This window comes from Halichoeres trimaculatus, unplaced genomic scaffold (assembly GCF_033239565.1).
Source record: "Halichoeres trimaculatus isolate MK-OKI-2021-1 unplaced genomic scaffold, fHalTri1.1 fHalTri1_scaffold_9, whole genome shotgun sequence".
NCBI classification, from domain to species: domain Eukaryota; kingdom Metazoa; phylum Chordata; class Actinopteri; order Labriformes; family Labridae; genus Halichoeres; species Halichoeres trimaculatus.
The window spans coordinates 29,581,968-29,833,181 of NW_027437188.1; the positions used below are offsets into that span (position 1 = coordinate 29,581,968).

General features: G+C 39.7%; 1 protein-coding gene across 3 annotated transcripts; it reads right to left on the reverse strand.

Moving 5' to 3' along the window:
* Nucleotides 1–6,055: 6,055 nt before the first annotated feature.
* cadm2b (cell adhesion molecule 2b) lies at nucleotides 6,056–208,309 on the reverse strand. 3 transcript variants are annotated; one of them, XM_074679637.1, is made up of 11 exons: nucleotides 207,857–208,306; nucleotides 68,289–68,315; nucleotides 45,839–45,988; nucleotides 30,691–30,843; nucleotides 29,872–30,009; nucleotides 18,162–18,320; nucleotides 17,788–17,878; nucleotides 17,487–17,665; nucleotides 9,858–9,884; nucleotides 8,034–8,156; nucleotides 6,057–7,952 (listed from the first exon to the last, which is right to left on the reverse strand). In XM_074679637.1, the coding sequence occupies exons 1-11, from the start codon at nucleotides 207,915–207,917 to the stop codon at nucleotides 7,834–7,836; spliced, it is 1,227 nt and encodes a 408-aa protein (XP_074535738.1). In that variant the 5' UTR covers nucleotides 207,918–208,306; the 3' UTR covers nucleotides 6,057–7,833. The 3 variants fall into 3 exon arrangements, with proteins under 3 accessions (XP_074535740.1, XP_074535738.1, XP_074535739.1); XM_074679639.1 differs by lacking the exon at nucleotides 68,289–68,315 and having other exon boundaries at nucleotides 6,056–7,952; nucleotides 207,857–208,309; XM_074679638.1 differs by lacking the exon at nucleotides 9,858–9,884 and having other exon boundaries at nucleotides 6,058–7,952; nucleotides 207,857–208,303.
* Nucleotides 208,310–251,214: the final 42,905 nt, after the last annotated feature.

A 251,214-nucleotide genomic window follows, 5' to 3' on the forward strand; every position in this document is an offset into this window, starting at 1 on the left:
ATTGATCATTGAGGGATGCGCTCGCGGTGATTATACGACAAGGATCACAAGCGCTGTCCGCGTGCTTGTGCTCGTGCATGAAGTAAACCGTGCCGAAGCCCACCTCTCCGAAGCGTGCCAAAGCATGGAAGGGAATCGTGCTTGAGCACGGCACAGTTGCGGTCACACTGGCCTTTCCAAACGTGCTTTACGGCTGAAGATTCAAAAAACGTCTCCTGTCTGAATTGTTAAGTTTACTATTGGCACATACTGTACGGGGGTGAATTTTTTTCTAACTCAGAAGCTCATAGGATATTAAGATCGCAAGCTTGCCCAACCAGAGGCACAGCTCAGGTCACGTGACTGACGAGCACCCTATGGCTGTACGCAAAGCCCTTGCCACTTCCAGTTCTGGGATTCCCAATTTACTTCATTTGCCATCTCACAAACAGACGGGAGAGACTGCGTCCATGTTTTATACCAGGGGTGGCCAACCTGTGGCTTGTGAGCCGCATGTGGCTCTTTGCCTTTCAGTATGCGGCTCTTCGATCCATTCATTAAAAATATATATAGACTTGTTTAGTGTTATGAGTAGTGGTGCGCTGATCAATCTAAAATATTGATATATTGATGCCTACGTTGGGATCAGTATTGATTAATACCTGGGTGATGAGATTGATACTTAAGTTTCGGTTTCTCTTCTCTCCATGTGCTCCACTCAATCGCTCATGTGCTCATAGCTATCTGGATAGATAGATGGATGGAAACATATTGCTTTTCATTTTATGTCATTTGGTCTATGTGTGTGTTTGTTAGACCATGTGTGTGATGTGGCTCTTTGTAGTACCACAGTAATTTTGTGGCTCTGGGTCTCTGACTGGTTGGCCACCCCTGTTTTATACAGTCTATGGTGAAAACCAAGGGACACTTCTAAATAGTGAATTTTAACTAAATTGTTTTTGGTTTTTTTTAAGAAATAAACTTAAAGCATGGGATAAGGTGTAACACAAAAAAATACCTTGAAAATTTCAATTATTATATTTGATGGAGAAGTCTAATTTTGGAAAGTGGCCACAGGCAACAAATGCTATTTTTTGAGAGCTCAAGGTATTTTAAATCAATCTTTTATAATTTTTTACTATTATTATTAAAGATGCAATCAGATCAATTTGCAGAACACTTGGTTTCATACAGAAAATTTATTTTACGGGTAATTTCATAGCTCTATCATAATTTATTTCCTGGGGATGTAAATGGCTCTGATTCAATGGAATAACCGTGACATAAAAACCAGTGAAAAACAAATGTCAGAGGAATGGAGGTTTAAATCATTTAAATCTTAACCAGGATAATCATTTGTTTTCATAAAAGGAAAACACAACAATATGTGATTATGTGATTGTGATTATACGTGCAGAAGATAGGATTGTAAAGAAAAATAACAATGCTCTCAGCCAAAGCTTAATTGTGCCACTGGAGCTATTTTTAGCCATGGCAATTAAAGCAATGGCGTCCTGAGCTGATTCTGTGCACGTCAGAAAAAAAAAAGAAACAACCAGAGGAGGAAGAGGAAAACCTTGATAATAATGAAGCTGATGCCAATACATGATGTCCACCCACACTCAGACAGCTGGCATCCTGCAGGCACTGCACAGCCGTTTGCCAGAACCTTCTCTATACAATGTTTACACATTAGTATGCTGTTTGCATTGGAGAGTGTTTGTTATTCAATAATGAAACTGAATCACTCGAGGAAGAATATGATGTTGTGTTCATTAAATATGGAGTTGTAATTCTTTAATTTTTAATTCCTGAAATCCTTTTCATTTCCGTCAAAGCCATTACACGAATGGCTGTCTTTCCTCACGGCTCATGGCTTTAGAGCAGTTACCCATGAAAACTTATTCTCCCACCACATCACTGATGCACTCAGGAGTGCTTTAATAATAAATGACAAAAAGGTTCCTCGAACTAGCAGTAAAGTTTCTACCACTACAGTTTCCAGAAACCTGATAACTGGAGCACCCCGTGTTCTTCCAACAGAACATAGGAGGGAAGAGGTGCTTTAGTAGAAAGAGGTAATGATGAGCTTGTGGAGCATCATTTCTCACCAAACACTGTGGCTTAATATTTCACTCATAAATGGGCTAATTATCCATTTAGCATGGAGCATAACTCCTCCATATTTAGTGTGATGTTTTCTGTGAAAACGTGCATCGCTTCCCTTGCATCCATCACACGTGCACATAGATCCACCAAGATCAATGAAAACTAGCATCTAAAAAAAAACCCTTGAAACACTGATAGATTGAAGAACTACAAAGACACCCCTTAGAGAAAGTCAGACTGATATCTTTAGATAACCTCACGGGATCAACACTTTAATAAAAGTGCAGCACTGTCTTCTCACACCAAAGGGAAATTAATCTCTGTTATCAAACTAATGGTGAGATTTCCTTTAGCTGTCATTTTATTGGAGGAACATCAGTTTCCCACTCTCTAATATTCCAACTTTAATTAAGCCTCTGGTGAGATCCTTGGAAGAATCTCAAGTACTCAAATCCAAACAGATGGCACGCTATTTATTGCATACCTTATGCCACAGGTACTGGCTTTTTCCACACCCCCCAAAAAAGACGACCCAAGACAAGGCTTCTCTTAATGCGCTCTCCTGGGCCTGCACGAGACAAAATTCTGCCAAACAATACAGAAAAGTTTGTTTTAATTAGATCTAAAAATACAACACAGAATAAATCAAATGGCAGACAGACAATCCCAGGGCAGGCTATTTAAAGATGCGCCACAGAGGATGTGAGCCAGTGTGGATGAATGAGTTTAAAATACAGAGGGTAGCTCTGTTTCAGTCATCAATCCACAGACCTGCATGCAGCCTGCTTCAAACAGCAGAGCTGCTGCCTCACAAAGTGGAAGCCCTCATGCAGCGAACAAGGGAATTTTATCTGACTGTACACATTCATCTAGCCTAATGGCATGGTGATGCATCCAGAGGGATACACAAGCTCATGTTCTTTGTTCCACATCATTTGACTCCTTCTAACTTCCACTTGGCCCTGTCACAAGTGGAAGTGTGAGTGATTTGTTTAATCTCATCAAATATGATTAGGCAAAACACCTCTCAAGATAATATCCTGCAGCCCTCTGATTCAGCAGCCGCGTACACGGGCCGCGAATGTTTCAGCTTAAGTCAAGAGGGGCCACAGAAGGCTCATCTGTGCTCAACGGGAAAATGTACCGTATGAACATTTCTATAAGCAGGGAAAGATTCAGTGGATCTACCTGAGGGTATTCTGACAAATCCACAGCGTGTTCCTGCAGGGTTAGATGCATGATCATGAGATTTTCTGCAAGGACTCCCCCTCTGAGGTTGTAAATATGCTGCTTTTTCAAGTTTATGCTCCACTAGAATAAACTGTCAGCGAATAAAGGGAGGATTGTGAATTTGCTCCTCGACTGTCTGTTTCTTGCACCCCCATTTCTGGGTACAGAGCGGTGAGATGTCACAGAGTTTTTAAAGCTTAAAGAAGAGAAAATAAAAGCGATGCCTTATCTGTTGTGGGCCTTATTATTATTGTTATCTGCAAATACAGCGCTGAACTGAGATTTGAAAGACTCATTGGGTCTCTTCAAAGTGACACTAACACCTTTTTAGTCCGTGATTACAAACATGATGCAGAAGAGAAACATTTCTTCAGCAAACTGGTATTTGCTTAGCAATCGCTGCAATCCTTTTATCCTTTTACTTCCTCAGCAAATCACCCGGTGAATAACACAAGGCAATTTACATGCTCGGATAGTGAAAACAAGTGGAATTACTGTTATTTCTGCATAAAAATGTGGTGTCCTTAATCCAAAAGAAGGACCACTTCTTGTGTCAGGGTTGGAGGGATTTTCTTGCGCGGGCTTGCTAAGGCTCCTCCAGTTGTCACTAATCTACAGACAGAACTGTGGGATGAAACAGGGAAAAACAAACTGTTACTGTAGAGAGAGAAAAAAAACACAAACTTTTTTTTTTTTGCAGAGACTTTGTGTTGGAACAAGAAAACAGAAACTTCAGACTATCAGCTCGAGAATTAATGTTCCAGATTTCAGACTCTGAATGGTGCAGCAGACTTCATATGTTTAAGTGTAATAATGTTTTTTTAAGATATCAATTCGTCCCTGAAGGATTCTGTCGGAGACTTCTGTTCTGTTATGATAAGAGCTTATTGTGAGCTGGAGGACTGATATGGACCCAGCCTACAGGGTACAGTGAGGATCAGTTTCTTCACTTTCGTAAGACTTACAAGGCCTCCTCAGAGGTCACGCTGTGATTGTTACACTGCCCAGGGTTTGCTTCTCACATTTCAAGGGTAAAAAGAAAATCCATTTTCCTACTCACTATTTATGATTGCGAGTTGGAGTGTCCCTCCACAAATATCCGATTACTAAATTATGATTGATCTTTAGCATTATTTTCTGCCAGGCATTATTCAAGACAGTCGATCTCAATTTACATAGCCTAACGAAGCACCAGGCTTTTAATAACAGGAAGGAGTGTGATAGTGGGAGCTGATGTTTATTTGAACTGGCTGGGCTTTAGGTGGTAATGATTATGAAGTGAGCGTAGGGAACTGTCTCCGCGAGGGGGAAGCGAGGCGGTGTGTGTGTGTAGCAGGCAGATGGTTGGCCGGACAGTGTGTTGATAATGGCAACATTAGTCTGCTGGGAAGCAACATTATGCTCAAGGTCAATGGGAGCTGAAGAATGGAGGATCATAATGACACGCAGCCCCGTGTCCTGGAACGAGATCTCTCTTTAAGGATGTTGAGATATTTAATACGAGCCCTGTAATCCGCACAGGGCTATTACATCCATCCTCAGATTCCTAAAAGTTCATATGTGCGACTGAAGCAGTGCTAATGGACCATTAAAGTTGCTTCTCTTTGTTTTCTAAATTGGTAGGGTGTACCACGCATTAAGGTGTTTAGAATACCACAAAATGCTGAGATCCTCTCATCATTTGCTGGAATCATTTTGATGAGCTGTTGTTTTTAAGTGCTTCTCTTCGGATCATTAGACTGCAGGTTAGTACATATGGCCTTGTTTAGTTAATGTAGATTCATGTACCCAGATTACTTATTTAGGCCCTTCCATATGCCCCTCATTAACGGAAAGGGTTTTTAAAAGAGCCTCACTGTTTGATTAATTGCGATCCGCAGATTTTTACTTTCTAATCCTCATTTGCTTCTCCTTCCTCAGAAATATTAAGCAGATATGAACACTAACACCTGTACCTGTGGGTAAGTGAGCAGTTCTTATTCTTCACACCACAACAAAACAACATCAGCATGTGACTCAGCATTTGTTTCCTCTGTGTCCCTGCTTCTGCTGTTAGACGTTTTTTTTCTAACATGTTCATTTAGCACCTCTTTAGCACATTTCTTCCCTTTGTCTTTTCTCCTGTTAGATGATATTAAAATCTGCTCCTCCAACAATCTAATTTCCCCGCGGGCGTCAATGAAGTTTTCATCTTAAGTGTTATCATTTCACTTCCAATTAAAGCAATCAGCTGTATCCTCACAATCCTGAACCATGATGTCAGATCACAAAGTGGTTTGCCTCCAGTTGTCCTGAGCCCACTTCTCGCTCTCAAGCTCGTTAAAAGAAGGGCAACGGCAGCTCGCTACGTTGACATCTGCGGGTAGTTTCACGAAGCCACTTCAAGCATATCGAAGTCAGCTCCAGTGAGACGAGGAGGAATTTTGGGAGACTGGAGTCTTTCTTTTGTCACCCTGTATTAAAGCACAAATCACAAGAAGAGCCCAGAGCCTCGGGCAATCTTCCTTAGGAGCTCCATGGTTTTTTAATCCTTCAACACTTTGCATATATTATTAATACTAAAGGCTGAGTAATACTCGACAGTTTCATGGAATAACAATTACTGAGCAGCTCTGGTCAAAGCACTGTCCATCAACATATTTCCTCTTTTATATCACTGTGGATATGCAGACTTGTATTATGACTGTGGGTAATTTAATGCAATTCAAAGAGCATTTGAAAGTACAAACCTAGTCACAACAAAATGGCAGTTTTCAAGTTGTTCATATTTTAATCCGCACTTTGTCTCTCTTTTTCTTTTCTCTTTTTTCTTTTTTTTTTTTTACAGTGGCATAGTTGAAAAATGAATATTCAATACTGAGAAAAAAAGCAAACCTCACACATCCCCCATAAAAAGCAAATAAATTACAGCCATTAAAACTTTGTACAAAATGAGTTATTTATAGCATCATATTGAACTAACAAAAATAACATGTATGAGCATTGGCAATGTGTTCAGATGTCTTTGATACAGTGACTTTTTACAGTGAGGGGATGTCTGATTCACCAATGCCTCAACATGTCATTAGTACTGTTTGCAGCAAACTCAAAGGCCATAACGGTGATCCTTGTATTGTTTCATGATAAATTACAGAATTATAAAATGGAAAAGTTAATGTCAGACAACTACTTTAGTAACAGCAATAATATCAATCAATATATTACTATATAATAAATGTCAATCAATCATAATAATAAATACATAGATTTTTGACCAGATTTTTTTTTTTTTACATTTTCAGCAAGTCATCAGAATCCCTGTTTGAAAAAAAATCCTCAAAGTGTGAAAACAATCTCATCAAAGTGACGTGAACTAAGAAGAGCTGAATCTATAACCAGAGTTTGATCTTTTACTAAAATTGAGTACTTACACATTATTTACACGCCATCAGGCAAAAACCACCTCCTGTTGGATAAAATGGGAAAAATGAGCACTTGACTTTAAATACTGTATATGCTAATATACAAATTGCAATGTATCAGGGATCCCAAGATTCAACAATATTGTTCACCAATATTCACGTTAGCAAAGTATCTTACAGCAAAATACCCACACATTGAGCATAGTTGTTTAATAAAATTCAACGTAAAGAATGAACCCGAACCAGGTTCCACTCACTCAGTCTGGATCTAACGTCAAATCACCAACAAAAAAACTAAAGTTCCTCACCCATGACGATAACGGTAAGCAAACTGAAATCATTATCACGTGTCAGAACCCATCTCTCCATCTAGACTCAAAGTGAATCCTGAGACAAGAAACAGTTGATGTGTTTTCCCACCGTGTTAGTCCTCAGACTGTTGTGCTTTAATTTTCTAACTTGTTCTCTGTCGGTACAAAAAAAAAAAGAAGAAGGAACATGAGAAAATAAATCGATGCAGGAATATACAGACGCTGTTGAGAGGGGCTGGATTTTATCTTGAGACAATCACATGGATTGTGCTTCTATTTTTTTTGTCCTGTCAGGATGACTTTGTGAATGCAGAGAAACTTTAAAAAGACTCTCTTGAAGTTAAAGTGAAAACGGGATAAAATTAACATACATTGCTTTAGAAGCAGTTTGAGATCTACAACTTTAAGACTCCACTTTTTCGTTTAAGCACATTTCTTCTCGGTTCAAGGTTTTTAAAAAATCTGCGAAAGAGTTGAACAACAGGTAAAGTAAAAGAAGTAGAGGACAAAAAAAATGCAAGCATAGAAAGGAATGCAGAGAAATGTACAGCATTTAGGCACCGTGAAACTGAAATGGAAACAATCCAATTGTACATGGTTTACAGCGATTACAGAAAGAGAAGGCTATAGTGTCAGTGAATGCTTTGAAAAGGAGCATATCCAAGCATGAGCTTTGTGGAGGAGACAAAAGAATAAGTCAGGAAAGGAATCGTGATCGCGTGGTGAAACCGAAGCAGCTTTAAATTTGCATGTCTGCTGTCGAAAGTGGTCATAAAAGAAAGGAAAAAAAGAGGGACAGGAGTCTAGATGAAATACTCTTTCTTTTCCTCTGCGTGCACATGGTTTCCCTCTGCGTTGATGATGGCTGTGTCTGCGTCCGGGGCGTCCTCTGCTCCTTTCGCCTCGTGTGTTAGGTACGTTCCTGTGGGCACACAGAGTCACATGAAGTCAAACAACATTTAATCCAAGATAAAGAAGTTTTATTCAAGGTGAGCTGCTTTACCTTTATGTCTGGCCAGATATCGTCCGAGAACTATTATCAGACACAAAGTGATGAAGACCACGACTGCAACAACCCCGCCGATTAAAGCGTGGTCGGGTCCATGTTGTCCTAAAGCGTTAGGATCTGTAACAGGCACAGAGATAGAGAGGGAAAGGAAAGGAGAGGAAAGGAGAGGAAGGAAGAGATTATTTTAACACCTGCAAGACGTTCAGATGTTGTCAGATGCAGCTGTAGACATTTCTCAAACAGCAATGAAAATATTTTACACCTGCAATTATCCTGAAAACTGCAGATGTAGCTTGAACACACAAAGCACAACATTCCCAAATGAGTCTGTGTCTCATGTGGTACAACCTGGCATTGCTGCTTTGAAGTGCTCGAATTAAGGTAGAAAAGAAATAATTATTTGAAATGCCACGAATCGCTGCACAATTCAGAAAATGTGGAATTAGCAAAGCAAAACACTGTCAGAAAATTGAGGTCTAGCTTTGAATGATGTTGTAGTGTTTTTGCCAAAGCCTGCACACATGCTTTCTTTTGTGCGCTCCTCTCGCTTGCTGCCTGATTCTGCCGCTGAGGAGCAGGTTTTTTTAAATAAGTGTTATTTAACATCAGGAGTCCTGCGGGCAGAGAGCGAGCTGAAGGTTTCCCAAGCAGGAGCATGCCTTTGTGTCTGTCCTGTAATAAACTGTAAGTGGCTGCGTCTTTACTGTGCACCTTGTGTGCTCTCATTATCTCAAGCTGATGAATGGCTATGGCTCGGTGCTCACTTGTGCAAAGTGACCCTGGGAAATGACGGCGGGGATGTTGCTACAAACCTCGTTATACGGCTCTGTTAAAGAAATGTAACCCTCATTTCCAGCAACCAAAAGTGTGGGACGTTGAAAAAAGAGTGAAGACATGAATCATGCAGTTTATTATTCATTACTCCATGCAGAATAGAACCACCACCATACTTTTATCAGGGACTGGAAAAAAAAACAAACAGGCGCTTCAAACTTTGAAGGGAACAAAAAGTTGGTCAACTATTTCGGTTTATGTGGATGGATTTAATGATCCGTGCGGCTGATTCCACTGTCAACAAGGAGCATAAGCATTTCTGATATCACACACAGCTGCTAAAAACAAACAAAAAAAAAACAGCTTACAGGGGCGACACAAGCCAAACTGCTTGTGCACAGCTGCTGAACTTGTCACATCAACAAAAATTAGCCATATACGCTTCATCTCACAGTGGAAGTAAACACTCTGTTTATGTCGAGGCAACATCACAAGAGAGACTCAGAAATTGAAACAAATTTGACAAAACATCAAGATGAAACAAGAAAATCAAACAAACTTCCACACAAATAAGGATAACTCAGGAGCACAGGGTGATTCAGTTTTTCCAGTATCTGACAAATTTTCAACTCAGATCCTCTTACAGATAGCAACAATATCACTGCCATGCACAAAGATTCATAACAGTGTGATCAGAAATGTGAAATTTAAAGAATTTCCTCTCCCGTTTCAGCTCTAACCACATGATCTAAAATCAAAGATTTACACACAGGCACAGATTCCACCTCCAAGCCAGCTCCGCTCAGATCGATCCACCTATCCAGTGAGTAAACACCAACCCAAACAGAAACATACTGTGTGATAACTTATGCAGCCTGTGACGTGGCTGGAGACAAAGCAGCTGGTGTCAGCAGAGTGAGCATCCATGCATGGTGATGGTTTGGCTCATGCTGGGTGGAGGTCGTGATGTGTCCTGACCCAAATCCAGATCCAACATCACACACTGTTAATCTGGCTTGCAATGACTGCTAGTGGGATATTTACCTGTTGTAGGCCCTGGAAAGTCTTTGGCTGTTGCCATGGTTGCAGACATTGACAGCAGTAGGGGAAGACGAGGGGAACAACACCGTGATAAAGAAGGTGACCACAAAGTTCAAAGGAAACATGAGATATTAGCATGGTCTATTTTTCTTTCTTTTCTTTTTGTCCATTGTTTACTTCGACAGCGTGCAGAAGTGACGGTAGGTAAGCCAAGCTCGCTGTCAGAGGCAAATGAATGCTTAACTGGAGTTACTGGAAAGGTCACAGAGAGAGCAGCACAAGATACATCAACAGGACAGGATGAGGAAGAAAAGCACACACGCTGAGACTTGCTTGCTCACGTCTCGAAGCGTGTAGCAGATATTCTAGTTTCTGCTCTGAGAAATAAAAATCTGTGGTTCATTTTTTTAAACGATTCTAACATCAAATGAAAACCTGTTGACCATTATTGTTTTGTGGACAGATATCTCCAAACTAGAGGGAATAAAGCAACGACAGACCCTTTGAAAAAAAAAAAAGAGCAAGCATCCTCTTCAGGTGACTTTATTTCTGAAAAATGCTAAATCGAACAGAATTTGTCTTTTTACAAGCAGACCAAACAGGGCTCCATTGAGGGTTGTTGTTGAATATCAAATTAAAATCCATCCCAAACGTAAGTACCCCTCATGTTTTCTTAAAAATACTACATGCTCTACTGAAGCTCTTTTGCCTATTAAGGGAAACAACGAGCCTGTTCAAAGTCACACACAACAACTCTAATTCCATTAGAAGACGTGAAGTGAAGTAAGCACACAGAGCATGTCGTTTCGATAAACATCATTCAGAGGTGATTGCATGTGCTCTGATTGTTTGCTCGTAATGAGCCTCATAACAGAATATAAACACTCTCAGGTCTTCTATTTTCTGCTCCTGCAAATATGTAAATTTAAGCAATGGTTGACTAACAGTAAAAAAAAACCTGATGTGCTGCAGTGGCTCATTGTTAGCAACCAAAAATAAATCCAATCAGAAGCAGTAATAAAAATGCGGCTGAGGCAGCAGCGTTGTGTGTAAAAAAAACAAAAGCAGAGAGGAAAGACAGAAAATAGACAGAGTATTGAATTCATCCAGTAAAACAATGCTATTTTCTAGCTCAAAGCCTGGTTGTTAGCTCATCAATCATCAACAGTGTCATGTTTGTGAGTGCATGGAGCGTTGAGGCGGGGCCATGGGGGGGATGTAAGTAGACCTGCGAAGGCAGCTGTGACTGCCTGCGCCTGGTGCGGGGATGTCGGCGTTAAAAGATTGGAAGAACGGAGGAGGAGTGAGCTAAAGATGGAGGCATTAAGGTGGTGATGAAAAAAGGAACAATGGGGGGCAAAAACAAACGTCCCTGTGGGGGGCTCGGGCTCATTATGAGGAAACTTTGGGGAAAATGAAACTGTGAAAAGTGAATTACTGAATGTGGGAGATGCAAAGGGTTGAGTCTTGTCTTAAAAAAATAGAAAAAAATCACAATTAAAAGAAGTACAAATGACTTAATGTAGTGGAATTTTCAAATTGTTTTATGCATCTAGTTAATTCTGTAATTTGCCTTTATATGGCAGTGTGTCCCCAGTCTGAGTTGGATCGGATTCACACATTCCCGTCTCCTTGAACACTGTTTCACACATTGAGATCCCAAGCTAAGCTGAACCCATTGGCTCATAGATAGACAAAGCAATCCTAATCTCAGGAACGATAAATACTGAGCACTCGGATTGGTCTGTCAGAATTGACTATGCCCTACACTAGGCACCCATGTTTACTATCTGTCACCTGTCCTCGGCCGAGCTTTGTTAACTATTTCAACTTAACCCATCTGAGTCTACTTAGTCTTGTAAGAATATATAGCTTATGTATGCATTGCAGGACACTTGGAGCATGGAGCATCCAGAGTAGGGAGTGACCACAAGTGAAGCTAATGCTTGTGCCCAATAATAAAAAGAATCAATTATGTGTGTGTGTAACTCTAATAATTCAATTCAGTAATTTACTTTTGTAGAGATTAGGAATATGTTTCAGTTAAAGCAATTACAATAAATGAAGAGATCATAGGAAGATGTGTATAACAGACTTTGTGAACTGACCCAGCACATATTGTTGAAGTCAGGGCTGCGTAACCTGAACCCATAGATTTCTGTAAGTGCAAATTCTTGACGTATTGTTGATAAATTTGTTTAACTAATGGTCCTTTTCCACCAGCACTCCTTAGCCTTACTCTACTCAGCCCTTCTCGATTTGCGCCGTGTTTCCATGGGCCTGGTACCTCCAAAAACAAGCTAGTTTTAGAACCTACTCTGCTCTGGTTCAAAGCGAGCCGAGTCGATACTAAAACATGAAGTCACCGACTGCCGGCGACTGATTGGTCAGACAATATCGTCATCAATGAGTCATGAGCGCAACGCCCAATACAAGACAGGACATAAGAGGACGAGAGCCACCCGCCTGCAGCCTTTTTCTGCTTTCCTCTTTCATTCGGTTTGTGGCAAAAAGCCACAGACCGAGAAGCTAGTATACTACTGCCTCCAAGCCCTTCATTGTTTGCGATTGTTGTGTTGCGCTCAAAATGACGTGGACGACCAGCTGTTTTGTGGCGACCCCCCGCCCCCCTCGGTCAAAGAACAGGGCTAGTGGAAAACCATCACAAGTACAGTCAGGCCGAGTAGAGTAGGGCCAAGGCGTGCGAGTGGAAAAGGGCCATAAGAACCAGGCCGTCTCCTGAAGTTCTTCCCTCATCAACGAACTGCACGGAAAGAGGTGAGAGGAGTATGAAGTCAGATTAATACATTTTAAGGTACATGGGTGAAGCAGATAGCGCCTCAGTTCCATCAGTCATCTTCATCAAGTGGTCAAGATTCTTGAAATTTCCTCAGCACTTAACCCTTGCAAACTGGCATACTTTTACCAGTTAACAGCAGTAAATTGAACCTGTCATTGTTTTAGCCTGAAACTTGATAACTTTCCCTAAAGAGATCCAAAAAATACAAAAATCCAAACATTTTAATATTTCATGTTTCATGTTTTTGTACAAGTGCTACATTTTTTTGTACATTTGGGCTGTTTTGGGTCAAATTTGATCCCTACCTAACTTGACGGATTTTAGACCTAGCAGTGTGGGTCAAGTCAAGGAAAATGGTTGCTGTAGGGTATCTTGGAATGGTGAAACTGTTCATGTTTGTTTGTACGTCTTTTTTCATAGGACAGTGGTGACAGAGTTGGGGGGAAGGGGACCTCAAAACTGTTATGGGACTGCCTGTGTTCCAACATTTGCCCAGTTACCTGCAAAGACAGACATCTGCTGGTCTTCAAAGGGTCATGTGGGAATCTCAAAACAGGGGAAATCGTAAAACAAATAGGAGTGATCATATGGGTAACTGCAGGGGATGTGGAAGACAGATGCTGACCTGCCTACTTTGCATAATTTAAGCAACATTTAGCTTAACACTTTGCCACGATTGAAGATTAAGATTTAGATTTACTATTTAGATTTAAGATCTAGATTTTAGTACCTAAATTTAGATTTAAGATTTTTTTTTTATGTGTACTCCTTTTTAACAAGTATATAGAACATTCTGTTTTGCATGAATTTTGGTCTCAAATGAAAGAAAAACAAGCTTAATGCAAGAAAAGTGAACACATCTTCAATTAAACAGTGACTGAAATTTTACTCTCAGCACCCCACTGAGGACTCCAAAAACAAATGTACAACCTAAAAAAAACTCTACCTGGTATCTCAAACATTTTTAAGGATTAACCATGTTTATTTATGTTAAATGAGCTCTTTGTACAGTTTAAATAGTTCTGTATTATAAAATTTGGTTTAGGAACTTACTTCCAGGGATTTCTTGGTCCAGGTCAAAACTGATCTGAACCATACTGGGAAGGTATAAAATATGAAGTATGCATCATGGGTAAATCAACCATAAAATCATCAGGTGACATGCATTTTATCACAAAATGTAAAGTAAAGCAGTAAAATGTGACACAGAGGAGCTTAGAAGCTGCACAGATGCAGTTATTTCCAAACTGCATTTAACTAAACTGCTATCTGTTACCATCGCTCTAACATCTCACTCGGAGTAATTTTCATACGCCATTTCTTTGCTTTATTTAATACAGTGTATTAAGGAGCATAATTGCAGACGGTGATAAATTGCAGCGGAGCGATGACATTTATTGCTTCTCAGCTCTCCTGTCATTAGCAAATTAGGCTTAGAGGCTGAGACGATCCGGAGAGACCCGGGAAGAATTCAGCCAGACACGGTGCGGCTCTGAAGAATGACTGTCATCATCAGTGGAAATGAGCCCGTCTCGCACATCTTTTAACTGCTTGACTCAATTTTTCATCCTTCCCGAGTAACCAGGACCTTTGTGTAAGGTGTGAGAGCAGTGCTTCGAAGTTACTGCTCGGTACTAAACATGAAGAATTTTAACGACCCAGGCTCTGTCAACTAATTTAATACACCCTGAGCGTCAATCATAGGGATTAAAACTTTGGTTCGCTGTGGGGAAGCTGGACTTGGCTGCTAATATAACACAATGAGCGCGATAAGAAAGAGACTCAGGGTGACAAGGGTTGAGAAGACAGACATGTCATCTTCTTTTCTCTCCTTTTGAACCCAAAGAAGACCTCCTCACCCCGAAAATGTTCCCTTTTAAAACCCAACAAAGAAGCTGCCGTGCCTCCACCGACTGTGTGTCTGAATGAGTCCACGTCTGAGCTGATCCAAGTCGTTCTGAACAAACAGCCCTGTTTTGTCGGACTATTTAATTGGCAAAACTGAACCAAATAAATCCATGTAGAGTTTTAATACTCTGTCCTTGTTTTTGTGTTTCTACTTGGCTATATTTGATAAACATTATAAACATGTGCTGCAGAGGCCTTAATGATCCATTTCCTGCACCATACTGGCTTTATTCTCTCAGCAGCTCCACTGTCTCGGGATTAACTTATCTCTTCTCCAGGCGGTACTGGGAAGCTAAATTCTGCATCCTTAACACTTTTTCCCTCTTTGTTTTCACACAGGGACAGCGCAGAGCTAAACCTGCAGAGCAATGTGTGGAAAATAAAAGTACAGTGAGGTAAACTGGGATAATCTGAACAAGCCAAAACACAGCCTTGAGACACATTTTGGGGGAAATCTGTAGAAAGTGATGTTAGCATGCAGATAATTTTCTAACATCATTTGGATCTGAAAATAATGTAACTTTATTTCATTATTTCAACCTACAAGTGTGCTGGATAAGTTATGGTTTTGTATCATGGTGAATTTCAGAGATTTTTAATCAAAAATCTGTTCAAATTAGCACAATAGCTTTGAGTTATTCAACAGCTACATGATAAGTTTTTCCAACATCTTAAAGTTAGGGTCTGCAGGAATTTTTATTACTTGTTAGTAAACACAACAGTCAAACTTGGCTCCTCCCCCTCCTCGGCTCAGTGCCAGCGGCAGCCCACACCCAGTGCCTCCTACAGTGACCACTCACTAGCCCAGCAACCACCTGCAGCATCATGTTTCTACCTGGGAGAAACTTGAGAGACATGCACCTGACTTAACATGTTAGCACAAGCTAATCACTGGGTTATTTGATGCATACCTGGTTAGCAGAAAGCCAACTCAAGCGCCTAAAAGCGAGTGAAAAGTCGAGCCAAGCTTCACCCTCATTAAGTGAAAAACATTATCTGTTTGGTGCTTTGTTTCACTTTAGTTGTGTTTGTTTATGATTCATGCCCTGTCCACTATCTTAGCTGCTCGGGATAGCTTCTTCTACTCGCTAATCAAAATGCGAAGTCACTTTCACACTGGGCGCACTGTGCGCACTGTGATTGGCTGATGTCACCACACTGACTCTACTTACTCTCTGCCCAGAAACATCCCCACAGCCAGAGGAGAGGGTTCGAGGCAGAAACAGGCACTGACACAAGCATGGAGGCCCAGAAGTGATGGTTGAGCAGGATGATTCCTGTTATAGTTGACTTTTTAATTTTTTTAGATAAATTCTGCAGACTCTTCCTTTAAAAACCCTGTCAGAACTTTACAAGTGATCTTAAGATATATTCATTTGCCTGTTCATATTTTTCTTTTTTTTGACCTACAAACACAACTTGGCCAAGGGGCACCAGCAATAATCCAAATGAGACTAACAGCAACAAAATCAGTTATTTCTAAATGTTATTTCTCAGGATCTGTGGTCAGGTCGTTTTTCCCAGAAGAACACAAATCTGTTCAGCTCATAGTCCAAAAGTTTCTACAATGACAGTACTCTGGCCAGCAAAGTTTAGCAGTGGGTAGCAAGATCTGTCTTTTTTTCTCTGCTGGAAGGGATTTCTTGGATTTATTTAAGAGTAATGGCAGATACTGGAGCTGGACTGGTGAGAAGAAAAATGACTGAAGAGCAGAAGAAAGCTAAACAGTGATGAAGCTAAATCACAGGTTAAGCTGTTTGTGATGATGTCTATTTAAGTCCACATGCAGCAGTTATTCTGCAGTGGTCCATTCAAAATTGAGAGTCTATCAATAGCTACATTTCCAGTACACCTAGAATTGCACAAAACCAAAATATCGCAATAAAAACACAGAAATTTCCAGTTTTGCTAGTTTCATCATTGAACTTTATCACAAAAGTGCAATGGAAACACCTTTTTTGCAAAAATGTGTTGCGTTGTCATAACGACGCCCCTCCCTTAGCTCCTCATACAAGTCCACTGCCACACATATGGACTCTGGTGTTCATATTGTAACAGCTCTGCTATTAGTTGTGTGTCCAGTGCAGATGTTTGTGTTTTTGACCATCAGTAGTGAAGGCATCAGGAAGGCTGTGAGCGGGTCAGAGAGCAGCAGGACGGAGGGGCGGAGGTGTGTGTGTGGGTGTGTGAGAGGAAGCAGGCGAGCTGGAGATGATGATTTTCATTCAATGTTTTGTTCCTGCCTGTTTTGAGTTGGCGTGATCACAGCCGATAGTTTGACCAGGGAATAAAAACACTAATGTTCACGAATCTGCATCATTATTGGCATCTGGACGTCATGTATTATTTTACTCAAGTTGTGTACAATTCTAGTTGTAATGGAAACATTAGAAATATCACTTTTATTTTGCAAATAGGTGTAAGGGAAACGCAGCACATAAAATGTGGGGTGAGGTTACATTAGCTCTGCTTGGTAAGGCTGGAGTTGGTAGATGAGCACTGATGGAACATAACCAGGATTTACTGCACATGTCAGAGCACTGGGCTGTGAGTAACACTAAACAGATAAATCCTTCAAAAAGTTGTCTTGAAAAAAGAAAAGTCGTCTGAAAAAGATCAAGGAGGCTGTGTTTCATCATCAGAGATTTGGAGGTCGTGCATTTGAAACTTTTCAAATCAATCATCTGTAACTTTGTGATCACACAAAAATAACATCTCAACTGGAAATCTTTTAAACCTTTCAGATGTGGAGAGAAATGGCATGAGACTTTAAATCAAAATAACAACAAACCCTTCTTCTCTCTGCAGGAGAAAGCTCTAACAAACTGACATGTCTTCAGAGACGGACGAGCACTCTGCCTGGAATCTAAAGTGACAGCAAAACTGATAATCAATAAAAACAGACTCTTCATTTCTGTACTCACCATATACAAACAGTTTATATTCAGCAGTGCTGGTCCCCAGGTGGTTGCTGGCCTCGCAGCGGTATGTACCGTTGTCTGTTTTGTTTAGCGTGGTGATGGTTAGTTCCCTGCCCTCCACAATCATACGCTCGATGTCTGGCAGCTCCCCTCCGTCTTTCGACCACAGCACTGGCTCGGGTCTGGAAGAGAAAATAACGATGTTTTATGTTTCTCTTGATGCTTTTTTAAAATTTATCCTGTGTTTAAAAAATAAAATAAAAGAAAGACCCAGAATCAAAGCTGTGAATGAAAGTCGACTTACATTGGGTTGCCTATGGATTCACACTCCAGTTTTAAATATTGCCCTTCCTGTGGCATGATCAGTGACTGCGTGATCTTCAGGTGGGGAGCATCTGTGGAAAAGACACAAAAGAAACCTGATGAAATGTCAGCACTCTGTTTGAGAGAAGAGTACAACAGTAGTTAGTTCTTTACCCACTGGGCAGCTCTTAGCTTGAGCCCCTATCCCTGTTCTGCCTGCTACTAATCCCTTACCTGCGAACTAATCCTGCTCTAATCCTGAGCAAATGCAAAGCTAAACCTGCAGACATAAACGTAATCTCAATCCTTGTCTTTCTTCTCAATGCTAATCATACGCCTAATCCAGCCCTCTTGGGTGTGTGTGGCTGCACTCACAGTGGACCTCCAGGACCTCAGTCGTCATGTAAGGGTTGGGCAGAGACACATGCTCCACGCTGCAGGTGTAGGCGACGCCATCATCCCGTCTGTCAACCTGGAACTGGAGGCTGCTCCTCACTGAGAAGGATTTTCCTGTGGCATTCACCTTCGTGTTTCCTGCAGGGTCAGAAAATGAAAAATGAGTGCCATCCAAATGTGATTAACACTCTTATTTGGAGCGATCCTGGCTTTTGAGGTAGTGCCTCATGCAAGAAATTATTTTTCAAAACAGAACTCAGGTCGTACTTTCAGCAAAATATGAAAAACACTAAATTTTATATCAAAAATGTAGTTTTTCTAACACGGACTGCAGCAGTGTTGTTGTGTTTGTTGTTGTTGTTGTTTTTCTCTCTGCATCTCCTTTGAGGGAGGAATCCTTGGCCTTTGAAAGTCAAGTCAAAGTGGTGTGAATATTGAGAGGAGAGCGGTATGAGCGTTGACTCGGTTGGTTGAGTGTGTTTGCTCCTCTAGGACCATCTCTCAAACATCCCAGTCAACACAAACAGGCACACACACGCATCCCAGCATAGCGGGTGGATTTCCAAAGATATAGTCACACCTTTTCTTGCTTTTGTACACTTTTTCTAACTCTCACACCCAGACGCTCACCCTTTACACAGATTCAGATCTGGATTTGTGTTTGTTTCTCACTGCTCTGTGATGTTGTTTTCATTCGGAGATGCCATTCAACTTATAATGGGAAGCGTTTCTTTGTAATCTGCTGCTGCTCTCGTGTCAATGCTTTGAGGTGCTGCTGTCATTGGCTTCCAAGAAAGACAATGAGTAGATTATAACGACATTTCTTGATGGACTTTTCACCGCAGACACCCCCCACAACCAGCATCAAAACCTTGGATCCTCTGCGCACACCCTCCCTCCTTTTAGCAAATTCCTGGAATTTCTTCCATTCAGTGCAAACCAAAAGAAATCAATACACATGTATGTACCCGCTCCACTATTTCAGGAATAACACACACACAGACGCACAAGCAGCACATGATTCATTCAATCCCTTGCACTATTAGCTACTAAAAGCCCCGCGCAATGAAGCCCAGATCGTCTATATCATCTTCATCTTGGGCTGATCTGTCTCATTTGTTTCACTCCACTGAATCTGTTTCATTTTCCGGAAAGCCAGAGGATTAATTTAATTTTTTTTCACAGCTACTACTCATAGTCCTAAAACTATAAGTGCTGCTGCAACTACTAACGCTTTAGCACTCCTGCTCGTTGTATGTTGCTCCTCAGGTTGGTTGGTTCAATAATTGTTCTTATGACGACGCTGAGGATTTGTCATGAGAAGGCTTGATAGATTTCTGATATATTGTACGGATGAAGGTAACTTGGATGTTATCAGTGAGATTTTCTCATAAGCTTCAAAAAAAGGCAAACTACACTCACCAGCCACTTTATTAGACACAACTGTCCAACTGCTCCTTAACGCAAATTTCTAATCAGCCAACCACATGGCAGCAACTCAATGCATTTAGGCATGTAGACATGGTCAAGACGTTCTACTGTAGTTCAATCCGAGCGTCAGAATGGGGGAGAAAGGTGATTTAAGAGACATTAAACGTGGTATGGTTGTTGGTGCCAGACAGGGTGGTCTGAGTATTTCAGAAGCTGCTGATCTACTGGGATTTTCACAGACAACCATCTCTAGGGTTTACAGAGATTGGTCCCAAAAATAGAAAATATCCAGTGAGCAGCAGTTCTGTGGGTGAAAATGCCTTGTTGATGCCAGAAATCAGAGGAGAATGGACAGACTGGTTCCAGCTGATAGAAAGGCAACAGTAACTCAAATAACCACTGGTTACGACCGAGATCTGCAGAAGAGCATCTCTGAACACACAACACGTCCAACCTTGAGGCAGATGGGCTACAGCAGCAGAAGACTACACCAGGTGACCCTCCTGTCAGCTAAGAACAGGAAACTGAGGCTACAATTCACACAGCAACACCAAAACTGGACAATAGAAGATAGGAAAAACGTTGCCTGGTCTGATGAGTCTGGATTTCTGCTCCACATTCGGATGGTAGGGTCAGAATTTGGCGTCAACAACATGAAAGCATGGATCCATCCTGCCTTGTATCAACGGTTCAGGCTGCTGCTGCTGGTGTAATGGTGTGGGGGATATTTTCTTGGCTCACTTTGGGCCCCTTAGTACCAACTGAGCATGGTTTAAAGTCCACAGCCTACCTGAGTATTGTTGCTGACCATGTCCATCCCTTTATGAGCACAGTGTACCCATCTTCTGATGGCTACTTCCAGCAGGATAGCGCTCCATGTCATAAAGCTGGAATAATCTCAGACTGGTTTCTTCAACATGACAATGAGTTCCCTGTACTCAGATGTCCTCCACAGTCCCCAGATCTCAATCCAACAGAGCACCTTTGGGATGTGGTGGAACGGGAGATTCTCATCATGGATGTTCAGCCGACAAATCTGCAGCAACTGTGTGATGCTATCACGTCAATATGGACCAAACTCTCTGAGAAATGTTTCCAGTACCTTGTTGAATCTATGCCACAAAGGATTAAGGCAGTTCTGAAAGCAAAGGGGGTCCAACCTGGTACTAGCAAGGTGTACCTAATAAAGTGGCCCGTGAGTGTATATAGTCCATAATAAAATTTCCATCTCACTTTTGATGACAGTCACGTGAGTTTCCTCAGTTTTCATCAAACCTCTTATTAATTTTTGAATCATACTGCTCATTAATTACAGATGAAGTAGGAAAAAAAACAGAGTCAACTACAAAATGAGGAGGAGGAAGAAGAAAGCATCCTAAAATTCCAGCCTTCAGGACATCACACTGGTCATGATTAATGCATCACGAATGAGATTATTTTGGATTTCTCAGTCCAAACATCACGTATTGTTTGAACAAACAGGAAAGTCAGGGGCCTTGCATCTTTCCCCGAAGTACAGAGATGGGCTAGTAAGTGCCTCTGTGGAGTCAAACACAAATCTCCTCAGCTTTTCCTCTCATTCATCACGTCGCCCGTAGCATCAGAGCTGCCACAGAGAAGCTGTCAGTCTCTTTCAGGGCGGCTGCTAGCACCGCCACAGAGCACGCCAAGGCAGCTTTCATGAGAATGTGAATGTGCCCAGGTGCACCTGCTTTGAACCAGAACCCCAGCAGGCGAGCAGATCTACTCTCAGACAACTGAGGGCACCGCTGGTATGATCACCCCTGTGTCTGCTGTGTTTACTCGAACAGAGCCGAGGCTCAGTGGCAGGATTTGAGACTTTCCGTGTCTCACTGGTTTCAAATAATAAAATCAAAATTAACTGCTCATAAGGTCAAGTTGTGCTGAGCCTTGAAAATATAACTGCATAACAATTATGGTCTCTGAGGGCCTGGGAGGGATTCTGTGATAACACATGTATATTTTTGCACTCTCAGGGGTTTAAAGTGTGATTCTTAAAAAGACAGCTTACTGCAGAGTTTTCTGCAAACTGCCTGCTGACCAATGTGCATTTTACAGTTTTCCTCTCCTTTTTTCGTCTATTTTGGGGAAACGTTGTTCAGCATGTTGTCTTACTTTGTTACCAATTCTTATTAAAAAAAATATATATAATAAAAAAAACAGTTCAATGCTGAAAAATGTTAAAATGTCAAGTCATAATGATGAGGTAAAATTGCTTATTTGGGTATGTTTAATGCTTCTTTGGTAAATTGTTTACTTTTAATGACATTCAGTATCTTTATTTCAAGTTACTGGGGTGTGAGTAAGGGGTTTAGAAAAATAAGGCCTATGCTTAGGTGCTAAAAGTTTCTGTTTGTGGAGACTGGAAGACTGGGAGACCAGAAGTCACGTACACACCCAGCCAAAAAAAACAGACTTTTATGGCATTAAAATGCATATTTACAGCCTGGTCCAAAATGGCTTGGGTGTAAAACACTGAATTTGCTATCAGCAGACACTGTATGGTGTGTGTATTTCTTTTCTAACTGCGGTTTAGAAGTTATTGGCATCGTTTGATTGTCCAATCAGAGACACACCTCAGGTCATGTGAATGATGGGTGCCCTATAGCACTGAAACGAAATTGTTTGAAACGAAACTCAAAGCTGGAGTCATATCCAAAGTGGCAACGTCCCTGAATTGGCTTCATTTCACGGTACCAAGAACACATGGGTGACATTGTGGAAACTATGTCCATGTTTTTTACAGTCTGTGGGTGTGAGGAGTAATGACAGAAAATCTGTTTTTTGATACTTTTAAGGAAAAAAAAAAGAAATTAAAATTCCTGTATCAGGGAGGTCTTGGTTAGCAACGTAATGTGTTTTATTCATTTAAACATTTTTTTTTCACCTTTGATATCATAATTTATTATTTTAACTACATTAGATTTATAAGCTCGGTTGCAGCATATATGGGTTTGTATATGTCAACAATCAAGTATGGACTTGCATTAGTTAAGTCTTTATTATAGGCTTTAACTGTTGGATGCATGAGTTATGAAAGTCTGTTTAATTTTTTTCCCCCAAATTTGTCTCAGGGCATGAGAAAAAAAGAGTTGTTTTTTAGCTTTTCTTTTTTATACTGCTATTTGATTTTTTTTTTCGTAAAGTTTTGTACATATTTACTCCAGTGTACTACATGTGCCTGGGCAATATAGAGCCTGTTAACAATAATGTAACAATAACAAGTCAACAATGTAACAAGACGCCGAGCCCAAAATGTCATAGGTTTTGGGCCAAAATATAATAACTTTTTACATTTTGGGTCAGTTATTAGATTTCATCATATAATATTACAGATCAGTGCAAAAAATTACTTGAATTGTGTTTTTTGGTAATTCCACTAACTTTTCTTTCTTTTTCTTTCCCAAACATTACAACTATTTTTTTCCCCATATTTTAACTTGTATAGGCTGATCGTTTTGGCCTGAATAAGAAAATAAAACAACACTCACAACTGTGAAGCTAAGACCAAAACCAAGTCTGCGGTTCAAAACATGTCCAACAAGAAAAAAAAATAATAATAAGAAGTAAACAATAACTACTGTGAGTCTTTATAATTCTGTAAGCATGCAGGACTGGTACTACCCAAATATGCATTTTATTTTTATTTTTTTTTGTTAGTCACAGATGTCCAATGCACCCAGGCATTCAATATTTAACAGTGTGAACTTAAGGTCAGTTTTGCAAAATATTTGATTTTTTTTTTTTTTTTATAATTCAACAAAATCTTCATTGGAATAGAAAGATTGTAAGGATATGCTAGCATTAGTCCACAAGGACAACTTTCTGTCGGTCAACTTGGAGGAAAATTTACTTGCAGTTACAACGACTGACCACTGAATGAGGAGTGTGGCAGCAGAGAGCACTTTAGCACCATAAATTGTGTTTCAGAAAAAATACTTACATGTAAATAACTGTCCACTGCAGTCAGCACTATGCACCAGAAGGTTAACATTTCAGTGTTTATCTGAACTAAACATTAAAGTAGTCATACACACTAAACCACGTGAAATAAAGATGTAATGTAGTGAAAATCTCATAAAGGAGCTCAAATGTTTAATTCGTCAGCACTGTGGCAAAGAACATCTCTTCACAAAGCATAAATATAACATTTTATCATACATTAAAATGGTCTTCTACACCAGAGGACCAGCACAGGTTTACACACACTGTATTTACTGCTATAACAACTCTACTCAGCAGTGCACTGAGGCATCTCAGTTTCCGACAAATCATCCCACACTGCTTATATTTTGTGTAAATAAATGTTTGAAATCTGAAGTTTTAACTATGAAAGTCAGATACTGGTTGTTGGCCTCTGCTCCTCTCTACACAGAGTTCATGACGCTGGAGGTTTATATATCTGGTATGAAGTTACATGAGATAAATGTCCAGTGTATCTCTGGGTATCATTTTACTTTCTGTGAGGAGAGAAGAAATCGAAGAAAGCAACAAAGACCTGAAGACAAGAGCATGGATTTTTAACATTTACAGACTGCCTTTTCTCAGTTTTTATTTCTATCTTTAGACAAAACTTTGCCACCAAAAGCAAGATTTTACTTTTAAATGTTGGTTTTACAACAACACAAGAAGAGTAGGGCTTATTATTCAGTATACAGCCACGGGGAATTATTATATAACCCTTTCCATCCATCTCCACCTTACAAGCCTTTAACTGTGTTTGAACTTAAATGCTTTACACTTTCTTCTTAAGGTGCAAACCAATTAGTCTGCACTAAAGCTGGACGTCATGTGAAAAAGCATTTGTTTAAAAATAGCTCACCACCTTAAGCAATAAATGTGAAAAACACCTCGAGCTTTTAAAACATATGCTGGTATATTCCTGTAATGTGGCTCATTTGTAAGACTCTCAGATGATCCCTGGAGTGTTCCTCCTATCTCACAGCTTTGAGATGAAAAACAAAACATTAAGCCATATTATTATCATGAAATTCTGTGTGAAGACTTCCCAGATGCTGGTTTCATGATTGAAAACCGTCTTGATTGAAGGATACATAAATATGTGCTGCTACAAACGGATCATTATTCACGGTGCTAACGGCTGCAGGTGTGAAATTCATCGGATATGTCACTCCTCCAAACATATTTATGTCATCCTTCATAAATTCCTGAGGGGATTAGGAAGGTAATCCTCTCAGGAACGAGTGATCCAGATGACTAATTTGAAGAAACAAAAGTAATGAGGAACCTCACCTCATTTATAAATCAGACCAACGCTCATAGGTACAGTGTGCTGAAGTGGGAATATTCAGCAGTATTTAGTCAGACTCCAGATTAAAATGCTCCCTTGTTCATCTCTCCTGTTGGTGAGACTCCAGAGGTGATAATGATCTGCAGTTTGTCAAATTTTTAATATAAAAATCTCCTAAACCTCTCCTGTCCCTGAACTGTCTCTTGATAGCAGTTGATAAGCGGTCAGTTGTTTGCGGTGCTACGTGCTGCGTAAATATCAGCAAACTCTGCTTCTACTTGAGAAAAACTTTCTCCATCAGGGGGCAATATGGGGGAAAATATATTAGGATTATTTAAAAAAGCTGTGAGGACTGTCCAGAAAAGTGTTTTTTATTTAGTATTTAGGCTCTAGCACTAGCACCTGCTGTTATGAGGACATGGCAGTTACCAAGGCATACATACTTTTCTTTGTTCGACAGATCATTTCACTGGACGCAAAGCAACAAGAAAATGTATTTATTAATAGTTATGTAGCCCTATTGTTTAAAACATGACAACAAGTTTGTAGTGTTGTTTAGTACCAGGCCAATTTAAGCTCTACTCACAGTCCGGTGCTTTAAGACGTGTCTGTAACGTGTAACATCAGTGGGTCCTGGTCATGTCCTACCAGTTCTCATCTACCAACTACAACCTCACCTCATCTCTCATCGTGTTGTCATTGGGACTTCTACTTGCCATAAATCAATCCAGTCCTGGACGACCTGGACAGGTAAACTGCATAGCATTTGGAGATAACCCATATTGGTGCTGATAATCTCATTTCAATCTGTGGATTACGATCAGGCATATAAACAGTGGCCCTGAAGCTCACAGTGCTGCAACTTAATAAAAGAAAACACGCAAAAAGACAAAACACAAGCAAATTAAGACAACATCTTCATGAATTTGACAACACTTGAACAGCATTTAGAAAATGCACTGCAAAGACCACAACACAAGGGAAGTGTTTCCAGAGGACACTTAAAAGTGATGCACATGTCCCAACACACTTGTTGCTGCTGATGTTCAGTCACAGCTCTATTACACATGTACTTTAATTTAATGTTAAATAAATAAAAAACATGGACTTTTTACCTCATTTTTTAACACAACTAACTGAAAGGGAACCATAATAAAAATTTGACTAAAAATCCGCATCATCAACAGTGTTGGGAGATATACATCACTTTTAAGTGTCCCCTGGAAACACTTACCTTGTGTTGTGGTCTTTGCAACACATTTTCTAAATGCTGCACATGTTGTCAAAATTGATGAAGATGTTTGTCTTTTTGCATGTGTTTTCTAATGTTGTAGCACTGTGAGCTCTCAGTGTATGTAGAAGTGAGAATTTTTTAAGAACACTTAAAAAAGTAATCACAGGGACTTCAACACAGGATCAGGTTCTGGATTTTTTTCATGGTTGTTTCAAGGACTATTTTGCGATTTAAACCCCCTATTGGCGTTAACTAATCACATCCAAATTCGAAGACATGTTGGGAGAGCTGGGTGTGCGGAATCAGCAAACAGCAGGGAAACAAATGCATCCCTTGTTCGATAACTTAAGGGTTTTGAGTTGAAGCATTTTATTATCACTTTACGGAGAGGGATTGTAGTCAGATCAAAATGAAGAAGAACCCAGAGGTAACCCTGAAATAAAGATTACTATAATGATACTATATCTGATTGTCTAGATTCTAGTGTTGAAGCTCTTGAGTATCTGAATGGGCCTTTGTGTCACTGTGAATGAAACATGTAGGCTCCTTTATGTTTGCCAAGGGAGTGACGGTGGGTGGATTCTTTCCTCAGTAGATTATAATTTGATGCCTGGCTGTCACCCGGCGACACTAGTAATTTGTATGGCTCTATACACTGCAAACAAATAATTTGACAATGGATGACAGTTGCATTTGGAGCTTTTTCAGACCGTGCCCTTCTAATATAAACGCCTGAAAAACAAATCATCATAGCATGAAATAGATATGACATGTTTTTGCTATTACACCTGCTGTCATCTTGGAGCTTTGTAGACTGGTCCCCCCCCAGTGGGGTTGGATTTGACTGACAGCAGACACTGACGGCAATGATCTTCCACAGAAGACCCAATGGCAAAACATGCTGCTCCCAGCACATCCTCGCTAAAGAAAGCTTTAAAGCGGCACCTATAAAAGACGTGCATCCACAGCGCTGATTGACATTGCTCTTTCTGACACTTTGACATGGAAATGAAGTTTTTAAGTTGAACCCTCCAGTCTCAGCTTTGTTCTTTATTTCTTTGACTTGGAGATGCATCACACCAGGTATATTTGCCTGTGCGGCTTAATAAAAAATCCAGCGTGGAGGTAAAACTAATAAAAATGCATTTGTATACATGGTATTGTTAAGGGCAAACTCAGGGCACGTGTTTGTTTTTAAGATGTGCTTTCACCCTGTACATTAAATCTATTTCACCCAAACATTAAGAAGTGTGAATTGCCTTTGTTGTAACTGTCCTCTGTAGTTTTTGTAATGTCTACTGGGAACAGGATGAATCTGGCACATTTTTTATTTCGTCTTCAAGAGAGAAAATAAAGCTCTGAACCCCTTCAGACTACAATTTGACGTTTATTTTATGTGCACACATCCATATAAGTTAATATGGAATTTGGAGCTTTAAAGGGTCTTTTTTAGATATATGTGAAGATATAAAACAAATACAAAAAAGAGAAAGATCATCCTCGTGCCTCTCAGGATGGACAGTCTGGTTGTGATGCTGTGTGCCAGCTCTCCACTGGCCTTTCAGGAGTCTACGTGCATGTCATTTCAACAAGAAAACTTCATATCCCAGCCCCACTCCCATCAATCATCATGCCATGTTGGGCAGACACAGACAGAACCACCAAGAAAAAAAACTCTCCAGTGCAAATCTTCAATAAAGAGCGACTGTCACACTGAGTCTCCGCAGCAGGCTCCATTACATTAAAGAGCTCCACGCAGCTTACCTCTGCCATCAAACTGAGGCAAAACATTCCATTTCAATTTTTTTCATCTTTTTGGTCCTTTTTGTACTTTCTTAAAGCAGAAATAAGAGTGTGATAAAAGCTATAAAAATACAAAGCTTCAGAGAGTTTGGAAAGAGGTATACAAGAAAGTGAACGCTTGGAAGGCACACAGTGTGAAACCAGGGAAAACTTCTGCTGGTTTAGTGCGATCAGCACACATAACGCTGCACCATCTGCTGCCTAATGCATTGTCTCTGTCGCTGTTTACCAGGCTGGCTGAAGCTCTTCATGAAAGCCTCTCTGAGTTTGTATTCTTGAATCCTCGTTGACTCGTTTGACGAATCAAAAAATGAAAAACAAAGCAGCTAAATGCCAACGGTGAGAGGTCCGTCACACTCAACTTCTCATTGGTAGTACTGTAAGTGCTGGGATTTAAACAGAAGGAATCTGTAAGATCAACATTTATGCTGATCATCTCATTAAAAAAGTCTAACCAAGGCTTAGCTCACAATAAATAGCTGATTTATCCTTCTAGCTTTACATTTTCATCTATAAAATTATGACGTTTAATCGTCTGTTTATTCTTTTCATTAGGACAAACGGTCTGCTCCTCTCACACTGCAAAAAACTGAAATCTTATCAAGTGTTTTTGTCTTTTTTTTCAGGAAAAAATATGAGCCACATTCAAAGACAAAGACAAAAATTAGGTCTGCATTGCTTGAAACAAGCAGAAAAAAAATCTGCCAATGGAGCAAGAGAAAAGTTACTTGTAGCAAATTTTCAAGCAAACTTTTCTTTTTCCATTGGCAGATTTTTTTTAACTTGTTACAAGCAATTCAGAGCTAATTTTTGTCTTTAAACAACATGAAACTAGGGATAGACCGATTAACGGCCAGGCCAATGCCGATATTTGGCCTTTTTTGGGCATATCAGCATTGGCCTTTTCTTTAATCAGAAGACCGGTATGAAACCCATTCAAAACTCTGTTGTTTGGCTCTGATGCTTCTCTGCACAGAATTTCTCCCTGTCTAAACTATGGAAGCCCTAGATGGTCATTTAAAATCAGTCATGTAAAACCAAACAGAAAATTAATTCAACTATATTACATGCCTGTAAAAGGCAGCACAAACTCAATTCATTCAATTCAGCCCAGTTTTATTGCAGTAACATAGAAATTGATTGCAGTTAAGAGTTGGAGTTTGTATTGTTCAAAGTTCTGACACCAATATTTTCACTTTGACTGCAAATGAATATTGGCTTCAAATATCAGTTATCGGCCTCCTTGCCTACTAATAATCAGTATCAGAATCAGCCCCAAAAATACATATCGGTCTATCTCTACTTAGAACAAAACATTTTCTGGACTGATCAGTTGAATGTGACTCATATCAAGTGTAATGAGACCATTTTCACTTAAAACTAGACAAAAACACTTAATAAGATATCATTTTTTTGCAGTGCAGCCTCCAAACTATGAAGATTTATGCTCCTCTGTTTGCCGTCTTTGAGGGTAAAAAGTAAGCAAGAGCTGAAAGGGAAAACAAGAGTTGACTTTCTCAGATTTTGTAATCACCTTCAGAATTGCCTGATTGATTCGGGTTTCATTAATCAACCAGCTGAGTACATCATTACCTCAGAGCCACCCACAGTGAAAACACACTGCTGAGCTGATCTTGTTGTTGATGTACATTTTATAATTAGAATCAATAACAGGCGCTCCTATATGTCTTCACCTTGGCCAGGTAGTGAAATGTGGACAGCTCCTCTACAGTCCGGCTAAATCTGGACGGCGTCCAAAGAAAGCAGCGAAGCTGGCAGCGGGCCAGACGAAATCATGGCTCTGCTAAACCTCGGCCGGAGGAACAATGCGTGAATACAGGCACAGAAGACTGCAGTGGCTGAACTGCTTGACAGTAATGAAGTCTCAAAGAGAGTACGAGTGGTGGCAGAGGACGTGGGGCTGTGTGAAATCCACACCACATGCTTACCTTGGACCTCCTTGTCATTCCTGAACCACCGGATGTTGGCGGCTGGTTTGCTGCCTGATGTGGTGCACGTCAGGGTGATTACGTCTCCCTCCATGGCAGGTTTGGTGAATCCTGTGATCTCTGGTCGTCCAGGCACTCCTGAGGGGCATTAAAAATAGTCGCACATGACACGTTTACATATTTATTACCTGATTTTGTATTTCTGACAGTGAATAATATTTACTGAATGATATCTTTCCTCCTTGGGCATTCAAACTATTTTTTCTGTTCATTTTAACCTGAGTTTGATTTCTCACAGAAGGGAAACAACAAGATATTCCAACAATAAAGTAAAAAAAGAAAAAAAAAAATTCAAAACAACAAGAGTTACACAAAGCAGATAATCACTCACAGATTTTGGAAAACTTTCAGGAGTCAAGTTCATAAAAGTAAAAATAAATACCCCTGTTAGAGTTCTGTTGCTACTTTCTACGTCTGGCAGTGATTTGCCTCATGAAGGTCATCTTCTGAAAATGTGAGTCTAAATAAAAGTACTGTTGGTGTTGACAGTGTGTGGGAGTTGATTTCTATTTTCTTCCAAATTGGCACATCCTTTAAAAAAACATGCCGGAAAGGTATAAAAGGCTGACTCCTAATTGTGAAAAAAAAAAAATCAGTAACACTACAAGTCAAACTTGTATGCTCTGTTCTGTAAAATGTACAGTGTTGTAAACAAACAGCAAACTAAATTTAAATGTGCAAGTCTTCTTTCTGTCAGTGTGAAGGATTAGCCGATGAGAAATTGCTCTGAGGAAAGTGGGCCAAAGCAGACATGCTCACCCAGAACAGTGAGAAAGGCCTTGGTGGTCTTGACAGGCATGGTGAAGAGCGAGCAGGTGTACTGGCCCTCGTCTGACAGGCTGACGTCACCGATTCTGATAGTGAGCTCCTGCGACGAGGCTCGCACCAGCTCGATTCTGTGATCCCTCAGAGCTGCACGGAGAAAGAGACAAAGTTTACTGATCACCTGAGAGGACAGTTAACTCATAGAGGTGTCATTTGTTAGTCAGGTGACCTTTGAGTGGAACAACAATGAATGCACTTTGCTTCCAGTCATTTCCTACAGTTGTCAAACGCTTCAAGCACACATTGTGGCCAACGGTTTAAAACGATCTCTTTACATTTGCATATTATGCTGACAGTGTGATTCTCAGTCAGTGAGGGTGCAGGAGGCATCAGCAGGATGCACCGAGGTGGTGCAGCAGCTTCGATCAGAATATCTATTTAGGTAATCACACTTTGAGTATTGGTTTACACTCACATTAACACTTAAAGTAACTTCCTCTGTGAAATTTCTCTCTTTTTACTTTACTAAAACTTTTCCAGCCTGTATACAGCTCCACTAAACCTAGGCAGTAGTTTATGCCTAGGGCAATTTCTATTTAAAATCCTTGAATGCCATTTTTCTTTTATTTATCTTTTTTTAATGTTAAATTTTGATTTATTTATCAATTAATTTTTTGCTACTATTGTACCACATTTACTTTTATTTGTATTTGCATTTGTACAAAGATGTTGCTCATCTATGTTTTGTATATATCTGGATGTTGTCCCCCACTTGTTTAAACAAAATTTATAAAGAAAATACTGACAACAAAAAACACCTGATAACTGTATGAATACTCACTGATTTTAGAGCAGATTTAAACAAATCCAAGCAATCACATTCACACTGTTACTTTGAGACAATCAGTGTGTGAGTGTTTCACATGTTTTAGTTCCTCAAGTTACAAGATGGGAGTGAAATTACAATGACACGCTATCAGTTGGAACCTAAAGTAACTCATACCAGTTGAGTACAGTCCACTGGTTCACAGTGGTGTGCACAGATTTTCTGAAGGGCAGGGGCAACCAGAAAAATAAGAATAAAAATACAGCACATTCACGCCACTGAAGTGGGCATCAAGCCCCACATATTTTCGGGGCCACTTAGGGCGCATTTTTGCTTCAGAGAGGAGTGAATGTGTGTTTTTGTCACCTAAGAGGGCAGTTTAGTGCACATTATTCAACATTTGGGCCATGAAATGGGGCAACCCCCCTCTGTACACACCACTGCAGGTCTTTAACTCTATGGCTAATGCAGGGTATGTGTCATATAATCTGACAATCCAAATGATGGGTACAGGCATTTTTCTAGAGTATGGAGATTTTTTGGAAATTTCTCAGAAATTTCTCTCAATGCAAGCCCCAAAATTAACAAACAAACATAAAAAGGTTTTTTGAGATAATCTGTGGTGTTGTGTATGACAGATACTGAGAAGCTGACCCTCTGATTTGTCAACAAGAGTTTCCTCGTGGCTTATTGGGTACCACCACCACCTGCTGAGTCACACTCTTCTGTCCTCCAATTCAATAATATCTGTCTATTGACAAGACAGGATTATATCAGTGCCATTTGATGGCAACCACTATGGTTAACCAATCAGAAACAGAGTATTAAGGATGCACCGTCATTGATCGGTGGTATCAGTTATCAGTGTATCGGTGTACAAAGGCTCGATCAGTATTGGTGGGAAGAGATCCATGGTGCTGATCCAGGCAAACAGCTCTATGCCTTTTTTTCCTTTCTTTTTTATTACCCACACTCTTTGCTTCTTGATTTGAAATGTTGCCTCTGATGCACTTGCTTGTTTTTTTCTGCATCACAAGTCAACAAGTCAGAAAAGTTTACATTTGAAAAAAAATTGTGTACTTTCTGAAGAATTGTTTTGCTGATAAACATTTGAATATGTCATAGTTAAATGTATATTGACTTCAGTAATTCCATATACTCATTTTTTGCCTTTCACCCAAAACATTATCAGTCTTATCCCATAGTACAGGCTAATATTTAACACTGGTATTGGATCGGTATCGGTCAACACCAAAGCCAGGGAATTGGTGTTGGTATCGGAACCAGAAAAGTTGGATCATGCATCTTACAGAGTATAATAACAATACCACAGGTATACATCTTTAAAGAAAGATCACAAAACCCTCAGTCATGCTCCTGTTTCTGACAATGGCGAGCTTTAGGCACAGAGAAGCATCTTAAAGTGTCCTTTCTGAAATGGACGCAAGAGAAAGTCCAACAGAGGAACAAACTGCAGCTTAAATAATGAAATCTTTAATTAAAAAAAAGCCAAAGCTACAAAATTAGGGTTCCTGCACCTTTTTCGGTCCAATTAAGGCACTGCTGAACAGCTGATACCCCAGAAAATCTCCCTCTTTTCCCAGTCTAACGCCAGCAGGTTCGAATTCTCATGTCTTAATTTGCTTCATCTCGCTTTTGTTGCAGTTTTTGGCATCGATATTGTTACAGCACTGCGAATCATATTGTGTTGTAATAATTTTGTCGTATTGATTGAAACTAAACAAACCAAACTGAAAACAAAAGATCAAAACCACTAATAGAAATTAAAAACAATCCTGCAGTAACTTTTAAAGTCATTTATGATATACTGAAGATCACAATGAGTGTTTTTCAAACACAGCTTCACATGAGTGTATTTCTTTCAGGTTGCAGGTTGCTAACACCTTCCTTCCTACTCGTTCAGATGAGACTTCACTCTCATAAAGCTGAGAAAACCATGCAAGCAAAGCTGGAAAAGGTCATCCTGCTGCTGTCATCTCTTATCCGATTTCAAATTCAGAATCATCTGCTCGTACAAGCGACCAACCACAGAGGGCAGCGAGGAAAGTGCTCTTCATTGAATAAATTACACTTTCTTAATCCTCACTCCCTTTAGGCCTGGCCAGCTCTCTCCCTGGACCCTCTTTCATCTGAAGTAATTTGAACTCTATTGGATCGGACGACACGGGGGTAAATCTGGCCAACTGCTGAACAAGGTGCTGATTGGGATTTAATCAACGTGGTGAATGTAAAGTGGTGTCAGATAAAGAAGACATCGGTATGAAAATCATTAATCACCTGCTCTGTTTCCTGTTATCTGATTTTCACGATAAACACTCGCAGCACAAATGTGATACACAATTAAAGTGGCTGAAATGATCATTAGATTTAGAGAGGCGTGGTTGTTATCAACAGCTCAGCTCCTCAGCTTCAGTTACAACACGTCATTGATGATTATCATCTTATAATGACACACACATGCTGAAAAGGGATAAATAAAGATTTAGGGTAGAGATATTGATAGCTCCTAAGAGTCTTTCAAGAATAAAAGCAGCATAAATACACCACCTTAAAGCGAAATTAAAGTATAATAGCAAGCTGTGCCACCAGAGAGCCAGATTATCACGTGCTGTGAGGCTTAATACAAACATTTGATAGTCATACTGTAGCAAAAAGCATCTTGAAACAAAGCTGCCTGATGTTCTTTGTAGTTAAGCACCCTAACGATGAAGCTGGAAAATGCCCAGAGGCTCTGGTAGAAAACGGCAAACCCTTTGGTGGATGGATGCACTGGAGAGGTGACGGGGTCTAAGCAAACACTGCACAGGAACTCAAAAGATATGGAAGTACAGGCTGCGAGGATCAAAGCCTTGGACAAGATGACATACTGTACTTCCCCCAGCCCATATCCCCATATCTCCACAACGCACAGAGGAGAGACGAGAAGAAACACACAGACTTTTCTTCTTCTTCTTCTTCTTTTTTACGCGCTGCCTCAAAGCACAAACACATCAGAGATGCTGATAAATGCTCTGGATGTTTACTAAGAGGGATTTGTTGAGGAAAAACAGACATCTTTTGACTCCAGTGATATTCTGCAAAACACATAAAATAAGTGGGCCTTAAACTGAAAAAAAAATTATCATTTGCTCCAGACACAATGATTAGCTTTAGTTTCTGTGTGCTACAACAGATGTAGTGTTAACCAAACTTTTTCCCACTATGTCTTTATGTGTTCTGTTAATGGTAAAATGTTGATATGTCTCATCATCTTCCCTTCATATGCTTTAATAATAATTTTGATCACTGCATTCTCTTCCATGGAAGGAGTCCTCTGAATTTTCCTGTTATAAAATCTTTTGCTTGTAAGTATTGACATAATTCACATTTGTCAAGACCAAATTTGTCTCTCATCTCCTCAAAACTCCTTAGTCTCCCCTCCTTTTCCAAAATTTTCCATGTTGTGATTCCTTTTTTGTTGTGATTTCTTAAATCCCATTTCTTGTTGAGCAGGTTTAAAACTGGAATCATAAGCTTTCCATTTTAGGGGCCATTTACACGAAAACAGTTTTAGGGTGAAACACAAATGTTTTGTTTGCGTTTACACAGAAACGGCGTTTCAGCCGTCCTAAAATGCAAACTTTTGAAAAAGGCCTCCAGGGTGGAATTTTTCTGAAACCCTGCCAACACCGTTGCTGCGTAACCAATAAGCCGGTGTTTTCGGTGGAAATGATGACGTCACACTCTGCTTTGCGCTTCATGCATACAACAGGACAACAGTACTGTAGTTAAAATCGTTGTGAACTACTGTGTTGTGCTTGTCTTGCTCAATCTGCTGAATCTGCTGACTGTCTTTCAACAAAATGTGCGTCTGTTGCTCAACTTTTTAGCTTAGTATTCCCCAATACACCAGATGATCGGCTCAACTCTACTTCAGTGGAGATCTCCTAAAAACGGCTCCTTGACAAGACAGTTAGAGCGCTGACTATAGGCCTGGCATGCTTACTTCAGTGTTTTCAGTCCCTCTGCATTTCTGTGTACACACAGATTTTTTTCACTGCGTTTTCACAGTGTTTTAGCGCTTTCAGATTAAATTATGTTGTCCCATAATGTATTAATGTCTTTGGTAACACTTTAACACTTTACTTTAGAGGTCCGCACATTTCATCACACTTAGGTAATAATTTGAGCTAAGTTTTTTCTTATTTCTTTGTAATTATCACATAACTTCCACACTAACGTCCATATTTGTTGTCGCAAGTCACAGTAGGTAGGTTACTGTTTTTTCCAGTTTCTTTGAAATGTACTCCAAACTGCAGGGTAAGAAGGTGACGATTAGCAAATTTATTTTTTTCTAAATGAAATCACAACCCATCACAAAATGTTATTAGAAGTATCCCAACTTTTCAGCTATTTCCAGAGAAGCAGGTGATAAATAGCTGTGTAGTTCTTGAATACAGAAGTTACCTTCATTGTTTCCTCTGATAATTACCTTTGAAATGTTAAATGAATAATTCAATTTCCCAATAAGCAGTTGATAGTTAGCTATTTGTTATTTGATTTCACCAAGTTCTTTAGTGCCAAGTTTGTTGATGTGCATAATTGAGATCACATGCAAAATGATATACCTTTATTATTAGGCCCATAATGTTTTTCATGATACAACTGAAGGCTTCAGATGTGATATTCAACAAGAGTGGGGTTGCAAATTGGCCTTACCTGAATTTGATAGACACTGCGAGTACAGGCCCACTGCAAAAAAGAATCTGGCTAGAAGTTATGTGCTAATCTTCACCAAATTTTCATGAAATCTTAGGGGGTAATTTCAAAGAAATAAGAAAAAACTTTGTGTGAAATTTGTTATTTGGTCCATTTCACTCCTCAGTTTACTGTGTTTTTTTTTTTTTAATCTCCAGTTAGAGTTTGTATTGGGTTATTATCCACATCTTTTTCTATGTCTTTCCACCTTGCTTCATAATTTTGGTTACAGCAACAGTAAATATACTTCAGTTGTGCTGAGATATGATAATTTTCTAAATTAGGGAAGGACAATCCCCCGTGATCTTTAGGGAGGTGAAGAATTATAGGACTTTCCCCTCCCCATATAAAACAAGATATTTTCTTGTTCCATGTTGAAAAATGTGTTTGGGGTATCTTCACAAGTAGTAATAGGAATAAATACAGAAGTGTTAACCAAACTTTAAAAAAGGATGACAAACTCCCAAAGAAATGTCGCCCAAGTTCTCCGCCAGTGCAATCAAAACACCAATATATTGCTGGAACTCTTAAACTGCACTTTGGCATCAGGCTTTATTCATAAACAATAGTGTCTGACAATTACAACAGGTCTTATTGTAACTGCCAGAGGCTTTAATGCAGTTTAAATCCAAGCACTCTCGTCTGAACACAACTAAGTGACTGAGCTCACAGTTAAACACAAGATGGACTGGGCTGATGCTTTTTGTGTCAGACAGCCACTGGCACCTCACAGCACGTGAATCAATGTCATATTGATGGAACGAGATGTACGGAGGTGTGAATAACCCAAAGACAAGTGTTATCTATTACTAAAACAGCATATGGCCAGAAAAACCATACCGCTCTAATCCAATCGAGGCTAAAGGCTCAGATTGTGGGCAGATCTGTCACAATCAGACCCAAATGCCAGTGGCTGACAAAGCTTTTTTCCAGGTGCTTTAGGAAATCAATGTGATGAAAAGGTTCATTTCCACTAAACCCTAGATAGCTCCGGCGCTGTTCATTCTGCTTAGGAGGAAGCATAAATCTGCACCCTGACCTTGTGTATGCTACAGCCTTGCAGCATGGCAGCTTAATGTGCAGTACATCTCCTGTGATGGAGGCCTCACCAAGGCTGTCTCAAATCAGTAAAACTGACACCCTGGTCCCCCCTCGGGGCAAGGCACAATGTTGGCTCTTTGATGCAAAGTAATGTTTGCCTTGTTTCCCTCACAGTCCTTTGCACAGCGGACCATGTCAGTGGATGAGCAGTCTGAGGTCCCTGAAGGGAGTGGTGGCTTTTCAGGTCCACTTTTAACAACCTTGGTATAAATTCTGCTGAAAGTACACACCAAGTACTGTGTTTAAAAAGGTGTGTAAACATATGAAACAGCTCTGGAGCATGGTGCAGTGTTTTGATGTGTAAGAGCAGAGCTGGAAGTCTGCTAGGTAGCTACATTGGCTCTATGTCAGGAAAAAAAAAGGCTGAAAGCAGAGGAACAGGAAGTGCACTTATCACATGGCATTCACTCCTGCACTCCACAAAGCAGCAGCCAGATGTTACCCAATGTTTCTAATCCAAACCGATGAAGTATCTCCTGACAGTCCAGATAGAAAAGGACATTTTACATCCATCCATTAGTCTTGGAAACAAGCCGATGGCTCTCGAGTTCAGCCAAAATATGTTGCGTCTGTAATGCAGAGTGTCCCCATTTGGCCATTTTTGCATGGCCAGGAACCACTTTGAGCCAGTCCTGGAATGTGAAAGCACTAGCTGTCCTTCAGCGAGAACACAGGGTCCTGGCGCACCCCCCCGCTCTCCAGCCAGGGGCTCCACTCTTTGCAATTAGAGTGTGTTTGCTGCTGGCTGTGCTCGCTCGGTGACTGTGTGGGCGATTCTGGACGTGTTCCAGGGCTACTGGTGCAGGCAGGGGGCTCTTTCCCACCACACATGTGGCTGCAATTAAGAGAAGGAAAGGGCCTTGTTCCAGAGGGCCATTGTTACTGCCTGCGCTCTCAGAGATCCCACAGAGCAGATGCTACTCAAATTGGACTCATTTTCAGCGCTTGAAGGAGGAAAAGGAAGAAGGAGGAATACTCCCAGCAGCTCGGCTACGTCCCCTCTTCAAGTGGTGAATAATGAGACTGAATACATTTTTGTCCATCCATTTTTCAGCCCACCAACACAAGCGTGATTGTGCACTGCGGGACATTTTCTGCCTTCAAGCCCCTTTATTCATATGAACTCTCTAAATTTAATTTTTATGAAAACAAGTGCCAGTGGGGTTACACAGTTCTGTTGGTTTTGAATGCAGTTTTACACATTTCAGCATTTGTAAAGACATAATACAGTTCAACACCGAACAATCACTTCACCCCTGTTCAAAATAAGGGACATAGCCGTCCGAAAGAATCTGAATACAAGGGATCATTCATTACTCTTCAGAGCTGGTATACATTATACATGAGAGAACTGTGTGGCAGGGCTTAGTATATTATATACAAGAGCAGCTCTCCACATTAGAGATAATAGCTGGGAGTATAATGGTACTTTAATGGTATATTCACTTTTCAGAGATGTGTACCGAGGTAACCCTGTACACTTAAAAGCCCATTAGTCCCTATAGAAACACATTAGCTGTGGCCATGAGGCCCTCTCTACATTTAGTCACCTTTAAAACACTAGTTACACCTGTCACCAGCAAGTCAACACAAACACAGAAACAGAGACTTGAGAAATTGTGCCCTGCATCACATCCTTTCCTCTTTAAAGATGCTATGAGGAGGATCTGTTTTAATTGCACTCCCTTGCCACCTTGTGGCCTGGAGTCTCTGCACACTGGTGTGAGTTACTTTTACAGAGGCATGTGTTTGTTTTGGAGTTAAATGGAGATCAGATTAAACAAGTTTTCTTTGTTCAAGACAACGTTTTACTGGATACAATGCGCCGAGGTAAGGTATTTATCAGTACAGTTGCGTAGCGATACTTTTTGAAACATGAATACAAGCAAACGTTGTAGCAGCTGGCTACATGTTAGCCCCGTGCTCCCACGTGTCTGTAGGCTAATGTGACAACAAGTAAACACTGTCAGTTTGTAAGTAGTTTAGTAGCTGTCATATTCCGTAATATCTGATGTTAGTGAACCCTGGTTAGCTACGTCCTGTGAGTCATCTACCAAGCAGAGCTAACGTAACCTTACTCCTTATTTTATCGATAGACTCTCAAGTTTGAACAGACCACTGCAGAAAAACTGCTGCATGTGGGTTGGAATGAGCATTATCACAAACAACGTAGCCCTTGTGTTATAGAGTAATACAGCCTAAGGCTAATTAGCCTTTAGCTCAGGCTGTATCACACTCCTGTTTAGCTTTCTTCTGCTCTTCTATCCTTTTTCTTACAGTTAGGCTCCTGTGTCCATTGACCAGAACTAGAAGCTAAGAAGTGGCAATTTAAAATGACCTGTAACCAGCAAAATTGGCGCTGACAATCTCATTTTAAAGTGTGGATTATCATCAGGCAGATATCTAGAAGGGAGCCTTTTTCAAGATCACTTCCAAACTCTTCACAACCCCTTTAAGTGAATTGAAGCATCAAGTGACCACTTATGGAATCAACTTCATTACATCAACAATGCTGATCATTTAATTAATTTAATTTAATTGTGTCGCTTAATGTCATTTCAGTCCAAGACTTAATTTGCACACAGATATGTGAGACCAATCTGAGGTAAGTGTCCGCTACACGTGCTAACAACAAGCCCACCATCAAATGTTGTGTGTTTGCCGGAATGGACGTTTAAATGTGCTTTCATTGGTGTTCACTCCGGTAATTGCATCCTTGGTAATTATCCTTCATTCTCTGAAGCTAATGAATGTTTTAATGCTCACATTAGAGCATTCATTTAGCACATAACAGCATTTTGATTACTACAAGCCAATTAAGATCAATTTTGCTTTGTGACCTTTATGATCCAGGCTGAATGCCCCAATTAAATGTCATGAATGATGAACCATAAACTTCTGGGAGTTGGAATCGAGATGAGGAAAAGTGATGTATGATTTGCCTCAGCGTGTGAGCGTATATACACGATACTGCAGATCAAATGAGCAATTTGTTATCTGGCTTTGTTGTACAACCTGCGGTAGCTTCTCATTAATTGCATTATTCATATTCACCATATCTGACAAAAGATTCCGCTGCCACGCTGCATGCCTGCAGGAAATGTCATTACCATTCTCTACGAAGGCTTCATCCTCTTCACGCACAAGCCAAAAGCGAAGTAAATCATAATGAAGACAGCAAAGGACAGCTCTGCTCTCATTTGTCCAGCTCAGTCATAATATTTTATAACCCCAGCAACATATGAAAGGGATAATTCTACAAAAGACGTATAGTCTGCATCGATTTCTCCATTGTGGCAGCACAGCCACTCTGTTCAACAGCCCCCACTAATTGGTCTCATGTATGAGCGATGAGCTGGCCCGGCTATCAAGCGGATCTCGCTCTGTTGTCTCAGGTCTGTGTCTGCAGAGCTAAAGGATGGTTATGCTGGTCTTGCCAGAGTTTAGACTGAAGCCTCTGAGGTCAAAACAATGAACCAAGACTCAGATATACATAATGGATGAGGATGAGAGTGCCAGGCAAGCAGCTGGCATGATATAAGAGGAGGGCTGTACTCAGCTTTAGACAAATGTGCAGGGACAGTCCAACCCATATGGATCGGCTCTGGGAATCCAGCGAGGTTAACACTCTCTTGGAGCTGCTCGAGGTTTGACTGAGCCTCTTATGGGCGGGGGATGAGATAGAGGTCCTTCTTATCGTTTACACTCTCACCAAAGATATATTAAGCTATTGAGCTGTCACCAGCACACTGCTGCCTCCTCACCTGTAACCACGTCTCTAATCCTCCTCCCGGGCCTGTGACGAGGCGGGACATTGCTGTGTAGACAAACTGGAGGTCACGTCTTGCACAGATGGCAATATGTTGTTCCCACAAACCTATCTGAGTTTCTCAGTGGGTTATAAACTAACAGTGCACTATTGTGATGTGCTGTTTCTTAGATGTTACAATCAAAACAACAGAAGGTTAAATGGAGTGCTCTTGTACCAAGTGGCAAATTCTGGTGTCATAGACCAGGGGTTTTCAAACTTTTTCAGACCATGGATCCCATTAAGGTGTGACATTTTTCCAAGGACCCCCTATTATTGCAACATTAATTAGCATGATATTAATACTATTTAATAATGACCAATCTGGTACTTTGCAATAATAGAATTCTGTTTCATTTATACTTTCCAAGTTATTCATTTTTTAAACTTTGAGAAAATGTTGGCTCCAAGGTGTATTTTGTTTTGCGTTTTGTTTCCTATCGTTGTCACTATGAATAAATAAACATGTCACAACTATATCAGAATTAATCCCATGGCACAAAACTCAACTGGCCAGGAGTTACTGGAACAACAGGAGATTTAATTGGTGCAAGAGATCTCATTTGTTGACATGCTTTCGCAGGAATACCGCACATTTTTACAATAATTTTGAAATAATCCAACAGACCCGTGAGCTACAGTTGTGGACCCTACTTTAAGAATCACTGATATAGAAAATGCAAAAGTGCTAAAAGTTGCAGTTCCTTTAGTGTCCGCCTGAAACCACAAACACAAAAAGGCAAAAAAGACAATTTTCACAGCGGAAATAAACATGTTTACAGCCTGGTATAAAAGATGACTTAAACCGGAATAGCTAGTGATACACTACATGACGTGGTACCCATCATCTTCCCCATCATCCCTTTGATTATTTCTCTTAAGCTGGCAGAACCAAAATTGAGCCAAAAAACCCCAAAAATTAACCTTAAAACAAAAAAGAGAACAGCATGCATCGGTTTAGAGTCAGTTTGTACGTTTACATGCAGCTTAGGAAATCGGACTATGACTATATTAAGACACGTGTAAACAGCTCAGTCCAACTGAGAACAGGCTGAGCATTGCTTGATTGACACCCAAAGACTGTGCAATAGCTGTTCGACTATGATAGGGCCTTAGAAGTACTCGGCATGTCTCGGCACGCCTCAGAGTTCAGTGTGAGCAAATTTCACCTGAAAGAGGAAGTAGATGATAATGATGAATAGGGCTGCTGCACTTAAACACAGCAAAAAAAGTAAAAAACATAAAGAGCTAAAGCTGCATCCATCATTATTAGAATGTAGCTTCTGAAACTAGCTCCATACACATTTAGCTTTGCTTATCAAAAATTGACACAGCGCCACCTATAGAAACAGATTGAGAAGTTACCACCCAGAAGTCTGATTCTCAATTCTGCATGTATACGCAAACAAGACCAGATCCACAGCTGTGACTTTACGATCAAGCTATGACCTTAGTAGGACCGCTGTGTGAATGTAAACATACTGAGTTATGTCACCCTTTGGTTTCTGAAGCAGTTTTTTGAAGTCCAGGGATGCTGAGGCATCTATTCGGTTCCCTGACGTACTGCTACAATGCACTAGTTAGTCAGATAAAGAAATCATGCCCCTACTAATGCAAATATACAATGTTAACATAATCAAAACAGATGAGTTATAATCTAAAAAAAAAAAAACACTCCTTGCAAAGTATGTATAAAACACAGAGTGAGTTATTTAGACCGTAACCTATTAGTACCAGGCTGCGAACATGTATCATATTCAAATAAAGGCACAAGAAGGCCATAAAAAGGAAATAACCTTTAAAAGAAATGCTGTTTTATTATGGTTGTTAATGAGGCTCCCTAGACTTTTGGGGCCAGCATCAAGTGGACACTCAAGGAACTGCACTTTTTTTTTTTTTTTTTTTTTTTTTTTTTTAACCAATAGTTGCCCTGGTTGCTTGTTGATTGTGAAATGTTTTCCTTAACACTGAAAAATGCCAATGCTAGAATATTTACCCTCATGTATTTAAAGGCTCCTGAGCCATTATGGTAGTTTAAGTTATAATAAAGTTTGAAACAAATTGGGACATGCACTTTCAGCGTTCATGCATTACTAACACTTGTTTCACGGCTGTGTAAGAGTTAGTTATGCTATGGTGCTCACTAACTTCAGAATTAATGAAAGACACAGAAACCTACTTTGTCCTTGGATGTTAAAACTTCTCTTCAAGGCTTTTTTTTTCATTCCCTCATTTGTAATACCTGAATTAAAATGGAACAAATTATCGTCAGGGCAAAGTTCAGATTTTGTCTTACTTTACGCAGCAGCTGTCAAACCACATTGAAATGATATGGAACTGCAGCTCTTTAAAAAATGTTTCCTTTTTATTCCACTGTAGCTGCTCAAAAGGATTTAGAAGGTCATTCTAATACTCCCCCTCCCTCTTTACTATTTCATATCAAACTCCAAACACATCCACCCAAACGTTCTTATCTTTAATACAGAGCTCGGGGGGAAAAAGCCCGAGTAGATTTGAGAAAAATGCCTCACAGAGCGCTTTGTCTAATTTAAGACGGAACAGCAGATGTATTTTTATCATCGTTACTGGTATGTGTGGAGCATTCGGATCACACAGAAAAGCTGTGAGGGCTGAATCTCTTTGCATGATGACAAACTACCTTTGAAATGAGAGAGGAGGAAACACTTGCATGTGCATCAAACAGCAACATATGGCTATGTTGTCATGGACACTCGAGGGGATTGTAGTAAGCACAGAGACGTGCAGCAGAGACGATGGTCAGAGACAACAACCATGAGGTAAAAGAAAGGTTTATCAACAACAGTTAAAGCAGGAATACTCAGAAATCTTCACTTTAAGAAGAAAATGTAACAGAGCAACAAAACTGAAATCTCGTCCATGACAGAAGCCTATGAGCAGCTGCTCATCAGACGGAGAGGACAGCCGGCCTCAGCTCAGCCAGTCTGCAGTTAGTTGTTGGACTGAAAGGTAGCATAAGGTTGAGTGTAACATTCTTCATTGGCGTCTACAAGAAGGCACAACAAACGGAGAAGAAGGACAGTTAAAGCCCTTTGCCAAGCAATTAACTGGTGATTTGGCACAGCAGAGATCTCTTCCCAGGTGTCCCGCCCTCCTCCTCACATGAAGCCTGTGTTGTTCCACGCCTCCCGTTTCTCCTGATGTCCTCACAGGCATCCTATTAGTTGTGCCAATAAAGCTTTTCATTTGGCTGTTTAAACGGAGATAGAGAGGAAGTGTTCCCACACTTAGCCCTGGCAACCTCTGCTGAGTGGACTACATTCATTTTGTCATCCGTACCGTTCTGAGAAAGGGTTCTGTCATACAATACAAATGGCTGCCCGAGGAGGGCAAAGTGGATGAAACGTAATGTCCTCTAAGAGGTCTGCTTGTGTGCTTATAACAGCAGCATTTTGGATTCCCACTTGGAAACAGATTACCCCTTTTGACTCACGTTCGGAGAATCTGAAACCAGTTACCAGGCTCTGGTTTGGTCACATAAAGATGAGATTTAAAAGATTCATCATCTCTTACATTTCTTCATTTAAAAAAAGCAATGAGGGTTATTTCATTTTTACTGGTTTTGGTAAATATTAAAAAAGGATTTGCAAAGTCAAGAATTGGAATGCTCCATCTATTGTACGCCTGAGAATTCGAAAGAAATGAAAGTACAAAAAGGACGGTTTTGGTTCAGTGACTTCTGCTTGAATCCACATCCTTTGGGCACATTCACACCATTAACACAAGAGTATCTATTTAAGATTCAGTTAACTTTCGTTTAATTGTATTTGGAAGTAATTTCATCTCATAAAACACCTTAGACCCCATTACTAAATCCAATCACTTGCGAAGGAGAAAGTATTTCTTCAAACAGGTCTGTGACTCTCATTCTGCTGATTCACTCTGGCGTCTCTCTTCTATCAGTTGTTATTCAAAGAGAAAGTTAATCTTCAATCACTGAACCAGGGATATTGTATTAGCAGCTACAGCATAAATGAAATGGGTAATATGCTGTGAGAAACACTGAAAGATGAACCCCCCACCCCCGACCCCTGCAAGACCAGTCCACTGTTGTACTCCCTTTCACCTCAATTCCAATTTATCAACTCCAGACTTTTGTCACCTTTAAATTGGATTTGGCTGCTGAGAGCACATTATAATTCATTCTGGCTCAGCCCTTGTTTCACAAGGTTGCGACAGTGTGTTTCCTTTTTAGTGACATCCAAACAGCAGCACAAATGTAGGGCAGCTGAAATGCTAATTAAGCCCAATCATCTGACAATCCACAGGCTGTAAACATCACTGTCAGTGTTGTGTGATTACAAAACGTCATTTCAGAAACAGTCTATTTCTGTAAGTTTGTGCCCCTGGTTATCAACGGAGACATAAATTCACTAACAGCCTGCTTTGACATTACGAATAATACATTCCCCTCTTATCCTGTCTTTTCATGTATTCAGAAAAATTGTGCTCACAGGCAGGCAGGCAGGCAGGCAGGCAGGGCCAATTTTCTACTTTTCACATTTGAAAAATTGATGAAGACTCCTGTAGTAATATAATCTAGCTGAGACATCTTTATCATATCTCATCATTTTATCATTACGGCCATTATCCCCAGGATTATTACTCACCTTTCTTGTCCCCAAAGAATAGGGTCTGTTGTGCTGGGTTTGACCACTGGAGGGAAGTGTTATCATTGAAATCCACACGACAGGTCATGTTGGCTGTGCCCCCCTCCACCACCGTCACATTCTGAGTAATGGGGAACTGACCTTGGCTACCTGTGGGATTAAGAGACAGGGTTCAGGGTCGTGGTTGTGACATGAATATGTTGCTGTTTAAAACTGTCCTTACACTGAATAATATCAATGTACTGTTCAGACTTGACACCTTTGAGAGTTAACATGCAGTCTCCACATTTTCAAGATAACAAAGGTTTTCATTACATCACACTTAGCCAGAGATGGCCGGCTTGATTTGGACTCTGGACTTGTACAGCTGTTGGGGCTAAAAAACAGTATGTTTTTTATGGTGGAAACAATGGTAGGCTTTACTCCCCCAGTGCGCTTTCCTCTCTGCCTTATTGCAGGGCTCTAATTGGTAGCATGGCCTAATTAGAGGTAGTCATGTTCTGCTGTAGAGTCTAGAGCTGCAGCTGGGTGGTAAATTGACACATAATCCCAGACACTGTGGGCCTTCGATCCGAGCGACTGCCTTGCCCTGTAACAGCCGCTCGTCACAGTGTGCAGAAGACATCCAAATGAGGCCTAATCACCCAGCCTTGCTGGATTTTACCTTCTTATTCCACATTTGTACTTGTCGTCTCAGCAAAGTCCCCTAATTACATTGCAGAAGCATTTCTATCCTGCCCGTGCTTTATTGAACTCTGCCAAGCTTCAGAAACAGATGTCTGAACCAGTGTTCTTGTGCGCTGAACAGCGAGAAGACAAAGTGTAGGCTAATATGAGCCTGACCAGACCAGCCTTTTCAAGATGACAACAGAAAACAACAACTGCATTAGAGCTGTTGAGTTCTTTTTTGAAGCTGGATGTGCTGTATCTGTCTGTGAGCTCAGCTTTGAGCTTGTTTTCTCTTGATTTTGCAAAGTCTGCTTTGTTTTCCTCTTGTAATGTGCCCAAATGTGAAGGTGACATTGTCTCTGCCTCTCCCAGGCACAGTTCACCACAGGGACATTTCAACTAAGGGAGCAGCTGTCTGCCTCATTAGTCCTGCTCAAATGGGGAAGCAGAGGAGGCTGGGAGAGCGAAAGGTCCGTGGACCTTCCTTGACCTCCATTGTCCTGATGGAGACCATTGTCAGCTCGTGAAGGCGAGGCTGACTATAAATAGTAATGTGGGAAAGATGATTCCAGTGGTGCACATTTCTTATCTCCTTATTACACACAATCACACAAAATCACATCAGCAAACACGTCATCACCACAATCATTCAAATGCAGTTGGCTGGATATCAGGTAGTCCCAGAAAACCAGTAATGCATGTCATATTGAAATGGAAATGGATGCGTATGTATTTTGTGGGGGAAGGCATGCGAGAGGTGTTGTTTTCACTTCCTGCTGAACTTTTTGTTCTATCTTCTTCTCTCTGGTGTATTACTGTCTCCAGTGTATACTGCGCACTGCACACAGGAGTGCGCTGAAAAGGAATATAACACATAAGCACTAATAAATAAAATCATAAACCTGTTTTTTATATTATGCTTATTGAATATATTAGAACTGTTCCCATGTTGTGAGCATTGCTTTTTAAAAAAGTGTAGGTCCTGGTTTGTGTGCTTTGCAGATAGCATGGTTCCACCTAATACATTCATGAAATTCCCCAGTCTCCAGATTCAGTAGCAGTCTGGAGGGTGGCAAACACTGTCCTTTTTGAGGAAACATAATCCCCAGCCCCCGTCTACGGTGTGGATTTCATTTCTTTTGAGATGCTGATGGGGGGGCGGTCGGTCTTATTTCTTCTCTACAGCTGAAAAACAATATTCTGGAAAGTCACTGAACCACAAACTGCTGCACTACACTGTACTGTGTGACCCGATGACCTCAGTATAAAGAGGGAAATGTTAAGGTGTGTGACGAAGAGGGGAAGTCTATGACATGGTGAATTCATGCTGGTGAAACAGTCGACGGCACACAATGAGTTTTTTTTTTTTACAAGGGAGATGTAACAACCAAATAACATCTACACTGCAATAAGCCCAAATCTTATCAAGTGATTTTGCCTTATTTTCAGTAGAAAATGTCTTTTTAGACTTAATTTGAGACACATTCACCTGACCAGTCCAGAAAAATGTCTTGTTTCAAGTTATTTAAAGACAAAAATGAGGTCTTAAGTTATTGTAAGAAGTAAAAAAAAAGCTACCAATAGAACAAGATAAAAGTTACTTGTATCAAGACATTATTCTAGTTTCAAGCAAATTTTGGAGCAAAGTTTTCTTGCTCCATTACCAGATTTTTTTACTCGTTACAAGTAATTGAGACTTCATTTTTGTCTTTGAATACCTTAAAACAAGACCTGTTTTTGAACTGATAAGTTGAATGTGGCTCATGTCGAGTATCATAAGTCAATTTTTACTTGAAATAAGACAAAAACACTGGAAAAGATTTTATTTTTTTCAGAAGTAATACTGTTTACCATGGTGTTTTATTTTGAAAGAAGGTTGAACAGGACTTTTTTTTTTTTTTATTGCTGAGGCATTTTCAGCGACGGCACTTTGGATGTCTTTCTTGTAACCTCATCGAGTCTGGATAAGATAGATAGATCATTGTTTTTGCATACCAAATCTGGTTATTTACACTCACACTTTGTACATTCCCCGTGCCTCAGAGTCTTTTGTCTTTTCAGTTACAGGTTTGAAAAAACTGACAATAAAGCACAAACATTTTTTATAAACGAGAACATGAGTATTTGCAGTTATGAAATTTGAAGTTTTTTTTGTGTGTTCCTCTATTCTGAAGTTTCAATTCAATACAAACAGTTTTCTTTTATCTTAAAATGCTCTTCTCATGGCTGATCATTGTTTTGTACATAAAATATGTGTATTCGTAAGTTTCTGGCACACTTAGACATTTGATTGCACAATTGTAAATAGTTAATTTGGATAACAGTTTTGTCTCTGCAAATTTTACATTGTTATTTTCATTTTTTTTAACAAGTTACAAAATTGACCATTTTTTTTTTTTTAAAAGCAACAGACTTCAAATAAATTTTTCGCTGTTTCAAAAGACATTGTGCAACTTTTTTCCATTTACAAATTCAAGGAATTTTGAAGAGGGGAGCTGCTGGTGTAGCAACCGGCAGGATGGGGGTGAACGTAAGTGAGTGTTCTGTCTTTATTTCGTCTTCTTTCGCTTTCACTGTGATGTCTAGATGTGACTGTGTTTTTTGAGTTCCTGTGTTTTTGTTTTACTTAAAAAGAAAAGAAAATCTGTGGCCAACTGTGAAGATAATTTCCCATCAGGGAAAAGTAAAGTTAAAGGAATACAGCTCCACTGTGAAGCTGTACACCAAATATACAGGGGACGAAAAAAAGGGTTATGATGGTGTAAAGCAAATAAGAATACTCCCAAAAATGCATTACAATATGTAAAAGTAGGCTTGCACGATGATAAGTTTTAACATTAACTTTGACACTTCGGACAGTCCAGAATCACCTGTTATCTTTCTCCCGCCTACGTTTTTTTATTCCTCCAGCTTTGAGTTTGAAAAAGTCACATTACATTCAGAAGCTGAGAGCTGGATAAGAGTTATGAAGTGTTGAGAAATTCATTACCCAACAAGTCAATTACCAATGACTAGTCGACCATCATCACAGCTCTTTGACCGTCTCCACCTCGCATATGGATTTTCTTACGAAGGACACATTACACAGATCATGCAGATAACGATGGCTATATTGTGTGTTAGTGTTTCAGTTTAGGGGTCATAAAGCAGAAATAATAACAGTAAGAGGAAATGACAGGTTTGACAGGGCTGACACAAAAGGCCTGCTCCTGGTAGATCTGTTTATACAGCTGACAGTTGTGTACAGCTCAGCTAAACTCCAACCTGAGGAGTCTGATCAGAGAATAAACACCTGTGTTTGTGAGAGCGCGGTGTTAATATCAGTTTACCCACAGTTGAAAGAAATCACACCCTTATAAGTCTGCACTGATTTATATCAAATGCTATGAAGCAATAAAAGTGATTAATCAATGATAGAAAAACAGAACTCTTTAAAACATAGAGGAAAAATGACCGAATAAAAGGCATAATAAACAAGACAGATGGGTCGATTTGAAAACACATTAAATAAAAGCCACTCTCTTTTGGCTTCGACTGAACATATTTTCACGATACTGTCTTATTTATCTAAAAAAACAAACCTTGTGACACTGGATAAAAAAACAGCACGCTGTGGCTTTAGCAGCAAATAAACATTAAATAGTGCAGGTAAAGAAAGATACAATAAAAGCCTCCAGGTAAAAGTGTAGATTAAGTTGAGCCATGGCTGTGTTTCCCTATAAAAAGCAAAGGCAGTGAAAGGGAACAAACAGTTCTGAGAGAAGTAATGGAGGTATGAAGGTTGTCTGCACCACTGATGATCCAAAGCGACTCAGTGAAGTGCAGTGATGAAATGAGGAATAAACCTGCACTTTTGCAATATGCCTTAGGGGAGGTGAGGCCATCCCTTAAACACAAAGCATATCACATTCACAGGCTAAAGGACTTCAGAGCAGGGCATCGCTGCATTCTTCCAGCCTCCAGATGCATCCGACTGAATGGGAGGAAATAACTTATTTTAGGTGAAGGCCAGATGCAGGTTGACAGCTTACTCATATTTACAGTTGACAGCATGTAACCTCGCTGCCATGACGGCCAGTAGGTGAGGAGAGGATAAGCTGAGATGTCTTGATGAAAGTAGCTGCTGCCTCTGAAACACGACTATAAACCTTGGCGTTTGCTTTCCTTATACCGGACACCCTCCTCCTTTTGTCTATGAATATCATGAAGTGCCATAGAAAAAATCAATATGTGGTAAGTCATTCATCCTCCTTCTTTTTTCAATCCAGCCTCCCTACAGCTTCTGACGTAGGGAGGTTGAGATTAAAAACACAGAGCACTGAACCCCCAAACTGAAAATGAACTCATTTGAAATTAAGATTTAATTTAATCAACTAAAACCAAAAGCTTTTAGCTTTTTATTGTTTTGTTTTTGTGTGTATGTGCTTTTAATCAGAACATTTCCAACATCAGCCTGCTTATGGGCCTAACTCTTAAAGCTGTAATTGGTCCCTTGGCAGTGCTTCCCTCCCTCACAATGCTTTTTTATGACAGTCACATGGATCTGAGAGCTGCTGCCGCTTTTTTTTTTTCACAGCTGAAGTAGAGACCACTCTAGTGAAAGCTAAAACCGGCAATATCACCCTGAGCTGGGAGATTATGGTCCACATTCAGGTGGGCTAGCAGCACACTGATCATCAGTCACAATGTCAGCACACAGCAGATTAGTCAAGATGTTTGCCGTGCAGCACACACAGTCAGAATGCTGCTGACACATCTCTCCACTGTGACATTAACTTTCATACAGAATGGAGCAACACTGCTTCATGAATCAAATATTTACCTGCACAGCTGAAAAATTAGGCAGAAGTAGAAATGGAGGGGAGATGAGGGGGGATTTGAATGTCTTTGCAAACATATTTGCTGATTAGATTTTAAAGCAGAACTACGTACGCAGATGTCTGCTGGCACACAGCCTCTTCATCTCTATACATGTTAGCGTGGATGAGGTCTGTGCAGCAGGTGGAGAGTCTAAATATGAATACAGATGTTTGGATTGGCTGGCTGTTGAGTGAGCGTTAACGATAAACTATTTCATTTCATCTCGACCAGCCTCTCTTCATGCCGTTATCAGAATGCAGCTCAGACCGTAGCCTGATGGAATCTGAGTCTGACAATATTAGAAGCCAAGAATATGATACTTGGGTTATTGATTCTGCAAGTGGTCTGGGCGGGTATCTGGAAAATGTGAAAATGAGGAAGATTGAAATCTTTATGCCTGTACTTAAAGGGAGGATTAAGAGCTGGATGATGAATGTAAATGGAGAGCTGATGTGGAAATCTTTTCCTGTATTTTGATTTGACTCTTGCAAATCACCAAACTCTAAAGAAACATGATTTTAAAAATAAGTATCTCTGATTTCACCAACTCCTCTAATGACTATTCATCCAGGACATAAGGTGAGAAACACAAAGAACATCTCTGTTGAGGGGAACAGAGGGTTAGTGGAGGAAGAATGAGCCATACCACCCAAAAAGCTTTTCTCAGTTTCAGCTGACTGCACCAAATAATGGAAAGCAGCGCCTTGATGAATGGCTGGAGAGCAGTGAAGCACACCACTGCAGAATGAACTGTAAACTGCAGGAGGGATAAAAAGAAAACAAATAACTCAAGAAATTGTTCAAGAAATAGCCACTGCCTCCATTCATTACAGTATTATAATGATTATTAATTTTCATAGCAAATGAATTCCAGGCAGTTCATCACGCCACGAGTTCACCTCTGGTGTGTGATTTTACAAGGACGTTATTGCAAATAGAGATGCTGGAGCTGCTGCGCTCCCTCCTGCATGCTAATGAGTTATGGTAACTTCATACTCAGCTTACAAACAATAGATTGTAACACAGCACGTCTCTACGTGCCTCACACCTATCCACCCCGACAATGTACCTGTAAGTCTTTATCATTATAGTGATTATTGAAATACATTTGTTGAAATCAACACAAATGTGACAGTTAAGGTGATACAAATGAAAATTCTCCTGAGAGCAGAACTAGAAAAGAACTCAGAGAGCGCAGACCTCTGCCAACATATCGTGATTGTCAGGCAACACTTAAGTCCTACTTTAATGTTATACTCCCTTTCAGCAGACTGTCTGCAACATATTGGTGTTAGGTGCAGGTTTGTATAGTGTTGAAAATTATGATGGACATATTTCATATCCCAGATCTTAGTATCCAGAATAAGGGCAGGTTCTGGATCGTACACTGGAAAAACTGAGCTTTTATCAAGTGTTTTGTCTTATTTTCAGTAGGAAATGCCTTTTTAAACTTAATATGAGCCACATTCACCTAACTAGTTCAGAAAAAATGCCAATGGAGCAATAAAAAAAAATTGCTTGAAACTAGAAAAATGTCTTGAAACAACTAACTTTTTTCTTGTTCTATTGGCAGATTATTTTTTACTTGTTACAATCAATTTAGACCTCATTTTTTCTTTAAATATCTTGAAACAAGACATGTTTCTGGACTGACCAGTTTAATATGGCCAATATTAAGCATTAAAAGACATTTTTTTTTAAACTAGGGGTGCACTGACTGATCACAATTTTCTGTCCGATCAACAATATTTAAAAAGCCTGATCTGCTGACCTGCTCTAATTTTTCTTTTTCTTTCTTTTTTTTTTTTTTTTTTATAAATGACAGCATATACCTTCAATGTTTCAATCTTATTTTATTAAAAATCATTGTACAGTTCTTTTGAAACAACAGAATATTCATGTTTTAACTTTAAGAACCAATTAAGTGTCTTGAGTTTTAGGTCTCAGAGCACAAGCAACAATGGCTGACTGTCAGACCTTCCCGGACCTATATAAGATCAGTGTCATATTCAAGGATGGGTTGATCACTGATCACCCATCACCGACCACGATCACAATCTCCGAAAATTAAGGAAATTAAGGATTGATCAGTGCATGTCTACTTAAAACCAGACAAAAACACTAGATAAGATTTCATTTTTTTGCAGTGTACTTTTACATCCGTAAAAATTATGGTGACCTTGTCTTTTAGGGTTTCGGGGGTCTGTCAGTGCCCTGTTGCCCTGTAGCACTTTCAGATTTTATTTAATATAAAGTGTGTAAAAAATAAAACGTACTATTAATATTATTGTTTTTATTATTGTTATTATCATTATTGTGTTGGTTTGCAAAGCAATCCAACCATTTATCGTGGAGTTATATTCACATATGGTGAAAACAGCCCTATCTCACAATTATAAAGAATCCTTTAAAAAAGTCCTGTATCCAGATAGTGATCTGGATCACCTCCAAAATTTAATCACTTCTTCCTTATCCCATTTTGAACATTTCCTGAAAATGTCATCAAGATCAGTTTGTTAGTTTTTGAGCTACGTTGTTTAAAGACAGAAAAACTCTCGCAAAAACACAACCTCCTTGGCAGAGGTGATTTCACCACTGATGGTTAATGGAAAGAAAAAGACATAAAGGATGACAGTCTTACATTCTTGATTCATTTCATCTCTCCTCAACAAAACCTCAAAGTGTTTCTTTCCAAGGTTTCTGTTCTGTGAACTCCTCGAGCAATTCCTGTGCTAAATGCACTTATAGAGCTTCTTTTGGTTTGTCAGATTTATGGAGACAGAGACTGAATTTAACCTTGAATCTTCGACAGCATGAAGTACATACAGAATCATTTGCATACGCCTCCCTGTAAATGATTGTCAAATCTAAAAATCAAACAAAGCAGATGCAGTGAAGCAGAAAACTATGAATCAGAAAAGCAAATCAAATTTTCTTGTGTTCGTCCTCACAAGGTATTTAAAAAGACAATATACTCTTGAGAACACAGTAATTAATCACTGAAATTGCTGTGACTTGACAAAATAGTAATTAATTGGCTAGCTCTAAACTGTCTGGCCTATTTGCAAGCATGTTGAGAAAGACGAAAGTTGAACATCCGCAGTGTATAAATATTCTTTTTAATTAAAACTTGGGGCCTCCTGTGAGGTGTATTCTTTGGTGGAGAGAAAAAGAAAGAATAGAGCTTGCTGTCTCCCATGTGAGGAAAAATACAGGAAGCTCTCTGTTTCAGCTCAGTGTGAAGTTTTTCGAGAAGCGCAGCTTACACTGTGCTCTTGACATCCTGTTAGATTCTTCCTCTTTTAGCTGTTTTGTCCTCGCTTGGCTCAGTCACTTTATCCAGGAAGTTTAAGACACCTGATAACATGTGACACATCCTCTGAAGAACAAAACACAACACCAACAATTTTTCAAAGGGTTCATGTACGTTATAACACATTCAACGCTGTTGATGATTCCAGGACCAGTCATTATGTCCTTCAACACATTCAGCACAGCCTCCTCTGAAGAAGCTCAACCTTGATTCAACCTTCTTTACTTACAAGCACACACCTTCAGCTTTCATCTCAAAGAGTCAGGAGAAAATAACTTCAAAGTGCCTCTTTGCATGACAAATGGAATACTGTGCTAACATGTGTGCACTTCACTACACATCAAAGAAACACATTTGCAAAAGATGCTCCAGCGGTGCAAAGATGCTGCTCAGAGTCGTGAGATGTTGACTTTCAGAGCAGATGTGAATGAAAAGAGGCTGTCTCTGGGAATTCTGCAAAAAATAAATATGTTCGAGTGTTTTCATTCCTGCATATTTTGTCATTTGAGGTGTACATCAAGGCTCTATGCTGGGGCCGCTTGTTTTCTTGATCTAGAGCTGGACGTAGACTTTGATCGTTAAGGAGGCTCATTAATGGAAACCTCATCCATACCTGTTCATCTGCACTTGATGTTTTAGGTTATTTTTGAGTTAACGTTTGAAAAAGATGCCTCTTAAATTCTTTTCAGAAGTCGTAAATGTTCGGTGTTTATCTCACTTTGGGTCTAACGATGTGTTTCTCTCGCTCCTCTAATCCAGAGCGTTATGTACACCTCTCTGTTTTCTCCTCTGTTATGTTTTCTATCAGGGGCTTCAAACGGAAAACGTTGCTTCTGTTCTCTACAAATTGTAAACCGAGAAAACAAGCACCCAATTAGTACGAGACCCAGCAGGTTTTTATTTTTATTTTTTTGCCAGTGCAAAGTGAAGGAGCTATTTTATACACACTTGGCAGCCAAGGCTTTTTTTAACCGATGTCAAATTTTTATTGATAACTTTTATGGCTCTGTCAAGGCCTTGCCCTCGGCTATGTCTCTGACCTTTTGGACCCTCATGAGTCAGAGTGCAGCCTTAACACCACAGGCAGGGCTCTTGGCAGTTGCTAAGTCTAGGCTCAAGATGAAAGATGACTGGATTTCACTGTCAGGACACCTAGGCTGAGAAATGTCCTGCCAGACAGCCTCAGACTGCTAAATCAGAACGATCTTATAACACCACAATCTGAGCCAACAGAGAGGCCTGTTGAGATTCACATTTGTGCTGTTTTCTTTGGCTGGTACTTAACTGACTTATCCAGAGTAATAATGGTAATTGCATCATCTTGGATATTGGAAGTGATTATTGAGACATGATGTGCTAAAGCGATGAACGCTCCTCAGAGTAGCACGTTATAAAATGTGGTAAAAAGCACAGTGTGAGGTAGAGCTGGATGATACCGTATATAGCCACTCTGACAATAGAGCACACGTCAGGGGAAATAATTGGTGATTAATGCTTTAATTTAGATATTCTATGGGAGTGTGGTTACCAAATAAAAGATATTGAAGAGAGCCGTGCGGCTGAGCCGGGGGAGCTTTGAAAATTTAACATGAGACAGATTTAAATCCGTGAAGTCAGTTTATAAACAGCTTACCAGTTCAGCTCAGGTGTCCACTTAAAACCACTCGTGCCAGCGCATTTTATGATATTTTAATCTTTTATTTCTTCAAACAAATTTATTTTGAGGTTTTAATGAAAATTTGGTGCTTATGTTTCAATCAAACTGGCTCCTCTGATCGGTCCCTTCCTGCAGGTGAATGGGTGTAAGTGTTCTCCTGGACTGAAGAGCTCATGTTCCTGTAAATGATTTTTCACTGGACTAGTGCTGCAGCTTTGTGCAATTTTAATCCAGAGGGTTTTTAAAATAGCATGCATGCTTTTGGTATGTGCTCACTGGTAAAGAAGCATCATTTCATTATAACTTATTTCAGAACAAACAGCGTTTAAACGAAGCAAGTTAGTGTTGATTACCTCCACTCTCCTCAATAAACAACCTTTGTTTCTGTCTCATTGTGGTCTAAAAATGTATACATCACTCGCTCATCTGACTGTAAGTTTTTGTCACACTCGATGTGGACTTGCACAGTTGAGTATTCTTTGCTCTACAATCCTCTTCTTCATTTACAATTACTCACTGACATGAAATATAAGATAGATCAAATCCGCAGCAGATCCCCCTGGGCCCACTCTTTGATTCAGTGTCATTAATTAGGCATTGTCAGATATGTGTGTTTCCACAGAGCTCCATTCAACAGTTATCATCTCAGTATGATCCAACAAAGACGGAAATAAGTGATTCCTTTTCACAAAATTGTCCAACATTAAGTAACATGATACGAAAGGTGGAAGAATAATCTGTGATTTTAGCTAGCTTATAAAACATCAGAACAATTTTCACCCTCATCATTTGGCTCATCACAACTACTTACAAGCAAATTGTATTGATGTCATGCAGGGGGTTCATTTTTTTTAATCATAAAAAACAGGCAAACATGGTAAGCCCTATTACATTTTAAACAGTTGAACATTCATCTTTAATGCTAACTAAAAAGACATGAAACATTTAATTTTCTGCGACAGCCACACCTGCCATGTGGGAGATGGCCTAATTAAGTTTCAGGACCATGAATAAGGGCAGATCACGTGAACATGGCAGAGGATTCAAAAGGAGCGAGCAACTCAATCAGACTGTAAGACATAAAATAGAACCTAATCAAGTAGGATTTCACATTATGTTTAATAATTCAGCTTATTTGCTCTTTTTTGGGCTTCATGTAGCCTTTTTGGCTCTCCCATTGGCACGTCATCTGCAGTGTTTTGCCCTTGTTTTGTCCACTTCTCTGCAAACTTTTGAGCATGGAATAAATCTACGCCTGGCCAGAGATGGGGTCTAGAGTTCGAGACTGTAACTTGGAACTCTTGAACAATCATTATGTTTTCTTTTTTGGCATATTAAGATTGAGGAAACTCTGACGAGCTTAACGTGAGACCTGCCTTTTGTCATTGTAACCATGGTAACCCCTTTACACATTGGGTGTGTGCCTCGCAGCACCACGTGGTATCACTTGTACATTGTACTACGACAATGGCAATCCGCGGCTGACCTGCAACTGCTGCTGTACCATTTGTCATAACATTTGGTGATAAAAACTTGAAACAGGATGGAACCAACAAAAGTAGTGCTGACTGCAAAGTCTGTAGGATCCAGATCAAAGATGCTAGATCCCTCACACCAAATTTTATCAGGCACCTGAAAACTCACCCGGATAGGATCATATAACAACTACTCAGTACTGACACTGTATGCTAATGGATAGGAGTGATAATAATACAGTAAATGCTTTGAATTCTTCTTATAGATAAAGCTGTGCAGTAATCTTAGTTGACCCGATGGCAGCAGACGACAAAAGCTAATAAGACTTACTTTTTAGAGACTTGAGACTTGACTTTGGGTGTATTCACACCTGGATCGTTTGGGGCAGTTGTTCTGAAACAGTGGCCAGCACCCCCGAAAGTTCGGTTCGTTTGGGCATATGTGAATGCTCGGATGCGGGACAAAATGGGCGGGTCGAGATCACCAAAAATAGGTGGTCTTGGCTCACTTCCATTCGAACCCTGTAGTGGTTCCTGTGCGATGAGAACACAAACGCCCCAGCAACCGGCACAAGTGACTCATGACTGTGGCTCATAGTGATGGGGGCAATAATGAGCCTGGTTGACAACTGTACAGTCAAAACAATAGAAGAAGAAGAAGAAGAAGAAGAGGAAGAATCAACAACAGCAGCAGAAGAACAAAAGACTGAAGAACTGAGGAAAATGAGTCGTGGGCTCACGTGCAGGAGCAGTAAAGAAAAAAGTGCCTTATCGAAGTGCCTTAACGCAGTCAGGACTCTTGAAGAAACTCCATATGTTGATCATATGGCGCATACTGTTGGCTAGATAAATGCTTTAATGCAAACTAGCCACACATGTTGTCTATGCTCCATGGCTGTTCTTCCCTGAGGAAAGCAGATAAGAACATGAATAAATGAATGAAGATAAGGAAACTTCCTGTCTTCCAGGTATGATTTCTGACCAATGAGAGAAAAAAATGGATCGCACGTGACATTTGTTTGCAACAAGAGACTTTTGCCTTGTGAACACAAACGAACCAAGTGACAACCGCTACAATTGTATCATTTTTGCCCTTGAATCGGAACAAAGCAAGCCAGCCGCAGGTGTGAATACACCCTTAGACTCTTGACCAAAGACTTAAGACTTGACCAAGTCTCACCCCACCAAGACTTGAGACCTGACTTGGACTTGCAAAAAAAAAGGACTTGTCAACATCTCTGTGCCTCACTTATTAATAGCTATGCTGTTAAGCACTGGGACGATCCCAAATTCCAAGACTGCCAACAGTTCAGTTCAGGTAAAAGTTAGCACTAGCAATGTCAAATGTATGTAAGAAAACTCTGTCACAACCTGTCTGTTATTCCAATTGTTTTCTTGTCGGTGTTGTTGCCCCTAAGGATATAATTTACTCCAGAGAGGTATGGATTAAAAGAAACAGATGAGGGGTTGATCCCCACTATCCACCTCAACAAACCACACCCTGATGATATTCACACTCAGAAAAAAAAAAAAAAAGTCCACAAAGTCCTGCAGCTCAAAGCCATGCTGTGCGATCTCATCCTGACTGTGTTCATTTCCATCAACATCTATAATAGGGTGAACTGGATCCAGAGGGGAAGGAAGTTATCTCCACTTCATTGTGGAGTGGATTCATGACAGATGTGACACAAATTTTGGAGTTTATTTCCAGCTCACTTCCTGCGGTGAGCTAGCAAAGAGCAGCTGGTTCAGATGGGGAAAAAAACACTGTGCTGTGAGTAATGCCACGGCCCATATGTGCAGGGGTTGAGCCACAGAAAGCCCAGGTTTAACCCCTGACAGTTATTAAAAAAAAATGTGGTGGAGTCACATTAAATGGATTTATGCACAGATATAGTTTCTATAGATTATTCAGAGGTGGAATTATCGTCTTAATCACTGAAGAGTCAAACATGACGATGTTGATGAGTTCTCCAGTGAAGGTACCTCCAGCTCTCAGCAGACAGTAAATATTTCACTCAAACTGTGAGGCTGTCAGCACAAGTCATCATGAATCAATGAGAAAATGGTTTATAAATGGTTTATTTTGCTACAAATGAATGCACAGAGGCTTAGTTAAATGTATGCAAACACCACTGGTGCACAGAGATGCTGTTTGCTTGTTTGTGGCACATTTAACCCTTTGTGCATATGAATTAGATCTCTCATGACTCATTTGCACAGGTGAAGCAGGTATGAAAGCGACAAAATCCTTCTGTGAATCAGGCCCACTGTTGTTTTCTATCAAAAAGTTGTTACCGCAGCTCTGACAGACCCACAATCAGGCCGGAGAGTGTCCGTCTCTGTCTGTACAGATAATGGCTGCCTGTCACATGATTCACCCCGGTAGAATTGATATTATCGCTTAGATACCATTTATGTGATCTACCTGCCAAAACTAACAACACTGCTCCATCAGAGGGAGGGGAGCAGATTAGATTAAAGCTGACCCCTTTGGTGCAGGACATCTGAAAACACAAACTGTTCTCAGTTTCAAGACAGTTCACACAATGTGCAGAGAAAGCAATCTACACTTTAAACTGCCTGATACATGTGTTTCCATTTAGAATCTGCTGTGGATCTTTTCATGCTCTAGGAAATAGATTAGTACTGTACTGAGACTATGAGTGGTGTGATGATGTTTGATGAAATGTTCACTAACAAGAAGAGCGTCCATTTTTAATTGCAGTCCTGCTTATGGCTTATCTGCTAGTAACAACCAGATCACACAACAGTGAGCACATTAATATTCCATACTGTACGTTTCTGTGCACCAGCGCTCTCTTTGAAGCATATCATGTAAACAGCATGTTCCATTCACAGGAGTCCAAAGAGGACCACTTCTGAAAATTGAGGCTGGATGTTGCCAGAATGCAGAATACTAATGCGTGCAAAGCCCTTCTGTGGTTACTGTCTGTCGCAAGTTCTGAACAGTCTTGAGATTGCAACAGCTTTGTTCATCGCTGCTTTTAATTGCTTATTTATTTGGGGCATATGACGGAGGTTTGTGCTTAAGAGGAAATTGTGTAAAAGTGATGAAATCTGAGTTTATTTGAACGAAGCAGCACATGTTAAATGAAACTTAAAAAGCAGAGTTCAGCATGTAAACTTTAGACATTAAAGGTAGATTATAAGAAGTGTATGATTAATCTCAGCACACATGCAATTTGCATAATGGCTGCATATAATATGCTTGCAGACACGTTCATTTACTACCTCAAACTGTAGGTGTTGATAATGGAAATGCTTGAAAGTGAATGGTTATTAAAGCAGATAAGGAAAGCTGCCTTATAAATTGGCCCGTGAAGTAACCCCAGCCTATCTGATTGTTTTCACCTCAAACGACCTTTCTTGAACAGTCTTCAGAGGAAAACATGAGCAAAAACATATTTCATGTTCATTTCTTTAACCAATGAAAGGTCATTTCTGTCACCAAAAACAATCATTTACGCCGACAGAGTCATTTAAGCCCCCCGGGTCAACGTCAACAGAGCTGCTCTTATGTTTATGGCAACCCCGCTGATCCAAAGCACTCACTGAGTCGGGCCTTTTTAAAAGCCATCAGCCTGCTTGATTGGAGAGATTTAAGTCACTATTTAAGGGCAGCAGCTAATTAGCACTAAATCTGATCCATTAACTGAAGCTAATCAGTAAATTACCTGTCCAAAATGATCCATGTTTGAAAAGTGCACAACTCCAGCTTTGCACACACTCAACTTTAGATAATGTTGCGTTTTAAAATCAAAAGGGAAAATTCGAAATCTTTGTATGCAGGCTTTCTAATGTGCAATTCATCCAGTCATAGAAAATCCATATGTAATTATGGTAAAAGCAAAGGCTGTGATTACTCCTGCTCAGATTAGAAATGTACTCCCTGTCACTCTGGTCTGCACACCATCCGCATCTGGCAATCAAGAACTAATGCACAGAGGCTGAGGAGACAATATATGTGAGACAAAGTGTATACAGACACAAAGCAGCTGCAGTTTTGTCTCTCATTTCTTTTGACACCAGGTGCAAAATGCTCCTGGATGGTTTCAGGAATCAAAAATCTCACATTACATGAGCTGTGAGAAGTTTGAAAGTGGTCTTTAAAAAATATTTTTTCTAGATATATGCCTGATCTTAATCAACACTTTAAAATGAGATTGTCAGCACCAATATTGTGGTTAACAGGTTATTTTAAATGGCTACTTCTTAGCTTTCAGTTCGGGTCGAGCAGGACCAGATCGATTTACGACACCTCTAGGTCTCTATGACAACACTACACTGGGTAATGAAGTTTAGCAGTGAGAAGAGATAAACACAGATATCTGTGTTTTTCTCTGCTAAAGATGATTTCTGTATTAATTTTGTAGTGATGGTGGACACAGGAGCCAAACTGTCAGACAGAAGAGCATGAGAAAGCTAAACAGGAGAGTGACACAGCTAAAGGCTTTAGCTCGGGCTGTATCGCTCTATAACACAGGGGCTAAACTGTTTGTGCTATTGTTTATTTCAACCTACATGCAGCAGTTAATTTGCAGTGGTCTGTTCAAACTTGAGAGTCTATCAATAAATGAAGAGTGAGGTCATGTTAGCTCTGCTTGGTAGATGACTGGCAGGACATAGCTAACCAGGATTCACTGACGCTACACATTAAGGACATTTCTTAGAGCACTGGGCTGCCAGTTGCACTAAATATATTCCGCTCCCAAACTATTTAAAAACTGACAGTGTTTAATTTTTTCACGTTAGCCTACAGATACGTAGGGGCACTGGGCTGACGATGTCCCTACATATAGCCAGCTACTACAACATTTGCTTGATGTCATGACTAATAAATACCTTACCTCAGCGTGTTGTATTCAGTAAAAAGTTGTTTTGAACAGAAAAAATTTGACTTAATCCTTTCTCCATTTAATCTCAAAATGAACACATGCCTCGCTAAAAGTAATTTACGACAGTGTGAATGAGACTCCAGGTCAGAAGGTGGCGAGGGACTGCAATTAAAACAGATCCTCCTCATAGTATCTTTTAATTTTTTTTTTTTGGTCTTGTAGAGACAGATTAGTCAGCATGCATCATCTATCTGCAGATCAAACACGTGTTGAGACGGCATCCCACACTTCATGACATCTGTGTAACAGCTCTGCATTGAATTCATAGTGGGCACCGATCGTGCGATCTTAAACGATGCAGGCAGTTGATTGAGCCGTTACAGAACCAGATGAAGCTTGTTAGAAAGGAAATAACCAAGACGGAGTGAGCTGTCTGTCAGCTTTACCCTCCATCAAAAAGAACATTTGGTGCCTGTTACAGAGTAGCACCTGAGCTAAAGTGAACCTCCCTCGACTCAGAGGTGGTACGAGCACTGTCCTCCCCTGTGATTTGCCACAGTGGGGGAGGGAGGGGGGGTAAGGTTCTGGCAATAAATATCCCAGCTGGGGGAAACTCTTAGCAGTGTTTTTTCTGCTGTGCAGGGAGAGAAAAAACGGGAGAGGAAAGTGGCAATACATCAGCTTCAGAAAGTGGGTCAGAAATACTGTACTGTCTCCAGGTGAAAGAGGAAATTACATGTTCAAATGGTGTTACTTGCAAGGCAACACATGTGATGTGCTTTCAAATACACTTCTGGATTCTTTCTCTCAAAGATAAAACTGAGATAAAACCTGCTCTTTTCTTAAGAACACAAAGTCTACATCGTGACAAATAAATGCCAGCCCGAGTCGACAGCTCACAGACAGAAGACTTTTCTATCGAATACAGAGGAACACGTCTGAGCGTGATTAATGCAACATATTTTTCTTAATAAACACAAGTATGGATTTCCCATAAAACTTTCACAAACCAAGAGGTGGAATCAATAAGACAACTTACCATATGCTCTTCAAATACCACTTTCAAAGACTTTTCTGAGGAGATAAGTATTCATGGTCCATCTCCATAAAGCCCGCTGAATAACGTGGTCAGAAATATTTTGCTCTTTTCAAACGTTCAATAAAATGTTATCACGGTGAGAATCCATGCTCAGCCCTCTTTAAATGATACATAACCTCTAGAAGAAACACTTTATTTGAAATGCTGTTAAATTCCCATCCCACCTGCCTGAAAGTGTCCTTCATAATGGTTACATAGCGGTTCTGTTCAAGTAACCTTCTTTCAGCAGCTTCGGGTTTTACCTCTGCTGAAAAAAAAAGCAATCACCTTCACATGTTCTCGCGCTTTATGCCGCCAAAGAAAAATATTTTGCGATGGCCCTCGAATGTCGTCTCATGGAGCAGTTTATCCTCAGCTCACTCTTTTTACCCAGTGTTTACACTTTAATGAATGATTCGTCCTTTCCCTGCTGATGCCACAGACAGCCAATAAATGCTCTGGCATATGTAAAGAAAAGCAAAGGTATGTTTCCCGTCGGTGAAATGATTATTATTCTGTCCTCCACGTCTCACATTTTGTTTAACAACCGCTCTACAAATTGCACGGCAGTTATTAGCATGCAATAGAAAAGCTGTCAAAACCGTTAATCAATATTCGAGACTGATACATGTGGTTACATTCATTATCTCCATTGTTATTAATAAAAGTTATTAACCGTAATTAGTTTGCTAAAAGTGCTGTTGAAAGAGGCTTTGCAATGTTGAACTAGATTCCAGAGGTACAGATGCTGAATGTGTAACTTCTGTTAATTAAAAACTAGGCCCCTAATTACTTCTGTAATTAGAAAACACTGCATTTTAAAAAGGGGGGAAAGGGGGGAGAAAAACTCTCAGTGTTCATTCATGAACATTAAAATCATTAGTGGCTTTGGATGAAAACACTGGCCTGAAAAAAGAGAAGAGAAATTACCCAGGCAAACATAAAGAAACCTGAAAACACGTGCTCATTAAATGATGGATGAGGATGTGGTGTTAGCATGCAGGGAGGCTGGATTTCAGTATACTGCAAGACAAGGAAAGAACAATCTTGCTCTCAGATTACAAACAGGTTAGCTCATTCACTGCAGTCTGTGGGTGAGCTGTGCAACCGAAGCTAACAAACTAAACCAACAAGGAAATATATAACAGGAAGAGTCACAAGCCTCAAACTCCACACCGCCCTCCTCCTTTCCAACCTCTATGGTTTCTATTCCAGTCAAGCCTGGATCTGCTGGGTTGCAGTCCATCTGTGTCCCAGCAGGTCGCAGCCTTCTGCAGCATCAGAGCAGCAACTACCCATTTTTGACGAATGCCAGGGCTGTGACGCATCAAGTTGAAAAAAGCAGATTGAGTGGGACAGGAACCTAAAACCTAAAAGCACCCGTTGACTTTCAAAATAAAAAAAACTTTTTCAAAACCAGATCTTATTTACTAATATAATGAGTGCAGCCAGGCCAGGAGTCGACAGGTTTGGTGTTTTATAGCCCAGCATGAATGAGGAGAGGATCGTCATTAGGGTGGGAATCGAGGTAACTCCTTGGATTCTCGACTCCAGCTGTGTGTCAGTCAGACTCGCAGACTCATCTGGTGTATTTCCAGCACACCTCCAATACCCCTTTATCATCAAAAGAACCAGGTGCTTGTTCAGTCCTTGTGCTAGCACTTAGTTGGTTCCTCGTCAGAACCGCTTTGGTTTTCCATCAGCAGGGAGTCTAGTTGGAGCCACGTAATTGTGTCTCCATAAAACGTCTTTAAGTCACTGCATAAGAAGCTGTTTACTCAAGAATGCACGTGTCATACAAAAGCTAGCAACAACGGAGGAGCTCATCATTAGGGTCGTCAATGGTCCTGTAAAATACAGAATTTTCCCATATTTCACACTTAAACATTGCATCCCGTTTTGAATCAATGCAGGATGCGATTTGTCATATTATCAGTTTGCCTTGAACGCAGCACCATTCTGCCCAAAATCAACATGAGTTTGCGGCCACCCACTAAAAATGGCAGTTGGTTGGTTGGTTGACTTTAAACGTAGATTAAGTGCCAATCATTAATTGAGAAAATCTTAAGAAATCAGAAGTAAACATGTCTGTGCCCATAGCTACTTCTGGTAGGCTACAGCAAATGATGCAAATACACAGACGTGAGTGGGAAAGCTCAAATGAATGACTTGACAGTGTGAGTGAAACGAATCCAAAGAACACAGTAAAATCTGTCGCCGAGTGCTTTTTGTATTGTCTATCAAAAATACAGACATTTCAATAAAACAACATGAAAAATGCTCAGTACTACATTGATAACCAGTAACATTCATGATTTTTGAGAAAACAACCAAAGGACAGACAGGACAGCATACAGTTTGAAAAAAAACCCAAACTTTAAAATTCTCACTTATCGACATGAAACTTTCATACATTACCACAAGTGGCACCCCACTCTACTATTGATAGGCGGCTAACCTCCCTGCTTCCGCTGCTGAGGGTGTCCCTTTTTTTTCTGCCTCAAAGATGGCAACCCTACCCATCATGCAAATAATGATCCAGAGGGGCAATCAGAGGCGTTAAGACTCTGTTCCACCATTACACCCAAGTGCAGTGTTCTGGCCATCACCCGTCAATGACCAGCCGTGTCTCATACAAAGGAGAATTTTCAACTTCTCAGGTTTAATTAATGCAAAGATTGATGAAGTTTAAACCTAGCATGAAGTATCACAGTATGCCAACACCTCACTGCACAGAACAATGAGGTGTTTCATTCTCCTTTGTTCCCAAATTGAAAAAGTTCATGTCTAATTGCATTCATCCTCATCCTTACGCAATTAGCACATGAAAACAAACTTTGCGGGTCTTCTTCTATACTGTGAAATAGTGGGTGTCAATTAACATCTCAGGAAACTAACATCACCTGAATATAGGAGTGAAAGTAGAGGCACTCTTCTACATTAAAAATCCCCTTCAAAATAAAAGCTCAGGGTTTTGTTTTATTACCTTCGCCATGGAGGTTATGTTTTTAGGAGAGTTTGTTTGTTTGTCTGTGAACAACATAATTCAAAAAGTAACGAATGGATCTGAAATTTTCCGGAAATGTTCAAAATGAGATAAGGAAGAAGTGATTAAATCTTGAAGGTGATCCAGATCATCATCTGAATCCTGGATTTTTTTTAAAGGATTCTTTATCATTGTGAGATAGGGCTGTTTTCAACATATGTGTATATAACTCCTGGTTGGATTGCTTTGCAAAACAATACAAGATAAGGTCACAGTAATTTCTGACAGATGTTAAAGTATGCTCTAGATCCTGGCAATATTCTGGATACTAAGATCCAGAATATGAAATATGCACTGGGTCATCATAATTTTCAACACCGTCAGGTAACAAATTATGGTACAAACCTGCAACTGACACCGAATCGTAGCAGACAGTCTGCTGAAAGGGAGTGTAACATTAAAGTAGGACTAAAGTGTTGTGTGAGAATCACAATATGCTTGGGGGAGGTCTGCGCTCTCTGAGTGTTTTTCTAGTTTTATCTATTTTATTTATTTTTGCCCATGCAAAAGCATACAACTCACTAGAGTCAGCAAAAGCGTGAGCAATAATGGCAACTATTCTATATGACGGAGAAAGGTGTGGTTCACAAGTTAACAAACATATGAACAAATAAAACAAAATTGGAGTAAGGTGTGAGTGAGTGGTGAAATGTGAAATAAAATGGGGATTGTTGTATTTCTCTGGAGTGGGAATGTAATGGATAACAGAATAAATATCAGGATGAATCATTAACCATTGAGCGGGAGAGTGTAACAAAGACGTGATGTCTCTTTGGAACACACACCCCTCCATGAAGCAGCAGGTATTTTGACTTCTTTGCACATTATATTCCACCTGCATGTAAAACGTACAATTTATCATTCATCCACTCTGCAATTCAAATACTGAGCTCCTCTCACAGACAGACGTCTTTTCTCTGTGATAATATCTGTTTATTTTCTATCAGATTCGATTCCACATTCAGCTCCTCTGCATCATTCATTTGTACTTTTTATGTGTATCCACTGTGTTTGCTGTAAAAGCTACTTCAAACAAGCTGCCCCAAGTGGGATTAATGAAGTGGATTTTATTGTGTTTCAAACCAAAGAGTAAGAAGCAGGCTTATGATCTCAGAGCATTTCAGCGAAAATCAAATGAGAATCACTCGTCTCCCTCGTCTACCGCTGAGGCGTCCTTGAACCAGGGACAACCCCCAGCTGCTCCGACGGTGAGAGCGTGTGTGGGTTGAGGCAGGCAAGCTCCCTGATGTGACATGAATCCATATGTGGACATACGTGTAGCAGGTTGTGTGTGAGGAAGAGCAAGCATGTTCAGCAAACCTCTGCTGGAGAAGTAAAGGTTAAAAAAAAATGCCCAGAAAGCTTTGCAGCCAGCAGTGTATGCTAATGCTCTCTGGGCTCTGGGGGGAGATAAAAGGGCGATCCAAACATTGTTTATTGGGAACTGTGTGCAACATAAATCATGTAGCAAGAAAATGGAGGCAATAACTCACCTTTCGCTTTGCTTTTTGTCCCAGCCACTGATAGCATGAGGGGGCAGAGGAAGGAAACAGCAGGTTAGACAGGTGTGAAAGAGAGCATTGATGGCATGATGATTATTAGCTCCACACATGGTGACGAACAGATAAGAATGAACGATGTGAGCAAAGTGAGTCATCCACTCAGTATTACTATGCACCATGATCCTGTCATAAAAAGGTGAGATATAGGAAGTTAACATTAGCATAGCATTTCTGAAAGGAAAACATGAGTGCAAATGTCACAGCTCGGTTAACAAAGCTTTGTAACAACATCACTTCACCGCTTAATCTTCAGCCTCTAATTCACAATAACATTTCACATACTTAATACAAAAGCTACAGCACAGGGACATATTTCTTGTTTGATATAACATTTGAGACGCTCCTTTTCTAAAAGATAAAACTGAAATAGGTGGTTGAAAGTTGTTTCTGTTACTGAGCCACATCATAATTCATGAATAGGTTGTTAGCATGTTCTGTACAGTTACTGAGGCCACTGCAGTAAGGGCGTAATGCTTTACTACCTGGATGTAAACAAGCTCAGGCTACAGATAACATCCTGTAGTTCAATGTTTGACATTTTTGTGTCCCCATAAATGGAGATAAGTTGGTAACACTTTATATTAACTACACACTTTTTAGCATTAGTTAAGAATAGGTTAATACCTTGGTCATCATCTGTAAAGCATTGTTCATACATTAATACACGTTTGTATATAATGTACAAGCACAGTTATAAATGTTTTGTTACTGATTGATGCCCCTATATAATCAGTTAACTAACTCTCTGTTCATCCTTTATAAATCATGGATTCACCAATTACAAATGAGCGTTTCATAGCCATTATAAACCTGTTATTAACTTTAAAATCTCTCAAATTTACTGTTTTATATATTGTGCCATTTACAAATGATTTTATACAATCAGTGTTAAAATGTTAATATGTCTTTTAGATAATTGATTTTTTTTTATAATTTGATATTTTGTTTTATTCTGTTGAAGTGAAATCTGTAACTTCTATGTTTTAAGGTGCTGCTGGTCTTTAACCTCTTTAATAAATGCTTTATAAAGAAATATAGTCTTCACTTTAGACCAGCTCAAAAAACACTGAAAATCAGAGTCTTTGTGACTACCTTAATAAATCATGATTCACTTTGTGAGTAGGTTATCACTAACTTTTACTACATGTAAGAATTATGAGTGGTTAATAACTGGTGAACATGTAAATAGTTATTAACTGGTAATGACCGGTGAATCCAGCATTTATTAAGTATGAATAACAAGTTATTTAACTGATTATAGAAGGTCATTTTATCAGTAATAAAACATTTATAATGTGTTTGTACATGATAAAAAAAGAGGATTAATGTATGAACAATGCTTTTCAGATGCTGAGTTAAATATTACGTAATGCTTAACTAATGCTATAAAGTGTATAGTCAATATAAAGTGTTACCAATAAGTCTTGTTGTATAGTCAGGTAATTCAACCTACATGGAAGACTGAAGGCAAGTGCCGCTAGCTTGCCAGAGTTAGCCACATTCTCGTAGCTTTACACCAGCCAGATACAGCAAGTTCCCTGTCTCTAGTATGGATTCATTTACCAAAAAATGAAAAGAATTATAACCAAATACTACAGCAGCAACAACAACAATAACAACAATGTGTCAGCAAAAACCTTTAGAACAAATTCCTCAGAATGTCTGCCTCCCTATCTGAATGTTTGTTTTGTTTCTGCTTGAATAAGAGGTTATTATGCTGAACTTGTTTTTCAAATCAATAACATTACAACCATGCAGAGTCATATCTAGCTATAGTGATCCAAACAATAAGTGCTGTGGAAAAATGTGTAAACCTTCCTTCATACAGAGGCTAATGTTTCTGACAGTTCCTGGGAAGATTTCTGCTCAACAACCCTCAACTTTCACCTTCTGTGCAAATTACAGGCTAACTCCAGGAGACGTGGCAGATCGGTAAACAATTTCCTTTTCATCACGACTGGAGAGGCAGGCGCTTTGTTTGTGGTTACATAAAAGGAGGTGCTTAGCTGCCTTTCAGGTACAGACACTTAGCTACTTGTAATGAGGACACAACATTGTTACCAGAGGCTTCAGACTACAAGAGATTAACACTCGATTTGCCTCCGGTTTCTGAAAAGGACTTATTGCGTAACCTGCTTCATCCAGTCTGAAGAACTGTGTTGTCAACATGAGCAGAGGACTATACAGCCTCGAAAAACAAAATACACTCTGAGTGAGAGTGTGTGTGAGTGTGCAAAAAGTACTGGTGAGCTAGACAAAGCTTTCTTATGTGCAGATTAGAGTTAATATGAAATAAGATAATGCTGCCTTCATCCAGACATTCTGAAGAGAAAATATATCATTTAAAGGGCATATTACATTTTTTTTCATAAATTAAACTTAGCATCTTAGCGTCTGGTAATGAGTGTTTTATGTGTTATACAACCCAAAAGAGCACAGATTTAGAGGAAGAAGTGGCTGTTTTTGGTAAAGCTGTTTTGAATCCCCTATTTTTAAACATGGCGTCATATGACGTAACAAAGGGGACCTGAGTTCTCTGACTCGGCTTTGATCCAATGTGCATAACAGGAAGTTGTGAGTGAGGGCAGGCGAAGAAACGTTGTCTATGGTGCCTGTTTTAGTCAGAAAGATTATGTGCTGGATGTGATGGAGCTCAGGATGGGATACAGGAGCCAGGTTTGGGAGAGACTGATGGCAGTGTGGTCCCATCAGTACAAGCAACTGCAGGTTCACCAGCAGCAGCCCCTAGCTCCACTCCTGGTGGCAGATGTAATCAAGGATTTGTCAAAGAAATGTGAGCTGAGCACCATAAGTCTTGATTGTTGTCTTTAGAATTCTTTTTTGACATCATGACATATAATCCACACTAACACTTACAAATTATTTTTTAAGTTATTGTCTTAAAGATGAATGTGGAATCTCAGCACACCTGAAGGCACAGGTGCGTAGGAAGAGGGCATAACTCAAAACGTGTCCCCAAAATCAAAATAAGGTTCCTGTACACTATATCACTCTCAATTATAACATTCAGGTGCATCACAGAGTTTTAAATGATCTTCAGATTTTATATATATATATATATATATATATATATATATATATATATATATATATATATATATATATATATATATATATATATATATATATATATATATATATGTGTGTGTGTGTGTGTGTGTGTGTGTGTGTGTGTGTGTGTGTGTTTTTTTTTAAACGGGGCAGCCTAAAGTTATTGTCTCTATGTTTCCACCTTAAAAATGCTAATGTGAACACAGTAGTAGGCTAAATATTGCGAGCTAACAGCGCTCACTCACTTGGAAACCTGCAATGTTCTCCACCACTTCTCCTCACACCAGAACTCAAATGCTCTCCTAAGGCAGTTATTCCTCCTAATCCTGCCCTGATCCTGGTACCCATCTTGCCTAATAGATTCATGCTAATAAACATATTAAACTGTGTCCAGGAGGCCCCGTTATTTATTAACTTCATGATTTCTTTCAAAATATTGTTTTGAAGTTATTTTCCAATAATATATCATATAATAATTGCCAATAATAATAATAATAATAATAATAATTATTATTATTATTATTAAACTGTTGTTTTCAACCTGCAATACGTTCTTCAAAGAGAGTTTTAGACACTCAACATATTTGATTTGTTCCACCTGTGAGGACACCGTATTTAATTTACAGCTCACATCTGACAATCCTGGAGAAAGGTAATCAGACGTTTTTCACAGGATTGGTGAATTCTTCACACTTTTAAAAACAGGTTTCTCTCATTAAGTGTGTCTCCATGTGTGAGCTGCAAGGGGGGCACTGTTGAATGAGCTATTTTTAACCAGAGCTCTACATTTGTTATTTTTTCATTTAACTCTCTTTTTTTCATGCCTTGTTTTCTCTGTAGTAAAAATAGATGAAGCCTCTGACGGAGCTGCAGGTGAGGAAGCCCTGACCAAATCTGCTCCGACCGAGCGTCTCACTGCGATGTTTCATGAGGACGCAGCGGCTGACTGACAAGAGCACTTCTTAGCTCCTCAAGAAATAAGCTCCTCTTGTAGTGTTTACCTCTCCTCCACCTCTAGTCTGCTAATGCATTGTGTGCTGACACTTCCTGCCCATTGTGGGAATGTCGAGCAGACTAACAGGAGACTGTTCCTGCTCTGGAGGTGACAGAGACATGGTTCACACTGTGCCCAGCTCATTTGTTTCAGCTGTTGTTAAGGATAATTTCTCCCTTCTTACAGTTTTAGTGGAGCTACATCTGTATTCTACGGGCTCATTGCTGCTGCGTTCATGTGTTTCTACACTGCTGCTATTTGAGAACAGCTGGACATCCATCATAGAGTAATGACATGTTTGCAGAGAAGGCTATTTGAGAGGCTGGGCTGTGTGTGCATGTGTGTCTGTGAACTGACTGGTTGGTATCTGCAGTATTAGATAAACTGAGGTCAAAGGCCACCCTGCAATCTACATTTTTTCTCAGTAAACACCCTCCATGAGGCCAATTTTGCACACAGCAATACGTTTTTCGCAGACCAGGCCAAATGTCCAATCAGGATAGCGATCATTTTGCTCATCAGAAAACCCAGAGCTGAGAATGGAATGAAGCTTTGTGGTAAAAAAAAAAAAGAAGAAGAAGAAGTCCCATTTCTGCCTTAAAAATAGGTCAGTGTTAATCTGGAGTCTGCAGAAAGGCTAAATGTTTATCTGTAAAATGGGTCATTTCTTGGCGATCCTTGTGCAGGCTCTTATCTGATGACTGAAAACGGGAAGACCAAACAAGTAGCGTGTGCCATTCTACCATCTAATGGAAAATTCATTGTTTTTGACACTCATTAATCTCTCTGTACGCTCCCAAGCCTGTGCCTCTCCCTATTTTCTCCTTACGTGGAAGTTATTAATCTCTGACTCGCTCCAAATTTAATAGTGTTGACAAAGTCAGGAACCATGATAAGATTCTCCTTGCTGTGAACTGGAAATGTTGGCAAGCACATGGCAAGCATATCAATTCATTTTATCTGAAAAGTGAAACACTTTGACATTCCTAAGAGGACTTTCACTGAAAATCAATAGCAGGGCACACAACAACAGAGTTCTGTGGGAGAATGTCAGTGTGTTTAACACACTTATCCCATGCTTAAATGCCCAAGTGCATTTATGAAATCCAGCTCTACAAAGAGATAATGCTCACACACCGCTCAGACATGATTGCAAGGCCTGAATACATAAAGAACAAAACCTTAAGTTTAATAAATTGGAAAGAAAAATCCATGTTCTTCATATAGTTAAATCTAAACAGCCTAATCAAGTCTTTCTAAAACCAATTTAGGAAAACAAGAGAGGCACTTTAGAGGTGCTTCAGAGTAAACAAAACGAGTATTAGCTGTGGAAGTGTCATCTACTGGTCATTGAAATAAAGAAAAAAAAATAGAAGGCCCTGTAATTTATCTGGACTACAGAGCAAAAATATATATATAAACCTAAGATGACTTAGCAGAGTATCCTCAAACATATGTCTGAGCAAGGATTCACTTAACAGACATGCATCACATGGGAGTGCTCTTCAACAGGTGACACAGTACATGCTAAGCTCACATGACTGACAGGCGCTCCATTGCTGTTGTAAAGGAAGCTTAAAGCCTGTGTCATATCAAATGTGGCCCCGACCAACAATCAGCTCCATTACCATACCTGCCAACATCAGACCTTGAAAAAGCGGGAGATCCAGGTCTGAGGACACATAACCTTTGGACCACTTAATTCCAGTTTATATTGGCTGTAACCCAAGGGACAACATCCGGTCAGTAGAAACGAAGCCTATGCGGGAGTGCTAAAAGTTGCTGTTGTTGAAGCTGGCTGCATAAAGACTGGAAGTCATGTACACACCCAGCCATAAAAACATAGCATATTTACAGCCTGGTTCAAAAAACAGCTTGGGTCTTAAACACTGATTTCACTATCCCCACACACTGTACGGTCAGTAATTTTTTTTTCTATCTCTGCAGTTTAGAAGTTATTTGGATCATTTATTTTTCCAATCAGGGGCACAGCTCAGGTTACCTGACTGCCAGGCGCCCTCTAGCTGCTCGAAGAAAAACTAACAGCCAGAGTCATAGTGAATGTGGCTTCATTTCACGGTTTCAGGAACGGACGGGTGACGTCATGGATGCTTTGTCCATGTTTTATACAGTCTTGGCTGTAATCCCCCCAAAAAGTAACACCTGACTCTCTATGTATAAATGCTATGAGGAGGATCTTTTGTAATTTGCACTTCCACACCACCCTCTTGCCCAGACTCTCCACACACTGTTGTTAATTACTTTTAGTGAGGTGTGTGTTTGTTTTGGAATTAAATTTTCTTGGTTCAAGGCAACTTTTCACTGGATACAACGTGCCGAGGTAAGGTATTTATCAGTACAGTTACGTATCGCCACGGTTTGAAACGTGGCATCAAGCAAATGTTGTAGCAGCTGGCTTTATGTAGCAACATCATCAGCCCAATGCCCTTACCAATCTGTAGGCTAACGTGACAACAAGTAAGCACTGTCAGTTTGTAAGTAGTTTGTGATAGACTCTCAAGTTTGAACAGACTACTTCAGAATAACAACTGCATATGGGTTGGAATGAACATTAGCACAAACAGTTTAGCCCCTGTGTTAGCCTTTAGCTCGGGCTGTATCACTCTCCCCTTTAGCTTTCTTCTGCTCTTCTGTCCTTTTACTGTCTGGCAGTTAGGCTCCCGTGTCCACCATCACTAAAAAATTAATCACAGAAATCGTTTTCTCTTCTCACTACTAAACTTCGTCAGCCGGCACGGTGTTGTCATAGAGATCTAGACGTGCTGTAAATCAATCCAGTCCTAGTCGGCCCAACCTGGAAGCTAAGAACTAGCAATTTAAAATAAGCTGTAACCAGCAATATTTGTGCTGATAATCTCATTTTAACGTGGGTTACGATCAAGCATATATCTAGAGGGGAGACTTTTTCAAGATCACTTTTGAACTCCTCACAGCCCCTTTAAAACTCGGACGAGTGTGTCCCACAACTGATGCATTCACTGGGCCTTGTAATTCTCAAACATAAAATAACTCATCTTAACAGTACCATTCCCGTTATCCAGTTCTTTACAGTATCAAAATTCAGGAGAAAATAGGGAGAAAATACAAAACGGGAGTTGAGAGGGTGAGAGGGTTAAAAAACTGGAGATTCTTGCAGAACAACAGGAGCATTGGCAGCTATGTCCATTACTCTGCATCAGCAACTGATGGGTGACATATTTTATACAGTCAGTGGATGGATGCCCTAAGAAGGAGCACATTATTAAAAAGTCTGAGGAGATGTGAGAGGAATCGCTTGCAGGAAATATTATAGATCAATATCAGTAATTAACAGATATCAACATGATTAAGACTCTTTGTTAATGTAAATAGTGTTTGCAGAGGCAGAGAGAGACAGAGGCAATTAGGAGAGAGTCTGTTATCATCATATCAGGAAGAGTCAGGGAGAATTTAGTGAACAAAGTAAAGAGGTTAACTTTAGAAAATACCGCAATATCATTTTTTCCAAATATCGTGCAGCCCTACTTTTGTATACTACATCTTAGTGAATTAAAACAATGCTAAAAGTTATACAACCAACATGGGAGAAAATGCTAAAATGTTTTTTTTCTTTTTTCTGTCAGCTTCAGAGAAGATAAGAGCAGAGCCTTGGGAGAAGAAAAAGCAACAGATGGAACTTTGTGCTCAATCAACATGGACCCAACATGAGACAGATGAGTTTAATATGTGCAGAGCTCAATAAAGAGGATAATAGCATGTCAATAACAATGAGATAAGAAGCAATAAGAGAAGGAGAAACACAACGAGGCAGAGAGATGGGACTGAGTCCAGCTTGGCCACCAGACGCTCACATGTGGAGCAGCCGGCCAACCCGCTTGTTAGCTGCATTTGCATCATGTGAGGCTCAAACTGCAGGGAAATGAATTCCATTCATTTCTGTGCCGCGCTTGTTTCTGAAGAGGGGGAAGCTGGTCTGCAAGAAGCAGTCGTCTTAGGTCCCCATGGTGATTAGTTTAACCGACCACTGAGAGGTTCGTCCTCTAACACAGCGAGCGCCGGCCTCTGTCCCTCAGCCGGCCATCACAGGGGTCACTGCGCCACTCTGCCGGAGTCACACAACAAACTCTCCTGGGATGACGCGGCTGTAAGTAATCCTTTGACAGAGAAGCACTTCATCATATTCAGCTCTCACACACACACACACACACACACACACACACACACACACACACACACACACACACACACACACGCTGAAAGGCAGTTTTAATAGCTGCTGTGCCTGCTGCTGGATGTTTAACAGCAGCAGGTAGCTTTGAAAAACAGAAACCTTGTGAGATAACATCAGTAATTTGCTCTGTGTTTAGATGAGGTAATTTTATATTCTAGTCTAATGGTTAAGAAGTGCATAATGACCATGCTTTTAACCATTAATGCGCCTTTTCTGTGATTATCATCAGTGAATTTGAGAGACAGAATCACTTTTATAGTGCTCTCTCTGACCTTTCATTTAACAGATTATAAACAAAAGTTTCTTTCTCACAAAATGATTAATTAATCATGATTCTAACACTGTTGTGGCAACTTTTCAAACTGGGAATAAAAGTTAAATTAAAGCTTGTTTGGCTCAGCAGAGAAGTTTTAGTGCTGCAGTGTTATTTTGTGATACAGACGTTTGAAGAAGCAAAACCTGCTCCTGTGCAGATTGTGACTAAAGTTACGCTTTTATGTTGAAGGGTTGACTGTATATCCCTCTGCTAATCTCAAACAGTCATCACGGAGCTGCAGGTAGCGGCAGACAAGCAGGAATTTTGGAAGTGCAATCTCTTGAACATGAGGTGACACAGCTGGTGAAGTTCAACAGCTGTAATATCCTCTCACCTGTGTCCAGAGTCCTCTGAATAATTTAGTGTTCAGTGGATTATTGATGAGGTTGAGCTGTAAGAAACGGTCAGCGCCTCCAGCTTTTCACAGCGATAATACCAAATGAATTACCCGATTAAAAGAGCCAGCTCCTTCATAAACAGCAGCGACTCCCTCCAGAGTGTGTTTCCCTCTCCGCTGTCAGCTCATGTTGCTGCAGAGGCCCACATCTCTGCTGCCGCTGCTGCTTCCATGAAAACACACAATCCAAACACACCTCCAGAGCACTCTGAGCATTACAGGCACACATACACGCCCTAAAACCAATTCTGTCTTCAATTTTCTCATCTTGTCTCCACTGTGTTTCCATTGGAGCCCTTCATGTAACAAAAGCCTGCGATTGTCCCTCCAGTTAGAGCAACACAAGCATGAGAAGGCGAGCAAAAGTAATTGAGAAAACTTGTTTTCACACAGCAGGGTTATAGTGAAGCCATTGTGCGAGCAATGAGACCTACTCATCGTTCCATGTCACTGTGATATTGTAAGAATAGTAAAAAAAATCATCATGCGTCCTTGTACACAGTAATGGAGGCTGTCACTGAAACCTGGACTGTAATGTAATCCATACAGGTGACTTTTCTGCATTAGACCAGTGCAATTTAAAACATATCAGTGAAAACTTTCTTCACTGCAAACAAAGTTTAGAAATGAGAGGTAGAACTACTGTTTTATGATTTGATATTTTTAGAATTGAAACAACCTCCTTTGTGCAAGCAGTTTCAAACCAGCCATGTTCAAGACAATCCCTACCTAAAGCCTTGTTTCAACCAAGCAATCTGGTTTAGATCAGTACGGTTTGGTACGGGTTGGCTTGGTTAAGCCTGGTCCTGTTTGCATATCCACAGCCAACCATCCTCTGTCCTGTCAGTTTAAGCCTTTGAGGTCTGGGAGGCACCACAGCAGGGGTGGCCAACCTGCGGCTTGCGAGCCACATGCGGCTTTTGCTTTTCAGTGTGTGGCTCTTTAATCCATTCATTATTGTTATGAATAGTGGTATACCAATCATTCTAAATTATTGATATATTAATGTTGTGATCAGTATTGATCAATACTTTGGGTGATGAGATTGATACTTAAGTTTCAGTTTCTTTTCTCTACATTGCACATGTGCTCCTTGCAATCTAGATAGATAGATGGATGAAACTTTGTCTCTTCTGCAGTAAATCCAGAAACTTGTCTTAGACACGGCTCCAAGTACGAATTGAAACACATTTACAAACACAATAAATGTCACTTCAAAATTTGGGAGTGTATTCATTTTCATCTTATGTCCTTTCGTGTATGTGTGATGTGGCTCTTTGTAGCACCCCAGTAATTTTTGTGGCTCTTGGTTTTTGACTGGTTGGCCACCCCTGCACTACAGAGTTCCTCTGGCCAAAGGTCTTTTTAAAAAAATCTTTTATACCAAACGCAACTGCCATCTTAAATATGACTATGGCAAATCCACAAAAATAACCTGCACTGTTTTAATACTGTCTTTAACTTATTTAACTAGATCTAGTTTTTTTCCCTGCTTTTATACAGTGTCATAAATATGTTTTTTATGTAAGACATTTTTAGTATATTAGTGCTGTCTGTCTCTTGTGCTGGTGATGATTTCTCTTGAAAAATGAGGAGAAAACAACAGAGACATTCGTGGCGAAAATGGACTGGCTGTACTTATTAAAAAAGCAGTATGCTTTAGCCAGGTTAATGCCCAAACAGAATATTAAATTCAATGGTAGTAGATAAGCTAACAGCAGGATTACTGTATGTGTTAACTGAATAAAAATACAACAAAAAAAAAATTTGTTAAGCTGTTTTAAAGATGGCGGACACTGTGCTTATCAGTTACTGTTTAAGACGAAATCTACAAAGTGGATGAATAGTCAGGGGTCAAATAAATCCTCTGGAATATTATAACGATGTCGACACAAACAGCAAATTCAGATGTAGAAAACCCAACATCTTTAATTTTAAGTGCTGTTGTGCAGAGTACGCATATGCCATTAAAATTCGCTGTATAGGGTTTTTCCAGGAAGTTTCTCAGACATATAACGTTATGTACCTGCCTCTCTTTCATGGTGCAATTAGTTAATTGGCCAAGTGAAATGCATGCAGCTAAAGCCATGGCAAAATAGGCTGTTTCATAAATGTACCTTGACATAAATGGTCCTGTTTGTGTAACTACTGGAAGCGTTATCAAACTTCTTACAAGAGTTGCTGAGATCAAGAATTCAGAAGGATCAAGAAAGGTCACAGTAAAACTGACTATAGTCAGTTGAGCCTGTTGTTCCATCTTTGAGTCCATCTCTACCCAAAATTGGAGGAAACTCCTCTCCTGGTCTTGAGATGATGTATTGCAGAAACAAAGGGTTGTTTTTTATGTCACAATGAAGTTGCCCTTTGCCATAACATCATTTAATCCTGTTAGATGTTTCTGTGAAATGAAGTGACTGCAAAGTAGTTCAATCAGGCTACTTGAGCTGTACTAATTTCCCATTCCCTGTTTCTGCAACAACTGCCCTGCAACAGGTCTGCATTCAAATGTTCATGTCTAAGCATCTACCTGCAGGCTCCATTTTTAAGTTTATCACTCCTACAAAACAAAATAGTAAAACAAATCTATTCGAAGTTATGTGGTCGAAGCCTGATTGCTTAACACATCGTCCAACTGCTGCAATAATGTTTAAAGTAATTCAATGTAAGCTGAGTGACTGGAATCTAACCATGCCAATATGTCATAATGAGAAAATGAATTATGTTATAGAGGAGTTCAATGTGGCTCTACTGCAGGAAATACAAACTTATAATTAATCAGCTGACGCACACACACAGGCGTTGGAGCTGGCAGCACTGCCATTTTTATGCCAGCAGGCTCCAGAAAGTTCTAATAGTCTACTTGCCAGTATAAACGCTCCCTTTCACATGCTGCCCACCTTTTAACATGGTGCCCACCTACATAACCATTCCTGAGGAGGCTGTTTATGAAGCCATGACAGAAATGCTTACATTAATGTGATCCAGAAGCACAGGTTTGAAGCAGAAGCTTGTATGCAGCCATTAATGCTAAAACAAAAGGAGTCACGGCTGTAAGTCTGGAGACAAATCGACGTTCAGATGAAAGTAAGGCCATTGCCATGACTTGATGGACTGTGATGCCTATTACTTCACTTTTATTTGTTTTCTCCTGCTCTATTCTGTCCACAGCAGCCTTGAACTTTACCATGACACTTAAATCAAATCCTTGTTTTTGCTCCAGGCACAACCTTTTACGATTTACCATTTCAGCAGCCCATTAGACATAAAATTGCCTTTCCAACAGAGGCCGCATTAAGATGTTTTCAATACAGCAACAAGAAAGATTCAGAACAGCTATGAAAAGACACACCCTCACTTCTGCCACTTTCTGTCAGCGTGCTGCAGCCTCCCAACTAATCAGATGTGTATCAGAAATCTTGAAACTGAGCAGAATCTCTGACTTTAATTTCTGGAGGTGTGCTCAGCCACCATAGTGCTGTTTCTATAGCAGTCATGATAAGGGAGGCTCAGCACAACAAAGACAACCACAGAGCCTGCAGGTACTCTATCACTCAGCATTACCTGCAAGATGGTTTACGTTGTGCACGCCACAGGGTGCACGACTCCATGCCAGGAGGATACGCTTGAGTCCAGCTGAGCTGTAGTTGATATAAACTGAGATGTTTCGAAATGATTTTGGAGTGTCCGTCTCTTCTACCCGCTCTACTAGAAATCAAATTTCCTCGTGTTACAGAAAATTGCTTGACATTATGTGGCTGCACAAATGTCTAGCAGAAGCTCTGTGCATGCAGATGAGGGTCCCCGCTTAAGGCAATCCAGGACTCAAACCTCCCAAGTCTTTATCTGCCAAGCCCCAGGATAATGGCAGGCCTACACGCACATACACACGGCTCCTCTCTTCTGAGTTCAGTAGCATGATGGGGACACTGTCAGACTTCATAACTTCATACGGCACACTGGGGAAAGGCACAATTCAAATCTGAATTTTACCAACAATGTGGAGCAATAATGTGAGGAATGAGGTTTAAATGAAAAATACCTGCACATTATGCTGACTTTACACCTTTGATTTGATAAACCAACAGCATTCAAATCAATTCTGAGACCAGAATTTGCATTTCTCCCTCTATACTACAGTAAAACCCTGTTTTAAACCTTTCTGTAATACATTGCACAGTTGGGATGCACAGGACTGTGTAAGTTAATGCACTCTGAATTGGGCCCTAAAATGGCAATATGCAGAGTGCTTTGCAATATTTGCTGGATGACTGCAAGTACAAGGTTTAAATGTTACAGGAATTACACTGCATGAGTGTATTTCCACAGAAAGTGAGTGGTGTAATGACTTGGTTCCCACAGAAAAGCATTTACTTTCAAAATGTGACCTCGTGCTCAGAAAATCAATCTCTTGAGAGATGCGATGAACAGCAGGGGGAGAAGAAAATGCAAAACACTGTACTTTGCTGTATCACATCTCCCCCCATCAAAAACATACGCAAACTCAAACTAAGTGTTTGCAGTTGTCTGGAGGTGAGTGGAAGTCAGTTTGGGATATATTTGTGGGTGTTTACATGAAGTTAAGACCCTGCGTGACGCCTGGCAGCTAGCTTGGGCTGAGTTCCAAGTGTTTGAGATATTTTGCCCTGTAATGTGTTGTCATGGAAAATGTTTGAAGGTAAAATCGACTGTCTACCCTTGTTTTCTGCAAAGAGGGTTTCAAGCTGTGAAATGCTGATAATGCTGTTCACTTGGAGCTAATACATGTCACTTATTTTGAATTAAGTGTTGTTGTTTTTTCCTGGAACTGAAAATGAGTTTTGACGCTATTTATGAAAATCATGTTGAGTGAATTTAATGAATAATTGACTGAACTCTTGGGTCAAACTTTTTCTCTCTGATTCACATATGCTCTGTCATGGTACGTGCATTTACTTCCTGCCCGACAGTTAGAACAAAGAAAAGGACGGAGGATGTTCCTCAAGGTTAAGACGAGCTGAAAAATGGTCGAGAGCAGATAATCATAGCGCCGACAAGCCCTTTAACTCCATGTAATTCATACAAAAGTTCCATGAACGGTGCTTTGTTATACACATGAGGCACACGCTCACTTCATCACTCTCCTGACATATCAGTCCCTTATCTTTCAAAACACACTCACACATGTGCTCCATGTCCCAGCGAAGGAATTGCAAAGAAGGTCAACCTCTGGAGAGTCCTTCGGCTGCGGAGATAATCTACTTTGATGAATCTGTTCACATTCTCAAAGTGTCATCCTTTAAGCCTTTTGGAAGCATCCACTTCCATCTTGATACGAAACAGATGCTCCATACATCAGCTCGTCTCACTTACACTGATGGTGCTTTATAACAGATGAGCCTGAATGTCAACATGATGTGTTGATGATGATACAATCAGAGGTACTAAAGTCAGAGTTCACCTTACCCTGCAGCTGAAATAATTGCATTTTATTCTATAATACTGTCAATAAAGAACATTATGAAACAACAGAACAGCCATATGATGATCTACGGACGACAGAAAGCAAAGAGTTGCCTTGAAATGTCTTTGTCATTTATAGTCTGGGTGTTTTTCGCATCCAATCCTCCACCCAGTGTTTTTCTTCTCAGGCTCTTTCCTCCAGTGACTGACGGTGTTCCAGCAATAATCTCCTGTCACTCTTGAAATGAAGAGGGGGCAGGTTAGGGAAAGTGATTTCCATACACCCTCTCTCAGGAGAAAAATCAGTATGGATGACCTCCTCTTAGGTATTGTACTGACGTCTATTTCAATGAGCTGTACATTATAAGCGAGTCCTCTGCTCTTCTCTCTGTGTGTTTGAAGGTTACATCAACTAAAGGATTCAACAGTGAGTTTTCACTTCATTTTCTCCAATTAAACCCTCTCTGAGCCAACACTCTGAACAAGTTGAAGAGTGTAGAAGCAAAAACTGCAGAAAACATGTACATGACCTTAATGGTTTAGCCCACTCATGTCTCAAAAGGGGTTTATGTTTGAAAAGCAGGTCCAACCTAACCTAAGTCAAGTGTCTAAAGTGATGTCTCCCCTATCCTTCAGCATTGACTTAACTGGAAGTAGTTTCCTAGCCCCAATGTTAGAGACCGTCCCAAAGCTCTAACTGCAGTTTGGAGGAGAGGGGACTGAGAAGAGAGGAGAGGAAGGAAATCAAGGCAGCGATTAACAAAAGTTCATAAAAGCTTTCTTCGCAGAAGTCTTTAAACTCACAAACACCTATAGAACTTTATATTATCAGAGCTCAATCACAGAGAAAAGATGGACCTCAAACAATCTCCAAGAGGTGCCTTAAAAGAGCTTGAAAACATATGTTAGTTGTCTAAACAATCGGTATATGTTGATCTGAGGTAAGTACAGTGCTTAAGATAAGTATTTACAGTAAAATATTGGGTACAACTTTGATAAAATCTTTATAATAAAGAGTTAAAGATATGCCGTGTTCTATTGACTCACCAACTGAAAATCTAAAGATGTGTTATAAAAATAATCCCTTTAATAGACCCTATATCAAGAATAAAAGTCATTCAGACAAGAACTTTTTTAAATTATTGTTTCTGCCTGTAAACATGTTTAATATTGCTGTAAATTTAGAAACTCAAACATCTAAAATGTTTAAATTTCGAAATGTTTTGTCTATGTTGCTAGGCGCCACCCAGGTGGCTGCCTGTTGCAGCAGCTCTCTCTTCTTTGTCCGTTTCTTGTAATTTTTTTGGTCTCTTTTTCGTCATCTTTGCATTTGGAGTGGATCATTACTTTGTATCCCACTTGTAACCATGGCCACATGGTTTACATATGAGATCAGCTGTTAGCAGTCCGCAGCATGTCAATGCTAACTGGTGCAAGGCCTGATGTTTCCCAATAAGGTGAGGAGAAGAAGGTGATGACAAAGTGCTGGTACTGAGGTGTGAGCTAAGAAGTGACGACATCAACCTGTTCTTCCATCCATGGTTGGGAAGAATCATGCTATTCAGAGACATGGCTAATGGAGCTAACACCAGACACCAATTCCACATCGGAGGAACTTCACCTGCTGTGAGCAGACAGAATACAGGAGACAGAGACTGAACAGACTGCTGAAGAAGCTCAGTCCTGGGCCCTGTGGAGGTGGAGGCTGGCTGACTGGAGAATGATGAACAAGCTTCTTACTTTGGTTTTCCTGTATTGCTGCTGTGATTCCTGAATTTCCCCTTAGGGATAAAGAAAGTATTTTCTATTCTATTCTGTCTGTATAAGTGGGAATTCCATCGCTTAATAATTTCTGCACTTCTGTATTGGCTTCAATTTAAACACTGAAGGTTATCTCTTCTTTAGAAGTCAATAACTTTGTTAAACAAGTGAAAATAATGATTCCCTACTTCTTCCAAGCTTCTAGAAGGGTCTTTACTGTCAGTTTCTCGTAGAAATTACACATTTTGGGCCCGTTCAGCTAACAATAAACCGTTCTCAGCCAAGCTCCACCCCACCCAGTGCTCTTGTTAAAATATTGCTCCCTTTCCAAAGCGCTCCTGGCTGATGCAGATGCACATAACTGTTTCCAATTCATTGATGTTGGCGTGCCTGTGGCAAGGAGAGATACTGATAAACGCTATTGTTCTGCTTTTGGATGAAAACTATGCAGGGCTATCTCAGATTTTCACTAACTAACTATCCTTCTTCTTTTAACTAATGAGCCCTGACTAAGCCAAGAGTGACAAGGTGAAACCCACTGAGGCCAGTTAAAACACCATTTCCCAGGATCCCATCCTGTTTTGAAGTTGAATCCAAAGACATTTTTTTTATTCATCCCCACTCTTCAAAGTCACATTTCTATATGTAGTTATTATCTACTACAGGTGGACAGCTGGAGAACCTTCTGGAAAACAAGGCAGCCGGTTACCTGTCCAGTGCAGGTGCCAAAAGTACAACCAGACAGGCGCTCGAGGCAAAAGGGAAGCTGACCAGGAGGCCAGAAGCAGACTCTCGGCAAAGTGGAACAAAATCTCCCACAGTTTCATCACTCCGAACTTTTTCTCCTCAAGTGATTCTAAAAAGGAGAGACATCCTGAAAATCTATTTTCACCATCAAATCCTCAAATTTTATTTCTGCTTTTTACAAGGATAAGAATAATGCCTGAGCTGAGGAAAATATTTATCAGCCTACATTGATCTCTTATCTCATAAATCATATCCCTTATCTGCACTCTGAGCTCTCTGCTGTCCAGTTCCACATGACTGAGTGTGCACAAAGACAGGAACCAAAAAAGATGCTTAGAGAAAACACATTAATTTCTCTCTCTTTGGGGAAATATAAATCATACTGTAAAACTTCAGTGTAGACTGAATGGAGTTATTAAACATTGTGGTTGAGTTTGTCCCAAAGGAGGTGTCACTTATTTTATACTTGTATTAAATAAAGGTTCTATGTAATGAAAATTGCAATTTCCTCGCCTTGTACATTTATGTTTTGTCATCCTCCATCCTGCTCTGACAATGAGGAAATGGGAAAGCGTCTGCATTGTGTTTGAGGTTGATCTTCTGGGTGAACAAAACTTCTCTAATGGGATTTGAATTTGCTCCTGTGGTGATGTAATAACAGGAGCGATACCATAGACTGTATATAGAGTGGACAGCGTGGCACGACAGCCAGAGTCTGCGCAGTAGAGACTGTGAGGCATTCTGGGAGAATCTGAGTGAAACTGCGTGACAAAATCAATAATTATTTTTTTCTTTCGAGAGTCTAATCACTTCTTAACTCTACCTCCCGATGTATTATACAATCCCTGAAAATATTACACAAGAATGGCAGCTGTCAATCATTGCTAAATGTGACGTAAAACCTAATTTTAACCTCTTATTACTAATGACAATGAAACTTTTGAGAAAAAGAGGACTTGAATACAAGGCAGCCAAATGATATCTTCAAATTACCACAACAATTGGACGTGGGAAACATTTCTATGAGGTGTATAAATTTTTTAAAGTTTAACCACAGCCCATCTGGAATGACTGGTGAGATGGATTTTTTGACCTATACTCTAACCAGCCACCAGGGGGAGCATTATGCAGCAACCTTACCTGGAGCTGAGCAAGATGACGTCCATTATTATACAGTTTATGAGTATCAAGTATTTGGCTTCCTTTTATGCTATGTGGTGTTGCAGAGGCTGATGTTTATTGCAACGTTTTGGTCAAGGACCCTTTTCAAGCAAATGTTTGCAACAATTTGTCGCTAAAAATAGTGCTAAGGGAATTAAAATAACACTCCAATAATCACATTTACCTCAATTCTAATAAAAAGAACAATGTTTTTTTTTTTTTAATATTCTTGTCTAAAACGTAAATTTGAAAGCAACAGGTGGACAGATTTGAATCTGATGATATAATTCTTTCTTCTCAACAACTAAGAGGCTACAGAACCATGGAGGCTGAAATTATGACATTGTTTCAATTAAATTTAAACCTTGCTGAAGAGAGATGCATTTGTTTTACTGAGAAGGGGAAATAATATAATGATAAAGAACCTTCACAGATTTCACATACAGGTCATTTATGGGTCAATAACTTGAGAAGTATGGATTCAGAAGTCCCCTTTACTTTAAAGAGAAAAAGCTTGAATTTAGACTTTTTCAGATTAAACAGCACAATAAGGAGGGCTGCTCGATCAAAGCTTGGAGCATTTCCAAACTGAAGAGATCACAGAAAGAAAAGTGTCCTGTAAACCCAGACCATTTTTCTATGAATAAATGTTCCTCTAACAGTGGCAGCAGGTGACGTTACAGGGCTCCAGTGGCGATGAGAGGCAGGCCCGAGACAAAACAAACCAACACCTCAGAGTCCGTCCATGAGGCACTCCACAAAAATAGGAGCAAATAAACACACAGGGGATTTCATTTGACTATTTCGACTTACTTTCACTTTTTTACTCAGTGAGGAGAAAAACTGTTTCTAGGACCATCTTCAGCCACTGTGAAGTCTGTGTCTGAGAGGAAACTGTGAATCCTTAAATTCTCACTCTCTTTCAAATGAAAACAGTTTAGGAGTTGGCATGAGCCTTTTGGCAAACAGTCCAGCTCCATCATTCACCTCATCCTGTGCCTGTTCTCAGTCCCTCTACACTGCTTACAAAAGCTGCTGCTGGAGGAAACTCAGAAGCTGGCCGGATCTTTGATGCATGTTACCTGGTCTCACCTGAACACAACACGGAGCAGCTGCAGCAGAAACAGAGGCTGGCAGCAAAAACACAAACAGGACTCATGTGGCTCCTTCTGAACAACACAATGTGACCAAAGTCTATTCTGATAAAATGTAAGCTCCTATCGCACGTATGTCCCCACATCATACCGATAAATCTTTAAAGATTAAAAAATAATTATCTAATCACACTTAAACTGGCTACACAGGTATCTACATTCACAGAGGGAAATAATCCAAGACATTTCAGAACTGTTTGTCGAAATGTGTGTTGAAATAGAAGAGGAAGTCCGATAAGATTTCTCAAATTGATTTAGAAACACTGTTAAAAACTACTGGCAAAATATTTTCTGTGTAGTACTGGATGATAAGACATGAAGAATCTGCATTCTTAATCAGCAAAAAACCCAAAGCATTTATTTATTTTGCAGTAGCTAAAAAACAAATGATTGGTAGTAATTCAGCACCAAAATATAAATATATAGATATACATAACCGATCCTGTTTTGTTTTAATGTCTGCCTTCCACTTGCCACATCTTTGTATCATCTAAAATACTGATGTTTGATGAAAGTGTATATCAATGTGACAAAATGAGTTCTGTAAAGATATTTCCAGTGTGTTATTTGTAGAGGTGTGAAAAAATATTGATCAGAATCAGAATCAGAATACATTATTGATCCCCAGGTGGAAATTTTATTTCAGTTACATCCCTTTCAAGACATGAAAGAAAGCAAACATGGGGAAACACAGAAATGGGATGAACCTAGGAGCTCACCAGCTACCCAGCGCCCCTTTGCAATAGATATGAAAAACAACACTGGGAGAAGAGAGTGGAAAAAATAGGTCAATTCCAGACTATTACCAACAGGGGGCGTAGTTCAAGATCAAGAAAAAACATCCAAGCATATAAGCATGTGCGCGTTAGTTTAATGTCAAAGTAGTTTAAGTGATAAACTTGACACACTTTATGTTTGCAAGTTAAGTATGTGTATAAAACACTGCATCTGACTTTCATTACTTCAAAAACAAAAATATAAAACGGGTTGTTTTCTATCAAATTGTTAACTGTGTAGAAAATCACATTATATCACAATATTGTGATATTGTGATCAGTACCGACAACATCATGAGGTTATTGCCAATACTCCTCCCTTGGTATTTGTGTCCTAGTCTGTGCTACAGTAGAGAAAACTACATGAAGTGGTACAAAGACAGTGTTGAACAAAAACTGTGAAGTCAAGATTTTGTTGCCATCTTTAAAAGTCAAAGAATTTTTGGTTATTTATCCTTGAAAGATAGGAACTTTGATAGGAACTGTGAGGCACTGATGTTCAAACCAACAGTTCATTATGTCATATCTTAGTGTATCAGAAAGTTCCCAGAGTTTTCAGTCTGTACCCACAGACATAACAAGGCTAGAGACTGGTGACCCCCTGCTGTGCAAATGCACTGATAGGCCAATCCAAAACCAAGCGACTTGGACAAAAACAGCCTAAGATACTTCATTTGCTCAAAAATTACACGACATGTGTTCACATTTTACTGTGATTTCTAAAAAAATCTGCTGCCACTGATTCTGCCATTATCCTGACTTGGTCACCTCAGGGCTCCTATGGGACAAAGAGTTGTGAAAAACAGTTCAAACACTTTCTGTTTTAATGGTTTTAAATAAAATCAAACTCTTACTCTGTTTATATTTTTTGCAAGGCCCACTCTGGGAACCATTGGTATTCTAGATGAGAAGCAAGACAATGCAAAGTGATTCCTCCTGTAGACAGGTGAAGTTACAGCAGGGTCCAAGAGCTTATCTTGCACAGTTCAAGGAGAATTCTCAAGTAATTATGAAATGATCAATAAGGAATGTATAAAAAATATACTCTGACAGACTCAAACTGCTGAAGTGTAACTTTGAGTTAATGTCTGAGCACTTCCTGCTGTTTGCTGTTTACTAATAAAAATGAATCAACATGAGCAAACAGATCATTTATTTCTTGGCTCGTGGTGAAACTCAGAGCTCAGTGGCAGCTGGTCAGAGTCTCCCCGAGCTCTGAGAATAAAACAACACTCAAACACTCGGCCACTCACTTATCATTAACAGAAGTAGAAAATCTATTCCAGTCAGTGAGTGAGAGTCCTTTCATCATTTCTGTGCTCAGAGGTTGATACGTTTTGTCTCTGAGTCTTTTCTACACTGCTCCTCCTCTTCCTGTTATATGACTGAACATAAGCAGAGAGCAAAATCTCAATTATTATTTTTCGAAATTACGTTGCTATTTAGACATCAGAGTCCCTTCAGAGTAATCAAGTATCCTCCATGTTGGTAAGGAAACAAGGAGTCAAGAGGAATCTGGGCCTCAGAGAAGTCAGCTCAGTGAGGAGCAAAGAGAGGAGGAGACACCGACCACAACCAGAAACACGCCCTGGTGAGAGGAGATGATGTGTCTGCTGGAAGAGAGCCAGAAGACTCACTGAGAGCTCCACCAATACTAGTTTGGTCAGCGTGAAGCCACTTCCCTGGTTTCTGGCGACAGTAATCACCAGGCTGACGGGAAATTCGGGGAAACTGCCTGTTCTGCAAACATTCCCAGCAGCGTGATTATTCCCCGTTAGCTCCTCTGTTGTTCTTTAACAGAGCTAATATCTGAGCAGAGCCAGAGGAGGAAGCACACGGCTCATGTATAGCTTTAGCAGCCTTGTTGTGTTTAGACAGAGAGAGTAAAGATGGAACAATAAACAAGATAGCTCAAGGTGGAGATTGCTAAGGTGCAGGAGGCAGTACTTATCCGCACTCATCCTAATGGATACAGAGGATTATTCCTCCGGTGGAATCGTCAAAGCAGATTTTCAAAGTGACATGAAAACAAAGCAGGCGCCAGCACACACAGACTTATTCAGTGAGACATGCAAAGACTTCCACTGTGACCTCCACACATCACTCTGCACCTCCACACTTTTAATTAGAGATCTTTTTTCAAACAACTTGTAGATGGATTGTTGATCATCACACAAATTTAAGACTTTAATCTCAGAGTATTATTCTTCTCCTCAAAACCTATTTTTTGTTTTAAACGGCCCTCAGATATTATTGTATTGATGTATTCCCTCTTGAATACTCTATGTAATTATACGTTGTTTTTATGGCCATTTTCTGATACCCTGTACCAAAGAAGTGTCTAATAAAATAGTATAAGTCTTTAATCACATCGAAGGCTTATGGATTGAAATGAACAGAGAACCAAACTTCATCTTCCAGTCAATAAATGGATAGAGCATTCGACCAATCAGCATCAATTCTAGGACCCTACCTTTTCTACTTCCTTATTAAATGTAGTATGTTACCTTTTTGTTGTTGTGATTTATTTTTTGTTTACCAGGGCCCTGTTCTACGAAGCAAGTTCAGCCTAGGGAGATAGCCTTGAAGCTACCTCGTTGAACTGAGCGCGGTAGCAGGCGGTCTCGCTACACGGTTTTACGACGCTGGTTATCAACCTCATAAGTGGATCCAGCTAGGCAAGGAGCGCATGCACGCATATAAGGCGGAGCCCCCTGCATCTGACCAATCACGAACATGGAGCAGTCTGGAGTGTCAGAGCAGGCCAGAAAGAGACGGAGCGCATACTTCACACAGGAGGAGCAGGAGGTGATCATGAGGAAGTATGACGAGGTGAAACATGTAATTAACGTTAAAAGCAACACTGTCGCCGCTGCTAAAGCACGGAAGGAGAGCTGGCAGAAAATTGCTGACAGTCTAAATGCGTAAGTGTAGTGCAAAAAAAATCTTTTGTGCCATTATCATCCTGAAATAGCACTGTTCAGCATGCACTTTTACTGTAACATGCAACATATCTAATTTAGTTCTTACATGAATTTATTCATTTCTTCATTTTTATCGTGTTTACATTTTTTGTGTGATATGTAGCCCACATGAGCCCTACATGAATTCCTGTCACAATATTAATACGGGCAATAAAATATTGTCATGGAACACAAGTGTTGGCATTGAAGATCTTATCTTATTAATGAGAGTTCTTCATTCCCTTTAACTACCAGTAGAAAGTGTCATGTACTACCAACCCCTCCCTGGAAAACCGGTACCTTTCATAAAGGTGGTCATCCGAAAAAAGAGAGTGGGTTGGTGCGGTCCCTGAAAACTCTCACGCGCCAGAGTGCTCCTCGGACGATGCAAGCTCCGATGTCAATGGGATCCTCTAAGAACGGACAAGCCATTTTTTTGTGAGGGCTCATTGGTCAGTGAGCGGGATTTTTATAGTCCGTGAGTTCAATCTGGAACCTAACCTGCCCCGGAGCAGGTTAGCCGTTTAGCGTATGTTGCCATGGAGACTTGCCTCACTAAGGAGTGATCCCGTGTCATAGAACAGGGAATCCGGAACCTATCCTCAAAGCTACCTTGCTAGGCAGTAATCCTGCTTCGTAGAACGGGGCCCTGTTTTCTTGTAGTTGATGTGTTCCCTTTTTTTGTTGTTTTCCTTTTTTTATTGGTTGTGTTTTCTGATTTATTTCATCCCACTTCTTTTTGTTGTTGTTGTTTTGTTGTGTTTCCTTCTTGTAATTGTTGTGTTGTTGTCCAGTTCCCTTCCTTTACTTGTTATCCTGTTTTCTTTATTTCTTGTTTTTTTTTTTTTCATTTTCTTTTCATTGTTTTTGTGTATTCTTTTTTTGCTTTATGTTTTCTTTTTTGATGTGTTTTCCCTTGTTGTGTTGTCATGTCCTTCTCTTAATACTGTGTTTTGTCCTTCAAGGCCACCATATGGTTCACACAAAACAGTTACTACCATGGAATACACTCATAATAAAACATGATATTGGCATAATCTACAATTCACAGTTTTATTGGCGCTTTTTCAGTAGGGATTGGCACCTTAAGCAAAGGGGCTATACCATTTTTGCTTGTAACTATTCAAGAATTATTTGAAGATCACCCCCCCAACAAGCCGCCGCCGCCACCCACCCACATACACGTACCTGCCAACATTACACTTTGACTAAATTTAAGAAGGCTATTGTCCTCTGCACAACAATTATCAAACTTACTCTTGATAACAAAGCCTACCATTGACTGTTGATCTGCAGCCAGCGCCACACTTCCCACTGCTGTCACATGGCTTTGCAGTTGTTGATGGCTTGTGAAATGCCAGCCTGACTAAGAGTTTGACTTTTATTTTTTTCGAAGGAGTTCCCTCACTTTCCAATCCATTTTTGAGCATCTCCTTGTTCTTGTTTTGGCTGAAAATCCCCCAACCTGTTGCCTTCTGGTCTGGCTCCGTTCATACGCCAATCTGTAGACGTAGTCAAGCTAAATACGATCTGGTTTGGTTTTATTTTGAAAGTCACTGTCATTTTAGATGGTTTCCATGCACAACTTCCTGTCAGCGAATTGACGCATATCAGCTCCACAAACAGGATAAAGCCACCATTCCTTTTTTCATGTTAATGACTATAATAATATTCAAAAATCATTACTCATCCCTAGTTTTCAGCTGATTAGAATTAGTCAAATCCTGACACACACAAAGTCTGCAAATCTCAGTCATCTTGAGATGAATAAGATTTTTTTTTGTTTTGCTCCTCTTGGGATTGAGCTCAGCAACAGCCAAGAGCCTCAACACGCTGTGCCGTTTTCATGTCCGAGGATTTGTCATCGACCTCTGGAGCTTTCTGAAAGTAATTAAAACTTAGCAAATCATTCCAAGTTGGACCTGATCTCTGAAGATATGGTACTTAAAAATAATTAGTGCATGGGAAAATTTAGTATTAGATATAATGTTTTATAAAAAATGCTTTTATTTACTTTTTTTGAATGAGGCATCAAGGATAAGGTGCCAGAGAGCATTAACTGATCCTTTAAATGAATCAATGTGACTGTACACCATAATGTTTGCATTTTGACTACAACTACAGATCTGTTTATCTGCATCGTACCCAGCTGGCGCCTGTAAAAATAATGTGTATCTCTTTAATTTGGTGGAGTTGATCCTCTACAAAGAAAGATGAGTCTGAGAAAAAGGACTACCTGTTTTATGAACTGGTTTTAAGGGTTCTTATCTCTGGCTTCATTGCATTTCACTGCCTATGAGGCATCTTCCTCTGAGCTCTGCCACATATTCTAATTAGCGCGCACACAGCCTGAGTGGGCTCTTTAAAAATAGCTTCCCTGTAGATTAGCATGAGAGGTTCAGACACGGAACAGCATAGGGGGAAGAAAAAGATATACTCTGTGAAATAAAATACATCCAGAGGCTCTGCCGTGCTTATACAGATATATTCTTCATGAGAACAAAACGTCAGTGCAAACATTCTTGATCTGGTAGACGGAGACGGCCCATTAAAATACGTGCTTGAACAGGTGACTTGAAATGGCTTCAAGGTATCCAAACCCCGCCGTCACACTGGAGAGGGTTCGACTTTTTTCTCGTCTGTGACAAAACTTGAATTTAATGGATCAGAGTTGTGTGCATGGCAACAGATGGGGGTCTAGCTGGCATAGCCCTCATTATTGAGCCTCCAAGCCCTCCTCTCTCACACTGCCACCTGTCCAGCAGGTCTAATGTTATTCTTGCACCTGGGCAGGCCATCACAAGCTATCATCAAAGTTGTGCTCTGAGGGCATCCAGTCTTCCTGCAACATGTCATAGCCAATAGAAAGAGAGATGACACACATTCACCTTGAGACTGCACCATGCGCAGATTAGAGGTAGTGAGAGGTCTGAGAGACGCCTTTTAGAGCATCTTAGCAACAGAAACAGCTCTGAATAATACAGGAGTGAAATAATGAACACTAATTTCCCCGTGCCAACTGCAAGGGCAGATCCACATTTATTTTGTTGATTAGCAGAATATGCATTTATTCAAACCACGTCCTTGCACTCCTACCTAAACTTCCTCTTATCTCAAAGCAGGAGCAAAACTGTTCCAATCACGGGAAGGAGCAGCTGACAGTGATTCAAACGGGAGAGGACAATGCTCTCAGAAGCAGCTGAAAGATCCATATGTATGAAGAGAAGCATGGCATCAAACAGCTGAGTCCACTTGTTTACTTTTCTCCAAACAGGAAACTTATAAAGGAGCTGCCATGTGTGCCGTGCTTTTATGATTATTCCCAGATTTTGTGTGATGAGCAGACGTGGACATGAGTCACCAGCTGAGCATTTCTCTTCCTCTGAAGTACTTTTTTATTGTTATTTGCCTTTGAAGTAACGTCTTTATTCCTGTGAGGTGGTGTCGTGGCTTCGCTCGTATAAAGCTGCATTCAAAAATTCACATTGTGCCACCTCTTATAAGAAAAGCTGAATCCGTCTAAAGTGGATATCATCATTATGCTTATAGGATCTTTTGGTGCCTGCTCTTAAATTTCCGCCCTTTCCATCCATCATGTGTTATCTGTTTTTTTTTTTTTTGCCTGTATCAGAACCAGTCTCTTCAGCTGTGAACAAACACCTCATCTGTCATCAGGGCTGCGTCGCACCATTTCAGTCTGTCCACCTCAGACGACGCCAGGACTGTGAGGAGGGACATACGTTGTTGAGATGAAAGCTTTGCAAACACCTCTCAGCGGCGTCATTTAAAACAGCATTTGTGTTTTCTTCACCGCCTTCATTAACAGATCTGTGGAGCTACTCTCAAGCTCAAGGTCCAGAAGTTGATTAAAGGCTTGTTTGCTCAGAGGCGAGAAGAACAAAGGTTTCCCAGCGTTGAGGGGGGAGTGCGCTATCTGCACGGCTGCCATTAAAAACTGTAATATCGGTTTAGCCTCGCGGACCCCAGCCATCAATAAGAAGGTCTTCATGACTGACAAAGGCAAAGAGGCAAACAGCAAACAGCTCAGAGGCACAATCCCACCTGATAAGGCTCATAACCTCATTCACTCCTCACTGGAGGAGTTAATCGAGTCAAGCTGACATCGTGAACTGAGATAATGCCAATAAATACCATTTTCTCACACCATGTTCGATAATTATAGAGCTCTAATCCACCAATTGCCAAGGTCTAAGGGTGAAGACACTGCTCTGAGATAAGGCGCGGCACGTTCATTACTGCAATCACATGAAGGCTGTTTCTTCTTTGTGCTGAAGAATTAGATCCATTGTGTGTTAACAGCAGCGTTCAGCTCTGAGAGCATTTCACGTTGCCGCCACTTCCTTCTCCCTGCGGAGCAACGCTGACGAGAAAGTGGAATTAGTTTTTTTGTTCAGCTCAAACAGCTCATACTAATGGGTCTTGCAGGGGTTGTTGTTTTTACTGGACTATTTTGTGCCTTTGTTCAATTATGTATTCATGGCTTTACTCTTCACTCCAGAGGAAATAGAAAATACATAACGATTGACTGCTGTTGCCAGGGCAGGCTTCTCTTATTCTCAGAACAGCGACTTGAACGTGTTCAGATCTCAGCCTCCTGTCCAAGAAGTGTCTCTATGCCTCGCCTCTGTGCCTCCTGTGCAATGTGTAATTTAGCACTGTCATAGCTGATATCTCTGACAGTCTCTCTGATAGTTCCTTCATAGACTAACAATCATCAGATTTGCTCATGTCCCCATGTTGACAGAAAAACAAGAGCTTCAATTTTATCTGCGTTGTCAGTTCAGCAGTCATCCCAGTCGAGCCACACTGAACGCCCTTGACTGCAGAACGCTCCTCAGTGCAGGCTATAACTCATGTTTGTTTACTACATGCCACCAAGGAAAGGCATTCTGTGGCTACTTTTATTAACCCACCTTCCAATTAAAATAAAATCACCCTCCTCTAATGCGTCTTGATTGCGGCGTGTCTGTAGTGATGGATGCACGGCGGTTGAAGGGGCCGTTCACACACCGCTGCTCGAGTATCATTCCAGTCTCCAGAGAGGGGGCAGAGTCAGGGTGTTGTTCGCTAAAGTGATGTCCCTGCCGAGCCCTCCATCACACTCCTCACGAGACGGACAGAGAGAACGCTCTTCCTCCTGGGAGATTGATTAGGTGCAGTTAGCTGTTGGGATAGATTAACCTTGTAAGCTAGGAAATGTTAAGTTCTACCTGCAGTCAAGGTGGTTTAGATATTTAAGGTACTCAGTGCAGGGATGGGAAATCCTAAATGTAGATGAAACTCATTATTTCATATTAACATAATGAAGTGAAAGTCAAAGATAATTCTAAATCAAAGCTGAGATTTAAAGTCTTCCATTTAATACATGGTGATGAAAGTCCACTCTGATATAAAACTGAGACTGAAAAAGACTAAATCTGACTTTGTTTTTGTATTCATCATGATGCTTCACTTTCATCACAATAAATATAAACCTGTTAAATTAATTAATTAACTCATTGGGAAAAATCCTTTTTATATTCGTCACCCAGCTGAGTTAAAAAAAGGGATTCTGATGAGCCACAACCAAGTGGCAACCTCCGGTCTAAGAATATAAGACAATGCAAAAGTACTTAAATCTGCTGTGTCTCGAGTGCCCACTTGAGGCTGGCTGTGGAAGTACCAGAAGTCACATACACACCAAGCCAAAAAAAGACGTTTTCACAACAGAAATTAACCTATTTACAGCCTGGTTCAAAAAATGTCCCCTATCTGAATTGCTAATTTTACTATCAGCACACACTGTACAGGGGGTGAATTTTATTTTTAACTCAGCGGTTCAGAGGATATTAAGATTGCAAGCTCATTCAATCAGAGGCATGGCTCAGGTCATGTGACTGAAGGGCGCCCAATAGCTGTACTCAAAGCCCCCACCACTTCCAATATGGCCGCTATAGCCGATTTGCTTCAAAAATCATTTCAGAAACAGACGGGTGACGTCTGGGAGACTACGTCAATTAGTTATACAGTCAATGGTCACAATCCCAAAACAAAAATAATTAAAAAAAAAATAAAAAACAGAGCAACAACAAAAAAACACTAGCCATTTTTTCCTCCACATCAAATGCTGCCAGCAAGACCTTGACCATGCATGTGGAATTCAACCAATCAACAGAAAAGAGTCCAGCATGCATCACCTCTGCCTGTTAACACTGTGGCAAAAACAGTTTTCATCCTGTAGCAGGAGACAACAAAAAGAATAGTTTGAATAATGTGTGTCAACTCTATTTGACTTTTAGATTTCTGTTGGTAATTTTAACAAGGAAAAAAAGACAAAAGCAGTTTTGCCAACTCCTTGGTAAAGAAAGTGGCTACGGCTATTTGAGAAGTCATTAATGACATCATAAACTAATTTGTAAAAGTGGCCATTTGCGTGTAATTGTCCTAGACGCTGTAGGACAGCAGAGTAATACAGTGGAAGAGACAAATTAACAACCTCATTTAATATCCAAGCTTGACTGACAAAAGTGACTCAAAAGAGACTTGTCTGCCTGTGAGTGTTTTGTGGTTGTTGGTTGAAAAAAGTAAGATCAATTCCAGCTTGTCCATCACTGCAAAACAACTGAAATCTTATCAAGTGCTTTGGTCTTATTTTCAGTAGAAAATGTCTTTTTAGACTTAATATGAGCCACATTCACTTGACCAGTCCAGAAAAATATCTTGTTTCAAGTTGTTTCAAGACAAAATGAAGTCTGAATTGCTTGTAACAAGTTAAAAAGAATCTACCAATGGAACAAGAGAAAAGTTACTTGTATTAAGACATTATTCTAGTTTCAAGCAGGGAAAAGTCCTGAGATCTGTTGCTAGTTTTTTCTTTGAAAAAAAAGTATCACCAAAGAGGTCTAAAAACTCGCCAAATAGTTGCCAAGTTGGGGGCACTGCACGTTAAACAAAAATAGGCAAAGAATCTAAGACATTTGAAACTTTACTGTTCAGCTGCATGAACAAATGTCTTTCAAGCAAATAAATCATCCCTTTATTCATACTTTCTGTAAGCTAGTTTATGTCTTAAATAGTAGACAGATAAAAAGCAGGGTAATGTATAAGGAGCAGGCTGTAACAGCAATTAAAAGTCCTTTAGGGTGAAACAAGAGCCTCTGCTTGTTGAGATTCCAACAATCAGCCCACTATTCATCAAAAGTCTTTGAGAAACATTAGAATTTTTTGACCATGAAATGCATAAAAGAAAACCAAACTGTGATAAAACAGATGAATAAAGCTTCACTTTAAGGTACAACTCTGGTTTTATTTCAGACTTTGTTGCTTTCATCATTTGACCCCAAAAAAGAGTCAAAGACAAGCTTGTCCTCGCTATTTTTCAAATGTCTCCACCGCCACGTATCACTGAGGTTCAACAGACCGTCACAAAAACAAAAATTTCACATATCAGACACCAGACAGTCTCTCCACTTTTCCGCACTTCAATCAAAGGAGCCGAACTCCACCTGCTTGAGATTCCTGTCATCTGTATCTCATAATTAATACCAATCCTTGATTATGGGCTCATTCATGATCGCCTGTTATGCTCCTAATGGATGCGGTCTGCATGGATTCACATCTTCAGCAGAGCAATCACTGTGGAGCTTCAGCATCCTGAACATGTGCCAAGCCGAAAACACACACACACACACACATGCACACACACACCAGAGCTGAAAACACAGGAGAGACAGTTATTACATGTCCCTTATAAGAGGAAGTTACGTATTTTTGAATTTCTGCTCATTTCAGATGTTGAAGCAAAAAGGTTTGTTTACATTTGGTTTTATTACAGCAAAAAATATTTTTATTTCTTAAGTTTTTATCATAAATTCACCTAATGAGGGACCATTTAGTACAAGGACAAGTACAGTCCTCGTTGCAGCAGTTGTTGGTCCCTTGCCAGCCTCTACTTCCTACATTTCCTGTCCCTCTACATCTGTCCTTTCTCTTTAATATAAAAAATATCCTACAAAATAATAATAAAAAGCAGTGAATTGAACAAGCAATTTCCAATTACTAAAAAGAAAGATTAAATGATTAGCCGTACCTCAAATAAATCTTCCTGTGCCGCTGGTTTGATGCTAATGAAAACCTTCATTGAGAAGGTTTAAAAAATAAAAGCTGTCTTTGTTTTCCTCCAGACACGGTTTAGTGTTACTGCTGGTCTGGTAACTTAATAGAATTGTAATTAGGCGATTCAAAAGTTCATTTTGTTTTTATGCAAAAATAATGAAGACAATTATTCACATACTTGGCCACAGCCTTGTTGGAAAATAAAGGCATGAAATTTTTATTTTATGGGGATTTGAAGTGAGATCGCAGAGCAACATTATTTGAATTCAATATTGAGACGTTTCTCTTCTCTTTAGAGGACTAACTAGTTTGTCTGCAGACTCATATATAGAAAATGAGCCAGCTAAAATGTATTCTTTATGTTGCAGATGAAAAAATCATCCAAAGTTGGTTCTGGACTTTCAGTTTTTGACCTTTCTTTCTTATATACCTGCACACTTTTTGGGCTCTTTAAGATTTCATGGTATATTCTGTGGTGAGATGCTGTTAGGGAAGGTGAAGACCCTGCTTGCTGGAAAGAGATGTTTACAGCAGCTGAAGAGCTGGAAATGAGGGATTCAGTCAGACTGTGCCTTGAGAGGTGATATTGAGGTAAGTTAAACACTTACATGCACCTCTTTACAAACACAGTGAGTTAATTCAGTGTTAATGTGAAAAGATTAATGAGCTAGAACTAACCGAGCCCCTCACAGAATCAAAGTGCAATGAACACTGAAATGTAACGAAGTCATTCAGGATGATAATCTGTGGAAAAATTCATTACAGGGTGGGCCAGAAAGATTTACCCATCGTTTTTTCTGCACTATCCAAAAATGCTTGCAGACAAACATAACAAACATTGAACTCAGTTCCTTTACTTTATTCTCTGTCACCAAAAAGATTTACATCTCAATGTGGCCACCCTTTGCCTTTATCATAGCCTGGAGACGACCTGGCACTGCCTGGCATGAGCGCCGCACTGTCTTTGCATCAAGTTTTGACCATGACTTCATCAGAGCTGTCTTCAAAGCGGTGGCACTGCTGTGAGACACTCTTGAGGCCTCCCTCTCCAGGCTAGACCAGGATCCAAAGTCCATTGGATTGATGTCAGGACTTGATGGAGGCCACATGTTCTTGTCCCAGAAGCCAGGAAAGTGCTGCTTGCACCAGGCCTGTGTGACATTGGATGTGTGAGCCGGTGCTCCATCTTGTGTGAAGACATACTGGTTTTCAAATGCACTGGTACACCAAGGCAACACTTTTTCTTCAAGCTTTTGAAGGTACACCTGGCCGTTCACTTTCACACCCTCCTGAATGAAGACCAATGGAGACTTTGAGCCATCAGATGCAACAGCAGCCCACACCATGACTCCAGCTGGCTTCTGATGACGAAAATGAGTTCTGCAGCCTTAGGGTAGGAGCTGTGCACTATGTGCATAAACACTGTCATTCTGGGAATTGACCACTGCCTGAACATTGAAGATCTTCTCAAGGCTTTGTCTGCAGCACTGGCAAGCAGTCTTTTCTTAATCAGTTATAATCAGTTGTCTGTGTTACATTTTTAGTGCTTTCAGTCTGAGATCCTGTTTGACGATTCTTCTCAGTGAAGTTCTTGAGATGTTCACTTTCTTTGCTGTTGCCCTCATGCTCCTGCGAGGATTCCTTTGGATTCTCTTCCTCACCATCTCAACAACCCTTTTGGTCCGGACTGAACGTTTTCCCTCAGGGATTGGCTTGCTGGTGGTATTGCCAGTCTCCTTGTATCGTTTCATGACATTGTAGACAGTCTTACGACAAATATTCACCTTTTTCATGATCTGCATTGTTGTCAGTCCAGCATCCTTCAAGGCCACAATCTGGTTGTGCTTACCCTTCGATGCCATACTCGGCAATCATTTGGACTAAACAAATGCCTTTTAAGAGAAAACCATCCAAATTTTAAGTTTCTAGGACAAAAGCTAAGCAAACAAAGTAGAGATATACGATGGGTAAATCTTTCTGGCCCACCCTGTACACCAAAGAATGAATTTCAGCATCTTTGGGCTGGGTGATGGTTTTAAGCGTAAAAAAAGTTTGTTCAGTTGCATAGTTTTCAAGGATGCCTTAAAAATACAGAGTATACCCCTTGGGAATGAATGGACAGTTTAGTTTGGCTCTCTCCTGCTCAAGATGTTCAAAGACATCTCTGAGATGTGGTGAGCTCATGCTAAATATTGCAAATGTGTTGTTCAGTCGAACCAAACTACCACTCTGCATCACTTCAAGTACAAACAATCCAGGAGTCACGAAAAACCATCAAGTTTTAAAGTTCTCTCTCAAAAAAATACACAGCACAGTCAATTTCTTTTTCCTTCTTTGGGGTAAAATGACTCTTAAAAATTTATGTCCAGACAAACCAATAACCACAAATCCAGCTGGGGCTCAATGTTTACCAGGATTCAACTTTTTAAGAGGGGCTGAGTCACCGTTGCAAAGATGGGCCGGTCACAGATGATATCCCTGATGAAGCTGAGTGTGACTTACAAGGCCTCGGTTTATATCCTCCTATAATATCAACAGCTCCAGTATCTGGGCCACATTACAGGCACATCTGTTGTGAGATGAACATCCCATAACAGCGCAGCGAGGAGAGATTGCTCCGGTTTTACGGGGCTGCAGATATTGCGCTGCAGATTGCAGGCCAGACAACGTTTTCACACGAAGCACAGTAAAAGTGAAGGTTAGAGCAGCATCACGGCCGTCACAAGTGGACCCAAAGTTTATATCGTTTGTTTCCACAGGGACGGAACAACAAATCACTGAGAACATGTGGCCGTGGTAAAGGTGCTGCCATCAAAATGAAGCAGAACAAAGGTGTTAAGAAGAAAGGAAATTCTTGCTTTGTGGTGGACTTTGTTGTCTTGCAGTTAATTTATGATTCTGTGCTCAGGATTTAGCTGACAGAGTCTGAAAATATCACACTAACCAAGGACAGCATGCAGCGTTTCATATCACACTTTAGGGCCTGAATGTCTATATCTTCAGCCATTGGGGAATAATATTTAACTTTGATATTCCACGGGTGCATTTACACCTGTCACTGATGTGAAGCGGATAATGTCCAATTAGGTCAGACAAAAATAGCAGAGCAAATAAATCATGTTCTGTGCTCCTGAGAAAGGAATGCACATCACAGACTGTCAGGTGTGCAAACCAAATTACACCTCCCATGGGGAACACGGACCATGTACTTCATTATTCCTCTTTTGGAGAGGAAAAGAAAGTGCACTCATCGCACTTTTCTTACCCATACACCTACAATACCATTATTTCTGACACCAGCAGCTTGGCCTGACAGAAGTGCTATTGCACAGGCATCTGGGCCAGCATCCACAGCGAAAAAGAGCACTAATGAGTGTCTCAGTGCTACTTTAGGTATGCTTCAGGACTGGGAAAACACCAGATCAGTGCTTCTGTGTGCATTTAAGGGAGGTCGAGGCAGGTAAGTGTGGTCTGCTGGCTCTGTTTCCAGGAGTCATCCAGCACACTGGGTTCAGGCTGGTTGTTTGGTGTTTCTTTTCTGATTAGAAGTTAAAAGACTTGGAGTAAAGCTACAGTATCACTTGGGCGAGCCGCTGCTCTGTCATGAGCGGTAACAAATTATTGTTTCTACAAGCGCTCTGTTCATTCAATCTCATCGGCGCACAAGAAGGAGCCAGATTGAACAGGTTTAACATCTCTGAAAAGAACCAATGACTCATGACAGAGGGACGGTATCCAATTTTGGCGAGAAAGCACCGGCAGAAGACAGAGGTAAAAAATCACTGGAGTTTCAGCAGACTGTATCATTGGCTCAGCATGAACGTTCTCTTTCACTGGAACTATCGAGCCCTGGCTTCCCAGGACACACAGCAGTAACTCACTACAGCAACTCCTCCCACTCTGCAGCCAAACACGCCGCTCAGACGACTGTCATGAAGGGAAAAGTACGACACGACACTCAGACATCCTGCTCCGTGAAGCTGACTGGTTTCTGCAAGGAAAGGGGATTATTTCCAGTGGTACAACTGCAACTTTGTTTGATACAACTTCAACATCAAGTGAGAGAATAACTATTGCAATCCTTAAGTTGTGTTGGTGAAATTAGTCCCAAGAGTTAAACTGCTATCAACTGAAACAAAGATAAGATGAGATAAGAATTCTTCAGTGCAATTATTACAATAAGAATATGTAGAATAGAATGAGTATAACCTAAAATATATATATATATATATACCGGACCATTTAACCACAGAAAGTAAAGAGCTAATAGACAAGTAATACATGTGCATAGAATGATTACATAAAGGTAAAGAGTCTTCCGAAAGGAGTGGCACATGTTGTCCATCAGAGATGACAGCTTGGCTGTCGTTCTCCTCTCAGCCACCACCTCCACAGGGTCCAGAGGGCAGTCCAGGATAGCACTGGTCTTCTTCACTTGTCTGTTGAGTCTGGCTCTCCTTTTTCCTGTCTGCAGAAGGTGAAATCCTTCAAATGTGGTGTCGATTTCTGGTGTTAGCTTAATTAGCTATGTCTCTGTGAATATCAAGATGCTACCGTGTTGGTATTCCCTATGGTGTTGGGTTGGCACAGCTAGCCCGTCTATTTTATTTAATATTAGGAGTTGGAGAAAAAAATCAATCTATCCGAGTATCTGGATTTTATGTTTAATAATCTCCAAAAATGTTTTTTTTTTCTTCTTTTTTTTTCAAATTTAAATACTTTATTTATTTTTTTGGTTATAAGCTTTGTTGGAAAAAGTTGAAGGTTGAATAAATCCTAAAAACTGACTCACATGTGAAGTGCACTTTTGGGGAAGATATGAAAAAACTGTAAAAATCAAAAATATTGTAAAATCACAATATAAATTGAATTAGCACCCTAAAAACCATAAAAAAAATTAAATTGGGGGAAAAGCATATAATCCCAGCCCATTTTAATTCCCTTTAGTGCATGTATGATGCATGGAAGGTAAGGTTGATGTCATTTCTTCTTAAAACTGCAGTGCCAGCACGTCAATCTAGCCTCCCTCTCCTTTGTTCATAAGGAACATTGGGCCTGGCACGTGTTAGCATCAGGTTGCTAACAGCTGATCTGCAACCAGGGTTACACAAAGGATCTCCAGACACATACTGGGACAAAACAGTACAAAACACCTTCAAAAATAACAAATTAGGTGTCCATAGCCAACAAATGTGCTGTAAGAAGTATTAAAAGGCTCCTAATACAAAGAGAAATAAAAAGATGACTTGAGTTGCATTTGGCAACAGAAAGAGCTGTATAATGTATGTTACTCCAGAGAAGACAAACTTATATTATTCAGGTTTGACAATTCTTCTCAGCTTTCCCTGGAAAAGTTGTCCAGGTCTAAGAAGTTTAAAATCAAAAACAGCCAAAACAAACTAAGTTTTAATTCCTCATTATGCAATGGACTTGTACAGCTTTCACACATATGATCAAAGCTCTCGTCTGTGTGATTCACATATTCATAAGTTCGACTGAAACAGATCTTTAGTGTCTTGGAGTTATGGGATTTGACAAGCCAGATCACATCAGCGAGTCACCCCAAACCTTGATGGAAAATATCTGATCAACTTTCACAGACACATCAGAGTGCGCATTGATTGAAACCAAATAGCACTCAGGTTTATGAATCCACAGCAGACTTGTTTGTTTGGAGCAGTTGAAATCCACAGATTGAGCAGTCAATGAAGTGTGCAGACCGATCAAAGCGCGTCAGGATGGCTGCAGGGTGTGACCCCCTGCTTCAAACCTCCCTTTACTCCAATCCTTCATCTGCGTTAACAACATCAGCCACACGCCCCCCACACTGTGAGCTGATAGGAAGGCACACTCTTAAATTAACTGGTCTACAGAAGCAGTCGAGGATAAGCTGACACTCTTAAGAATTATCATCATTATACTCCTCAGTCAGAATCGGGTATCAGATTATTAGCGATGAGAGTGAATACTAACAAATCTCCCTGTAGCCAAGTAGCTCGAAGAAAGCGGGGTGGCAGCTGCTGCCCTATAAATCTGATCATGTTTCTGCTCCCAGAGGGACCCAGGAGGCTTCCAGAAAGAGCAGCCAGAGCTGGCCAATATGTTGGCATCGAGTGTCAGCGCTCAGCTGCACCAAATTCTCAGCTTCCTTCCCTTCAACTCTTTGACCTCAGATTTAGCTGTCATTGTCCGTGCCAAATGCTTCTGTTAACTGATTATGCAAAAGGATGAGCTGTCTATAAATGGTAGAGCCCTTGGGCTTTTCTGAAGTACAGCAGTTTTATTTAGACTACAATGACGAGTGCTTGGATGAAATTTCACTTCACTGATCCAGAAAGTGAAAAGAAGAGCTCTGGCAGTGGTGGCTTTATCAATATCGCCGGTATTGTACCGTACGTAGACTATCTTACATTTGCCTGGCCTCATAAGTGCTTAACTGCAGTGAGAAGCACCTCTTACACTAACCTCAGTATAATCCCTCACAGAGAGCTTACACAGTCCTCTGCAGCTCTCACCGATGTGTCCATCTACACCTTTTTTCTCCTTCTTCTCTCCTCCTGCTGAAGGCAGGTGTTTGTCCCCTGGGAGGATGCAGTGTAAATACTGCATGCAAACGACATAAATACACAGAGTACAGCGCAAAAGAAAAACACACCAGAAAATGTGTTGTGATCCATTTCAACTTTCATCACAATCCTGCAAACACACAATTTCATATCAAAGAGTCTGAAGGAGCTGCACACTTAAAAAGACATCAGTAAACCAATAGTCTGCTCACTGAGATGCTAAAGGCTGTTAAAGAAAGCCACACACTTCCACTCGTTCTGAGTTGTGTACAATACGTCAGTGACAGGCTGACCATAAAGGAAAAATGGCCCGTCTGTGTGTGGAGCGCACGCTGGGGGTAAACTCTATACGGTGTCAGAACCACAGGCCTTGCTGTAATAATGTCCACTGCACAGCGGTGGTCTGTGGTGCCATGGGGTCTGCACATTGTGATCTGTGGCTTCATGACAGAGCGCTAAAAGCCAAGGGCATTATTTCATGCCGTTCCACAGGCCCGCAGCCTGACTCATCTTTTCTGATATATATCCAGCCCTGGGGATGATGTTCGGTTTAATTATGGATACACAGGACATCAGTCAAAGTTAATGTTGTTCTTGTTTTACACAGACATCCACACAAGCTGCCTCTGCCATGTCATGAACATCCCAAAGAGGTTTGAAAGCAGCGTCACAGAGTCTTCAGGCCAGGAAGTGAGCGAAGAAGCCAGGTGAATCCTTGAATAATTGATGCGGTCTAATTTTCAAACCAGAGCGTGTCTCCAGCTGCTGTCATCAAATCATCATTTCGCAGAGAAGACATCAGAGCTTCGTCGCGCTGACGGATAATATCGGCAGGATTTTCCTCTGTGGATACTTGGGGGGAAGCTCTCTGTTGGCGGTGGGGTCTCAAAGTGGTTCTTATACGAGAGCCGTGACAAGCAGTGCGCTCAGCCCTCCTCTCCTGACAGTGGCCTCCGGCAACACTCATCCCTCCCCCGGTAGAGCTGCAGGCAGAATGGCCATTACCTGCAGCTCTGTAGAGCTGTACTTCCCTGGACGGACACACACTCAGAGATGCTGATGCTTCTTAGGGGAGGAATAATAAAAATATGCCTTGTGAAGCTCACTGGGGACCGTGCCTATCCTTATTGTGTGGGGGAGAGGAGCAGACCCTTGGCGGTGCTTGTGTTTTCCTGAGCTGACGGGATTAGTGTCACTTTGCTGAGACCACTAATGTTACTGTAAAATGCTGAATTAGACTGTTTGAATTCTCTAATACAGATACATTCAAAGTATGTTTTTAATTTCTTCCTCTCTTTTGTTTCATTTAAGAGTGCAGGCTGCTTATCACGGAGGCTCAGATTTCTTTGTGAAATAACAAGCCGTGTAGATTAATTGCAACACTTCCAGCGAGGGAACAGAAACGATTCCTCCAAAAAATATGCTGCTAATGACTGAGTGTCAGCCTCCATCTCCGTGTCTGTACGTACGCGCCTGCCTATGTGTGTGAGCCAGATTGTAAGCAGCCAATCTGATGTGATAAAAGAACAGCGAGATGCACAGATGGCTAAGGTCATTACTTGATTGATTTTCATTGTGATTGTTCTAAAAAATGGACCATTACACCAAATTTGTAGAACAATGAGGAAAGAAAGCTTCTCCAGGAAGACTTAATGACCACCTTTTTATCTCTGTGCCGACATAGTCCCCAATTACCTCCACGATTTCCAAACGGATGATGAAGACTGTCAGGAGCGAAAATGCAAAGTAACTCCAACATGGAGACCAACACATGCTCTCCACTGCTGGAGCCAGAGACTCTTGGCTCAGACTGAGAGCTTCCCAGCCAGCTCTTCTTGGCACTGCTGGCTCTCCGTCCTGGGCATACTGATTCTCATATCAGGGTTCATTTACATAATCCTGCCTGTGATTGGTCTCAGTTTAATGAAGGGTGGTAATGCATTTCTATAACAATGTTTCACCCCTCAACATGCCAACATAAACAGAACAGTGTGATGACATCTGGTGTAGCGCTCGCTGGCTCTATAATCATAAAGAAGAAAGGCGAGTCATCGTTCAGAGGTGTCACGGCTCTGGCATTTGCAGAGACAAAGGAGCTGTCAAACTTTTTCTGGATGTGTGCTGCTGGCTTCCAGTGAGGCAAACTGTGGCAAGAGATCACATCCAACACTGGTAGCCATCTCCTAAATTCTCCTCTTCTGTTTCTTTGCTGCAACTTTCATCTGCACAGTGCTCCGACTGGCACTGCAGTCTTCCCTCTAACCCTCTTAAATATTGTGGATGAAAGAAAAGTAAATGGTTGTTTTGTCTGTCAGAACCATACTCTATTAAAGTGCTGCTGTGTGGGCCAGCTTTGCCTGAACAGGGAGCTAAATTTATAGTTTTGAATCATTCCTGCCAAAACAGAGGCAACAAAATGGACAAAGGGATGATTATTATAAACTAAAGTTATTTCGATAATCCAGGAAAATCCTGTTGGCTTTCATTCTGTCCTTTCAGACTTACATACCGTTGGTGATTTGAAAATAAGTGTGTTTTATGAATATTCACAATTTACTAGAAATACTTTTCGGATCAGAATAAGAATTGCTCTATTTACCAAGGAACAAACAACCCTCCTACAAAGTTATTCTGCTTTATTTTCTTTTGCCTTTAAACCCTACATGCTCTAGTTATAAGGAAAAGCCAGAGGCAAAACACAACAAAGACACACTCTGTGCAGATGTTACAACTTCAAGAGGCACTTCATCAAATCCAGCATGTCAGACTCATCAGGAGCCACACAAAGTCTATAATGACGCATTCAATGGCATCAACTCTACCTGAACCCCATCATAACACCTAAACAGATGGCAGCTTGTGTAGACTGTGAGCGCCTGATGGGAAGTTGAGCTCACACCTCCAACCTCCCGACACAGAGTTTCTTTCTCAGACAATGCAGCCGCTGCGGTGGTGAGATTAAGTAGGCTGCCACACGAGGGCACGATGCTTCATTAGGCCGAGCAAGGAGGGATGTGAACGCCTACAGCGATGTGGAACCCAGCACAGTGTCGGAGGACCTCTAATGCAATCCTGCATGCTACTCATTACTGCCCACTGTATTGACTATATTAAACAGGGCCAGAATGATTATTCAACGAATCAAATCAATTCTTCGCATTATGCCTTCACTCAAGATCTAATCACGGCGTGCTTAATGTGTTTAATGTTGCAAAGGCCAGCGGTGCAGAAAAGCATGTATGTGAAGGTGGTGATGTTAATGACTTATGTAACTTGTGACTCCTCTGTCGTGCTGGAGTCGGAGCTGCTATGCTGAGACAGTGAAATCCCAACAGGAAACTTTTAAGAGCAGTAATTATCCTGAACACTTATTTCTGTCAGGTCTGCCATGAGAAAGTTCTCATTTAGACTCAGAGGAGCTTAATCAATATGATTACACAATATGTTATATGTAGCTCCATTCTGACATCCTCAAACCTACACATTGTGTTACTGCTGCTAATGAGGAGGGACATTTATTTTCACAGTTCATGAAAAGTTAAAGCTTCAGAGGGTTCCTCTATTAACACTTAAAACATATGGAAGCACCCGCACTCCAATTTTACAAATGTTCTTTAAATTACCAGAACTCTACAACTATTTGAGCTAGCGAGAAAATTCAAACAGCTCCTCCTCTGCAGCGATATCGGGGTATTACGGTATTGCATAGGAATCCATGTGCAACAGTGATCCAATCACAGGCACTAATTGGAGCAAGCTGTTCTCATTACCGTAACTCTTCAGCCATTTGGGCTTGTGAGAAAATTCAAATAGTTTCCTGAAATAAGGCAAGATGGGCTTTCCAGGCATGTTCTTTGGTTCTTTTAAGGCCAAAATAACAAAAAGGTCCCGGTGGCCTGTATGATACCTGGGCAACAAAAGGTTAAGTGCGGATGCTCTGAAGTGACTCACATTTTAGTCGATACTTTCAATGTGTGAAATACAGTTTGTCATCTGTTCATGTTTATATTGTAGGTATCCAACTTTTCTGGTAGTAGATTGATACTGATACTTTGGCTGTGGGATATGACAGGTAATGTTTTGGGTAAAGGGCAAAATATGAGTTTGAAATACTGAAATTAACATTTGTTTAAACTATGAAATACTTAAATGTTAACCAGCAAAACCATGCTTTAGACTGTACAGAAATTCTATTCAATTGTAAATAGCAATGAGCACAAGTAAAAAAAAAAAAAAAAAAAGCATAGAGCTGTTTGCCTGGATTGGTCCCATGGATCAGCCCCCTTCCTCCCAAAACTGATCCAGCTTTGAGTGGCACCGATACCCGAAATTAAAATATTTACAGCTCGGTCAACAAAACAAATCCATCTAGGGTCTGAGTACCTCCTTAACCTTTATGCACACACTTTACAGGAAAATGAATTTTCTTTATCATTGTTTTTTTTTTTTTAAAGATGTTAAACTCACTGTAGCTGTCTACATTGATGCTATAGGCCCACCTCTAACCCATCCTAACTAGAATGAAGCTTGGTTGTGTTCAACTTTACCAATACGGCCCCGTCAGAGATAGACTTTAAAAACTCTGTATCAGAAACTCAGAAACAGATGGGTCAAACACAATACCTAAAGTAAACAAAAGACTAAAAAATATATTATTTATTATGACTTTTCTTGAGGGGAAAAATTATAAATGAAGTGTTTTTTGTTTGTTTGTTTGTTTTTTGTTTTTGGGGGGTGATGTCATGGAGACTAAATCTATAGGTTCAAGTTCTTTACCAGTAAGTCTATTTGTGGACATTACACATGTACATATTCTACTGCTCACAGTTTTGTTGGCAAAGTAAAAAAAAATAAAATAAAATGAACCAAGATGAAATAATAAACAGGACGACTGAATGGAACTTCAGTTATGGCTTAAACTTTATTGCACGTGCATGGCCAGATAAATTACAGAAACAACAACCACTTTAAGGCAGCGTGCAGTAACTCCAGGGAAATAGTCTCCAAAAGATGCTCAAGGCAGTTTGCTGCTTTGGCATTTATTCCTCCACTTTAGAGTTTAAGGTGATCCAGGTCTACTGATACTGTAATCCAGTTAGATAATATAAAAAGAAACAAATAGGCTAAAAACAAAAAAAAAATTAATGGCTTAAGCTGAATTTATCTTTCGTATTAACATTACTAGTCTAACAGTTATGGTGAACCTCACTCAGTCTCATGAAAGTGACATTTAGAGGCAGCATTGCAGTATCGTATGTACATGAGAATCAGCTGAAGTAAATCAAATGTAATAAGCTGGAGCTGGAGATATTTGACCTATATGGTTTTAATTGGTAATTTTTATCTTTAGATTTTTTGTTACAGTGTAAATAAATATTTTTTAAACAGTGTGGAGCTCTTTTGTCTCGGCAAATGCAAGCACCGTATTGGGACTCGGTACCAGCAGATTTTCAGTATTAAAACAATTAGATCAGGATCAGGGCCAAAAAAAGCAGATTGGGACAACCCTCATTAATATGTCAAATAAGTACGTACAGCACAGTGCCAGCTAGTGCTCACTCATGTGTATTCACAGGGTGAAACAGAGATGAAGGGCACGAGACAGATTCCCGGAGTGTGAGTGAATAAACAGGTGAAGATAAATACGGTTGTGGAAATGCTGGAGAGCTCAGGGTTCCAGTGTTTCCGAAAAGCTGGCTCACAGTGAAACACAACCCACAGAGAACAATCTCTGGGCCTCTTCAGATGAACCGCTGGCCCGAGCTGTGTGTTGGTTCAGTTTTATCAGCACTCTGTCACTCATTTCCAAACAGGAATCGAGAAAAGCAGATTAGCCTGGCTCTGAACTGGCAACAGTGTTGACTCATTTGACTCACAGATGAATCCAAAATAAACTCTAATTCGCACACAACGAGCAAATACCGCACGTGACGTGGAAGGTGTAAGCTCCAGGATGGCTCTGAGTTTCACCTCTCCTTGTCGTACATGAAGGTCAGAGCACACGAGGCTGGATGAGGGCTCGGTGAGGGCCAGCTCACGACAGGTTGGAGGGTCTGAGCTCCATCTCCAGGAGGACAACAGAGTGCCACTGTCACAGGGAGTATATACCCTCTCTGCCACCGAGAGCGCTCGAGTGGAAGAGGCCAGCCCTTGAGCAGGCCTGCATGTGTGTGCGCGTGTGTGTGTGTGTGCAGGAGGAACAATCTGGAGTGTGCTGGAGGCTACGGCCTCTTTGACGTGATAGATTCTCTTTGCAGCCTGCAATGCCAGGAGGGAGCCAGTCAACATCCTGCCACATGCCCTGCTGTTTATCTTCCAAAATCTGGTGGCGGGTTGCGTCCTCTGGGCCTGCCCCGGCCACCCTCTCCTCTCAGCGTAATCACCATAACTTATGGTGACATAAATTACCAAGCGCTTTGTAATGTTTCTTTAGATTGAGGAACTGCTGTGCGAAAACGGATTTTCCTCCTATGGATTTCCTGCCACAGAGCCGAGACCCTGTAACCCACAAGTGGCATTCCGGTGGATATGCAAATGCTCCCTGTGCTTGAACAGATTCAAGCTGAATCAGGTTTCACTGAAAAAACAAGGTAGATAGCTGTGCGCAGTGAGATCATAGCCTCTTACTGAGGAGAAAGAGAGAGCCGGGAGGAGGAAAAAATTCAATTCCAAATCTGCGACTTCAAAAGTGGATGGAAGCTGAATGCAAATAAAGTTCTGTTTCTCTGTGTTGTGATTTATCACTGTGCCGCGCAGGAGTGCCGGGGCAGGCGGTGTATTGAACGGAATGACTCTCCTCACATATTGGAAAAGCAACTCAACAACAAAGCAGAGGGGGGAAAAAAGAGCCAGACAGATGGATGACCTTCAGTCCTCCTTGGTGGGAAAAGGTAGAGGAATTTGTTTAGAGAGCTAATCGTTCACTCGGCTAAAATAATTGTCTGCAGAGCCCATCTATACCTCAACAAAACAAATCACTGGGCACGAAGCACTTCTGTGAAGTCAAATAAAGTGATGAGGGGATGAAAGTAATAACTGATGGACCATAAAGGAAATAAATGAAGCGAGAAATATGGTTATATGGCTTTTTTTTCCAACTACAGGATGACTATGCTTTTATCTTTTATGACAAATTGTTATTGGACTCAGGTTGCAAAACAGAGTCAGTATCAGCCAGAGAACAAGAGAGCAAACGCCTTTCTCATCAAAAGCGTCATCATAACCAAATTACAGCACAGTGTTTGACATTTTAGCGTGACATGGCGACGGTTTAACATCCCAAACCATCCACTGCTCAACAGAGGTGGAAGGATAATTAAAAATTTGTACTCAAGTACAATTAAGTACTTAAGTAAAGGTACAAAGTACTCACCTCAAATTCTTCTCAGAGTATCTATTACTTTTTAAAAAACTTTTTTTTGTTTTATTGTGATGTGGATATCAGGCATTCAAATTGATTTGATGAGATGATGCTGCCAGAGTGATGTCATGGTACTGCTCAATCTCTGATGGATGTTTTCTCTGTAGAGATTAGTGTACCATAGCATATCATGTTCAAGCATTACTTCATCACCTCACTGCCATTAGCACTGAACGAAAACATATATATATATATAAAAAAAAAAATCATTCAACCAGGAAAACAATTTGAGCTGATTATGTAGCATGGTATAAATGAGTAGTAAATGTGGTTAAACTTTGCAGATATATTGGTGCATTAAGTCATGAGTGTAAAGAAATTTTGGATTATTGCAAAAAAATCTATTTCAGTATGGATTCTAAATTCAGTAATCTGTTTATCTGTAGAAAATAAAGGTTATGCATGCACATATGAGCACACATGCAGGGTTTGGGCCAAAAAAAAATGTTGCCAGTGTTGCAGAAAAACCTGTGATCAGTTATAATTGTGACCCCATCGCCTTTTGCAGAATGCTCCAATGGCGTGCATTTGAAAGTTTGACAGCAAGATGCAAAAAAATAATACACGCATTGACACTGCAAACTATCCATACATGAATATCTAAGGGTAGACAGAAAGCACTCAGGCTGTCTCCTTTTCTCCCTCTGCACATGAAAAAATCTTCCAAGTACGGCAAACTTGTCAACTATAAACTGGAATATTAACTCCACTGTTTTCCTACGTCATTGGAGTGGTAGCGGTAGGCTAGCCTGACTGGCTACACTACGCAGATGGAAGGTTTGAATATTAAAACAAAAGGTGGGGCGTACTCATTGGTGACTTGAGTGAAGTAGATTACATGGTGTAAATTCTACTCAAGAATGAGTAAAATTACCCATTTGAAAAAAAACATTTGTGAAAGTACAAGTACCAAAAAATCTACTTAATAATAGTGACTTGAGTATTTGTAATCCGTTACTTTCACCCCTGCTGCTTTACAAACCTGGTGTGGTCACAGCTTTAACACCACATCTCTGCTGACAAACATCTTCTCAAGCCCATTCTGCTTGCTTACCTCCATCTCCACAATCTCACCAGGGCTCACTACATCCATTGTTGGACAGACGTGAGAAATGCTCAGGGAATTTGGGCTTTGCTGCTGTTTGCTGAGGCCATTTTTTTTCATAGCTTTGTTTGTGAACCATGGGATGCTTTGCTATTCAGCACATCAAGGAACAAGGAGAGGAAAAAGTCAATCTACTGCTGAACAAACAGCAGCGCTCTGAATAAAAAGCAAAGCAGCCGTAGGCTTGCTGCGCTACTGTACTCGGATCTCCTCATTTGGCCATCATTTGGAATTGCCTGTAAAGAGGATTGATTGAACAGGAGCCTTGTGTTTTCCATCTCCCTTCTCTCCATATAATTGTGTGGTGATGAGTCATGTCAGCGTCGCTCTGCCATGGGTGAGCCTCAATCTCCGTGCCCAATGACTGCACCACGGAGCAATCCCTCACCGCAGACCTGGCATCAATCTCTCTTGGAAGCAGTTGGCGATGGAGCCGAGCTGCCTTGAAAAGTTCTGAGGCTGACAGCTTCCATGATCAGCCGTCACAGCTGGCTGTCTGATTCATACCTGAACGCCACATCAAGAGAGAGTCGGAGGGAGAGGTCACCCTTCTGCTCTGCCTCCGTGTTGAGTGTTCGCTGCAGAGAACAGCGCTCTCCATCCCCCCCTTTAGATGCTCCAAGAGCGACACGAAGAATAAAGGAGAGGGAACTTGTCCAGCAAGGGAAAGACTTGTAGAAGGCACAAGAGAATAACCAGCCCTCAGGTTTTTTATTCTCACCATGTGAGGATGAGAAACATCAGGTCTGTGCCTGCAGGGTTTTTTTTCTATGTTTAAATTTTAAGGAAGGTAAATACTACAGGTGTTAAAAAATATTGATACAAAAATATATCATGATAGTTTGACCTGTGATAGAATACCATGTATGTACAATGTATTCATTGGTACTCAACGGTACCAATTTTCAGTACTTTTTTGTGTTTGTATGGTAAAAAATATCAATTTGTTAAATGAAAACATGTTTTTTTTTTCAATTTAACATTTATTCTTCAATATATAACCTTGCAATGCTGTGTTGGTGTCCAGCATGGAAAATCGCCTACTCTTCCACTCCCTCGCTGTCACAGGGAGTGGCACCTACCCATAGGCACCTAAACATGGTATCTTTTGATTTTTTAATCAGTACCTGGTGCTTTTGACAGAATTCAGTCGGTACCTATGAAAGAACCTGATTTGGTAACCCATCCCTGTGTATAATAAATATAATCTCAAAGTATATTCAAAATATTTTATGCCTTTTATGCCTAAGATTTGGGTTTAATGCTGTAAACATCAATGTTTTCTCTCTATTTTTGAGTCAGTTAGTTTAAAATCATTTTAAGTTTAATTTTTAATGTGTAGTAGACTGATAAAGTAATAATAATAGTCTTTTTGTGTGACATTGGTTACACCAAGTGACATTTATCAGTTTCACCAACTGACCACGTCTTTCACCCAATTATTTCTTTGCTACATGAATTTAATGTCACAGTGGTTTCACTGAAAAAAATAGTGCACTTTGTGTTTTCAAGTTAAATGTATGTATGAAAGACTGCATCTGGCGAGATCTAAAGAAGCGGTCTGTGAAAACTTGAGCTCCTTGTTTTTATATTCATTTATTCCTCTTAATGAAAGCTTTATGCTAAATTCAAGCAATGTTATAGGGTCAGCTCATTTAACCCAAAACCAAATTTCAGATACTGAATTTTCTTTATTTTTGTACTGAAAGCTTGACGTACATCAGGGATGAGTATTTTTGGTTGTTTAAGTATTCCAACTTAACAAAGAATGTGTTGAAAATATGTTTTGGAACAGATCCTCCAGGATAAGCCGCTGAAATCACTGAACTCAGTTCACCAGAAAACAAAATGTATTCACCCTGAAGCAGAATTGTGAGAGCAAAATATTTCCAAATCTCGGATAAATGTTAATTCTGCACTTTGAGCGAACTAACCTTTCACATGTCAGTGTTTATTGAATGACTTCAAAACTGTGGATATCAGAGATCAAACATCAGTCTCTTACTGTATTCAGCTCAAATTAATTTGTCAGATTTTGACAGTTAATAACCGCTCTATGATGAAGGGAGGTCAGACTCTCTTTTTCTGAGTGCTCCTTTTTGCTGTGAGGCTGAAACTATTCAGTTGAGAAGTCGTTTAAGCCGTTCATCAACTGATCAGATCACGAAATGAAAGTTCACCTGCTGGTTCAGAGAGCTGATTTAAATGAAACATCTCCTTTAAACTCGAAACGTGCTGATAAAAATATCAGGTAACAAGGTCAGATTTTTTTCTCCAGCCTTAGTGGTGTTGAAAGAGGAGGAAGAAAGAAATGTGAGTATCATGAAGATTTTGAGATAAAAGACTAAAACCATGAAAAGTCACACAGCTGGGTTTGACAGTTTGACCACTGAGTGTTAAAGTTGGATTTTTAACTGAGAAGCCTCGAACATACCCTTTCTTTCAACTCTTTGGTATTATTGACGTGCTTCTATTAACAGCGAGTCTTGTTTCACAGATCTCTCAAGACACTTTTCTCTTAGCTGCGTTGAAAGTGAAATACTCCCAGATTTTTGTAATTGTACAATTTGATGACCACCATGGTGCAGCTTTTTTCGCCTGTTGTTACCTCGTTGCTGTTTTTCAGCAGAGATAGTAAAGATGTGAGATGTCTTACACTTGAGTCATCTATTTCTTTTTTTCTTTTTTTATGATAGATGTTTTTTAGGGGCTTTTGTTGTTCTTTCAATCATGTAAGACAGGACAATGAATAGACTGGGGGACAGGCAGAGAATGGGGAATGACCTACAGGTTACAGGCCGCAGGCTGGATTCGAACCTAGGCCACACACTGGAGAACAAATCTCATGGGGTGCAACCTCAACCACCAGGTCATCTGCGCCCCTTCTATGATAGCCGGTCATTGTTTCACAAACCACTTTCAGCAAAGATTGGGATAATGCGAGATGTTTCACACCAGAACACAATGCTGTGTCCAGAACTGGGTCATGAAAAAAAGTCATAAACAATTAATCAAGTATAGTTGTTTTTAATCTACAATGTGTTATTGGGTTTTATTGATGAATTGTTGCACCCAAAGGCTTGCTGCTGTCATTTTGATCATTTCACTTCATACAGGGACAGGGACAGTGAGGAAAGAATTATATCTGCAACTAACGATTATTTTGGTAATCGATTACTCTGATAATTATATTAATTATTAATCAATGAATCAGAAAAAAAAAATCCCAAAACCAAACATGCATTGTTATTTTAGATGATGACTATTGTTTGCTTGAAGATTTATACAAAGAAACCACTTATATAAACATAGTTTAAGCTGATCAGATGCAACATTTATAAAGTACAACAAATGACATGAATGTATTTTCACTTAAAGAACCAACAGTTTGGGCAAAATAACAGAAAATATATTGTTATGTCAGCAGATTAAGACATTAGTGGGACAAAAGGGCAAATAAATAAAAATGTGTCCTCAATTTTTTCACCTGCAGGTCAAAAAGTACACCTCCTCTGCTCTACCACTATCTGTAGCAGCTAATGCTAATGCTAACGTTGGTTTAGTGAATGCCTCAGGGTTTCCAAACGACGTGACGATTTAATAAAAAGACAAAAGAGTCCTAAAGACATACCATGCATTTCACAACATATAAAAGGAGTGTATGTGAGATTTTGTAGCACCTCACCTCACTGTTGAGCTCCCCGGCTCGTCATCGCTCAGCCCAACATGTCTATGTTTTAAGTGCTGATCATTGCAGTCGTACTGCCGCACTTAACATACTGTATGGTTTTACTGAGCGCAAAATACTCCCAATACTCTGGAATATTTTGACAAACGGCTTCTACTGCTCTGCCATTATTCACATATTTACTTGTTTCCCCTACCTGCCGGCTCAACTTCTCCGCCACCACGCTGTTTACATGTGACACATACAGCCCCACAGCCCAGGTAATCTACACTCCAGACAAGTAGGTAGTGGTAGTGCACCTTCAGCTAGCTGCCAACCGCTAAATAATCCAACAAAAAGGAAGAGGATAAATAAATGGGAGGCAAACTAATACAGTCATGCCGCAGCAGAGAGCATCGATGATAGTAGTCAACACTTTTACTAATCAATTTTTATCAATTTTGTCAATTCGGCATTGCAGCCCTGGAAATGGTGAGAGATGACAGTCACCAAATTCTGTCAGGAACCAGGAAATCCCTTGACCAGTCACCTCTGTACATGGGGCGCCTGCTCTTCCCTGATCTAATTTATCCAATAACACTGAGGTAATTATTCTCAAAACAAGGTTTTAAAAGTGAGGGATCTCAGACTAAAGCTGAGTCACTGTTAAGATTAGTCACCTGTACCGCAAATATATCATTAGAGAGGTTTTAAGGCACTATCACCGAAACATCCTTTTTTATTTTTAAGAAGGCCGAGCCAAAGTGTTCTCCACTGAAACATCCTTTCACATCGTGTAGCACCTCCAAAACTTTGATTCCCAGCAGTGTTATTCAAACAGAGCCTGAAAAGGTGAATAACATGAGGAGGATGGTGATACACAGCTTTCCTCTGTATCTGAGTGAAAGGTGAGCAGAGACAGGCTCTTCTTTCTAACCGTCTCCGTGTTTGAGCTCAGAGCGAGAGCTCATTGCTGCTAATCCGGACTAATCTGGGAATAAGATTGTCATTCACTCTAAAGAGCACCTCGTACAGGTATGCTCAATCCACAGACAGTCTTTCAAAGAGGAAATCTTTGTCATGATCATGTTAAAACTCCATTAACTCACTTATCATCCTCTGCAGCTCAGCGCAGGGGAGACTCTGCTGTAAGGTCGAAGGAAATTACTGTGAGTATTAAGAGGAAGGAGCAGTCCATTTATTACCTCTAAACAACAAGACATACAATAATCTTTAATCCTGTAGTCACCTCGTTTAAAAACAAACACTGTGACTTGTCTTCAAACACAGAATATCGTATGTTCCTCTCTGTTTTAAGGTCGTGGCTGCAGACGGCTCAGGCAGCTGCATGATAATGAATTATTCTTTGGCCTTCTTCCATTTCTTGGTGTTTGAGGAGCCAACGTTTGGCAAAGACATACACGACCGACTATTAACCTTCCTTCATGTCGTCATGCTGCACACTCAAGTTATATCCAGAAGAATCTATCACTCCTGCTTTTAATTCAACACAGCTGAAGAGGGGAGATTGTCAGAGTATGAAGTGAAGGATTGTTAAAGTGTTTTTCAAATCAGTAGTTAGGGCGACAAAACTAAGATCAAAAAATGATAACAATCATTATTTTGATGAATACTAAAACTGAGATTACTATAATTAGCATATAACACAATTTAAGAGACAAGCTTTCTTTCAGTTTCTTTGTTCCCAACAATCTGCTCATAGACAACTTTTGCACAAATGAAACTTTAAGTTAGGTTTTCAATCTGACTTCATCTGAGATTCATGGATTCGATAAGGTACATTAATGTCCTAGCAGCACCATAAACCTTTCAGGATTAAGCCTCAGTGAGACTCTTGCAGCCCACAGAAGTTGAACCTATCCGCTAGGACCTGCTCCAAAGACGTAACATTACATTATTCGTGACATTGAGCATTATCAAAGTCGTAAGATGTGATCATGGCAGTTTAAAAGTTTGGTTTAACTTCACTGAAAAAGGGTAATGACACCGGTGAGTCCAATACAACAAAGCATTACCTCAACATGGCGGGAATTTGAGAGCGCTGTATTTGATGTATCAGCCATAGCTGTAACCTCATCTGATATTTGGAAGACATGCAGTTAAGCTTCAGTTCATACTTATGGTTTATGACATACCATAAGAGTCTGCCTGTGCATATCTTTACAGTTTTAAATGTTTGTATGCCATTTTTCCCATAAAACTTTTGTTATACATTGATACAACTTTCATATCACAAATTTTAAAAAGATGTTCAGACTAACTAAATACATTCCTAAATAAGATTACATTTTTACACAAATTATTCTATATACAGAAATGTCATGGCTGTATTCTTCAAAAGCATGTATGAAAAAAAAAGTGTTGACAAATATTCAACATTGGAAACAGTCTGGATCATAATGTTTTTGTTGTTTACGTTTAATATTGGATTTTGTAAACAGCACTTTTGGGCATGTTGAAAACAATATTAAAGTGTAACTCCCATAGATTTTATATGAAAAAAGAGTGATCAATCTATCTTATCTTTAAATCTACCACCAAATAAAAACTTAATATGCAAATTGTAAAACCAGTGCTGGGCTTTATAGGGTTAAAGGAAGAATAATGTGGATTTTTACAAATGTAAAATAAATAAATAAAAACACTTTTCACAGTTGACAGTTCACTGATAGCCACAATATCATAAAAACAAAGGCTGACTGAATTGTGTCCTTGAAATATCTTTGATTTTTTTTTTTTTTTTTTTACGCTCTGAAAACATTTCAATCATGACCGTGAATCAAACCTCTGATCAGTCTCTTTGTCTTTTAGTGCTGCTGCTAAAAAGGCACCTGTTTTGATATTATGTGCTAGTTTGTATTATTATGGCTCCCAATTACCTGTCACATGTGTCCCAGCTGTAGTGTCTCTGCTAGTTAAGGCTGTTATTGCTGTAATGCTGTGATGCTCTACTACCTGGATGACAACAAGCACAGATGGTTGATCGCAAATTGTAGCTAGAAACAGTTCAATTTTGAAAGTGGAGATAGAGTTGTTCTACACATTTGGCTAGGGCAATATTTGACTTGCAAAGTCATGTGGACATTAATCTGTAAGGAGGACAGATGCTGGATGTGCTATTAATGCTTACATTAGGTTCACTTGCCCACAGGTTCTATGATCACTTGTTTAAGACACAGGGATAGGTATCAAATTAGGCACTTTTATAGGTACCGACCGAATTCTGTCTGGAGTACCAAGTACCAATTCACGTAAAGTGAAAAGGTACCATGTTTAGGTACCTAAAGGCATCATTGTGACTGTGAGGGAGTGAAGTAGTAGGCATTTTTTGATACTGGACATAAAAACAGCATTGCAAGTTTACATATTGAAGAATAAATGTGTAGAATTGAAAAACTTTGAGATTTTTCAATCAATCAAATTAATATTTATTACCACATAAACACACAAAAGTACCAAAATTGGTACCGTTGTGTACTAATACTGATTGGGGATCGGTGCTGGATCTATTCAAATGTGAAAGGTACCCATTCCTATTAAGACATGGTTTACTTGGTTGTCAAAGTTGACAGTTAACAGTTTTTTTTTCCTTTCCACCATTAAACCAGTCAGCTAGACAGACTTTAAGTTTCAGTTTAAATGATTGGGGAATTAGTTGTTTTGGAGCATCCCTAATGTGACAGCCTCGATCAGTTTAATTAATTGTGCAATCCTAGCAGCATTTCAACCTGTCTTGTTAAATAACAAAATTTCAGTTTTCACATCCACCGTCGAACAGGAAACAAGCAAAAGAGAGTCAAAGAAATCAAACCATGACAAGCTTTAAAAGTGTTTCTTTGGGTCTTCCAGCTATTCTGCATTCTTTTGCCAGCACTGCAGAGGGAACTTGTGCTCTAATTAAACTCACCTCCAAATATCCTTGCCGACACCTCCGGAATACTCAAAAGCTTTCAAAATGTGGCTGGGATGGGAATTTGTTATGCATGTACGCAGCAGTGCTAATAAATTCCCCTGTTTAGACTTCAGCCAAGATTAGCGCCGCAACCTGCAGAACACATCTCCAACGTGCCGCCGAGTCACAGAGGTCACTGTTCAGATGCTCTGACACATGAAAGCCTCCTGTGATTGAACAGTCCTCAGAGGTAACGCCAGCTGCTGAGCGGGCCTGTGTGAACTGTTAACTGCTCGCTGCTACTGCAAACATCTGTGAGGATGAAAAGATTTGCTACAATTCCACATTATCAAAGCGAAGGAGCTAAGAAGTACAGCTCCAACCATGAAACGGTATTCAATCCCAAATTGGAGGGAAAACTCGCATGAAACTGCAACACATTTTCTGGAAGCTTTTGAGGCTTTGTTTACTACATGGAGCAGATCTTACTTAAGAGACACGGTGAAACATTATTCATTCCTGAGAAGGAGTCAAAACAAGGACTTAATAGGAACTTGTTGTCTAATTTCAGAGCGTAATCAGCCAAGCATCTTTTGTTCATTGTTGCTGTGTAAAGAGGCTTTCAGAGTGCACAGGACCTTTGAATTGATGTTAAACAGTCGAATAAACACACCTCTGTGTGCGAGGAGTGTGTTGTGTTTGCTAACAGTTCCAACCACACAGAAGAGGAAACAAACCTCCTGTGATAAAAGCTTATTAGCTACCTGCGAGGATTAAATCTGATCACTCGGGGCTGTGGCAGCAGCGGTAAAAAGACGTGTTTTCTCTTTCCTTTACGCTTTGTGAATCACATGCGTTGTGGCTCTTTTATAAACCCACATAAAACCTCTGCCTGCCATCCGTACTCACACCCCGTGAAAAATGACATTGCCATCACCTTTGGAGATATACCTTCAAACATGACTGCTAATCTAGTGCGTTTGCTAAGTGCTCCAGGGGAAAGGGTGAGTTATTAAGATGGAAAGTAAAGACATCCTAAATGATTAAACACATAATTAACAGCTTCTGCATGAAGGGCATGACTTGTCAAATCTCAAGGGATTCCTGATCGGCCGGCTTAAATCTCTCAGCAGTAATTCTCCAGCTGAAAACACAACATCAGCTCAGACACACAAACCAGAGCGCTGCACCCGAAGCAACTTCTTCAATCTTTCAAAAAGTGTTATTCTTATGATTCCAGCATCCAAACATCCCCGGCATCAGACTCGTGTTTATCTTTATGCAGCGTTTTAAAACAACTACATCTGGCCTTCATCTCACAGCCAAACTCACACTGAGGCCAAAACACCGCTTCACACAAAAACCAAAGTCCTGCATTTCCCCCAAAACCACAACAAGTTCAACAATTACACATCTTTGAGGGAAGATAATTATTCACCGACGTGCCAAATGAACAATTTTGTTTGTCTGACAACAAAGTAGAAACCACAAGTCTTGCGTGACAATCCAGAAAAATCAAGCTGAGCTTTGGCCGCTGCCCCAGAACAAGCATCTGTCAAAACAAATGGATCTTGTTTTTCTAAATAAATAAATAAGTAAACAACTTATGATCCGCGGATGAAATGAAAAACGGAGCGTCGACAAAGAAGTGTGCAATCTCGACAGACAGAAGCGTGACACTCATTGCAAGTTTTACTGTGGGGCTAAAAAAGGGGGGGAAACATCAGCGGCTTTCAGCAGGAAAGATAACAGCATTATCCTAAACGGAGGATTATACTCTGAAGAAAGGAAACCTCTAAAGGATGCTAATGTTCAAGTAATGAAGCAGCAACAACAACCTTTAATACTAAATTAAGAAATTCATTATGACGCTTAAATAACTGGAATAAAACGCTTTATTTGGAGTGTAATTACCTGAAACAAATCCCAGATGAAAGGTGACAACAGAAGTGATTTATGCTGCAGCGGACTGGATGCCCTCTTTAATGACCCTGATCGATGTCAGGGCTGAGACCCTGATCTAGATCTGTCCTGCGGTCACACCTCTACAGCTTGTTTGTTGGCATGCTATTGAGATATTTCATTTCATACGGAACCAACAACAGACTTGGCACACCATGCAATGGCTGAATTATATTAGAGAAGACACACAAAAAAATCCCAGAAGCTTATTTGCCAACTGGGAACACATCAGACGCAGACTTTGGCTAATGGGATTGAGAAAGGGAAGCCCCATCACTCACTGCGAGGATGATGCATCACAACGCACATCCAAAATATACGCTGTGGTCTGAACACAGCAGCTTCAATCAAACAGAAAATGAACAATATAAAATAAATAATTCATTCTCCCCCTTATTGTTATTCAGGGTCACAGAGACAATTCGTGCTCACAGAGAGAAGAAGGCGGGGAAACAGAACGGACGGCTCAACAGTTAATCATAGAGCTTCAACAGACAATCATTCACACTTACATTTATGCCTGAGGGCGATGATGTGACCCGCATGAGCTTCGAATATATGAGCCAAAACCTGACGTGATGTCACCTTGTCTGTTACCAGGGAGAGACTCTCTGAAGTAACTCATTTGTTCTAATTTACAACCGCTCTGGTAGTTTCACTTTTTATTAAAAACATCTTTCTTTATCTGATAAATAAACCTTTAAAATGAGAGAGTAACACCTTTTTTTCTTATGTGCGTTCCTTCCACCGCTTAAGTATTTAACACCTGAAAAACGACACATCTCTTCGTTTCCCCACATTTTTTTCTGCCGCCGCTCTCGTATCACAAAGAGACAGAGAGCCACAGCACATAAAACAGCCGTGGGGACACAACAAAACCATCAAACAATGGCCACTTCAACTGGAAATGACACCCACTCTGTGAACATCCAGGTTGCCTGCAAGGCCCAATAACGTCTCTTCACAAATGTTTCACAAACGTAGCCGCTGCAGTTTCCCCCAGTTAATCACAATTCATTCATAACGAGCAGCAGGCCGCATGAGGTGGTGTCAAACAAGGCTGTGGGCGGTTGTTAGGAGAGTGTAAAGATGTGTTATTCCCACAATCCCCCATGCTCATAAATGGGACAGATAGCCAGTGTCAGTCAGCAACGCAGCCAGTGTGTGCTGCTGTGTTATTAGCTGCAAACACAGCATAGCCATGAAAACACACACTTTCTTTTCTTTACTTCTTATTTTTTATGGTTATGTGCAATCTCAAGATTTAAGAACAGCTGCAGCACCTCTAGTGTTGGAACTATAAAGTGCAAGTGAAATACTCCTGACCTCATTTGGATGACAGATGAAGTGAAACCAGCACTAAATCTGGAAAATAAGTTGCTTCTGCTCACTTCTCCATCTTAAATGCAAACATCACAGTGGAGTGATGAACAAAGTTAAAGTCTCGTGAATTTGAGCTGTTCAGATATTACAAATCAGGAATTGTTGTTGAGCAAATCAATCTTACAGAGATGAAAAAATCCTGCGTTGTTCTCTACTTTATAGAGGGATTATCAGTCTACGTCAACTTGAAACTGCACATGCATCTTGACCGCAGAAGCAGCGTTTAGCTCCATTCAGTCAGACAAGTTATTCTTTTTTAAACGCTAAATTCAACCTATTAGCAGCATCAAAATGTACAGTTGTTCTGTGGTCACTTGTCAGAAACAATACTATACAACAAATGCAACACCTATCAAGTTTTGACCCTTATAGAGCGGTGTTTTGGAGATAATAGTGACCATGCTAACTGGTGACTCTCAGCCCAAGGTATCACTGATTATCCATAGACTGTAAAAAAAAAATGGACATCGTCTTGCTCAGCTCAAAGTGAGGTTGCCACGATAACTGCTCCCCCTGGTGACTGGCTGCAGAATAGGTCAAAAACTCCAGCTCTCCAGTCATTCCAGATGGGCTGTGGTCAAACTTAAAAAAATCAATACACCCTGTAGAAATGTTTCACGTCTCACATTGTTGTGGTGACTTGAAGATACCATTTGGCTGCCTTGTATTCAAGTCCTCTTTTTTCTAAAGAGTTTCATTTTCAGTAGTTATAAGAGGTTAAAAACAAGGTTTTATATCACGTTTGTGAATTTTTTTTCAGGGGTTGTAAAATATCTCGGGAGGTAGAGTCAAGAAGAGATTAGACTCTCAAAAGATAAAAATAATTAATATTTTGTCACCCGGCTCCACTAAGATTCTCCCAGAATCCCTCACAGTCTCTACTGTGTAGACTTTGGCTGCACCGGCGGAGCCATACTGCCCTCTCTATATACAGATGATTGACCGCAGAGAGTCACCAGTTAACAGGGTCACACTTTACACTGAAACACCAGCGGTGTCTGTAGTGTACAATTAAATGTGCTGTCTTTATTCAACCCTAGGTTTGACTGCAAACAAGCAATATGAACTGCTGATATTCAAAATACAGATTTAATTTTGCTTATTCAATAAAAAAGTTGGTTTGGGGCAGAGGTTATGACCAAACATGGACTCAATATAGAGAGTAAATAATAAGTAAAGCTATAAATTATGATTAACAGAAACCACTTTTTTATTTTTAATCAAAGTAAAATTATTTAATATTATGGAATTATTAACCAGTCTATTAACCCTGAAATACACAAACATTAATTTTCCAATTTGGTGCAGTTCTCTGGATGTAGTTTTCTGTTTTTTTTTTTTATTATGAGCCGAGGCTCTGACTCAGCAGTCTGTGTGCCTTTTTTTTTTTGTTTGGGAGGGTTTCTGATTTATTGACACACATTTACGTCCTGGTAAGTGTCCACGAATGATGCAGTCATGAGTATCGAGTGACAGTTGTGTGTTTAAATTCCTTTCTGGGTACACACTGGATTTCTCAGTTAAAAATGTCTTTCTACCTAATATCTTTTCACTTGCTGATGTCTTCTATCCACTCATTGCTATTTCACAAACCTTAAATTTATGTAGAAAAATGTGTATTTGGGGGGTTAACTCCCCCATGTAGGTGGGAGAGTTAACCCCCCAAATACAATTTTTTTGACAAACCATTATACTCTGCAGTCTGCACCCAATTTGCGCACACATTCGCTGTTGTTGATAAACAAATAATCCCTCTGTACAGACAGTGGCATGCACAGGCTTTTTGAAGGACAGACAAAAAGGAAAATAGGCACACACAGAGCGTTCTCACCACTGAAGGGGTCACTAAATTCTGCGTGTTTTCAAGGGCACTTCAGACATGTTTAGGGCACTCTAGGATGTGTTTTTGCCACCCAAGGGCTGCCCCATTGGGTGGCAAAACACAGCAAAAACATCATACTGTTTTAACATTTAGCTTTAGTACCACACCGCCCGACATAGACACATCATGATGGACCTGCATGCTGCTGATTTACAGCTCAGCAAGATGAAACAAGTCCCACCACATTTGATATTTGCATAAAATTTCTAACACTGACGAGCCATGTCATTATGAAATCTTGGAGCTGAAGTGAGAAATATTGGCTGCCATGTTACAGTGGCAACTGGAAGTGGGTTGGACATGTTAGGCAGGAAGTCAGCATTTTGTCCTTGAAGTTGATGCACTAGAGGAATAATGGGCTTTGACAGGGACTTAACTGTGAAAGCTAGACGGCTGGGTCGGAGCTTCTCCAAAACTGCAGCTTTTGTGGGGTGTTTCCAGTGATCATAGGACTGAAAACCAGTGAAACTGAAAGGGAGTCGTGGGTAGCCAAAGCTGGTTAAAGTGCTTGAGGAGCGAAGGTTGGCCTGTGTGGTCCAATCCAACTGCTACTGGGGATCGAATTGCTAAAAAAAAAAAAAAAATCATGCTGGTGTTGATTGAGCATCTGAGGGAAAACAGTCTGATCCACGGACCTCACAACTTCCAGTACTTGGAGGATCTGCTGCTAATGTTTTGGTGCCAGAGGAGTCTTTGTCTCATAGCAGTTATTTTTGCCCCGATCTGATCAAAGCAGAGACTCCTCAGCAACAGGCAGGTGGTCGTAATCTTACGGCTGATGAGAGCGTATTTCCACTCAGTCAATAATCTACCAGACAACAAGGGGGCGTGTCCTCTCTGGCTTTGTCTCCTGTTGCCGACCATGTTTGGAGCCCATTACTCCGTCCTCCCTGTATCAGCGCAGCAGCTTGTCAGAGCAGGCTGGATTTCAGTAAATAAAAGATAATCAGTTCTCTCTCAAAACAAACGATCCATGTTACGTTGCCAGATGAGCAGAACTCTGTGATGGCACCCATGGGGGCTTAGAGACGCTTAAAGGAACACTCCTTTTCAAAAACACTTAGCAAAGACAATGGAGGTTAACTGAGCAGGTTATCACCTCCTAACTAACTAGTCCTTCTGTGTTCAAATCTGTGAGAACATTAGAGAGGGGGTGTTTATTTTAGAGCCTCTTTATTCTCAACTGAGTCTCAGAAGGGTCAACAGTTGTGACAGAGAGACAGAGAGAAAATAGCTAATGATTAGCATATTCCTTCGTTGCTGTTTTATTGTGTATTTGTTGTGACGGGAAAGCTCTGCGTGCCTCTTAAAACTCATCTGGTTTACTTCTGTCACCTAAAACAATAACACTCAACAGAAGAGGAGGATTCATTTGCTTCATTTCCCTCTCACTGTGTGGTATGTCCTGTATTATGAAGCTAATTAGGTCATTTGCTCCATTGAAGACATTGTTTGGAGATTAAGTTGCTCTGACCCATCTGGCTAATGGCCTGGTAGGGTCTCAACTCCTATTAAAATATCTGCCACAGAGGACAAAGAAATATATTGAATCCTATTATTGTCCTAATCTAATTATTCAACATCAGTGGACTATCATTTCTCCAGCCCCCTGACGCTTCAGCGCTAATTGAATAAGGAATCCAAAAGGATTTTAAACATACATCAGTTAAACGCTGATTATTGAAGCATTAGAGCTGTATTATTCTATTTATTTATTTAATTAGAGGAAATGTAAGTCAGAGCATGAGCAAATGAATGCAATCACAGGGGAATTCTTCTATCAGTATCTCGAGCGTCATTACAAGAACCACAAATTCCAGCAGTCAGTCGATTCTCAGACCAGCTCCTCAGCAGAAAAGGGTGGCTGTCAGTTCTGAAGATTAGGGCTGAAAGATTTTGGAAAATAATCTAATTGTGATTTTTTTGGACCAATATTGCAATTGCGATTCAGAATGCTTTTTTTTGGAGGGATGTTTATCTTCTTCATTATTCACTAAACACAAGCAATAAACCATTCTACAGAATGACCAACACAAAAAAGGATTCTGTTCTTTATACAACACATAAACAAGTCTTACCTGATGTTATGATGAAATAAGATGAATTAACGCATGAATTGATAAAAATAACCTATCTTTATTTAACTACTACAATCACAGCAGAAAATTGACTGATTGATTTACTTTTAAGTCTTGTAGACATGTAATAAAATTATTATTAACTACCTTAAAGGATAAGTTTGGTTAATACAGCTCTTACATTGTTTATAGAATGAAGTAGAACAAAATACTCACCCAGAGGCTTTCCTGATCCAAGCTGTGCCTCGGGAGATATTTAGATCCAAAATCGTGCAGCGGACGTCCGTATAACGGGATCCATCAGGGCATAGACAGCGCCGCTCCCAAAACTGCATAAATCATCCAAAAACTCATGTTTTTCACCAATATTCCGCTCCGGGTTAGTCCTCTGCTGCAGTCTGTGTCACTCCAGACAGTGCTGTGTGGCTGTAATGACCTCTGAACTGATGAAGACTTTGTTTACGTTTGCTGCTACGTTTGCAAGCGCAGTACTCTCTGAAGAGCTAACTCCACTTTCTCCTTTCTTTGAAGGGCAAACGTAAACAAAGTCTTAATCAGTTCAGAGGTCATTACAGCCACACAGCACTGTCTGGAGTGACACAGACTGCAGCAGAGGACTTACTTGGAGCGGACCATGATGGAATATTGGTGAAAAACATGAGTTTTTGGACAATTAATGCAGTTTTAGGAGCGGCGCTGTCTATGCCCCGATGGATCCCATTATACGGACGTCCGCTGCACGATTTTGGATCTAAATATCTCCCGAAGCACTGCTTGGATCAGAAAAGCCTTCTGGGTGAGTATTTTGTTCTACTTCATTCTATAAACAATGTAAAAGCTGTATTAACCCAACTTCTTCTTTAAATAAAGTCAGAGAACAGAATGGAGCACTACAGAGCAATAGGCCTGGTATGAACAATAATATAAAAAATAAATATGAATCCTCTCTTTCATGAAGCTCACACTAAATAAAGTGCAGAAATATGAATAAGACCAAATCTCTGGCTCAACCACTGAAATATGTCAACATGTGAAGTGCACTTTTGACAAAATGAAAAAGAAACACTGTGTGAATATACATATTAAATGTATAAAAATCTTAATGATCACTCATCAGTAACAAAGCACAAACTTAAGTGCAGAAATATAAAAAAAAAAAAATTGGCTCAACCACTGAAATACGTAAACATGTGGACTGCACTTTTCAATGCACTTTAATTTAATTTAATTTTTTTTAATTGCAGCCTTTGGGATTTGAAAATTGCATTGTATCAAGTTGCGATGTGGGTTTAAATTCGATTGATTGTTCAGCCCTACTGAAGATCCTAAAAGTGAAAAAGTCATTAGGAAGACAACAGTTACAGCACACAGTTAATGGGATGCCTCACATGTTTCCACCCATCTGCAGTTTAATCGACCACTGGTTGGCGTGTTCTTTAGCTTATGACTCATATCCATCTGTCTCTGCAGTGATACTGTGGCCAGCTCTAGTGCCCTTGTATCTAAACTGCCAGCCACTGGCAGCAGCTCTGAAACCGTCTCTGGCATGTGTTTTAGACAAATACAGATAAAGAGTGAAAACAAAAAAAAAACACTTTGGAATGCAGAGCCTCACAGACTGAGCTCAGTGTCTTGGAAATGCCACGGTGAGGAGGATGGATGACTAAATTCAAATGGTGCTCTTATAGGTTTCATCCCACAGCTGTCCTTTAACTGGGGTTTATTCACTGCCTGTTAACTTTGTGCCATCCAGAACATCGATACGATCTGAACAACAGGCTCCATCCTGAGGTTACACAGGGTTAAAAACTATAAGGATTCAAGGTTTGTCTTATAAAAGAACATTTTTGCAACTTTATCTTTTTATAAGACTGCTGCAAAATGAACATAAACAACAAAAGTGACAGCCTCTGAAAGCAGCAGCCTTCACAAGACGGTGCACGTAATCAACAAGATGTTGAGGGATTTATACTAAATGTAAACATAGTGAGCTGATAAAAACACAATTTTGTTTTGAATCACTCTTCAACCACTGATTAAGCCGTTGAGAAAATTCAGGTTAACAATCAAAGCCTGCGTAATTTTCTAAGATGTTTACTGTCTGGATTAAAGGCGTCCTCTGCAGAGTTACACGCTGTAATGAAGAGAGGAAAGCAGTGCAGCCTGTCTGACTGGAGTCGTATCCCTCTCGGTTGTGTTGATAAAGATCTACGACTGCAGCTCAGCTGTGGAGGAGCCACGTCCTTAAATTGCATAAGACGTTCTGCAGAGTTTTCTGAGAGCCCTCCAAGCATGATTTTTTGGTGATTTTCAGGTCAAAATGCACACTTAATAGAGACGGAGCTTGCAGCTTCAACACAAATCTAAAGTTTGCTCAATCTCCCTGATTATAATGGGGTCGTTTATATAAGCCTCCCACAATCAGGTGAGACAGAGATCATCTGTTGTCTGCCGACGCTGACTAATATCAGTGTTTGAGTCTAATCAACGGCAATCATTCCTGCCGTTTAATGACTACAGCCGGTCCAAACAGGAGAAGGAAAAGTTGATCCTGTAAAGCTGTTCGCAGAGTGTTTCTGAGATTAAACACATCTGTCAGCGTCCATATTTATCTCCCGACTGCAGTGACAAACTCTACAGCAATCCTAATGAGCTGTTCAAGACCTGACGCAAGAAAAAGCGAGAAAACTTTCAGCAACCTTTAAATCACAGGCCAATTGTCATTTCATAATAAATTAGATTGTAATAGGCTGATTTTCTGCAAGCCTTTCATTTCTCTGACAGCTTGATTGTGAACAGTATTTACTGAAGATTGAGAGCTGAGTGCTCACGATGCTCGTGGCTCCAATCTTACATTCAGAAAATTAACTTAATTTGCGCGGCGGAGTGCTGAGAAATAGCCTTGAAATATGACATCAAGGCCTGGATGCCAACTCTCCCATCTTAATTATAAAGGCTAATATCTTTTCAAGAAAGACAAACACGGCCACAAGCGGTGCTTAAGTCAAGCAACAGGAGGCCTCGCCAAGGGCAATGTGACTGCTGATAAACCCACGAGTCAACAGCAGATTTAATCTCCCCGCCCCACGTGGCTCATAATGGGAGAGTTCACACGCATTTATCTTTGTAATTCTTTGCACCTACCTTCACTCTATTTTCTACCCCATCAAGTCAACGTGGCATAGGAGAAAGTATGACAAGTTTCATTTCCAGTGGGTGGTCGTGACAAGAGGCCCCAGATCCCAGTGCAACAAACAAACTTAATTAGAAAGGTAGAAAGGCAGAGAGGAGGCACTGCACTCTACCTGCTGCAGAGGCGACACTTTAGACCATAGACGAGAGGTACGGTTTGACTCCTTTACACTGGTGTCACAGTCATCAGTCAGGCGATCTGACGTTTACAGGGTTATCACATAACAAAAGGTCAAAGAATTAACACAAATGAGAAATATCAAACAAACAAGAACAGGAAATGTTTCTCTGAGGTGCAATTCAATCAGAGTAATTTTCATTTCATATAATGTCCAGAGGATCTACTCATTCACTTCGGCCTGCTGTTATCCTGTTATCAGCCTGTTATCCTACTGTTATGATGATATTAGTAATAACATTACAAGGCTAGTTAAAGAGGTGGAACTAATGGGAAATCTGGCACCAGCAGGGGTTATAACACTTATTATTCCATATTATTGTCTCTCATACACTGTGTGTTTGTGTGGGTGTGTGTGTGTGTGTGTATGTGTGTATTGGAGGAGGGCACATTGTGTCTCTAAAATTTCCACGCCGCAAGTTTCTATCAGGAAAATCTATTTACACAGTGTATTGAATAAATACAACAGTATCAAGGGGTGGGAGAATGAAAAAAAATCCACATAAGTATTGAGTATGGGGATATTTTGTTTTCATTTTTTAAATTGTGATTTTTATACATACATTTATGTAACGGCTTTTCTCCAGCAGAGGGCCAAATGTTTTTCTATATAGTAACATGATGCGACATCCCCTAAGTAAATCTTAGGAACTAACTGACATCCGGTATGAATGGTGGTTAAATCTTAATGAAAATATTTTAATTTGTAGACAAATAGACAAAGTTAATCTGTAATGTCAAATTTACACAATACAATTTACGTTTGTTTAGACTGTTGACACCTGCTGTGATTATCGTCAATGGACCGCTTCCTCATGGCAAATCACAGCTGTGCTGACTCAAGTTTGCACATGAATTAAATAAAATTTTAAAATTTTAAAAGATTTTTGGTGGAAGTTTGGACTAATGAGGAAGCACTTCGGGGGAAAAAAATCTGATTTACCACCTTTTTAGAAAACAGTGAATAAAAGGACAAAAAATATTATCTGTGTTGACAACCTGGCTAGAATACATGTGAAGAGGTTAAACATTAATACTGGATAGGGTGTCATCCTGTACCCAGAGGTGTCCTTTAAAGTTGCTATTTAGGCCCCCTAACTAATAGTCTGTAGATGTCATCAAGAGTTACAATTTAAATTGAATTGGCACCCCAAAACTTGTAAAAGAATCAAAAATGAGGGTAATCATATAGTCCTAGCCCTGATACAACCTGTAATAAAAGTGCACTGATATCCAAAAATGCACTCTATTTGACAAAAGGAGCCCTGAGGAAAAAAGGTTTAACCTGTCATCTTGTATGTAGACTCCCCTTGTATTCAGCAATGTGCAGTTTTTGTGCAGATGTGAAGCTCTGTCTGACACCATCTTTTAATACCACCATCCAGTAGCATTAATTTTTGTCAAAGTTTCGACAAACAAAAACACTAGCCTTGTAGCATTGCTACATACCCAGCGTGCTTTGCACATAGTATTTTAGGCGCCACCTTCTGGATGCAGTAAATTACCTTTCTTTGTATTTTTCAGAGGTAATGTTAGTCGCACCAATGTTTAAGACCCAGCAAAAAAGGAAATGAAAGTGCATCTCATTCACAATTCAATTAAAAATCAATTAATCAAACAATTAAAAATGTCCACATTAATTTCAAAGTTTATCTTTTTTCTAGCTTAGCCATCAAAACAAAATAATAGCAACTAAGTTAAATGCCATTAAAACCTCCAAATACCTATGCAGATCAGCCCTGTTTGCAACCAGTGCAGCTTCATCAGAGAACAACAGCAGGATATGTTATGGAGCGACAAATGTGAATAATTCTATTTTATTGTCAGGCTTGTGTAAGAAATAAGCGATACATCAAAAGTTGTGACAGCAACATGAGCATGATGAAACTGATAAATATGAAGACTGATTCAAAAATTAAACAGCCATCCACTGAGAGGGAAGATAATCAAGATGTAATGTGCATTTATGGACAGACAGAAGGTACAAAATATGAAAACAAACTCAAACAGAAAGACAATAACACGAGGAAAGACAGTCTCAGATGATAGCTTTCATTTGTAGCCCATATGACTGTTTCCTTTCACACACACACACACACATACATAGACACACACACACACACCAGGATGAAGAGTGCGGCAGGACTTGAATCCAAACTGTCTACATAAACAGGTATATTTCCGTCTCCCTCCCTTGTCCTCATCAGCTTGCCAGCGACCACGCCTGACGTCGGCCTTCTCTGTTTGCTTAACTCTGCAGTCCTGTGGTGTACACTGAGTGGGCTGGGCTCACTGTGGGAAACACACGCTGATGATATCTAATCCTCTGTGTGAAGGACATATTTGTCTTCCCACCCAGTATCCAACGTGTTTAATAAACCCGGAGCAGACGGCTCATATTTGACTGCTGCTCAGCCATTCACAGACTGACTGAAAAACACACAGCGTTATTCAAACTGTGGTGCATCGTGCTGGAGATAATATTCAGTGAGAGGATTAACATCAATATATTGAAGAAAAATGAAGAATTTGCAGAGCTGAAAAAAAGCTCAGAGACATGAAGTCTGTTTACTAACTATAAGACTGATCCACAGCAGATATGACGCCATGTGAGCCAAATTCTCCCATCTTCAAGGTTAAAAACATTTCCACAGTCTGAAGTCGATCTCTATATCCTGGTGAGTCAGATAAGACTTTATAAGTTCATCACACAGGGAGCTGTATCAATGAGAAGGGAGGAGATATCTCCCTGTGCTCTTGTGTCTTCGTATCTCAGGATCATCACAAGCTTGTGAAGAAGACTCCGACTCCACGGTGAATCATAACTGAGGAGAACTCTGGGTGATCTGCAGCTTCGGGTGTTTCATAAAGCATTGTTGTTGCTGTTACGTGAATATTTTGCATTTGTGTGCCAGCATTCCCACACGTGAGCTGACACCCACTTTGCAGGAAAAGCCACATTTGAATTTCTGCATGCACCATCATCGGACGCATCTGGACGCCATCTCCTCCACAACAATTTAACCCCTCGAGGAATTGCCACATTGCAGCACTTGCATTATGCTAAATGGTGGAACCAATTAGGCCGATGCATGTTCTGTGTGTGAGTAGCAGCTGCTGTAACAGAGATCACTCTTCATTTTCATATTCATGTCTTTGTTTACCTGCTGCAGGCTCAGGCTGCTCGCTACTCACTGCTCCCTGTTAGTGCAGACATTTCTCCAACATATCAATCAAAGACCTGTTGACTTCCAGGACAAATTAGTCAATCATTTAGTTGTTTTAATGGATTTGTGCTTTTTAAATGATTAATGTAGTACTAAGATGTGATTCTGATCTATTTAGCTGTCAGGGTTATTTATAACTCTGCTGCTGTGAGATTGCCATCCTCATTAACTGAACAACCATCAAAAGCAACTGAAGAGACTTGGCTTGAAACCCGAGTGAACTGAAAGCTTTTTAGTTCCACGCTAAGACTCCAGCTGCACAGGCTGAGCAGACCAGTCAGTGAGATTATTCAGCATCTTTTATTATTGTTCTGATTGTAAGCTACTGCTGCAGCATTTCTGCCACAACGTGTCACCAGAAAGCTTTCCCCTCGCAGAGTCTGAAACCTTGAAATTTAGCTGCATGCAGTGAGTCATGTCGAGAGAAGTGCATTATGCTAACTTTTCCCATTCTTGTGCATCTGCTGTGTGTAATTATATCTGTCGAGGCGAGCGTCACACGGTAGATGCAGAGTAAACAGCCTTTACACAGTGATAACACAAGCACTTTACCTCAATATGTCCAAGGAGGAAGGGAGGAAGAAGACAGTCTCTGCACTAACAAAGGCTGCAGTTGAAACCAGACAGAAAGGTATTTCCATGCTGGACTTTGTGCATGTGACAGTTACTGTCTGATGTCTGTGTTTGGATTTATCTTGTAGACCAAAGACATAAAAGTCTTGAGTGACGGTTTAATCTTTTGTTTTAATTCACAGCCTGACAGAGTTTCTGTTTGTATTTTCTAAACTGCTCAGTATGCATCACAGGCCACAGAGCCTCTGCACAGCGCAGCCTTTACTTTGCTCCAGACAATATAGTGAAATGATATTAAGCACACAGGCCAAGCTGGTTATCAAGCTAACTGCCACTTGATAGAAAATACCTATTCCTGAGACTGTAGTGCCACACACTGCTTTAATTTAAAGTCCTTGTGTGCCACAGGGTTTAGTGGTGTAAACGTGTGGATGAACAAGGTTATTACGATTCTCTTTCCCCGTAGTTTCTAAACGTAAGCTGTTCTTAATGCATGCTGCAGTTTTCACTGCCACTGCATATTACAGGCTGGGGACAGAAAACATCACCCAGGGGGAGTGAAGACGGCAGCCCAGTGGTGCAGCTTTGCCAGCAGTCAGCTCCTCTCACTCCTGGGCCCAAACAAATGAAAAAGGAAACAAGGCGTGTTTAGCTTAAACAGGTTTAAGGTGATAGCCGGCACGCCGTGTGATACGACATGACACCTGAGTAATGCTGACGGAACAGATTCTAAATGAGGTGCAGAACACAAGGTGCTCAGCCATAAGGTGAGCGATATACAGAACCTGCTCCGGGGAGGTGGAGGAGGGAAAATATTGACAAGCAAGCAGCAGCAGAGTGTGTCGGAGCAAACTGAGCCGCTCATAATATAATAACAATTATCGCTGCTGCCTCGGCTTCATCAAGCAGCACACGAGGAAAATGTTTGAGGATTGTTCCTGATTGTCACTTGAAACTTGAAGTACTTCACATCAGGAACCCAAACCTACACACACAAACACACACACTCACTCATGAATACACATGAACACATACGCTTATCTGATATGCACGAATTGAGACCAACTGCAGAGAGGAAAAGTGGAGGATGCAGGAACTGACGAACACCTTTACACCGAGGATCCCACTGTTAGTCTGGGAGTAATTTCCAAACGTTTGACTCTGTGTCACCTGCTGATGAAAATAGTGCTCAGATTCTGTTTTCAAATAAAATCGGGTGATTCTGTCAGGTTTTAGTCTGTGGATCTCTAACGAGGATACTAAAATGTTAACCCAGGCCCCGGGATTTAAACTGACATTTGTACTAAAATGCAAACAATGAAAAAAAAAAGGACCAGTCCTGATGAATTTTGCAAACATCTTACAGAGAAGAATTCATAAGATAACTTGTGACATGATGCACAATAAAAGGCTTAAATGGCAGTTGCACGACGATACAGGGATCCTGTGGGAGCCAATAAACTGTAAGGTGATGAAATAATGGTGTATTGTGATTTCTGATTAATTGAAGATTACATGTTGTCCCATAAAAACAAAGTCTGGGGATAAAGGTTTGGCTTCAATGAGATAAAATGAGGTACATTTTTTTTTTGTCTTTAAACTGAATCTACTCAACAACTGCAATTGAATAAGTCAAAAAAATGCACATTTACTGAAAATAGCCCATCTAACATCTCAGGGAGTCCTGAGAGATGCACAAGGTCAGTGTTTCTTCAACTGTGTGAGAAAATAGTACTTTTTTATGGAACACAATGGAAAAAAAAAAAAAACCCGGACTCAGAAAAAAAACAGTCAAGCTAACATTACTCCATAAATGTGCCAACAGGTAAAATCATCATGTATCAGTGGCTTAAGACAGGGACAGTAAAAAGATAATTGAATGAGGAGACCTCCAACACTGGCCAGGAGAAGGTGCAATGTCAAGATGATACAGCCGCAGGGGGCATTGCAGACTTCGTGGAAGCTAACGCTAGTGCTAGTTCGCCTTCAAGCATATAGGCCGCAAGTTAACGTGTTTATAGTATAGTTTATAGTATAGTTTATAGTATAGTTAATAGTACATCAGTTTGTTATCTGGGCTGTTGTTCTGGGGCTATTTAGCTAGGTGGTATGTGAGGTTTTTTTGGGGGGGGATAAGTGGTCCATGCTCTGAAACAATTTGGGAAACACTGTACTATGTGAAATTGGAAGGGAAATCTTTTAAGAGAGGCTTATTTATAGAAACATGAAGTCCTGGTGAAAGGATATGGATCTCACAGCTCAGGATGACGATATACTGCAGTATGGACATCTTTTAAGGGTGTTCAATACCATTTTTTCCAGATCGATACCAGTACAAGTACACCCTGTTGAGTACTCACCAATACCAAGTACCAATACTTTTGATACGTACAATTTCAATCAGCAGTGACAGATCATTTTGAATGAAGGCAGCAGTCATTCTGCCATCAAGTCCAAAATAAAACACAAAAAACTCTCCCTGAGTTTATGATTTGTTTCTAACAAATTAACAAAGCTAAGCCAAACCGAGATGCAAGGTAAAACAGCGTAACTGTTAACTCTCCCTGGTTCATTTATGTTGTCTGAGCAGGACCTGACGCACATTTGTCCTGGTGTCAAACTGCAGCAATTAAGTGCCAACTACTGGTCAGGAGGACTTATTCAACACATGACTTTTTTTTTGCCTTGAGTAGGGATGGGTGCTTGAATTAGGTGCTTGTATAGGTACCGACCGAATTGTTAAAACTATTAAGCATTGCAAGGTTATATATTGAAGAACAAATTGAAAAGAATTTAGATTTTATTATTAAACACATTGATACTTTTTATCAGATAAAGACAAAAAGTACCAAAATTGGTTCCGTTGAGTACCGATACCGATTGCTAGTTATTGGGCATTGGTATCGTAGCGTTTCAAATGTGAAAGGTATCCATCCCTGGCCTTGAGTATCGGCCACTGGTATCAGCAGCCTTTGTGAATACTGATACCCTGAAATAAGGCTTGTGTCGGCCTAATAGCGATACCAGTACTTGCCTATCTCTAATATATTTTTTCCCACATCCAAATAGAAGCTATTCTAAATCATATAATTGTATAAAATACACATTCAACAGAGTCATAACTCTCAGCATTTATACTTTTTTATATTATTTATACTTTATACTTTTAAAATTAAGCAGATTATCTTCTTTTTATCTTGGGTTTCATAGTGAATCAAAGTGACACTGCAAAACGTCCTCTAGGGCTGTTGGTTGTAACAACTGAACGTCAAACTACCATTGTGGTCCCAAAGTGTGAGCAAACAGAGCAGCTTTCAAACTATCACTCCGGGACAAAGTGCTAATACCATGTGATGTGTTCACTGTGACTGTGTTGATGTTACATATGAACACTATCAGAGCATAATGGGATCCCTGGAAGCAAAGTGAGCTCTTTCAAGCTTAATGTGGAATTTGAGGTGGGAACAGCATCGGTCCTATGTTAAATCTTCTGAATGGCACATGTACATTTGATAAATGATTACACTGCTGGATTATCAACACCAGGAGCATATTTATTGCAGGCTGTGTCTGCAGAGCTGTATACAGCGCAGCTCCAGCTTTTAGATGTTATTTGGCTTCACCTTAAAACAAATTGGGGTGATGTCTCCTAAAAGGCCAGTATTGCACTTTTGTTGTTTTCTGATTCCTTTACCTGCGATTCAGCAGAGTCTTTGTGAGAAGTAGTGCTCCCATGCTCTTTCCAGGCCACGGGCTGTACAGTAATCAATGTTGATGAATGAGTAGGAAGGCTCTCTTTATTCCAGCCCTCGCTGAATAGAAAGTTTCCATTATCTCTCACAATGTATTCACTCTATCAAAGTGACAGGGTTGAGGCAAGCCACACTCCATTGCCCTCACTGTACCCAAACCTACCTTCATCCATCTAGTCAAAAGAACAGGGGAAGCCGGAAGAGGCTGCTAAAATAACACGGCACCAACCTAAAAAATCTATACGACTTTAACTCTTCGGGCTCATCCATCAACACTGTAAAGGATACGATTACGTGCATGTGCTGTAAAAAAAAAAAAAATACCCACTGTTACGGAGAATAATTCAACACAGGATGGTGTTTCTGTCTTTGAACCATTTGACAAAAAAGTGGCTTTGGTATATTTTTAAAGAAAAATGGCAGAGAAGAACATTTCACCTGCCCTGTGCTCTGATAGTTTTTACTTTCCTGCAGTTTTCTCTTTTTCAGAAAACTTTTGTGCCTGCTCTGACTAAACCGGCCATCAACCAATGTCACTAAAAATGAAATGATATTTAGATTCACCACAGCTGGTCTTCAGCGTCTCTGAGAGAGAAATCATCAATAAAGTAACAAAACAGTTGTCTGAGATTGATTTTCTCCTGTTTCAGCGGATTGTGCTGTTATGAGATATTGAAAACTCAGAAAAATAATGTGTTCTGTAATCGTGACGAGATGGTTATCGAGGCTGCTTAATGATGCAGCAGACTTTAACTCAACTTTTCGGGACTTTAAAGGTGGCTCAGGTCTCTACTCTCTGTTTCCATCACCTCATGTCTCCTTTTAATTCTACTCCTAAACATATGTCCAAATCCACATTTGCTCTGTACATCTGTATGAAACATTCCATTTTTCTCCAGCACTGTCAGAGTGTAAAGCAGTACATTTAATCAACAACCTATTGATACATAATATATAAATGCCTTTGTCAGGATTTTACCTTTGAGTAATTTTATCCTTCTTGATAAGTGTGAAGATGAATAAAACTATTTTGTTTTTTTTCTTTTTGTTTTTTTTGGAATTCCATGAATAATTATTATTTTTCCTGCTCTTTAAAACACATTAACATATTTTCACACATTTTAACTTTGTTTTGGAAATATATTTGTTATTGAATAATGTCTTTCTTAGTAGACACATGGCTTATCATGATTTGCTGCTTATTTGAAACAAAATGTTTAAAAATAATAAAATAATACTAGTATTTGGACATTTATGTATATAATCTTTTTTGATTGACAGGATATGCCTGCAGGGCACCACAAGTGCGTCTTTCTGGTGGTCATATTGGAGTCAGAGAAAATTGACTTGCAGTTACAGTGACTGACCACTGAATGGAGCTCATAGGAGTGGGGCAGCAGAGAGCACTCGAGAGACTGATACACAGTTCCAGCATACAGAACATTGCATTTAAGAGAAAATGACTTTTGAATAGCTTTGCATCAGAGGGATAATCTGGTATTGAAAGCACACCTGTATTCGTCACATAGTGTTATCAAAAAGCACCAACGTACCCTATCATTGGTAATTCAAGTATAAAAATTAAAGAAAAAACTTGTTATTGCCACCCAATAATCACCTGGGAATAATATTAATATATTACACTAAAATCTAAATTAATTCATAGTTTTTAAAGTCAGATTACAGTGCAGCTGAACAAGTATGTTGTCTTTGATGAGAATCATTTAATTTACGTGAATGCACAATAAATCCTCTCGAAAATATTTGTGAAGGAAGTTTTAACGAAAAACTGCTGTATTATACCAGAATACAAATAAATGTTTGGATCTTCAAATAAACTCAAGCTCACTCTAACTGTGATTACAAAATGTATAACTGTTTAATCCCTTATAGGGTCAGCCCTATGAAGAGCACATAGTCATCTGTTAATCTAATGCTAAGTTTCTGTAAGGTTTGGAATGGCGTCTGACCTGCAGACTGACAACCAACGTCTACACCACACATACAGATAAATTTTGTTGTTGGTTTTAATGATGAAGTTATAGGCTACTATCACAATCCAGTGTAGGAGAGTTTCCAGAGTTTTTAAGTTACCAAACTGTGCTTGAACTGATCATTAAAGCTTCATGGAAATAGATGAAAATGTGGGTCTTATACAGGATCTAAAGCTCCATTTCCACCAGGTAGTTCAGTTCAGTTTGTCTCAGCACAGAACACATTTTTCGGTGTTTCCACTGACTCATGCCGGGACAGATCCCCAAATAACCGAAATGAGCCATCCCACTTTTTGGGACACTCCCATAGGGGTGCCCGACTAAACGGATCCAATACTGAAAGGTGGAGCTACAACACTGCAGACGGTTGATTGGCTTGACACTTATCCTGCGACAGCGGCTGTATTTCTCCTTGCACAGTCTTCTCTGAATTGAAGCTTGACTATGCTTTGTAACAGAGAGCCACATGCTAATCATATGAAGACGAATTGCAGGATGTTTCCCATATTTGCTCTTTGTTTACTGTGTCACGTTTTTTCTCTTCATTGGATTTATTTGTGGGGTACATTGTGTTGCCCGGCTATGGCGTCGTTACCGATGCGACTATTGGCATCCAGCTTACACACCACCTACCATAAGGGGGCATGGTTGGCTGTGGAAATCCTAACAGGACCAGGCTTAACCGATCCAACCTGTACAAAACCGAATCTGAACCAGACTGACTGGTGGAAATGAGGCTTTATGTGTCCTCATCCACAATGATGCACCTGTACAGACACACACTGACTACAATTTCCAAACCTGACCGAGGCCAAGGTTAAGAGTAAAAACTGGAGAACATCAGAAGAAAAACGGCCCAAGAGGAAAATAACAACTATGAGAGCAGTGCTGACCTCCTGATTCAACACTATTACAAGTTGACCAACATCCTCAGGAACACAAAATCATTTAGAGACATCAGCAGCACCAAGACCAGAAAACCACACAGCTGAACACACAGCAAGCTGAGCTGTAGTCCTCCATGAATACCCAAGGACATGTTTCATTGTTAAAGTCTTTTCTACACCTGATGATCACTCAGAGTGAGTTTACATCCGTACATTATGTCACTGCTGTAATCACCTTTTAGACGCTGCAGCTGAGCTCATTATTTTTTCATGTTGTTGATCTCAGGACTCTACGGTGCTCAGAGAGTGGGGTCAGACTCATCGCCATCAGGTGTCTTTAACAGCCTACACTTTCTTTGGCGCAATAAAACAACACGAAATGATAACACTGAAAGAAATGTAGATGTGCTCTGAACTTTACACTGAAAGAAAATGAAATTAAGACAGAGTTCTCTATCATCCATCGCTTATTACTTTTCTTGGAGTGATATTTCTCCGTGCGACATTTGGTGATTGTGTTTAGAGAGAAACTTGTGATATTATTAGACTTGACAGCAGCAGGGCCCACAAGCTGTAATGATTAATACCACCGGATAAGTATTTAAAAAAAAGATTCATGAACACTGAACAAAATTCCAGATCCAGACGGCTTTTTAAGTCGAACAACGAATCTAATTATATCTGATATCCCACCTCTTCTCTTTAAGGTGGTGTGATCACACTGCGACTCATCTCCAGAGCTCACTACTAAAGCCGCTAAACGCTGTCCTCCTCTGTGCTGCTTTACCTGCAGAAACCACTGCAGGAGTGGAAGGTCTGTAAAGCTTTAATATGGGATTTAAAGATGTAAAAGCATCAGCTGAAAGTTGTGGTAATTCGATGCAAAAACAGAGACTTCTGCTAAGCCATTTGTGGAAACTCATTTCAGAGAGCTGTGATAATTTTCTGCTGGATTCGTCCTGTTTTGCTGAAAACTAAGCCGGTTAGTGTTTCCACACAAACAGATGGTCCTCCTCGCGAAATCGCAGTACTGAGAAGCACTGAGAGTAAACAAGATGAAGAGGCTCGGAGTGAATGCATCGACCGGCCTATCAAAGGGATCCTTAAGCTTGATGATAAAATATTTTCTGTATTGCATAATGGCCTAAAAAGTTTAAACAACAGTGTGCTCTGCAGTCGGAATAGTAAACACAAAACAAAGCGAGCTAAAAAAGCATCGAGAGCTCTTCTCACGCAGCTTGAAAGTGCCATCGTGCAGGTGATGGATTTCTAATAAAAGCCTAATAAAAGCTGAAAGAAGATGAAGAGGTGCCCTGACATTTTAAATTTGAGTTAGTCTTCAGCGAGCGTGCAGCACATAATGGAGAAAGGTTTTAACATTTGTCCTTCAGCCGCCATAAAAACTGCTTATAGCATTTTCAATCCTAAATGAACATATTTAAATGCATATTATGCCCCGGTATCTGTTTGACGACCACGTCTGACTCACGCAGGAAGAGCTGCTGCAGAAGACCACATCAGGTTCCCAGTGGCAGGATAAGCCTCCATCCTTCTTATTGTAAATCCTGAATACAAAAGCTGCGAGGTTTTGTTGGCTTTACTTGCAGAACTGTGGCATGTAAGCACCTTATCTGGATTGTGTTGTCTCTTTCTGGAACATCCAAACTAACATCTGAAATTTTAGAGAAAGAAATTCGCATTCAGAGCGCTGCATGCATGATAACTCACAGGAAAAGTTGTTAAGATTTCCTTCCCTCAAAAAGCAATTAGCTCCAATAAAAGTGGGCAGGAAGCTTGTAAAGCTCCTCAAACCTGCAATCTGTTTATGGATCTAATCTACAGAAGAAGACTGCTATGACAGGCATGAAAAGAGGCACGTGTCGATATCTGACAGAGACCAGTTTCTCCTGAACTGCACTTAGCCATTGCAGCGGCTTTCATCAGTGATCCTCGAGAGGCCAATTTCCATCTGCTCCGAATATTTATGTTGCCTTTAAAGAATACGATTGCTTATGCGCCTCCTCATCAAACGCACACTGGCATATCAGTGTCATCGCCTTTCTGGGACGTAAACACTCCTCTCGGTGCTTTGAGATCAGGTGTGCGGCTGAGCGAAATGACAATCTGTTATTGTGATGCGACAGCTTTTTGGCATTAAGGATATAAGGCCGCAGGGATCATCACAGCATGCTAATGTTCCTGATGAGGACGACCAGAGCACCTCCAAGGTGACTGAGCGGCCTTGTGCGGTGTCAAATTAAGACATAATTTGTTGCAGGGAACAGAGATGCAGCAATAGGCTCATCACTGAGGTGTTTATTTTTCTAATCTGCTGGACAGCCTGGGTGTTTTTCTGCTATATAATGATATTCATTCACTGGTGCAGTTAGCTTTCATCAGTGAGCGTCTTTATGTAAGTCAGAATAACAACATCTAATACAAACACAAACCTGGAAAGTGGAATTGTAGGTGTTATCAAAGAAAATCAGAGATTCATTGCGGTGTCTGTGCCTCGGATAAAAAAGCAGCAGCTCTACCTTTGTTCCCTCTTAGAATGGCTTCATCTTTGTTATCTACCGAGGAAGATGCACCATGATGTTGAGCTTTAGGGTTAGGAGGCTTTTTCGAATGCTGCAGACCTGGAAAGAGTCTCTCATTGCAGACTCCTCCTGCAGGATTTGTCACCTCCAATTTTATGTTATGCACAAGACAAACGTCATCATCCATCAGCTGTAGTTGAGCTATAGCACAATATGAATAGATTACAGTGTCAGTAACTGTCAGTTACCATGACTTACAGCTGACAGGTTTAAAAATATGAGAAGAATTGTGTGTTGTTGATGAGAAAGTGCAGCACCTCTGCGTCTGAGAGCCTCCTGAGCTTGAGGAGCCCACGTTAGCACCGACGACAATATTTCAATGTTTGAATAATTTCATGCAGCATTTTTAACTTGGCATACATTGTTACCTGCCTCCTGTGCTGTGTTTGTGCTGAGATCAGTGGGTCTAAACATAAAGCTCTTTTTACCGTCTCCTGAGCACATTTTTTTATCACACAGCTTTTAATTTGACAGACCTCCAACAAAACCTGCAGTCAGTTGGTCAATTTAGATTACATTAATCCTCTAACCTCACCAGCTTTCGCAGCCAAAAGTAACCAAATTTGGCTTAACTGCGAGTTCAACGCCCCGAAATTTCGAGATAATTCACTGAATGGTTGAAAACAAAATTACTGAGAAAAGCCGACACTAACAAATCTCCTGCCTAATCACCTCTCACCAGCTACACATGAGAAAGCAAAAACAAACACAAAGTATAATGAAGCAGGCTGAGCACAAAACCCAAAATAATTAGCCAATTAAAGGTGTGAAGCAACAAAAGAGGCGGCGGCGTGTGCAAAGTCTCAAGGTCAAACACATTTAAATGCAAATTCAAATAAGCGATGGGCGAAGAGGACATGCGGTTTAACGACCACATACAAATGAAACCATCTGCCTGCGTGGATCCAAAGTAGCTGAATAGTTTGCAGGAATGCACTTACATTGTGCAGTAAATTAGCAAATAGCACAGATGAGCTTACAGAGCAATTACCCGACAACGAGCGGTGATATTCATGCGAGAGGACGGAGCCAGCTGAGGGATGATAAATGCAGTTTTTCGAGTTTGCAGAAGAAACTAGAGAGAAGAGGAAAGAAAACACAAACTGTTGCTGTCCTTTCATTCCTGCATCCTACATGTTTGTTGATTGATAGCATGAGCCAACACATTGCATTTATCGATAAGTGATTTTTCCAGCCAAGCACCACGCAGAAGCTGGCAGGATAAGACAAAGTGGAGGAAAAGCACATTTGAAATGCCGGGGGTGTAGAAACATGGATACAGAATCGATACAGCTAAAAACCCGGCTACAACGTTTCTTTGTGTCAAACTTGTTAAAGTGCTTTCTGAGAGCAGACCTGTCAGATATGAAGAGACATATTCACTTTAAGCACACACACACATACACACACAAAGTACACTTACAACACTTTCATTGTAATTAGTGTGGAAAAATTCTGGGTAATCTCATCAAGTCAGACAGTGGAACTGAAAACAAAACTGGCGAATCGAATAATCTGAGCAGCAGCTTAAATCAGCATCTGACATAAACAACATTTAACTTCACTCAAAGTAAACTTGATCCTTGATGATGTGTTGTCACTCGAGTGTGACGCCCATTATTTTCTGCTTCCTCTGTGAAGAACTCCGTAATGAATTTCAGTGGACGCAGCCGCTGCACACGCTCACACACACACTCACACAAACACACACACGGCCTGCACTCAAGTGTGAATTCCTCAGATTTAATTAGAAGCTAATTTTGAGTCATTATACAACTGCAAACAATATGGAAATGAGCTCATGAGGTTCCTGACAGTTCGGTTGACTTTGACCAGAAAGAAGCATGACGAATTGAAGGAAAAATATCTTGTTTATTAGCGTCTAGTTTACTAACCAATTATCTGAGAGCTGAACCGGGCATCAGGAGTCAAGAGAGGGGTGTGACAATGTGTCCTCTGCATCGCATCTGCCATCAGACAAACAAAGCAGCTGTTTATGGTTATATGCATTATAGAGCAGCTTTTCAACACTGTTTGTCGACACACTTGTTAGCACCACAGCGTGTCTCTATTATTCCTGGCAGCCTTTTATTTTCTTACATTCTTACGGCGAAATATTCAAATAACTTTGTGTTTACTTTGCAACTACTTGCTGACGTGGGACTGTCATTTAAAAAAAAAACTTGCAACTCCCAAAACACACCGCTGTTTAATATTAAAGAGCAATGTGAAAAGTTTGCTTCAAGATTTCCACTCTGGCTGTAACTCTGCAGCACTGAGAGCACATCTCCAAATTTCTGTATAATCACAAACACATCAGTGCATTTTTTTTCCCTTCATTTCACACACACACTCATACACACACAGCTTTGGAATACTCCTGGACCCACGGTGCGTGTTGTGCAATGGAACCTCTGCAGAAACTCTAAAAATAAATAAATAATGAAAAAAAAAAATCTTGTTTTTCACTTGCAAGTGCAGCCACTTCCTCCTCTGCTCTGCAAATGCTTGATATGCATCTAGCCTCAGCCAGTCCCTGCATCGTACACAGAGTATACTGAGCGAGCACATATATGGTCTGTTCAGAGTGAGGTCAGAGAAATCCCATTAGACCTGCTTTAACATATCTATGATGAATACATTAGATGTTGTTTGGAGCTATGCTGATATCTTCTTTCTTTAAACCTTTTTCTTATTTTTTAACCCAAGTTTTAATTTTTTCTCCGTCAACTTAGGGACATAGAGGATGTTGAATGTAAAATAGAAAACTAGATTAATTTCTGTGTTGACCCTCTGATCCCCTTATCATTTTGTCTTTCACTGTGAAGATGATCTTTTCTATAGGATATAAGATTGTGGTAACAAGCTGGCACCTTTCTGTTCTGTCTTTTGTACATGGATTATTTAAGTATTTCAAAGCTCAGATTCCTTTGGTAGACCAAAAATAAATAAATAAAAATAATTAAAGAAAATAAATCAGCCGCTTGCTGCAGATTTCTGTTTGTTGCCAAAACAGTGTTTCTTTCAAGGCCTGTGAAAGTCTTTCTCAATCATAGCTGTCAGTCAAGATCACCGCCGAAGCGCAGTGATTTTGATTACATAATGATATGTATACTGCACAGGATGCTGTGGCAATAATATCATTTACATTACAACAGAATGCAAATGAGGCCTAATTGCACAGCAATGCTGTTTTAAGAATACACAAGACTCCAAAGTTCACCTGAGAACTACATGCATATAATATATGCTGCATTTACTTGTAAAAGAATGTGCCAAAGCAGATGACTTCGAATGAAAAAAAAATCATGAAAATAAGTAGAAGCTATATCACCAATTATTTGTTTCTTTTCACCCTACAAATAAAATTATATTTGGAATATGACTCTCTCCAAGAGGCAGCCCAATTTTAAGGGGTTTTAACCGGTAAGGTATGAAATGTGTTTCTTCATAAGGATTTACACAGTGTTCAGCAATGTGCAGTTTTTATGCAGATGTGTTGCTCTCTGTTCTAGCCCTATCTGACATCACCAGCTAAATGCTAACCACTAGGGATGGAACTGTACATGAAAAACATCAGACTCTGTACGGGGCATAAGTGTCATTCAGCTCATGTTTTTTCTTTGTTTCTTCGTTTCACTCATTTCGGAGCGTTCCAATCATAGACATAAGGAAGGAGTACAGAAGGTGTGTGTGTTGTGTACATGGCGAGCAGAGAAGACCAAAAGAGTAGGGGGATGCTCCTTTGGCATTATATCATTTTTCTGTATGAGAGCACTTTGGATTTAGTGTGAGCTATGATGACAGTGGTAAGACAGTGTTGGATAAAACCACGACTAAGTGTTGCCAAATAAGCATTTTTTTTATACCACTTCTAAAAAGTCACAAATTGTGACTTTTCTTTTTCCTGAAAAACGTGACTAGGGACATATCTAGCAACTTTTCTGGAGTTTGAAGACTCTCCAGGGAAGAGAAGTCAGAATGATGAAGATGTAAGGACCTTCTGGCTAGGCGCTGCCCAAGTAGCTGCCTGTTGCAGCAGCTCTCTCTTCTTTGTCCGTTTCTTGTAATTTTTTTCGTCTCTCTTTGGTAATCTTTGTATTTTGGAGTGGATCATCACTTTGTATGGTTCATTGTCGGTCACGGACACCAAACTTTTTGTGGCTTCGGCGATATTTTTTACTACTTTTCTCCTGTGTTTGTCTGGAGATCCTACATGTAACCATGGCTGCATTGTTTACATGCGAAATTAGCTGTTAGCAGCCTGTAGCATGTCAATGCTGACTAGTGTAGGGCTTGATGATTTCCCTCGAGCTGAAGAGGAGGAGGTGAGGACAACGTGCTGGTTCTCGGATGTGAGCTGGGAGGTTACGACGTGGACCTGTCCTTCCATCCATCGATGTTGGGAACGTGGGATCTCGCTCCGGGGGATGGACGAGCTAGCTGTGCTAACCCAGTGGCATCGTGGCTAAACGGACTGCTGGGGAGGCTTGGTCCTGGACCCTGTGGAGGTGGAGACTGGCTGGGCTGGAGAGTGGTGGACGAGTGGTGGACGGGATGTCGTCGTCTAATTTCTTATGGACCTTTTTGCACTTTCTATACTCTTTCTTACTTTTGTTTTCTTAAATGCTGCGGTGACTCCTGAATTTCCCCTCGGGGATAAATCAAGTATTTTCTATTTCTATTTCTATTTCTAAGTCAAAATATGATTTCAACCCTTAATGTTCCATTCAAGAAAATAGGAAAAAATAAATAAACTAGAAAAGCACAGAGAGCACAGACCGCCAAGCATATTGTGATTGTTACACAGCATTTTAGTCCTACTTTAATGTTATACTCCCTTTCAGCAGACTGTCTGCTACAATTTGATGTTAGTTGCAGGTTTGTATGATAATTTGTTACCCAACAGTGTTGAAAATTATGACCCAGTACATATTTCATATTCCAGATCTTAGTATCCAGAATATTGCTAGGATCTGGATCATACTTTTACATCCATCAGAAATTGTGGTCACCTAGTCTTGTAGTGTTTTGCAAAGCAATTCGACCATTAATTGACCATTTTATTTTGTAGCTATATACACATGGTGAAAATGGCCCTATCGCACAATGATAAAGAATCTTAAAAAAAAATCCTGGATTACTTCCAAAATGTAATCACTTCTTCCTTATCCTATTTTGTGCATCTCCTGAAAATTTCATCAAGATCCGTTTGTTACTTTTTGATTTATGTTGATCACAGACTGACAAATTCTCACAAAAACATAACCTCCTTGGCAGAGGTAATAGATACATTATTGCATTTTTTAATGTCCAGAAACCACAAAATTCAGAAAAATTGTTTTACGCTGTGGGATTATTTCAACATATTTTCACTGAGATACAGATTAATTCATTATTGTTTTGCTTACGTCTGACCACATATGACATACTACATATTACTTTATCAACCTAAATAAGCACTCCAACTGTTACTTCTTGATTATATGAACAATTCCATTGGGTGATTAACAATATTTATATTTATATAAATCAATCATACACATCTTTAGTTGCTGTAATAAAAGACATTTTCTGCAGATGATGTTGATAAAGAAACATTAGGTCTTTGCTCTCTGATCAGGAGATGCATTGAGGGTCACATTATTGTGATGCTGAAGGTCTCATTAACACTCACAGAGCTCAGTCAGCCTCTGCATGTCTGGAGTTTAGTATGGATCAAAGCAACATCATTGTTGGTAGAAATAATGTGATAATTGCCCGTCTAGTTTGTTGAAAAACGGTCCTTCACTTGATTATGGAAGGCACTTTGCTCGAGCAACCTTCAGCAACCTCCAAACAGCACAGAGCCGACGCTGCATAAAAGACACAAACTCACCGCTGAGAGAAAGAAAAAGCATCAATTTGCCTGAGTTTGGAGCCATCGGGTTTTTCACCTTGCAAGGTTTACAATGTTTAGATGAGTGCTGAACTTGTTGGATTCACAGAAAGAGTTTGTTTCTCAAGTTCTTTGAATTGTTCTTTTATCTTAATGTATGAATCCCATGTTTGCTGTCAGGCCTGCTGCGTCAGAGCAGCACATCCCTGGTTCCCTACAGCAGCTGAAATCTTCCTAATTGCTGAAAATGTCACATTTCACTGGATAATGATCTTTTATAATAAGAGCCCCGACGCACAAACTGGCAGAGAATGATAATCTTCCTGAGTTTAAGTGATTCTTACAAAGCACTGAGCAGGGGATGCACACACAACATATTGCTGTAATGACTGAGCGTGGGAGATTGAATTGATAATCCCTCCTTTAGCCTCCTCTGACACTTCTTTTTATCCTAGTAAGTGTATTTCCTTGCCCAGTTTGTGAGCCACATGAGGATTATTTGCAAATTTTGTTGGTAATCTTGTTTGGCACATTTACCAAGCTGTCAGGTCGCGCAGAGGTGAACAAACATGCAGACGTGGAGTGTGACCTGTGAATTCAGCGTACAACCAAACCTCCAATGATTTATGGATCTGCACCAGTTAAAGTCTTTAGAGGTCACTCACTCTTAATGCGAAAAAAACAAACATTCTTTTCTCTTCTCGCTAACAATATCCACTCATGCAGATTGTTTTGGCTTTTTGTGCAGAGGTTTGCGAGTCTGAAACTTCTGCTGCCACCCCAATACTGCAGAGGTCAAACTCATTTTGTCTCTGCTGCTCAAAAGCTAAAAACTGTGCCATCCAAAAACAATGTCCTGTGTACTCCCTTGACCTCGCTATCGACATTTCTCGTAAGGACGGTTTGTTGTGTAAAGACGTTTTCGTGGAAGCTGGCAGTGCATTAACAGAGCTACTAAGATGCATCCGTAAAGTGTAACGTTAGTGAATCCTGGTTATGTTCTACCAGTGCTCATCTACCAACTCCAACCTCACCAAGCAGAGCTAACATAACCTCATTCTTCATGTTATTGACAGACTCAAGTTTGTGCAGACCACTGCAGAATAACTGCTGTATGTGGGTTGGAATGAGTATTATCACAACTAGCTTAGCCAGTGTTTTAGCCCGTGCTCTATCACTCTCCTGTTCAGCTTTCTTCTGCTCAGGCTTTTTGTTTATGCCAGGCCATTTCCACCATTACAATATCAATCCAAACAATCCTTTTCAGTGGAGAAAACACAGATCTCACTTCTTACTGCTAAACTTTGTCAGCCATGCTGTTGTCATGGGGACTTCTACATGCTGTACGTCAATCCAGTCCTGGACAAGCCAGACAGGGAAACCTAAACCATTTAGAAATAACCTCTTTGGCTCCGGTAATCTACAATCAGGCATACATTTAGAAGCGAGACAAGGAGCCAAGTCGAAACCACGTCATTGTGCCACCATAAATCGTCAGTATGTCACAGCATACAGTAACAGACTACTTGGTGGGTTGTTTGTGTTTGATTACGGTGATGTGTTACTATGAAGATGAGTTATTGTGTGCTTGAGAATTACAAGGCTCAAGTGAATGCATCACCAGTGATGGGTGGTTCAGCAGCCAATGCCTGTGTGTTGTGTGTGTTTTTCTGCTTGGAGTTCTGGGACACGAGAGTCCACAGAGTAGAGTTTTTGTTCATGGTTATGTCCGACTGGTGTTGCATGTTCCAATGAACCATGAACATCAAACCAACAAAATGACAAGACTCGCTATGTAGCTTTTTATTTAAAAAATGGCTGTTTTCCACCCCCCATGACTCCTGATGTGGTCAGTGTTTTGCTCCAACCCAGCAAAGAGTTGGTGCTCTCCAAGCAACAGTTTCTAGCACCTGTAGCAAGTGCTTTGTCGGTGAAAACACAAAGAAGCAGCGCTAACCCAGGCACCAGTCTGGAAGTAGCACTAGTGTCAGCTCTGTTTAAAAAAAGGGAATTAAAAAGTCCTCACTGTGCCTTTAAAAATTTCACATACCTATGATAAAATCAAGGGCATAGAACGATGAACACAGAATCTTCCTTGATGGAGCATGAAACTTATACATCTAATGTCTTCCCACTTTCCAACTACAAGTCATGTGACATCTCTTGCTATGACACCTCTTACGGCTCTTTGAGGGAACTCTGCCAAATTGAAACAACACGAAAACAAACTAAGAAACTGGCATAAATTCTGAAGATACCCCTTAAACATCATACAACAGGTTTATTCCCAAACTTGATGTTGTGGGTTTCGATGCCACAAACATCAATGTTTGCTCTCTATTTTTGGGTAAGTTGGTTTAAAATCATTTAGAGTTTAATTTTACAGTGTAGTAGACTGATAAAATAATAATAATAGTCATGTTTTATGCTGTATTAGATTTTTTTTTGTAACATTGGTTACACCAAGTGACCACGACTTTCACCCAAAAATGATTTTGCAACATTAGTTTAATGTCAAAGTAGTTTAAGTGACAAACTTACAGCACTTTTTGGTTTTAAGTTGAGTGTTTGTATGAAACACTGCATCTGACTTTTGATATTTCAAACATAATAAAATAAAAAAGTTGTTTTCAATCAAATCGTTAACTGTGTGCAATATATCACAATATTGTGATAAAGTGATGTATTGTATCGTTAGATTCTTGCCAATACTCGCCCCTACCAATTAACTGTAATTTAAAGAGAAAATTACTTTGAAAGTAATGCAAGTAGTTGTCAGTAATTTAGTATTTTATGGCCAGATTGAACCGTGTGAGGGTCTTATGTGTCCTCATTCAGCTCTCTTTGCGTTCTTCACACACTTATATACACAAATGAAGCAAAAATCACACATTTCAACACTGTCACTATTATCGCTTCCTCTTATAACCTCAGTTACTTTATAGAGATCAGCAGTTTAGAGATAGTCTCTGTTGCCTGGACTACAGGACAGGAAGTTGCTCCACTTTCCCCCTATCAGAGAAGGCTGGAGCGGGCTGCTCTCACATGTTTGCCCACTAACTGCTGTTATTTCCCAACTGTTAAAACCCACCTGAGATGAACCCTGATGTTTTTGCCTCAGGGGTGAAATGTGCCAAACTTTTTGAGCAGATTGACATGATATGGCCTGTGTGTGTGTGTATGTGTGAGTGCATCATTATCATTCTTACAGGGTTTGAACTATCAGGCTGAAGTCAAAAAGAGAGAAGTTGATTTTTTGATGAGAAAAAATGTAGAACAGAGTAAATAAAATCCTCCAATTCAAAAATGAAGCTGTAGTAGAAAACTATGCAGACTTATGAGAAGAAGGTCACTGGTTCACATTCATGTATCATTTGGGAAAATCTGCCCGATGATTAGCGTAAAGCTGCCCTTAAGCAAGGCACGTAACCCCCAGCAGCTCTGAGGAGCTGCACAGTGATCAGCAGCATAAGTCTGCAGTTGTACCGGGCAGCTCCCCAGTGTGGGGATGTTTTGAATCTGAGATACAGGCCGACTGCAGGTGAGCATGTGAGGCCAAAAATCTCTCTGCCTGAATCCATCTTGATGAGGGGGAAAGTGGCCTGCTTACAGCTCTCACATCAGTTCGACTGTACTGCAGCTTAGAGGCAGATGAAAGAATGGAGATGGTTGGAGTCAGCACATTGAAGCTACAAATGGTCACACAGATCTTTTCTCAACAGGTCAATACAAAAGCTCTCAAGTGAACAGATTCCTTTTTTCCACAGAGCGACCTGCAGCTCTGGATGCTTTTATTTGTTCTCAGAAAGGATGAAATCTTTCTAAAGTGTTTGTTTTCTGCAGACAGAAGAGGCTTTTTGTTCACACATAGATGACCTCAGTAGTTTTAACCCTGAACATATGCACTGCTCTGTTTTAAAACCACATGCATTAAATCACCCAAAACATCAGCGAATCATCCTACACAGATGAACTCTTTTGCATTTATTGTGAGCACCCAGTGTCAGGCTGATCTTTTCAAGACAAAGAACAAGAATATTCTGTCCTGTTTTTTTAAAAACGCAGAAACTTCACAGAGTGATAACTCAAAGCAAAATAGCAGCTCCCACAGCAATCCTACCACCACTCTCCATTTGTTACGAGGGCAAGGAGTCCATTCAGAACTCTGAACATTTGTTCAGATTTAAACGTCAACCTTTTTTTTCACAATTTGTTCTCAAACTTCAGCAAGGTTTTAGAAAGCCTGGAGTGTTCTCACAGTTTGTTTGACATCACTTTTGAATAGAGCTGGAACATCTGGCAGTGTTTGGTGCACTTTTATCAAAGTGAGGAAAGATATTGTGTTGTTTGAAAGAAACTGGGCAGAACCTTTGAAAATAACATAAAGTAAACGCTGAATTATGAAACTTTCACCTTCAACACTCAGCCATTACACTGTGACAACTGTATAATACGGTGTTGGCCCCCTTCTGGACGGCTTGGAGCCAAAACAGCCGTAACCTGATAAAACACAGACCTCTGGAGGCGTGCTGTGGAAGAAGCCGGGACAAGTCATTTGCAGAGGTCCTTAGATTCCCCAGTGATGAAAATCAGAAAGGAAAAACATATGATCAAATATTTTTGCCCTAAAACAAAGTTAAAGGAGCTCCTCACATAAGTCCCTGATATTTTGAATAATGGTTTTTAATCCAAGAAATAAGCTCTTATTTTGAAAGTTCATGATGGTTGTTTGAGTAATTCTTGATAATTACCAAGGGGCAACACCCGGTTAGTAAAAATGAAGCCTATGTGGAAGTGCTAAAAGTTGTTGTTGAGAATCCACTTGAGGCTGGCTGCAGAAAGACCGGAAGTCACACCCCAGCTTGGAAAAACTGACTTTTACGGTATTAAAAAGTATATTTACAGCCTAGTTAAAAAAACGCTTGATTCTAAAACGCTGATTTCACTGTCAGCGCACACTGTACGGTGAGTAGGGAAGGTTACCAAAGAAGGTACTTTTATAGGTACCAACTGAATTCAGTCAAAAGTGCCGGATACCAATTTACCTAAAATCTAAAGGTACCATGTTTAGGTACCTAAATGCATCTTTGTGACTGTGAGGGACTGGAAAAGAAGGTGATTTTCCATGCTGGACATGAACACTGCATTGCAAGGTTATATATTGAAGAATAAAGATGTTCAATTGAAAAAAAAAAGAGATTTGTTATGAAACAAGTTAATGTTTATTACCACATTAACACAAAAAAGTATCAAAAAATTGGTACCATTAAGTACCGGTACCGATTTCCAGGTACCAGCCATCGGTACCATATTGTTTCACACGTGAAAGGCACCCATCCCTAACAGTGAGTGCATTTTTTTTGCTCACTCAGTGGTTCAGAAGTTATTACAATCGTTTGATTTTCCAACCAGAAACACAGCTCAGGTCACATGACTGCCAGGCGACCTGTAGCTGTTCGAAAGGAAACTCACAGCCAGTGTCATATTAAATGTGGATGTGTCAGTGGATTGGCTTCATTTCACAGTTTCAGGAGCAGGTGGTGACATTATGGAGGCTGCGTCCATTTTTTATACAGTCTATGATTATTACCCTAAGCCAGTGACATAAATACTATCACCTCTGAACGAATTTCACAATTGCTTCCTTTATTTTGGCACCAGAATGATTCATGTAGACCTTGTAAATGCAAAGATATACTCTTTTCAATTTGGGTCTGTTTTTTTTCTAGCAGAGACCCCCAAAAAACTCCAGAGTTTAAAGCGTTAAATGCATTTGCAAATATTAGACATATAACAAGAAGGTATAGTTTTGTGTTCAGCCTTAAATCAAAGTGTAATTCAAATTTAAGAGCTCTCAACGAAGGAAAACAGACCCTTTGAGATATTTTTAAACCTTACATTCTAAAAATCTAGTTTAAGACTTTTGAGGGATGAGTGGACAGGGTCAGCATGGGCACCCTGACCGGTCGGTGCCCATGTTGTGCTGCCCTGTGTGATCCGACACAGTCTTATCAGGAGCAGCATTAACTTTTTCAGCAGTCTGAGCTCCTGTAGCTCTTCTGTTTAATTGGACCACAAAGAACAGACCTCGCACATAGATGAGATCTTTGCTGTCTATGTTTTCCTTCCTTTGACCTCTTTGATAGGTGTAGACCAGGGTTACCCTGCAAGTTTGAACCATGTAGAACACTTCATTATTTCTTGCTCAGTTTTCCTACATCCAACTAACATATCTCATATTTTAGGTGTCAGTGTAAAAAAACAATGAATGTTGCCAACCTCAGCTGTCAGGTGCCATGACTGATTACTGCATTTCCATCTCTGCTTGTGTCGATCTTTAACATCTTGAGCTGCTACCACCTTGTTTTTTTACCACTTCTTCTCTATTCTGAGCCCTTTGAATCATCGCGCTGACCCCAGAGACGTCTCACGTAAAGTGTGGGCGTGATTTCCTCACATGTCTTAACACCTCAATCCCTCAAGCACTTCCACGATGAATGCCAAGTCCCAATGACAATTATCCCTCCAACACCTGATGTTCACAGCTCAGGCTGAGGTGCAAATATTCTGTCAAAGTGCTTATTAGCTGCTGATCAGAAGACCTGCTCATCATTTAAACCTGCAGGAGCAAACTTCTCACTGTGGTGGCCTCACCCAGGTGGAAGCAGCAGATAGCTAATTCTGGTTTAGAGAAATTTGAAGGTTGTCATTACGAGTTATCTGAAATGGACTCTGTAAACGGATTATTAGTCTGACCTGGAATATTTCTAAGTACTGGCTGTTAAGAGTGAAGAGGATGAATATTTGAGCTATCCAGACTAGATTTTCTTAACAGCATACCTGCAGCTGCTGTTCGGAGCAGAAATTGATTCAATTTAATGTCTAGGATTAAGCTAAGAGGTCAGATCCAGACGGTACTCACAGTTCAGGTTTATTTTTGGAGCTAATGGGTGAACTGGAAGATTACAGAGGAAATCTCTACATTTAGTTTCCGGGTTTAAATTCAGATTCTGTACCTCTGAGTGCAGATCTGTGTGTCCCTGAACCAGTTTCAGGCTGTGATAAATATTCCAGTAGAGCTGCAGTGTGCAGTACTTTTACCTCGACACGGTAAAAGTTTTTCAAACTCATTTATAACACTGTACATGATTATATTTGTTACTCTTTTTTATAATACAAAAAAGTTAACAACAGAAAGCTTGACTAGAAACTAATGCTGTCAGGCAGTTAAATAAATAAATCTAATTAATCACACAATTTGTAATTAATTAATCGAATTAATTGCATTTTTATCTCATAGGTCCCCAAATAAAGAATTTGAATTCTAGGACATTACAAAATTGTAGTGCATGACTAAACAAATTAACACACAAAGAAGAGAAGATTTGTGAGGGCATTTAAGGGGGTGGGGTGGGGGGTGATGGACGCTCATAAACTACTGTGGGTGAGAGCGGTGCGCTTTTTGGATGAGAAATCAGCATGGATATGAGGAGAAGATGTGAGATGACAGAGGCACAGCGAGACACTGCAAGTCAGAAAAGTTCAGGCAGCTCACGCTTGAACTGAGGATGTGTCGCGTTAGTTCAGAGAGAAACAACGGCGCTATCGTGAGAAATGACGGTGGAGATTATGGAGAGAATCAAAGAATTAATTGCCCGAGAAGAATGCGATCAAAAAAAGTACATTTTGTCTGTTTTTTTGATAAAAATCAGGAAGAGAGACATACAAGAAGAGAGTGTACTCTTCCTAGGTAGTTCTGGTGTTTACAGAGTCATAAAAAAACAATAGTATTTGGGTCTTGAAGGATTAATGAGTTAAAGTGACAGCCCATGCTAGAAACCTAAAGCTCTTTGTTTGAACTCATGATTCACAGAATTGATCATTCAAATAGCAATAAAAGGATTTTTTTTAGGACTTTCAAGCTTTGGAATAACTTTCTTTTTTTCTTGTTATAAGTTTCAGGCATTGTTGGAAGCGTCCAAAATGTTTTCACTTGTGTTTTTTATTTGTGCAACACTGTTTTGTGGTACTTGGGTCTGTTTCAGTACACTCTCATTGTGTTTTGTTTTAAAAGATTTTATAGCAAATGAAAGCAGAAAAACATGTTTCAGGAACATGAAGGAGGAGAATAAGCCAAAACTTTAACAGATGTTCATCCAGGACACACTCAGAAAAGTTAGAGAGATGTTAAAGTTACTTTAAGTGTTGTTTGCATCACTTTTAGCTGCAGCTAATGGTATTAGTTCAAGATGTCTGGTCACTTAAAGTTTGATTATCAGCAGGTGGGTTTAAAGTATTTCTGAGTTTATTAGACACCTGCAGTGATCTCGTCGCAGCAGAAACAATGAGTGCATTTCTCCATTAAGAGGCATGGTGTGTTTGGAATGACGAGTCCTCTTTTTAACTCCTCCCGTAATCAGGACTCCAGACTTAGACTTTAGGTTTGGTGACTCAGCTACAACACTCCAGAAACAACTATTTGACATCAACACTCAGCCGGCTCTGTCACCAGGGTTCAACTTCATTTCCTGACCAGCAGCGAGATGAAATGTAAGCAACATTGCTCACTGTGAGCTCGTTTTATCTGGGGGTCAGGAGCCTGTAATTGCAGAGTGTTGGAGGGGATGGGATGTGTATAGACAGATGGACCCGGGATCTGCATTGACATCCTGATGGTGACAGGCCATGATACCTCACACCATGTTGGCCTGACAACAAAGAAGCCTCCCACAGTACAATAATCTGACGATCTGCCCAACAAGCTGTTATTTAGTTGCTCAGATGTCAACAGGATTACAGCGTCACGGACGTGATGGAGAAAATGAAGGTTTAGATCTGAGAGTGAGGTGTAAAGTTTAAGAACCATAACAGGGTGAGAAAAACCCGTCTCCTTCTCAGGAATGAGTTCTCTGAAGTCGTGGTCATTTCAGGATTGTCCTCACCTTTTAGTCCAAATGGATTAACATGCAAGGTGCGCCAAGGTCTCCCATCCACAACCTTAAAGGTATGGCAGTTAGTCGATGCAAAATACTGAATAATTTATGTGAGGACAAATAAATTCCGGGCAACAACACCACACCGGACTCTGAGGCTGATTGGTTATTAACGTGAAGTTGGTCAGGAAACTTTGGGCTGTTAAAAAGGGCAACGACTGAATATCTTACTCCAGGAATTAGTATGGGGCTTACCGGTGCGCACAGAGGCCGAATCGATGTGTGGCAGGCCGTGAATTTAAGCAGAGGGGGGATGGGAAATAGAAAGACTCTAAATGTCAGGATGCAATTTCATATTTCTTTTACGTTGTTTGCATAAGCATCAGGAGTTAAGGCCGCAGCTCCATCGTTGTGCATTAAATATGACATTTCTTTTAAAGTCCAGTGAACCTTTGCATATCACCAACATTTAACCTCCTTACAGCAGACGTCCTGCAGGCACGTCAAATTATCACTGCTGAGAAATCAGCTGAGCTCTAGTTTCAGATTTACTTTGAGATTGCTTCCAGTGCATTTGAAGTAACAGAGAGACTAAGAAGATTTCTGATTACCTGATGAGGAAGCTGGCAAACCGGGTGTGAGAAATGTTCATCAGAGTAAAGTCATAAGATATCTCAGAGACAGGCTTTTCACACTAATTTCCCTGATGTACAAATATATTTTATCTTATTTTCCAAAGGAGCCTCTCTCTTTTAATACCTGCACCCATAGCAGTCAACTGCAGTTTGATGCTGATGTGGCACTTGTTTCATGTTTAAAGTCTATTTAAATTCAGAATAACAAAAACATTTCATGATGGGACAAAACTGCTGTGCTAGAAGAGGATCTTTGTTTATCCTCCTGAAGACTGGTGCTTTTCATCTCACTGCTGATGGGCACTTCACGTCTTCACTGCAGACTTGTTAATTTGGGTATGTTTGTTTCTCTTTAAGTGTGAAATGAAATGTGCAGCTGGAGTTGATCAGCACAGGATCAACTTTCTTTGGGAGGACCATTTATTTTTTTTCTTCACTGCTGAGCTACAATTACAAGAACTCTAAGTAACTGGCACCATTAGTTCAAAATTAAAGTACACCACCACTGGTGCCAAATTTGTGTTAGCAGTTAAGGTGTGTATCTTCAGACTGTAGTTTTCCTCAGCTGACCTTTCAGGAAAAAGGTTAAACTGCCTCAAACTATATAATAAAAAAAGGATCTAAAGCAGGGTTTCTGCAACCTTTACTTTCATCAGAGTCATCTTGCCTCAGCTCACCTGGATTAGAGTCATTCAGGAGCCACAAAATGTACTAAAAAAGAAAAAAAATTAAATGTCATAAACTTAATATATTGTAACATTTATACAATTTCAATAAGTTGTTTTTTTTTTTAAGTAATTTAAAATATTTTCAAATTAAAGAAAAAATAAATAAATTTAAAAAAGAAAACTAAGAAATGTGCAAAAATTTGCAAAAAAAAATCCCCGAATTTTAAAATTTCAAAAACTTGCCAAAATTTGAAAAAAAAATTAAAAGTATTTTTTTTTAAATAAATTGTACTAGTTTTTCAAAAAATGAAATTTTAAGAATTTGCATAAGTTGAAAAAAAATATGCAATTAGCAAAAAATTAATCAGCATTAATTTTGTAACCATCAATACCACCTGTCAGTGAAACAAAATTTCTTCATTTCCATAAAATTCTTTTAAAGCTACAAGGAGCCACTGCAAAGGAGTCAAGGAGCCTCATGAGGCTCTAAAGCCACAGGTTGTACACCCTTGATCTAAGGGTGCACCAACTACTCCAGGGCTTTAAGATTGGCTCAAATCATTACTGATCCAACTTGATACCAGTATCAATGTAACATTCTGTGTTCCTTGATACAAGGATGAAATTGAGAGTCATGTTTCAGTAACGTAATGCTTTTATAACTTTGCAAACAAAACAAAACTTGGTGTAAATGTGTGGTGAGTAGGGTTTCAAATTTCTGTGAACTTTTAAAGTCGGAAACTTTTTACAGGAATTTCTGGGATTTAACAAGGAATTTAAACTGAGGCACTTAAATACAGTCAGTGGAAGTATATTGTAGCATAATTTTGGCTAAAACAACCAGATGTAATTCACTTTAACATCTATGCTGTTCTTTGATCACATTGCAGCACTTCACCGATTGCAGGGCTGTTCAGGCCACACTACCTGCATTGACTGTACATGATGCCCACAGCACAGGATCATTAAACACACCACCTGAGGACGACATGAAGTCAAGAAAGCTTTGATAAAACAATTCAGAATATATCTAATTTACCAAGCTTAACTTCTTAGAGAAAGTTTCTGGAAATTTACAGGAAATTTTCCACCTCTTTGCAACCTTCATGGTGAGTAAATTTCCAATGCTAACCTCAGCAGTGGATTAGTGAGGAATTAAACTTGCACACTGTACAGAGTTGTTGGCCAAATAAACAACTGTCAAATATCCTAAAACTGCACAGCTGTTGTAATTATCTTCTGTCATGCTGTTTTAGCTCTGCCCAGCATCAATGCACAGACCTACTGGTGTTGGGATATAGAATGGACATAAATGTTTGCCATAAACACAAAAGATCCTGAACTGATTTCCATTGATCTGTCCTTTGGATTGGTGCATTCCTGCTAAGAAGTTATTATCCCACATAAATGTCCATCGATGCCATGACCAAATCGAGATCCCTCATTCTCTAGAAGCAGGAAGTTTCATGTTAAACATTCAAAATCAAGGATGAAAGCTTGGCCTTCTGGTTGAGTTGTCCGCTGTCCGGGTTCACTTCCAGCCCGAGGCCTCCTGCATGTCAGCCCCCAGCACTGTCTCCTCCTCTGCCCACTGTCTCATCCTCTCTAAATTAAAGGTGTGAAAAAAAGCCTAAAATAAATAAATATATAAACTCTGGATAAAATCCAGTGATAGAAACATAGTGTTCAGTTTTTGCTCAGAGAGGGAGCAACTTGCAGCTGCAGATAAGTAATTAGCACATTATCATGTTGTGATGCAGATGAAATCAGTGCAGTGGAAATGTACATTACACTGAATTTACCATGTGACCAGTCATCTTATTGCATTACTGTACTGTAGTGTACTGCTGGTAATTATCAGAATCCTCCAACCGTTTACAGCACGCTTAATTTATATCACAACACGATCATGACGCTGGTGCGCTGCCTCACATTCACAGCGGGGCCCCTGGGACGACGACCAGGATTTATTCACAGCTTCTCTGAGCTCTGACCTTAAAGTAACAGTCCAAAGACATATCACTGCACAGAAGCAGAGGATTGTGGGAGCTGCATATGCTTGATGTTGATGTGAAAGTAAGGCCGGTCATCTGATATGATAATGAAATCAAGCTCAGAGAAATGTCACGCTCAGAAACAGCTCGTACACACAGCAGCCACTCGTGTTCGTCTTCAAAAACAATTAACAGATGCCTTTAAGGGACTTTCACTTGAGGCATCTCTTTGCCATCTGCTCCATCATGGCTCTGACATTAGTGCCTACTGTGAGAACACTGATCCGGCACACACAGAGCGTTACTCGCACAGCCACCACACAGTTCCAGCGAAGAAAATTAGAATCACTTAAGCTTGTGAAATACTGTAACCTTTGAAAAATAGAGTCCAAATTAAATACACTTTTTCTACGCTTCAGTCAGCCGACATTACCCATTCATTCATTCTTTTTTTAAATGAATTTTAAACAGTCGGGGTTTTCTGGATCAAATAATTAAACATCTGGTATTCAATATCTCTACAGTATAAAGTTGAATATTTACATTTTCAGCCTGTAAGAATCTGTATGACACAGACGTACAGAAAAAAAAATCTCAATTCAAATAACCAGTGAAGCAGAAAATGTTCCCTCTGTGATAAGCTCTTTGGAAAATGTGAGTGACAGATATCCGCAGCATGGGCCTTCCCTGCAGGCTCCTACACACACATGCACACACACACACATTCCCACTACTCTAACAACTGGAACACAGGACAGCAGTTATCTAACACTGAAACCACTGGTGCTCCACACTCTCCTTCTGCTACAAGGAAAGCAATGGTAAAAATGGAAAATAGGTCGCTGCATGAAATCAGAGCTTTTAAAGAGAAAACTCTAAAATAATGTGATTTGTGTTTTAATTTCTGGCATGTCATCAGACTTTCTTAGCGTTATATCAGCTAAGTGCAGGGTTTTTAAAAGCATAACATCTGATCCATGTGTTGAATCACATTTCAGACGTATGATGCAAGCAGCCGGGTTTATCTTCATGCCATTTAGTTTTGAATGTCAGTGTGTCTACGGTTTACTAAATATGCTTGAATGCATAAAAAGTTGTGATCTGATACAGCTTTACTCTCTGCATGCATTAATACCAAAAAAGATAAGGTGGAATAAATTAAACTAATAAGATGCTGATGTTTTTAAACCACCACAAGAAAAATGTGTGGGGAAAAAATAAATATATTTCAAAGCAGCAGTGCACTTTTTTTCCAGAGACAGGATTTCACAAAGTTTTTCTGCAGTTGAAAATATTTGCAAGCCTCATTTCCCCCTCACCTTAAAAGCTAAGACACGTCATCAGACACGCCCTCTGCAAATGAATGCATGCATGTTGTGATTTCTAAGGAACACAATTCAGGATCACAACCTTAGTCTGTGGCATGAAACTGAAAAAAACAACAAATAACTTCTACAAAAAGAACAGCTGACACTAAGGCCCAGTTTGAGAACCACAATGTAATGCAACAACTGGAAGGATGATCCCTTTTCCCTCCACTATAAACACCTTTTGTGGTATGAAAGAGTAATGGTTTTGCTTTTAGATTTCAGACGATCCCTAAATCTAAATGAATAACAGAAATGACAAAATGAATTCAGTCAAAAGTGTTGCACAAGTTGAACTTTTAAACTCCAAACTTCGGGAGCTCTCAGAACTCAAGAAAGGACAAGAAGAAATGCCAAGGTCCACAGATGCCATACTGAGCCTAGAGCGCCAACAACCAAGGCTGCATGTTGAAATTAATGTGGAAGTGCCTTAAGATGCAACTCCCTGATGGCTGTTCCATGCTGGCTGTGAATAAAACTGTTTTGAAGTGAACGGGAAAACATCCAACTTCTCCAGAGAAATACAAAGTCAACTGTTTCTGTTTCTTTTTCTGCAGGAGTAAGGCTGTGAATAGCTAATGCCACCTCTTCTAATGTGTCTCTATTTCTGTTCAGAGGATATTAATGTACAAAGACTGATACGTCTGGGTTGTGTTTGCTTGAATGACAGGTGTCTCATGCTATTACACTCAGCCGTGTTGGAGCTGACCCACATCGATACCTCGCTGGCCTGACCGCTGTTGTCAACACTTGATTTTCACTGGCTCAACGCCATTTTACCAGGATGCAGAAAATTCTCATTAAACATGCAGTAGTGTATATGGTCTCACATACACTGGACTCAGGCCATTTTGAAAGGCTTGTACAACTAACAGTCTCAAACAAAGAGACACATGATAAATGTAGAGCTACAAGAGACAGGAAAAATGTATTATTGTGAAATGAAACTGGAGAAGTTTGGCCAATGCTATGGAAACATTCCTATAGAGCCATCCAGATTCTCCTGCCGTTTGTTTTTCTTTTATGTAATTGCCTTTTTTTGTGTCATAAGACAATTTGTAAACTTGTGTTTTTTCAAGGTGCTTTACAAATTTATTATTGAATAAATTATTATTATGAGTAGAAGTAGTAGTAGTAGTAGTGGTAATATTGTATTGAAGCCTGTTTCTACCATGTAAAAAGAAAAAAAGAAAACAATTATAATAAAATATAAAATAAAAAAATAATAAAATTAAATTAAAATAATAATAATAAAAATAATAATACTTATAATTATAATAATTATTATTATTATAATTAATAGTATAAAAAACTTAACTTCACCCCCAAAAAATATAAAAAAGGTACTTATAAAAAATGAAAAAAACAAATAATTAAAGAATAAAGGTAGAATTATACCGAAGTGTATTGCTGCCACCCCAGGATTAAGTCTAACATGAAGTATTAAGTAATAACACATTAGTTGTTTCAAGTTAATACACGTGATAAGTTTTTTGCTGTGACATAATGCTTATTTTTTACTTTCGTACTTGTTTTTTTTTAAGGTAAAGTCTCCCTAAATTTAAATTATTTATTTATAGATAAATCTAATTTGGCAAGTTTTCCTTTTAAAATATACACGTAAATCTATATGTGTGTGTGTATATATACACACGTGCACACACACACACACACACACATATATATATATATATATATATATATATATATATATATATATATATATATATTTTTTTTTTTTTTTTTTTTTTTTTTTTTTTTTTTTCCCAATTTTCTTAGCACACTTGGCAGGAGTGGGCTTCCATAGATTAGGTCCCACATGCTGCATGTATTTTTATTCTGATAATCTCTGTACTGAACCTGTATGTGTCAGAAAGCAGCATGAATCCTCCGCAGAGTAAACACAGCACCATTTGCATACACGTCCCCCTGATCACACACTGCTCATCTCACCTCTCATTCTTCTTTATGGTCAAGTGATTATGGGCACTACAGTCACACACTGTTGAAGCTACACAGAAGAAGACTCACACACACACACACACACACACACACACATACACACACACACACACACTGCGGCCCAACCCCCTCCGGCTCGGCCCTGCAGTAAACATCTCCAGACGTCACGACTGCTGGCCTGCTGCTCGCTTTACCAAAGAGTGTCTGGTGCGCTGTCTGAGAGCTCACTCAGGTAGAGCAGAAGGCCCGGCGGTGCCTCGATGCAAATCACCTCGGCACATTGGCAGCTCTTTTGTTGTTATCTCCTCTGATACAGAACGTCAGGTTCATTTAGGGATCCCAGAGAAGGCCGGCCAGAAAGCATCCCAGAAACCTGAAAGTGCCATATTGGCATAGACTGCTCCCAGCCAGCCTTTGCCTCTGAGTATTAGCCTATGATTCATTACTCCATACCGACCCCTGCCCCATTTTATCATCAAACACTCAGTTTAAAGAGCCAGCCTCTACACTCCTGCAGGCCTTTAGACACATTTCAGGAGGATCCGTCACTCCATACAGCAGGGACAAAACAACGGCAGCTGTGGAGCCCAGAGAGATTGTAATTTGCTGGAATCTGATGAGCAGATACAAAAGGATCGTCTCCACTGTATTAATAAGGGACAGGAAGAAAAACATGTAACAGAGCCGCCCAGCTCACTTTTAAAACCTTCAGCTGAGTTTCACTTTGAACCCATAACACAAAAGGGTCAATTACAGAGAGATAATCCATAACTAATTTACTTGATTGATGGTCTAATTATGCCTGTTTATGTCATGCTTGATAATTCACTCTTTGATAAGCAGAAGCACCCTCTTGGAGCTCTTAGCAGTGGCAATAATGAGCGTACCAACATGGATATTGCTCCGAGCTTTTCTATGACCCTCAGTACGGCGATGATGGGATGGGAACTGGATTATCTCAGACTGCCTCTGTCTCAGTGTTGACTCAGCAGAGCACACCGACATAAAAGAAACCCCAATGACTCTTTTATGTGGCTGAATTCAATAATGTTATTTATGTGTGTGTGAAAACAAGGGATGCAACAGATGAGATGGGTATAAAAATGACCTCACTGAGGTCCTGGAAACAAGGGGAAAAGGGTCCAGAACAGCTGAAACTCCCATTTTTTTATATCCAGGTTGAAGACTCACCTATTCACAGCTCTTTTATTAAATCAATTTAAGAAAAAAATAATTTAAAAAAAACCCATGACCTATTTTTACAAATTCATTCTTCAATTCATTAGTGAACTGGCTTTTACTGTTATCTCTTCCCCCACCCACAGGTCCATGTAGCCATATGTATTTTTAGTCTACCATACTGAGGTGTACTTTTCTTTCTTTTTTTTTTCAGTTGCTAAGCGCCGCTCAAGTGGCAGCATTGTTGCAGCAGCTCTCTCTTCGTTGTTTTTTTTCTCCTTTTTTCTCTTATTATCTCCATATTCGGAGCCTGTCATTACTTTTTTGGCTCATTTGTTGGCCACTGACGCTAAACTGGTTACGTTTGCAGTTTTTACTTTTACCTTTTCTGCTCCTGTGCTTGTCCAAAGATCCTACGAGTAACCATGGCTGTATTAATACACATGATTTAAGCTTTTAGCAGCCTGTAGCATATGGATGCTAACTGGTGCTAGGCCCAATGTTTCCTGCAGGCCGAGGAGAAGGTAGCAAGGGCAACGTGCTGGTATTGTTAGGAGTGCTAAGAAGAGCTGACATCAACCTGTCATTCCATCCATCACTGTGAGGAGTGTAGGATCTATCCCCCATAGGATGGACGTGATAGCAGTGCCAGGTTCACTACAGAGTAGCAGCATGCTATTTACAGACACGGCTCATAGAGCTAACACCAGATGTTAACGCCAGATTAGAAGGATTTCATCTGCTGTGAGCGGACAGGATACAGAGGAGTGAGGCTGAACAAACTGGTGAAGAAGACCAGCTCAGTCATGGACCCTGCGGAGGTGGTGGCTGACTGAAAAATTAAGGCCAAGCTGTTGACTCTGGAGGACAGTTTTTTCAAGTTGACACAAGTTATGTTATTCTATTTATATATTCTTGGGAATTTTGTCCAAAGTACTCCCTTGTACTGCTGCTGTGACTCTGAATTTCCCTTCAGGGATTAATAAAATACTTTCTATCCTATTGTGAAGTGTGCAATGATACATTCACATTGAAAAAGAACTATATGAACATACTGCAACCTGCAAAACTTAACAATTGTTACTGTTGAGTTCATACCTCCACTTTATACTATGAGATAAATAAAGTATTCATATGCTATCCCTTCAGTGCAGTGCACTTTATATTGTTCTCCATCTTTATATCACAGTTGACCTCACCTTGACATCTTACTTTATCCATCAACTGTCACTTAATCTTGTCAGTCCTGCATAACACTTCCCAACCACCACGCAGAATTCATTATTTTGTATATTCACGTACCAATTTTTTCACTTTGTCTTGTCATATTACTTGATAACCATGTTTTCTGTTGCTGCAATGACTTAATCTCCCCTTTTTGTGATCAACAACATTTCACTTTATCCTGCTATATCTTATTTTATTTAATTTTTGCTTTGAGTTTCATGATTTTTAAAAGCTCTTCTCATGTATTTCCTCTACCATTTGTCATGATGTTTAGCCGTCATGTGTGAAGCACTTTGATTTCCCTTGTTGCTAAAATAAGCCAAATTTTGTGTTCAAAAATACAATCAACACTGTATTAAAATCCAGAAAGACAACCAAAACATGTATCTATAATTCAAAAGAGATAATCACTGGGCATCAGTGTTTTCACATCTAACTGTGAGTGATCACAAACCTGGCAACTCTGACAGGACAAGTAAAAAAAACTGTCTATGACAAAATAAACAAAGAAAAAAACAGTGAACAATGTCTTATCTATCACACCTTTGAGAGCTGTTACACAGAGGGTAAGAAGACACAGAAAAACTGGATTAAAAGCCCACTCTGCACCAAACAGGAACTGAAGAGGCTCATGATGTTCTGGGAGAGTCGCCTTACTCATCCACACACAATTGTGATGCGCTTTTTGTTTTATTTTGTAAGACTGATCCAAAAAATCTTCAAAATAAAACTCAGATCTTCGAAATCAATGAAACATTGTTCGTGTTTGTGTTCTCATTTGAAATCCCCTCATCTGGCCTAACATACGTTTAGAAGGAGGTTGAGTAAAACCCCCAACAACAGGCCCCCCACTGTAATCTCCCATGAATGCAGACCGATTACATAATAGCCGAACACAAACAGGCTGATCAGGCTGCAACTGTGCTGCTTCACTCAGAGAAAAGCTCTCAAGCACTTCGGTTTTAAGAATAATTTTGCAATTACTAAGAGTAGAGCTTTTATGACCCCCTACCACCATTTCTGGGCTTAGCTCCATTTACAACAATGAGCCTTTTTTTCTGTATGTTCATAGTTTTTCACTCATATGCAAAACAGATGCACCGAGTAAACAAATAAGAAACTTAACTTCCCTCCAGCGTTGTGTGGGAGGCCAGAGTAAAGGTAAGACAGGAGTCAACATTATGAAGTTATTGACAACTTCACTAAAAGTTTCAGCTGTCATCACTTCCTCTGGTTTCCTTTTCAGAGTCAAACAGAGCAGATATGAGACGAAATGCACTTCAATCTAAGTATTTCCGTAAATCCCGCATCTGTCTCTGGGAAAGCAGCTCTTATGCTTCTTTTATTTTAATCAAGGGACACAATCTCCCTCACACTGACAGACAGATGAGACAGAAGTTCCAGCAGAGAGCATTACGGAAAGTTTGTTATCTCAAAAAAAAATCACATGGTGCTTCCAGGAAATTCAGTTTATCTTTAAAGTTTCTGATGAAGGATGGAAGGATGTAGGGAGGGGTGTAATGTGATCACTTAGAGATTATGGAATTAAAAAGATCCTGCCAGTATCCTTAAGGATGAAGGGGAGGAAATACAAGCCAGATATGGTTATAATGTAATCTGCAGGGAATGTGAGTCGAGGTCTCTTCTTACAGTGCAGGTGCTAAAAGAGAGGAGTTGTAGTAGTTCACTCAGAGAGAGGCTGTGATAGAAACAAATGTTAGATTGTGTTAGCATGGCTCTTTAAATAATAATGACAGAATAAATAGCAAACTTTGAGACAACCTCTTAAATAATGGAGACAAAAGATTGCTGGAAGCTTCTATAGGGAGTTCAAGGTATCTACATGATCAGAGGAGATGCAGCTGAATTTGGAGCTGTATGGGGGTGGTATTCTGTTCAGGCAAGGATGTGAAAACAAAAATATGATATAGAAAAACAAGCCATAAAAATACAGCAGTGATAGTCAAGCACAGATCCATTAGCTGTTAAATCTGTTTATCTAATAACCATAATAATAATGCAAATTCATTAAATGGATCTCTATCACCTTGTGTCTGCAAAAGTGTGGTTCTTGGATAACCACTGAATAGTTAGCAGTATCAACCAAGCAGTATTTTTGTCTGAAAAGCCCATCTCTAATATCAACACCTGGTTTTGTGCCTGATACTAACACAAAATGAACTTCAGGTCACTCATACTGGTTCATTTTGTTATTTTTGATTCCAAAGCAGCACACAGTGATGCTTCAGAAATTATATCTGAACTTAGACCAACATTTGACATCCTGCTAATAGTAATAGAGAGGAAAATAAATCTGATTTTTCCCAAAAGCATGTGGTGTTAACAAATGTCAAAGTGTGTCAAAGTCTGAAGAAAGTTGACAACCTTAGTATCGCCTGCTCCAAATAGAGACTTAAGGATTAAATGTCGCACTTTTTAAAATAGTAAGTTAGAAAAGGAGCTGAAACACCTCACAGTGAACTGATTTGAAATCTAAGTACAAAATCAAGTACAATGTGCATACATATACAAGGTGTAATGCATTACTTGAAAGATAAAAGTATGCCTGACTTTTTCAAATGCATATTTGTCACAGTCATCATGATCAGCTAACTCAATCCATATAGTAAAGGCTTAAACAGAGGCTTTACTTTGTGACTTCCTTTTTTAACTTTAAGTTATTGTGTTACACTCAGGGGAAAAATGGATGTACTAAGTAGCCAGAACAGTGTGTTTTAATGAAGTTTCATTACTTATTCCAACAAAGCAGGCTACATGGTTCTATGTGGAGTTTTCCTTGAGCATGGATGGGTTCTCTAGCTTCTTCCCATGTTCAAAAACACACTTATCAGAATAATTAGTCACTCTAAACTGTGAGTGTGTGTATAAATAGTAATCTGAGTTATACCTGTGAGAGGCTGCCAACCTGTTCAGATTGTACCCTGCCTCCTGCCTGAAGACAGTCTAGCTAGGCTCCACCCCCGCAACCAAGAAAGAGGAAAAGGCAAGACAAGTTTATCTGTACAAAACATATTATACATAAGGTAATTTATAGCACTTTATGGGCACATAAAATCACAAGAAGGCAACATTTTAGTCTTGCTTCAATGCTATACTCTCTTTCAGCAGACTGTCTGCTACAATTTGGTGTTAGTTGCAGGTTTGTACAGTAATTTGTTACCTGACAGTGTTGAAATTTATGATGACCCAGTACATTTTTCATATTCAGAATCTTAGTATCCAGAATATTGCAAGAATCTGGATTATACTTTTACATCTGTAAGAAATTATGATGACCTTGTCTTGTATTGTTTTGCAAAGCAATCCGACCATTTATCGTGAAGCTATATACACATATGGTGAAAACGGCCCTATCTCACAATGATCAAGAATCCTTTAAATCCTTTAAAGAATCCTGGATCCAGACGGTGATCCAGATCACCTCAAAAATTTAATCACTTCCTTCTTATCCCAATTTGAACATTTCCTGAAAATTTCATCAAGATCCGTTTGCTATTTTTTGAGTTATGTTGTTCACAGACAAACAGACAAACTCTCCCAAAAACGTAACCTCTTTGGCAGAAGTAATAGTAATTCAATACAACATAAAAAGGATCATTAATGTATAAAATTAAAAATGAGAAGTGCAGATGAAAAACTTTCATTTGTCATATGCAAAGCTAAATAAAACTGTTTTCAGACGGGATTTGAAAAGAGGTTGAGATGATGAATCATTTTAAGGCAACTTTTAGGCAAGCAGACTGAACTAATCTTGGTTTTCATTAGTGACACAGATTTTTTGCTTTGTCTACTTTGGTATTCATTCATCCTTCTGAAGATTTTTAGAGGACCCATTTTCCAAATTTGCTTTCTTCATTTAAGACTTTTAGTCAAGTCAACAACTTCTCATATTTCATTACTTACTTTAATGCAAATGGTAGCTTATCCAGGCTAACAGTGTGCTTTTTTCAGTTCATGTCTTTATTTAAAATATCCCCAACTCTCAATCTTTATTTCATCCAAAAATGATCACATAAATCATGTTGCAACCTTGCATAATTTGGCTTTGGCTGCTACATTATTTTTACAGGACCACTCCATTTCTCGGACAGGACTTTAAATCTCTAATTAATATGAAATGAATTGTTTTGATAGTGAATGAAAAGGTTGACTGATCGGCTCTAAAAAAATCACACAGGCATGTTGTGATTAATCTGGAGCAGTATCATTATGTACCGCCAGCACCCTGCTGAGACACGGCTGCTACTCTTAACTCCACACAGTCAATACACTTGGACATCATACGGTACGATCAAGACATTAATTAACATGAATTACACTGACGCTACATACAGATTTTGTGGATGTGACGACAAGCTCAAAGCACTCAAATGATGGATTAAAAGTGTCTTTATGTTTGTGGTTTCATGTCATCTGCTGCACTCTCAGACAGCATTAATTAACTGTTTTTAAGAAGTAAGGTACATGAAATGTAAGTAATGATTAAACTATCTATCAGCTTAACTACTTTTGCCGTTGCAGCCTCTCATGTCCATCACTTTCATTCATGCTTTAATGTAAAATGTGAAGGGAATTGAAAGCAAAGTTGTATTTTTCTCATCTTCCTTTTCTGAACGACCTCTGAGGATTCGCTGCAGCTCTCAGCTTTTTGATATAATCAGCTATCTGCATACTTTATTCTGTGTATGCGAACCTCCCAACCATTAGAGGTTCACTTTAAAGTAAATTTCATTTTGATGCAAATTAGCAGTCTAACCAGTCTTTGCAGCAGCACATCTTCAATTACCGAAAACCCCAGAGCAAATAATTGGGTCAGTATAACATGAAGGTAGAAAATCATGAAGTCAAAATAACGAAGATTGAAGGACGAAGAGGAGATGCATCTGTTCTTAAGATGGAAATGTTATGATGTTGAAGTATTATTGGAAACTGTTGGAAGAGACGTGCTCTTTGACTTTGTGGCAGCATACAGCAAGTGCTGTTTCCATGGTTTCTGTTAATTCAGAGCATTAATGTATCTACTTATTCCCCTCTTAAAACAAATCATTTGAAGGCTATAATAGCTTGCAAAGGACAAAATATGAATGCAGCACAGCCAGCCTCCTGCTACCAGAGACTATAGGTCAGAATTAGTTTTCATGAAATAAATGTAATGTTCCCTCATGAAAATGTCACATCATTAGCAGGCATATCAAACAGCAGGGTGCCGTGTGTGCAGCAGGAGGAGGTCAATACATGATGCCAGGTTGTTGTATAGAGGCTCTCTCTGCTCTCAAACTGTTCATATAGGATTCTTATTCAGTGTGAAAACAAGACAATTGACCTGAGACCTGTTTATTTCCAACAGCATCTCATGCAAAATACAGTACGTACATTATCAACAGCTCAGTGCTTCTAAATTTACCCACTCCTCATTACCTGGGACTGAACAAACACTGCATTACTAATTCTTATGTTTAGTTATTGGATATAATTAACCTCATAACAATTATTCCTTTAACCCTCTTAACCCTTTTTATTTCCTCAAGTTATTTGTTATTAATAATATGCTCAGGTCCAAATGTCAAAGGATAAAACAGTATTCTATGTTTTGAAAATGATGTGCAGTGTATGCAGAGTACAGGAGGTTATGATGTTTCTCATAGCTATAAATAAAAACAGAGACGATGATGAAAAACTGCATTCATCATTTTGACATGATTGTAGCTTCCTATAATCACTGTGAGGTGCAGTGTTTTGCTTTCTCTGGTCATGAAATCCAGCAATGTGGATTGCAAAGCTGACTCAGAGACATGACCTTTAATGCGAAAATAGTCAAGATACACTAATCTTCAGCCTTCCCACAGTGTTACTTCTTGTGGTTACTTCAAGTGCCTCAACTTTGTGTGTTCTTAAACCAAAGTTAGATGAGGCAAATATTGATGCAAGTGAGGAAAAACATTCAGCAAACTCTGGGAAACGAGGGGCAGAGGTGCCTGAACTTGAACAGCTGATTAACCGTCTGAAAAGAGGACGTGCAAGTTTTCTTAGCTCAACAAAGGCCAATGGTGCAAGCTCTGCTAACTTTAGCCACACTTGACAAACCAATCTGGGATGCTGTGTTTAGCTGTGATAAATAAATGGTCAATTAAGACTGCTTGTTATCTTAGCTTTAGCTTAAATAGTGAGCTAACATTTAAATTTCTATTTAAACAAAAGGGAAACTGAGGATTCACCAACTTTTTAAGTCCTAGTATCAGTTTCGTTAAAGACCCATTTATTAGGGGAGGAAGAAAAAAACCGGAAATCAATATATCAGGATTTTTGTTTGACAATATCAAAATGAGGATTCTTTGTCAGATTTTTTTTTTCAAATTCAAATCCTTCATTTCAGCCTTTGTTTATGAACTGAATTGGAAAAAAAGTTACCACTTTTCTCCAGCTGATGGTGATATGCTTCTCTTTGGCTTACATGATTTGCATTTTATAGTCTGTAGACATTAACATCATTATTTGACTTTTTCGCATGGTTTGGTGTTAAAAAAGCAAACTAAAAATAGCATAAATCATAATTATTGAAAAATTGCAATTTAAATCGAATAGGCACCCCAAAAGTTGTAACAGAATCGGATCACGAGAATAGCATATCACTACAGCCCTACCATTTATACTTTTTTTATGTACAAAACTGTATCTGTCCTTTTCAAACATTGACCATCACTGCTCACATACTTCCATACGTCCTTTACATTGGCATTTATGTTAACCAATACCTCAAAAACAAGCATGGCTACTGTGGAGGAGTAATTGCTAATGTAGCACTTGTATAAAAGACAAAAACGGAGGCAGTGTTGTAGGAGGGGGTGGTGTCTCACTAAAGCTCTGTATAAGGTAGTAACAGCAACATTGTCCCCACAGTTTCCAGTGGTACTGCTCCACTTGGTCCGTGTCCGTAAGTTTCATGAAAATGTGCAGAAATATTTACAAAATGAACGCAGATCACGGACAGAAGGCTCCGACTGTATCCGTATTCATAAGTAACATTTAGTATAAATGACCTTTGAGAGACCTTTGACCTTAATATAGGACGACCTTGATAATGAGAAAACCAACCTTTTTTCAAGACCAAAACAATTGTCCCTTGAACATAGACGTTTTTTAGAACCACGATGAGCTTTTCTCTTACAGTTAGCATACAGTTGGACAGTCTTTTTTGGCACGTCATCTTTGGATTACACTGCGTAACTCCATATCTTTTGGCAGCCTGACAGCGGATTGTCATCTCTGCTGCTTGACAATCACCTTGACTCTCCATTTGTCATCTCCTTTTTACGGGTTTTTTTCTCTGCTGTGATTGACAGATCTTTGAAGCTACATGAAAACACCAAATGAACCAGAAATTCATTTTATTTTATTTTTTTATTCTATGGGATTAAAAATGTGTATTTATGCTGAAAACATCCTCCATACTAACAGGAACCACAGTTTACTGTTACAGTCAGCAGTGAAGAAGTAAGGAATTAAACAGGTACATTTTTAAAGTTGCTGTCAGAGTTGTTGGTAAAACAATAAAATACCTCCAAACTTTTCGAGCTGCTGTAGTTATTCTTCTTCATTCTATTTTGGGTCTACCTCACAAAAAGCACAGAGCCACTGGTGTTACTGGTGTTGATGATGTAATACACCCACATGGTTGTTGTAAACACAGATGAGCATAGAACTGAGTTGAATAGATCTGTCCTTGGGGTCGCCCCTTTGTCACTGATATGTGATCTCACTTTTTGAGTCAGTATCTTACAGAGACACAACACCACCGCTTAAAAGGAAGAAGTCACACAAAAAATCAACATTGGTCCCTATTTATCTAACCACACAAAAGGGTTTCAATTTGTGACACTTGGGTATTAATGTTGAAAACAAAATAAAGTACAGAAATATCTGATATTTCTTCCTCCCCTCTGAAATACAAGGACTAACAAGGCTTGTGGGAATCTTGTAATCAGACAAGAGTCACCTCTTATTTTTGTTTTGGTTTAAAAGAGAGTTTAAACCTCTTTCGCAGGCTCCTCGGTGGGGCGTAGGCAGCTGATCAAATGTGGATCGACTTCACACCACTGTCTATGCTCGCTGTGGTCTGGTACTGAGGAAATGACTGTGGGGCTGTAGTTTCAGTGTCACGACTGAGTGTGAAAATCCCACTGGAGTCTGTCAATCTGGGAGAAATTTGAGAAGCCTTTGTGGAGCTAAGAATATCTTGAAAACCCATATTTCCTATTAGTGCTCCTGGCAAAAGTGTAAGTAATTCAGGATCAGCCCAGTGCAGAGTGCAGGAGGAGTGTCTGAAAATATCCTGATTGTGTTTCAGTCGTTATTTGAAACTAAGGAAAGTGGAGCACAGAACGGTTTCAAGTCAGACACAATTACAAGTATCATCTGTTACACTTGCACTCTGCACATTTTGCTTCTTTCATGTGATAAGTCTCAGACACAAAACTTATTGTTTTCCACCGTGTCTCTGCTCTTTAGATACAGTAGATTTCTAAAACAGACCTCACTTCTCTTGTGTTGGTGCTGGAGTCCTTTATGACTTGTTTCCATTGTGATGCTATTGATTGTGTGTGTGTCACGATTCACACAGTGCTCAAGTTTTCATTACTTTCTTGATATTTAAAAATTGAACAGCAATTTTATTTCATTTTCAAGCTGAAATAACATAAAAACACAGCGAATGATCAGTCAGGCTGTCAGGCTGCCCTTAAAGTTTACACTGCTTCGATTAATGCTGTTTCTCTCTGTACATATTATACAACCCCCGTTCCAAAGAAGTTAGGGTGCTGTGATGTCAGACAAATGAAATTGGATGGTCTGCAGGTGGTTAATTCAAAATAATGAAAAGTGGAATATCAGGTGTTGAAATTGGCAAGTGTTATTCTTCCATAAAAATATATCCTCATTTTAGTTTGATGGCAGCAACATGTTTGAGAAAAATTGGCATAAGGGGATGTTTACCATTGGGCTGCATCATCTCGTTTTCTAACAGCATCCTGTAAACAAATGAGAACCAAGGAGATCAGCTTCTGGAGTTTTCAAAGTGAAATGTTGTCCTCTTTTTGCTCGAAATAAGTTTTCAGCTCCACAGTACCTCTTTTTTTACTTTTTATTTTCTGATGCATCAAATGTTTTCAATGGGTTACAAGTTGGGACTGCAGGCAGGCCAGTTTAACACCCAGTTTAGCGCTATCTTTCAACTCAAGAAAAATGATGCTGTTGCTTTAAATGCAGAACATGGTAAGGATTATATTGGGGATCTGCAGAGCAGCATATGTTGCTCGAAAACCTGCATGCATAGCTCAGCATTATTGGTGTCTCCCTAGATGTGCGAGCTACCCACGCCATGGCCACTTATGCACCCCATGCCACCATAGATGTTGGCTTTTGAACTGCATGGTGATAACAAGCCAGCTGGTCGCTCTCCCTTTTAGACTGGAGGTTCAGGCTTGAATGATTTCCCAAAAGGATGTTACATTTGGATTTGTCAGACCCCAAAACACGATTTTCCTCTTCGCTGATGAACAGTTTTCAAAGACACTAGTGTGTGGAGGTAATTTTTAGTGTATTTGTTTTTACTCTTAAAATTAGGGATGCACCAATATGAACATTTTGGCCAATACCATATTCAATATTAATGTTGCCGATAACTGATATTTACCAATATCAATATTGTTAAAAAAACAAAAACAATCTGAGCTGATGTGTTGAGGTAGTTCAGAAAGAAAGAGTGGCGCGATCGTGAGAAACGATGACCATGGCGAGGATCAAAGGATGAAGCACCCGAGACGAACGCGATCAAAAAAGTTTATTTTGCTTATGATTGGATCAAAAACAGGAAGAATGACATGAAAGAAGAGAGTACACTCTTCTTAGGTAGTTTTGGTGTTTACACAGCCATAGAAAACAATATCATTTGGGTCTTGAAAAATAGTTCAAGATGCTCTGAAAATGGTCGGCAGCTAATGAGTAAATATCGGCCCACTTTTACATATTGGCCGATTCCAATATGTAAAATAAAAAAAAAGAACAACATCAGCTGACACCGATATTGATACCAATATATCATGCATCCCTACTAAAATTTCTGGCTCAAAAAATAAAAAATAAAAAAAAATTCTATTTTTTTTTTTTTTACCAAGATGCTCATTAACACTTTTTAACAAAATCTAAAAAAAAAAAACCACTGCTATATTAATTTGTTTATGATATATTTTTTGTATCATATTTGGTATGGTTCGAGTATGCATTATTTTGATAGAAAAAAGACTTATCTTTTTTTTTTTTTCAATATAAATACCAACAATTTAGATTACATTCTTGGCAGGACTATTTGAAAATTAGCGATGATATTACCTGGAAAAAAAAATATTAAAAAATTGTGGATGATTTCATAAGAGCAGCCATTTTGAAATGAGCCAAAATACAACGTCAGCTGCCTGGTTTGATAATACTAAGGGGGTAGAATACTTTTTTTTTTTTTTTTTTTTTTTTGTTTGGAATAAGAAAACTATGTGCCATGTAGATGAGATAGAGGTCTTTGAAACTCATCTAAACAGATTTCTAAAAAGTGTACAATCATGTGTAGTTTTCAGTTAAATAAAGGTAATTAAATATGTTACAAACCTTTGTTTTTTTACCATTTTACAAAATTTTAGAAAACATTTTTACAATTTCTTTTCATTTACCAGTCTTTTGAGATCAGGGTTTTGTTTTGTTTTTTGTCTTTTTGTCTTTTGCTAATCTGGTGCATCTTTAAACTCCATAAGCCCCACTCCATTGCCAAAAAACAATGGAAAAGCTGAGAGGAAGAGACTGAAAAAGCTTTTAAAAAGAGTCACTTGGTAACATGAGAACAAAGGTAGCTACATAAACCATTTTATTAGTCACCAAGTAAGCCTCAGGAAAATCTATCATCATCAAATCTTTTGTTTGGCATCACATGACCTCTCTTAAACAAAAGGAACACATGAAGGAAAAACGAGCAGAGCATTCACTTCATGTGCAACATTATTTACATCATCAGCCTGGCTTAAATTATTTCAATTAGTTTTTTTTTCCTCTATATCCTCATCATCGCAGAGTGTCCCAGAACTCAGGAAATAATCTTCACTGAGAGTCATGTCAATGATCCATGAAACAGCCAAACTGTGAAACATCATCTTTAACTGATGCAAATACTTGATTGCCATCAGCAGAGGCAGCTATATACAAACGCCTGCTTTCCCATGAGAAAACACTGGGTTTGTTTAAGCACTGTGCAGTTAAATGCAATTCCATCATTATCAGGATACAAACATTTCCAATAAACACACCATAAAAGCCTGAATTTGTCACAGTGAATAATAAAAACTGTCTCATGTAAATAAGCAGTGCTTTTTCACCCATGTGCGGTTCTCCAGCTCAGTCCACAGAGACTTGGTTTATGAATGTGAGGGTCAGCGGGTCAAGTCCCTACAACCAAAGTATGGAAATTGTGTTGGTAGCTGGAGGAGTGCCAGTTTACTTCCTAGATCCCCTTTGAGCCTGGCACCAACCCTCAAATGCTCAGGGGGGGCTGACTGTGTGCAGCCCTCTCCTTTTCACAGCTCTCTGTTAATGCATGTTCACAAGATCATGTTTGTGCATGTATGTGTAAAGACTGAAATCCCTCTAAAGAATCAATGCAGTATGTTGTTCCCTTTTTTGGTTTTCAATCAGTGGAAGGAAGGAAGCTATGGCTGGTGTCAGCTCCCTTCAGCTTCCAATATACATTACAGCGAACATTCTGTGCTATCAAACACTTTGGACTTTTACTCAGTTAAAAGGGATGTTTAATAGGGGTGGGTATTGACAAGAACCTCTCGATATGTGAGCATCACAATGCTCAGGTCACAATACAAGAGTATTGTGATGTATCACAATATCACAATATTGTTATATTCTACACACAGTTAACTTAGAAAAAAATAGAGATGATGTATATGGAAATTAAAATATTACTCAAAATTAAAAAGACCAAGGAAAACATTTATGTCTTTGGCATACTAACTTTCTCAGTGCAACAAAAACCCACATTATCAAGTTTAGATATAAAAAATTGGTAACACTATATGTTGATAGTCCATCTGTTGACACTCGACAATTATCAGAAGATATTCAACACAATTTTTCAACAGACCAGTAACATGCATTCAATTAACTTTTAGTAGATAAAAAGGTGCATTTCAAGGTTTTACAACATTTAAAAGAATTTGTCCCCCAAATCTCTTTGTTTTGTTAAACAGGCTTTAAGTTGACATCTGTAGATTGTCATCTTCTTCTTGTAAGTTCAGACTAGAGCCCGACCAATTAATCGGGCCGATTATGCCTTTCACCGATTAATCAACATCGGCTGAAATGTAGCCGGTTATAAAAAATTTTGCCCCATGGAGATTTTGTCACTCTTGCTCCTGTGTGTCTGTGTGTTGGGCTGCACACTGCCCGAGTGCCCGCCCCCTCCGTCCACCATTATGTAATGTTAGACTATCGAACGGCGTTCTAACGTTGTGTTAGTTGCTTTTTTTCAAACGTCCACCATTATCTAATGTAAGACTATAATCTGCGTTTTGACGTCGTGTAAGTTGCTCATTGTGTGCTTACATTTTTTTTTCTACTCACTGTGTTCAAAGTTTGACTTCTTTATTTATTATTGTGTTTACAGCTTGTTCTTATTTATCATTGGTTTACACTACAGTTCTTATGTTGACAGTTTTATAATTAGTTCCTTGTTTTAATTTAATAGTGTATTTATAATTGGTTCCTAGTATTTAATTTAATGCTACTGTCTTGAATCATTTGGGTATTATAATGATTTGTGATTATATACAGTATATATCCTGTGTTTATCAATAAATTTATTATATATATAAGCCGATATATTGGATATCGGTCAATATATTGGATATCGGTTGATATATCAGATATCGGTCAATATATCGTATATCAGTCGATATATCGGATATTGGCTTTTTTTGCCCCCAGTATCAGTATCAGCATTGGCCCCAAAAATCCCATATCAGTCGGGCTCTAGTTCAGACTCTACTACTCTGAATCAATCTGTTAGTTGAAAGTCAGCAGTAAAATGTCAACATACGTCCAGCATTTCTTACCCATCAGATGACTGACTTTGTTGATACCCTCTTGGTTGTCAACTGCTGATTAGATTAACTGACAATCAAAAGGTAATATATTAATTAATTAGTATTTGACTATCTGTTGATTGTCAGCATATAGACAATGATCAACAGACTATCACTCGACTAAGCATTTGTAGACCTGGGTTAGGACTATCCAATTAAAGCGAAAAACAGTTGACAACAGTTCAAACTTTATTAACTATCAACAGAGCCAAACACAGACAAGTTTTGCATAACTGTATATCAGGAAAGCTCATTTATTCGAGTTACAAAACATACTAAGCAGGCACACAAAATTAGGGTAACATTTCAGGAGACTTGTACTTATCTTTTCCCCAAAACAACTGTACAATTGTTTACTGGAAAAGATCCCATGAGGGAGGCAGCTTGACTTTGTCCTATCTGTGGTAAGCATTTCAACTGACAGGTTGATGAGTCTTGTTAAATATAAACTGATAAACTGTTGATATGAAACTACATATATACGTCTCTATGTATGTTACTTGTCTGTTGACTCGTCTTGTGATATATAAACTGACACACAGTTGAAATGCAACGACTTATCTGCTGATAGCTTCTTGAGTGTCAAAAGACTGACTATCAAAATTAAGTGTTGCCAAAAATTTTGATATACTATGAGATGATATTTATTATACAATCTATTTGAAACATATGGTGTAGCAGCTCTTTGGCGCCATCGACTGCAGTGGAAGTATGGAAGTCGTATTTTACTTACAACTTGGCCAAAATGTGATTTTTTTGTTTTCACAAAAGTTGGGATATCGATATTGTATCAGAGGCCAAAGTATAAGGATATATTGCCGTATCGATATTTCTAGCACACCTCTAATGTTAAATCCTTCACTGACAGCAGTACTGTGGTAAAATGTGCACTCATAGTTTGTGAAGGATGACTCTAAATGATCCAGAAGTTACAGGCTTAAACTAAAAATCTTGATCTTTTACTACCACAGCATTGGCATCTTTTGTCCCTGTGGTTCTTGTTGTATGAGCACTTCATAACAGTTTTTAAGCACCTTTCTTTAGAACTCTGAAGGTTAAAGATCTCAGTTAAATCAAACTTCATATTATATGTTCTACGCTGACCTTGAAGTCTCCCTGAAAAGATGATTTCATTCAGTAACTACCAGGTTCCTTCACAGCAGATTTACACAGTATATCCGACCATATCGTCTCTTTCCTTTGGAGAACAGGACTAAAAATAAATTGCATTACACTTTTAGAGACATCTGCCATTTGGCCAGTTAAACTGAACTACAGCCTCCACAAAACACAGTGTTCATGAAGCTGTGAAAATGCCAACCGAGTCTTTTTTCCCCTGCACAAAAGCCTCCTACAAGTCTGCGTCTATTTGAAAAGTGACTGTCTGCAGCTCTCCACCGAGAGTCCATATGGTCCCTGTATTTATGGGGTGATGAGGCCTTCTCCTGGGGTTCAGAGTGGTCATTATCCAGGGGATGCTACAGCTCCAGTAGTTAAGGTCACCTGCACACACCGGATGTCCGCACACTCCAGCAGGACTGGAGGATACTAAATGTGTAATCATCTCTGAGCCCACAAAAGGCGAGGTCTATCCAGAATGACCATTATAAGAGCTTATTGTAGGGTCCATCCTGGCTTTATATCCTCCTATTTCAGCAACACAATCCAAAATGGGACTTCTTTGCAGCGGTATTATAACAGATAGCAGATATAGCGGACTACGGTGAAGGCAGGGCTCTTATTGGACTCTGAGAAAAACTAAAGCTGCATTGTCTCTGGTCCTGCTCCCTGAACCATTTTATATTCTTAGAATCAAGAGCTTCTGTTACTTTTCTGTCTAATTAATGATGTTTTGTCTGATATTTTACAGATCTTGCTCAAAGCAAAAAACAAAATTAAAACGTGAACAATTTTTTTTTTGGCTACATTCTTAGACAAAGGGGGATGATTACAAAATTCAACAGGCCAGACTACAATGTTGAAACAATCGGTCGATATCAACAAAAATTTAATTTGCAACTGAAATAATGAATATTAATGAACATGTTAAAATGAACTCTAAGGGTTTAATCAAGCTCTATTTCACAGTCTATAAGTAAAATCTAACTATTTTTATTTAACTATTTCAACAAATAATTTTATCTATTTTATTGTACAACTCTGCAGTGCAACTTTGATGCTTGTATTTTAAAACCTCTCCGAATATACTTAAACCTTCTTTTTCGCATTTTATTTTCTTTAGCTTCTTTTTTGCAATGTGTTTAAGTAACTTAATGAATGTGAAATGCACTTTGAACTGCTTTGTTGCTGAAATGTGCTATACAAATAAACTTATCTTGCCTTACTGAGTGGCTAACATTAGCAGAGCTAGCACCACTAGCCAGAAAGCTTTATCTACATTATTTAGATCAAAATATCAATAAACTATGTCAGCAACAAGATTTCACCTGTGATTGTAAGAGAAGAGAAGAGAAGAGAAGAGAAGAGAAGAGAAAAGAAGAGAAAAGAAGAGAAGCATCATGTAACAGAACTTAAGTGCAAACTTATGCGCAACATTTTAGCGAAAAACACTATTATTAAAAAATGGATGCTTCCGAATAGGGGTGGCTACTAAATTAGGTACTTTTATAGGTAGTACCAAGTACGGATTTATATAAAATCAATTGGTACCATGTTTAGGTACCTTAACACTAGAGGTAGACCGATATATCGGCCGGCCGATATGTCGGGCCGATATTTGGACATTTGTCTCGATCGGCCATCGGCCGTATTTTCTTTTAAAAAGCCGATTTTTGATCCGCTGTATAAAATGACGCAATTTTTGATCAGGCACAAAAAAGATGAGCACCTCAAACTTGTGGAATCACTTGGATACATTACATACTTTTGTTCAAATTATATTAATAAGTTTAAATTTCTTTTTTGACATTTTAAGAAGAGTGTGAATGTTTACTACTGCTTGTTACATTGTGTGTTTATTCAAGACAAAATATTTCATTGTTTTGAAAGCTGAATAAATGTTCAGAGGACTGGACACGACTTGTTGTAATAGATTTCTTTTAGTTGCTCAGAAATTGCTGCGTTTCACAAAAATGTGATAAATATATATTTATTTAACAATCGGCCTGAATATCAAATTGGAAAAATTGGCTATGCATATCGGCATCGGCTGCCCAAATTTGTAAAGCATCGGCATTGGCCCCCAAAAAACCCATTTCGGTCGACCTCTACTTAACACATCCTTGTGACTGTGAGGGACTGAAAGAGTAGGCGGTTTTCCATGCTGAGCATGAACACATCATTGCAAGTTTGTAAATTGAGAAAAATATGTGTCAAACTGAAAAGCTTTGAGATTTTAGTGTTTAAAAAATTAATACCTATTAGAACATAATCGCACACAAAAGTACCGAAAACTGGTACCGTTAAGTACAGATTGCTAGGTACTGGGCATTGGTACCATATCATTTCAAATGTGAAAGGTACCCATCCCTACTCCCGAACGCACCATCCACATGCTAAGAAGAGTTGCAAAGAGACTCGGCAGACCTCCATGAGGCTAAAGAAATGAGTCGTTAAGTAAAACCAGTTAACCAGTTTTGTTGTCCCCAAAACTTCTCAAAAGTCACTTTTGCTAATACATACCCCCCCCCCCCCCCCCCTCCCCCCCCCCCAAAACAAACTCACGCCCTTCCAAGTGTCCCTGATGACAGCCACCCTGTTTAACTTTGGTCCCAAACCAGCAACTTCACATAGATATCTTTGTCTGATTCTTTAGTCAGACTTAAAGCAACAGAACCAAACCATTAACCTCATATCTGACAGGCAGACACAAATCAAATCCCTCATTTCGAGCCAAACCAACAGTTTGTCTGCAAATTATATTCAGACTGTGGAAAATCTGTGACCAGTGCTTTGCAGAGTTGTTACCAACACATTAGCTTTTCTTGTTTCCTGTTGGTACCACAGCATGTGCTGTGTGAGCAGCTGCCGTCTTCATCCTTTCAGTCTCCGCTTGAGTTTAAAACTTTGGAGGAAATATTGACTTCAAGCTCTGCTTACAATCACTTCAAGCAATAATTACAAGAAAATTAGGGAAAAATTACCCCTCTTAGACTAGTTCCTCCTGAAATTCTTTGATTTAGATATTCAGACTACGAGGTCAATGACCCCGTTTTTAATTAAAGACCTAATGACACGCTGATGAGAACTGCCTGTTGGACAATTAAGCAACAAAACCGACTAATGAGGAGTTTAATTACAGCACACACTCAAAGACTAAGATTTGTTTTACCATCAGCAGGTAGAGTTAAAATATGTAAAGTTACAGAGAATATGCAATGAAGTGAATGAACTGAACTGCAGAGCGGGCACGCTTTAAACTACAATAGCTATAATATATTAAACTCATCGGCCCCTGTTTTTATTCTAGTGCATGAAGTTAAATCTACATTTTATTTTGTAGAGCTTGTTAAACTGAGTGCTCAACCTTTTCAGGTCAAATCAGACCTCTGAATGTAAACACTGCAGAAAGTCAGTCCCCATCTCTTCTTTATTTCAACCAGAATAGAAAAATAAAAGTCAAATGTTTCCTTAATGTGCCCACAGGTTATTTTTTCTCCATCGATATGGGATTTGACTTCCCTCATTCAAACACTAAATGGAAATTTAACCTGACATTTGTTTTCCACACTCAGGAAACATTTGGCTGTAACACCAAAGTGTTTTCTCTATGCCTGCCAACACGGTTGAACAATTTGGTTGTGTAAAACAAAGAGAGCCTCAAACATTAAGACTGATGCACATGAAGCTTTAAAGACACAGCGTGCAGAAACTGAGACATTGAAATGATCACCAAAACGCCCACTTTGCTCGGCTGTGACTCATGATTTCAAGGACGACCTATTGTTATGTTAAGGTGTTCATGCACTAATTAAAACACACTATGATGATGATTTTATTCCACTTCTACTAAGTCAATCCTGTTAATTAGAGCTGGATGTGACGCACTGCACACTAAACTCAAAGACTCATAAGAAGCTCAACATCTTTAATGTTTAGCACCAACATCTCCTAAATGACCACTATTATTATCGCAAAGCTTTTTCTTTAAGACACCATTTACTTTAATGAGGCTATAACCAACAACTGGTTCAAAGAACATGTGTGAATTAAAAGGTTCATTCTGTTTTTTTTTTTGTTTTTTTTTAATTTATTTTTCTTTTTTTTACAACAAAAATCACAAGAAGGGTCAAAAATCACATCAATCACAGATTTTTAAAAATGAAGAAATGGCTCAACAGCTCCCCATATAAAAAAGAGACATTAGTTTGGGGGTGAGTCCTGATTTTAGAATATTCATTTGACAGTTTAATTATAAAAAAAAAATCAATAGTTTGTGTGACCTTTGTTTTATCATAGCCCACTTAAACCTGAAACAACATTTACAGTTATATACCTTTAAGGCTGGCATGTCAGTCATTTCAGACAGAATCACCATTTTTTAAGACTTAATGAATGAAATATGCTGTGATTTGCTGAAATACATGGGAGTACAGCAAGGATGTTCCAATAAGTACAAAAAAACTAAGTTCTAAACTTTAAAATGGCTTTTATTTTGGAGTTTCTATGTGCTCTAGAGACTGAAATATAAAGGTTTTAGTAAAATTTAACAACCTGGATTTTTTTTTTTCTCCGAAAACTATCAGATTTTAGGAGATTGTGTATAATTTATCCTTAGGTTTTTAGAGGTGTTTTTGAAGGTTTTTTTTTTTTTTTTTTTTTTAGCTGGCTTCCTTAGTTCTAAGCAGCTTAAAAATGTATAGTTAGAATTGCTTGCCCTGGTAGTAATGTTGTTTAACCACCAGACTGTGGTTGTAGGACATCTGAAAGCTGTTCACATTCATTAAATGACAAAAAAAACCTTCTATCATAACATTAAAAAAAAAAAAAAAAAAAAAAAAATAGGACAAGAAAGCAATAATAGCTGTCGGTGGAAAAGATGCTGCACTTTGAGATTAGAAGTTTAAAAAAAGTGCACACCTCTGCGGCCATAAAGATCTGATAAGAACTTCAACATTAAAATAAACATAAAATGAAGTTTAGTGATCGATGATCAGGGATCAGTGATCGGCCCATTCCTACTTATGAAACTGATCTTTTATACCTCCAGTAATGTCTGAAAGCCAGCTGTTGTTGCTTTTTACTCTGAGACCTAAAACTCAGGACGCTATATTGGTTGTTTAAGTTAAAACATAAATATTTTATTGTTTCACAGGTATCGTTCAATGATTTTCAATAAAATAAGTTTGGAACATTGAAGGTCTATGCTGTCACTGATTTAAAAAAAAAAAAGTATTGGCAGGTCAGGCTTTTTAGGGATTGATGATCGGCAAGAAAATTGTGATCGGTGCACCCCTACATAGGCAATATCCATATCTAGGGATGGGTACCGAATTAACTACTCTTATAGGTACTGACTGAATTCTGTCAAAGGTACCGTGAACCAGTTCATGAAGATCCAAAAGGTACCATGTTTAGGTACCTAAATGCATCCTTGTGACTGTGAAGAAGTGGAAAATTAGGAGATTTTCCATGCTGGACATAAACACAGCACAGCAAGGTTATATATTGAAGAATATATTCAATTGAAAAAAAAAAAAAATATATATATATATATATATATATATATATATATATATATATATATATATATATATATATATATACATATATATATATATATATATATATATATATATATATATATATATATATATATATATATATATATATCCTTTTATTGAATAAATTGACATTTTTTTAACCAAATAACAGAAAAAAAGTACAGAAAATTAGTACCGTTGAGTACCAGTACCGATTGCCAGGTACCGGGCATTGGTGCCATATTTTTTCAAATGTGAAAGGTACCCATCACTATCCATGTCTAACTAACCTCTAACTTTGCAAAGTCATTCAATGGATCAGGGCTTTTGTGTTAAGTTATATTTTTTGAATTTCTATGCCTTCAATTGGAGAGGACAGGACAGTGGATAGAATAGAAAACAGGGTGAGGGTGGGCCACCCGCACCTGCTTTAATCTCCATCTTCAGACAGTAAGTGGTTTCTAATTCACTTGAAAATGACAGTATATTTTCCAGTCCAGTGTGAAAAAGAAAGCTTTTGCAAGTGGCAATATGAGCCCACTGAATGGTAATGTTTCACCATGAAACCAGAAAATACTCAAATATTTAGCATCCAGCTCGCCCCAAACCATCCACGCTGAAAAAGTCCAGCCTGCAGACATCCACACATCAATATGCAACAAGGTCAGAGAGCCACATACTGGTTAAGAGGAATTAAGCTGCTGAATTTACATGAAATTTACATCCCAAAATCTACACTTGCATCATAATAGTGTCTTTGTGCGTCCTCCACTGCCACATCAGACACCAGAAGTTACGCTTAACTCCTCCACGGGGAGTCCAGAGCTTGATCATTAAGAGCCCTGAGGACCAATCAGTATCCGGTAAACAGACGTGATGAGCGCAGCCCAACCTCAGGATGTGTGATGGGTGAAGGGCGAGTTCAGCAGCACTGAAATATTCATTGGAAATACTGATGCTGTGATATCTGCATTGTATAGTGGTGTGTAGTTAAAGCTTTATGTGTTGCGTCCCCAGCATGATATGACTTGTTAATCCATTATTTTTTTAGAATATCTTACATCCTGTTTTGATATAAAAATCCAAACACTCTGTTTGAACTTGCACTAAATGAAAGCTAAATAAAGCTTTGTATTTCTTCACCAGCAAAGAATGTGCAACATATGCATGTACAAGCTGTACGATGACAGCATCTTCATTCCTCGAGTGTTACTTGATTTCCACACCTGCAATTGAGAGCCACAGCTCACGTCTGCCAAAATAAACTTAAGTAAAACGCTGACGCTCCAGGGTTAGAATAAACTGCTCCAAACATGCTCGGTGTGAACACACCCTCTGAATGTCACGCTCAGGCAGCAGACAGCAGGAGGTGAAACACTTTCCATTAAGATGACTCCCAATGTGAGCCAGTGTCTTTGAAGAGGAGGTAATCTATCCGTACTTCTTCTAATTCTACTCCTGGCACAACAAACTTGCTTAAAACTTATGTAAAATATTCTAACAGATTCTTAGAGCCTTCTTTCAACACGTTGATCTTTAAGAAAATTTTGACTTTGCTGTCAAGATTCCAGGAAAGAAACACCAAACACACTGAATTAGTCGTCTAAGAAGCAACAGTGTGCTCGGCTTTCCTGTGTATTATTTCATTCTTTGTTGTGAGACAGCATTAAGCCCTTTTAATGTTTCCAGTCACTATAGGTTAAAGAAATGCCAGATGTATCCCACATTACACCATGACACTTCTCCCTGCCTGCAGTTTGTATGCCTCCCTCCTTCACACCTTCTCTTCCTTTCCCCTTCTTGCTCTCAGCTTAGCAGCTTTAAGGCTTTTTTTTTTTTCTCTCTCTCAGCAAAGCATGCTCTCTGGCTCTGAGCGCTGGCATCTCTTGCATCGGTATGCAGCTCCCGTTCAGACTGCTGATCCCTCTTTATGAGGACATGAGTTTCAATGCTTTTATCCCCCACCTTCACTTGCAAATATGCCTGCATTCAGTATCTACACTCCAGCTTTAGAGACCTGTGGGAAGCCTTTAAAGAGGAAGTCAATAAAAAGGTATAAACATGCATGAGCTTAACTTTGTGCTTTTTGTGTCTTCATTCCAGAGTTGTCTCTTTCAGTCTTTCAGGGTTGGAAAGAGTAAAACAAATGTTAAGTTCTTAAACTGAAGAAGATTGTTTCTATATATCTTACACTGTGCATCATTAAAGCATTATTTATTCACCAGTTAAAAATTGTTCTATCTGGATCAGAGCCCCAAAAGCAGTGATATTGATTAAATGAATAAATCAATTCAACACATTTCCTAAGTGATGAATTTTAATCATTTCTACATGCATTTGTATATAGTTAGGTTCTCTAGCAGGGGGAATATGGGATTCATTGAATTACTAATCTGCACAATGTGTATATACTTAAATTAGAGTGGAAATTATGCAAAACTCTGCAAACTCCACTGTCTACATGATGACATTAGAAATGATGTGTAGGCTGCTCAGGCTTCAGTCCATCTATAGTGTGAAAGCTATTGCATATATGTATCAGAAGAAAAGTAAAATTATCATAGGTGTAAATTGAGTTTTGTTAAACATGGTCAGGATTTTGAGGATGCATACTTTGTTGCATGTTCGTCTGCTTTCAGTCACTGTCCTCAGTGGGAGTTACTCTCCTTATAACTGCAAGTAAGCTCAATAAAACTGTCAAACTTAATTGCTGTAAGAAAATAAACTGGTCAGGCCTTCTTTCTTTTCTTTTCTTTTTTTTGCCAGGACACTCTCCGGCATTTGCTGTCCACATTTGGCAGCGATGACACCACCCGGGAGAGCAGGAAACACCCGTAGCACATGAGGAAAATGTCATGAAACACTCTGAAACCCTGCCAGACTTGAAGACTTGTTTAATTAGGCTCCTCGGTGTTACGTTTGACAGTGTGTGCTCTTTAAGTGGGTGTGCTCTTACAAACTGAAACAGCGGGCTGGTAGTATTAAATGGCCTTTCAATGTGAAGTCATTGTGTGTATGTCTGTTTGTGAAGGTCATGTGACCCACACATGCACCAGCCTACATCCTGTAAACTGTATGCTTGGATAGTCTAGAGTGCTTCATGAAAAAAATACCGGGCCTTTATTTTTGCAACAACAAAAGAAACAAGCCTTTCTCATGAGTCAACATCTCAGTAGGTTGTCTTTTCCACTGTGTGGATTTTTTTTAGGGTCTTTAATTTTGTATTGTGCAGAATGCACATCCAGTCATAAAGCTATAAAACACAACACATTACCCAGGAATAAATAGCTACATTTGCCATGATTTGGCCGCTTACAGCGCGATGAAAATGCATGACTTATTGCAGTAAGCTATCAAATTTCCAAAGATAGTGCAACAGAGGCTCCTTTATCTGCAGCTCAGACGTCCAGCCGGACTGAAGGGGCTTTATGAGCACAGACACCCAGTGATGCTAAATCCTTCTGAGGGTGCGAGACTGATGAATGTTTCTGAATTGACACATAAAAATAGAACCAATAAAACCACAGGCAAGTGAATATAAACATTACCATTATTTAACACTGAAACAGCAGTGTTTAGCACATCCGTATGTCCTGAATCCTTCACAATAGATGAGCTATCCAAAGCTACAGAACTGCTTCTGTTTCTTAATATTTAAGCTTCAAACAAACAAAGACACACAGAGGGGAAGGAAAGGTTATGAATAAAATGCATATAACACTAAACAAAGGCTGTGCAGCTTATTGTCCAGCTCTGTTTGTGCTCTGGCAAAAGCCTCGAACATAACTCAAACAAGCACAGTCACTTCTGGTCAGGCTGCCAGCTGTTTGGTTGCAGTGCGACACCTCAGATAGTCAATCCTCTTTTTGGAAGCCACCCAAACACAAACACAGAAAAGGGCATCTATTATGGCAACCACATAATGATGCTCCCAATATTTCACGGGTATCATCCTCTTCTTGCATTAACACTGTTTTGTTCACACTTTTTTCTGAAACAGAATGAGGACTGCTTTTGTGAAGATGCCTTCCACTTCGGTGATAGTGATCAGAAAAACTCAGAAGGGAACAACACAAAACAAATGTGACAGAAATTAAAGGTGACGAAACATCCCTGCCAGAAAAAAAAGGCCTAAAAAACAGATTACGCCCTGACTGGGTCACTAAATAGTACACAGCTGATATTTCTGAACAAAAATATTAACTTTGTTCATCGAGACTGCAGCAGGAGGAGAAAGGGGAGATCATCACACGGGCTAAATGAGATTCAGAGGCTCATCCATAGTCGGGCACAAAGCCCACTTCAGCAGAGATGAGGGCCAAGAGAGATTGGTAAAGGTCAACACTGCAAACAGGCAGAAAATGAAGTATAGGCTTCATTTCGGGCACAATGCTAAAAATGTAGGGGAAGCATAAAGCGCTCAAAGAACAGACGCCCACTACCTTCACAACAGCAGCTCCGCACAATCTCATTCATCTAAACATTAGTGGAAGTGCTCTACATTTCAATTTCTGACGACTCTATTCAGACAAGCTTTGAGTCACTTTTATTGTTTGGAGTACGAATCACATCAGGATCAACTCGACTGAGTCTCTATAGACTGTTGTTTTATGCTAAAGACCTTCAACCCTTTTTTTAATGGAATATATATCAAACATTTCCATTGTGCAGGTGCTGCTGTGTTCAGACATTCATACAAAGACTTCTGATAAAGAGAGGGGCCGTTCATTTGTTGTAAAATAAATTCCCAGCAAAGTAAGACGAGGTTGCTATCGAGGCTGAATGACGTTGTTTTCCTCTGTGGCTCACTGCAGTTTGTAGTTTTTATTGTGAGCAGGGTTTAGAGCATAATGAGTCATAGCAGCAATTATTTCCTTAAGAGTCTGCAGGACATGTTTTTTTATTTATCTTCTTTCAATTACTTTGATCATTTAATATTCATTATTTGTTTTATTAAAATGTTTAATGTCTTCTGCTTATTTATAAAATTTAATAAAACAGAGAAAAACAAGTAATTTGATTTTTCTGTTTTGATTTATGTGACTTAATTACATTTTTATACTTTTCTTTTCTTTTGAACAAATTTGTATGATAATTATTGGAGATGCAGCTCAAGGTCTTGGTGTTTTGGTGTTTTTGGCATATTTTAACACATCATAAAGCAGCTCCAAGTAGGGATGTACCGATACTGATCCTGGTATTGGACATTGGTGGATCAGTGCCCCTCAAAGTTGGATCAGTATCTGTGGGAGAGGGCCAATCTATGGTGCTGATCCAGGCAACCAGTTCAATGCTTTTTTTTCTTTCCTTTTGTTTTTTTTTTCTTTTTAACCAGCACTCTCAGCTACTTGGTTTGAAATGTTACCTCTGATGCACTTTCTTTGTATTTTGCTGCATAACCAGTCTACAAAGTATAAAAGTTTACAATTGAATAGAATTTCTGTACGTCTTGAAGCTTTGTTTTTTATCAAACTGCTGGTAAAGGTTCGAATATTTTACTGTTAAAAAATAATAATAACTTCACTAATTCCTTCTACTCAATTTTTGCCATTTTCCCAAAACATTACCCATCTTATCCCACAGTAAGGCATGCTGGTTGTTATTTAACACTGGTACACTGATCGGTATCAGTATCAGTCAATACCCAAAGCCCAGGTATCGCTATTGGTATCGGAACCAGAAAAGTTGGATCAGTGCTTTCCTAGCTCATAGTATGCCACGTTAAAAATATCACAGTAGTCATCCATATAAGAGTATAGTACCTGTTGCTTTTTGATGAAAAATGACATTTGCCAAACTTTGCTCTCAAAAATTGTTATCATGTTGAGTCTGATGTCTCAGGTCATATAGAAATACATGTAAATATGTTTTTAGGGGCTTTCCTCTGTGAGGCGTGTGATCACAGGTGCCTCTTTGGGCACTTTAAGATGGATGTAAGCAGTGTTTTAAACACTCCTCAGCGTGACAAATCGTGGCATTCATCTTATCCTGAGTATCTTGAGACAAGCTTCTTTCCAAGCAGAAAAAGCTCTTTTGCTCACACACGGGTCTAAATGATGTGAAATAGTCTAATTGCCCTCGCAGTCTCTTTGCTTCATTGCTAAGCTCATACGCACTCAGAGGGGGCACAGCGTGTAACAGAGCTATGACAAAGAGCATGGCGGAGGGAGACTGACAGCACCCAGCGTCTTTCGGGCAGAGAGTGGCTAATCTTGAAGCCCCTTCCCCACTTGTCTGAGCACATTTGCCTCTGGCTTGAGGCTTATCCCTACAGATGTATATCTGTCAGCAGACAGCAAGCAGGCCAGCAGAGGCTCTTTAGGAGCACATTTGTCCCCTTACTGGATTATTCATTTGCAGGGGTACACAGCAGAGCGCCAGAGCCAGCACTTGGCAGCTGGGAGACGTTCTGCAGGGATAAGCTAACCCTCATCAGTGGGGAACTGGTATCCTTGAATGTAAACCACCTTCCTCTGCCATACCTCGCCTTCAGCTCCGCCAGCTTATTCCTGCTGCCTGATTATTCCAGCCCACAGGAGATGCGCCCATGCATACATCTCAGCGGCTCCCCGTGTCTCACAATATGTGACATTTTGGGGTTCACTTTCGCTCAGGCCCAATATGTATTCACTTCCAAGAGATTCTCAATACAGCCCGATCCACACTGAAACAGAACTCCATTTTCACATAAAAGAGCTGAGAAGTGAGGCACCAACTGCAGACCTATAGTACACTCCAAATGGCAAATCGACTGTGCAGGTAGGACAGTTATTCACATCGTAGTTCAATGTCTGAGTGTTGTGAAAGCTGCCTTTGAAATGGCTGCTCTTCACTGAACTCTATAACAGGCTGTGCAGCTTCTGCCCTGGACAACTGTAGCCCACACAGCGAAGCTTTGATGCATGATTTTAACCTCATCCTCGGAAAAACTGCCATCTTAAATGTTGTTTAATACATGTTTGTGACAAGGAGAGTTGAAGGAACTCTGCATAATGTGCAGAAACTTAAACATATGCATAAAGATGAAATAATGTGCTCAAAATCCCATACGTTTAGTTTTTCTATCTTTTTCCGCTTATCTGTGGAAATTTCCATTCTGGTAAATAATGCAAAGCAATTTACAACATGTAATGCATGCACCATTATGCATGCATGTGCTGTGCAGGACATGATTTCAAGTTTTGAAAGCGCTTTGATGGAAATTCCACCTATTCTGAGTTTGTGCTATTTCCTTCCTACAAACACAAAACACTGTTATACCACTACAAATTGCCAAAATGCAGGTCCAGGCATGTTTATATCATTTATGGAAGCTCTTAAAGGTCCACCCACGCTGTGTTTTGCAGTGTAATAATCATGGTTTGATATGGTTTGGTATTTTTCCGCTCTAATGATTAGGTTGTTTCAATTTTAACTCTTCAACTCACACTCAATAACTTTGTGTAACAACATAGCCGGCATGCATGAGCTGGTATCAACAGGAAGCAGCTCTTAACCTTTAAAAATGTACTGCTGTTTTCTGAGGGTAATATCAAATAGAGCACAGATGACAAATCTTTTACACGATGCTCTGCATTTCTGATGAAGGCCCAGATTTCCTCCCTGATCATGGAATTAATTTGTCATCACATTATGAGAGAAGTCTTCCTCCTGCACCTCCTTGTCCCCTTTTTGTCTTCACTTTTGATGTCCCTGGGTTTGATTCCACATTAAATGCTGCACACACAAAAAAAAAAGAAAAGAGAGACAGCCACTTTCATTTATTCTCTGCTCTGCCCTCATTACTGCCCCCACACGTTATGGTCAAACACACACCAACGCTCAAATGTCACCTGCAGGTTGTACTTGCCAAAACGTCTGACGAGATAAGAAATGATGAAAGGCTCCGTGCTCAAACAAAAGAAAAGTTCCCTCGGCGGTACGGGAGCTTTTTGGGTTCTGTGAGAGGGAAGGTGATGAAACACTTGAGTAGAAAGAATGTCAGAGGAGCTGCGGACAGCAGAGAAACGCACCGATCATAAAACTTACATCAGCTCACAGGTCTGCAAAGAAACTAAGTACAGCTGCACCACATGGCTAATTAGCATTACTAGCCCTGCTGCCGTCTAACCTGTTAACTGGCTCTGACAAGTGTGTCAGTGTCGGCATTAGCCGCCTTTGGTAAAATATGCTGTGATGATGCAGTGATACAACAGCAGCTCAGAGTGACAGAGAGTCCCTCTGGTGCATGACAGGACCTCACACTCAGAGCACATGCACAGAGCCGGACACACAACGGAGACAACAGAAACACAGAGTGTACATGAGAATGAATCCACTCTCTGGTACAGCATATTAAACATTAATGCAGTGTAGCTCTCCATAGGCTGCAGGTATAGATAAGAGTCAAGCAATGCATTTAAGCCAAATACTAATAGTGTGCTTGTTCTAAGACGGATGAGCCTGCATGAAATGACTCCTGGCATTATGGAGCGTGAACAGAGCTGCTGATGCTGAAGTCTTGTCTACAGTATCACTGCAGTGTGTGATGCAGCACACTGCAATTTAACTGTCGATTAGGCTGTGATCGCACACAAGATGCATGCACCTTATTACCCTCAGCGAGGAGGTTATGTTTTCACACCCATTTGTAGGTTTGTTTGTCTGCTAGTGAGCGCGATAGCTCAAAGTGTTTACACATTTAATTTAATCTAGAGAGAGGTTAAGCCATGGCTCAGTGCAGATCTACAGCAGCACTTTATAAAGGGCTGTTAACACTGCATGAAGATTCTTTGAATATTTGCCACTAACACAGCTCTTCCTTGACCGAAAAAAGATCTGGCACATGTGTGCAATAATTGCCCACGTGTGTTTTTGGCAGCAGATTCTGATCCCCATGCAGATTAAACATTTCTGACCTTTTTTAATAACCAATTTGCAGGACTGTGCAGCATTCTTGGAGGTGTGAGCTGTCTGAGTGCTTTCAGTACAGCCTTTGAGGCACTGCCCTGGGCATGTGTCTAAACTTAAGCCTCATAGCATCAATATTTTAAGTGGCCCTTGAAGTGAGCGCTATCTTAGCACAGCTCGTGGACAAGATGATAAAAACTCTGTGCCTTGTTCTCTAACGATGGATGTCATGAACCCAAATCTGTTGCAAAACAGGCTGGCCTTCTGTCGCCTGCTTTTACTCCTGACACTGTTATAACTGTTGAATTAGCTTATGATGCTAATAGGTTTGTAGCAATAAAATCATATGCTATGCCTTAGAGCTGTTAAGCTCCTGCTGCACATGTTAAAGTATTTATAGATGGACTTTCTACAGCGCAATTTTTGATCCAATGTCCTGATACAGCCAAATATTGAGCTAGCAATAAAACGCATCAATTTATAATGTCCTCTAAAAGGGAGAAAAGAGGATGAAGTGATGAGCTGAGCACCGCCATAAAAAGTGTTTTCCATTTAAAGGGGAAATCATCTGAAGTCTCCAAAAAAAGGTTCAATCTTAGCCCAACTTTCAACACCAACTTCTTTATTTTAAAGACGCTGCCGCTCACATTGCATCCCCCTTCCTAAGATGTCATTTAGTATTCTGTACAGTGGAATTGAGCAGTAAAGAACCGACCAAGCGGTTGTCTAAACAGCCCATTAAGTACAAATCACCTGCATTATATAACTTCCAATACTTTCTGTGAAAGTTGTATATCTTTAATCATGCTTAGCCTTTTTCATTTCTCCAGCTTTGTGCCAAGGACAGTACGAGATGACCTTTTTAATTCTGTAACTCGCTATCACTTGCACTCCCATCCTGTTTTTAAACTGTTGAGTTTCGGTATGCAAAACCTATCTTCCCATGCTATTTGTACTTTCTGTTCCCGGCAGTAAGGGGGGGAGAGATATGATTCACACACACACACACATTCACACACACACACACATACACTTGTAATCAAAATGTGTCTCTTTATAAGCACTGTCTGTCTCTGTATTCTTCAGTGCAGCGTCATGCTCCAAAGTGCAGTGTTGTGCTTCACACTCTGTGTTTGTTGTATGGCCTGTACTCCTTGCAAGTAAAACCATTGGAAAACTTATTTTCTTGACTCGAGTTCTCTTTTTGAATGGATGTCGATTTGAACCTGACATTTACTCTGGTGCCGTGACCCGGATCCCAACAGATTCATTTTCTGACGTGGGGGGAAGACCAGCCGAAGCCCGTCGACGGCCAGCCTGCATAGGACAGCGCTGAAAGAAAGTCCTGGGAGATGACATTCTTCGCCAGGCCGGCAAATAGGTGTTTTCTCCACACGCCAGGACTGGATTGACGGGATCCGAGGAGGACGAACCGAGTCAACAAAATAACCACTATATGATGTGAGTATGATACTCATGTGGATACGGTGATGCTTGTAGAAGATCACCAAGAACCTAGTCCTTGAAGAGTCTAGAGTTAAAGTGCATACGGTGATCCTTGTAGAGTTCACCAAGAACCTAGTCCTTGTAGAGTCTAGTGTTAAAAAAAAAGTGGATACGGTGATCCTTGTAGAGTTCACCAAGAACCTAGTCCTTGTATAGTCTAGTGTTAAAAAAAAAGTGGATACGGTGATCCTTGTAGAGTTCACCAAGAACCTAGTCCTTGAAGAGTCTAGTGTTAAAAAAAAAAGTGGATACGGTGATCCTTGTAGAGTTCACCAAGAACCTAGTCCTTGAAGAGTCTAGTGTTAAAATAGTCCTTGAAAGAGACTGTTTGAAATTGTGATACCTGCAGAAGAAACTTTTGAGAAAAGTTTGCTGTATGAATGTGTGTATGAGAGTTGAGAAATGAATGCTACGTTTCTTGAATGAAGCAGCAGTACTGGTGGAAACCTAACGGTGTTAACACAAACCAGTAGTCTGTTGAAGTAGTTCATGAAACCTCTGGATTAAGGGAAACAACGTTGTCATAATGGGAAATTGTTATAGTTGTGGTAAGTCCTCCAAGGGCCCGGAGGCACAAGGAGATGAAAAATATATGCATTATGCTATTAGAAAAGAGATGTCTGGACGAAATAAATAAATAAATAAATAAATAATAATGAATAAATAAATAATAAATAATAATGAATAAATAAATAAATAAATAAATAAATAAATAAATAAATAAATAAATAAATAAATAAATAAATAAAAATAACAATAATAAGTAAATAATGAATAGTAAACAAATAAGGAATAAGACAAATGGGAAGATGGAAGAAGAAATATGATGTTTCAGGAAGGTTGAAAATAGAAGAGACAGGGAAAATTGTCAGAATGTTAGAAGTGAGTGTAGCCATGAAGACAGGGAAGTCGAGAACAAAAAAGGAGGTAGAGTTGGCTGCAGCCAGGGTGTGGCATGATGAGGCAGAGAAAAGACAAAGGACAATACAGGAAAAGAAGCAGAGTAAAAGAGGACAAGGGGTTACGTTAGCAAAAAGATAGTGAAGAACAAACGGGGCGTAAAAGAAGGAGATGAGCCAAGGTACAGATATGTATTTAGGCCGTGGCAACCCAGTAAAGTCAAGAAAGTTTGTGTAGCGTTGCCTGACGTTAGAGAAGATCCAGAAAGGTGGATATAAAGCTTTTTAGACCTGATGGATATATACAGGTTCAATGGACAGGAAAGCAGGAAAAGCATTCCAGACCCCCTGGGATAGCCTGGGGAAGGATTAAATAGGAAATCATATAAAAATAATAATAATAATAATAAAATTTTCGCAGACAGCCCCACCATTTTCACACAAGCTATAATTGCATGTTTGTCCACATTCCAACCTCCCTGTGGGAGTCAGATCCTCACTTACGTTGATGATTTATTAGTTGCATCTGAAACAGAAGACAAATGCAGGACTGACTCTCTCGCTCTGCTGTTACATCTCAGCAAAACAGGAAACAAAGTTAAAAAGCAGAAGCTACAATGGGTGAAAAAACAAGCAGATTATTTGGGTTATTGCAGAGGTTTGATTCCCCACTATGCAGAGAAAACTGACTTTCTTTTGCAACTCATACATGGCCAGCCTATGGCTATGTCAGACAAAGTGATATGGACGCGAGAGGCTAGTGATCAGTTTGATAAGCTAAAACAAGAACTTGCATCCAGTACCGTGCTGTCACTACCAGACTATTCCAAACCCTTTACCCAGACGGTGGACTGCAAAAATGGTTTTATGACGTCAGCATTACTTCAGCAGCACGGGATGAAAAACAAACCTCTAGGGTTCTTTTCAAAAAGATTGTACCCTGTTGCAGCCTCTTTACCACCATGTGTACAAGCAGTGTGTGCAGCAGCTATGGCAGTACAAATGACAGCAGATATTGTGTTATTTCATTCTCTAACTCTGCTAGTTCCACATGCAGTGGATGTCTTGCTTTTACAAACTAAGATGAACTTTCTGTCGCCTGCTAGACAACTGTCATACACTGCACTTCTCTTATCACAACCTCACATTACCATTAAACGCTGTACTGTTCTCAACCCTGCTACACTGTTACCCACAGAAGAGGACGGAGCTCCACACAGTTGTGTAGATGACACTGAGCAGCTCCAACTGCCAAGACCAGACCTCCTAGATACGCCCTTACCTAACTCTCTGTCTTGGTATGTTGATGGCTCGTGCTCTAAAAGTGAACAAGGAAAAACACTGTACACAGCAGGAGATATTTTGAGCCATGGGCCTTGCCATGTCTCAACAGGAGGGATGGTATCAGTAATAAACCAACATTTTTATACATTAGGATTTAATTCCTTTTCAAAAATTTTTTTGCAAAGCATGCGAAACGTGTGTCAGACATAACCCACAAGGAAATATCAGACCCAAACGAGGGAAATTTCCCAGACCAGAATATCCTTTTCAAACGTTGCACATGGATTTCATTGAACTGAACAAAAGTGGTACTTATAAGTATTGTCTAGTACTTGTAGACGCATTCTCAAAATGGGTTGAGATTGTCCCAGCAAAAACAGCAGATGCAGTGACAGTGGCAAAAGCCATATGTAAGACCATAGTACCCAACTATGGCATACCAGAGACCATTTACAGCGATAATGGCTCTCATTTTGTAAATAACATTGTAAATAACATTGTAAATAACATTGTAAATAAGTTGACTGAAAACTTGCAAATAAATCTGAAACATCATTGTGCCTACCACCCACAAAGTGCAGGGTTGGTAGAGAGAACGAATGGAACAGTAAAAGGCAGACTAAAGAAGTGTATGGAAGAAACAGGACGACCCTGGCCAGAATGCTTTGACCTGGTTAAACTGTATATGAGGATTATGCCAGGAGAAAGTGGCCTTAGCCTTTTTGAGATCCTGTATGGAAGACCTTATAGATTACCTGTATTCTCTGAAGATTTAGACAAATCAGAGGAAGAAGAGACGCTAGCAGACTACATGAGAAAGATGCTTGAAAGCAAAGCAGTGTCCAAAGCAAATTTACTGCCATCTGATTCTGTCTCTTCACAGGAACCACTGAAGGTGTCTCCGGGCGACTGGGTGTTCATTAAAGTCATAAAAAGGAAAACTTGGTCCAGTCCACGGTGGGAAGGCCCGTTCCAGGTCCTGCTGACCACGCCCACGGCTGTAAAGATCGCCGAGAGACCCAGTTGGATACACCTCAGCCACTGTAAACTACAGAGAGTGCTGGAGCCTCCAGACAGGTAGTGGGGAAGTCAGCCTACAAAGGGGTTTCACCTTTTAGTGGTGATTCGTCTCAACGGCTGTGAAGAAACCAACAGATCCCTACCTGATTAGCGGAGGCCCTCTGGTGGCTCTGTAGTGGAACAGCAATGCCTCTGTTGACCGAGGACAGACCGCGGAGGCGCGGCTTCCGTTGGTGCGCAGAAGGCTGCTGTGCTGTGGCTGTGTGTCTGATTTTAATTTTAGGAGGAGCTACGTGGTAGTTGCTACAAGACTCCAAGGTCGATAGAAAAGGTTGAAGCGACTTCATACCCCACACTTACGCTGCTAACACCTGGTGGAAGTATGCCAACTACACCGCTCAGATGAGAAACCTCACAAATTGTTATGTGTGCACTCATTTGCCCTAATCAGCACACACACCTGGTATTTGGCCTTATGCCCTCAATTCTGGTAAAGCTTCGTGCCTGATAGGACTGTCGACACATCCTGGGATTGGGAAACGCCCACACAATGCTGATTTCAGCAAACCACTGACTCACTCCGGACGTGGGCTCTTAACAGCTCATGACTGCCCAAGCCATAAGGACCTAATGGCTTGGCTGCCGGGAAATGAGTCCTTACCCCTGCCTGGTGTAGTGTTTACACCTTCATCATGACCTCCACTCATCAACACCTCTCTTCAAACGACAGAAGACACAGTCGCTCAGTTCTAGACATTTCAGAGATCCCAAAAGAAGAACGTATCTGGTCCCACCTGGAGAAGTTCGGTCTCCAATTAGTTCCCTGGGTAGGAGTGGGAGCAGCGTTGAATGAGATCGAGGTGAACAGGTTCGCCATCATGAGATTGATCAACTACACCATGGCCATCACACGTGGAATGTCAAAAGAAATCGCCTGGCTTTGGACCTTGTCACAGCTGCCAACGGTGGCGTTTGTGCCATCATAGGTGACACCTGTTGCACTTACATTCCAGATGAGACTGGCGATGGAGGAATTATTCACCAAGCACTCCAGAACTTGACCGCCTTACTAACGTATGTCAAAGGACACACTCACAGAGCTACTAGCCCGTGGGACCCCTTTTCCTGGATTACGAGTGGTAACTGGTGGCAGGTTCTGCTCAAATGTTTAACACCTGTACTTGTTGTCTTGGTTTTGTTCTGTCTGTTCACATCATGTATTTTACCTTGTTTGCGTTCCATGATGATTAAAGTGGTTGGTGCAGCTTTCGTGCAGAACCAGCTCCTTCTCCAGACTCATGCTTATCAACCATTACCCAAAGAAGAAAGAAATTGTGACCGCCTGTTTATTAATTGACAAAGCTTAATGATGTATGTGTTGAAAGTGTTGTGACAAGAAACACATAACTGATGAAATGCTGTCAAAATGAAAAACAGGAGGGAAATGTGAAAGTTGTATATCTTTAATCATGCTTAGCCTTTTTCATTTCTCCAGCTTTGTGCCAAGGACAGTACGAGATGACCTTTTTAATTCTGTAACTCGCTATCACTTGCACTCCCATCCTGTTTTTAAACTGTTGAGTTTCGGTATGCAAAACCTATCTTCCCATGCTATTTGTACTTTCTGTTCCCGGCAGTAAGGGGGGGAGAGATATGATTCACACACACACACACATTCACACACACACACACATACACTTGTAATCAAAATGTGTCTCTTTATAAGCACTGTCTGTCTCTGTATTCTTCAGTGCAGCGTCATGCTCCAAAGTGCAGTGTTGTGCTTCACACTCTGTGTTTGTTGTATGGCCTGTACTCCTTGCAAGTAAAACCATTGGAAAACTTATTTTCTTGACTCGAGTTCTCTTTTTGAATGGATGTCGATTTGAACCTGACACTTTCCAAAGCACAATTGGCTTCCATTATTTCACCACAGCTATCGGTTTGAAACCATCATAAAGGAACTTAGAGGGGAAGACGGTAATCAGGAGCACTTACTTTAAAGTCTATTTGTACTTCTGGTGAAGTGTTCCAGCTTTGCCAAGTCATGCTGCATCCTCACAAATGCAAACTAGAAAAGAACTCCTTTTTCAAGCATACTGTGATTCTCATGCAAAACTTTAGTCTTACTTTAATGTTATACTCCATTTCAGCAGACTGTCTGCTACAATTTGGAGTTAGTCGCAGGTTTGTACGATAATTTGTTACCCGACAGTGTTGAAAATTATGATGACCCAGTACATATTTCATATTCCAGATCTTAGTATCCAGAACATTTCCAGGATCTGGATCACACTTCAACATCTGTCAGAACTTATCAAGACCTTGTCTTGTATTGTTTTGTAAAGCAATCCAACCATTTATCGTTGAGTTATAAACACATATGGTGAAAACAGCCCTGCCTCACAATGATAAAGTATCCTTCTAAAAAGTGCTGGATCCAGACGGTGATCTGGATCACCTCCAAAATTTAATCACTTCTTCCTTATCCCATTTTGAACATTTCCTGAAATTTTCATCAAGATCTGTTTGTTACTTTTTAAATTATGTTGTTTGCAGACACACAGGCAGACAGGTAAAGATACTACCAAGCAGCTTTTCAACTCACTCTAGATGTAGAATTTCTCTCTTTAAGAAAGGTAAGAGAATTAAATAAAACAAAAAGTGAAGGAAGCATTCCCCTCTAAGAAGAGCTCAAGGTCTACTGCCACCTTCAACTCACATTCTCATGATGATAACATGGCAAGAAGTTTGTTTTCTTCCACATGGCTTCCCTTACAGCAAGACTTGTTTTAAATTTCCCACACAACACTGCGTCCTTGAATGCACCATCAAAAAGCTTTCTAATAAAGCTCGATACACCTGCAAGTTCATTTGATCACCACTATGAAATGGACCACAGATGGCTGCCTGGATTGTTAAAAGCCCTCTCTCTCATAATATGGAGTGTTTGTCTTTTACCACTTGTGCAACCTCTACAGGATTTAGAGTTAATGATCCATGAAACATGCAGAATCATGCATGCTTATTTAACCCTAAGCATGATCCTCTCCACAGGGGGGAGGAGGGGCTCTTGAGGGGGGCATGGCTCGTGTGCTGGATGTGGCTGAATGTGTCATCAGGTCACAGCTGGATATACACCACTTCATGGCATCTCGAGTTGGACGGCTCATTGAGATGAAACGGATGTGAGGGTTGGAAGGGGGAGACGGTGAGGCTGCCAGAGGCTCCATACATCAAGGCCACACAAAAAAAAAAAAAAAAAAAAAAAAAAAAAAAACTCCTGAAATGCTACAGAGAAATGTTCACGTCAGACTCACAGGATTTAACATAATTAAGCTGCCTGGCTTCTTATTTCAACTGAGCTCCAGCTGCGCACTTTCTCGACATGTTTCAGTCTGACACTAAATGACTAACAATAATCAAAACGCAGAGTATGAGGTGATGTCTCTGACACTTAAATAAGACTCACCTGAGCTGATTTTGGGTCTCATGATGGAAGCCTATCTTAAAGTCTAAAAACTATCTTTGTTTTTATTCATATTTTGACTTTATAGTCTGTTCTGGGTCTCTTGAGATCCTTGATGGTTACCCTAAACAGAAATACTTTGAATTCACTCTCAGTCCTTCAAATCAGTAGCTTCATAAATCATCTCACTCACAGTGAACTGGATCAGCTTCCCCAGATGTCATGTGGGACAAAGTGTTGGTAAATTGGTGTCAGCGGGGATTTTGGCTTTGATTTGGGAGTTCCTGACATGAACCCCCTTTGACAGCCCCCTCCCTCCCCTTCTCCTCCTCCTCCTTTTCTTCCTCCTCCCTGCTGTAGGTGTTATGTATCTGCGCACTGGTCGCCTACAGGGCGGTGGCTGCGCATGCATGTCCAAGAGCGGGACGGTCTGTGGGGAGTTGAGGGGAGTTGTCATGAGGAGACGCTGATCTCTGGCTGCACGGAGGCGTCACAAACCTGCCTCTGATCTCAGCAGCTCAACTTTAAATGAGCGGCTATGGCTCAGCAATGCATACCGATACTCCGGGAGGATGCGTCCTCGCACACACACACATTCACACAAACACAGACACATATAGTGCCTACACTTACAGTGCGCAAACTGGCCGTGCGGAGACAAAAGCTTTACTCAGGCACAAGCACCGCCACATCGAAGACCCTTCTGCAAATCCACTGACTGAAAGTCATCAATTTTTAAAGAATGCACTCAATGACACCGGTCTCACAACACGCAGGACGCGCACGCACAGATGCTGTAACCTCGCGTGCATCCCTGTGTCAGCTCGAGGAGACAGAGCCGGATGCTCAGCCTAACAGGAGGTGACTGCAGGCGACTCGTCTGCAGCCTGGTCTTAGTATCGGTCACTTCACACCAAAGGAAGGGCAACATCCAAGTTGTCTCCGGTGCACAAACTTGTGCAGCCGCAGTCTGCCTCTCATTGCGCCGCACATTTCAACTTCCAGCATTCCAGCACATCGGCTGTGACAGCAGACAGCAGCGGCCGAGCTCCGGACTGTACTGCTGCATGAACACAGCATTTCACAGGGAGACCAACTCTCTTTGTGCTGAACACTTGAACTCACGTGTGACATGGTCACATATGATCTTTACACTACACGCAGACACCACCTCCCCGCACACCACGCCCGTCTACAGACACCATCCAGCTCACCTTTAAAGACGCTCGCACAGAGGCTGTACAGGATGAAGATCAGGTGCTGCTTGAAAATCATATTCTTCTCTTTTTTCCTGCACAGGTTCACGTCGACACTCCACGCGCGTCTGTCTCTGTCTGCTCCTCTCTCCTCTCGTTGGATGGACTTATCCAGGTAAACGGCGCAGCTTCGGACTGAGCGGAGTTACATTGATGAACTCTGCCGTTTCCAGAGCAGTCCCTGTGTGTGTGTGTGCTCACAGATCCGGGGCCAGTGATCGCCGTACAGTGAAGCAGGACGGCAGAGATGCTCGTCGGCAAAGTGCAGCTCCTGTCTCCCTTTATTGCCTTTCTCTTTGACTCGCTGCAGAGAGCAGGAGTCCCGCCCACGCTTTTTGACTAATGAAGACGCTTCACCAATGGAGAACACCTCGAAATAGTTCTGATCTCCGGTAAACTGTCAAAACAATTACACCGGGAGGGTGTCGGAGAGGTTATTTCCTTACATCACTAATCCTCAGATCAGTTTCAGAGGCGTCTTTCAACAATGTGCGAGAACAAAGAGGCTCTGCAGGATGAGCTGATAGTTTAGGCCCTGCATGAAAAATATTAGACTCTATTTTAAGGTCATGAGGAGGGATGTGGCAAAATTCTCTCCTAAAGGCAGTGATGCTTTATCACTCCAAGTCTTAACCATGAGAGTGCAAACTCTTCATTTCAATATGCACAAGGCTGGCAGTTAAATGAACACTTTCAGACTGTCTGAACAGCTTCATGAGCACACCAACAAGCCAGCAGTCAACAAAGCACCTGTCACACAAACACTGTTGTGCACAGTGATTCGACAGAGTTAATGAAAAATGCAAGAAAAAGAAAAAAAAAAAGCAAAGAAACATTTCTCTGTGTTTTGCAGGAAAGGTGTTTTTTTCACTCCGGGGTTGTGACCTGGTGTCTGTGCCAGTCAGAAATCAGTGCACAGGCACAGAGGAGGTTAATGGGCTCCTGAACATCCGTCTTCCTTCAAAGGCTCCAGTGAGTGGTGCACAGAAATGAGTGTGACCGTCCCTAAAGACAGAGGTGTGGGGAGAGCAGCGGCTCCAGCCGGGGATCGTTTTCTAAACCCATCGGCAGGATTTTACACATGGTTTAACATGCTGCCGCTCGAATTTGGTTCAATTTTGCACAGTGGCCTTCTACGCCACTCCCACTTTGAATCAAATTGCTGACCTGGCCTTGCACCTGAGAAAAAGTGGTGCTGAAAATATACATTATCGGCTTTTCTCTCAGGGGAAGGGATAAATGTAAATGACAGAGAAAGTTCCAACATTCATCAGCTGGATCACAAATCCTCAACACCAAACAGGAAACGAACGCAGCTTTTTTTCAGCATTATTGAAAACCATCCAGCTTTTAATCAGAACAGGTCGAACAGGGAACCTTTCCTCAGTGGCTTTCCTATGCTGATGCTGCGTTTTAGGCTTTCAACTTGGAGCCGTGCACATCTCTAATCCCTGTGGAACCATTGTTGCCTGTCTGAAGTGTAAACCTTGAAGGACTGAGCGCTGGTGTGTGACATACATCCTCTATACTGCTCACTTATAATTCAGAGCAGAACTATACAAAGCCAATTACCATGAGGAGGCTGGTAAAGAATCAATCCCATGTGTCCTGAAGGTCAATTCTTCGTCATTTCATTAGATCTTTGAGAGCACAGTTCTACTCATGCTCCTTTTAAACAGCAACAACTTATTGACTGTGTGTGTTCAGCGGAAAAGCCGGGGGTGCTGACAAACACACACACACACACACAAAGAAGGATGCTGTCCTTTGCATTTAGATCTGGGACATTACACAACATTCACTGTAGCACTTTGTAATATTTACAAAGCCCATAAGCATTTTTAAACTAAACAAGTTCACAAAGTACACGCCTGATCCCTCATTACAGCACAGAGCTTTATATGGACTTTTGGAAATTAGAAAATCAAGTCTGGAAAATATATCACAATATTGTGATATATTGCTATATTCTGCACAGTTAACTATTTGATTGAAAAAAACTCTTCTATTTTATTACCTTCACCAAGGAGGTTATATTTTTGGGAGGGTTTGTGTGTTTGTCTGTGAACAACATAATTCAAAAAGTAAGGAAAGGATCTTCATGAAATTTTTAGGAAATGTTCAAAATGGGATAAAAAAAAGAAGTGATGCAATTTTGGAGGTAATCAAGATCACCGTCCAGGATTTTTTTAAAGGATTCTTTATCATTGTGAGATAGGGCTGTTTTCACCATATGTGCATATAGCTCCGCAATGAATGGTCTGATTGCTTTGCAAAACAATACAAGACAAGGTCACCATAATATCTGATGGATCTAAAAGTATGATCCAGATCCTGGCAATATTCTGGATACTAAGATCCGGAATATGAAATTTGTACTGGGTCATCATAATTGTCAACACTGTCAGGTAACAAATGATCGTACAAACCTGCAACTAACACCAAATTGTAGCAGACAGTCTGCTGAAAGGGAGTGTAACATTAAAGTAGGACTAAAGTGTTGCACAACAATCACAATATGCTTTAAGGAGGTCTTTGCTCTTTGAGTGCTATTCTCATTATATTTTAAATTATGAAAGGCAGATGCAGTGTTTCATACATACTCTTAACTTGAAAACATAAAGCGTAACAAGTTTGTCGCTGCATCTACTGTGACGTTAAACTAATGTTGCAAAAACTCTACTTGTTCAAAGATGTGGTGAGCTGGTGAAAATGATAAATGTCAGTTAATGTAACCAGTGTTACTCATAAAAAATGTAAAATTGCACAGAAAAGACTGATTGTTATTTCATCAGTGTATTACACTGTATAAACAAAACTTAAAATGTTTTTAACTAACTGACCCAAGAAAAGAGAGAAAATGATGTTTATGGCATCAAAACCCACATCATCAAGTTTAGGAATAAAATATTTTTAATATACTCTGAGATTATATTTCTTATACAGTTTATGGGCCACATACAGCAGAGTAGCTCTTCGGCAATATCTACCGCAGTGGAGGAGCAAAAATTTTGATATTAAGAGTTGAAATATCAATATTTGATCACAGGTCAAAGTATTGGGATATATTGCCTAAAAATATTTTTTCACATCTCTATGAGAGAGTCCAAACACAGAAGAGGAAAGTTAAGTCGAAGCTGAGCAACATGAATGTACAGGAACCTGTCACTGATGGTGATAATCTCCTCTTGCTGATAGAAAACAATCTACACACACTCACACAAGGTGCACAGTCTGTTTCAGAACAGGCCTGAGTGACAGCGGTCACACGGGCTGAATACTTTAGGGAGATGGAGCATTCTGGGTGATGAAGTGCTGCACACAGGATCAGGATGTGAGCTGCGTCACTCTTCATGTCACAAAGGAAATGTATACTGTTCTGCCCCCTATACAATCCAGGGTGAAGTGTAAACATCAGAAAATCTTTTTTTTCCTGAGCACAACTGATTTAATAATTGATTTACTCTGACCCCAGAACACGCTTTTAAAGTGCAACTATGAGATACTGAGGAAAAAAGAAGTTTCTTCTTTACAGTTTCTTCAGAAAGTTCTTTTAAACATGTTTTCCAGTCAGTTTTTTTTTTTTTAGTTTTTTATGGCCAATTTTAAAAAGACAAAAAGTTTATTTTTCATAATTTTCTACAAGTTTTTAGTTTCATTGGACAGGGCAGCATGGAGATAGAGAGAGCCAAGGGGAAACTGATGCCAAGGTTCACCAAACTGCAGTTCTGAGAGTGTCCACTCGAGGCTGGCTCCAGAATCACTCAAAACTATATAACCACCCTTGTTTACAACCTGGTTTAAAAATTGATTTTGGCCTGAAAAGCTAATGAAACTATCAGAACACACTGTGTATCCTGTGTAAATCATTTTTGAAGATATCAAAGTTACAAGTGTTGCATGATTTGATTTGACTGACAGGCAGATACACTTGGCCCGAAAGTTTGTGGGAGATAACAATTTCAATATGTTGTCTACTGACATTAGGATTAAAACTTTGCTTTATAAACTTATGAATTATAGAACAGAATAGAATAGAATAGAAAATACTTTATGCATCCCTGAGAGGAAATTCAGGAGTCACAGCAGCAATCAAGAAAAACAAACTAAGAAAGTGTATTTTGCAAAAAGGTCCATAAGAAAATAGATGATGACAGCTTGGCCATCATTCTCCAGTCAGTTCTTAATCAGTCGTCTCCGTCTCTGTCTCCTGAAGTGAAGTTCTTCCAATGTGGCGTTGGTGTCCGGTCTGGTGAGCTCTATTAGCCATGTCTGTAAATAGCATGATGCTACTTTGCCTTCTGGTATTCCCTCTGTTGCTGGGTTAGCATAGCTAGCTTGTCCGTCCTACTGGAGATTGATCTTACGCTCCCAATAACAATGGATGGGAGGACAGGTCCATGTCGTCACTTCTTAGCTCACACCTGAGAACCAGTACATCCTCTTCACCTCCTTCTCCTCATCTTGTGGGAAGACATCAGGCCTTGAACCAGTTAGCATTGACATGCAAAAGACTGCTAACAGCTAATTTCACCTGTTAACCATGCGACCATTACATGTAGGATCCCTCCAGACAAACACAGGAGCACAAATAGTAGAAAAACCACTGATGACAAAACCAGTTTGGTGTCCATGACCAAAAAATGAGCCACAAATGACCCACTCCAAATGCAAAGATGACAAAAAGGAAGAAAAAGTTACAAGAACCGGACAAAGAAGAGAGAGTTGCTGCAACAGGCAGCCACAACCAACAGAGCCTTTGTACATGGGGTGCCTACTCCACCAACAGCTGAACCTGCTCTCCTCTTGGCTGTTTTTGTCTTAAAAAATCGGACTAATCTGACTTTTTAGCCCCCATAGGTATTTGCACATTGCTAGTTGAGCTCTGATTTATAAGCTTACGATGTCCTTTGCGGCACTGAATAAGCAAAGCATAAACAGGCAGACAGGGCTGTTGCAGGCTTCCATTAGAAATGTGTCTTTAATCAGTGGACAGAGGAGGTGAACCAATTATACACTGAAAGTTTCCATCAGATATGAGCTCAGCTTTGGATGAGTTGTGCACATAATTGAAACTTTTCTATTGAACAATGCGCTCCCAGTCCGCGTTTGTTGTTAGGACTCTGAAATATCATAAAAAGCAGAGTGATTAAAATGTTCGGTTTCATTCTAATGAGCTCCCAAAACACCATTAATTAATTCATTCATAAGATTCAATTAAAAGTATCGCTCACCGAAGCTGTATAGTTTAGTTGTCGACTCCTGGGATTATTACTGTTCTGTTTTTACACATCAGGAACACTGAGACGATCTCTGTGAACGCCCAGCCAACCTCCACTCTGTGTAACTCCAAAATAAATACATAATGCAGATGTTATCACTCAGATAACAACTTTTAATTATTCATCACACACTTCTTCAAGCTCTTGTGTCTCTCTCTGTCGAAAGTTGTACTTTATTTTATTTCAAAAGCCTTCTTGTGTACTTGATTCTGCTGGGATCAGGTACAGTTTCAGGATTTTTCATGTTCATGAGCATAACTTGTAATTCATAGCAACTGAAACAGAAATGTGCATATTCCAAATGAGAATATACAAATGTGTGAGCATGTAAATTTCATAAGATTTACATCTTTCATTTGCTCTCCTCATATGTTCTCCGAGGTATAAAATCCCAAAGCACTTAAAAGGAGATTTTAATTAGCTATAAGCTAATTCATCACAATAAGATAAGCACTAATAAAGCCATCCACCCTTAAATGATGTCATTATTCTGCATCCTGCCTCTGTGTAATGATGTGCACAATGTGTTGTAATATTCTGCCGATGAAGATGAAGAGGAGCATTAACAGTAACTGTTGGTTCTGTGAATGATGCGTGCACATCACGGCCGTCCTGTACCGCTTGTATCACTGCCAGTTGTTATGACATAAATATTTCATGGGGGGAGTCGCGTCACTGCAGCTGAATTATTTGTTAAACCGCTTGATAACGCTGTGCTTGTGAAATCAAAGGTTGTAGAGAGTAGAAAAACACTGATTTCCTCGGTGTTTGGGGCCTGTCGAGCACCACGGTGAGAGCTAAAGTTCAGACAGCACACAACACTTAAAGGTATTCTCCATATAAGCCTGTTACAATTCAGTGTTTCTGACACATTGGGTTTTTTTTTTCCTGTCGAAGCTCCTTTGGGAAATAACACCTGCTCTGTAAAGCTCCGTACAGCTTGAACTTTAACGTGATGAGCTGAGAGCTTTATGGTCTTTGTTCCTTTCCTTATTCCTGGAAGAATATTTGCTATTGATGGCTGCTGGGAATACAATTCCATCTTTTTATTGCCTTATTGATGGGACACTGAGAGCCGCTACATTTGATAATGGCTTTTCTGTCCCCAAGAACACGCACGTCAGCACTGTGTGGATGTCATTATAAGCAGCAGAATTAGGCGTAATCACTCAAATATGCAGTCTGGAGATGTAGGCAGCAGACGTGATATATGCATCAAATATACACAAATATGCACAGTGTTCAGATACCGGTTACTGTTTCCTTTTAAAGATGCAGCCATATGTTCGTTTTATCTCATCAGCTATCAAACAACTAAGAAATGTTTCTTCATATGAGCCGTATGCTGCAAACAAGATGAAGTGTCAGCCAGCAGGAAGAATGACAATCACATCAAACATGATTCAGCTCTGTGTGCGCAGGAGATGCACACGCAAATGAAGGTAAAACAAAGAGACATTAGACCTTAAACTGTCATTACACAAACAGGCTTCTGATTTGCTTCACCATGGTAACTTTGATCCACAATAATGAGCTCTCACAATGACTGAGAGATGTTAGGGTTCATGTTTCTTACTTTCATCAATCTTAAACTGCAAGTAGTGTCAGTAAGTTTTCCTGAACCTATTTTAGCCACAAAGGTATAAAGTATCACAGTGTGTACTTTTAGCATAATTCAACACAGTGTTACAATATCTCACATCGGTACCCCTTAGCAACACATCTGAGTCATTGTCATTCTTCCTCCCCAAAAAATGCAACAAAGAAAAGCTTCACAAGTCAGGATTTGGGTACAGCTCCAGTCTGAGTCAGAGCTCTGCACAGATCTGCTCACTATCTTTCCCCACGCCAACCTTAGGGGAGAGAGTCACAGTCAGGAGCTCTGCTGCAGTGTGTGAAAACACAGGATACAAACATTTTTCCCCCAACAGGCAAACTGCTGTGTTTCTCTGGGTTCATTGTACCAGCACATAAAATATTCCGACATATGCACTGTATAGATTTATATTGTCGTTTCATCCTAAAAAGAATCACATAAATTGAATTCAAGGATGAACTTTGCTGAGTCATAGTACTACCACAGATGCAGAAACCATGCACAAAGAGCGAGGCACCAAGCTCAGACTTTGGAACAACTATTTCATTGATCTGCTCTGGAAATTGCTGAAGAGTATTTTTTCTTTAAATTCTCAAAAAAAAAAAAAGAAAAAAAATCTCTTGCCTTTTCTTCTTTAAGCCACTGTGAGAATCTTTTTAATGTGTTAAATCTGACAACCCCTTTGGATGAAATCAATCACATCTTTCTGAGATATAAACTGCATTTCCCATGAGTACCATCACCGGCATGAAGATGTGGCTCCTAGCAAAGCAAACATTGCTTGTGGAAGCAAATAACTGAATACAGAACTTAACATTAATGAATGTAAGAGGTTATGTATTGATTAACAACTGTACCATGACAACAGAAAACCTTGTAGGATAAAAACAAAGTATAAATTCAGCCCTGTCAAAATCTGGCCAAAACATGGACCCAAGCACAGGCGCTCAAATACAGGTTAATGAAATAACCAATCATGTTGATAACATGACAAAATACAAGTGCAAGTGACCAGTGAGCACCTGTTGTGGGACAAAATCAAACAATAAATGCCCAAAATACTTAATTCAGCTGATCAGTAGGAAATAAGACAACCTATGATAACATTTTAATGTGTTTCCTAAATGTACCTGCTGTCACTAATACCATAATTTCCTGGCTTATAATCACCCTGGGGGTCTTCAACAAAGAAAAGTGGCAAACAGATCAAACATTTTCTGTTTGCATGGTTTTGGGGGATGGAACAGCTCCAGAAACCATGGTTCAGTTATTATCACGGTTTTGTGGTCATGGTTGTTTCTAACACCCCAGATTACCATATACCCCTAATGATCCACCATTAACAGATTATTTTTAATCAATTATGTCATGTATAGTCATGAAAACCCTGAAAGAATGAGGCTGTTTCCCATTTTAAACATTATTAAAGCTGAATGAGACATCGCTAGTTTCAACATGCCAGCTCCTCAGTAAGGAAAGTCTCTATTGGCTGTCCCAGAAGTCACTAAAAGTCACTAAATGACGCTGCCGTCTAATTTGTATAATAATCTATTTGCATGTTATCGTCATAGACTTTGTAGGAGAGAGAAATAACGTAGGAGAGACAGAAAGCAGGTAAAACACAACACCATGAATATGTTTAGAACTACAAATTAACTTTCTTCTGTCCATTCTTGTTTTTTTTTGTCTAAATATCGACCCTCCTCCTTTATCTGGGCTGGGGTTCGGCAGAAGAGACCATAATGAGACACACTTGTGTGATTCATTTGAAGGTGGTTGTCTGCTCTGGAGCAGCAGGAGGAGACTGAGGAGGGACTCACACACGCTGACCAATGAGGTGATCAAAACACTCTTTAACCTCAGATTCTCCAAACTCCAGAAAAGTCGCAAAAAAAAAAACTTGTCAGAGGGGTCTGAAAAGTCATTAAATCTAGCAACAAAGTCTCCAAGTTGGCAACACTCAGTCATGGTTTTATCCTCCACTTTTTTACCGCCATCATCAGAGTTCACACTGAATCTAAAAAGCTCCCAGACAGCAGAACGCCACAACGCCACAGGTACACCCTCTAACTCTGTCTTCTCTGCTTGTCATGTACACAACACACACGCCTTCCCTCGAATTGCGCTTGCGAATGATCGGAGCTACATACTTGCTTCAAACTGAGTAGTAAATTGAAGAAAAATGAAAAACATAAACGGAACAAAGCACACATGCCCCGAACCGAGTGGGGAGAACCAAACAGTCAGGATTTTTTTCATAAACTGTTCTACCCTAATGGTTTTATATAAAATATAACCATTATTTTGGTCATGCATTGTAATAAAGATTATGCAATTATTAACAGTTTTTTATTTCCGAAAGCATTTTGCTTCCTCCCTTCCAGATCTCTGACCCTTGACCCCTACTTTGGGAACCACTGGTCTATCTCTGTAGGTTATGCAAAAGCATCAAGTTTAAGAGTGACACAAAAATTGGTTGAAAACCACTAACCAATTGGAAATGCAGTTCAACAAAATTTGTCTTTGTGTACATCTCTGATCAAATATAGAGAAGGCCTGGGTCAGCTGGATCAAGGTCAACAGAAGCCACACAGCTGAGTCATACTCTCATCTCCGTGACTGTGACTATTTCTTTAGGATAATTAAAAAGAAAATCTACACTAGCAGGAAAAATCCCAAACAAAGTTCAACAAATACCCAGAGTTGACATTTTTCTCTGGACTTGAGTCTAAATATTTGGACAATCTTCCCTAAAAGCCTCTTAATCTAACACTGCCCTCAGTCTGTAGGAAAGCAGACACATTACAGCTCCGACTGTGAGAGTGCGTCTGCGTCAGAGAACAACATTTCAGCACCAGTTAATGAAGAAGCGCTTACAAGAATCCCAGCACAGCATCACTGCAGTGCACTGTTATATTACTCACATCACAGAATCACAGAGGGACCAGGCAGAGTCGGAGTATGGCTCATTAATTGCAAATGAAATGTTAAGTAAACATGGTGACACAACAGACCCCCCCCACCCTTCCTTTCTGGTGACTCTGCTCCTGAAAGATGAGTCATGTTTGGGCCCGGAGAGGAGCACGGTAATGACTGTATCGTTACTGCACCGCTCCAGGAGCGTGGAGCTGTAATAATTCAATCAATACTGGCCTTTGTCTTTACTCTACAAACCGAGCATCTTTTCAAGGGCACATGCAGCACCCATGGGACCAGCAGGGAGGCATGTTGAAGCAGGCAGGCCTCTCTGCTGCCTGGCCCCATACAAACAAACACTTTCACCCTGGTTATGCAGAGTGAGACGCTTTGTGTTAGGGCTCACGTCCACCACAGCCCACAGCAGCTGGTGTTCTCACAGACCACTGCATGGAAAATGGGCTGATTTTAGGATTTAGCTGCCCGTGGTGGATTTCTCACTTGCTGCTTATTGGGGCCAGAATCACTTTGATATGGACTTGCAGGAGATTAACAGCAAGACTTTAAGTCCCCAGTCTCAGCGTGGTTACGCGCTGGTCAGTGCAGTTTACCGTCATTACCGTCATTAAGCCGCTCTGATGAGGTGGCCTCATTAACATGCAGCCATCTAATGCAACCAAATATTCAAGACACAATGTTTCCCTCACACAAATGATACCTAGGTGGGCCATTCCAGTAAAATTGCTGATCAATTTTACATTAGTTTGTTTTTTCATCTAAATGTGGTTGCCATTCTGGCACATGCTCTGCAGAGAAAGACAGAGGTCCTTCCTTGCAAAGCGTCACTTCTTCAGAGTAGTCAAAAGTATTCACATTTATTCAGGTAGAAGTATAGATAGACTATGGTTTAAAAAAGACTTTTGTAGAATTTAAAGGATCAACTCAAGCTTTTTTCTTAAGTAAAAGTGTAAAAGTACTGGTAGTATAAAAGTAAAAGTAGCCTAAACAAACAAACCAATAGGGTTTTGGAATGGTATTATGTTTATACATCTCATCCATCCACAATCAAAATCACTCTTTGCAGATGGCCCAATTTCAGCGATTTTAGGATAGGCTTTCACTTTTTTTGGTGTGTCTGTTTGAACAACGACAAGCTGGAACAAAACAGGAATAACAAGGCTATTTTTAAAATGTGCAGAGTAGAAAGTACAGATGTTTCTCTGAAAATGTAAGGAGTAGAAGTAAAAAGTCAGTTTGAACATAATTACTCAAATAAGTATAGATACCCCAAATTTTTACTTCAATAGGGTAACAAAGTGTTTTTACTTAGTTACTTGTCACCTCTGCACTTCTTTACTGAGAAGTGGCGTCCCAAGCTAAATATGAATCTCTCTGTTTCCAGAGTTTTGTGTATTTTTTTGCAGCTGCCAATGGTACTCTACACTGGGGCTGAGTGATTTTGTAAAATAATCAGACTGTGATTTTTTTAGACCAATATTGCGATTGCAATTTAGCATACGATTTTTTGGGGGGTACGTTTATCTTCTGAGTAACAAACCATACAGAATACAGTGATCAAGGGGTATGGCTCTGCCAGCCATGATCATTCTACTTAATGGATCTTTGTAGCTCACAGGGGTTTTCTTTCCGGAAAAAACAGCATTTTGACTTTTGCTGGTTTTAAGAGAGAACAAGTACAAGTTATTATAGTCCCTCCAGGTCTGTGTACATGGAACTTTTTTTTTTGTTTCCTAATTGCAGCCTTTGCGATTTGAAAATTGCATTCTATTACATTGCCATGTCGGTTTAAAATTGATCGGTGGTTCAGCCCTACTATACACTCCCCTTTAACAAAATATTTAAGATTCAATACTTTATTGCCATGTCGACACTGTCCATTGGAATTTGTTTGTACGTTGCATATTAAAGAAATATCTAAGGCTTTGAAGTAATGTAATGAAAAAACTTGAGATATTGTATTTTGTTTATGTATTTCTGTAATTGCATATCATCATTCAGAACATTCATGTCTTTGCTGTAGCTTCTTCCGTTGATAAGCAATCTTACTAATTCTGCATGTTGCCATCATTTGTTCCTATACCGACATGTAAAGATGCCTTTGTTCCTATCAATTGAAGAAAATCAACATTAAGCTGCCATAACAGATTCATAAATGATGCTGATATTAAGAAAAAATCTCTCACACATGTTGATTTACAAAGTCCATTTTCCAGAAAGCAGAGCAGCTTCCTAAATCAAAAAGACGACAAAAGCAACACATGCGACAAGTTTAAGAAGTGCACACTGCAAACATTACCAAAGTTTTGATCTCAGGATAGCTGTGTTATACACAGAATTATGATGCAGTGTCTCATAGCTCATCAGTACTCTGGGCACCTCCTTTGCTTATCTTTGCATAACTACACATCCTGGTCATGTTTCCTTTCTCCTCCTGACCATCTGTTCCCTGCTGCCAATCTTTTGAGTGTGCCAGCTTCTGCCTCTACATCCTCTCCCCACTGACACAATCTTAGTATTGATATCATATTCTCCCACTCTCCTTCTCCCTCTGTTTCTGACAGCCCTCCCTCTTTTACACACTCGCTCAAATACACACATACACACACACATGTCTGCAGTTTCACAGAGCTGCACAACAGAAGTCCTTGAGTTCCAGCAAACACTTTCTGATTTCAGTCAACATCTTGACTTTGATTTAGTATTTTTCAGTAATAAAGCACTGAATCATAATAAGTTTATCTGATAAGCAGGTCTGAGACCAAGTCTTTGTATTATCATTAAGAACGAATATACTTGGGTTTAAACATTTATGAACTGGGAAATAGAATTTGTAAAAAAAAAAAAAAAAAGCATACATGGGAATTATCATTTTGTTACTGTTTGAAGCAAAGGTCACATGTTGAATGTAAGCTGGAGCGCAGACACCTGCCAGTAGCTGGGGCTAAGCTACTAAGCTTCTGTTAATGGCCAATAGCTATATACAAGATAAGAACAGGCAATTTACGTTATTTGCACATAACAACTCACCCCCTTCACAGGAAATAGGAGGTAGATGCGCGATGAGGACCAAAGGCTGGGGTGCTAGCTCTGCAACATTGCACAACCGTAACTACACTACCCTCTCCTTCTCTGCCACTGAAACACTCATCCATGCTTTCATAACATAAAGACTGCACTATTGTAACAATATGGCCGTTTACTTACCTACTTCCCCTCCCACACTTCATCACCTACAAAGCTCTCATCAACCTTAAGGGCTGGGGTGATATCCTATTCTCGCGATTCGATTACGATTTTTAGATGATGATATGATGATGATGATATATGATGATGATATGTCTACAGATATGCACGTCACGTGAGACGGAGAGAAACAGTTCACCATCTGCTGGAGAAAATGATAACTTGTTCTGAATCCAGTTTATAAACAAAGACTGAAATTAAGAATTTGAATTTGGAAGAAAAAATAGATTTTTTGACAAAAGATTCCTGATTTTGATATTGTCAAACAAAAAATCCCGAAATAGCTTATTTCATTTTTTTCTCCCACCCATAATAACCTTGTTACCCAATACCTCGCAGATCTTCTCTAACATCACTTCCCCACCCATTATCTCAGGTGTTCTGATGCCAACCTCCTGACCCCCATCACCAGGACCAAGAACTGGACTGTTGGTGACAGAGCCTTCTCAACTGTTGCCCCAACCTCATGGAAGTTCGTTCCTCCTTGCATCTGTAATTCAGACTCAATCCTCTCTTTCAAAAATCAACTCAAAACCCACCTTTTCAAAACAGCTTTTAAGACCCATCACAATCTCTCTTTTCTGTTTTTGTTTTCAGTGTTTTGTATTTACCTTTGTTTTGTTGTCTTTCGTAAAGCGTCTTTGAGTAGCTTTAAAAGCACCATATAAATCTGATTTATTAGTATTGGTAGGGATGGGCAAGTTCCAGTATTGGTATCGGGCCAATACCATCGAAGGCTGCCGATACCAGCGGCCGATAGTTAATGCAAAAAAAATCTTACATTGAGTATGTCCTCCTCGCCAGTAGTTGCTGGGGTTTAACACCATGGCAAATGTGCATCAGGTCCTGTTCAGACAATATGAATGAACTAGGGAGAGTAAACAGTTAAACTGTTTTATTTTGCACTTCAGTTTATTTAAAAAAAAAAAAAAAAAACTTTATCTCTGACAGTTGCTAGTTTCATTTTGCACTTTTTTAATGCATTAAAAACAAACCTTAAACTCAAAGAGAGTTGTTTGCGTTTCATTTTGGCCCTTACGACAGAGTGACTGGGCTGTCTTTGTTAAAAGTGATCTGTTACTGCAAATTGAAATTTTCTGTTTCAAAAGTATTAGTGGTATTGGTACTAGGTATCGGTGAGTGCTCAAGAGGGAGTCTGGAATCAGTCTGAAAAAAAGTGGTATCGGACATCCCTAATTATCAGAATTTCCTTCTTGGGGATCAATTAAGTGTTATCTTACTTTATTTTTATCATAAAGAAAAAAATCATCTTATATCCAGATTTATACAATAATAAACTATGATGGTTTCTTCCAGAAGCCTTCTGTAAATAAGGTAAGTTGGCAGATTTTAAAGGGTCTGCAGTGATAAACTTGAATTCTGGATAATGTAAAACATGATAAAGTAGATGTCATTATTTAATATCACAAAGTGCTTCAACAATTATCGCTGATACTATATATCCTGAGAGGGTAACATATCAATAAGAAGCAGTATAAAATTTTTAGCCACTAGCTTTGTAGAGTATCTTCATGAAATTAGTGAGGAGTTCAATGCAGAAGAAAGAAACTGTAGTCCCAGCAGCAGTAATTAGAGAGGCTTCTGTCACATGTTTCTGTTTAACTTAATTTCAACTATATCTACGCAGCCTTCAACAATTAGATTCCTCATACCTAAAGAGCTATCAGCAGTATCTGCGGTGTGAACTTCACTTTATTCCTCCTGCAGATAAAACATTCTTTAACCGAATACCTCTGAGAGTGCCAAACAAAGTTGCATGTTTTCTAATTTCAAACTCAGCCTTATTTCATCCTCAGCACATTACTGTACCTGTTTTCTGACAGGCCTCTACACTCTCCCCACTTCTTTTGGCGTCCACTGCGCTGTATTAAGAACTCTGCTGCTCGCCTCAGGCTTTTAAAGGAATGACTAATCCACTCTTTGCAAACGGCTGAAAGACTGCTGTAAAACATCTCAACCTAAACAGAGTGATGCGTGTGGGTGCAGTAATGCACTGTGGTCAACATATTTAACGGAGAGGTCTGCGCATTCTCTAACCGCGTCAGTCATGTTTGCAAATACCATCATGCTGTTAGGGAGAGGTTTGCTCTGAGCCTGCTGAATATAAGAATCAGAAACATACAAGTTACCAGGGAGCAGACAAACTTTTTAAGTTTTGTTTGAAGAAAAAGTGGAATCCTATCTGTGCATTATGCATAACTAATACATTATTAATGCAAAGATAAAAATTTCATCAAGGAAACATGATGACTGAGGTATCCACCCAATTACAAGCTTTGCTCACATCAAAGAAAAATAAACTGATATAAATAAGCGATGGTACATAAGAAAACATGCATTCAGGCTAAGCTGTTTAATGATGTTTTTGGTCAAGCCGAGTACCCCTCTGACAAATTAATACAGCAGATAACAGCCTGCTGATGTTTGAGTTTTTACACTTAACCAGAATTTGAGAGTGCACTCATCTTTGAGCTGTTGAACTTTAAGATGTGTCTCCTTAACAGCTTGTCAGCCCCCAGCAGGCTGATTAGAGTGTGTCTGTGCGGTGCGCTTAACCGTGGCTCTGTCTGCAGACCTGACAGGTGCCACGCCAGATCCATTAGGAGGCATTTGCACCTCTCCCGGAAAAGAGCGGATTTCGATACGTCCCTTTTTTGGTCGAAACAAGGCTGCTGGGGTGGAGACACCAGACCCCTGAGGATGAGGTGGCATAATGCCTGGAACTAAAACCTCACAGAGAATAATGAGGGGGAAGAAAACGGCTTCAAATGACTATATCTTTGAGTTTGCTATCACCTCTAAAAATATTAACCTGATCCAAACAAATTTGCCTCAATCTACAGTGCCATGACGACATGTTTTTACCTTCCGCCTCTCTGCCAGTGCTCATTTACCACTCACACTTTTTTCCCTTTGATAAAGACATCTGGTTTAGAGGTGAATTAGCCTTTTCAGCTAATGGCTAATTCACCTCTAGAGTCTATTAGCAGGGAGCACTACCTGCTGTTTCTCAAACTGTGCAGCTAATTTTAGATGACTCTCTAGTTGCTGTACATGTAAAACAAGGTGAACCACAAAAACAAAAGACAACTTTACACAGGGCCTGTTTTTCAGCAGCAAGAGCACAAAATGTGAAGCCTATTTGTCTCGTACCAGATATTTTCCTTTTTTTTTCCACAGTTAAAACTTTCACATTGAGCACCACAGAACAAAACCTAGCCTTGCAGATAATGATGATTTCCCCTGGGTATTACCTCTCACTAACAGTGCAAGAAAAAAAAACTTGATTGGTTCTCCTGTGATTTGTGTGGCCCTCTGATATCTCTCATTTACTCGATAGATATTCCAAAACCAGTCCTGCAAAACTTTGATTTCATCGGTTTCATCTGACACATTTCATGCACCCTCTTCGCTCGTATATTTTGATTGATTTCCCCAAATGAAATGTCAACATGTCATGGATCAAGCCAATTTTCCAATGTTCCTGTTGTTGTCAGGGAAATTGGGAGGGAATTCACCTGACAAAAAAGGATGTATCCCTGTGCAGGGGTGAGGCAATACATCAAATGCTGCGATTCTTTTAGCAGACAGGGAGCAAACACAGGTGCTTCTTTCAGCATGTGCAGCATTTCATTTCACCCAGGAATTCGTCAATTATCCTGATACACTCCCTCAGTCTGTGCATGCAGGGTTAGATTCACAGTCTTGACTATTATGTGCAAAAAATCTGTTGTTCTGTGTGAGGTACATAGCAATGAGCCGTTTCCAACTGTGCTTAAGTTTTTCAGATTCTGCCCCAGGAAATGAAATGCACCCTGTATCGCTCTGAATGCATCTCATTTGAAATGATGAATACTTCAGGTGCTATAAACTCTAATAAATCTAATAGTCTCATGCAGCACAGTGGCGGGGAGGGGGAGTGGGTTACAGCAGCTAAATCTGCTGCTCTTCCCCCAATCAATTAGATCTGTGAAATCCATTTCTCTTTGCATGTTTGCTCTTGTTTGCAATAATTACAACCTCCACCCCAAACAGGCATGATAAACACCCCCTGATTTAGAAGTGTTTGTTCAGATCGGAGGGACCTGCTGCTTGTCTTGCTGTTTATAAACCGTGGAAATCTACAGGGATTACACAGGCTCATCACCATCTGTGGCATCGCTCCAAAAACAGGTCTGCACAGAGAAGAGCCCAACCGGGGCGCTGAGAGGAGGAGGCAAAGTGAGACTGACATATAATGGGCTGCTCTCACCTCATCTGCACAACAATGCCATTGGCATTAATTGGGCTGTTGGCAGACACACACCTACACACACGCACTATAGATACATATGACTACATATAGACTCATATCAACTCACTTGTTCACTGAACAGGAGATTCTAATTGAACTGATTTAACTACCTTTTCCCCTCCACACATCCTCTCAAGTTGCTGGTTTTACTGTGCTACTATTTCAATTAACAAAAAGTGTTGATCAAGGCTCTCTGCATCCATTTCTATTTGCAAAACTCTTTCCTACAAAGAAGAAATTGGATTTATCCCCTCAGTCCGTAGCTCTGTTGTCTGTGAGGATAAAAACATTGTAAATTTTTCAGAACCCTGTTTCCTTTTTTATCAGAAACATTGTTTTGTTGGAACAACTGTGACCTGCAGGAAATGCGCACACGAAACAGACCTTAAAGATGTTTTCTGGATCACAGTTTTTCATCAGATGCAGCTCATCCTGTTCTGGTTTGTGAGCCAGACTCTTTGAAGTCGACAAAATGACTGGATTGGCAGCTGTCAAAAATCAGACTCTGTATGATTGACGAACGCTGTCAACACACCTGACAGTGACAAATTTGGCGACATATTAACAAACAGTGACCATAATAGAACTGTTTTCCATCAAATGTAGGTAGGGTATAAAACACCTGGGCCAATAATCACAAAGCTTCTTAGAGTCCTCCCAGAGAGCTTCAAGCTTAGCTTAAAAATTCCAATCGATGAATCTCATCTTAAAAGTGATTCAGGAAGTTTCTGAGAGAAACACTGAGCAAAAAGGGGACAGAAACTTTTCTCTTATTGAGGAGGTGTGGTTGACCCCATTGCTAGGTATGACGCAGTCTTCTTAAAGCTGTGACTGGTTGGTAAAAAGGCAAAAACTAAGCTTCACTCCCCTAGTAATTAGGGCTGCACGATTTGGGGAAAAGGTGCGATTTGCTATTAGGTGGACAATATTGCGATTGTGATTGTGCTTGCGATTTAATAAAAAAAGTTGTGTCATGATGAGTCTACAGACTTGCTTGGTTATCATGGAGAAAAATCTGAATTGCATGTGCTGACATTGCGATTGCGATTGCGATAATCGTGCAGCCCTACTAGTAATGAATAGACAGTGAAATAAACTGCTTTAATTGTGAAACACTTATTCTCATGTGTTTGATACTAATGGTGGATGCACACTCAACTGTCAGTAATTACAATAGACTGTATAACTAATGGATGTAGTCCCCCCAACGTCATCCGTCTGTTTCTGAAACAGACTTTTGAAGCAAACCGGCTATCCTGGCCATATTGGAAGTAGGGATGGGTACCTTTCACATTTGAAACAATTAGGTACCAATTCCTGGTACCTGGCAATCGGTATCAGTACTCAACTGTACCAATTTTCTGTACTTTTGTGAGTTTATGTGGTAAAAAATATCAATTTGATTAATAATAAAAAGTAAATTCGGTAACGCTTTATATTAAGGTCCTGTAATAAGCATCAATAAGACCTTTGTAAGTACTTATAAGATGCTTATTAACATTATTATTTGTTTATCAGACTATAATTGCTTAATAAGTGTTTAATAAGGTCACTGTAATAGTTAATACAAGACAACTTAATCTATAAGGTATATGGAACCCAACCCCAACCCTAACCCTAACCCTCTTTGTTTTTTTTGTCTTCTGCTTTTGTCTCTCATGAGCCCTACTCCAGCCCTTCCCCTAAACCTAACCATTCGGGGCCCCATGCCAAAACCTAACCTGTGGGGCCTCACGCCTAACCCTTACAATGACCTTATTAAACACTTATTAAGCAGTTATATAGTCTTATAAACAAATGGTAATGTGAATAAGCATCTTACAAGTACTTACAAAGGTCTCATTAATGCTTATTACTGGACCTTAATATAAAGCGATACCGTAAATTCTTTTCAATTTAACATACTTATTCTTCAATATATAACCTTGTAAAGCTGTGTTCATATCCAGTATGGAAATCTCCTACTCTTCCACTCCCTCACAGTCATAAGGATGCATTTATGTACCTAAACATGGTAACAAACATGGTTCGATTCAATATTGATTCGATGTGATATTGATTTACATCCTTCGATTTTTTGATTTTCATGCCCATGTGAACACATGTGGTATGTTACCTCACGTTTTGGAGCAATAAAACAATCCAAATCCACCCCTAGTTTCAATGTTTCATGTTAAGTTACAGATGAAAACTGTCAATTTTCTGACACATAGAAAATGTGTACATGGCCTTGCTGAGCATGGCCCTCCTAGCCCTCTTGGTTTGCCAGTGTCTCATTTTATCTTGTCCTGAAATGTACAGACTGTACAATGCTGCTACCAGGAACATATTGTTCTCTGAGCTGTGGTATTTTGTACCTACATGTGAGAATCAGATCCAGTATAGTTCAAGTTTGTGTAAATGCCAAAAAAATAAAATTAAAAGGGTATTTGGGATGGTCTGAGAATAAGTTGACCTTTTCAAACAATCTGTGACTAAAGCTAAGTGAACACAGCGACAGTAACTAACCACAAGCAGCATCCAGATGACTCATGCGTCTGTGTACTGCAACATTAAAGTTACGACCTGAGAGGAAGACAGAAGCAAAGTCTGTCATTTCTCCTGGATTTCTGTTTGTTTTTCATGGATTTCTGCGCCACTTTTCTTCAGCAGTCAAAAAGATGCAAGATGTCTGATTGAGTGTCAATCCCTGTGACTGGCAACCTGTCAAAGGTGTTTACCTTAACTGCACAATGCATGCTGGGATAGGTTGTCTCTCTTTTTGATCCTCCACAGGAGAGGGTATGGATGGACAGATAAGAGAGGGGTTGTATACTAAATTATACTGAATTTAAATGACCTCACAGAGAAAGTAAACATGCAGTTACATCCCTTTAGCCACGAAGGAACCTAAAATAGAACATTTCTGAAAGGAAAAGAAATCCATCCTCCCAGCAAGCTGCTGTTTGTTAAGTCTGGATTTTCTTTTATTTAGCTGATAGAAAAACAGATCATAAAGGATAGAACTGTAATATTTTCTGACCTTTGGTGACTATTATTGTTCAGCTGTATATTCGACATGAATGCTAAAAACTGGATGGTATGTTAGTGTTCAAAACCTTGGCAGTCTGCATCTTCCACTCATTTTTCTTCTAAGAGGTCTTTATTGAACAAGGCAGCTGAGGCAAATTAAGGGAAATACACAAGGACCTGAGTCATGTGTTCTCATTCTGTTTGCCTCATGTAACCTTGTTTTTTTTTCTGATAAAAATAAAAAGTCAATTATTTAAAGCATTTTCTCCGCTGTTTGAAGGCACTCAGGCATTAAATCCCCCCTCCTGTGACCTCATCAAGCATGTGAAGTCTTTCAAACAGGCATTGCCAGCAAATCCTTGGTTCAGAGGGCAAAGAGGGAGTGACGACTAATTTACCTTCTGCACAAACCGAGCTCCAGACTTGTGAAGATAATCACACCGGTCTTTGTAATGTACCTCTTTCAAAGCAGCCGTGCAAATTTGAATGATGAATGAGGCCACAGAGGGAGGTCTTTAAAGTGTGAGTGCAGAAGCTGAACTTAAATTGAAGGTTATTAGACTTCCTTTGATGACATAACCAACAACTTGTCATAACTCTACAGTCCTTTTGACAGAATTTGCTCTAATAGTTAACTTCTCCGACTGTTATGGCACAGGGGACTTAAAGTTCAGTTTTTTAATCAAGTGTTGAAAATCTGTTATTTTAGCTCTCGGCTCTGGCTTTTCTATTTTTGGTTCTTTTTTTTGGTGGGTGTTTGAATCAAATGTTGTCGAGTACTGTGCAGAGAATTTATGAGTTGTAAGTGTCTAAAGGCGGGTATACACTACAGGATAATCGGGCTGGTTTTTGTCCCAATCTCCCCTTTATGATCAAAACCAGCAAAGGCCAGATTGTCTGATGACATCATGTGTGATTATTCCTGTGGTGTGGGGTGTGTTGAGAGTGATTTTTTTCTGGTTGGAGTCATTCAGATCGCAGATAATGAGCATGTTTAATGTTTGCAAATAAAAATCCTGGAGGAGCCGAGCAGGTAAGGCATGTAATGTCACATGTTCCGGAGCAAAGCCAATCAAGAAGCGAGCTGACTCAGCTGACTGACTGGGTGGGCCTTAAATTACAAAAGTTAGTAGATAATAAACTTTAATATTTGATTGCATTTTAGAATGTTTAAGTGTATCAGATTTCAAACTCTGTTCAATAGTTCTTAGATAACAAAATGATCATAAAGTGACAACATTTCACAAAAACTCCCTTTAAACTGTTTTTTTTTTTTTTCCAAGACAAGTTTAGGGTCATACTTTCAGAAAATGGGGGGGGGCCTGGGACCCTTGGGCCCACCCACAACGCCGCCCCTGTCGTCAGTCATGTTTATTAACCTCAAAGTCACGTTTTACTACAGGAGATTTGGAATATCAAGCATGAAGAAGCTGTACGCCACACACTGTAAGATCAGGAGAGAGAAATCTTGTGCGATCTGTCTTCTGTTAACATTAAGTGTGTGGTCTCTAAATATGTGAAGTTTTGGAGAATCCTGTAACCAGCCTTAAGTAGCATCCCTCTTCTCTGTATGGCACATTACTGTCTGGTTGATCAACAACTCTCTTTTGAATCACAGAAGTTTTCAACCAAAGTTTGTATTTTTTCAACAAAACACAAACTTTTTAGGATGGTTAAACACAGAGCTGAGCCGTCTCGATCCCTAACAAATGACCTTCTTTAACAGTCTATGCAGGGGAATGTTCGATCTTAATCCTTTTAGACCTCAGAGAGGTTTTTGATTCTGTAGATCATGCAATTTTAATTGCCTGCCTTAAGCAATGGGTGGGTTTGAGAGATACAGCACTGTGCTGGCTCAGCGACTACATTTTCCCAAAGATCCTTTTCTTTCACTGAAGGCGATTTATCATCCTCATTGCTAGCATGTGGAATCCCGCAGGGTTCAATATTGGGTCCTATCTTATTTTCCTTGTGCATGTTCTCACTTGGCCAGAACATCCTTAAAGTTTATAAACATACTGATAACCAAAAAGTCAGAAAAAGCAAAATCAAACATGCAGTCAACAACAAATATTTGATGATCCACAGGCACAGATTTGTACAATCAGATTTCAGAGAACAATCCTGATCACCCTCAAGCTCTGTCTGAGTCTGCTTTTCTAATTTTCCCACCCAACTTCTTGAAATAGCAGGTCGCACATCGACCGGTATGTGACTTCTAATCTGTGCTAGGATGAACTTACTTCGAACAAACAGCCTGATGTGTTGTTGAAGTTGTAGTCTCATAAAAGCCCCTCTCCTCAGGATAGAAAGAGCTACTGGCAACCACATGACAGTTTCATTAGCCCACAATTATAAAGCAAAATTTAGGCCAATCCAGCTTATCAACTTGGGCCAGACTTCCACCAGATCCCTGCTCTGCTGCTGTTTGAGTCTACGCTCTCCAACACCCACCAGCTGCAATATCAGAGCACAGCACGAAATCGTCAGCTGGAGTCACGAGACTGAGGATTTCCTGCGGTAATTACAGAATCAGTGTTCTCCTATCTCCATGATGAGCGTCTCCCTATCCATGTTGTCATCATTAGCCTCTGAAAACCTCTAACCTGTTGACTCCAGGCCCGGCTCCTCTCATTATAACAGTTTGTTGATGTAATTAAGTAAAGAATAATCTGGCATCAACAAAAACAATGCTTTATCTTGAATATTAACCCTATGTTCTATTGTTATTTTGGATGCCAGGCTCTTGTGCAAAGTTTATCCCTGCAAACCCAAGAATTGGATGCAACTCAATTTTGGCAGATATTCAGCTCTAAAAAGCAGATTTGTAACAAGGGCCAATCAGGACATCCTTAGTTATTAGCATTATTTAGACATTGTTGAACACTTCACTCAAAGGATGATTGGTGCATTGCAGAGCTAAAACTGTTAGGCCAAAATATACTCAGAATCCTCCACAATTTCTTTATTCCACATGCAGTTTGTCTTTAAAAAACTATTATGTTGCTTTTTGTATTACATAAGCAAGCTTTTTTGAGGGCCTGTTTTGACCCAGAACACCCTTCAGCAGGAGGAAGCACATCAGCTGGGCCCTGAAGGAGCACAGACAGATGCACGTCAAACTGTGACTGAGAGGTTTCAAAGATGAAGGCACAGTGTTAGAACCAAGGAGTAAGTCCCAATTGTATCCATAAACCTCATGTAAACAAAGTGCAAAGTGTCTGAAAGCCGAGCTGCAGCAGGTATAGGTAGGCAGTCAGAAAAGCAGAGAATATCTCACACTCTCTGCTCTGTCCTCCCTTGTGCACGATTCTAATTCTGCTCTCGCCGCCTGTGCACCGTCTCATGTGTTGACTTGCAGATAGAGTAGCTCTTTCTGGAATCTTTTATCGTCAATAAACTTCAGTAAACCTAATGACTTTTTCTTCTGATTTAATCGAGGGTCTCCTAATTGTGTTTCCCCTCTTAGTACTGCTTTGTCTCTTTTCTGGTGTTCTCTTTTTAAGCTCTTACAGATTAATCATAGATAAAGGCTGAGTGGGTACAGGCTAATTGTTAGCTGAGCACTTTTGTAAACAAATAAAAAGCTAATCTGATTGGCCTGCTAATCTACACACAAATCTGTTATACAATTAAAATGGGAGTTTTATTTGAAATTACTGCTGGTGGCGCTTGAAACGTAGGTTTTAGAGAAACATGATGAAAGGATAGAAAAAGGTTACAGTCAGGTTTTTAAATAGCCAAAATAAGCTGTGGTTTAACTCTGGAGAATCAGATTTGATATCATTTCTAACCCTTCATGTTTGATTTTGCAGGCTGGAAAACGACCTTTTAGAGGCTCTTGTCACTTCAGTATAACTCATATATATCAAGGTTGTGCCGATTAAAGTTAAAGAGGCACTTAACATTAGAGCAGCGCTTAACAAAATTCAGCTTTTTAGACTCAAATTTAAGAGGGTGCATGTTTGCTTCCACCTTGTGCGACCTCTAAACTTTGAAGTGGATTAAAAAGACGTTCTTAACTCTAGCAACCCTGTTTTAATGTAATATTTAAAAGATCACCTTTATTGTGATCAATATATCTTAAACTTATTAAGTGTGAACCTGTGCTGAAATCTTGACTCTCACAGCCTCTTACACAGCACATTCACATAAGACCCTACATAAAATGAAGTATGAAATTGTGTCTAATTCACTGATACTCAAGAGACAGCAGGTTGAGATAGTTATAAACTCTATAAATCATCATCACACAATTGCTTTCAGCCTCTTTCATGCAATAATAGTACATTTGACAAGTGACTGGTGACCATCTGTATGTTGGGCTCCAGGCTCAAAGTCTGCAAAGAAATCTGAGTGCTGATGCAACACAAAACAGGAGCTCTGCAGTGTGGATTGCATTATGATCAAAGAAGCAGTAAAGTGGCTGCCACATAAACTTGAGGATGGTTTCAAAGAAATATTTACAATGTTTGGCTGAAAGTGAACATGGAGACAACACTTTCGTTTGTGGAATCACATAAAGATAGAAGGGTTTCTGATCACATCTTTAACTCTGAGCCACTACAACAGCTTTTGCATAAACCAAAGTTTAAATCAAGATGTCAGGACTTGAAACAACAACAGGAGCAAACATGAGCCTTCTCGTTTCAGGACTGGATAAAGCAACAGCATCATAATGGGAAAAATAAAGAATCAAAGCAGCCAGACAAGAATATGAGCCCCAAGTGTGAGAGACTGATTGCAACAGGTGCGCAGATAACCAAAGCAGAGCCTGCAAGCTTCATAACCCTGAACCAATTACAGCATTTAAAAACGCAATAAAGCGAGGACAGAAGCTCTGTGTCTTACCTTATTGAAGTGCAGTTAAAATTCCAGCTGTACTCTGCAACAGGGGGCTCCAAACATCCCTGTTTCCAAGTAAATCCACTCCAAAGGAGCGTTTGATACTGACGCGAGTACACCAGTAGCCTACCTGTAGGGCTAACCTGAAACAGCTACCTGCCTTGGTAACATCAAGTAGCATCAAACGCGCGGGGCAATTGCGAAGTTTTAGAATATGGACATGCTGACAAAAGTTTCAAGCTCTAAATAACCGTGTATTAGCAAAGGGTACGTTTCATTTCAGAAAGTAAAGCAGGCGGCGTCATGTGCATGGACCAGCAGTCAGTTCTGCCACAGACTCATTAAGGTCTGTAGGGTAGCCCTGAAGTGCCAAACAGTGCCATAAAAGAAAAAAAAGATTTTATTTTATTTTTTTGGGTTTTTGTTTTTTGTTTTTGTACTTTCTTTTGCTATTTGTGGTTTTATGTGGATATCTTTTTTCTTTGAATTTTCTTCTAATTTATTTATTTATTTATTGAGTTAGCCATTGTTTACACATTGTGTCAATCTTGTGTGTTAGAACTGCATGTTTTTTGTTTACTGTCTTGTGGAAAGTATTTTTATTTTTATTTTTATTTTTCTTCTGTTTGATCACCTGCCTTAGGACAACGGATCAAATTTAGCTATTGTGCTAATTCCGGCGTATTTACAATGACATGTATAATGAAATTGTTGATTAATGTGCACTGTCCTCATCTAATAAATTAATCAATAAAATAATAATAATAATAATAATAATAATAATAATAATAATAATAATAATAATAATAATAATAATAATAATAATGATAATTTAGCAGACACTTTTGTCCAAAGCAACGTATAACACAAGCAAGAATTTTGACAGTAGGAAAAACCTAGCTGGTGCGACTGAGTGCTACAAGTTATTTGGATGCAGGTGCTGCCATTAAGTGCAAGAAGAACTTTTTGTTTTATTTTTGTTTTTTCCTATGTAGAATAATGTGTCCATAACTAACCATAAGTCGTCGCTGCCAGTATAATTCACCCTTCATCATATTCAATAATCAGTGCTAAATATTCACTAAGAGCTGGGTCTTAGACTCTCTAATTCATTCTACCCCCGGGGACAAAAAGGAGAAGCGTCAGATTAAGGGCCTAAGTGTTCCCTGAACAGATGAGTTTTCAGACATCTCTTAAAAGTAGAAAGGGACTCTGCTGATCGTATAGGTAATTTAATTAACTATTTGGTCAAGTTTTTGCACTTCAGGGCCAGTGGCTGTTAGTTTTATGAGACTAGAACTAAGATATATGACTGAGCAATAATTGCACCAATATAATATTTAACGACTTGGTTTTATTTCATTGCTTTCTTGATATTGTAATTAAATTTTCTTTTAAACATCAAAAAATCAATATTTAAATGATAAAGATAATGAAGACAACTGAAAAACGATTTTATTATTATTTCTTCCTTCATGACTCTGATGGCCTTCAGTTCATCACAGGGCTGTGAATAAAGGATTGCAGAGTTTGAAATGAGTTCAACAAGTGGGTAGTGTTCTTTGATATGTATTTAAACCTTTAATTGCATATTCATGTTGAGCAGACCAACATTGCACATGTACACTTACTTTGGTCTGACTCAGCAGTTTTTGGTACTGAGTTGCTGTTGTCGTTGTGAAAGATTACAGTCTGTGGTGCATCATGACTTGAAAAACATAAACCTATTCTTTATTTTTACATATAAATACATCAGTCACTAAGAAAATCTCATTGTAGGGAGGATAGGCACAGCTTTGACTTGTTTTGTAATTTGCATTTTTCAAAATGAGACTGATTTTCATTAAAGTATAATTATTAGTCAGACAGCTTTTTTTCTTTTGGTAATCGCTCTTAATCATACTTGAAAGCCGTGTTAATGCCAACACATTCTCCCTGTGCGACAGGTGTCAGGTGAAATAAATGAAAATGAAATGTTGAGCTGCATTTTTTGGCAGTGATATTTCCTCTTCTAAGCCCACAACACTGGATTATGTGGACATTCCTTCTGTGGCAAAAATGCAACAAGGACACATTTGTATATCTGACTCTTAGCTAAAGTAAATGTTCTCTTTTTCAAAATGATCACTTTTTTGACCTTAAAGGATTGTGTAAGGAACTATGTAGAAAACTGTCTAATGTGGAAGTTTTGTGATATTATCTCATTGAAATCCCATTACCAGGCAAGATTTAGATGAGAAAGTTTGAAGGCTGCATGTAAATCTAATGTCATCTTTGTAAGATCAAAAAGATGATTAATTGATAACTCCTCTTTATTTAAGTCTCTTATATTTTAAAATATTTTGGAACTATTATAAGGCCAAGAATTCCTGTTTCCCTTTCCACTTTGCCATTTAAGAATGTCAGCTAGCTCTGTTTGTTAGAATAGAATAGAATAGAATAGAATAGAATAGAATAGAATAGAATAGAACTATTGTATTGTATTCTATTCTATTATTTTCTTTTCTATTAGAATAGAATAGAATAGAATAGAATAGAATAGAATAGAATAGAATAGAATACACTTCATTTATCCACAAGGGGAAATTCAGGAGTCACAGCAGCAATAAAAGAAAAAAAAACAAGAAAGTGTATCGTGCGAAAAAGTTGATAAGAAAAGACATGTCTGCTCACAGCAGGTGAAGTTCTTCCAATGCGGCGCTGGTGTCTGGTGTTAGCTCTATTAGCCATGTCTGTGAATAGCATGATGCTACTCTGACTCCTGGTATTCCCTCTGTTGCTGGGTTAGCACAGCTAGCTTGTCCATCTTATTGGAGAAAGATCTTACATTCCCAATAACGATGGATGGAAAGCCAGGTAGATGTCGTCATTTCTCAGTTTACACCTCAGTATCAGCACGTCATCCTCACCTCCTTCTCCTTACCCTCTGGGAAAACATCAGGCCTTGCACCAGTTAGCATTGACATGCTACAGGCTGCAAACAGCGAATTTCACATGAACAATGTGGCCATGGTGACATGCAGGATCTTCAGACAAACACAGGAGCAAAAATAGTAAAAATATCACTGAAGACATAATCAGTTTGGGGTCCATGACTAACAAATAAACCATATAAATTAATGATCCACTCTATGTGCAAAAATGACGAAAAAGGGATGAAAAACACAACAGACAAGGCAAAGAGAGCTGCCGCAACAGACAGTCTCTTGGGTGGCATCCAGCAAAAAGATGCACTGAAAATGAAAGTACTGCTACCTTTGGGTGCCACTAAGATCTTGAGGTTGGGTCACACATGTCCCATGCGACGGACATTGAGTATCTGAGTACTTGAGTCTGACCTGTAGCCCCTTGTCTCTCCCTTCTGTTTCCCAGTTTCCTGCTCTATCCCAGTGTCCAGAAAATATAGCCCAAATAAAATGAAAAGTATTTATGCTATCTCGAGTTCTTGGACACAGTAAAAGTGAGACTGTGAAGTTACTGAAGCCAAGAGTGAGGTGGTATTCTTCTGTGCTGTGCATTTCAGTAATGACCACAGCATGCAGTGAATTAGTCATCAGGTAATGTATTTCCTCCAACATGGAGTGACCGCTGTAATTATATATCTCTGACCTTTACGACAATCATTTCTTTGTTCCTTTTTAAGAAGTCCTGACTCCCTCTCGCTGAGACTCAGCTGAAACTCGGCCTCCTCACCCTCTTTCTTTGACGCAGTCCCCTGAGACCCCGCTGCTTGATTTAAACCATTTGGCCTGTTATATTGTGAGGTCAGGTGTTAACAATCCACTTCTTCTGAAGGAGCTGAATGGTCTGAAATTCATAAATCAGTTTTCCTGAAAACCCCCGAGTGTGGTGATTCAGGCACTGTTCACCTGCCGTGGTTCTCATTCTGTCCACGCTGCACTCCCTGCATGCTGCACTTGCCGCACACACTGCACACAATACACACGCCCTGCTCTGCCTATTCCACACTTACACGGCACAAACACCACTTTAATGCATTAACAATTCACTAGGGCTGGGACGATATGCTTGTCTCTGTATTCGGGGTACCAATTCAATTTTAATTGTAATTCTTCTATATTTCTAATTTTTGCAGTTTTTGGTTTGCTTTTTTAACACCAGACCATGTGAAAAAGTTGAATGATGATTGTAATGTCTACAGACTATATCAGGAACTAAGTTTCCCAAAAGATGAACATCTCTAATATATGAACATATATTAGAAAAAAAAATTTCACCCCCTGCTGGAGAAAAGTGGTAACATTTTTCCAATCCAGTTTGTAAACAAAGACTATAATGAAGGACTTAAATTAAGCAAATATAAATTAATTAATTAAAAAAACAAGTTCTTTTTAAAACCAAGAATCCTGATTTTAATTTCGTAAAAATAAATGAATTAAAAAAAAGAAAAAAAAAATTAGTTATGTGAATGAATTTTTTTCTCCCACCTCCACAATGCACACTCATGCCCATGCCAAACTTACACCACTTACATTCATGCCACACCAACACCAAACCCATGCCAGGCCACACTCACATGGAACTCACACCACGCCTCTCTCACGCCAAATTTCGCCTCACTCAAGCGTCACTCATGTTTCATTTCCACCAAACTCACGCTGAACTCCAGGGAACTTTGAATCAGACTTTTAAAACCATGCTGCATTCATGACCACATCCTTGGCTCTGTCATGAATTACTGAGAGATATATGATGAGTTTTTGCACATGGAGAGACAGACATATCTGGCAATCTGGGCTTCATAATGAGATTTATGTACCTGTTAGGCTCAGTCAGCACACGCTTTGTGTTCATCCTCACACATGCTCGCTGATATTGCTGCTTCCGCCTCTTCTAATGTCTCTCATTAAAGATCTCTCTCCTGGTGTCAGTCTCTGGTCCTCTCTGAGATCCCAGCGCCTCCATCCTTGAAATTGAAGGCTGCAGTGAATCTTATCGCCTCTCATTAGCTTCATTCTCATTCTCTCCGGCTCCTTTTATTGCTCAGTGTTAACCTTCTCACTCGGCAGCATTCACAGAGAAGTGGTGTCCTTTGTATGAGTTATATGAGTTGCAGTATTTCAGCGAACTGATCCCTGACATCTCATTTGAACCCCGACAGAAGAAGGTTGCTTGCATCGAGCCTGGATCACACTGCCATACATAGTTTAATTTCTTTTAATTATCCTACATTTCCCTTTTGTGTTACTGAGAACTGCTTCAATAAGAGGAAATGAGCAGTTTCATTTCTATAGCTCCATGATGGGACTCCTGCCAAAGCATATTTTTAGGTGTTCATGGACTGTAAACCTGTAAAACTGACTGAAGCTAATTGTGTGATGAGGAATTAGGTAATTTCTGCTTCCACACTCTCTGAAATCAGCAGCAATTTGAGGCAAAGAAAACCCACTCTAATTATGTTGTTGGATGGATGCAGGTCCAAAAACAATGCCTTATGCTTTTGTCAAGTTTGATTGATGTATTTCGCATTGATGCAAATAAATCAGCTTTTTTTCCTCCCCACTATTCACAAACACAGGAGCTGACGCGCCTCCTGTCTGACAGCTGGACTTGGAAGATGTCTGTTGTTTTGAAAACCTGCTCCCCTGAAAATATCTTTTCTCTGTAGACGGCTGCAGAGTTCACACATGAAAAACACAGACGGTTGTTCCCAAACCAAAAATACATCATCTAAATCTTAATCAAGCAGTGCACACACACATATCCAGAGCCGCAATCCTCAGAGGCTCTGCTTGTGACAGGGAATCAAATTGGCTGCAATCACAGATTAAAATGACAGACGGAGGTGTCCACTACACTCCTCTGTTTTGACAACACATTGATCTAATCTTTATGCCTTGTAATTTGGCCATGACACCTTCAGATATTATCTGCTTTTGTTCCCTTTTTTCTCCCCCTGTATTCTGTTTTGATATTTTTTGATTCTCGGAAATATCAAAACAAACATCAGGGTCTCAAAGTGCGTCTCCGTTGTCCAATTTTTACACTTCTCTGTCTTTTTGTTATTGTGCTGCTCGTTTACTTGCTGATTATACTTTCCAGGCACAACCCACAGAAATACGGCTCAAAATTTGGCATTTCATTTCCACATCAAACTGTCAACTTCCCATTTTTGCAGAGGTATTTTGAGAATTTCCTTACTTATGTAAATAGCCCAATTGTCTGTGAATGATCCATGAATGGCATGTTTTTTTAAATGAATCAATCATTTCACTTTTGGAGTTTTTCAAATATAAATATGGAATACAGGGTTGCTTCAACTTTTTCATACTTTGACTTCAACATATTCTTAAATGCATCATTGGAGCAGTGATAAATAAGGGTTGGTAGGATGTCCAAATCAAAAACATGCTTTAGACATGTTAAAACAATATGTTAGATATTTGTTTAAATGTGTAGTTTGTATTTCTGTTGGTGTCATAAGCCTTGTTTCCACCCAGAAGTCCAGTATGGATCAGTGCAGGGTCGAGCTGGAAAAAGCTGATCTTGTTTGTGCTTCCACAGCCAACTGTGTCCTTCTTGGTGGGCTGCAAGCCAGACACTAATAGCTATATAAGCTACGGAATGAATCAGACAAAGAAGAAAAACATGAAACAGTTTCATTTTGACAGCAGTTTCATGTGGTTTTGTGACGCCATTTTCCAAACAAAAAAAAGCTATCTTCATAAAGTCGGCTGGAGATTTAAACATGGCGGGGTTATGTGGTGTTCATGATATTAAGAGAAGATTCAACCAATCAGTGGACAACAGTGTTTCTAGCTCCACCTCCTGGGGTCAGATCTGGCTCCCCACCAGAAGGGTACCAAATAGTGGGGCAGTATGGGTCAGTAATTTGGAGACCTGTCCTGGTTCTACTCAAAGGAATCGCCACAAAATGTGTGCTGTACCGAGACAAACCAAACTGAACAGCTTGGTAGAAACAGGGCTGTTGCGATTGCTGCTTCATCAGCCACATTAATAAAGATAACATTTGATATCTTTACTTGGAACTTTTATTTTTGCATTCTTTTATTGTCACTGGAACATTTTCACTTCATTGGCTACATGGACGCAAACGCATAACTCGAGGAAAAATCAAATTATTTTAATGAAGAAAAACTCACAAAGTAAAAAACACAAAATCACAGCAAGGCTGGAAGAAACTAGGTAGAACATATATAGACAATAACTTATCGGGCAACACATGACACAACAATATGGCACAGGACAAAGGGAGACAGTGGCTGTTTTCCAAACCACCTACTTCACACTACATGTGAATGTAGGATGCAGTAGGCACTATATACTATCTACTGCTTTTGCATGTCGTATGTAGTATGACTTTTCTGTTGGTTCTGTTTTGTAGCATACTACTCTGGTTTCCAGACTTGGAAGGCAGAGCTACACATGTTGGGTTTTTTTTGCCTTTGATATAAACATACAAAACAAGCAATTCGCAGATCTCGGCATTTAGTTATTTTGTAAGTCATATCAGAGCAGAATCATCATTCTTGATTTTTAATCTTACACCAAAAGTTATGTCGTTTACTGATGATAAATCTGAAAGGGATTTTAATTTTTTACAGCTGATGTAAAAACCACTTCTGTATAATCCACGTATGGTTTAAAAAGTGAATTAGTGATTTATATGGGATAATGAATTTGGAGAAGTAAACACCTCTTTTACAGGTGGAAATGACAAGATTTACGGGTGTTTCTTAGCATCACTTCACTTCTATCTCATGGATGGTCTAAGGTTAGTGTTGTGTTGTAATTATGATGCTTATTAATTCCAGTAGAAAGCAGAAATTCACCAAAACCTGCCACCGCATAGACAAACAGCGTTAGCGCCATGCATTGTGGGAAACAGTATGCCAGGTAGACTGGTCTGTTGCATACTGAGAAATTTTCCAATATCAGTAGGACATCCAGGGATTTCTAGTATACTGAAGATTTTGCAAGTTTTTGCATACTGACTACTAGATACTGAATTTCAGCCAAAACAGTAGGCACTGCTAGCGTAGTAGGTGGTTTGGAAAACAGCAACAGACTTTTATACAAGTGGTAATAGGGCACAGGTGGAAACAAAGAAGGGCGGGGCTCACAACTGCAACGGCGGGAAAACATGAGAACAGGAAGTGAAGTAGTGTAACATAACTGACATAAACATGACACCCTCACAGTGCAAACCAGAATAAAAGTTGAATGAATAATCTGTGGATGGGAATACAAAACTCAACAGGGGCTATAGTATTTAATATGACATTTCTACCATTTTTAGCCAATTAAAAAATCGGACCCAATAAACTGTCAAATGCTGTCAAATAGCCACAAAAGCATGATAAGTATCAAACAACTCCCCCTCCTAGAAGTTATGCAAATGTGCAGATAATAAAATATCAAAGTCTATTAAAAAAATCATTTCTAAACTTGATGATATGGTTTTTGTTGTATTGAGCAAGTCAGTATGTCATGGTCACCAATATTTTCTCTCCATTCTTGGGTCAGTTGGTTCAAAGTAATTTTGAATTTCATTTTTACAGTGTAGTAGACTGATAAATTTGTATTTATAGTAACTTTTTTGCTCAATACCAGATTTTTATGAGAAAAATTGATTACAACAACTGACCTTTTCTTTCACCCCATTACTCTTAAAATGTAGATTATATCTGTACCTCAAAAATCTTCAACAAATGTTTTTATTTATTTAAGATTTCTGCAGATTTTTGGCTTGCCTGACCTGCATCAGATTAAAAAGTAACCAAAGTTGCATAACTGCAGTAAAGCTATCAGCACAAAGTCAACAAACTCAGAACTCATAGTCGGCAAAGACTCGCTCCTGAGATGAATGCACTGCTTTGATTTTCATAGTTTTAAATGGTTTAATAAATAGCTTCAGCTATTCTACTCCGTCTCTGTCTAATCATATGATTATTTCTTATGAAAACATTTGGAGCTGTGGTTTTAGTATTCACACACCGCCCTGCTCAATCTTCTAGCCTCCAGCTGCTCTAATCTGTTTCCTTAGAGGTGTCTTATGGAGGCTGAACACTCTGGGATTAATTCTCTCAGCTTGGATGCGTTATAACACTTTGATGAATAATTACAGGTATTCAAAGACTAATTGTATTTTTTCACAACACATGGTATCAGTGTAGCATGCTTGTATACTCACATCAATTTCGTGGAAGAGAAGCTTGTTTGTGTCGGCTTCTGTTAGAGTCACACTGGCAGTCTGGACTGTTTTGCATCCATCAGTGTATCATAACATATCCCTACTAAAAAAAGATTCTGTGATGGGACATATACAGTTCATTACCACAGGGAGGGGATGCTGGAAACTTCATCATAAATATCATCTGAATGAATAAATTACAGCTACCCGGGGTTGTAACTGCGGTGTCCTGGGAGAAGGAGACAGGATCTTATTGGGCTGAAATTTGAGGGAATAGGAAGAGAGAAATGGAGGCAGAGATTGCTCATCAATCTGTGACGCTATCCTAGGCTGTCAGTTTGTAAAGTTCAGATGATGTTCTCATTAAACTGCAACTCTCAGTTTGAGTCTGTCTGTAGCTAATGCAGAGAAGTTATAAGTTTACATCAGAGCATTTTCAGGCGGTAAACAAACACCTCTAAAAAATTCAGGTGGGAATAGATATTGTATTTGGGCTGAGATTTCTGCCATTACAGCTAAAATTTGATTTACATATTGGATTTGAAAAGCCTGAGCTGAAATCGATTTTAATGTTTCAAACTGAATTTATTTGCTTTGAAATTTAATTTATCTTATTTGAAAATTTAGCTCTCTATATTCAATTTTAGTTTGCACAAATCAGATTCAGTTTTACAACCAAATTTCAGCTCAGTGTGGCGCCAGCTTTACGTCACCCACATCTGTAGCAAGAGTAATCGAGCAAGTCCTCATCATGATTGTGAAAACTTAAGTTTCAAGCAAACCTGATTATTCAGTCCCCTGGTCTTCAGACACCATTCCCGTGGTGTCTGAAGACCAGGGACTGAGGAAGGAAACAGCTACTGACCGTAAAGAAACTTTTGTGGTTGCGAAGAAGATTTAGAATGGAATAGAATAGAATAGAATAGAATAGAATAGAATAGAATAGAATATATTCTTCATTGATCCCCCTTGGGGTAAAGTTTTTTTTTGTCACAGCAGCTCACAAAAAAGTGCAGTAATGCAATAACAATAAAAATAGAATAATGATAATAGTATATAAAATTAGAAATTAGAAGAAATATAAAGAAATACAGGAAATATCAAAAAGTGGAAAAACATGACTATTTACATATTTATAAAGGCGCGAGTTACATACAAAGATTGGTTCCTGAGAATGAAAAGAAAAGAATGATGTCTGTGAATCTGTGCTCGATTACTCTTCCTATGTGGATGTGGATAACTTAATGGTTGTGTCCATCCAATTTAAAACAAATTAAGCCTGTGCAGAAGTGTTTAAAGCTACAGTTCACTGAGTATCCACTAGATGCTGCCTGCAGAAAGATCAGAAACCACTACACAGCAAGCGAAACAATGAACTTTTACAGCATTAAAAAACATATTTACAGTCTGATTCAAAAAACAGCTTGGGTCTTAAATGCAACTTTCACCATGGGCACACACTGTATGGAGGGGAATTTTTTTTCTGATCAGCTGTTTAAAAGATGTTAAGATCGCAAATTTGTTCAGTTATATACCCCTGCCAACAACTGGCTTCACTGTCTATGGTCATGACATGCTGAGCTGAAATTGAATTGTAAAAACTGAATGTGAATTACAAACTTTCTTTGTTAAAGACATCTTTTTGGCAGATACATTGCACCTAGGTAAGGTATTTATCAGTACAGTTACATAGCGCTATTATTTGAAACATGACATCAAGTAAACATTGTAGTAGCCAGCTATATGTAGTACTATCGGCAGTTGGGTGCTCTGACTTATCTGTAGGCTAGCGTGACAACAAGTAAACACTGTCAGTTTGTAAGTAGTTTGGTAGCCGTTTATGTTTAGAGCAGCTGGCAGCCCGGTGCTCTAAGACATGTCTGTAATGTGTAACGTCAGTAAATCCTGGTTAGCTATGTCCTGTCAGTCATCTACCAAGCAGAGCTAACGTAATCTCACTCTTCATTTTATTGATAGACTCTCAAGTTTGAACAGACCACTGCAGAATAACTGCTGCATGTGGGTTGGAATGAGCATTTTCGGAAACAGATTAGCCCCTGTGTTAGCCTGTGGCTCGTACAGTGTCACTCTCCTATTTAGCTTTCTAATATCTGATAGTTAGGCTTCTGTGGTCACCACCACTACAGAATCAATCACAGAAATTATTTTCAGACACAGATCTTGCTTCTCATTACAAGACTTCATCAGCCGGCGTGGTGTTGTCATAGAGACCTAGACGTGCCGTAAATCAATCCGGTCCTGCCTGACATGATCGGGGAGCTAAGAAGTAGTATTTTCAATTAACCTGTAACCTGTAATACTGGCGCTGATAATCTTGTTTTAAAGTGTGGATTACCATCAGGCATATATCTAGAAGGGAGAATTTTTAAAGATCACTTTCTAACTCCACATTGCTCCTTTAAAGACAGTTTCAGACCAAATAAATTCAATCTCCAAACATTAAAATCAATTTTAGATAATGTATTTTAAATTCAATATAAATTCAAATTCAGTTTCTAGTGGCACAAATCTCAGCCCATATTATTTTTCTGATATGATACTTGTATTTTTAAAACAGGACAGAAGGCTTGGAGGTGCAGAGCTTCAGTATGAGGCTAATCTGGGAGTGCCAAAACAGAAGGACACACTCACTTGTATCTCCTTATGTGCCTGCTCCACCTCAGTCCTGCATGGGCCAAAAACTCCCACCCTCTTATACACACACACACACACACACACACACACACACACACACACACACACACACACACACACACACACACACACACACACACACACACACACACACACTTATAGGCAAGCATTCAAGTGTCTTAGAAAAAAAATTACCAAATGTTTGCAATCTAAGTTTCTTTGATGTTAAGCACAGGAAGCAATGTTGACGTGTCTGTAGATTTCAGCGACTCAAAAAGTTTTGCCACAGGTTGGTATATCCGTGGTTTCACAAAACTCATCTTTGGAGAAACAGTAACAGCCAAAGATCTTTGTCTGTTTTATTATCAGATTTAGTTTTTGTGCCTTCGGTCTCTGTGGTGGGCGTAATCCTCACAGAATCACGTCACTCTGCCTCTGTAAATGTCTCAGACTTCTTCTACTTTTTGAACCTCCAAACTTAGAGTCCTAACTACATCTATGGTGATGCCAGCGTCTCTTACATCCCGGCAGCAGCTGTGATTTTTTTGGTGTCATTATTTTCTCAGACAGTTACTGTGGAATTGTTTAATCATGTTGCTGTTTTCACACAAAGACCAGCCTCTGACCTCTGCTGATGAATGTTGCATACAACCTAACGTAACCCATCCGTGTAGCAGTGTGTTGCCGGCCTTTTCATTATTTAGTTGACTCAGTGTAATTGGTTGTAAGTTACACAGAGATCGTTGTAGGCTCTTTTACTAAAGCTGCTGTCAGCTGGTAGTTGATTAGACTCTGCAGTCACTTAGTTTATAAGAACATGTTTCATTAGTGAAGTGTTATTTAGCCCTGTATTGACTTTTTGCTGCACTACAAACCTCTATCAACTGAGAAGCCAAACCCTGGTGTGCTTTGAAGTGCTTTTCCTGCGACTTTTGGTGAGGGAAATATTTTAGCTGATTCCTTTCTAGAGAGTGATCTTTACTTTTAGGGGACAGATTGATAATCCTCCAAACAGGTGACTTATGTCCACGTCTTCCTGCAGCTAAAAGCAGGTGAAACGAGGATATACGACCTGCACTGCCATCTGAGACAGCCTGCCAGAAATAATGGTTCTGTCTGTGACCTCTGCTGGGAAAACAAATATCTCTTTTTCTGCAGTGATTTTACATGTTGAACGTCTCTATGTCATCCATTACAGCCCAGAAAATCGTTTAACTGGATCAAACAGATTGCCTTGGTGATATAAATGGTACTTGCTGCTCATTTTGCAAAATTGCTTACAAATAAAATGAATCAATTATTTACTCCAGCTCATCCAGTTAACATCCTTCAGATAAAATCTAATATTTTTGTCAGTTCTCGGCATTGGGTGCTGTGTCTTCCCACACACTCCTGTAAATATTAGTTATTCAGCTGTGAATCACACACAGCATTTATTGGCATAACCTTCTGAGGTGGACAGTAACACACTTGTTTCATCTATAACCAACAGATGGCTCTTTAGAACGACATTCTCTTCTCTGACCTTTGGCTGGTACGCTTTTATTTCGTGACAAGGACAGCACTTTGAGGAGGTACACTATTTCTCCTGTCAGTGTGCATATTTCTCAGCTGTTTTCAGAGAGGGATTTCATCTGAATTATGCAAGGTTATCCCTCTCAAGACCATTAACTTAGTTTGCCTCTCCTCTGAGGTAGTTTGTGGCTAAAACATCAAACAGTGTGAGCTTTGAGTTTTAGAAAGATATTCAGATTAAAGAAAACAAGGACATACAGGTGAAGTGGATGCTCAATTAGAAGACAAAAACAGAAGCATTGAGGGGAAAAGTGGGACTGATGACTCAGAGCCTGAAATAAAAGCGCCAGTACTCCTTTTATTCACTTATTTGTGTGTGTGCATCGATAAATATCGGGGGTTGACTGATCCAGCTTATTTAGTCCTAAAACATATAACTGGGCCTGGGCATTGGTATGGGCTGATACGGATCCTAGTCTGATAGAAAAACCAATTTGATATTATTTGTGTCAAGAGTACCAACGGGAAAACAAGAGAGAGAAGAGGAAGACCCAAATGCAGAGTTTTATTTAACTGAACTCAAAATTCAAAAACTCTAACAAAAGAAACAAAAAGCTAGAAAATGTACATAAGAAACCAAGAGGATGTGGCATATGAGATCAGTGAGACATGTGAAATGAAGACAATCCAAACTCCAGAAAGCACAAACACAACTGAAAAAAACAAACATGACACTTTCTTCCTAACAAATTTTTTTTTAACTATTCGTGTAACACCTCCAAACTGCTGAGCAAAAAGTGCTCTAACTTATTGGTTGATGCGCAATCGTTTTAAACACAGAACAGTGTATAACTGAGTTGAATAAATCTGCCTCATGGACCGATCCTGTGGAAGCGATATCTGATCTAATTTTTTGAGACAGATTCAGACCAATACCCAACAACAGGACTGGATCAGATCTCTTCATCTTAAGATAATCCTCTTGTTTTATAGTCTAAATTTTTACAGTTAAGCTACAACTTGTAGCTGTGGGAATATCAAGTGACTTCACTCTGGTAAAGTGACATTGGCCTTGGAGGATAAGAAGCTCATGTAATGCATAAGTATAATCGTCCATTCTTTGAATTTCTACCATTAGAAAATCTATCATTTCTAATTCTTTCGCACATGCCAACTGATCTCCTCTGAGTCCTTCAGCATGTGCATTCCCAGAAATCACTCACCTAACAGAGAAATGTCCTTATCAGTTTGACTATTCTGTGCCAAAGAAATACAGCAGTACAAGGTGGCTGTGTCTGTGAAAAGGGATCTGCATCTATGTATATTTAAAAAGTTTGTTCCTATTAAAAACAAACCATCTCATCATTTTAATTCTAATTCAGGGTAATCATAGCCTAATTTGAGGTTATTTTGGGAGGCTTTTTATGCTTTTAATCGGATAGTTGAGGATAGAATAGAATAGAATAGAATAGAATAGAATAGAATAGAATAGAATAGAATTTATTTATCCCCAAGGAGAAATTGGAATTCAGGTCAGAATTTATATAAATATAAATATAAATATAAATATAAATATAAATATAATGAAACAGAAATACAGTGGGAAACAGGACAAGCGTGGGGAGTGACATAAAAAGTAACACAGGCTGTGTTCAAACCAGGGCCACCAGCACAAGGCTGAACCTCATGGAGCACAACCTAGACTACCAGGTCATCTGCGTTACATTATATCCTAATTCAAACACATTAGTGAATACTATATATAATATCTACCAGGTCTGTTCTGCTAATGAACTTAAAGTTCCTGTCAGGAACTCTCTGTACATGTCAGTTTTGGCACCCCCTCTGGACAAAATTGATATCTCTTATATTTTTGCTGACTTCAACCTGTACATATGTAGGCAGCGTTTATAACTCACTGTAAGTTGAAATAAGAATAAAGACGGACAGTGCCTTAATCATCTGATCTAACACATATCAGCTTTTACAGGCACCAGAAATTACAATATGTAAACTGAAAACCTTGTTGTTGATTCCTCTTTATTTTATTTTTTATTCTTTTTGTGGTTTGGTAGATCTTAAGGAGGTGTGAGTATTACTTTCAGTCTGTTTCATGCCTGGTCAAAAACTTCCCACAGGAGCTTTAAAAAAACAATACTTTAAGATAGTGCAGACTTTAAAACAGACATTTACTGAAGAAAAAAAACAACTTGAGTGACTTAGAGGATGAGATTTTCACAAAGTGCACCATGGGTAATGTATTTCATGCGCTATTATGACCTGCCAAGAGAAACTAACATGGAGGGGAGGAAAGGATATCAGCGGCCTTGCATATGTCAAAAAGTCACAGAAAGCCATTGAGATCCAAGAGGTTTATATTTAGATTGCAGCCCACTCAAAACACTTAGAATAGGAAAATATGACAGAGTGACAAGAGAGTTTAGATAACTTTTGTAAGTTCAAGACAAGTTTATCAGGCAGTCTGTGCGTTTCGTAGCAACTGAAGAAGATTGAACTTTTTTTTGCGTCTTTCAGTATGTTCTTTATGTTGAAGTGTTGAATCTTGAGATGGTGCAAAAATAGATAAGACTTCAGGTGTTGCTGAGGAAATGTTGCACTTGATCTTTGTGATTATTAATCTCTGTTTTTGGATGTTTACAGCTTTAAATGATGTGTGGTTATAGCATTGAAGGGTTGGCTTAGTGGGGCCCAATGTGACATCCTTTCAGTGGGGCAAAGACTGTAAGGGAAACCCCTTTACAAAGCAGGTATAGTGGGTCCCTTTCACACACGCATACACACACACGCTGTTATGACCTGGAGTGTTTGCTCTAGTACTCGAGGCAGCTTAATCCAGATATGGCAACTGGCCTTGACACTAAATAAACTTGGTTAGAATTAAACTTTGCCCAAATCAATAGAAACCTGTTCCACGAAGTGTATCTCTTTTCATGAGGGACCCTTTCACAGTGCATTTAAATAATAGGCTCACAAAAACGTATGCATACATTACATAAATTTATGTCCAAGTGCCCGGGAAAAACATTCACATCCAACTGTAAGGCTACATTGTAGAAAGCCACATGTTTAATTTTCAGCTTGCATTGAATAAAATGTCACAGATAAATTACTTTCAGAAGAATAATGGAAGCAACTCATCACAGAAACAACCAGACTAAAGGTCTAAGGCTCCAGTAGTGGCCCCGAGAGGCAGCAATGTTCATTACAGCTCACATTATGAAAAAGTAGGCCAGGACAAACAACAAAGTGATGACTTCTTTTTTCCAACTCAAGGAGTGGATGGGCTTGAAATGCCCGAGAGAAGCTCAGCATGAAGAGTCAAGGGATCATTTAAATCAGCTGAGGGTTCATCCCTTGAGGAGTGTGAATTTTCAGTCTATTTAATTATAACCTGACAGATGGACTGTGAGGAGAGTAGTGTGTGCGTAGTTGACATTTTGGCTGCTGTCAGCGTGAGAAGGAAGTCCTCTGTGGAGGATGAATGTGCTCGGCCAATTGCGAAACTAAGGAAGTAGTTTTCTGTTATTTAAGTGACAACTGTAGCCTGAATGTTTCACAAGGAAAGGTCTGAGGATCCATCAAAACGTCTAAAGATCCAGGGGACCGTATGTGAGTTACAGTTTGGGACAATGTCTGCCTGCTGTAAGATATCTTATCAGTAAAAACTATAACACACAAAACACATTGTGTAAAGTAAAGATGCCACAAATCTATTGGAGAAAGAAAAAGGTTATAATTGTGAAGCTGACACATCTGTTGCTGAATTTAATCAATGTAAAACAGCTCTTACAGCTCATCACATGTCAATTACGTCAAACTAAGGTGGCATGGATTTGGACTGGGAGCCACATCCAGCTATCAGGATGCTATTTGCTGCTTTTTTTTTTCCACAAGTACAGTGCTTAACAAATTAATTAGATTATCACTAACTTATTACCTTTCAGAAAAACAAGACAACCATCTTTGATTTGAACTCTTTCTCAGTGAGATTCCTGCGCTTCCCTTTTTAAACAAGAGAGAGGAAGAGGAATTTCTAACTCGTTTCACGTTTTTATAGCCAAATTTGAGCCAGCACATTTGATATTCTATGAGAAGTCATACGTAAATGAAAACAGAAACCCCTTTTTTTGTTCAAGAATAAAAATTATAACTGTTATTTAGAAATCAAAAGATAATAATGTGCTTTACATTTTTTTTTCTACTGCATTGTAAACTTTACATTGAAAATCACGGATAAAAAGCAAATATTGCATTTAAGCATTAAAGATATTTTGACTAACCGTTACAGAAAGAGAAAATATTCTTGAACAACATCAACTTCCTATTAATTTATTCTATTCTTAATTCTAGCTTACCTATATCTTGGGCTATCTCAAGGTTATAGAACCAAACTTGGTCACAGGGTCAAAATAATTAATTAATAAATAAATTTAAGAAAAAAAAAGAAAAAAAAATGCTCCAGAAGTAAAGATGTTGATGCAGAAAATTAGGTGGATACTATTACATTCAAGTCGTGTGACTGTGCAATTTGGCATGCAGTATCCTGAAACAGAGGGAGGAACAGCAAAGTAAAATGTTGGTTCTTTCTGATTCCAGAATTTAATTAATCATCCCCAAAATTTCACAAAAAATAAAACATTAAAAAAACATGAAATCCTACAAAATAAAAATTACTATCAATTAACACCTGTTTATAAATAGTACAAAAAAAGATATTGT

What these genes read in the sequence shown, in the direction of transcription:
- cadm2b (XM_074679637.1), bottom strand. Translation starts at nt 207,917, where the DNA reads ATGATTTTCAAGCAGCACCTGATCTTCATCCTGTACAGCCTCTGTGCG. An exon ending in GAATCCATAGGCAACCCAAT is followed by an intron (nt 17,666 to 17,787) that starts GTAAGTCGACTT and finishes TTTCTCTTCCAG; the next exon opens with ACCCGAGCCAGTGCTGTGGT. An exon ending in ATATCTGGCCAGACATAAAG is followed by an intron (nt 7,953 to 8,033) that starts GTAAAGCAGCTC and finishes GTGTGCCCACAG; the next exon opens with GAACGTACCTAACACACGAG.